This window comes from Trematomus bernacchii, unplaced genomic scaffold (assembly GCF_902827165.1).
Source record: "Trematomus bernacchii unplaced genomic scaffold, fTreBer1.1, whole genome shotgun sequence".
NCBI lineage: Eukaryota > Metazoa > Chordata > Actinopteri > Perciformes > Nototheniidae > Trematomus > Trematomus bernacchii.
In genome coordinates this window covers 6,242,482-6,530,839 of record NW_022987313.1, presented here as the reverse complement: position 1 = coordinate 6,530,839, position 288,358 = coordinate 6,242,482, and the positions used below count along the sequence as shown (strand labels likewise).

The 288,358-nt window shown below is 40.8% G+C and overlaps 5 protein-coding genes across 9 annotated transcripts; 1 reads left to right on the top strand and 4 right to left on the bottom strand.

Moving 5' to 3' along the window:
* Positions 1-96,222: 96,222 nt before the first annotated feature.
* LOC117478177 (doublecortin domain-containing protein 2) lies at positions 96,223-183,745 on the bottom strand. The gene is given in 13 exon segments (XM_034125117.1): positions 96,223-96,259; positions 98,574-98,638; positions 98,640-98,708; positions 174,494-174,562; positions 174,789-174,902; positions 175,922-176,022; positions 177,721-177,850; positions 181,372-181,420; positions 181,560-181,715; positions 182,262-182,393; positions 182,544-182,620; positions 182,950-182,998; positions 183,465-183,745. Coding segments are annotated over 13 exon segments (1,329 nt in total).
* A 1,609-nt stretch (positions 183,746-185,354) lies between these two features.
* colec11 (collectin sub-family member 11) lies at positions 185,355-193,874 on the bottom strand. Of its 2 annotated transcripts, none has more exons than XM_034123645.1 (7): positions 193,815-193,874; positions 187,787-187,947; positions 187,619-187,690; positions 187,099-187,170; positions 186,956-187,009; positions 186,742-186,837; positions 185,355-186,600 (listed from the first exon to the last, which is right to left on the bottom strand). In XM_034123645.1, exons 2-7 carry the CDS (start codon positions 187,917-187,919, stop codon positions 186,191-186,193), a joined length of 837 nt encoding a protein of 278 aa, XP_033979536.1. In that variant the 5' UTR covers positions 187,920-187,947; positions 193,815-193,874; the 3' UTR covers positions 185,355-186,190. The 2 variants fall into 2 exon arrangements, with proteins under 2 accessions (XP_033979536.1, XP_033979527.1); XM_034123636.1 differs by lacking the exon at positions 193,815-193,874 and adding an exon at positions 188,496-188,573.
* Positions 190,247-230,216, top strand: myo6b (myosin VIb). Of its 4 annotated transcripts, none has more exons than XM_034123625.1 (33): positions 190,247-190,368; positions 194,830-194,983; positions 197,238-197,307; positions 197,397-197,470; positions 197,873-198,002; positions 198,085-198,190; positions 198,538-198,593; positions 198,693-198,790; positions 198,898-199,062; positions 199,665-199,745; positions 202,168-202,348; positions 203,163-203,307; positions 204,528-204,685; positions 205,021-205,112; positions 205,552-205,624; positions 206,934-207,061; positions 208,001-208,096; positions 208,494-208,664; positions 210,858-210,896; positions 211,000-211,093; positions 211,869-211,999; positions 212,225-212,302; positions 212,439-212,568; positions 214,125-214,215; positions 215,965-216,115; positions 217,408-217,616; positions 217,726-217,804; positions 222,503-222,663; positions 222,772-222,822; positions 225,639-225,742; positions 226,991-227,125; positions 228,094-228,312; positions 228,937-230,216. In XM_034123625.1, the coding sequence occupies exons 2-33, from the start codon at positions 194,864-194,866 to the stop codon at positions 229,134-229,136; spliced, it is 3,816 nt and encodes a 1,271-aa protein (XP_033979516.1). In that variant the 5' UTR covers positions 190,247-190,368; positions 194,830-194,863; the 3' UTR covers positions 229,137-230,216. The 4 variants fall into 4 exon arrangements, with proteins under 4 accessions (XP_033979516.1, XP_033979511.1, XP_033979512.1 ...); XM_034123620.1 differs by lacking the exon at positions 222,772-222,822 and adding an exon at positions 200,771-200,779; XM_034123621.1 differs by lacking the exon at positions 222,772-222,822.
* A 1,752-nt stretch (positions 230,217-231,968) lies between these two features.
* Positions 231,969-251,274, bottom strand: impg1b (interphotoreceptor matrix proteoglycan 1b). Its single transcript, XM_034124862.1, has 15 exons — positions 251,076-251,274; positions 245,927-246,142; positions 244,714-244,880; positions 244,549-244,577; positions 244,204-244,238; positions 244,039-244,086; positions 243,804-243,973; positions 242,636-242,694; positions 242,273-242,466; positions 241,830-242,177; positions 239,865-240,382; positions 234,703-234,922; positions 234,103-234,313; positions 232,749-232,934; positions 231,969-232,008 (listed from the first exon to the last, which is right to left on the bottom strand). Exons 1-15 carry the CDS (start codon positions 251,140-251,142, stop codon positions 231,969-231,971), a joined length of 2,508 nt encoding a protein of 835 aa, XP_033980753.1. The 5' UTR covers positions 251,143-251,274.
* Positions 251,275-275,495: 24,221 nt separating this feature from the next.
* htr1b (5-hydroxytryptamine (serotonin) receptor 1B) lies at positions 275,496-276,634 on the bottom strand. Its single transcript, XM_034124692.1, has one exon. The coding sequence runs from the start codon at positions 276,632-276,634 to the stop codon at positions 275,513-275,515; it is 1,122 nt and encodes a 373-aa protein (XP_033980583.1). The 3' UTR covers positions 275,496-275,512.
* Between the last annotated feature and the right edge of the window lie 11,724 nt (positions 276,635-288,358).

Genomic DNA, 288,358 nt, shown 5'->3' with positions numbered 1-288,358 from the left:
GCTCATAAAATAAAAAAGGGAAGAAATGATGGCAGTGAAAACTGTTAAATTGAAAATTATGACGTTGAGTTTGATTTGTGGGGAAAAGATGAAAAAATCCATTAAAGCAGGTTTTGCATGGAAAGAGCTCTCTCTGTTCTTTCATGTAACAATGATCTTTTATTCTTTTGATAAGAGACAGATCTGCTGAGAGATAGGTCAGAGGAAATGGAATTGAATGGAAATCTTTGCGCTACATTTACTGAATCATCAATGTGATTAATAGCAGTTAACACCTCGTAAAAATAGAGCCGCAATTACAGCGGAAAATTAGGGGCCAGCATTACCATCGTGCTAATAAGTACCGAATATAATTACATTTATCGCAGTGTTGTCACAGAGATTGATAAATTCACGCTCAATCTCGTTAATCTCTCAATAACATCCAGCACAGAATGTAACAATTATATTTTTCGTCATTCTAAATGAAAAAAAGGGGGCGAAACAGAAAGAGGTGAGGGATTGCGAGAGTCAACGTAGGTAGGAAAAGATGGATAGAGGCAGTGTGAGGGAAAGAGAGATATGCTCCTGTCCATCTCGAGTATTTTTCATCCTATTCCCAGCAGAGAGGATAAAACAGATAATTACCAACTCTAAAAAACTGTGTCTTTGTGTGCTGCTCTGAAAGGAGAAACTCTCCAGCACTGAAGAGATAAAGCTCAAAACAAAAGCAGCCTGAATTGGACCAGGATTAGCTTTAATGGTGGTAATTACCAGAGGGGATAACAGCCCCGTCCTCTCTGCCCATCACTGAGGCCCAGAGCAGAGGACAGCAGGAGGGGGAGAGAAAGACCTGAATCACGGCCCATTCTTGGCTGCTTGTGTGGCTGCATGGTGGCAGCGCTTTAGCACATTCAATTGTAAAACACTTGGACGACCCATCTATGTCTGGCCTCTCCTGTGCTAAAAGCCACTACTGTATCTCACCGCCCCCATAATGGTTGTGCATAAAAAAGGACGAGGCCCTCCACACTGTTGCTTCTTGAATTACAATCTGAGCTGATGGCATGGATAAGAGTGCCCTAAATTATAGCAGCAGGGGCACTGAGGCCTTTCTTTCTCCTGTTCTCTTTCTCTGTCTCTACTTCATCTTAATGGCTGAGTAGCATCAGCAAGCCGAGCCGTGTGCACCAATAAAACGTTATTATTTGGGCCATTGACAGTGATGGGGTCTGCTGCCTAAAAACAAGAGAAATTAAAATGCAACATGGTGCCACCTTACACCCACTGTGGAACATGGGCCCCCAGACATTAGTGGTAACAAAAGAGAGAGGCGAGAAGAGCCATGTGCGGGACATTCAGCTGCTCAGGGGGATATAATTTATCTAGTATTAAATCTCTTGCAATCCCTAATTTGAATGTCAGCCCTCTAGCCCCCGCAGCATTGAGAACTGATCCTAAATCAAATATAATGTAACTGTATTCTGCCACTCACCCTATACAATATTTCAACATTCCCAAGGTGTGCGTGGATGTATGACCTGTGGTGCATTTTTGTTCCTGAAAACCAGATCAATAAAGCACAACCCACCAGACAACACATCCACAGGGGATCTGGATCTATAAATATCTCATATGTCCAGCTGAGCCAGACTGTCCGGGCTGTGGACTGCATCAGCTGATCTCACAGATTCAGGATGCGCATAATAAAATGCTCTCCCCATGTTACTCATCTTCCAATTGATCATATAAATGTGTAAATTGCTTCTGTAACCGCAGCAAATTGATGTGTTTATTGTTTCTTTATCAGTGTCAAGCAGATGAAGAAGAAGAGCCATGAGCCTCAGAGGTTGTACTAGTGATTTGTTACCAGCATATGTTTAGCCTGTAGAAATTCAGGGCCTTTAAAGCCTTACATTGTAGTATGGGAAAGTAATGAGAAACACCCTGCTGCCTGGTACATAGTCTCTTTTAATTAGCTCTTTTGAGCTCTAACAGAAAAGCCTTCACAGGAGAGAATGGACCTGCCATTCAAAGCTCCACCTGTGACAACCAAGCTGCATCTGTCAGTTCTACAGCTCTTATCTAGGGGATGAATCAAGAGGCATCATCACATTTCGTGGCCTGTTAAAGCTGCTGGATGACCCCCTCCGTCTGCTCTCTGTAGAATTTATCTTTTGAATCTATCCACAATAAACCAAGAAGAATGTCTTCTTGTTCACTTCACATGTAACGTGGATTATTTGCAGCCACATGTCTGGATGGTAATGTAAAGGGATATTGGAGCCACAACCAGATTTAACCCCGACATTTGAATTCCTGAATTCCAACATTGTTGCCTATGACTAAAGGTGATACCAAGAAGGTGACGCAAGATAGCGCAGCAAAGCCAAGCAACATCTATACAGTCAACAAATGATCCAGTTGTGCAAACAAATTCCATGAGGCTGACATCAAACGTCCAACCACATGTCTGCCTGCCCCTGTGAGGAAGTGGAAACCCCCTTCCTTCCTCCCTCCCTCCCTACTAAATAAGTTTGTGGTTAGTATCTTTTTTTCTGCTTCATTTTAATCCACAAGAAACTCTGCAGATGAAAGCAGAGTAATGTTGCTAATGTGTGCGATAGTCACAGCCACATAAACCCACCACAATAAATGAAAGACCACAGGCGCTCATCTTGGCCTCATGTGACCAAACCCCCCAGATAGAAACAGACATACAGTCACACATTGTCCTCCAACGCCCTCCAAACCAGAAGCAGCGAGCAGGCAGGCGCCCACGTTCCCCACTCCAGACCTATCTGGCTGTGGAGATAAAACCTTACTGTAAACACAACATTTGACTCATCTCAGAGACATGACTGGGAAGCTAAATGACGAGGGGAACTAATAGCACTACTGCGCTGGAGGATATTCTCTGAGTGACATGTTGATTATGCAACAGGGTTCATTGCTTTGCAAGTTGAGTGAGGTATGGCTGGAACTCTCTTGAGCCATACTATGACTCTGCTCTTCATATGTGGTCTTCAAAGGTCTTTAATGTGAATCTGACATGTGTGACATAAAGACATTACTTTACATTACTTGCACCATGTATATGTTCATGTTCAGTTCAAACACATGCTTTTCCTGCACACACATACACTGACAGACAATTTATGTGTCCTCAGTCTCACACACACACGGTACCCATAAAATTCAGATGTCTCCACACTCCATCCTTTGTAAGACCTTATTGTCCTAGTTATTACCCTGGGTATTGTTACAGAGAATTTGTATGCTTATCAAGGCCTGTAGTCTAAAGTTGATACGACACTGGCCTGGCAGCTTCATTAAGATTGATATCCTGCCGCAGCACACCCAGATGAGCTGATCTAGGACATACTAGTGAGCAGTGGAGCAGAGTTAGAGAGAGTGTTAGAGAAAGACAGAAAGAATAAGAGACTCGGAAAGAGAAAGGGACCACAAAGTCCAACCTCCCAAGTAGCTCAATTGCCATCTATTGAGCCACTTGAGCTCAGGAGAGAGACCAGGCATGCATACCTCTCTTTTAAGGGGACGCTCCGCCTGTAACCTCACCCTGCCAGTCATAAATTACCTTCCCTGGCTCAGTCCTTTCACAGTGGATGCACAGAAGGCTCCTATAGCCTCTCTATGAGCAATTAAGGCCTCAATAGGATGGTATCAAACCAGCCTGACCTCATCCAACTTCTTCTGTTATTGTCACCTCCTAAAAGGTCCCCTCCACTTTGTCCCCAGAGTGCCACTGCTCTCAGTGTGCATGGTGCAGGCAGAGTGCATTTTACTGGCCATCCCTGTTTCAGAGTTTTATCCTAAGCAATATAAACAAGGTCAAAGGTCAACCGGACTCTTTTTTTTAATGTTTTGAGCAATGTTTACAGCTGGTTAAAACAGGCTAGTTCCCTCTAACTGTGCTGAACTCTGACTATGTTATTTCAGTAGTTGTATGACACTGCTGTCTCATTTAACAGATTATTTTCATTCCGGCTGATGGCCTCTCTTGCCGTCCTATCATCTGAGACCAAATTCACTCTGTGTAGCCAACTGGAATGAAACTTCTGCTTTATGAGAAATCCCAAGTGCTAAATCCAGCCTGTATAGGTCAGTGAAGATTGCACTGTGTACATTAACAGAGCAAACTGGCGTGTCTAATTTGCTGCAGTGGACAAAACAAAGGCTTTCATTGATATCTCCATATCGAGTCAACCCTAGATTCAGCCTTGGTTTCAACTGGCCAGACCTAATGATGTATTGCACCGCTGACTAGCTGCTGCACTATCTGATTGGCAAGGCTAAGGCCCATTAAAAGGCATATATTTGTAATCACCGTTTACCATGTCAAAAGCAATGCTAATCACTTCAAAAGTGTGTTAATATTCCAGCGTTGGGTTAGGAAACCTGAACGTGTCCATCTGGTGTTCTTTTTTTTCTCAATTTCAATAAAAAATGATGTTGAGTCAAGCATTACTTTAAAGCTTTCCTTTCACCTTTAAGGACCTTGATGAAAGAAAGGAGCCCCACATGTGAGCCACTGAGTAAACATCTGTTATTGAAAGACATAATGTCAAGCCAAATGTGCAGCATCCTCCTTGTGATGACTCTGTATGTCATGTTTAAATAGGTGTAGCGCCTTTCAGGGAATGATAAGACCAATAGAGTGGGTTGAAATGAAATTCTTTCTTTAAGATAATCGCTTGCGGACACTCGTTTAATGCCTGAAATGACATTGTAAGGGAGTGATCCTTTACTGTCAGTCTTATCAGTGCAACAGTATGATCAAAAACGCTAATTTTATGTTTTTGTCCCGATGCTTCCCTACCATTATGCACTTGCTTTGCCTTGCTATTTATGACATTATATTTAAGGGATAACGTGACAGAGAGTTTAATGTGTGTGTGGTGAAATGTCAAGCTCTATCAAGCCCACTGGCCAGCGTAGTGCACACAGAGTAGTATTATGGAAGTGGGGCAGTTGCAGCAGGCCCCTCTGATGGTCCATAGAGTGCTCCCTATATGCACAGAGAGTCATTGGGCAGATGTGACCTCGCCTGCACACAGAGGCTCTTTGTGTCCAAGGGATTGAGAGTCCCCTGGGCCTCCTGACTCTAAACATTAACAGACCTACTGCAGAAGGAGAGAGAGAGAGACCCTTACTCTGCTGACATGCAACATTAACCGGGGCCAACTCTCTCCATACTTACAATATCAGGAAGGGCCCTATATGTACGGATGCATGTAAAGACGCATGTGGTGGGCTGATGCACCGGCAAGGTCGCAGCTCAGACAAACACTAATGAGGTGGAGCAGCGTACTTAGTGAAAATATATCAGTTATTGTACTGACAACAAGTATTTATGTGGCCCTACACACTTGTTTACTTGCAATAAATGCAAGGTCTCAAAGCACTCCACTTAGAAGAGTCCAGTACAGGCTATATTCATTTTTATGCTTCAATTTGAGCAGAAGGTCAGCTCCCAGAACACAGTAGTTCAACTCATCTCCCATACTGCGATTATTGTCTTAACTGGAACGTTTGTGCATGACATGCCACCCTGTTTAAAAAGAAACATTTTAAAGAACGGATCTAATTATCTGTCAAGGTTTGATGTTATGAGCCCGACATACATGAACTTATCTGGATTCTTGGCGCTTTCTTTCCTCCCTGTAATAGTGTGATTATTCACCACCGTAGTTAAGGCTGCCTTGTGATTCACTGATATTCTCGTCAATTTAGCTAATAATAATGATACACCATTTGCATAAAGGAAATGAAACAGGTTACATTTGCATATATAAAACATTTATATGTATGCATATAATATGTTTGCTCATTTCAGGAAACTAGGCAAGATAATAGTAAGACTAAGACAGGAAATAGAAGGAGCACAAATCCACAGTAAATATTGGCCTTCGTTATCTGCCATCCCCTCAGACAGGAGGCTGTATCATTTTTCAGCAAAGAGTCCCCTGTTCTTGAGGACTAGGCCAGGCCTTGCTTTATTAAATTATCTCCCTTGCTTCGCAAATACAATTTCCTGCATAAATCACTCAAATGATCCTTCAGACTGTCAGGTCCAAGAGAGTGTTTTCTATCCTATCTGCCTCGGACCAGGTTATGCAAATCGCTGCCACAGTGTGTTCGATATCTATTGAGATGCTTCAATTGTCTGCATTTAGCCCTAAATCCTTAGCTTGTCCCCATATTATTCTCCTGCCCTTGATAAAAGTGACACTAAGCATCAAGCCATCACCAAGTCGGTAATCCATTTCCAAAAAAAAAAAAAAAAAGAGCATGCCAATTTAACTAAGCCAGAAACACTGACCCTGCAACCTTGACCTTGTAAACATTACAATGGAAAGGCCACAGTTTGTGCATTGGAGATCTGCTCGGTGGAGCATTGGGAAGGGCTTATTAAGGCCCCTAAGCTGGGGCTGAATTCAATCACATTGGAAAGGGGTTGAACAGAGAAATCTTTACTAGGGGTCAGCTTGGTTTAAGACCCCAATGTGGAAATACATAACTGGACCAAGTCATCCAAATAGAAGTCAGCATTATCACCTTCCCTACAGCTAGCTAGCCAGCAGTCTAATTCTGGAGGATAAACATCTGTAATGCATTGGCTAAAATGGAAGCCAGCTTAGAGTGACTTCAGCTTGATCCCAGACAGCTGTTTGGGGAGCAGCTATGGCCTGACTGCACAGGGGGTCTCGGTGGACGTCCTGAAAAGGGACCTCCAAAAATCTAAAGGGACAAAGGACTCTCCTGAACAATGTTCTTGCTGATACAATGGTGGAGCACAGGGAGGAAGGGGCAAAGGAGCACTGCCTATTCTGGGGTCCTGAATGACCAGCGCATTCCTCTCCAGTCGCCGAGCAGTGAGGGCAGTGACCAAGAGTGACAAGTCTTTACACCGCTTTGTTGACACTCTGTGTGCTTGACCAATACATTCCTTCTGTTCTTTCCCTCACCCTCCCCTATCTCACCCTTTTCCTCGTTCTGCTTCCTTCCTCCTATGCTTCCAATTTCGCAACCGCACTTCAATTGGTTTTATTTTGTTTCTGCGTGGGTAGCCTTGAGCCCACTAAGCGTTGTCAGTGTAGTTACATATAGCCTATATTGAGAATAAAGCACGGTACGGCACATGAACATAAATACTCGCCGGGGTCAGGTCACTTCGTCGCATCGCTGACACACATTTGGAACACATGTTTGTTCTCCATACAAGCCTCACATCAGCCCTTTGACAAGTGAAATGGGTGAATATAACATATGGGACAGTATCAAGGGTTCATGTGGAGGACAGGGAATTACAGGCTTCCTTCCTCTCTCATACACCCTCTCTCTCTCCGTCTTGCTCACACACACACACACACACACACACACACACACACACACACACACACACACACACACACACACACACACACACACACACACACACACACACACACACACACACACACACACACACACACACACACACACACACACACACACCACACACACACACACACACACACACACACACACAGATCACTGGACTGCTAAAAAAAAAATCCCCAAATCCAAAAGACTAACAATCTAATGCAAAAGGTCAATCCCTGATTAAATTCAAAGTTATGATAAAGTTGGACAGTTGTAATTGTTAGGAATTCATTTAGGAATCAACTGAGAGATGTGAAGCAAAGGCCATATAACAGCTGGATATCAGGTGAATGGTACCTCTAGGTTGATTGCACCGACTTTAAAGGAAATGAAAGTTATACCTGTCTGATTAAAACTTGAGTGATTTTCCTTGACTGAGAGGCCTTGGTGTTGCCACTGATTTGAAGAGAAAATAGAGCGACACGGGGAAAACAAATCTACAGAGTGCATAGATATGATGCTTGCTCTGTGTGAATGGCTTATACGCCTTAATTGACTGGGTTAGGGTTGTGTTAAGTCCCACATAGCTCCAGCATCAGCAGATCCACACCTGTGACAGCAGTGCAAGAATGATGGGGCTCATTAAAAACTTGATTCAGATCTTCGGCAGGAACCCTGTTGAGTCGCTTTAAAGCAACGCGCTCACCGGAATGATAGGTGGCAAATACAGTAGCGGGGGAAAATTGGACTTGAAAAGGAATGTCTGTCTTTCCACTTTTTAAAGCCTTCCTCTTAATAACCTGTTTTCCTTTGTACTCTCAAACAAAATGGCTTCTATAGTTGTACACAGGGCCTTTGAAGGTGAGCCATGACTGGCATACATGGATGTCTTCTTGTAGGGCCTTAATTTGATGCTTGAGCACTGCTGAAACTCCCTTATGCGTTTGTTGTCTCCTTTTGAAAATAGTAGACTTTCACTTGAGTTAAAGTAAACTGCATCAATTTTTCATGCACCTGTCCTTAAGATAGGCGGCAATGCGCTTTCCAACTCCAAAAGATCGAGTCGCGTCTTATCTTGTGAGCTGGATTCTGCAACTGATGTCTGACCTTGTAACTCTGCCTATCAATGAGGCAGGTGGCTCTGGAGAAGAGTTGAGGTAGTGTATGTGGTGTACATGTGGTGAAAATGAATTCAGTAGAGCTTATGACTCTTGTGATGAGAAATGTTCAGGTAAATTATGACACAAAGCATCATTCATGTGATAAAAAGAGCGAAATATTGCATAGATGGAGAAGATTATTGGTTTGAAGGCGCGTACCTCCAGGCTATGAATATCTGAACTACCTAGTGTAAGAGATAATAAGCACCATCTTAATGGTTTATGAATCTCATTTGATTTATGGATATTAACCATAGGAGAATTATAGTGGTGCTGTATTGATGGACAGGGGGTATTTCAGGATAGAGATGTGATTGAAATCGTATGACCTGCCATCTTGCAGACAGACATGTAAAGGCCCTGACACACAAACTGACACCAAAGAACACGTCCCGACGGACCCGATTGTTGTGTCGCCTCACGTCTCCTGCATCTTGGCCAAAAAGTCGCACTGGAACACACCGCAAAGACTTCAGCCGACGGCCAAGTAGCACGTACGCACTGTGCATGTGTGAGTGGCAATAACTCTCCTTACCAGCAAGCGGCAGTAGTGTGTATTCTTAATTCAAAAGAGGCAACCGGAAGACAGACTGCGTGATATATACAAACAACAAATAGCGTGCGTTCCATTTTCACTCTCGTCCATCACAGACTGTTTCACATAACGACTTATAATCAAAAACATGTTTAGTGCGGTACTGGAAAATGAAAAATAATAGCCGTCTGTGTGTGCCTTCTTCACTTCCGTTTCGCTTCTCATGCACTGATTCGCTAAACTGAACAGCCAATCAGAGTGATTTATTTTGCCGACAGCCTTTTGCCGACAGCCTCCCGATTCAACATGTTGAAGCAGAAGGTGTCGGCACGGCCGAAAAGACACAACAGTGCTGGACACACCAATCTGAGTAGGGCGACAGGACGCTCATCGACGGCCAGACATCTATCGACGGTCGAAATCGTCCCGGTGTGTCCGGGCCTTTAGGCAGCCTTGTTGAGTAAACGCTGAATTGTAAGACAACCTGACCCTACAAAACTTCAGGCTTTTACTTCTATTTCTGACAATCTTTTCCACTGGTTTAAACAAAGAAAATAAATAACTTTCTCAACTAACAAGTGTAGCTTCAAGCCAGTCATCAGTTGTTCTTGTTAGTGATGCCAGAAGTAAAACCAAAAGAGGAGGAGGGAGAGGAAAAAAGAAAAGGTTTTATCCAGGGGACTGACACCATTCCCGTCCCGCACACGCCTCCAAGCGAGCACATCCCCCTGTCGATCCCCTTACCCAAAAAAAAGAGCATCAATAAAAGAACTATGGCTCAGATTGGTGAAGGCATGAGCATATTTTCAATGGGATTTCAGGAGAAGGCACAAGGGGCAGAAATCTTTTGCTTTTGTCTGCCGTTCAAATGGGTCTGATGAGCCTCGAGCTGGAGGCTCTGCTTGTCATAGGGGTCCTGATCTCTTGTGAGAATTGATTTCCATCATTTGGGGGGAGCTGAACAGACTGAGGGTATATTCCTGCCTGGGAGAGCAAGATAAGGGCCAAATGAACTGAGACCAACTTACAGTACAGAAAAGCCTGAGAAAGAAGCTGTTAGGATTGCGAGAAAAAAACAAAATCAGAAATATGTTAAGTTGTCTCGCAGTCCATTCTCAAATGTTGGATTAGTTTTCAAAGAGCAGGAAGCCCTGTCCTGTTGTGACGTTTTCTCTCTGCCAAGCATTTCATCTGATTATGAGTACTTTGCAATCTGCGACAGCATGATTGATGCTCCACTTTCATGAGGGGAATTTTAACAGCACCTCTTCAGCGCTCAATGCGCACCCAATTATGCGTCTGAGCTGGTAACCTTGAATTTATGTCACCATGGCAACAAAACCCCCGGTCATGCATTATGGATTATCATTGAAATTCTACACCCCTACCTAACATAATGAGAGCCCAGGACTTAATCAAATCAGCCCATTCTGTGTGACACAAAGTGAAGAAGGAGCTCTCATTGTATTGGGGTTGAGGCTGGGAGAAGCCAGCCAAGCAAGCAGGCAGGCGAGCAGGCAAACAGGCAGGCGGGCGGGCGGATGGCAGACTGGGCTGTGACGGCCCCAGCAGCTGCAGGGCTAGCAGCCTGATAGATGGCTCCCATATACATCAGTGAACATATAGACAGATGGCCCTCAATGCCTGGAATTTCCAACCCAGGAAGCAGCTGTTCAGCCTAACCTCTGCTGTCCGTCTCACCTTGTTGTCATGGAACATTGAGCGGAGAAGGAGAATGTGGATGGTGACATGGTGCGTTGTGTGGTGGAGCACCACAGAGCTCCGGGGTCTGGACATGGGAAGGGGCTTCAGTAGAGGTTGAGGCAGGGCTAGCTGAATCTACATAAGGTGGCACTTTCTTACTCTGGCTCCTCTCTCTGGACCCCTCCTCCTAATGTTTTTTTTTTAGCATGAAGATGTAGAATCTGTTTGGTACTTGAGTCTTGCTCTTAACCACAAAAACAGAGGTGGAAGACCCAAATGATTTAATCCTCCTCTCTTTTTGTCTATCAAATGGATGACATAATTGTTTTAAATCACTGCACTGGATTAATTTAATCTATTTTTCATCTCCTCCCTGGCTTCTCCCCCTTCACTACTGCGGGCCCAGCCTGAGCTGTTACATCAAATATTGATTGCTTTTGTGTATTTCCCTCATTGTATGTAAGCATTTTTATTAGCTAACGGGCGAGCAGAGGAAACCAGTATTCCCCTCCTTCTCTCACTTCATATAAAAAACTTTTAATAGCTCAGCAGATTATTTTTGTTCCCCTCTCTTCTGTTTCACTACATCATCCCTGTACACTACTGGGAAGCTACAGTATGAGGATTTCAGCAGGGGAATACTCATGCTGAATTACAGGAAATACAAAAATAGGATCCTCTCAAGCAATGCCTAAGAAATTGTGGATGCAAAGGTCTACGGGATTGAAAAGAAATTCCTTATTTTGTGGGAATTTTTTTTTTTTTAATAATGCCATCTGCATAATAAACAACAACATTCTTGACATTCAGTTTGACAAATATGTTCAAATGTTGTTTCAGATGTAATTCAGTAGTATTATTTATTTGTAGTAACCAAGCACAATATGTCAAATAATTGGCACATTTTGTGTGTACCTAACCTAATGTTTTTTATTAAAACCTTCCCAGAAATGCTTAGAATATTTATTTTTCAAATTGTCTGTCTGCCAGGAATTACATTTATTTTTTTTCCTTTTTTTTTAAGTCCAACAAATGATTCACATTGGCTTTTCAGGGATTTCATGTTATGGCCACAACCTTATGTCACTGGGAGGCACATCCTACTAAACGGATCATTTGCATAACTTTTCATAGGCTCTCTTCCAAAGCAATTATGACAGTTTTTGGGATGTTCTCTCACTGGAAAAAAAGGGAAATGCGAGGCTTGGATGTTTATTGAGTCTATAACAAGCGCTTTTTGGAAGCAAAACAAAGTCTACTGCAGGCACTCAGGCATATCAAATTTATTCTGAGCACAGCAGTGAAAAGGGACAGTCTCTCAGCATCAGAATACTAATATCCAATATTCAGTTGAGAAAAAAGAGGGACAAAGAAAAAAGTATTTTTGAAGTAATAGAAAAAGTTTATGTAAAACAAATGGGAATTCAGTAATTCATGTACACCCCGGGTCCTCTGCAGCTGTCTTATATACATCTGCATATTTCCAATAAACATAACAGGATAATAAATGTTATTTTCTCTGAAGTAAGTGCATCACAAGTGGAGGTGTCATCTAAAATGTATTTGTGATGTGCTTGATGAAGCCTGCTCATCCCTCTGTAATGACACCCCAGCCTCTCTCATGTGTTATGCATCACATCTTGTTACCATCTTCCTCTGAGCATGGCTGTCATCGCGTGTCTTTTTTAGACCCCTCCGGAAGCAAAGCATCAGCTAAGGGATATATGGCAGAGGGAGAGGAGGGGGGGGATCAGCGTTATTAGATGCTTCTTCAACTTCTCAAACTCCAGAAGGTGTCATTCTATATTTGCTGAGGCCACCTTTTTCCTCCTGCCAGACTGATTCATTACAGAGCAGAAGAGGATATAGTAGAATAAGTATAGGTGTAGTAAGCAGTAGGTGTGAGAGCAGTTTGTGAGTCCCGATACATTATTGATGATGTGTTTTTATTATTAAAAACAACAACTCTTTTGCATTGTGCATATAAAGTTCATGGAGAGTATCACTGTTTTCCAACCTTAAGTAAGTATGAGTACATTTGGCCTCTTTATGAACTCATGTGGAACATATAGGAGATTGTTCAAGTTTCTTTCTTCCTTTAAAAGACAGATATTTTATTGAAAGCACTTTAATGTCTTAGTGGCATTTCAATCCGCTGAATGCTTCCAAAGCCTCTTTCATGATCATGACTAAAAAGTCATGAAACAGAATATGCAAGAAGCTGCGTCCATTATATGTGCATTTAAATCACAACCTGCAGCAAATCAGGGCATTCAAGATGTTCACTCTGGATCACGCAAGGAAACATAAATAATCGTTATAAGTGATGCTTCTTAAGTGGTGCATGCATAATTGAAATGAAAGAAACATTACTGCGGATTGAACTCAGGTCTTCCATAACAGAGGGATGCATTAATGGCACAAATGCTCAAAGACAGCCTTTGTCTTATTGTTAATTCTCGGGAGGCTCCTTGTTGTGTGTATCAATGTATGTGCACCATTGAGACGTATAAGCATACAAAAGAGCATGCATCAGTGAAAAGTTACTTCTGCTCATCTTCTTCATTAATCATCAAGAGGAAGGCTGAATCTTTATGGAAGGACTGCTACAAACTAATGACTTTGCCTCTCTTTGTAACCTTCCTCTGACAGCTATACTATTGGGTTACAAGGAGAGTCACACTAGTGCAGTCCCCACTGCCTCATTTGCATAGAATTAATGATGCATGCATATGCAAATGAGCATTTTAAACAATGTTGATTACTGCCTATGTATTCATAGGCCAACAGTCACACTTGTCTGACATGCCACTTCTGCATGTAATTTGCACCACAGTAAAGGGCAACTGGTACCGTCTCTCACGTAGGCTCATCATAGCTGCAGGCAGCGGTGATAACCACTTTATCTGTGTCTCGGCTGATTTTTATTTATTGGTCTGAATCTCTCTTCTGAGATGTGGCCATATCACTGATAATGTCAGCACAGCAGAAATAGCTATGCTTTGCAAGAACATACAATATTTGCTGAATTAGGATAGGCAACAAGTGTAAGGTTCTACATACGTGCTACATGTGCTCTCCTAGTATAACCTTAGGCTGCCTTTACACGGGAAAGTTTGCGTTTATGCACAGTATGCGTTTTCAAAAAAGTCTTCCGTTCACATGCATTCGTTTCATTTAACGTGTCTGTTCAAACGAGACCGCTGGACACGCTGTAGTACATATGCCGGGACTGTAAGTGGCGCTGTACTTCCACACGAGACCGCTCGAAAGCACTGGACACGCTGTAGTACATATGCCGGGACTGTAAGTGGCGCTGTAACTTCCGCCACAAAATACACCAAAAGCAGCGAAGAAGACCCCGGAGCATGGTTGCCATGGCTGCCCTTCTGTTTATGCCCCGCGGTGGATTTAGCAACATGTAGTAGTTCATGTAATTCTCCATGTCCACTTGTTGCTGATGGTTGTGGTAGAGGAGCTGTATATTTTGCACTAACATCTGTAGCATGGTCAGTAGCAGTAGCACTAGCAGTAGCTACTGACAGTAGCTACTGGCCATGCTACAGCAGTGAGCAGCAGAGGCGGGGAGAGGTGGGGCTATCGTTATTTTTTCAGGAAATATTCGTATAGAGGCGATTACACGGACTCGTTTGACCCCCCAGAGCGTTTCGTTTGCAAATCTATCCACCTTGGGACCCGTTATCGTTTGTGGGGTCCGTTTGTTACGGCCTCGTGTAAATAATAGGGCTATACGCAAGAGAAACTATGCAGATACAAGCCGTTTCGTTCTTGTGTAAAGGCAGCCTTAGTCTTCACCAGGGTCTGCTGTGAAAGGGCTACTGCAAAATAGGTCTGACACACAAGTCATTTTCTCAAATATCTGGAAAATCAGTTCCCTTCCAGTAACAGACAACAGGAGATGGTCTGTGTTTTCAGAATAACTATGTTAGGTAGATAGTGCAGGAGTCAGGACTGGAGGCGGGTTAATGCTTGCAGGCTAATATTCTACACAAAGGAGAAAAATGTACTTAATGTTCACATAAACGCAATCACAACACATTTTTTCTATTTAGAATTAACCCATTTAAAGCATACAACAAGTTGACGAGTGCCTTTGCATAGATGCAGCTCAGACATTACAGAAATGATGTAGCAGTATTGGTGTCCAGCTTGAATGAATCAGACATTTGAATCCATACATTCAACTCCTCTGGGTAATGTCTAGACAATTTTAGAGTTACACACACACACACTAAGAAATCTACAATGGTGTTTCTTCTTCTTTACGAGAAGATAAGTCATGATGGGATCTTGTTTTAGACCCCAGATGTGAGCCTGTGGATACATCCTAGCATGCTTTCATCCAGCTTCTGAGCTGCTGAGGCCCACAGAGGCCCACAGAGGCCCATGGAAGCCATTCAGACCAGCCCTCTCATTTGTTTAAGGGCTCTTCAGTTGTAGGCCAACAGCTCTGAGAACCTCTGCATGTCAATCCCTCCCCCTAGTCTTCCTCTCCTCTTCCCCCTCGGGTCAGCTCTGTTCTCAGACTGCTGCATTTATTATATCTGCATGTCGTGCTGTGTCTTACCACAGCCCTACAGCAGTCAAGAGAAGGGAGTCTCTTAAAAAAAAAAAAAAAAAGAACTAAGGAAACAACTATTTGAATACAAAATGTAATGTGTATAGTATAAGCAGTGTAAAATATACATTTACAATAAAAGTTGCTGCACAATTCTGCCTCTTTTATATAAATCTCCACTCCCCACCCTGTCCTAAACCTCTCGTGACAAGCAAAACAGAACAACAAATAGCAAATATTAAGGTAAAATAGAAACAAAGTTATTTAACTAACCTAAAATGTTTTTCTAATCTTATATCGTACAGAAATTCCTTGATCCACTGTGATTGGATGGGGGCATTAAAAAAAACCTGGCTTGCACACTGCTAAAAGCTACTATTTTTATATAGAAGCGAATGGTAAGAAAATTGAAAATTCCGATTGTGACAATAAGCCACAGTTATATCCATCTATTTGTTGATTTCTTTAAACTATGAACCATTGTAACCAAGTATCTTTCTACAAACATTAACATATTCTAAAATACAAAGCAGATCAGCTGCAATGTTTATTAGGGGACGGAATTTACACTTTTGTAGTTTTATTTTCCCTTTACAATCAGGGTCACAACCCCTGCTTTTACAAGGTTTCATTTCAACACGTATACACTTTACTGTGTCAATATTTACGATCTAGCTGTAACCTACATACACATTATATCTGCGCTTTGTCACAATTTGCATTTATGGACTTAGACTAAATGGCTTATTTCACTACTATATGTTCTTGTAAGGGTAACTCTAAAGTCATTGGTATTTTAATAATGAATGGGATCACAAGCTTTTGCGTACAACACATTTCTCGAATGGCCTGACAACTATAAAAAACAATATTAAAATCAATATACTAATGCATTTTTCTTTCTATTTTTTATCTTATTTCTGTTGCCTGACACAAAATGGTAATGAATGCTCAGGGGATGTTTACCCCATTTAGATTTCATAGAACTTGGTGTCTGCATTGATTAATGTGTGCCTAACCTATGTTTTCATTATAAGAGGAGGAGGTGGTGTGAGCCTGTGTGTGTGTGCGTGCGTGTGTGTGTGTCTGTTTTGGTGCAGGATGGGGGTTATATTTTGGGGTGGTATGATTGAAACCCCCCCCTGCCTCCATGGAGGTAATGAACCTGAAGACAAGCAGCGGCTAGCCTGAAATTTCATGCATTGAGAGAGTGTCAGGGCATACATAAGGCTGGCTTGGTCATTTGTTATCGTTAATCTTTACATTTATGGCTGCAAATATGTTATTAGGAGGCGTGTCCTGAGTATTTCACTTTGATTGGGCTGTGCTCTATGACATATTGATCAGTTGAGCTGGAGAAGGAACATGCAGAGGGCCAAAGTGACCGAGACCTTGACTTTGGACATCTCCAAAGGCATTACCATGAATGCCTGGCTCATATTCAGCATCCTTGGTTATTTCCCTTTGCAGTGGAATCAAGGGCACGTAAAGCCCATCACATTTAGACCCAACACTAGTTGGCTGGCTGAGTAAGTGACAGCATACACGGAAACCAAGATGGGGTCCGGCAATGACCAGTAGCCCCCTCTGGATTAAATTCCAGGAAATCCTATCCATCTTCATTCAAGCATCTCAGTGCTCAGTGAAATGGTATGGCGGGATGGACCAGATTCAGATTGGTTATATGTGTTTGTGTGTGTCTGTGTGTGTGTACGCATAAGTCATATCCAAGTCACTGTTGCCCCAGACTTCACCAGCCATTGCAGGCTTTTCCTATTTTGGATAGTTCTTAACATGCATGCTCACACCCCTCCACTGGCTGCTGAATTGAGTCCTAATCAGATGACATGATTCCGGTATTAATCATCCATGGAGATTTTTATAGGTTAGCTGCGACTTGCCAGGGGCACGGGTCAACGCCAGCAGCAATATCCTGCATACAGCTCATGACTGCTGCCATCCAGGAACGACAGGGCCTGGATCTCAATCAATTATATAGCACTCTCAAGCTATAACAGCACTTGCTATTTGCTAGTTCAAGCAGCAAATCCCCTGATAAAACTAACAGCAACCTATCACATGCTAAAAGGAAATGTGAGGGTTAGTTTATTAATGAACCACGTCCCGCTCACCTATTTATGCAGCGGCGTTTCTTGCACCATATCTGTCTCTGTAAGTCAGAAAACAATATGCCATTAGTCATATGAAAATTCAGGGATGGAAAATTTCCAATTCATGAAAAAGGTTGCATGTATACATGCAGAGATACATTTGGGGGCAATGTTGTGGAACTCACTGATCAGTGTCTGATGAAGGTAACATTTCTCTTTGTCTGCAGTTAGACTAATGTGAAGGAGAAAGTCATTTGGCACACTGCACTGGGTGACATTTGTGAAGATTTAGTGATTTGTAGAGCAGGACAATTGCAATATAATGTGTGTGAATCAGCATTATTCCGCAAGGTAATGTCATGCTTGCAGCCATTAACGGGGGCTCACAGGAAGAATGTGCTCGGTAATTGTTGAATGTGTTTAATCCGAGTCCTGGAATGCAATGCAATGCAGATACGTCACACAATTCCCTTTCTTGTTTGAGATTGCTTTCTCTGAATTTGGGATTTTCCCTGCAGTCATCTCAGTGATTCATGATTTGTCATACGTCCCCAAGCTATTCAGGCACACTTGCAAACATTAGGAAATATTTGAATAAGATGAGAGAAACTATGCACAAAAATAATATAATAATAAAACCATAGCCGGGGAGAAATAAGTTGGAAACAATTCAATTTCCGACCAGGGGAAAATACCGACAGTGTAGTGGTACATGTGATAAGCAGAGTGCTTCCTAGCCCCAGTGTTTGCAAAGTGACAGCGTACTTAGCCAATTTAAAATGAGGATTAAGCTAGGTGTTGACCCGGCTATCAAGGGACTGTAATCCCAATCACAACTACAAGCCATATTTTATGCTAATAACAGCTCATTTTATTAATTTGCTATTAAAATTGGTGATGTGTATACATATATATAAATAAATTATCATGCTAAAATGTCATCAAGATTAATGGAAAGTCCAACAGACATTGCATTTATGGAAATTGCAATATTACTCTTTGTAAACTGTGGTCCCTGCTAATGGATTTCCTGCACCTTTATGGCAGAAAGCCTTGGCACCTAGAGAATAAAGATCAGACGTAAATGTGAGGGTCATTATGCATCTGGACGCCCAACCTTCCTCTCTCCTTCGCCCACTGCCCAGCTCCAGGCAGTAAATTAAAAGGACAAGTTGTGAGCCACGATCACTGTTTATTGCTCTGTTTGAATTCACCTTCCATTCGGAACTACATATTACAGGGTGTAGCTTTAAAAAAAAAAAAAAAAGGCGGCATTTAATATAAATGATCTGGTGTTGATTGTGATGGATACACTATGCAGACACCTTGCCTTCAAGGGCATCGAGGGATAAGCTATCATTTTCTTCCTCATACGCATGAAGGGAAGAATGACGGAGGGTCCAATGTCATCCCAGTGTCTACAATAACACACCGCAACTCACAGAAACACACACAACCTGATATGTAACAACAAATTGTTTTTACAGGAATTGTTCTGGGTAGTGTGCATGGTTTTAAATGTATTATGAAATCACAGGCTATTAGCTTTTACCCATGTACTGAAATGAAATCCCTTCTTGGTTCTTCTCTGCAAAATGTTTTCCTATTTTTTTTTATGGATGCAACAGCAAACAACAGGCGCCGCACTGTTGGTGAGTGGGTGACCTTCTGTCACATATTTTGCTGAAGCTACAGTAAGTTTTAAGTCTCAGTGGTGTTTTACCTCCTCTCACCTTTGCTGATATTTCAATAAAGAGAGCCAAAGTGACCCAGCTTTATAAACCTGTGCTCAGCATAATAAGCCTATGTTACGATTAATGAGATACCCAGGGCATTATTTGTTATCTTATATATCTTATTGATTGCGTTGTCTTTCATCTTAGCAGGCGTGCACCCTCTCTCTGTTTCTCTGACTCCCTCCACCAACTCTTTCCACCCTCTGGCAGTCTGTTTTGCTCTCTCAGTCTTGCTCACTCGTTCTCTCCCCTGAGCCCACTGTTCTTGGTTATATAGGAGTTGTTGAAGGTTGAATAGTCATGGCATGCAAAGTGCAAGCTTGTATAACTACGCTCCCATTACCTGCAGCATGTGTGTGCTAATAAGTCATCTTAAGCCAATGACCCGTATATATCAAGCTTCTTAGAGTAGCGATCCGGGATCACTGCCCATGCAGGTCCCCCTAACCATCTTATTTATAACGGACTTCAAAGGCTCAACTGATTCTCCATCAAGCCTCCCACTTTTAGATGTTTGGTGAAAAACAACCGGCTGCAGGGGGATTGAGAGTCACTCACTCACACACACATGAATATAGATGCTCACACATGCACACACACGCACACCCGCCGTACAAATAGAGCCTAAAGTGTTGATTGACCTCTTCTCAGTTCCAAGGTATGAGAGTGATGCCTGCAGGAAGCTGGACAGACACATTTTGTCTGAACACATCCAGCAGTGGGGCTTCTGGCAAATTCCAAATACGGTTCATTTATTGAAGGAAAGCTCTGCCGTTTTAATGGAAACAGAGAGTATTGGAAGTGACACAGCATAAACAGGAACTGTCACACAATTAAACAGTGTAAACGGCACAGATGAGCCACTGATGAATCTGGCTGTCGGAAACCATTTATCCAGGCTAAGCCAAGTCGCCTGAAAGGTGGTTCTATCTGACCATCTCTCCATCTGTGGCAGTTGCTCCAACTGGCTTAGACAGACACTTTTAAGTAGTCAAATGAGTGCCATAGCTGGACATCTGTGTTTTAGCTTTGAAGTGGGTTTAGGATTTAGTAAACAATCTTTAAAAGTCAAGCTTAAATGTTTTTTTGTTTGCTGAGAAGATGCCTTTTTAAGAATAAGTGATCTTCTTGGCTGGTAGAGCCTGGGAATTTGGGAATGTGCAAGGTAAGTACTACTACCAAAGCTATTAACCTTGACACCAATATGCAAAGCAGAGAAGAATGACACTAAAGAGAAGAAAGACTTCTCATAATAGAATAATTGCAGGGAAAGCCAGGAGCAGGTGATACTTCTTAGTGTGGGACAGAGAAAAATGGGGAGAAAGGGAAAAGTATTGTTGGTACCAGAACAATTCCAATGAAGCAATGAATATTAATGCTGGGATGCAAGGTTTCTTTGTGAGTGCCTGCATCACCGGTGTATGTTTATGATAAACGAGCGCTCTTTCTCTCCGTGTCAGGGTCCCTTGACCGACAAATAGCAGGCTAATGACAATAGCCACAACATATGGTAATAGACCTTTACAATGCTCTGCTGTCAGTGACACCTACAACCTGCAGGGCGGCTATTCATGTGAACTATAGTCACCCTGATATTTGGTGTAACCCAGTATTGTTTAGAATGATTGAGTATCCGATTAGCATTATGTTTGCTGCTGGATTATTCACCCCAATTAATTGTGGCTCATTGAAAACGGAGGAAAATCTGTATTTAGGCTTCGGATTTAACATTATTTATTCAAATTCTTAGATAGCGTTGTGATCATTGAACATGATCTTATATCCGTGATGTCACCTTTAGGTTTCCGAAGAGCCATTGTGAGACCTAACAGCAGGTGAGTTACCTTTAGAGACAATACATTTTTTTAACAAGGCGGTCTGTTGGGAATTCACTTGCTTTTAGAGCCAGCCTAAAGTGGCAATTCAAGGACCTACAGTTTTTGGCACAGACCTGGCGTTGGCTTTATTTTGAGGTTTTTGCATGGTAGAGCTGACCGTTTACTTTTTATATTGACTTAAAAAAACAACGTATTCATGTTTTATGGAAAAAACGATGAAACTTTTTTTGTAACCACATGAAAAACCTAGTCTTTAATATTATGGTGTGCACATAGGTTTTATGTGATAGTACATCTCCCCTAGTGTATTAAGATCATGTTGCCCAAACAGTATATCTCTCAAACATTGGGATTAACTTTTTAATCTTTATTTTAATTCTACTTCAAACAGACCCACACACATACGCATGCATTCAGTACCTCCCAAAAGTCTCATCTACACCCCGTCTCCCAGCAGACAGTGACCAGAATCCTGAATCCCCTCTTAGCTGTCTGTGAAATGTAGAATAGCCGTCCTCTCCCCTGTGCTAATCCAGGCCCGTCCATCCCCACAGCACTGGCCTGTGACAGATACAAAGTTACAAAACTGCTAATCTCAGCGCCCCTGTAGCCCGGGGGTCAGTGGGGAGCTCCTCTGCCTAAGCAGGGCCATCCTGGGAGGCCAAGACAGCAGATAGCTGGGCCTCAGCCCTCAGCGCCAAGCCCTGTCTGTAGGATTAATGCACCTAGAGGGACATGGTGTTTCTGATGGGCCGCGGGCTCACAGGATCACAGGATCACAACACACAGGACTCGAGTAGTTGTTACAGGAGAGAGCTGGAGATGTGTGTTATCACACTGCTAACGTCCATTTCCATCGGCACATTTTGCAGAGAGATAAAGACAAATGTCGACAAAAGCAAACACAGCCAGACAGCTACTCTGACATAAAACATACAACGAGTATGATATGTTTACATGTCTAACATGTAAGTATGAATTCCGCTTGAAGGCAATATGTAGAACAGTAGAGGAGAGCTCAAAGTGTACATTAGCAGAGAGAAGCATGTTCCTGTCGCTTCCCTGAAGGATGCAGCAGTGCACTTATATGATAATGGAGAACTAATTCAATAATTAATGGTGATAACCATCATCAGCAGCCCAAATCGATTCTTATCTTTGCCTGTGTTGAGCAATGCTACATTTTTAATGTTCTTGTCATTTTGATTAAGATCATGTCATTGCCTTTGTCCTCACTTATAATGTGAGTCAGAGAGCTCTGAGTGCTAGTTTTTTGTATGTGTTTAATTTGGCTTACTCAACATAGACACAACATATATGCTTAATGACATTTAAAAAATGTATACAAATCCATTAAATATACATATAAATGTGTTTGTGAAACTGTGTCTATATGATCAGGCTGTCGGTGGTAAATTAAAGAGCGGGTAAACTCTACATTACCTCAGCTACTTTACTTAACCTCTGTTTTAAAAATCTGACAGTACATGAAGCTTTGATTTGCACAGTGCTTTTATAATAGTAGTGAATTAAATAATGAAATAATTGTTAGAGTAACTTTTAATGCAAAAAAAGTTAGGAAATGTTTTCAGCCTTTCCAATAGACTTCCTGCTTTTCCCTTTTTTATATAATAATAAACTGAATATATTTTTTATTTTTGACTAACAATCAAGACATTTAAGTACATTATCTTTACGTTTTCAATAAATGGGATACAGAGAATAAACTATTTCCTGACAATTTATAGACTAAACGAGAAGTCTGGAAAATAATAAAGCATATGAATCTATGGAAAAATATTGTTAGTTTTATTCCAAGGAATTATACAGTACAATGGGTCATGCAAACTTAAGATATAAAGCTAACAGAATCAGCAGCTAGATAAACTTGATGCCTACAAGGTTATATCTTAAGCCGGTAACACTTTATATTAAAGTGGACCTATCATGCTATATTTGAATAATATAGTGTAGGACCATACCTATATAAGGCATATTTATACTTTTTTTTTTTCAAAATACCAAACAGATCATGCATTTTAGCCATGCCTCATTTTGCTCAATTTGACATTTTTTAGCTCTGTTTTTGCAAGGGCAGATTATGTGAGAACAGCACCATCTACAGGCCTGGCATATGTACTACAGCGTCTCCAGCGCTTTCGAACGGCAATGGCCGTGGCTGTCTCCTCCTGATTGGTGGAGTTGGCCCAATAGCCGTAGCGCCACTGTCCTGACGTCAGCACAGTGTTCAAATCTGGATCAGTTTTTATCAGATCCGTTGCAGCCCCTTTTTTAGAGATTTGGGTATGGAGGAAAATAGAGAGGGTTGTGTTTTCTGACACTTGGTGAGTTCCCTGGAACACCGGGGACACATATTCATGTGTAAAAGACGTACACAAGTTCATTTTGCATGATAGGTCCCCTTTAAGGTACACAAATTAACCATCAACTAGTTGTTAATTAACATGCATATTAGCAGTATATTGGCTCTTTATTAGTCATTATAAAACACTTATTAATGCCTTATTCTACATGACCATATTCTACAAGTAATAAGCCATTAGTTGAGAGTTTTTCCTCAATAACCCTCTAATTAGTGCTTATTTATTGCAAGTAAGGAAGTTGTTGTACATGAGTTTTGGTCTTAATATGCTCTGCTCAATATGGGCCTAATAAGGCAGTAGTACCACAAGAATAGTAATTCTCCCATAATAACACTTAACAAATATGATCTATTCTTATGTAACAAGACATTAAACTATAAGTGTTAATTGTGTCTAAATAACTCAAAATTAGGTATTTATATCTAAGAATATGTTCCCTATTTTAAAGTGAAGTCTTGTTCATAACCAATAAGCTAGTTTGACTCTAATTAGGTATTTCTATCTAAGAACATGTTCCCTATTTTAAAGTGAAGTCTTGTTCATAACCAATAAGCTAGTAGTTTGACTCTAATTAGGTATTTCTATCTAAGAATATGTTCCCTATTTTAAAGTGAAGTCTTGTTCACAACCAATAAGCTAGTAGTTTGACTCTAATGGCGCATTTCCACTGCAGGGTCTCGCTCGGCATGGCTAGGCCTCGTTAGGCCTTGTTAGGCCAGGCTCACTGGAACTGGGGTAGTATCTATAGTAAGGCAGTGTAGGTGGAGCCGTGACGTCATCTTCAATGCGAAACACAAAACCAACATCAGCCGTTAGCTGTTAGCCCTCAGAGCTCACAGCTCCTCATATCTGTTAGACAAAAGTTAAACAAGTACAAACCACAGACTGTCTGTGTCATGGCGAATACAGTCGCTGGTTTATTTATGTCTGTATAGGCCGTTGTCGTGAGTGTGGACGGTCGGAGCATATACAACGTTAGCTTAGCCAATCTCCATTCAGAAAACATTTTAAAAGGTTTTTCACCTGCCGTCTTGTCTGCAGACTTGTCAAAGCATTAATTCATGGTTTTTACTAACCGGCATCAGTATGTTGTTACTTCGGCATCATTTTGAAACGTGTATTACAATTAAATCACTGTAAAATATGTTCATTTTGTTGTAGTTGCCAGCGATTCTCTCACTAGTTTAGCATACTCAGCCCGGTTGTTGGCCCGGAAAGAACCTCGATTTTGGAGAGCCAGAAAAACTGTGAAAAAGTACCCGCTAGTCGTAACTACGCCTAGTGGAAACGCAACCAAAAACGGGCCAGGCATGGCACGGCACGCTTAAACCGCGCTGTAGTGGAAATGCGCCATAATTGACCTCTATTCTAAAGTTGTTTCCTCTTCACACTTTGTAAATACATTATAGCACACAACTACTGAAATTAACCTCAACAGTACATGCACAAAGTAGGCACACGTTGAAATATCTGTTTTATTAATTAACCACTAAAGAGAGGTTCAGACACATACCAAAACATGTCAAGTTTCTCGAAGGCTGAGTACACATATGCAGCCTGTACTTTTTAATAAAAACGTATTTTTAACAGAGTTTATGTATTTGTGATCATACTGTGTGACCTGCTTGTATGTACTTACACAATAAGTGTACTGTTCTCTCTATGTGTTGTGCTGTCTGATTAAACAGCCAGCCAAACTCTTTTGAGAGCCAGGGTGAGCAGCCATGCTCCTTTATTGACTTATTTGCAGTCCACTGACATTAAAACGGAGTGAAACTATAACAAAATAAGTTACAAGGCACTTAATGATCTCATTCATGCAAGTGTAACATACACAGATTAACACATAGGACCGCTAAGTGTAAACAAGGCAAATATAGCTAATGCTAGCTGTGCAATAAGCATGTATACAGGCTAGTATGGCTAACATGCTAACGCTAGGGCGAATGCTAACGCATTTTCTCATTGTGTTTAAACATTTCCAAATGTCATCACATAAACACAATAGGCCTACATGTTACTAATCCTTACAGTGTACGTGTAAGGCTTACACTTACAGTCATTGCTTTCTGACGACTTGACCCTTTTACTCTTCAGGTTGCATAGCGGAAATTAGTAGCAGTCTACTGCTATGCTATTCAGTTCACTTTCTCTTACTTCCTGTAGCCGGTTTCCTGTCTAACCTTCAGTACAAATTTCACAAAAATATAAATGTGCAAATATGAAACATACAGGTCAATATCACCTTCCTATTGGTAGCTGAACTGTCAATACCCGAAAAACATATTCTTAGATATAAATACCTAATTTTGAGTTATTTAGCCACACAATTAACACTTATAGTTTCATGTCTTGTTACATAACAATAGATCATTAAGTGTTATTATGGGAGAATCACTATTCTTGTGGTACTACTGCCTTATTAGGCCCATATTGAGCAGAGCATATTAAGGCCAAAACTCATGTACATCAACTTTGCAATAAAATAAGCACTAATTAGAGGGTTATTGAGGAAAAACTCTCAACTAATGGCTTATTACTTGTAGAATATGGTCATGTAGAATAAGGCATTAATAAGTGTTTTATAATGACTAATAAAGAGCCAATATAATGCTAATATGCATGTTAATTAACAACTAGTTGATGGTTAATTGGTGTACCTTAATATAAAGTGTTACCCTTAAGCCTTATGTTCTATTAACTTGTTACTTCTTTGATGTCTTCTATACAACACATTGTTATTCAATGCAAGATGTTGAAAATATCATATAGCAGTCCTTTTGAACTCTAAATCTTCCAAGAAACTGGGAGATAGAGCACAGTTTGATCAGGTGTTTAGTATGCAAAAACAGCCAGGGGGTTCTGCATAAGAGCTATGTCATGCATCTACCCTCAATAACAGCCCTAGTGGTGTTAGCGAACCAATATTCATGAACCATTCAGTCGTTGATGATTCTAAAAATCCATCTGAGGCAGTAACTCCATTTTGAGGCAGTAACTCCATTTTGAGGCAGTAACTCCATTTTGTTGACCATCAGTATTGGGTGACAGGGGAGAACTCTGAAGGTTAGTTTGATATTTAGCCAGCTAAATACTGTTTCAAATCATGCAACTTCGTTCTAAACTGGTACACACACACACACATACACTAACGCACCTGCACATGAGCAGGCAACACAGCAGCATCAGTATCCTGTGGTAGATTTGCACCAAATGAGTGGAACCCTGGGGGCTCAGGCAGCCATGATGAACAGGGATTAGGAGTGGTGGGTTGTCAGCAGGATGCATTTGTGAGTGAGCGTGTGTCTGTGTGTGTATGTTTGTGAGTGTGTAAGAGAGAGAGGGATTCACGCTGTTTCGGTATCACATGCTGGCTAAATCAGAGGGAGGGGAGGCTTTTAAGGCCTAAAGATGTCCTTGCACTTGAAATCCTGAAATGATGAGGCATTAGAGAGGGATTCACAAGTACGGGGTCTCAAATAGTTTGGTTAATGTCAGGGAATGAAGCAATTTCATGTCACAATCTTGGCAAAAAGTGGGAGCCATTATTTCCACTTGCGTATGCAGCTCGAATACTCACTTTATTACTGCTTTTATACCACATCCATATTCAAATATCAATTTCTCCATAACCAATGAGTTAAATGATAGAATGTCAGCTACAGAGAATGCTTTTCTGTGACTCAATTGTAACCCTGTTTCATATTCATAAACTCTCCACATGACATTTCCCCCTCCACACGGCACTCCTGTTTAGAGTGCCATCTCATCCAAGCTCTAATTCAAAGCCTAAAATTATGGCTGAGTTAAATGTTCTGTTCCTAATGCACTGAAATAATGCTAAATTACAGATGGCTGGTTTTATTTGTGTGAATACATTTGTGAGCCTAATGGTTTGTAAAACATGTTTTCTATGCGTAGTTTACAAACAGAAAAGGGTGCTCAAATCTGTGTTATTCCATAATATACAATTACCGTTAATTTAAGCAACATACAGCAATTAAGTGAAGAATAAAAAAAAATGAGTTGGGAAAATTATTCCATAAAGAGTTATGACTTCATTTCTGTGCTGATCAGAATCCAGTGAAGCATTTTGTGTTATTTTGGCAACAGAACACACTGTGGCTCTAACCCAAATAAGCGGTCATACACATTGTGCCTAACTTATGAAAAAGGAGCTAGCTCTAAACCATAGCTATAAATAAATACATATTGTCCATTTATGAGGAGGATAATAAATATGTACCATATCTGATCACTCTGTTTGAAAATGATATCTACTCCTAACAGATGGGGAAACACGGCCCACAATTAGGCAGCACATGGCCAAGATCTGTCCATTTCTGGAAAGTAAAGCTGGCATATTTTCCGCTTATCTGCCAGTATCTGACATTAATTTGGCAACAGAAAAAAACATTTGGCACGGCCTCCAGTTGCTCGTAGTGGTGTGTGCTTTCTGCCTGAATCTTTGGACGATACGCTATCTGGGACCATATCTTTTTCTTTTATTGGATTCAGAAAGACAATCAGAACTGATTTTGTTTTGAAAATGAAGACAACCTGTTGTTATCACAATTTGCAAACCGACTGAAGAAAAGTAACAAACAGGCTTGGAAGTTGTGCGTTCTTTGTTTGCACTGAGCACATTCATAAACCCCCATATTGGAATTGTCAATTATTTACATAAAGAATGATTGGAGAATTATCTAACAATTTATCAGGATTACAATTTCTGACATGCTAAATGTGCAATGTTGTTGACAGTGACAGTTCAGAACACGGGGGACGGCTGGTAAGCAGACTTGATCAAGATTGAGCATAGCAATAATCAAACAGCTTTGGACACAACACCTGCTAACGCTGCAGAGATATCAATTGTTCCCCCACATGAGAAAGATGGGTAGTGTCTAATCAACAGAGCTGGGGTAGTGTGGTGCTGCAGGGGTGTGAGGTTATGCCCCCCCCCCCCCTCGCCTACGCCAGTTGTTCTTTACACACCACACACAACAATCCTCTCACGCCATAGAACAGAGGAAAAGGGGGAGTTTCAGGCAACCGCAAGGAGTCTTTTATTTTTAGTTAATGATTGAACAAACAATCCTCGCCTCGGAGGTGTGCCCTCTGGTGGGTGTGGCTACCCCTGAGGCCGGGGAGCTGCTCTCTAATAAGCATCCTTTCACACGAAAAAAAAAAAAAAAAGCCCAATATTTGCTCAGCAACTGGAGGAGGAGACGGAAGAGCCGTTAGGGAGCAGGATATTGGTTGGCTATGACAACGCACATGAAGAAAAAGCAGCACAGGGGGGGCCAATTGAGGGATGGATGGAGTGACAGAGGGGGAGAAAGGGGATGGTGCACTAAAGGAGGGGATGGAGTAGTGGTGAGTGCTGATGGTTGGGCAGGGGGCCTTTCTGCCACATATAGCACTACGAGGAACAGATGGGGCCTGATAAATCCTGAAAGGGAGGCATTACCTGCCCAAGTCACCAAGCAGCCACAATTATCACAGGGCTCTGGGTTCATTGTCAATTAGAGTGGCAGTTAAAGCCAGGCAGCAGCTGTGGCAGATGGCTTGGATCCAGAGAGGCTGGGGGAGCCGGGACAGAGGCCAGCCCCCAGGCTCTCTCCATCTCTCCTCCTACTTTTCTCTTTCTCCAATATAGCAAGGTCCGCTTTAGAGCAGGGGCTACTTTTGTATTTGCTGTGTGTGTGTGTGTGTGTGTGTGTGTGTGTGTGTGTGACAGAGAGAAAATGAGGCAGAGGGAGAAGGGAGTGTGTAGTAAGGACCAGAGACACAACTCATTAGAGAGATTGCAAAAAAACAGTGGTGTATGACATAGATTTTTTTGTATAGTACAGTGCTTGAGAATAAAAAAAACCCTCATCTACAGAACAGCATATTTTGTGATGTAGTCAGCAAATAGCAGCATTCATTATTTGAGTGAGCAATTAGTATTCCCTATTTTTGTGGTTATGGCAAATGTCTTGGCTGACATTCTGGACCACAACGAGTAATTCATGGAGGTGAGATCACGATCGATAGTGAGGAAGAGTTGTCCCCGCTAGAAACAACATTAAAAGAATATACAGGCTTTGTCAACTGGAGCTCTAATTCACTACACACAGTCATATGGTAACAGTTGCTATTTATTGCAAGCGTTTTGCTTTTTACACTGCCAGGTTTTCCTCACCCAAACAGTGTTGGAGAATGAACAAAACCAAAATGCGCCTTAGTGGATTTGATTATGATTATGAATCCCTTTATAACAGAAAGCTAGTCTCTATTTGGGCACGAGTTAAGGCTTTTATTTTATTTGTTCTGTTCCCCGTCCCTGTGGTTGTGTGCCAACAGCGGGCTTGCCATCTTTGTCGAGTATATGGGCGACTGAAGGGCAGCCTTTTGCTGAGTTTGTCCCGGTGATCTTCCAGGCAGTCTCCCACAGCCTCCCAGCCTGCGCCAAGGCTCACCAGCAGGCTTCACTTTCAGCAAGTACCACCATTCATCACCAGGCAGGGGTGCTGGAGGGGGGGTTAGGGGGGTACGGCAGGGGGCCAGTAACGGGGCAGTGTGTGCCCCTCACCCCTCCTCTTTTCTTCTCCACAGGCTGCCGAGAATATAGGCCTCTGCCACAGACAGCAGACACACTCCTCTCTTACACTGCTTACAATGGAGCTCCAAATGTATTCAGGGGAGGGGAGACCTGCTCCCTTCTATTGCTCCCTTGCTCTTTCACCCTTGTCCCCTCCCATTCTGCTTATTTTTTTTTTCTCTCTGTCGCCCTCTTCCCTTGACTCTCCTCCCTCAACCCTTTCCCCTCTCCCTCCCCTCTGCCTTTCTGGTCCCTCTCACCCTTTTCTCCCCACTGGGGCATCATTCCTCCTACTTTGTTCCGCCAGTCCCGGGCCTGGCGTCTGGGCTGCCCTGATAGCAGAGGAGAAGCAGCAGCCGATCCATCTGCGTGCCCGGGGCCTGCCAATGAAGAGAGAGGAGCAGAGGTCCTCATTCATAACAATAGCCATTAACAATGCTAACAGCACTGCTGTAGAGGCTGGGGAGCGAGAGGTGGCAGGGACTGGGACAGGGGGCTATAGGGCTGGGACTGCAGGGGCCAGACAGTGAAGTATGAGCGGGGGCCTGGGAGGGCCTGTCGCCGGGCAGAGTTGGAGATCGCAGAGATCCGATAGGTTTACGGGACAGACAGCGCTCTAAAGCATGTTGTTAGGGCGTTAAGCAAGCCCTCAGAGTCTCCCAGGCCTGTAAAGAAATATTGATTTGCCTGTGGTCAGACAGCATGTGAAGTCCTGTCCATGTGAAGCTAGCCACTCTCTCATATTGCCTCGTGGCTGCATGCAGTTATTTAGGAGCCTGCAGTGGTTGTTTACGATGTTTTGGTGTGTCTTGTTTTTTTAAGATTCCAAAAAATATATGAAATCCAAAACCTAAAACCTGAGAAAGTGAATTTCTAGTGGATTTAAGAACATATCACACAAGTGCAGACTGCATAGCAACACAGCAACACCGCAAAAAATGTAATTTACTGAGCAGGTACAGCATCAGCAGAAATACAGTACAATGAGGGTGAACTTACTGACAGTCGCACAATAGCTGTAATGATGCCCAAGTAGGCCAAATTTACCTCTGGTACTTTCCCCGGCTTCCCTCCTGAGTTTTGACACATTTTCCCATTTATCAGGAATGCCTATCTGTCTCCAATAACAACAAAAGGCACCCCCCCCAAAGAACAACACGGCATGGAGCCTCCTGTGAAATGGTTACAGTAGGCCCTCCCTCCCCATGCCTCTCATCCCTCCAATCAAACTGTCAAAAAAAGCACAGTCCTTTGTATTGAGTGTTTTAATTAGATTTGGATGGATTTCAAATCTGCTCTTGTTTCCTGGAATCATTCTGAGTGAAAGAAGAAACCCTACAACAAGATTAAGCACTAATCTATCCTTTAGTTACAGCTACTAAAACCTGTCCATCTGCCCATCCATTAAAACACACCGAGAAGCTTTTGTAGATATTCTTATTAAAATGTTCTTTTGCTGAAACAAAGTTACATTTTATCTTACAAAAACCTGCGTAAACCTTGGGGGATATTAGGAACATACAGTAGATTTACAGTATCAGATTTAAATGTCTTTCAATTAAATGCCCCCTGAGCCACCACTTGTGTGCAGGCAGTCTAGACTGGCGTGGGCGTAACTTCACGTGATTAATTGGACGTAAAGCATTCTTCTATCCCTCCTACATGCAGTATGGTATAGGTATACACTTGATCCCCTCAACTAGCTTCCATCAATATAATTGAATTTGTCCACCGGGCAGTGAAACATACTGTATGCCATCAATGAATCTGATCGATATGATCCGGTTATGGCAACTTATTCTAGGTGGCACAATCAATACCGCACATCGTCAACATTGCTGTCTCCCAGACTAATAGCCTTCAACATCCAATATGGACTTCAGCAATCTTTTCCCCAAGACCTTTCGCACACATACAATAGGAACTGAAAGTATGAGAGCATGTGAAAGTATGGACAGCAAAGCAATGCACCATCCAAAGCAAATATAATTGTTTTCAACCGTTTTTCTTTTAGCAGCAAACACGGTGGGTAAACAACTTGATGGCTCACGAGGAAATTGCCTGGAAACCTGACGCAGACTACGCATAATTTGCTGACAAAATTGTCAATGAGTTAATGATCATGGAGAATTGGCAGAGCGTTGCAGCTTTTCAATCCATCTCTAATGCTTTCATTTCTATTGGCAGGCGCTGATCTCTCTCCTCTCGATGACAACAAAGACCGACACAAAAAGTGTCTGCTGATCACAGAAAGCACCGAGACTGAAACGATATAATTTCCCTCGGCGTGAGGCACATGTTTGCATTTTTTGGTGGAAGTTTAAGGCTTTTTATTTGATTCCAGTATTTCACCATTAAGCATTGGTTCACTGTGACTTCATGGTTGTTGGTGAAACAAGTATTCAAATAAATATCTTTGTAAAGTATTGGTTAGTACGCTTTTGATTCAACTGCTTGATTATTAATAGTGAATTAATAATTGAATTACATTTAGAGTACTGAGAAAAACGTCAGGAAATACAATATTTGCAAAGAAAAAGCCATTTGACATTTGAGCATTTTCCTCTCATCAGCTCTAAAAGTAAAGCCATGGCTGCAGGTTGTTTGAAGTGCCTGTGAGACAATAAAATGTGATCCAGGAAAGTCTAGTTGGGCTGCCAGATTAATAAAAATAAAAGGCTTAAAGCAACACAACATTGTGCAATTATTCCAAGCATGATTTTACAACTACGTAAACTCATCAAAGCAGCAACCTTTTTATATTGTGTCACTGTTGGTTTGAATGCTGGCTTTTACATACATTATTGTGTCATTGTTTTGGCCAAGCAGATTTACTTGTCTATAACATGTTGTAATGATTACAATTGAGGACACAGAGGGAAGAATGTATCCAGTTAATGTCTGCTCTCTGACAGATGATGAGCCTTATGTAGGCTGGTCTGTTTGGGCTGGTTATCAGAACCGGTCCTGCAGGCTAAGTGAGAGAAAAATGTGCTTCTCTGAGAGGCCATCTGTGTTGTCTGATTGATTGGCGGATACCACGTGGCTAATGTCTGTTCTGCTAGCTGTCTCAGTTTAAAAAAAAGAAAGAACCACTGCCCCAGTATACTGGACTCTGTGCTGTTTACAATATGAATCTGAAACATGTGGTGTAACTGTGACGTCTGCAGTTCAATTCTGGCCTGGGACCTTCTCTGTTCTCTCTCAGCCCATAATGGTGGATGGCACATTTACTGGAAAACACTTAAAAACACTGTTTATTTACTCTCTTCCAAATAAATAAAAATGACCTCTCTTTTAAATGTATCTTTACCTCGTCTAATTAATTTAAATCATGATATAAATGTCTATCTTATAAATAGTTTTTTTTTAAACGTATATTCCTTCCTTTACTCACATAGCCACCAAAGGTATCCTAAAGTAAATGAACAGTTTCCATCTGTTCGATGCTAAGAGTCAATATGCGTTTGCTGTGTGTGGTGTGTAATACTCTGGTGGCTGGTTTGTACACGCAACTACTGCTTATTCAGAGCCCAAAATCCTCAAAGGAAACTTGTGAGAGTTATTATTCAAACGCTTAGAAGCAAATTATTTTCTTATTTGCAATAGCTAAATGGGGGTATTTTTCCTGGCTGGACTTGCCATTAGAATCCGATTCAGATCCCTAAAGGTTTACAAGAGGTTGGATTTTCTATAAAAAGTGGAACTACTGTATGTTTAAGGACAGGCTGCACCCTGTAACCCCAACCCTCTCCTATCAGTGCAGGTCGGGGATAATCTAGAAATTCTGGCTCCTTATAAAAAGGGAATGTTGACAGGAGAAATGCTATTGCTTTTAGATTATTACGGCAGCTGATATTTGTGGAACATCAGGGTCTGAAGAAAAGAAAATCAATATCTATAACACTCCTACGAGCCTGCATATAAACACCCCCCGACCATGACCCCTGACTCTTCCTTCTAACCCTTAACTCATGGAGAAACTTGCACATGCTAATGAAAGCCACCAACACAAAATGTATGGCTCCATAGATTTTGTAAATAAATTATATGTATAGAATAAATTATACAACACAACCAAAAAGAACAACCCCTCTAATTTGAATAAACAAGAACAACTAAATTGCATTAATACATCAAATGATATGGATATATTGACATATTCCAATTTATGGTAGCTCTTTCTGCAAGTCTCCATAAATTGGCTTTAAGCCAGTTTATTTAGGTCAGAGGGTGACTTATTGCTGGTATCAAAACACCAGGGCTGACCCTTTCAAAAGAACATGAATACAGAAGACATGTGCACATGGTCCAAATGGGTCTTAGATTCCTGCCTGTTTGTCCTTCTACTCTTTGCCCTCTGATAATGTGTTCATCTTCTCAGCATACATAATGTTATTCACTGTCACATTTAAATAGAGGCACACAACAACATAAAGTGACCCTGTTCATAAAAAGGTGCAACATTCCTCACTGTAACTACTTTAAAATGCAGTTCGTTTTTTCTTCACTTGGTGCCGAATGTCATTCTACACAACGAGAAATAAGAACAAAACCAGTTTGAAGTAAAACAGAAAAATGACATTATGCGAGAATTTAAAAACCTGTCATTTTTTTTCCGATTTAACCCCTGTATTGGATTTTGTTCACCGGTTGACACTACTCAATAACTCTAAGCTCTTGATACATGTCATAAAGCATGAACTCTGTCGGCTGATAATGAAGCAGGTGACTGCTGTATGGCTTCAGAATGGTCTCAAATGCACAGTTTAATGACTGCATGTGTGTGTGTGCGTATGTGTGTGTGTCATCCTTGTGTGGCTCTTTCACAAGGCTCCTGTCAGGTCCGTAATTGACAGTCTAAGTGGGGCAGCCGAGAGGCCAGGCCCTGTTAATTTATTTTCTCAGACTCTCCATCCATATTTATGAGCCCCTGCTGTTTTGTCTATCACCACCGATCAAACTTACTGTGTAATTGTGCTCGCTACAGCAAGAGAGCCACGTGTGAGTGGTCACTCGGCCTGCAACTCTCACATTAGTCTTTATTATTTTATTAATTCGCATACCCGGACCAGAAGGGAGAGGCAGAGAGGAACAGAAAGAGACATAGAAAAGATGCCATTGGCCACCATGATTAGAGATCAGGAATAGAATAATGTGCTAGAATAAGGTCATTACGCCAGCACCCTCTGATCTGGCTGAAACTAATTGCTGTGGCTCCTTGGGGTGTGGGTCCCATCTCCTTTCAGCCTTAATAGCCATGTCTATCATGGTGTGGCACAAACTAATTCATCACAAACCATCATTAACGCAATGATATTCTAAACACAATAAGCTTGGGGGGATTGCATCGTAATTTAATCCAATAATAATAAGTACAATGCATCGTTTAGTTTTAATGTAAGATCACCTGCCATGCCTTAAGTTCAATGATGTTGTGTTGAATTGCATTATATTTTCCTCAGCAGGAGAGATCCATTGCCTATGAGGACTACACGCTAGGCTTGTTGGTGTTTACCTCCAGTCATCCCCCTTTAATGAATTTAATTTGTTTACAAAGTAACCTCAAGGAAATATTTGCTGGAGAGACCTTGATGTGTGTGGTGTTAGATGGGGGCATACCTGTATCGTCAGGGGTAATAGTGTAATTATGTGCTATTTTGATCCCACAAACATACATTCATTTCCATTCATTATGACTTGTTATGTTTTTATCAAAACAACACTGCAGCCTGATGTAAGCATGCATAATGGGGATTACTATAAGTGGCCTGGTGTCGGCCAGCTCCAGTTTCTCTCTGAACCATCACTTAAAAAAAATCAGCTCAGCCTTGGTTATCATCAAGAAAAGTTTGTGGGATTAAGAAACATTTGGGACATTCTTCTTGTATGACTTATAGTAAGTATTATGAATTTGTTCTTTGTATGAGACTCTACAATGCATACTTAAAAAGCAGCACTTAATTTGCCCTGGATAAATCATTTAAGTCGCTCATTTACTTGAGCTCAAAAGCTTTAATTTGCATGTTGTTTTCACATTTTCATTCTCGCTTCTCTCCCTCTCTTCAAAATCTCTGATTGAGTGCGGTTGCTTAATGGCTGCATTGTGAGTTATAAACTACAAAACGAATTCTCTTCAGTTCAAATGAAACTTACTCTGATATGGGCTCCCAGCATGCATTGATGATTATAGAAACCCTCCCCGTGAAATTGTCTTTGTAATTGTCTCAGTGCTCATGGTAAGCTAGATACTTCCCTAATAAACCAAACTGAGGAGACATCGAAAGCATTAAGATAACCTTGCAGAGGAAAATTGCTCCCTGAAATGCTTTCACTTCTGAATTTCACGAACTATTCCCATTTCATTTGGTTGTTTTTACCAACGTTTTGAGCACATCAGCTTTTTACTTTATTATTATTTGATCATTAAGCACTCATATTCCACACAGAAAACACGTTATACATTGAAATGGCTGCTACCTGTTTCTTTTTGTTTTTTTCATAATAAAATGTGAGGATTCTTTGGGTTGTAAAGCAATATGGAAACTATTCTTGTAAGCAACAACATTGCAAAGCCTATAAGTGGTTAGTATCAGACAGTAAAAGTGAACCAGCCCTGTAATTTCCACATCTATGGCAAAACATAATGTGTTTACAGTCTGTATTCCCAATATAACACTGCTCTGTTGTCCTCTCAGGGCATCACTTCCAGACTCCATTGAAACGTTGTCTGTCTTACAATTCTGAGATCTTTTCTCTTTTCCTGCGTCCTCTCTTGCTCACATTGTGTGCACACACAGCCCCTCCCAGAACAAGCAAAACGTTCTGGATACACAAACTGTCTGCTTGCATAATTTCATTATTATATTTTTAAATAAAGATTTAACAATCAGTTACTTCAAGGAAGGAGAAGAAGAGAGATAGAGAGAGAGATGAAGGAAACATATACAGTAAGGAAATTAATTAAGGAGAGGAAGCAACTTCCGACTACAGGAATGTGCCCCAGGTGAAAACATGTCATTGAATTGACTTCTATGAGAACAGAGGTTGAACGTGCATGCCTTGATTAATCAATGCGTCGTGTTTTCTCCCCTACTTGAACCCAAGGCCAAGCCATATTTCACAGAAACAAATTGAGCGGGTGGCTGACACAAGTCTGACCATAAAACCAAAGGTAATTAGGAACCACTGGAAGATGTTCCATAAAAGACAGTGGGTCAGACAAACTCAATACACCCAATGCAGGCTGCACAGACACAACCAGAACCACTGGCTGTGTGCAGGAGACCACAGGAATACAGTGGTTGAAAGAAGAGATGAGCCCGTTTTCACAGGATCTATTAAGAATTCACTGTGTTGCAAATTTTGATAAATAATACCTTCACATCACGGCGGTAATTTGATTTCCTACGAGGTAATCTAAACTAATTGACACGAGAATTGAGTGAGCAACACCCTGACGTTAAAGCTTCCTGGCACACCATTCCCAGTAAGATGTATTCAGGATGGAGCGAATACATCACCACTTGTCCCGCGTGATGCCTGTCGGTTTAGTTAAGGCTGCCTCCCTTTCTCCTCCAATAATATGCTAAAATCTTTCTATGAAGATCTTTCCAGGTTCTTGAAATGTCTGTCCTTTTCCCCACCTATTTGAAAACACGAGAGCTCGTCATTATGGCGATACAGATGAGCAACAAAAGAACACCGTAGCATTGCCATAAAATGAAGCTTTAGTCGAGGTAGACTAGCAAAGAAGCCGAGAAAAAGAAGCCTATCAGTTTGTCATTTTGCCTAAATGCCTTCAGTGCAGTACACTACTGGTTAGAGGTCCCTTTTTTATTACACCACTGTTATGAAAACTGCCAAGGAGCATCTCTTCTTGGCTCTGTGGTTAATGTAGCTCGAAAAGCAAATGGTCAGACATTCACTCTTCAGCGCTTTCCTCATTACAGAGCGGAAGAGAGAGAGAGAGAGAGCTCCAGTACTTATTTTCCCTTTCAGACAAGTATTTTGATGTTTATATGCACAGCGAGAGAAGGCAGATTGCACTGTAAGCATTTCAGGCCAGTGATGAAAAAAAACAGCCTCTGTTATTAAATCTATATTTAGATGTATGGGCTATAGAGGCACAGACCCTGTTGCACGGGGCATCACTTGCCATATTAATGCCTGTAATTTAATCGTCTCCAGATTGTGGAAATTGGGAAGTGTCAACATGAAAGAATAAATACAAATTATAAAAAGAGGAATGAGGAAAAGGGGAGAGGCCGCAATTGACGTTTCCTTGAATAAAAACAAATTAGACAGGCTTTAATGGAAATCATATGTCTTCAACTTCTGTCACACATGTCACTGTACATGCTTATGTTAATTTCCACCTGAATTAAAATAAGTTCTGATTGGGTGAATGCTGACGTGTGTTGTAAAAGCGATTTGAGTGGTTGCTAAGAATGAAAAAGCAGTAAAAAAAACCCTGCAATATATGCAGTTCATTAATACCCATGCTTTCCACTGTCATGAAAATACAATGATTTAGTTCTCTTAGGGTGCACTGGCATCTACAGTATGTGATATCTTTCTGGCGTCAACAAAGACAGCATCTAAATAGCCACCAGGACCAAATCACACTGGATTTTATGTGGAGGTATGCATGTAAACAAAAAACCAAAAAGACTTGGCAGTTTAATTTACAAAAACTGTATTTGGTCAGCCTCTGAGTCGGTTATATCACCAGTCCATGGAAGCGTGAGAGGCTGCTGTGGCAGTCAGGCAGACCTTCCAGATGGCATCCACAGCATATGTGGCATGACCTTCTGCAGTATGGGTACACAGGGGCACCAAGTCACCGTGCAAACAGCAGGCTGGGTCCTCAGATGTGTGTGGCCCCCCCTGGGACACGGCGGCAGAATGAGATGCCCATCACTCTGTGGCTCTGCAGATGCTCCTCACAACTGCCAGGCTTTCAGCTTCATTAGGCCTGGATCAGATACATACAGAGGAGTGCTGCCTGAGGCTATCACTGCAGCCTCCCTGCGACGCAGCACGCACACACACACACACACACACACACACACACACACACACACACACACACACAGATACATTTGGATTCATTTAGAAAAGGAGCCAATTTCATCAGTGGAAGGATGTGATGGCGAGGGATTTCTCTTTTTTGTGTTTTGAATATGTGCAGGGGAGGGGAGATAAAACCCTTGTGACATGAAGGATTGAATGACTGCATGAATACAGAAATCTTTGAATGAGCACAGAGAGGAAAAGTGTTTCAAGTTTGACCATATTATGATCGAAACCAGTGATATGGGAATGTCAATCATGCTGGTATATCCAAACTACTAGCTATGATTTTTTATAAAATGACTAACAAGAAGCTTCTTGAGGTAATGACAAATAAACAGAAATGACTGATATCAATTCTGATTCTGTCTCAGAATGATTGTCCTCTGGCCAACTTGAGTGATAAAGAGCAGCATTTACCCTCGGTAAAAAAGGAACATTTCCTCGTTAGAAGTTCTACTTTTATTTATCACCAGCGGAGACATTCCCCACCATGCAATATGTAATTAGTGTGTAATCCCCTGCCTTTTTAAAATGAGACCAAAAAATGATGATGCGGAACCATAATGAGATATTAATTCAGAAACACTGCAGATAGGCATTTATTTCTTTTTTCCCTCCACACCTCAATATAGCAATGCTGTATAAGTTATTACAAAGCTTTAATGTAGATATGGTTATTACAGCAATTTGTATGGGCAACCAGTGTTTCATTTGCGCTTCTGTCTGTCTCTTTCTCATTAAAACCTCAATCCCTATCCCGTCAGTTGTCTGTTTGTTTGGAATAACTTATTGGTGTAGAAGCCATAAAAGAAGATACAAAGATACACATTTTGCACACATTTCTTGCCAAGAAAATGGCAGCCTAGCTCCCTGAATGTTTTCATGTGTGTCCAATCACAAGCATTTGGCTCAATCATGTAAAATATGTCCCAGGTGACAGAAGCAGGTGGTCCACAATTTAATTCTCCCCCCAGCTACCAATGCTGTTTCACCCCTCTGAGGTTGTGAATGTATTTATGTGTGTGTTCGCTTCAGTGTGCGCATCTATCCGCTGGTTTTCAGATTGAACATTTGAATCAGACAAAATGATTCTATTGAGGTCCTTTGGATTGAAGGGTTTGAGCGGTTACACATGAAAAATGAGTGGATAAAATAGAAGAGTGTTGTCCAAATGTGATTAATATGAAGAATTGTATTTGAATAATTGTATTTGAATATTCAGCCAATCTATCAAAAAGCCAGCGACAATTTATCTTAGCTGAAATTCTTGACAGAAATGTGGCTTGACAGTCATCGCTTTTAATGTGAAACACAATATTTAATTAAATGGCCTCCAGCATAGCATTTATGCTATTAAAGTATTACACACACTGCTTCTAACAGAAAGTCTCCTATTATTTTCGTCATTCATCAAAATGCCACAAAGTCGCTAAAACACGTTTTTAATCAAAATTAAGAGGATGTGCCTTTTCGGGTATTCTTATCCCGCTGCTTCAGGAGATGTTATGCTGGATATAAGACGAAAAAAATTCCTTTAACACATCTGAAGGAAAAGAAGATTTTTAGCAAGAAATTTCACTTTTAGTTATTTTCTACATTCAACAAAAACACCCCATTGGACATAAACAACACTGATTTGGTGTTTGAATGTGTTGAAACACATTTGTCACCGGCACCGTTTCATACCGTATCTCACTTTAGAAGAGGGACCTACTCTCCTATTGCATTTTTGGCTCTGTGTCAAGGGTGTAATTGAGCGTGTGTGTGCGTGTGTGCATGTTTGCCTGTGTGTGTGCGTGTGTGTCTGTTTTTTAGGGGTGTGAAGGGGGGTCATCCTGTTGCCTGGTAACAAGCCTCAGATTGACAAAGGAAGAGCAATTTAGGACTACTTTCCCCAGAAATCAATACAACAGTCCTGATGTGATGATGTGAGATTAGCCAAGGGAGAAAAGCCAATGTATTTGGCAGGGGTTACTTCATAACCAAGGGAAGAGGGTGTGGAGGAGATTGCATCTGAAACATTGAATATAAAGATATAAGGTCTGGGTAACTGGCTTCTGAAATCTCGCTAAAATGAGACTTTCTAGCCCTTGTCTCCCTCAGGTAATGAGAACTTTAGCAAAGTGAACACTCATGGGGAAGAATGAATCGGATTTCAGCTTTCTTCTTTAATACCGTCTGTCAGACTGTCGTTAATATTGCCCTGGGCGAGGAGATACAGTGCAAGGCTGTAATATTGGAGAAGATTGGAGCAGGAAAGAAATGGAAGTTGAATAAAACTTTAGGACAGCTGTAGACGTGTAGACTCTATGCATAAAACATGTTCATAGCCTCTTGCTAAAACTAAGAGGTGCAAAATCACTGAATTGGAAATATGTTGTTGCATTGCAAAAAATACAACACTGTCCTATTAGATATATGTACACTGTCAGTGTGCAATAATGCAGAATACACTGTTTTCCTATCAACAACTTCTTAAAGAATTCAAAGATATCGCTGCAGGATATTAATGATATTGCATCAGAATACATTTGACTAACTTACTTATGACAAGCTGTAACCACATGTTGACATATCAGTTTATAAGGCTGTAGTGGCAAACCTGTGAGTAGCTAATTAGCAAACATGGAGCATATGGAGTTACTTCCACTTACGGTGAGACCAGAGGTCGCGTTAACCGAATATTTTCCGTCGGGTAATAATGGATTTTGACGGACATTTTACGATCCTGTCCGTCAAAATGACGGGCAGCGAAAAAGTCTAGCGCAACCTCTGGGTGAGACATATGCTTAGTGTCAAAAGTTGAGTAATAATTCTGTGGGTTGTCAACACATTCAAACATACACCTAGCCCTTTGTCCCGTTGTTAATGTAAAAACATTAATAAGTGCATATTTATTAAAGAATAAGCAGTTTGCCTTTGACTTACATTCATTATTTTTCTAGCAACCGTTTGTAGATTAGAAATATTAAACTAACATTCAACAAATCCACATTCAGGCAAGAAACAAGAGGAATTACTTCAAGGGGTTTAGGGACTTTGTCGATATCTACAGCCAGCAAAGTGGGGAAGTCAATTCACAGCCCAAAGTAACACGGAGATATCGTCTGTTTGTTGACCACCTCAGAAATGTCACAGTGGAAGCTGTGCAAACGGCTTGTCCAAAGACATCCCGGTTAGGTGAAGTGGAAACTCTAAATTGCTCGTACAGTAGGTGTGAATAAAGGTGTGAATTTGTGTTCCCATATACAAGTGTGAAACCTGAGAAGACTAGCAACTACTACATCTCCTGCAATGCATGCTGGGATCTGCACAATGAAGCATTCACGACCCTGAAATGAATATGCAGTCATTAATGGATGGCTGGCTTATGCACATTTTTTGTTCAATGTTATACAGCTTTCAGATATCAATGCATATTTCAGATGCTAAAATAATGCTGTATTTAGCTATTTCCCTGCATTCCTTTATTTATGTGTGCAAAAAAAGTATTAAAATACTTGCTATGAAATGACGTTAGAACTACAAGCTGTAATGCTGTATTACACTCAGGAGATCAGGGGAGCGTGTTAAGTGACCCTTATTGATTTATCCTCAGAAGACACATAATACAGCTATTTGGCCCCTGGTAGGTGATAATTGTGAACCCTCACACTACACCTACACAGTACATATGTGAAGGATTAAGCCCGGTCTGGAAGGCAAAGAGACTGAGAAGAAGAGCATTAAATGGAGACAGCGAGACACAAAAACTGCCAAGAAAGGGAGAACAGATAAGTAGGTAGAGGGAAAGAAAAGAGAGACAGTTACACACACAATGACTAATCTGGATGACTGGAAGAATAGATGGAGGATTAGAGGGAGAAACATTCACACAGGCTTCTCTCTGACTATAGTCCGGTGTAACCAGACTCCTGTAAGGCTGGACAGTGGAAGCTCTTGATGGGCAGGAATGTGGATCCTGGGAACATAGAGAGCAGATTGATGGGGACCGAGAACGGGGAGGAATGTATCGACTCCCGGGGCCAGTGGGAACAGAACGGCAGGAGAGGATCACCGTGACCAGTGCTGAAACCTCTGTCATCGCACGTCCTCTGTCTAAGGCCAGGGGAAATAGGGGGGTTTAAGGGGGGAGGGGGAACTGGAGGAGGTGTAGGAAAGAGGAGATGGATGAGGAGGAGAGGTAAAGGGGGGTGAAGGTGAAAGGAGGCGGGTCTCCTTCGCCTGACAGCAGGAGGCAGAATGTGTCCAGACTCCAGAGGAAAAACATGAAGTCTACACTGTGGGACATCTACACCAGCCTCTAATTGAGAAAAAGGGATAGTGGTCAGTGCAGCCAATTAACACACAGACATTATTTCAAATATCAAATTACAAACATGACCAGACGCGTTAAAACAAAAACCTTTTCTATCAACATTTTATCCGCATATTGCAAACAACATGAGAAAGAATGGAGAAGGTGGGACATTACCTCAAAAGACTGTCACATCAGCTAGTCAGCGCGGTATTCGCAATCAGCTCTCATATCAAGTTCACAATCAATACATTGATCAGTGCCTGGGATGATGTTGGGCAGGAACAGAGTAACCCTGGAGAAATGCACTCCATAGTCCCTCTGCTTGTTTTCCATACACAGTGATGAGGCAATCTGCCCTAATAAGCTCTCTCTCCCTCTCCCTGTCTGTCTCTCCAACATTGTCCGTCATTTACCAATGTCTGGATCATTAGTCTGCCTGGGCCGCCCCTTCTGGACTGATGTCTCCGTGTCAGGACCTGCCGCATTAGACCGCTGCTCAGGTGCCATAATTCACCTCAGTATGGGCAGGGGGTCAATAGAGAGATGAGGCCTGCTGGCCATTAGCTACTCAGAGAAAGACAGTGAGGTTGTGTCAGGGTCAGCGAGGGTCATCGTTGTTAAGCAGAGTACTGCAGCAGGGAAGGAAGCTGGAAAGTGGTGTTGGTATTACAATAAAAAGGGATGGAATAAAGGAGTAAAAGTGTGAATTGGTTTATTATAAAGCTTGAACTGGTTGTTTAGAAGGATGAGAGGGGGTTGAGCTCAGTTGAGCTTGGTGCTACTGTGGATATAGTGAAGTATTTTAACTCCTGAGCTATATGGCATGGTTTGGTTTAGACTTGCTAATAGGGTGCACTTCCTGTAATTTCAATTTACTTTAATTCATCAGGATAATCTTCTTATTACCAATATTGCTTTCAGGGAGTCCTGGGTGGACACATTAATCAGACTAAGAGTTTACAGCCATGCTATTGACTCTGTGAGGCTGCACTTAAACTGAAACCTGCATGAACATGCTTAGAGTGCTAATGCTAACATGTTGATTTTAGCAGGTATATATGGCAAGCCATTTGAGTATTTATTCACACTTTTCTACCCAAAGACTCTACGAAACAAACTATCTAAAGATATATTAACTATGGATGGCATTAATTTGGCCTCCAGTGAGACTGTAAGGAATCTTGGTGTTATATTTGATCAGGATTTATCTTTTAACGCCCACATAAAATCAATCTCAAGGACCGCCTTCTTTCTAAAATGCTTCTTCTCGCCTACAAAGCCCTTAATGGGCAGGCACCATCTTACCTTAAATAACTCATTATACCCTACTGTCCTACTAGGGCATTGCGTTCCAAGAATGCAGGGTTGTTGGTTGTTCCTAGAGTCTCTAAAAGTACAATGGGAGCCAGAGCCTTTTCTTATCAAGCTCCACTTTTGTGGAATCAGCTTCCAGTTTGTGTTCGGGCGGCAGACACCCTATCCGTTTTTAAGAGTGTGCTTAAGACCTTCCTTTTTGATAAAGCTTATAGAGGCTAGGGGCTGATTAGATTCAGCCCCTAGTTTTGCTGCTATAGGTTTAGACTGTCAGGGGACACCTTACTTCTTCCTTCTCTCTGTCTGTACCTGTGTACTCTCATGTTCCGAATAACCCAGCTTCCCCCAAATTTCTTTTTGGTGTCTATCTACGCCGGGATCCTGAGTCGTGGCTGATCCTGTTGCTGCGGTCCTGTGTCCTGGATCCTCTATCCTGAGTTCTGGATCTGAGTCCTGGACTTCGAGTAGTGGCTGAACCTGTCACTGCGGTCCTGCCTGACTCTCATCATACTACTTCCCTGATGGCTCCCACAGGATTGTTGACATCCTCGTGGATTCATCTTCTTATTATAGACACATGCATTTCCAAACATTTGGTCTACCTACTGCTTGTAAATGTATTATCTTTTCGATTTACACGCGGCATCTATTGCACGTCTGTCCGTCCTGGGAGAGGGATCCCTCCTCTGTTGCTTTCGCTGAGGTTTCTCCCATTTTCCCCTTTAAACTGTGGGGTTTTTCCTTCTTTGGAAGTCTTTCCTTGTACGATGTGAGGGTCTAAGGACAGAGGGTGTCGTATTGTCATACTGATATTTTGTACAAACTGTGACGTCCACTGAGACAAATATAACATTTGTGATATTGGGCTATATAAATAAACATTGATTGATTGATTGATTGATTGATTCCATATCCTTGATATCAGACGGCAGCTGCCTGCACTACAGTAGTTGGCTCTTTGATTTAACTTATCAAGGATATGGAATAAATACTCAAATGGCTTGCCATAGGTATACAACTACATGTGTTTAAAATTGAGCTGCATATAAAACTGATCCTACAATAACGTGTAGGGCAGCCTAAAGTGCCATGTATAAATAAAACCCTACAATCTACAACCATACCAGCAATTAAAATAATGATATGAGGCCGTAACTAACTGGTGGTCCGTTATAAAGAGATGTTGTTTCAGTAATTTAGCGCACATTAGCTCACATGATTGAGAAGGATTCACGGGTAATAGCTAGACTGCCATCAATGTTGTGTAAAATAAATGGGTATTTTTTATTTCGTTTTTACAAATAGTATCTTTGATTTACACTTTGCATGTAAACTATGAATTAAAAACGATAGGGTTTTTAAGAATTGAAACAGTATCATTACACATAAAATATCAATACTCAAGCATATTGATATTGTGTTGCAACCCTACTCCTTTCCTGATCCAGACACCGCCTTAGTTCTGAAAGCTGCTCTCGAACGATCCATTTTTTGCATTTCATTTATTTTATTGGACAGTCACTTTTTACAAGACACAGCTGCTCTGTTGATCAATTATTGAATCATGACTCATGCTACACATATGCCACTTTTATTATCTTATATAACATACCACATGCAATTTACTGTTCTCCTTACTGTCAGTTCTTAAAAACAAATGACATCATTTATTAGTTGCTGACTGGAAATGTTCATCCATCTAAATACAGTAGTTATTGCATGTATAAAAAAAAGCCCATTGAAGAATCAAGTGACTCAGTCTTGGCTGGCAATTGCTGCGACTCCAATATCTGTTAACAGACTGCTTCCTGGCAGAGTTACATCAGCTCTGGCACCAGCCAGGCACACAGAGAGAGACATTAGTCAGCACTATTCTCTCTCTGGCTACAGCGACTGCGGTGCATCCGGCGGCGGGTTCACAGATCAGCTGATAACTCATAGTTAGTGTCATTTATTGTAATCTGGGTCACTTATAGAATCATATTCGAGGCAAAGGCAGCCATGTTGTCTATCGCCAATTTTGGATATAGAGTCCATACTAATCTGTTTCCAACTCTATAAAGTGTTTATAATGGCAGGGCTGTGTGTGGATGGTTGCTCACTGTGACACACTTTGTTTTATCAGCCACAGTACGTGCATGGATGAATTTGCTTGTGTTGATTTGTGTTTACATGCAAATGGCTGAATGTCATCCCTGTAACATGACGTCCGCACAAACACACAGTCTTTTACAGGCAGGGCCCCTCTCTTGATAGAGCCCATTATACTACGGGAAATTGGTTAATGCCAGCATTGAAGGCGAGGTGACAAGGAGAATGCAAGGAATGAATCCTCTACTTGTAATCTGAGTCGGGATGTGTCACGCTTGGGAGTGTTATCACCGAAACAGCATGGGATGAATTCCGCCATTTTCTCTACACAGGGCCATGACAGAGCTCTCCTTTCTAGCAGGGCCCGAGGGGGGAGGAAGAAGGAAAGGGACCCCGGAGAAGAGAGCACAAAGAAGGAGGAACGGCTTGACTATAGCTGTTGATAAACTTTCATAATAGTTCTCTGTTGGAAATGGCTCAGCGGCCCCATCGTGAAAGAAAGAAGAAGAAAAAGAAGGAAGAAGAAAGAGCGGACTGAGGGAGAGGGATTGAAGGGTTTACTTTGCAAGCAGCTGAGTGGAGGGGCGACAGTTTGGGAACAAGTGCTGTTTCACTCTTATGGCTGTGTTTCAAATTACTTCCAAGATCTACACAAGCAAAGCAATTGCCTGTACAGAACGACAGGGCTCAATGCTGTTTGCCAACATCAAAATAATGTTTGTGCATTCTTGCCTGCAACAGCTCTATGGATTTTCACCGCAATAACACAGAAAATAATTTTTACAAGGTTCAATCAAACATTCGGAAACCTGTCAGGACTGTACTTCCTTTAAATGAGTCATCAAAAATGCTGCCTTCAGTCAAACACTATTTGGTGTTCTGATCCTTCAAAAAACCTGACAGGTCTTCATAATTCAACTTCACAAAGTAATGCTTAAATAATTACTCATCCTAATTATGATGGCTCAGGAGTGTTATGCATTCTTTTTTGATAGCAATTCTCTGATTAGCATATTTTCATTATCTTGGCCAATTAATAATTTAGAGGGTCTGTAATAGACATGAATTATTAGTCTATGATACAGTGATGGATTTAAAGGGGCACTACACTCAATTTGTGTCCCAATCCCTCACAGGGTGATTTGAATAATTAGTGGCCCTCCCGTGAGTCTTTTTGAGTGTACAGAAGTGAATATGCTGTACTAAATGACCAACATTTTCGATTAATACTCGCCTTTTCAAATTATATGGTAATTAAATGTTTCTTAAATTATGTAATCATACCTTTATAAGTGGTGCAGAATCTGTATAAATGAAAACATGTAATGTCTCTCTCTGTTGCTCCAGGTGTCACTTAAGATCTCTCTTTTTCTGATTGTGACTTTCACTCTCAAACTCACTTTCTCAGCCATTTCTGGCTGGGTCCAGTTCTAAACAGACTCTGTCAGGGTTAGATGAAAATAAAATGATTTATGTTGTCCCCCTCCCCACTTGTTCAAAGTAATGAGATTCCATATTTCAACTGGCTTGACAGATGGATTGGAAATTAAAAGCCTTAGATAAGTAATGCCTTTTTGATGTTGGACTGTGAATAACTCACACAGGCTGATTGATTTCAAAACTCTTGTGACAAAGTGCACATGCTGTACAGGGGACAACATGCCCATACCACTAGAAGTCACACATTAGTTAATGTGGTGGGTCCGTTTCAGAGAAAGCACTTTCAAGAAAGCCTTATTCTCATTCATTGCAGTACATTAGAAAAGTATGGGGGGATATTTACAGGAGCAATTGTTGCCAAACCAAGACGAAAGACGAGAGACAATGCATTATGTAGGAGGCGGTGTTTCACCTTGAATATAAGACTTTTGCAGCATTAGTTTGAATTCCATTTTAGGTCCTGTATTACCCATCTTTGAAATGTATACAGTTGGATTTCAGAGCTTGTGCTGCATAGTGACTGCGTTTTTATCGTGCGAATGAATTACACAATATCAGCAACATCTGCCTGTCAATATTAGGCAGATGTTGCTGATATCAACCACTTGATTTTCCCAAAACTTGAACATATCTGTGCCTCTTTTTACATCTCCTTTACTGGGTGCGGATTCAATAAAGGAAATCAATAAGGGATAATGGCTTTAACTCGTTTACTTTAAATGTACTCAACAGCATTCAACATGAAAGGAATAAAAGCCCCGATACTTTTTTGCATTATGTGCAGTATTCATCTGAGCTATGCACATTATATCATTTCTGCATATGACCTTTGCTTCGGCGTAATTCTGCTCCTGTTCTCCAGAGCTACGGCTCTTTCATTACATCAGCACCTGCAGTCAATTTGTGAGAACAGACAGCTGTCTAATGCCTTGGAGGAGACAGAGTGAGAATATCGAACCGGCTCGTTCCACAAAGAGACAACACCACCAACATAACAGTGATTCATCAAAAAAAGTGCTTGACGAGCAGAGTCTTCACTGTGCTCTCTATTTTTCCATCAAACATTTCAAAAAATAATGTCCAACTTGAAGCAGAGGAGCGCAGGTATCTGAATGAATGGTATTAATGGTAATCCATGCTGTCACCTACTGCTGAAAGACAGAATTTTAAAACATGTGACTGAGTGATTGATTATGCCAATGTGTTTTCTAGAGGTCGTATTGATTGGGGTTGTGAGAGGTAAACTCCTATTTTTACAATCTGACAAATCTGACACTTTACTGACATGTTGCCACACATACTGTATGTCATATAAAAACAGACAGAGAAAGTTTATGATTTAAGTGATATTTGAACATTGGTATACAAAGAGTATTTATACACAAGTTAGATTACAGGTTGCGGGGTGACATTCAGCCACTTTATATTCCTTTTTTCCTATTCTAAAGAAATGAGAAGCTGAAAACACAGTTAGTGGATATGACTGATGCTAAAGCAGCCATCCTCATTAGGACCACAGGTGTGCGATGCCATCACCCTCCCTTGTTGTTTCCCCCCTGATGCTTCCTGGCTTATTTTCTGTTGTGAGAAAAAAGCATTATGGCTCTTACAGGGAGCTACAAATATTCTGCATGCATCCGAGTAAATTGCAAAACAATATACAGTGTCAATCTCCCAAAAAAAGCACACAAAAAAGAATTTTCCAAGTCAATAGGACTATAAGTTCTTGTGCATGTTTCCCCCAAAAGAAGACAGTTGCACAAATAATCCATCACTCAAACAAATACGTACAAATGAATAAATAAAGACCGATTCCAGGAGCTGCCTGCCACACTAAACTCTTCCTTGTGTCTCTGCGAAACAGTGGGCACTCTCATTAGGCACAGGGACGACATCTAGTTATTCATTACCCGCTCCATGCAAAACCCTGCTATTAAAACTCTAAAAGCCATTAGAGAAACCCATAATGAACCCCACCAGCAGCAGGTGCACATGGGGGGCTGGCTCTCGGATATGACACAAACAACGCTGCAACATGACAGTTTGGGACTCTGTTGCCCATTAGCACCGCCACTGCAGCAGCCACTACCATCCGGTATAGTTTAATGCCGGCTGGTTTTAAGTAGCTGTTGGCTGGCTTTTGATGCAAGTCTAACTTCAACTCGCTTCATTTGACATGCAGTTCAAGTCAGTGAGGCGCTGGTGCGGAGGTGTTAGTCAAACGTGGTGTGACTGTATTGACTGTGGCCTGTTTACTGAAAGGAGTTCAGAACAAGATCAGCTAAACATACATTATGGTGGATCGATTCTAGCTGAAGAAGTGAGCAATGAGCTTGATATTAGTCTGGTTTCAGGACCAGCAAGCACTTGACCACTTAAGATTTCCCCTTGCTTTTTCCCCATCTCAGCCACACGGACCAATAACTGCTAGAGGAGAGTTATTCTTCTGCGGTACAACCAATGGATCCGGTGTGAATCTGGTCTCGGGCTAAATAAGCCAGCATCTAGAGAACAGCCTGTAAAAAAAAAAGGAGGGAAAAAAACCAGCAAATGCAAAACAGAGAGCAAGAGGGAAAGAGAGAGGTAGAGAGAAATGTGTATTTACTCTTGGGTCTTGGCTCCCCTTCATTATAACCTTAGTCATACTTCATACTTCCTTCCCTTTTATCTTTGACACACTCCATCTGTTTCTCATCACGTGAAACCCCAATATAAATACAGTACCAGGCCTGTGTAGTGCATATAGGGCACTTTAAGATACAACCCTAATGCATGTTATTTCTAAAGTTTACACATAATAACAATATATTCTTCTGGAAGATTTCAAGCATTAAATGCATTTTAACCCTTAGATGCACGAGTGACTGGACCCTACACTCTTCCATAAGTGGGTCTAAAAGGACCTAGATAAAGTATTAGAATAATATGTGTTTTTATGCCATTTTTGTCATTTTGATTAAGAAAAATCTCTTGTATAATATTTAGTATTATATTTTGGTTCACACTAGAAATATTTTATATTTAATTTTTCACTATTTATAATTTTAGAAATGTCTTTTACATTTTGAAAAAAAACGTTTTCTCATAGGATTCCATAGAAAATGCATGCGGGTCAGTTTTGACCCACTTATGGAAGCTTGGGGTACTAATACAAAAACTACAATTTCTTAAAATGTAAATTAAAAATGTGAATGGCATGATATCCAAAACATGTTTTTTGAGGAATAGCTGGAATATGAAATGATAAGAAAATGTAATTACAAAGATACTTCAAGAAAACCACCTCACCGGGTCCAAAAAGACCCACTTATGCATCTAACGGTTAAAGCAAGTAATCCCCAAAGATTACGGTGCAAATCAAGAAAAATGAGAAAGCCATTGGTGTTACGGAATCACAGCAGAGGCGCATTAGGTTTATACAATACCTGCTACCCTTAAACCCACATACAAAGTGAAAGACAGGCAGACACCACAGGTAACTCCCCAGTCTGCAACACTTCCATGTCAGAACACAATGGTTGTATTGACCTCCAGGGAGCGCATGGATCAAGATCAACTGACCCCTAAATACCCCATCAAACACAAAGGTATCACAAGTGTGTTCATGAAGGGGTCACAGTTTACGCTGAGAACCGCCCTGCCTTTAGCCTGCACGACCTGCAAGGTGTGTGGGTGGATGGAGGACTGATCCGTGGGGAGAGGGCCTTAGAGAAATGAAGTATGTCCTGGGTGGCTGTGATTGCCCTACCACAGTGTACCTCATCTGTACCTCATCCCTTCTTCCAGGGTATGCAACCATGAAGTCAATCAGCATGACACCAGGGCATCAATCACTCAAGCTCCCTTTGGGGTGACCTGCTCGCTCCTGGAAGGCATACAGAGTTAAAAAAGAAAAACAGCATATATCTGAGAAAAGGGCAGGAGGTTTGTTCCAGCCCAAGTTATCATGGGTTATTGCACTTTAAAAAATAAAAAAACCTCATGAGTCCTGATATTGTATTCTTTGATTAAAATGTTTTTTAGGTCCAGATCCTTGTATCTTCCTATATCACATTGTGCTAAAGGAGAGAAAATCAGTTTTCCCCCCGTCCCGATTATCTCGCATGCAGTTTTGCATCCTCCACCAAACAAATCTCCTGCTCCAAAGGACCCTGGCCCCATTAATAATTCCCTCTCTAATCTCCCCCTTCCATCTGATCAGGTCTTTTCTTCACAGCCCCTCTCCATTTCTCACCTGCCCAGAAACTCCATCAACACCTCCTCCTCTCCCTCTGTGCAGGGTTCACCGCTTTTGATGTCCCGTTGTTAGCTTAAAATGAGCTTTAACAACTGTATAATCTGAAATAACATTGCCTTTGCCCATTCCTGGAAGAGGAGGAAGAGAAGACGAAGGAGAAGAAAGAACATGTTCCGAGCTAATGGATGTTCGCTGGATGTGTAATGTAATAATTTTGGTCAAAAGGAGAAGGAGAGTATAGGAGGAGGGAAAAAAGATGAAATGGATGGATGAGTAGTGGAATAGATGAATAGAGGTTAGGGTCAGAGGCAGCATGTGAAAAAGTGAGAAAAGAAAAGGGGGAAGCAGATGGAGCCAGAAAGAGGCTGGGCTGATTTAATCTTTTCGCAGGGCCTGTGGTTGCTCCTCTCAGACCACTCTGACAGCAGAAAGGATTTGGCAGACTGATCAAAATTGTAATCTCTTACCCCTCTCACATCACATTGGCAGATGGCATGCATGCGGTCACTCTCCTGAGTTCTTCCTGCCAATGTTGATATAGAATATGTGATAATAGCTAATGATCTGCTATAAAAGAGCTCAACTTGGCCTTGGTGCAACTTCATTCCCTTTCCCTTTGCCCTGAATGCATTACTCGCATCTTATGAAAGAGCCGACTTTAAAATATTCTTTATCGGAATTGTTGATGTAGCCCGCGTTTAAATGTATCTCTGTGAGCTCGCATGCTTGGTTGGAACTTCCTGTGATGTTTAATTCATAATCATTATGCAACTCAGCACTGGGCTAGCCTTTGCTCGACCTCAGTAATCTTTGAGGATTTCATTATTAGAGATAGCAATCTCCGATGCTGCAGAGGGAAAAAAGGACCACACTCTAATTCACTCTACCATGACTCATCATTACACTCTAGACGCCTCATCAAGTAGCTGCACCACCTCCTTGCTGTCCTCGGAAGGACTAATTCCCATTTCCTTCTTCCCTTTACCTTGCATTAAGTAGCCGGCCCTCCTCCCTCTCCCTGTGCAAACTCTTGGTGTTGGATGTCACTAACAGCACTTACTGGTCCTGCAATACAGCAAAGAAGCCTGCAGCAGCCTGGCCGCCAGTCCCTGGTGTGGTCAGAGTAGGAGGCCTATTGTGGCCAAGCCATTGATCGAGAGGAGTAATGGATCTGGCTTAGGCTGATAATGCATGATGTAATTGTCAGAGGAGTTTAATTATATGCTTATTACATGAGGCACTGAGCATTCACGCTCCCACCCCATTTACTGCACACTCTCCGTGAAGGCCATACGGGGGGAAAAAAGGGGAGAAAGAAAATCACGTGTTTCATTTAAGAGGAAGTGGTGCACCCACCTACTGACAGGTCCAATTGAGCCAGGGAACTTATTAACAACAACAACAATACAGGTGATAATATTAACAACAATAACAACAAATGAAGACAGAATGTTGCCGTTAAAAACCTGCAGTAGCCTATGTTTGTGTTTCCGATTCCAGTTGCCAGGTGTCTCCAGTTCACCCATTGACATTGAAGGGAGTGTGAGGGTCCCAGTTAATCTAAAATTTCTATCATGGCACGCAGCCCTTGCATCCCTCCATCCCCTCATCCCTCCAGGCCATGCTGAACCGTAATGGTGGCCTCATCGCATGTCTGAGTGCATACGCTACACTGAGCAATGCTTTTCAATTACCTGCGCTGGAGCCCCAGATGAAAATACATAGCACATATTTCTGAGGCAAAATGCTTAGGTCAGACGCACTGAGAAATAAAATATACCTTATGTCATTTCATTTGACAGTTGTCCTTTCCCAGCTTTTGAATAGAGGTCGTCACATGTGGTGGTGTGGCTGTGTACAATGTGTGTGTAGCCGATGCAGATGTGTTTACGAATCAAGTCAGTCATACTGTGATTTAGCTTTGAAAAAAAGACTGTGAAGTGAAAAAACAGTATGAATCCATACACAACATCCCAGCTACATTATTCAACTCAGCATGGAAAACAACAACAACCTGGCCGTTATCACCTCATCATCACCTGTGTGAGGACACCACAGGGTTTAGGTTTCTCTATTCTCTACAAGTAACACAAGGAGATTGCAGCCTAATCATTAACAGCAAAGACCTGAATGTTTACAACTTCCTACATGACTTTTGTGAGTCACACAAGAGGCAATAACTAGCATGCCAGGCAGAAATAAATTCAAAACTGTAAACATTAGCGACAGTTTCATTGTGGGGAGGAGGAAGAGAGCAATTAACACGCAGAGACAAACAAAAATAAATCAAATATAAAATAAAACCAGCTCTTTTCCACACATCACAGTCTCGGAGCCATTGTGCAACATACTGGATCAAACAGGCCACATTTGGAAAAAGCCCTCATTGGACAAGAGCTTACTTCACTGTTTATGGTCTCATCCCAAATTACCCCCCCCCCACACACTGATTCATAATGTGTGAGATAGAAATGTGTCAGCGCTGCACTAAGTCGTGCCCGGCAACACTCAGGCCAATATTACGTGGGGTTCCTACCGCAAAATAAATCCCATTAATCATGTTTTTTTTGGGGGAAAGGAAGAAAGGGAGGGGCGGGAGGGAGGAGGAGGAGGGAAGGGGTTGGAAATCTCCTGGTGTCCGCCCATGTCGGAGACTGCATTAATGAGCTTCAAGTAGGGAACAGAGGCTGAGGCCGGGTCTGTAATGGTGTCCGCCTGGAATAGACAGGGGTGTGTGTGTGTGTGTGTGTGTGTGTGTGTGTGTGTGTGTGTGTGTGTGTGTGTGTGTGTGTGTGTGTGTGTGTGTGTGTGTGTGTGTGTGTGTGTGTGTGTGTGTGAGAGAGATAGAGAGATAGAGTTAGAATACATGGGGTTGTCTGTAAGGGGTGAAACAGGACACCTCTGATCTCTCACACACAAATCATAGAAGATCACTGCTCTGACTGCTACAGGCCGCTCTATGGATGTGCCTCCCTGCACAACATCCAGCTGGGCAGGCATTGCTGTTTATGAAGTTGGCAGATACCCAGCTATGCAGCTATGCATTTTCGTTTTTTCTGATACGGAATCACAGGGGCTCTGACAAAAACACACATTCGCCTGATTGCACATGCAAACTTTGGAAAACACAGATAGAAAACACAGTGTGGCATTTGAACTGGAACATAACATCCAGTTGCCTTGTGAACATTAGTTTGGAGGTTACACTCAAGCACTATTTGCAGCATTTAGCAATTAGGTGGAAATGCTCAGATCAAATATGGAACAACAAACACTAGCAGTTATCTTTTTATAATCTCATGTATGGAAATGAGTGTTTGATTTTCCCCTCATGCAAATGAGATTTTCAATTAACAAAAAAAATCTGGGGCTTGGCAGAGCGTTGCGCGCTTGTCTATTGTGTCCTCCCCACACAGAAATAAATTATGAATACCTAAATAGCATTTCACATTTGAGATAATGATGGTGCTGTGAGAGAGAGAAGTGGGAGAGAAAGAGAGCATCTTTTAACATGCAAATAAAATACACCACTTTGTTTTCTCTAGCAAAGATCAATCATAATTGGGCAGGTACACACAATCACAGGGGTAATTTGATGACCCATTTCATTTTTGGATCACGCAGCCCAAATCTCTCGGCTCCTCTCCCATGTGTGCTGCTCTGTGTGTACTCTGTGTTCACCGACTTCTGTAAAAGAATAAGAAGTCTGATTATCAAAGGCTCTCTATATACTGACGGCATAGAACACAGTCGCATTTTATTTTATTTTTCAGTTCTCTACTTCAATAAAAATATGCCAAACTTTCATTTTTTTCTCCTCTTGTAAAAAGATATGCATGCCAATTCACATTTCAGGCTCTCTGGCTCCACTTGGAAGTCTGTCTGCTTTTCAGATGGCAGAGAAGTAATTGAATGGAGTTGCACTCTGATCTCTAGTCATTCTGAAAACCTTATCGCAGTGTCTGAGTTCAAAAGATAAGGGGTTACGCTGCAGAGCAGCTCCTTATGCACCGCTAATGAATGTTCCCACAGCGAAATGGTGAATGAGGAACCAGACAAGTCATTAACAATGAATAGTGTACACATTCAGAGAACAAATCTACAGTGCATTATATAAATACTCAGAGAATACACTACGTAAACATGAAGACCCACCCACCGACCCACTGACACAAACAGTTCATATTCGATGATTGCCAAGCCAATTAGGCTGTACACGGGTTGACATAAACATTAAAGAGCCTTGGCTTCGTCCTCCCTCAGGGCGGCTGGGTTAGGAGTTTGGCCTAGTCTTATGTAAGTTCCCTCCCTTGCCTTCTTCACACTCCCTGTGGGCTTAGTGAACAGCACAGGCTCGCTGTCTCTAATGTAATCTTATAGACTCAGGGGGAAAAAAGGCCAAAGCTCTCAAAAAGAAAAGAGATGGGAGGAGGTCATTCAAAGTCATGTTTGAAAAACCACTACGACTAAAGGATCACAAAGAGATGAATAGTGGAAGCACACTGTATGTCACCTTCAAGTACAGTGGTATGTCTGTCGACACATTTGCACATATCTTGTACATGTCAGAACTTAGGGTGGTGTCTCTGTGGTTTTAAAAGCGCTAAAAGCCATATCAGCAGGTGTAAAAGATGATGGAACAAGTGCTGAAGTCAGTGATGTTTGTTTTGACTGTATGGCCGTCCAATGACCACTGAAGTATGAGTTTATGTGTGTATACACTGCACTGAGAACAAGAGTGTGGAGATTGATGGGGACACCTTTGAGAGCTGCTGGGTGTGTTTACCAGCGGATTTCCAGTGTACCAGGGGCTAACTCTACAGGCCTCTACACACTCACAAGTATCAATCTTCTCTGACCTGGTCTAGAGCCACATCCTCCCAGAGGAAGTAACTCTCTCCTTCTTCCTTCCTTGCTTGCTTTCCATCTCAGTCTCTCTCCTTTCCTCATCCCTTTCTCTCATAGCCTCTCTTTATTTCCCTCCTTCTCTGTTCTCCCATTTCCATCGACTCTCCTTCACTTCGCCCTCCCTCTTCCTCTCCGTCCATCTCTCTTCCTCTATCTGACCTCATCCCTCCACTAAATCTCTCTGCTGTCAAGTGATGCACCAGGAACGCGGAAGTTGTGAACTTGTGAGTAGTGAGATCAATAAAGCAAGGACAGGCTGAACGATCTACCCAGAGACAATGCATTTTGTGCCGAGGATGGGCACCGCGGGCCATAAATCCTGCCATCCGGGCCGTCTTCTGGGCAGAGAGCGTCGCTCGTCATCATCATCGCCGTCCTCATCGAAGGGGAGGGGGCAATGGAGTCACTGTAAACAGTTACGTCAGCCGTCCCATCACTGCCAGCGGAACAGATAAATCCATATTAGCAGGAGTGATGAAAGGGACTTTGATGCATGTTCATAACTGAGTCGCACCAATGAAATATGAGTGGGCTGTGTCATATACGTCATGACAACATACTGTAGATGGGTTTTCATATGAAGGAGGCACATACACTGGTTGGGATGAGCTTACCGTACGACGTTGATGATAAGTGTGATTGGTGACAGAGCAGGAGCGTAATCCGCAACCTCTGAGAACTTGAATGCATCTTTGACCTTTTATATGACTCTCCGTAATGATCCATGTTATTGTAGATGCATGCTGATCTCCTGACAGATGAGTGATAAGTAAATCTAAATCACGATATACTGAAATACACGCACACACACACACACACAGGTTAGAATTGGTACAAATCCAAATGAATCACTAACTGGAGCAACTTTTTTTTTTTGGGGTGGGGGGGGGGTGTGTGTATTTGGGTGTATGTGCGGCTTAAGAAAACCCACACAAAATATTTTATTTATATTCCATACATAAATAGTAGGCTGTTTGGTCCCGTCCCAGCAGTCTTCATATTTCCTGGTGACATTATCAGCTGTCTCCATCGTGTGCAGAGCGGGAAATAAATTGCATTTTTCCCGTTGGTTCTGTGGCTGCAGACGGCAGGAGGAGCATTATAATATAAAACATGAATAAACAAAATCACTCATGAGCAAATGTGCAGGAGCATGGGGAGGTAATCTCCTTTAGGCATGGTCCTTGAAATTAACTCAAAGAATCTGCACATGAAACGTGTTAAGAAGATTAATCAAATATTTCTCCTACACCCCCCGCCCCCCCACTTCCACCAACTCCAGCCTCTATTCAAAGTTTTTTTTTTTCTGCGCTTTTTTTGTATTCAAACATTATGGTAATTACTTATTATTGTGCTTACTTGACGAAGATTGCCTGGCCACAGATGAATTGGAGTGAGGCAAAGGATAACACTATATGTGTGAAATTGTCATATCTGTTTTCTAATGTGGCTCCGGGTAGGTATGAGTGCACCAAATGTGGGAGAAGTGCATGGCAGTGAAGGTGTTGCATAGTGTGCACAGGGGCAGTGGGCTTGAATAAGTCAGAGAGCAAGTGAACTAGATAATAATTTTAAGAGTGTTTTCAATCACAGAGTTTCAGACTCAGGAGCTGGATCAGCCTCATCGAACATCTTATCACGCATCTGTGTACCAGAGGTAACATTTGCTAGATAAACATAACCCCTTAAATCTTGCACTTCCATATGGTCATATATTAAATTCAGCTATATAACGCAAGCAGCGATCAGGAGCTACAGTTAAAGAATGCAGGATCAGATGCCACTCATATGTCCTTCATCTCGAAATGCTGTCAGACGTAAGCGCGGGTAAATCACTCATCTGTCCATGTAATCATGCAAATGTGTATTATCCCTCATGTCCCAAACAGCTCTTGTCACTCATTTATGCATGTTTTCTTCGTACCTCATCGCCCACATCATGTCGGACAAACTCTGTTCAAAGTATACACTGTGTTTTTTGCTACAGTATCTAGGGAATATCAGTCTGCTGGTCTAAGAGCTTGACAAGTGGATGGATTGCCCTGAAAGTTGGCGCAGACATTCAGGATCCCCTGAGGATGAATCTTAATGACTTTGGTGATCTTGTGACTTTTTATCTGGCGACACCCACAGGTCAAAATGTTGATGTCTAATACTGCAGTTTATGACATACCGCTTTAAATACAGACAGAATTTCAATCACCCTTTGCAGTATTTTGAGATTAATGCGGTCATAACATGTTGAATGTTAGCACGATAAAAGATTTGGTCCATCTGGTGGGTAACAAGTATTAAAAACGTATGGTATGGTGGCCCTCACAGGTCAATGCACTTAAAATAAAGAGAAATAATGTGAATAAAAAAACAACGCTGCAAGAAGCTAAAAATACAACAAAAGCTATTTCCACGGGACAATTAAAAAGTGATGCATATGGCTGGGACATGACTTTTTGAGATACTGCACCTACCATATTGTAGTGCCAGTCAACCCCTATTTATGATTGTATTACTATTACAGTTGTTGTTTATTCAAATCACTTTTAAGCATCCCTAGAAACTTTTGATTTGTGTTGTTAGCTTCTTTTTGGACTATTTATGGTCACATGTGTCGTCAAGTTGGTAAAGATGTTTCTTAAAGGTAGGGTAGGTAAGTTTGAGAAACCGGCTCGAGATACACTTTTTGTTGTATTCCATGGAATGCTCTTAACATGAATATCTTAAGTGCTTTCACAAAAAATCCATACAAAAATGTCATCTGTGGAAGCCGTAGTACTGTAAAAAGTACGACCAATCATTTTAGCCGGCCCGGCTAAAATAACTGGATGGCCTACCTGCCTGTCAGCCTTCCATCTGTGCACAAACTTATCTCGTGCCCTCATTGGTCATGTGCGCGTTTGTGTGTGTTGGAGGAGGGGCTCTGTAAGGAAGTGGCAGATTTTCTCCGGTTGTGTATTTTCAAATTCTAGCGATCTCGAGCCGGTTTCTCAAACTTACCTATCCTACCTTTAATTTGCTCGTGTGTCTGATGAAGTTTTATCTTAATTTGCAAAGCCTTGAACTCTCATGGCCACTATATCAGAGAGTAGTTAGCATGACACATCTTGTACTTAACCAACAGTTTTATTGGAACTTTAATTATACATTAATTTGATATTGGTTAGTATGTATGCTTACTTAAATGTTTAAATCAAAAGTTCATAAAACTATGTAAAAAATGAATATAAACCACACCAGGATAAAAGCTCTACAACAGTGTAATGTTGTATATATTTCCATGAAATTCATATCCGACTGTATGGCCGAAGGCTTACCTAAATGACCACCAGAGAAGTACTTTATAACTGCTACCTAAAAACATTATAGCTATAAATAAAAGTATGAAATTCCATCTAGAAAGGGCAGCCAGTGTGACAAAACAAGCGTTTGCGGCCTTCAGTTCCATACACAATCTGGGCAGAGTGACAGAATTTTGAGAGGCAAAGTCACATTCAGACCTTGGAATATGTTATGGTATGGTTCCAGTAGCGAGTACGGATATTGGTATGGATATAGGGGAGATGGAAAGAGGGGCTGAGTTTGTGAGTGTCCCCAGTGACCAGAGTGTGTGCATGGCTGATCAGTCTGTGGCCTGGTCTGGTCCGCGATGACTGATGAGTTGGCAGTGGACCTTGGAGGTTTGGGTGATAGCCTTTCAGTGTGTGATTCACGGGGAGCGCCCTGTGCACTGACATCCCCTCGCGCTGTGATTGAGTTCACAATCCTGTGCCATTCCTCCCAAGTATATATGGCTCCCAAATAAATAAATGGCAGAATCATGAGATCCCAGCTGCAATACAGTCGCAGTAACAGTCCAGGATACATCCACTACGGTGCAGATAAGATTATCTGTAATAGTATTTCGTTATCTATTTTGTTTTACTTTGTCAGCTCATACTTCTGCATACATATAAATGCAGCTGGGTTAGTTCGATGTTATCAGCAGTGAGCTAGATGAGCTGTAGATCCAGCAGTGGGTTAGCTTAGCTAAGCAAATAGAATAGAAACCATGATGCCGCTGGCCTGGATCTGCTTAAAGGAAAAAATATCTGCCGACCACCAAAAGTCACGTATAACATGACCTCGCATTTATTAAATCTTTAGCAAGTTTCCAAAAAAACCTAAAAGTAAATAAGGGACACGTTGTGGTTTTAGGAAGTTATGTGGCAAGAAATTGTCTAGTTAAAAGTTAAAACTCCTGATCATCAATAGACCACCTGTAATTCTAAAGAAGGACATTTTTTCTTACAAATAAAAACAGATACAATATGATAATTAGCAAAGTGTACAAATAACTTTAACTCAAGTAAATCAAACAAAACCATGGTGTTGAAATGCTCTCAATCAAAATGTTGCAATATGTATACGTTTTGGGACTAAACTACAAACGAAGAACAACAATTAAAAGTACTATGCAGAATAATATATCAGTGAAATTACAGGATCGTAGCTAAAGCTATAATGTTATATATATTCATCTATAAGTAGGTTCATATTTTGTAATAATAATCTGAATTTACAAAGTAAGTCGAAAATAATGTTGTCAATACATTTATTTAAAGAAAGTGCATTTTTACTTTCGAAATGTTGTAGAGTAGAAATCTAATGTAGCATAAAAGGTAATTACTTAAGTAAAGATATGAGAAACAAATTCTCAATTACTCTCACCAAGAAAATAAATCATTTCTAAAATGTGGGGAACTATTATTTTCCTTAACAATCTTGTTGCACTGAATGTAAAAACGTAGAAAGGCCCTTGCTAATCAAAGATGTCTTATTTCTTCCTTGTTGTCCTCTGACTCCTTCACTGTCGATCTTAGCATAGCCAATGTCATCATTGCTTATCAGTCTTATTGCTATCAATCTCATCATCATCATCTTTGCCTTCTTCTCCCCCCTCTGCCATTTTAATAAAAGGTGAACTCCATGCACTCAGGTTTAGACTGGATGTCTCCGTCCTCTGGCAAAGCATTTGATATCAAGTAAAGAGAGGATTTGCACAAATAACTCCATAATCTCCGACAGCCAGTAAACGGGTGACGTAATTGTTGCTGTTAGTAGGGCAATATGGAGGTGAGTCATTCCTCAGTGAGAATGGGGTCTTAGCCAAAGTCTTTAAGCAGATAAGCCTGTTTGGGCTAATGAATGGGCAGATTTGAAGATGTCATCTGAGATTTCTCTTCCTCATGTAAATGGCAACAGGACAAACTGAGGAAGGGCACCTGCATAAAACCAATAAAAGAGTCAATAAAGGAATTATAGAATATGCAGTTTTAGAATTCATATTATCTTAAATCTTGTTAAGATCCACTAGCGACCTTATTATAAACTTATGAGGCACATAAAAAAGACAACTGACTTTGATGTAGACAATAAAGACTTCCGGCCTGCATGACTACCGAGTCGCTGTTGTACAAAATCAAAGCCTCACTATCAACACAGCAACATTTGTTTTTCACAGTCGCACCGTATTAAGGGTGAAATCAGCTGTTCTGGAAATGAGTGAGAGCTACTGAACTCCTCATGATGCCGGAGCTGCGGATAGTGATAGTGATCAGGGGGAAAGCAGGACGCAACGTCTGTCCAGACCTCAGATGTTCAATGTGAGCGCTGCTCGTCTTATCAGTCCCCTGAAATGGCCCTCTAATTGGGGACATGTTTCTATGAAATGTGTATAAATTGACGGTAATTGCTTTTGTATGCATGGAAATGCTAATTTTCCTCTATAATGGCTATCAAGAGAAACATACAAACTAGTTCAGTGGGTTCCTGTATCATGGACGGGAGAACAATAAATAAACGCGGGCCATGTGCACAGTCCTAATGTAAAGCAAATGCAAATTTGAAATGGAACAGTATATCTCAGCCTTTGGAGTGCTCCTATGGTAATTACAGACTCAAACATACACGACTGCGGCCTCCACATCTTGTGTTTTCTCTCCAGAGAATAGCACGTGGACATGAAATGTGGCATCAGAACACTTTTCTGAGGCAATGCACCCACTTGAGATGCTGACTGCTTGTGATAACTCCTGGGTTCAACGTCCCATAGGCAGAGCTTTGGAATAATCCATTCTCCATACAGATTTCTCCCACGGAAGCTGCTTTATCCCATTATCACAGGCATTATACAAATGTATACGGCTGTAATCCACACACTTAGAGCCTGACGCTTTTGGAAACAGCCATGTTGACGATGACAAACAGCTTCTATATTGTATAGCACAAATACAGTCACTCTGGTACATGGCAGTACAGGCACTGGAGGTGTAACAACAAGGTTTAAATTAAAGTTTGTTTGTGTGTGTGTGTGTGTGTGTACGCGTGTAGGTGCAAACGAGGATCTGAGCAAACTATTTTCTGAGGCCGATGTTGTAGGAAACTTGGTCTCAGCCGTATGGGGATGTTTAACATATCCAAGGTCTCCAGCAGAGACACACAGAGACACAAGCGGGTCACGGGGGAGGCTGATAGCTCTGTGAACTCAGCAGGTGGTTGAGCGCAAGATGTGATAACTAGATGTTCTCGATGACAACAGTGGTGGAGCTAGCCTGTCCCTAATGTACTGTATTTGCCTAATAACACAGCAGGCAGCAGAGGTCTGGGTGTGATGAGGACGAACCCCCCATCAAAAACACACAAGACATACAGACATGCTCCATATACCCTCCAGGCCATGTGACCCATGAAGGACAAATTCAAGAAAGAAATACAAGATTGCCTTTACATCAAAGAAAGAAACAAAGAAACAGAAATAAAGCAGCTAATTATATTTTTCTCCGCTGCTCTTAATTGTGAACATTGGTGCATACAAGACAGGCTTTTAGGTCTGGCAGACATTATTGTAAAGGTGAAGCTTGCCAACGGATGGTTGAGATTTATGCTCCATTGGCTTGCGCAGTGCTGGGGGAGACATCATCCACCAGCAGATGTGCACAGCTCACCATTGTCTGCCACCTCTATAATTGACATCTGCATGTAAGAGAATGGCAGCAGCACCAGTCTGTGCCATGTTTCGCGGAAATAAGGCAGAGAATAAGCAGAGCACATCCTGAGAGGTTTGCAGCAACCGTCTCTCTAATGCCTGTGAGTGCTCCGGCATTAATGGAACATATTATCCCTCAAATGATGGAATCATATATAGCAGCTGTTGGTCCAATTTGGATGTGGCGCTACAGCTAAAACAAGTCCTTCCAGGGAAGAATGTCTAGTTTTGGTTTTTATGGCAAGATGCTGATCTCTTCAGCTGGCATCCGTGGTGCATTTCATGACTTGATGCAACAATCCTCCATTATATGATAAAGACATGCCTCTGAGGATGGGAAAGCAGAACTAACTACAATGGGGTGATCAATAGAACAATGCAATCTGCAGCGGCCCTGTGAACAAGCCACTACATTCCAGTGATTAAATCCATACAAGCGCATCCTGTTATTGGTTCAAATCTTGGGCTATTGGATTCGTTCATTTGTAACAAACTGTCACAGAGTTGGCTGATGACTTCATATTTCTTTCCCTCTTTGCAATTAATTGTATTTTTCAAGGCTTTTAAGTCATCTGTTCTCATAAAATGTCCATACCAAAGTCACAGAACCACATTATTACAAAACTCAGAGTGATACGTTCTTCAAAAACAGTGGTCGAAAACATAACACTTTTTTTCATATCTTGAATGACTGCATATACACTGGACAAAATTAACTTGTACCTTCAACTGGGATTAAGCACAGCCAGCGTAACTAATCAGATTTCTATAACGGAGAGAATTCATCGAGATTTACTGTGGGCTCCCCTCCATTTGGGGTTAATGAGTGTCTTCCACAGCCTCCTCATAGCTATTTCATACCTCGGGGATTTGAATAATTCCCATTGATAGTTTCAAAATCTCAAATGAGACAGGATTAATCAAAAGCAGAGAAAGTAAAGCTGATGAGGGTGAAGCGGCGCATGAGGACGGGGAAGTCCAAATCAGGAGGAAGGTGACTACACACAGTGGGCAACATATTCACATTATTTTAATGGCTGGTGGGGGTCTGTGACTAAAACAGTGTAAGTAGCTTCACCCGAGAGCATAATGATATTTAGAGCTCAGAGCGTGCTTCCCCACTTTAATCAAAGGACATCTCTACTGTAGCTGTCATTTTTTATAAAAAGTGAATATAGCCCATAGTATCACACCTTTTTCTCTCTCTTATAGTACTAAGGTTTAAATATGGGCTATTCATTATAGTGGTAGTTAATAGGCTTTTCTGTTACTTCCTTTTTGAACTTTGTCCGACTAGTAATAATCAGTATTCTGAAGAGCTTCCATTCTTGAGCAGCCACTTGTAAGAAAGTTACATTTTCTTTTCAAATATGAAGACAATATAATATGTTAGTCAACTTATCATGATAAAATGGACCTATTAAACATAAAGGAGAAGTAACAAAAGGTTTTATCTAAGACCATTTTGCTTACAATTGATTCTACACTAAGGTCCAGTGTTTCAGACCACCATTGTCTATCTTTCCACATCCATTCATTCATCTTAGACAAGTCAATTTCATTATTCACAGCAGGGCCCGCTGACAAGCGTGTAGAACTTGACCGCATGCAGGGTGGGAGCCCTATGTGGTTTGGGCATTGGTATTTAAGTTCTCTGGGATAAATCATTTACGTCAATTCAGTTACTGATGAGGCATGAATACATATGGCGAATTCTGTTCAGACGTGATTTATTTTAATTGTCACACTGGGACCTGCTATTACACTGCCGCAGAATGGGTCACTGCATTAGAAAATTAAAGCAGAGGCTCTAATTTGAAATCTATTTGTAAATTCTGGCCTGTGGGATAAAGATGTGCTGAGCGCATATAAATGCCCTCCCAGAGTGGCTTGAACTTCTTCTAAACTGGCGAACAGTCACCTGGGTGCGTCGCTCTCTGTCGGTCTGCCGCTGTGCGCAGTCGGAGGAAACTCAAATCAAGCTGCAGCAAAGGCACACGTCTTACATGAATGAGCATACGTGTGTGTGGTGTCTGGGGCTGCGGCGGGGGTGTGAGGTCAGCAAGTGTGCGGCATGCCGGCGGGTACTTATGTTCTGAAATTCATGGGCTCCATTTCCATGGATCATTTAATACTTTCCCTGAGCCACTTTTTGGGATATCTCAGTGGAGGCAGTGGCAGTTGGCAGTTGGCAGTGATCCTTATACAACATGGGATTTATGCAATTAAAGTTGCCAAACTACTGTGCAATCAGATTATTATCCAAACAGCTCAGTGTGTGTCAGTGTCTACTGTTGGAAAGAGTTTGTTTTAACCTTCTGACTGTGTAGTTTGAGACCGTTCCCATAAGGCATGCTCCCTAGTTACATGTCATATCTACTGGCAGACAGGCCAGGACCCCAAACCCCTGCCTGACAGGTTCGAGAGTGCAGAGTAGCTTGAGAAATGCTTTTTAACATGGCCTTTTGTCTTTTGTTGTCATCAGTGTCTCTTCTGCTTTGATGTTTTATACAGTTTTGGAACACATTGTTCTAGACTCACTGTGCTTGCTTTAAGGGAGAAACAGAGGTCATGGTTCTGTTGGCAATGTGTTGAAAATATGTCAATTATTCTTTACCTTAACTTTTCCCTGCCTTGTGTCACATCTTTTGGCAGTTTTCACATCTGAATGTTACCCAGATTGGCAATAATATACTGAAAACCAAGACAGTTCCTTGCGGCTGAGATGTGTATGAGTAACATCCAATTATTATTGCCGAACAGATCACAACACTGTTCAAGATCCTGTTACGAACACAGTTAAAAAGCATGATTTAATATTTACGGAAATTGAAAACAAGAGAAAAGTTGAAATTGGATGAACCTGAAAAATTACTGATTACATTGAAGTAGGACATAAACAATGTATTGGTTAAAAATAACTCTACTTTCTATAATATGAAAAGAATAAAAAATAATACTCTAGAATTATTTGTATGTACTTAAAGCAATGTACTGTATTCTTTAGCTTAGATGCAGTACTGTTACTTTAAATTGAGTTTCGTTTCACCAAGCATATGTTCTCATTATCATGTGCACCTCATGTTTATTTATTATATTTCAATATGTATATTGTTTTATATCAGTAGCTAATTGACAGACTATATCCACACTTTTTTAACATTCATACTAAACCACCCTTATTCATAAGCATGTTTATGTGTATAGTGAAGGATTGATCATTCACAGCACCTGCACAGAGAAAAAGTACAGTTCCCTTTTATTCTGTGAGGACTTTCAATATGATTTTTTTAAATAGACCTATCTTTTCTTTCTCTACTATAGCAGAAATGACTTGCTTCCAAATGGGCTCTTTTTTTGATAATGATCAATCATGAGCAGAGTGAGCGGTGGGTCTGAAATAATGAGATCCTATTTCCCTTTCATTCTACCTTTGCCTTCCAATAGTAAAGTCAAGTTTAAGTAGCGAGAGAGAATGATAGATTAGTTGAGAGGGTTTCTGACAAGAGAGGGGGGGGAAGAAGGAGATAAAGAGAAAAAAGAAACCAAGGAACAGCAGCTGTTCCGTCAAGCTCGGATAAAAGTGCTGCGTAATGTGCCTCCCTTTTGAAATGCCATGGTACCTCTAGATCCCCCATCAACATCTCAGCGAGCATCCGAGGAAGCACAAATGAGATCATGACAATTGGAAAAATTCCCTGGAATGTCATTCAAATCTATAAATAAAAAGCGAGGCAGATCAATTATCCAGTGTGGCCTACAAAACAGACTGTATAAAAGCGCGTGGAGCTCAAGAAACACAGCGCTGAAGTAAGCATGTCAGGGCTTCTGAGGAATCGTAGGAATGATGGGCATGTGAATGTGTGTAAATCTTCCTACTGACATTTCATCATGTGTGCTCTGTACCCTCATAAACTCATAAATCAGCTAACATAATGTCACATTTACATAAACAAACATGTCTGCTGCTGATGCTTGTTTGCTTGATGTCAAACATTGTATCTTCCAATCAAAACTCTCAATGTCCGTTTACATTATTGGAGAAAGACTCTGTCCAGAGGAAATAAGTCTTATTTTCTGTCAGCTGCAGCTGAGCTGAAAAATGCCAAAGCTTTCCTGAACAATTACCACATTTACACAAGATAAAGGAATGGTGTTGTGCTTATAGGCTTTCTGGTGGAGATTCGTTTGAGAATATTAAGCCTACTCTCATATATGTTCTATAAATATAATACTACACACTGCTGCCGGTTAGCTTAGCTTAGCACATTGAACTCTTTCCCAGTGAATAAGTGTGATTCCCAAAACAGTCAAGAGAAATAGCTTTGTTGTTTGGGGAATACTATGTATTAGATGTAGTAGTACTACTGTATACATTCTTAATCAAAGTATATTTTATTCCATTGACAGGTCTGAGCATTGTTCTCAAAACATCTTTATCAACGTTTTTTTTTGTATTCAAAATGGCAACAGTACTTCAAAACTGCTGTACTGATTTGCATTGCTAAAAAATGACATCTGCTTTTACGCAGCCCTTTATTACTGTCAAACAGCTTTGCACATATGCAATACTCAAGTTCATGGCATTAAATATGTTCCAAAAAGCACAGTATTAGTATTATATATGAGCTGGTTGTGTGATAACCTTTGTCCCTAGTGTCACATTAATGGCAGGGTGGGTGGATATGTGGTGACAATTTACTCTGAGAGTTACGATCATGGTCCTAGAACCTCTTATTCCATAATATTTGATTACATGGGGAATTGATAGACTCACATTTTGTTTGAGAATTGCTCATCGTTCCTATGAAGCAAGCCTACAGAATTCATACCACTGTCTCTTGCTGCTTATGAATGAAAAACTTTACTCCAACACATTTCTTGGGCTGAAAAAGCGGTTTGAATCATGTGAGAGAATGTGTTTTGGTTTTCTTTGCTACAGCTCGCACTCATACCCATATTTCAAATCTTGTGATTGGTTTTCAGACATAATACAGATCTAGGTTGCGGATGTCCCAATATGGAAGCCATGTTGCCTGCATGATAATCAGTAATCCACTTTGCTCTGGCTCTGGCCTGGCCACTAACCCCAGCTGACCTCCTTGGAATTGATTTTGCGCTTGAATCCAAAGCAGGCACAAATGAAGCCAAGATATCAGCTGAAAGCGAGAGACAGGGAGAAAGACAGTGACAGAGAGTGGGAGAGGAGCAGAAGGGGGAAAATGAAATGGACTAGTGAGAACAGAACAGCATGAGTCTCCTGAAAGAAGGTTTTGAGCCATGGGAAAAATAGATGGCTACAATGAGTTACTTTGATAGAACATCTGTAGAAAAGCAGACAAAATGAGAAGGGCCTTGTAAAAAGCTTAATAGCCTAATTTCCTGCCCAGCCCTGCAGAAATATCTGTCTGACACTGACAGCTGATGACAATACACCACAATTTGATTTTCTCCCAAATGGAGAACAAGTTAAGACCTATCTCTCGCTCTGTAAAGTCCTGCAGGCAATACTCTGTGTGTGTCTGTAAGAGAAAAGAAAATCCTGGCCGAGGCTGCTTTTCTCCTCAGGGCTAATGACAAATTTAGCGATAATCGTCATGTTTTAATTGATGTTTCCGCACCACTGACTCAAACCACCGGTGGATTGCATCAGGGGGATGAGAGATATGAGGAGTTTGGTATCTGCACGGCCCACAGTTCCCTTTATTGCACCGACTCGTTTCCGATCTATCCAACGCTCAAGGCTTTAATGCACAGCGCAGGCAGCCTCTGGGACAACGCAACCTGCTCACAGTCACTGCATGAGGTAGATGGTACATGCTGTCCCATCTCCACGATGCCTCTGTTGGACTGGGTAAAAAGCAGCACTATACGTACAGCAAGCTGCTTGATTGCCCGGCGGCCCCCCAGTGCGCCGCGCTATGGAGAGGACTAATGTATTTATAACCCCTCTCGTATGTGCACTGGGAACAAATTAGAGACAAATGAGGCAGGATTCCTCCACTCGCCTCGGAAAGCTATGAAATTAGGGCAGCATCGTTTACAACTAGCACCAGATCACAGCAGCAAACTAACGCAAAGTTAAACAAGCTTCTAAAAGTGTCTATACAGTATTTTGTGTAGTGTTTTAGTGTCTTAAGTGTTGCACCATCCCAAGCGTTGTACATGCTTTAAACTCAAGTGGTTAATGAGAACTAAGCATGCGACACACTCTTTGTTTCCCCATCTCTCTATTTTCTGTTATGAAGGCACTCCTTTGATGATCAAGTCATTGACTACACACGAATATTCACAGCAGGATTTATTTTAATCCAACCATTTCACTGGCTTTATCTACACATTTGGGATGCAGTTCAGAAGATTTTGCTTTGGTGTCTTTGGACAAAAAAAGAAGAGGCAGCGCAATTAGAAAGATTAAAAGACGAGAAAATGCACTAGTTCTCAACGCAAGTGTCAGACATGTCCCCCTATCAGTCTGAGCGCATGTTAAGGTTTGTGTGAAGTGTGTCCATTAGCTTGAATCATTATTACTGGTTTTGCTTGTAATCAATATTCATGTCTCTATTGGCTTGATCATAACCCTTGGTTTTTCCTTTCTCAAAAGGTTATTATTGGTCTTTTAAATATAAGATAATAACATGTTCAATATTTGTTTGTACCATTCAATGACAACAAAACATGTTTCCATTGCCACTGGTGCTATATCAAGTTAGCTGTAGCTGTTAAAAATAATATGCCATGTTTATTATATTCTCCATTGAAATTGATATCCCTACTTTTGGACAACATGTTTAACAAAAGATAGGTGCATCCATGTACATTTATTATTTTAAAGTTTTTTATAATACTTATTTGACCGTCTATGTTTCTTGTAGTTATTTCATTAGCTCTTTTTAATGCACTGTTAGTTTACAGTTTTATTATTATGTTGCTGTGTTTATTGAAAAGTAACTCTGGCACAACAATTTCCTTCAGGATAAATGAAGTCCTATCTTATCTTATGTTATCTTTGATTCTAACTCACATAGACAAAGGTACACACTTGATAGATACCTAAGCTACTCAGCAGATACATTTTTCTACAATAAAGTCGTTTTTGTGATACATCTTTTGTCACTGGTTGTATTAAAAAGAAGCCTCTTCAAAGTGACAAGGAATGTCACATTTTCAATAGTTCACTTCTAGACACACAGTGTCTGCTCAGCAACAAACAACAAACTCTCTATATATGTAAATCAGATCAATAGGATATCCATACAAACGGCCTGCAGCTGTGTGTTGCCATCAAGCAGCTCACCTAATGTAATAAGGAACATCAATAGTTGATTTTCAAACCTAGTGGTGCAGAGAAAGAAAACGAGGATGATGAGATTAGCACAGCTTGGCTCCAACTTCAAGCTCCATTTTATAAACAGTCACAATTAACGCAGACTGTCATTATGCAGGGGACAATGAGATGAGTTTGGGAGAACAGATTAATAACTTCACTGCGTGAGTCAAACTCTGCTGCACTACCAAGACATATTTATATTTGTTTCTCAGAGTCAACACTGACATTTGGACGCATGGATGTGATAATTAATCATGATAAGCTGAAACCCTCACGTGCTCAGACAGAAGCGATGTGCAGCAGCCGACACATCTACTGTGTGTTGCTCTGCAGACAGGTGTAATAATACAGTTTGACAATCGCCCGCACTAACATAAAAATAGCAGGTGTGCTCTGCAGCAAAAATGCCTCCATTAATAGTACATCCTGGGCTATGTTCCCTGAGGTGGATTAAGCCCAGCCTTAACTAATTGTGTTTTTACTGAGAACAGACGGGATTTTCAATAAGAAGCTTGAATTACATTCCCATTCAGACATTCTGCATTTGATTTGTAATGCCTTTTAGTACTCATTAAAGTGTTTGTGGTAGCAAGACCATGCTATTTGTTCCAATTAATGTAATTAATTGTTGAATACTTTCTTAAACCGTTGTTATGTTTGTCACCTGGTTTTAATTTAGTCCTGGCCTTTTGCCATATGCTTAGTGTTAGTCATATCATTTGTCATTTTAAAAGTTTCCGTAGTCAAAACCGAAATACATTTTAGTTTGGAAACAAATGTTGTGGCATTGTTCATTTGTATTTCTTCCGAAAGGCTACAGCTGTTGCTTATCTTATCGTTGCATATACTGCTACCATAAATACAGGTGTTGTTCTGTTTAATTGAACAAATAGAGTAATAGGCACTTGTTTGTATACAGACCTGTAATGGTGGGACATTTTGTTCTCTGTAATCAACAAAGTGACATTTCTTATACAGTTAAGTTTCTGTTTAAAGACTTAAAAGTGAATAAGTTACATAGACCTAAGGCTGTAAGAAAGTTATTATTCTTATTTTCAAGACTAACACAGTAAAGCCACTACTCAGTAAAATAAGTCGTTTGTGTGGAAAGTCTATTTTTCTAAAAGCTCTGACGCTGTCCATGAGAAATACCTTTAGTATTTAGTACCTTTATCTACACACTGTACTCTCCCTGTTCAGCATATCGTGGTGTTGTTTTAGTCATAATGTGTGAACACGCCATTTCTGTGTCAAAAAGAACAAAGGATTTACACATTAAACGTGTGTAATTAGTATACCACTCTTTTCATAATTATGTCCCACTTACACTCATAGCTTCAGTTATCCAACACTTCCAGACAAAGCGAGAAGAGTATCAGAGTGTATACTTATAATCTCCGCTTCCTGCGCAGCCCGGGGCTGTGTTTGGAGTGTTTTACTAGAGAAGGGTGTGTGAAGGAGATGAAGCTCTCAGGCCTTCTCGCTCTCTCTCTTGGTGCATTGGATTAGTCAGTAGATGGTGAATCAGCCGTTTGTCACTGACACAGTAACAGCCTACCAGTGACTTTTATAGGCGCCAGGTGAACCAATAAAAAACTCAGCTTTGGTATCCTCAGGCCAACCGAAAGGCAATTCATCTACAAACAGCAAGTGCATGAAAAAGCTGTTAAACATCCGACCAGAGGGCTGTTACTGTGTTTTTGTACCATATTTCATAAAGCCTTCATTCCCTCACATTTCAGCCAATAACATACATTAAATATTACTCTTAGGAGAAAAACACATGCATTATATGATAAAGGAAAAAAGAACCATGTCAGCGAAGACAGAAAATAAACTTCATTTACCAGTGTTTACAAGGCTGTGAGTTAGTGGCCTTGCAGGTTATAGAAGCATTGTCTGCTCTAATTGTGTTTGGTAATGTGTTTTTGAAGCAACGTTATTGCTATTCAGGGTATTCAAGCAGGAGCAAATGCTTCTTCCTGCCCATGGACACATAATTGAGGAGCCTGAGGAAGATTACCGCGGCGGAGAAATAGAACAGGGCTGGAAGAAAAAGACAGTACTGGTAAGAGGATGAAGCAAAGAGAGAGAATGGCAGCGAGAGGCAAAATATGTTTGGAAAGTGTTCAACCACATGTCTCCAATACATAATTAACTTTTTAAAACCTTCACAAAGCTACAGGAGTGGGGCCGGTGCCAGCGGAGCTATTCCTTTTCACTGGCAGATGTGACTGTGCTGTGTTTTATTATGTTTATTTACATGTTTTCTCAGTGCCAACCGTACATGAGGTAGTTTGAAGAAACACATGTTGCCAGAGGGCCGACAAGCTCACACTTTGTCTTTTAGGAGAAAGGCAGCCGTCCTTACACGTGAGCCATTACGATGTCTGAATGGATGGCACAGTAGATGACTTGCCACTTTCTTGGAACAGGAAAAACTATTTCTGAAACAATGCCTTGATTATTCCATTTTTGTCTCTGAATGCAGCATTAAAAAAACACAATGTTTTGAAGCAATCTATTTCCATATTAATTGCTACACCTTAGGCGGCCATCAGGTAAGTTAGGTATGTGACTAATAAAACTAATTGTGCAAATTAGATGTTGCGGATCTCTCACTGAGTCAGGCAATCATCACCCACCACTGTATCTGGTTGGTAAATCATTGTTTGGGGATGCTGGTTAATGATGTTGACTCATAAGGGTTTGAACACACCCCTCGCTGCTTTGTGAAGAGGAAGTTGTGAGTCATTAACCAAGAGTGGATAACAGTAGCTCCAAAACACTTTAAGCACAAATATGAATGGTGTTTCTTATTTTTTGACTATACGGAAGGGAAGAAAATAAGATATTAATCATTTTTTCAAGGCCAGTGATGTCACCCCTGTCCCGAGGCATCTGTTCTAATCACTGACCGGTGGATGTTGAGTGGCGGGCACATGGCCCTCGTTAATCCTTTTCCTTTCTTTGCAATAAATTATGCATCAGAAAAAGCTTTTTCCACCTCAATGGATGTGTCCCTTAATCCCTAGCTCCTAAAACCTGTTTAATCTGAACTAAGTCATTAAAACAGTAAAGGGATATCACAAAGGACTTTCAAGCCAATTGGCTTAACGGTAACGTGATTAGATCATTGATCTCTCGGCAAAGCCTTGGGCTTCCAGGTGCGAAATGACTATTTAATGAAATCAGAGAAATCTCGTTACTCGAAAATTACTGATCAAAGTTAAGACCAGGTGACTCGGGTGGCATTGGTATCCATGTATCTGGGCAAAGGTATTTATTCTCCATATCCCCTCTTGACATTACCAAGAATGTATTGGGCCAGAATGAGAGATTGTGTTCTTAATCCCTTACCAGCACTATCCATACCTCTATGCATCTTAGGTTTAAGCTTAGATAGTGATTGCCATTGAGCAACACGTGTTCCCCCCAGATGCACAAAAAGGAAGTAGTGTAATATCATTATAGCCTGATTAATGCGAGTGCCATCTTACAGATCCCCTTCAATTGTGTTTTTGTCCTATACGCTACTGAATCACAGGATCACAGCGTTGACATTATCAGCCTGACGTTTGGTAATACCCACAATACACCTAGCTGGCCTTGAGGTCTGAAAAGAAGACAAGGAACTAACAATCCGCAACAAATATATCTCAAATGTATTCATACCATCACCTCACCTAATGTGTAATAACACCTGCCATGAGAGGATTACGATTGTCCTCTCCTATTTCTAGAAATAAATAATTATATCACAGAAGACCTCTTTTCTAATTAATGAGAAGAGATGAAATATCACTTAATTTCAAATTTAATTAGGAGCCATAATATTTCCTTCATTGGACCGCCTGCTAATGCGGTGCAGTTTCCTGCCGCTGATGAATGCTCTGTGTATTAAAAACACGAACATTTATAGTTCCCTGGACCGCACATGAAATTTCCCATGATCGAAATATTCTGTAGGCGGTGTGAAAAATACCAGGAGACACACAAACACACACACACACAACCATGGAATACACAAAGCGGACTACCATCAGGACCACATGAGATAAAAAGGTTAATAAACACTCGTAATGAAAATTAATGACACAAATCATACACAGACCCTGACACACTTTTCCCTGTTTAATTGCAATGGCCGAGATGCACTCATTTTAATTACCTATATTGCAGCATTGATGTCCTTCAGTGTCAAGCAGCAAAGTTCTCCCTGTGCATATCACTACAGATGAGCATTTAAGCCATTATCATAACCATGACAAAGGTATTGACTCCTACCCTCAGATGAGTTTTGCTTATGCAATAAGAATTGCCATTAATTGGGGTAATGAGGCTTGCACACTGACTTTCACCACCACTTTTGGTCTCAATCATAGAGTGATGATTTTGCATAACTGGGATTGGCTGAGGTTGTAAGTAGTGTTTAGTTGTTATTCCACTTCAAACAAAGACTACTTAAATAAGACTACATGGTAATGTATACGCTTATACAATGCTTTAACAAATACTTAATAGTAGTTGCTCACCTTTTCATAGTTAAAACAGTCTTCAAAATACTATTTGAGGCATGCAAATGCTTTACATTATTAAACTGCACAAATTGACATGTGCACCTTACTCGGCAAGGTTACAAGATGTCAATCAGTGATCAATATAAGTGACTAATGTGCTTTAAAATGAATTAGCAGCCACATACACACACTAACACACACACACAAACATTAAAAACAGATTAATTCAGTCCGAGTTAGAATTCCACAAAGACCGAAACTAAATTGTTTACGAACGACTGTCTGGAATCATCTCGAGGGAGTGAGTGAAAATGCAGAAATTGCAACTTGCTGATTTAGCACTATGCTGCTAAATTATTATAATAAATAAAATAAAAACAGGAAGCCTGCTGCTGGCTACATTTTGATGATGGATCGTGAATAATGCAAATATGATGGATTAGCCAACACATAGCATTTTACTAATTAATTATAATTAATCATGTTGACGTTTTCAGAGGTGTAGTCAGTGATAATGTTGTCTGTTTGATGTATTGCCCATATGAAGCCCAGCGTGTGGATCAACCCCTGTCTCTGGGCAGGAGCTTAGACTGGTCTCCACTACTGTAGTGTGTATGTTTCATTGAATGTGCCCTCATTCTACTCCACAGATGGGGATTTCATTTTTAATTGACAGTTACCCAGATCCATTCGTCAAGACGACAAGCTTCGGGGGGGGACTGTTGAGGAATACCCAGCGAGGTATGGAGGTGGTAGTGTTTCATTTGAGTGTGTTTCCGTCTGCCTTTCCATGTGTTTATCTGTACGTCTCTCTCAAGGTTTCTGACGGGATCCAGATAGGTCAATTTTAGCATCAAACTGCAGCATTGTGTGTTTGTTAGAGTGTGTAAGTGTGTTTGTGAGCACGGGGTGCACAGCCTGCCGATCCATTGATCTCAAGCTTCCTCTGTGAAGTATGGCCTTTGTCTGCCAGATCTACCTCTCCTGCCGTCTTTCTTTTCGCTGTCATTCCCTGACACATGGCTCTGACACATCCCGAGAGTTGCACCGGTGGGAAAATAACACATATCTCTGACCTCTTGAACTCTTTCTTCTCCGAAAGCCCTGGAGAAAGAATCCTTTAGCTGCCCACGCCTTAAATGTCTACCAAGGGACATGGCTATTGAGACAAGGGGGGGTAGAAAGACATTTCTAGACAGGTATAGATCTTCAGGTATATGGGTATTGAGCAAAACAGCCAGAGATTTATCGCATGCACATTTCATGGACAGCAGAGGCTAGAGTAAGAGACAGTGTTGTCAGCAGTTCTCGGCCTGGATTTTCCTATGAACTCTGTTCAGTGTTAAATCACAGACTGTATACAAAGGTCGTCAATTCCTTTCCGGGCCGCTGCATTCAATGTTTACTGTATCATGCTTTAGATCCCAAAACAAATCGACATGCGGAATACCTTTATTATATGTACAAGCCAGGACCGAGAAATCGAGTTAAATGGAAATGCTTATTTAACATACACACCCTCAGATGATGGGGGCTGTCACATGTCATATCAGACCCTCATGGGGCCCGCTCAGTATTCTGCTCACACAGCACGCGACAAATAGCCCTAAACACCTCGCATCAGGTGATCCCAAAGCTGAAAGAGGGGTTTGTGAGGTGGGCGGGTTCTGAACGCTCGCATAATGTTGTCTTTGGATCAGCCCAAGGAAGCACTGTCACAGATCATTCATGGAGCCGGAATTGTATACATTAAGGAGGAAGGGGAGGGGATTGGTGCAGGTCTCTCCACAGCAACAGAGGACAGCCTATGGAAAATGCCCCAGCTGCCTAACCAAGACGGTGATGTCATCAGAGAGGAACATGCATTTCCACACTCTGTCTCCTGTGCTGCATGTGTGTGTGCGTGTGACTCCTCCAGTGCATGTGGTGGGAGGTAAAATGAACACACTGCCTACATGCTGCATCACCTTCAGGCCGTCCTCAGCTGTACCACGGGGATGTTACCTCCTGAATGATTCTCTCATGTATATTGAATGAACTGCACAACAAGCTCATGTTCACGGGTGATTTATCTTGCGCAGGTGTGATCATGTCAATATATTGATTAATCAAGCCGTGATTGAGGACCATATGCTCTACTGATGATTAATATTGATAACTATGTGCCACCCTGCACTTGACAATACAGATTTAATCACACACATCCGAACTACAAAACGCAAGGTTGAGTATGTGTGTGTTTAAGAATGTCTTACCATGTGTAACTGGTGACCTGAGGGATTACATCTACCCCCCCAAAGCTCCCACTCTCATTGTGTACTGGCAATAGCGTATTGTATCACTGTGGGCAGCTTCTTAAAAAGGAGTTTGAAAATGTCTGCAGCTTGCTCTTTATTCCCCGCTTTCTAATCCTTTTTGGGCTCACAATGGCGCTTTACTCGACAATAGTTAAAGCAGTGAAAAGGGACAACTGCAAGCGTGGCCACAGTGTCTGAGCGCTGATTTCATGCGCACGTAGAAATAACAAGAGTGTGTGTGTTTCTGTGTGTCTATCTTGTGTGCATACATGCAGAGTATTAAGCACAGTGTTGACATGCCGGTTTGTATGAGGTCATTATAGTGTCGCCTGCTCTCTTTGCCCACAGAAGAAAAGTATGCAAGTAGTCTTCAGAGTGCTGGCAACATGTTCATCTAGTTAAAAGGAGTCTTTGAAAGGCAGCATGCGTGACGGGTTTGTGTTTAACAATATAGTCTCTGATCCCTATGTTGTCACAGCTGCTGAAACTTGGCATGGGACGGGCAACAAAGAGGAGAAGAAGGCATGGGCACATGGGCGACTGGGGCATGAGAGAGACAAATAAATGGTTATCTGCAAGCTGTCAAGACTACATTGAAATCTATCCTCGCTGTGGAGTGTGAAAAAAGATCAACAGGTATGAAGAACCAGCTTATCAGGACATAAAGGTCAAATGATGAATGAAATAAATGTATTCTTATTATTTATTAAGGTATTAAAGTTGCACTAAGGGTGTGAGGATGCTCTTAGCTCACATGAGCCGTGACACAGTTATTTCTTTGAAGCACTAGGCCTCAGACAGAAATTGGTGGCAGAGCTAATTTGTTGCACTGCATTACACTGACAGATAGACTGAATGTTGACAAACAACTCAAGTCAATGCCAGCGCCACCACGGTCATCTCCACTCCACCGCCTGACTATTGTGTGGTGATTTGCTGGCGCTCCCCTGGATGACAACCATGCTTCATCCCTCACTTTCATTGCGCCATAAAGGGGGTTCTCTATGGTGCTGGGTGCTGCTGTTTACTGGTTAGTCTTTGTCATCATTACGGTGTCACAGACAGGATAACCAGAATGGGAGAAGGGGGGTGTGGGGAGGACAGCCAGAGGGCGGAGATGGTGTAACTGAAGCCGGGGCAAGAGTCACCTAGGTCCGCAAAAATCAGATCATCTATCCATTCATCTTCATATGCCGGAATCCCAAATGGCAGCAGAGCACTTGGTGACCCAGAGGGGAAGGACACAGACCAGTGCTCAGACTAACATACATCTGATATAGCTAAATCTTCATTAGGAACCAGCTAGGAGGCTGTTTTTATTTCACAACAAAGTGAATCCAAGCAATAAATTAAACTCTTCTGTCTGCATTTGTGTTTGCAGTAAAACTGGGAGTAATTCAGAAAGATATAAAAAGATTTAAAGTGAATAAGCTCTCTTTGTTACAAAAGAGTCTTTGATGTAGCAAGTGATTTGTATGCTCGATGATCACACAGCAAACACCATGGGGTGTTTTGGGGGATTTGTGAGTTTCCAAACGTCTGTTTATACTTGTTGTGACTATCTTTGAATGTGCGTGTAGTTAAAGCCTTCTACAGATTTTCTCTGCTCTGCACCTGAAATAGAGGCTCACCTGTGGATGAACCTGAGCTGAGGTGTTTTTTGGAGTTGTGTGGGCTGCAGACACACAGCGTCTCATATGTTTTCCTGACTGTAGGGAGAGGATCCTTTAAAGGTCCTGCAGCAGTCTGCTCTGCTACTGGGATAACAAGGGGGCTCTGATCTCATCGCGCTACGGCTCACTTTGCCGGGAAGGAGCAGGATGATGTAATGCTTTTCGCGCAGCACCAGCATGCACTTATCAGAGGCTGAGGAACCAATGCAATAACAACACCTCCACTATGATTCTATAAGGCATTACCATCTTTATCGTAAGCATGATTACCGTAACATTCATCTTCAGACTCCTGAGCTTACCACTCACACATGTTTATAATACACTGTTCTGTATATGATACATTATTTATTCTACGGTATCATTTTTAATTGCACATTCTGTTTTATCTTATTCCATCTTACATAGATAATGTTCTTATTCCTGTATTTTAACTGCACTATTTTTATTTATTTTGATGTCCCAACTATATTGTATGTTGCACTGTTGGTACGGTCTGGGACTTAAAATGTTCACTTCCATCAACTACGCTGTGGCAATTGTGCACATGACGATACCCCTTTTGTGTCTCTGAACATGCATAAAGCACAACTCGCTATACTTATATCTACCTAAGTGAAAAAAAAATGTTTTCAAATACGCAGGATCCTATCATTTCTCTTTGAAAGCCTTTATTATTTATCACAAAGAGGTACTGTAGGGATTCGGTACGGCTGCAAATGTGTTGTGAAAATGCAGAGCACATTCACCAGAGATTCAGTGCATGCAAAGCCATCTAAAGTTAAGAATGATGAGTCGGACAGTTTAACGGCGAATCACATATTCCATCCAGTTCACCTTCCACTGAAATGTATAAATTACCAAATTAATTGATTGCTTTTTACAGCAACCTACAAAAGAGCCCATCCATTTACATTACCCTCATCTTTCCCCTTGCCACGCTAAGAGACAGTCACCTCCAGAGAATCATACGACTCCAGTCCTGTATAATACTGGGGTGAGAATATTATACTGTGGATTTTATGCTAGGTAATTAAAGAGATCACCGTTTTATGTCCTAGGCAGGGATGGATCTTCCCTGATTCACAACCCGCCACACTAAAGTGGAATAGCCTAGTTCCTACTCTTGACTCCTCTAGTTTAATTGCCCTTTGTGTCCAGCTTATTTCTTTCCTAACCGCCCTAATACGAAACATTGAGTGAAGCATTCTTTTTAAGAAATGAAAGGTCTCCTATCATGCAAAATGCACTTTCTTATGTCTTTCATACATAAATATGTGTCCCCGGTGTCTCAGGGAACTCACTAAGTGTCAGAAGACAAAACCCTCTCTCTTTTCCTCCGTACCCAAATCTCTAAAAACGGGGCTACAACGGAGCTGATCCAGATTTGCTGCCGATATGACGTAATATCGGAAATGCTGGCTGGCTTTACACCCACGGCCCTATCAGAAACGTCGCTATCAGAAACAATGCGCGACTGTTTTGAAAGTAATATGGTCTTTGTTTACATTAGCAAGCATCGCTAACACTCCGAGCTAACCTGTACTGGAGAGAGCATGTGTAAAAAATAAGGAAATGAAAAAAGGAACTCACCTTGGGGTAAACACGCAAGAGAAAAAGCATTTGAGCTCTATACTGTTTCAGAAATAATCCTTGATGTGGTTTGGAACATGATATGGCATTTAATCACGGCAGCATTTACTGTAGCTGCCTCCTGGCTTTTTTTTTTTTTTTTTAAAGCTACGGACCCAGAATTAGCCCTTCTCTAACAGGGCTGAAATAGAGGGGTATGAGGCATGGCTAAAATGAGTGATCTGTTTGGTATTTTTAGCAAAACACTTCATAAACATTTTTTTATACATTTTTATATATATGAGACCTATAATATATGCCTAAAAATAGTATAATAGGAGACCATTAAAGGGCTATTGGTGCACTGAAGCAAAGTATCGCACCTTTAAAAAATGTGATGATGAGTGAGACTCCATCACCAGCCTCTGCCCTCTTACCTCACCTCCTTTTCACATGGGTTTGGCAAAGTATAGCAGCATGACTGAACTTAGCGCCTGCAGCCAAGGCCCGGCCCCTTGTCCTGTCCAGCCCCCCCCTCTTCCTGCAGTGCCTCTAAAGTGAAGCATGTGTCAGGGGCCTGAGATGAAGCCAGAGAGCGGGAGATGAGTCAGATGAACACTTGTCAGGTGATGTCATCTCCAGTGAGCGCTGATCACCGGCCCCAGCTGTTTGGGTGCACTGAGGCACACACTGCAGCACCTGTCTGGAGCTCACACAACCGCAGTGGAGAACAGGCCTGCTACTCACAGGGCTTTCATAAGTCCCTGGTGATGAAGCACACAGAGGTCAAACGGGGGAGACAGTACATCTCCAACAGAGCGTGGTGGTTCCATACTGCCAGTGTGGCAGAGAACAGAATGTAGTAGATGGACGATATCATTGTTTCTCAGCACCAAGTGTATTTTGTATGTGTGTGATACAGATAATACCAACGTATCGCAGCATTTCTGATGACATCATCTCTGACACACACTCATGGGTCATCCTCATTATGCAAACATGTAGTCGCTCAGCGCAACTTCCACCTCATGTGGTCTCTCAAAAACACAAGTACTAAAGTTGATTCTTATGCATAGTTACTTTGTAATAAAGCTCCAGGTGGCAAATGGAAATGCAGATACACACTGGGGTGAAAGAAAATGCATTTCCAAACACTGCATAAAGATGGTATCAGTTGGATTGAAATTCACACACACACACACACACACACACACACACACACACACACACACACACACACACACACACACACACACACACACACACACACACACACACACACACACACACACACACACACACACACACACACACACACACACACACACACACACTTGCATAGCAAACTCTCGGCTCAGTACTATACATTACAACAAGGAAGCCGATCCTCCCTTACAGTAAATAAAGAACCATTTCTCTGTAATAGCTGTACTTTGTAATAGCCATCACAGTGGAATAACTCTGATTTAATCTAGCCAGCAATCAATATTTTTTGACTGCTATGATTGATGAGTATTAAGTAGGACTATTAACCAAGTGAAGAAAAAAGTGTCCAAGTCTGAATTCCACTGCCTGCCGCTCAGTCAAAGCACTAATGTGAAAGGGAATCATTTGTCAGCTAATTCACAAATAGGTTTAGAACTGTGGACATATTTTCTTAATGAATATGTGAATTACTTGTGCATTGATTTCTATTGTGTGGGAAAATGGGAAATGTATAAAGAACTGTCTGCACAGGCGCCTGCAGACACACATTGACGTGTCACTGAGACTACCAGAAATATTGCATATGCTGAAACCAGCAGATTTTGTATTTAAAGTCTCTGGTGAATCAAGGTCACGGATGTGACCCTTTTAGTAGTAGCCTGTCATACATTTAGCAGAGCAGGGGATCATTTCAAACTGTCCTCCATCACATTATGACAGATCTTAATTGACTACCGATACAGCTTTGCTGAGTTGACGGAAAAATCGGATTTTAATCTAATCACTGCAATATACCTGATTGGCTCCTAGCAACACTCTGGCATATTAAAACATTTGCATTGCAGAAATGGGTCAGAGATCTTGTGAACAACTAAATCCTACACATCAGGTTTCCAAAGGAATTCATTATGGCCTTTATATAACATTATAGACACTCCCAGAGTAAAATTTGCACTGTGCTGATCGATAGGGTTTACATCATTTACAATGTTCTCGAAATTAGCCTACACCACTTTAAGGTTTGTTAAAATGATGCCCCTCTTGCTGGAAAGCCAATTCTCATTCACTTATAATGCAAATATTTGGAGAATGAGACAAGTTTGAAAGTGTAAAGCACTGAACTTCAGGTCCCCTCTCAATGTGCTTTCCTTCAGCAGTCTCTACAATGTGCCTTTTTTTATTTTTCGCTTTTCTTACCACATGGAGACAATTTCCAGTCAGTCAGTCAGTCTTCCCAGGTTTATCACTGAACCACATCATTAAGAAGTGCCCCATGGATCCCTGTCTAAACTGCACGTCCACTAGCTTTCTCCAGCTCTCTGGATAAAAGCCCAAGGCTGAGCAGGCTGACATTCCCCTGCTCAAAGGTAAATGATGGCACACAGGATGGTGGTCCAGAGTCCCCTCAGTGGTCTTGGGGGAGAAGACAGAGAAGGAGAATGATGATAGATTGCATAGAGAGTGGGCTGAGCGGATGGATCAGGCCTCTCGTACCCAAAGAGCACCATCTGCTGTCAGTTCGGGTGACTCATTCAACTGCGCTGACATGAGCATGTAAAGGAGCACGCTGAGAACACATCAGACTGCCGTCAGGCGCACCGGTGACGGCCTGAATATGAAAGAGAGAAACAGAGAGAGGGGGTGGGGGGCCGCACTGTGGAAAGAGACAGGTGGGTACTGAAAGCACCATCTCTTTTATCTTCACAGAAGAAAAAAAAATGCATTAATCCAAACAAACAACTCTTTTATTTATTTTATTTAATTTTTTAATAGTCGTGTTTTTTTGCTCCATGCTGCTTTAAGTTCATTTGTTTTACCAGAACACTTTCATAGACATATGCAAATAGTGAAGAAGGCAATGTAGAAAAAATATCTTTGACACAACTGACATTAATGTGCATGAAAGCAAAAGGAAGTTGTTATAATGCACTGTAACAATAACATCCACCATGAGTTTTGAGCTCTTAACATTTCCCAGAGTGTAAAAGAACACCATATACACATCCTTCCCATGCAGTGTGAGCTAGCCGTATACTGCCAATAACCCCATGTGTACTACTAAAGTGAAATAACAGGATAGCTAAGGGCGAGAAGCCAGTCTAGTGCCGGTATCAAATGACCGTGTCTGGCCCTCTTAAAACAATGAGCTGTTTATGGTCAATTTTAACAAGCTAAAGCACTTCTGACTGCTGCCTTCTCCTGAAAACCCATTCTGCTTGGAGCATCTGAGAGGATAGAATAGCACGAGATGGCCTAATGTCATTGGAAAGGCCCACAAGAATATAAAACACTTAATACTGCCTGTTGGATGTCTCTTTTTAAATATATGGGAAAGGCTATTGAGTGACACTACAGTACAAGTCTTCGTATTTTTCATAACCCTCTCTTAAAAACATCCACCCAAGCATTGCCTTTTTTTATTTTTTAATAAAAAAACTGAATTCCCCTTGAGGGGCCACAATTACATATTTCCGGAATGAGGTGTAGGATCAGGATCAAAGACAGGGTCTTGTCATCTCCCATTTCATTTCAGGGGTCCAGAGGAGCCTAATTGTCAATAAGGAGCAGCTGCATTGACACCTGTGACGCTGCTTGGCCTCGCGCTCACACTCTCTCACTCTCTCACTCTGCCCACTGGAGAGACTCTCGAGCACGACTGTCTCCAAGTGACGGGGCTTGCCAATACTAAAAAGGTCGCAATTTATGAAAGGCCGTGACATCAAAGCGCTGATCAATGGCTTTCATAGGCCTCAAATACAATGCAGAGATTGATTCTATAGGTGATATTGTTACTGGAGATCTGCAGACGAGCTGGAAGTGTCAAGAGGGGACGCATGCTCAAGTTCATACCAGGCGATTCTAAAGGATTTGCGTCAGTCAGACTAGGTGGTTGGACAGTGATGGGAGACCCCGCTGACCCCACAGGGTGACGCGCGCTTGTCAGTGTGAGACAGGTTTAAAGTGCAGCCTACAAGGGGAATAATATATTAAGGTGAATAGCCGCCTTGCTGGGGAGCAATCAAACAGCCTCTCTGCTATAAGACCATTTTATTACGCCCACGCAGCCATACACTGTAGTAACGCTGCGATGGATGGATGTATGGGATTCTGATGAGATGATGCAGACAGGTCTACCCAAGGGGAGGTGGAGTACATTAGTGTTCATCAACGCCGGAGGAAGAGAGCTTACTGTGTGGACCTTGACGCTCTGTGTTAAGCTCAGCAGAGTGTTCTGGTGTCCATGAGAGTGACTTAAGAAGATTCAAGCATAATATATTGAGAATTTTATTTATATAAAAAAATAAGTAGCTGTTTGTCTTATATTATATATATATATTATATATTATATTATGGGAAAAAAAGGCAGTTTTTTCGTCTTTTTGTTTTCCTTGAATATTAATCATATGGACTTCTTTTGGAGGAATGTAATGCCAAAACAAAAGACCACACACTAATGCAGGCAGACATTACTATAAAGGATAGTATGTCAGTAATGTATGCACACACACACACACGTAAAAATGCCACACACATCCACCACTACCTCCCTTTTGTGATCTGGAGATGTAGTTCGACCAGTGACACCGTCTGTAGAGAAACAGTGACAGGAACACTAAAACAATGTCTCGGATGGACAGGAAGACTCCAGGGCATCATGAATAAATAATAAAGCTCCAAAAGCAAGCATTCCTTTGTATTGTGTAGTATTTGTGGATGCTGGCAGGAGCACAAGAAAGTGGGTGAAGGGCCGGCTAGCAAGCAAATAAATAAATAAGTAACATGTTCAAAAAGTGCAAGCTGTTGTTAAGTTGGTATGACATACAAGCCAGGTCCAGTGTTGCATTCCCACGGCGCTGCACATTTAGGTTATTCTTTCTTCTAGGACTCGTTTTCTCCAGCGCTTTCTCAGATTTACTTTATTGTTTAACAGGATTTGCTGCATAAATCAAAAGAGTGGTTCTATACTTCAAAATGAAACAATACGTTTGAGTACTTTGACAGCTAACGCTCTCACCCATCAGCCAGATAGGAAATCTTTCATTTTTGATAGATTACAGTGTGATTATAAATAAATAAACAAGACTGATGATGTGGAATAAATCCAATTTACCATGCAGAAGATAATCAATACATTAACCTGGAATCCCCATGCTAAAGCACCTTCAGTCGACAGTACAGTATGTGCTTGTTGACTTTAATTGCAACAGTGTTGGATGCAGGAGCCGTGGGCAGACAATTGATAGTAGCTATTAGCAAATGATTAGGTGGACAGAGATGAACTCTCCGGCATTGATTTGGCCGGCTTACATTTCCGACTTTTGCAGGAGAATAAATAAATTCACCTGGAAATCTATAATGCATGACTTTATATTCATAATTTCCACCGGAGAGCCTCCAAGGCTCGCTGCTTTCCATCGTGTACACAGAGAGGCTGGCAGCTCGCTGAAGTCAGGCGTCCACAGCGTCTGTTTTGGGCCAAATCATAACTGTTTATTCAGCCAAACACAGCATTATAAAGTGTATTGCTGTGAAGCTTTATAATGAGACTGAGATTATGAAGCAAAACCGCAGGCTTCCCTCCGTACTGCTTTCTAGACATGCTAAAGCCTCGAACATATCAAAGACGTTCTTTATCATCTCCAATTATTGAGAACAATTGTCAATTGAGCCATCTGAACCACCAAGTCTAATTTGTTTACTTCAAGTACCTTGGAAGCTTTAATGTTTGAAATGAGATCCATTCCCTGTGGGTAGTCTACTGCCATGAAAACAAATGACAGATTGCAAAAGGAGAAGTCCTTACTTTTGAACAATAACAGACAAATGGAACTATTTCCTTCCCAGTGAGCTGCTGCCCATTGCAGAGTCCCTCACCAGCTAAACATGGCTGCTTCTTCTTTAAACCCAGCATTTGGTTTAACCACATACAGTCTCAATCAAAATAAGACTGTTGAGAAGTTCAGTGAATGATGTTGAAGGTGACAGAATAACTACACTTGTATGTTCACCTTCACATTTCCAACATTAAACTCACCAGTGAACTGCGCTTGGTGTGTTTTGCCAGGTTCTAGGGAACATGGGTAGGCAGTAATCAAATAGAGGGGAACTGAGCGTATGGTGTCCTCAAACCTAATTTGTCTGCTCGCAGCTCTGACCCCTTGACCTTTGACATTCCAACCCGACCGTCAAGGGGACCGAATCATTTATTTACTTTGTCAAGACATAAGCCAGGCGAGGGGATTTCAGCCTTATGGAAAGAATCTCAGGAACTCAAAACACAAATAAAAGCTAGATTAAAATGTAAACAGCTAAGGCTATCCAAAAGATGACCTCGCAATAACAGCCTGGGCCCTTTTCAGTAATAATCAGTATTGATTGAAGAAACATCTTCACCTATTAAACCAGTCATTGTGTTGATTTCCATTGAGCCTGATCAACCAGATCAATTATCAAGACTATAACTTATGGTGGCAGAGAATACTCGTCAATAAGAATCGTTCAAATGCAGAGACGACAGAGCCCACGGGGGCTAATATACATATCAATACCTCAAACATTTCTTTTGCCTGTTCACAAAGAGTCCGTTGTGCTGCAACAAACAGCTTTAATCACGGATCATTCTAGGGTCAAAGGTGAAAAGGAGGGGACAGAACCTGAGAGAGCACTCATGACAGACCTTAATGACAAAAAAGCAGCAGGCTACTCCCTCTCTTTCTCTTTATAGCTTCCTTGCTTTTGCTAGTTTCTAACCAGGTCTCTAGAGGATCATGCAACAGTGGCTTGCCACAAATCTGTCTTTCCAGGGCTGTACTTGTGCAGCTCCACTTATCCTTTTTACACAAACTCTCAAGGCACACCCAACATTAAAAACTAGTTTTGGAATTAACACTGCTTCAGTTCAAGCAATTCATCTCCAGCCCTCTTGTTCTCCTGCTGTGCTTTGACTGTTTCTTCAACAGTCAGGCCTGTAGCATACCCACATGTGCTGCTGCTCAATTGCTGCTCTGATGGATCCCCCCTCCTCCACCCTCCTTCCAGCCCTCTCCAAAAATAGACCCATCGCTGGGCCTCTGAACGTTTGGCTGTTTCCTTCCTCCCATCTTGTCCACGCCTGTTAGAGGGTTACAGCTGCTCTCTTGCTGACCACAGTTTCCATTGCTCATCACTGTTTAACTCCCAAACCCCTTCTGGAGTCCATTACCAGGGCTAACTTCCCCAGATGTAACACAGCTATGACCTGCAGCAGCCAAAACAACAGCAGCATGATCGCAATGAATGCTGCATTTGCTGTTCTAGGCTCAATGAACGTCCAGAGATGCAAAGGAATGAGGCCTTTTTGTTTGTTAAACATGCATTTCAAGGATAGCTTCAATGCAAACTGTCTAGACAGTCTTGTCTGATGTTTTTGAGAAAGAATGACGGTGTAACATGAAGAGCCACAAAGGCCTTTTACTGAGACAGTGCTTTGTGTGAATGCATGATGGGATCTATGCCATATATTTCTTTCAACTTAATCCAAGGTTATTCCAAGTTGTTGATGGTTCATCCAAGTTATTCCCATCTACATTTAGGAGCCACACTCATTTAAATTCACATAAATCACAGATGGAAAGAAAATATGTTCTAAACATAACCCCAAACACACCCCATTCCAGTTTGAGGTTCCCAGATAGCTCTGTGTGTGTGTCAGTTACATCTGTAGCGTTATTAAAATGAAAAGAATTCAAACCCTCTCCAAATTGCAAAGCGCTCATCAACACTTTCAGTATCAAATGTTGGCTGGAGTTTTAGTATTCACAGCACAAAAACAAATCTATCCTCTATAAGTAATGCATACTGGATGAGGTGCTGTTGGTGGTCAATAGATTTGCCACCACGGCCTACACCACTGTCTCTGTTTGTTTCCATTACAAAGTCATTCTAGTCCTGCATAATGCATTTTGAAAATCACCCTCACTGTCATTAATTCATCAAAAAGTGAAAGAGAGGGGGACGGTAAGAGGAGCAAGAGAGAGAGAGAGAGAAACGCAGGAACAGATTCATGCTGCGAGATTATGCATCCCTGAAAAAGCTTATGGGAGAGACAATGAGTCTTGAGATGCAACGCCACACTATTTTTGTTTCACATGATAGGCTTATTAATCACAGTAATGAATCATGAGACGGTGTGCAGAACAGTGGAATCAGGGGTAAACAAATGCAGATGATAAGCCGAGGATAAGGCCCTCTCAGACTAAAAGGGGAGACGGAGAGAAACAATGCTGGAGGAACTGTAGTGACTTCTTGTCGCAGACTCAAAATGCAGCCTTTCAATTTACATCTCTTTGTTTGCTGCATCTTTATCGCCTTGTTTGTTTGTTTGTTTGTTCACTTATTCATTTGATGACTTGCTTTATAATATGGTAAAAAGCTAGTTGTGCATCTCAGTAATTACACTGTAATTGATGAGCTAATAGACATGTAAATTATGCAGGAGTGTGTCGGCAGCAGAGTAGAAAAAGTGGAGTGTGTTGTATAATTACAAACTCCAGCTGCCACGCTCCTGTACAGGAGTCATAAATTAGGCACACAAAATTTGAATAACTAAGATCGGAGTAATTTTGTACTGCACCTTATGGCAATGATCTGCCTCCTATATGCTGGGTCTTTAGCAAACAAAATGCCCACTTTTGCAAGGTGCAGAACTATGAGGTCCTGTGTAAGGAAGTTGATACAGCATGTGGTTTACATGTACATGGGTTAGGAGTTCAACTCCCAGTGGGGTTACAAAAATGCACTCGCATTACTGTAAGATCCTTTGGGTAAAGCCATCTGCAAACAGCATGTCGGTCCATTTTACTGCCTAACCTACTGTTTGAGCATCATCTTTAAATCTCCTATGTATTCTAACTATTTGAGAATAAATGATGCCTGCCATGTAAAATATCTCTGTGGTGATGGTGATTTGAACAGTTTAAATCAGGGGTCTCCAACCTTTCTTCATCTGAGAGCTACTTTCAAAAAATGAAAGTGGCCAAGAGCTACTTGCATCACATCGCTTACATTTATTCACATAGCCCTCATCAGTTGAATTAAGCTATACTTTTGTACACGTGTGAAATTGCAATAACTAAAGCTTATCACAAATCTTAACTTCACATCAAGGTCCAAGAAAACGAAGATTTCTCACATATTATTATGGCCCACATAATAAGTACATCACTGAACATTCACATAAATGTCCTTAATCACCACCTTACAAGCATGTCACTCTTTTGTTAGTGAGATGAATGGCACTGCATGGAGTCCACCATACAGGTGTATGCTGGACCCACTTAGGTTCACTCTAATAGAGTCATTTAAATGTTCATCAGTCAGTATTGTTCTGTATTTAGATTTCATGACATTCATGTCAGAAAAAGCTGCTTCACAAAGGTATGTAGAACAGAACCAAATAAAGCAGACATTTTCAGTGCTGCTTGGTGAATGTTCTATAGTTTTCTGGGTCTACAAGGCTCCAGAAATGTTGTGAGTTTTGCTGAGACTTAAGCTGAACATTATTTTGGAGATCTCCACAGGATTGACACTGAACAGTTGTTCAGCCATCTTTTTCTTCTTCTTCTTCGTCTTGACATTAAATTATAAACCATAATAAATCAATTGTATAGGTCTAGCCTCCCTATATCTGTGTGTGAAAATGGTTCCATCCTCAAAAACAAAAAACGAATACTTCTGCAGTCTAGCTGCAGCTTCTAGCAACGGTCTTCTGTCAAAAAACACTTACATTCTCTGTCTTACTGTTACATAAATCCCATGAATGTATGAGATTAAGTTAGCTTCATCATATCTCAATCAGTGATTAAGTGAATAATAAAGTTTCTATCGGGTCACTATCAGCCTGTCACTCATTATTTTCAGAGAGGGGGCGGGGTTTGGAGGAACAGAGGAGACGGTGATCGCGGAAGCTTTCCTCCTGCCTTCACAAACTTTACACAAGTATTTATCAACTGAAAATAGCAAGAGGACATTCATACTCTGCAATCCAAGACTTGATTACATCCACCAAAAACTTGACATGACGATAACGAGTGTTTTTCAAAAAACACAAATCCCTCCCTGTGTGTCTCTGAGCCGCAGCGACAGGGCCTGATTCAGAGCGGGTCATTCTGCTGTTGGTTCTGGACTGGTGCTGGTGGAGAAAGCAGACTGCTCCGTGTGTGTTGTCGCTGTGGTGCTGTCACGTCTGTTCCTTGATCTCTGCGTCACCGACCATTTGATATTCGTGTGACAGAAAAAATTCTAAAATAAAAAAACTTTATTGTCCACCCGCGGCCGAAAAATTAATAAGCAACCATACGCTATCATCGATAATCGAGCGGCGAGCTACTGAAAAGCTGCCCGCGAGCTACCGGTAGCTCGCGATCGACGTGTTGGAGAGCCCTGGTTTAAATCAACAGCTTGTTACCATTTGCAAAATAATTCAGGTCCAGCTTAAAGGTCACCTATTATGCAAAATCCACTTTTTCCTGTCTTTTATACATAAACATGTGTTGATCAGATTTTGGCCACTTTATGATGTCATAACGATTTTTTGGCTTGTGTAACCATTAGCCAATAACCAACCAAGGTAACCCCCCCACCACCTTATCACCTGAATCTCCTCCTAGAGCACCATTGTCTTCTTTTTAACCAAATATCTTGCAGAGGGGCGTGGGGAGTTGCACCTTATTTTCATAGAGTAACAGACAGAGAATCAGCACTTTTGAAACAGGGCTGAAACAGAGGGGATTATGGGATGCTACAATGCATGATCTGTTTGGTATTTCGACCCAAACCCTTGAGAAACATGTTCTGTATATATCTGAGACCTATAATATATTGATGAAAAGGAGTACAATAGGGGACCTTTAAGACACTTTTAAAGAGGCCACACAAGCATTTCTTTGCACAACACATTGCCATTTCTTATTTTTTAGAGTGACCTTCATTGTCAACATCCTCTCAGACCTGTTGGTGGCAGCGAGAGGAGATGCACGATTATTAGCCTGGCATCAGAGGAGTCATCGGTACGGGCTGACAGCTTGTAGAGCTCTCACGCTATCTGATACCTGCACCGTCCCAGCCCTCCTTTGTGCTCCTGTTCGTAATTACAGTGGTTAATCTTCTGGTTCCCCCCTGTCTCCTGCCCACTCCCTGCCTTCCTTATTAGTCCTCCCTTGCCCACCTGAGATTTTTGTCTTCTTCCTCTCCAATTTTTTTCTCTCGTGGTAGCAGAGGAGTCCAATCAGACTTGCCATTGTTTATTGTGATAAGTTGGGATAATGAACAAATGACCTGCCACCTGGAGCACTTAGAGCCTGGTGTTAAACTCGGGTTATAAAAACCTCTTCCAGCTCTATTGATTTACTGGCAACATTTGATTGTACCCACGGGGCAGGGGGCCTGCAAGACTGCACAGAGCTCTTACTGTTTTACAGTCCTTATTACACCAAACAAATAAATCTCCTGACCATTAATTCACTGCCTGTGCCCTCACTCCCCAGACTGATAGGCCAAAAATCACAACAGATTCAGGCAGCGCGGCAGACTCAGCCAGATAACTAGGTAGTTAGGGGCAATGCATCTTTTCTATATGCCTCATTCCATATTGGATTAGCAGACCGCAGACAACTTTAACTGTTCTTGGAAGATTTTATGATCTCCCAGGACAAATACATGAGGAAATGATTTGAGTTGGGCTATCCTGTTCTTGCAAACAACGGTCATTATTTCAATATCCTCTGGGACTCTTTTACGATTCCCCCGGCCGTGCTTTTTGGCTGCATTTCCCTTATGTGCAGAACAGGGACATGGTACCTCATGGTTAACAAAAGTCAACCGCAGGGAGAGTCAGAACATTTTAACAACGGAAGGCAATTGTAAACACTCAGGGGGCCTGACAAATGGTACTGGGAAGAGCGTTGCACTGGTCCCAGACCAGAGGCCATGTCAGCATTACATTCAGACCGGATGGTAAATTGTTAAACATTAATAAAGGCCTGTCCAATGAAGTCTGCTCAACAAATTAATGATGCTAACCTTAGTGTTATTGGAATAAGCGGGTTGATGAGGATCTTGCTTCCTCTGATCTGAAAAAAAGCTGTAGACTGTAATGCTGCTGTGAAATGGGTGTTGTTAATTATTTATGTGAATAGACACGTTTGTGCACCTTCAAACTCTTTAACCCTCCTCCCCTTTTCACACACACACACACACACACACACACACACACACACACACACACACACACACACACACACACACACACACACACACACACACACACACACACACCACACACACACACACACACACACACACACCACACACACACACACACACACACCACACACACACACACACACACACACACACACACACACACACCACACACACACACCACACACCCCATCAGAGCCCCTCTAGATCTCAACATACATACTGTGCCAGAATGATGAATACACTGCAACATTAGAAGATGAAAGATCCCCTGATTGCTTCTTGCCAACATGTTTACCATAGTTTGAATCACTACCATACCCACTGATTGTAGACTTATGTAATGTAGGTTAAAATACACTTTCCATCCTGCCCACTAGTTTCCCTGTGGAAACTGACGCATAATTGTCTGCATATGTGAACATTCTGTAGCTTCACTCACATAAAGTACACACAAACACACACAAGCATACACTCAAGCTGAGAATCCTCAGAGTGATGTCACCTTCAAACGACAGAAGAAAAAGCAGGCAAAACCATGCTAACCTCAATGACTGGCTTAGATTAAACAGCTTGGTTAGGACACACAAACACACTTGAATAAACATATTCACAAATACACATGCATGCATTTACCCCGACGCATACGCACCGAGCATTTCTCGGAAACAGCCCCATTCGTTTCTGATGTCTTCATCATCCATCTGCTTATCATGCAGGACCCACCGGTCACCGCATGTTGGTGGCTTTGAACACTTAAGCTCTGTCAGTTATACATAGGCTTCGGTACCTGGAAGGTATACGAGATGTTGGATTACAGATGCCTCTGACTTCCACTGAAGGATAAATCCTTTTTCCCTTGTGGCCAAACATGACATGTAAATATTCATATGTGAATGGGGTTATGATCAGTCAGCCTTCAATGCAAACATTTAAAAACAGCATAATCCATCACAACCTTTCAGGAACTCAAAACCAGATCAAAAGTAGGTCTCCTCCTACACTACACACCACCTGGGATTGCTGCCATTATGATGTGCTTAGCCAGGGCACTCTAGTCGCTGGATAAAAGACAAGACCACCAGACAGCTAACCAGCTAATCTGCCGAATATTCTGTTAATCTGACAGGTCGTGTTGAATAATGAATATGTACATTATCACAGAGGGAGGAATCACAGGGGACACAGGGGATCACTTTCCATGTGCTAGGTGGACATGGCAGGTCTGTTATCAGCGTGATTTCTAATGAGTTAATTCACAGGTGAGTGTTCAGCTAGCTGGCCATCAAGCCTATCTTGATTAAGAGCATACAGTGATTTGGTATTAACATTTGATAATAATTAAAAAAAACAGTAATATGGCAAGTACAAGGCGGGTATATTCAAATTTCAAAAAAGAGTCACCTCTAATCGATGGCGTACGTGCATATGTTGGAGACATTATTATATCTCGGAATCTGCCAACAGTCTAATCACCAATCTAGAACAATATGACCCATGAATGATAAATGAAAGCATGCATGCTGCCATGACAAAAGACCTCGTCTTGTCAGCTGTAACAGCAGCAAATTACTTTCCACTCTGAGGTGGTTGTCTCAGTGATTTACTCCAGCTCTTTCTAGGGCAGTGATTTACATTTACAACAGATTGTATTGTTTATTTATTTATTATTGGGGATCTTGTTGCCAGTTTGAAAACATCCCGACATATGAGGTGTCCTCTTAACGTGCCAGTCTCTACTGACAGCCTTTTGGAAAGTTAACGCCCATCAACACCAGACAACGAGGTGTTGACATTCGGGAACTACTTTCATACATTTATTTTTTTCCTGGTGGCCCTTCCCCCCTTATTGGCCCCCATTTTCTTCTGGGATTGGGGCACGGCTTTACCTTTCAACCACAACACGCTACCTGTCACAGAGCACACACGCACACACACCCACCCCTGAGCGCGGTGCGAGAGGCATGTGACATCTGTTCTCTCTCCGGTGGGCTTCTCATGTCCTCGACCTCATCCACATCGTTTCTGAGCACCTGGAAGGGAGGAGGGGAGGCTGTATGACAGGGGACATACTAAAGAAAAAGGGGATGAAAGGGCCTTGTGTGTGTGTGTGTGTGTGTGTGTGTGTGTGTGTGTGTGTGTGTGTGTGTATGTATGTGTGTGTGTGTGTGTGTGTGTGTGTGTGTGTGTGTGTGTGTGTGTGTGTGTGTGTGTGTGTGTGTGTGTGTGTGTGTGTGTGTGTGTGTGTGTGTGTGGTGTGTGTGTGTGTTTGTTTGTGAGGGGGAGGTTGGTGGTGTTTTAGAGAGAATGCAGTCAACCACAACATCAGTCAGGACTGCCACCTCTCTTCCTCCATCACTAACTTTTCCCTCATGACCTTGACCCGAGTTCGGTGCTTTTTGACAGCATAGGTCCTTGTTGACACCAGCTATGCCGCCACACTGTGCCAGATGCACAAATGTATGCTACAGTGAGGTTGAAAAAGCAAAGGGTGGAGTGACATCATGTTTTTTACCTAACACGTACATTGAACGAAAGTGGTGCAGCTCAGTGACCTCAGTGCTTCAGATGGACTAATACGCAGTAAAACGGATATCTTTGCAGACTTTTAGTCGTTGTGGTTTGAGAAGGTAGGGCATTAAAATCTAGAAACATCAGAGCAGAGAAAGTAAATGCACACTCCCAAATAGCTACTATGACAGTGCCCTTGAGCAACAGCAGTGCTTGAGTCATACTGCAAAGCAGCAAGCAGTAACTATTACGGTTCACCGCTGAAGCCAATGTAGAATTGCCTTAAGCTGTAGTTGCAGTAATGGCTGGTAGGTTCTGGCTCCACGAAGACTTTGCTATTTAGTCTACCCTGAAGATCACAAGCAAACACCCTGCAAAAAGAAAGTCTCAAAGTTCAATCCTCCCTTACATAAAATAGCTTTCCCGTACAAATAAGCTGTATTCTCAATAACTGAGGGAATCTTGTCTCTGAAAATGGTTTAGGTTTTAAATAAAAACAGAAATGCAAAAAGCTAATTGGTTAGGTATATGGCTTTTATAAGTGTATTGTCTTGCTATTGAAGTTACAAAACATTTATGAAGTGACCATTGACTTTTGGTTTCAAATAGGAAACAAACTCGCTCCCCTGGGTCAAAGTCCAATGCTAAACACTTCCCTCCACCCCTCAACATCTTCCATAGGGGGATTTCAGCAAACTTTGAGTGAAAAAAAAAAATTCATCATATGGAAAAAAATATGGAATACAGGAGGTAACAAGTTCCTATTGAAACATAATTGTTTTGGTGTATGGGAACGTTTAGGAAAACAGGCTTCAAAGTTTGGTTCTCAAAGACCATTTTCCCCTCTTCAAATGTTTGTTTGGGGCAGATATTAAAGTATTATTTAACCTAGATGAGAACTAAGATATGATTGTTGCCGTTTTTCTCTCACACTTAACACTTTTATGGCCACCTTATGCATGCAAGACCTATATTTAGTCTCCTTTAAGCTCAGTTTTTTGTTTCCACCCTTCCGAAAGAAAAGTCCCTGATTATTTTGCTTCTTAATGTTCATGAGCTATTTACTGATTGTGTCCTGTTGTGTGCTGGGCAGGAAGGGCACCAAAACAAAGAACTGTAAATCTCTGTAAAGCTGAGGGGAACTGCAGAGTTTGTCACAAACTCAGAGAGAATAAACACTGTCAGCAATCCTTTTACATCAAACATCATAATTTGATCCATTGCTATAATAAACCAACGTAGGTTATGTTTTATTCTTGCATAAACGTGTATGCTCCTGTTTTCCATACCCATGTGTCATATGTCCACGGTGTGAGTGTAGTTGCCTGAAGCAGAGCCTGGGTCTGTTTAACACATTGACTCACCAGGGTCATGGGTTCGTTGGCTCAGGCTCAGCTCCCTAACAGCCTTTTCAAATCATTATGTAATGAAGTGGGTGCCATTCAAATATAAATGCATCCACTAGCCAGAACCCTTTCATGTTTCAAACTATAAATACTGTTGGATTTTCCTCAGAGCCAATATACCTATCAAAGCCATTTCCAACATCTGTTATCCCCCCCTACAAAAAGTGCAGGACACCGGGCCAATTGCTGTAACCATAAACCAAAGTGTTTTATAATGCATGGGATACAAGCCTGTAATGCGTACTTTTTCTTAATTTGTTAATTGATTATTGGCTAATCTGTCAAAAAATCCTGGCTCTGAGCCCTTGTGAGTGGGCACAAAAAACACACAACGTGCACTCAGAGACACACAACAACTGTGAGATAAGCAAACCCACAAATGCAAGTCTCTTGATAGTTGCTGATTGTTGTGAGTGCAGCCACCACTGACCTTGGCACACATATCCATAACAAGCCCCTTCCCTCTCCATCCATCCCTCTCTCTCTCTCTCTCTGTGGAGTGGCCCCTGGCCTGCAGCTTATTGGGGGGCCTGGAGCCAGCTACCCATCTCAGACAGGCCCTAATCTGGGAGGCAAATGATAAGGCTGAGGTTTACAGGAGGGGCTTTGCACACTCACCACAATTTGCATTTAAAGGCCCTCAAGTAATCTTTGGGCTTATTTAAATCTCAGCAAGACACTAGCAGAGAGATGGAGCAGGGAATTCTGCCGATCCACCTCCAGTGCTTCTTTCCCATGGTAGACCAAATCCCCGCTATAAATGAGCGAGGATGTGGATTGCTTTGCCGATTCTCACAGCTCTGTATTATCAATGGCATTTAATTGACGGAGTATTATTTTTCTTCTCTCCGCATCTAAATAAAACCGCCACACAAAAGCTTCAACATTCATTGTAAAGCTGTGCGTGGAAAAGGGCCATTTTTGCCAGTAAAAAAACTGAGCTATTGACATACATTGCTCTGTGGAAGAATAGAGTTTATAGTTTATGTTATAATGTTTTCTAACATGAGTAGGTTTGTCTATGTGTTGTATATGCACTCTTTGTTCATAAAGTGAAAAGAGTGAAACAAATGTGCATGGGTTTTAAGCTCCATTGGATTGCTGCTGTATGACCACCTAAGCAAGACATTATCTTCAAGCAGTTTCATTGTTTTTATGTATTACTTTAAAGCCTCCCTCAGACTTAGCATTGCTCATATGTGTGTCGCTCTTTATCTTCTAACGTCAGTCAGAATGAGTCATTTGATAAAAAAAACTTTACACCGCTAGATAATATTCTGTCCCAGTTTTTTCTTAAGGTTGTGCATATTTACCAGCTGCTGCAGCTATAGGAGTAACTGTATTGCTGTCAGCATATTCACTAGTTTACTGGCATCAAGCCCTGCAGTATGTATACTATAACAGCACAATGCTTCTGCTCAGCCAATTCGCGTCAGCGTCAGGGGGGTTATTTTCAGTGTGCATCCTACACATCCAGAAGGGATTTGAAAGATTAATCCTCACCTTTCCAACTGAATGTATGTAATTTGGTTTGACAAACACCAGCCCTACAGGGACGTTTTCTTCATTAATACTTGACAATGTGCCTTGCGTCTCAGGCCTGAGGAAATGTAGTGGTGTGACGGACGAGAGCATTAAAGTGACCCAGATTCAATCTTTCTTTCTTTACTTTGCAAGCTTTTAACTCTGAGTATGGCACCTGTGATACAAAATTCAGCTGGGAAAGCAACAAAGGCGGGGTGTTAACAGCCATTACAACAGGCCGCACAGACAAGACACGATCTGATGATCCTTTCAGACTGTAATAGGCACTGAAATATTCAACAGGGCTGAGAGGTGTCCAAATGTAGTTTCTCAAGTCCTTAGAAAAATCTGTGCGAGAACCTTATGCACAATATTAGATAACAGCCTGAAAGGGTTTTCTCGTTTAAGTTTATTCAACACTGTTTTAGGGTTTTGATCTACAATCAGTGATGTTATTTCTTCATTGAAGACCATTTTGAAAAGATTCTACTCTCGAAGAAATAGTAATTGTATGCCTATTTATTTTCTTGCTAGGAGTTAATGAACCCAGCCCTGAAACATACTGTATGGGGATGTTACTACATGTAAAGTGCATCTGGACAACTTTCCAACATACATTTTGGAAACTGAATAAGAGACATATGTGGTAATAAGTGAGCCTTTGTGATACTGGTAGGTAGATTTGTTTGTAGATCTGCTAACCTTAGCTAACTGGCTGCTAGCTTTACCTGAAACAGTGAGAGTGCCATCAATCTTCTTATCTAACTCTCATCAAAAGAGAATATATCAAAACATGTAAAATATTGTATTAACTATTGCTTTATCAGGACAGCTCACCTAAACATAAAATAAAATAAATGTTAGTCCCATTTATCAATGCAGATAGTTTGGCTTGTACTATGTTCTCCCTATCAAAGTACACCATCCAACAGTATCACCATGCAGAAGGAAGCCTTCATCTAGTCATGAATGGGAAGCTTGTGCTAACTCGTGGGCGGGGGTAGTTTGTTGAAGATAGAGTTTCTTTGTAAAACTGTTCACAAAAAATCTGTCATGATTTCTGGAAAGAGATATTACTGTTAAGTTTTTTTTGGCGCTTTGAGCACCCAAGCCACCATGTAATTCCATTAAACTAGAGAAAAGGCAGACATCTTTATGGCAGATATCTCCAACACTCTCTAACTCACACCAATTCAATCTAGACTGATAAATACAGTTTGCCATTTCCAGCTAATGAAACCTAATTATGTGAAGCAACTTCTTGTAACTTTAAGGTATAGTTCCTCTGCCACAGGACAAAATAAACTTGACAAAATGGAAATCAAAGCTGTTATAACACACACAGGAAACATTTCCCACCAACTACAAGACAGTTAGACAATATTAAATCACGAGGTAAGGCTTAACCTGATATCATATTTAATATTCTGACTGATTTTCTCTTTTGTGTAACCCTTTTCAAAGCCTGAAGACAGGTCAAATCAAGCTCATGCATATAAAAGCCATTGCCCTGGGCAAAGATTTAACCAGCACGGATGAGTCTCAAGGCTCAGTGTAGCGAACGAAAAACGCCCTTACTGCCATTCCAGCTCTGAGAAATATGAGGAGACGCCAGAGAAGAGATCTGGACAGAAGCTCCCCCCCCCCCCCCCCCCCCCCCCCCCCCCCCCCCCTCACTTCTATCTGCGAAACTAGCCGTTAGCCTGGCTTCCCAGTCACACTATGGAGACCCTGCTCACTCTTCCATACCACAGCTACTTCCTGCTGGCTCTAAACAATGCAGACTCCATTTGGGCCGCCGTAATGGCTGACTGCTTGACATAACCCTTGTCAGTGAGAGCTGAGATAGGTGACACTTGACAGATGTGTAATTGCTGGAAGAGCTCCCTGACAGGTGGATGAGCTTAAAGACACCTGATATGCTTCTGAGGCTGTTGACGCATGGGGATTACACCTTTAAGCAGCACCGGCTTCCATGGGTGTTGTTGCTTTTTTTCTGTGTACTTCAAGCAGGGGTGGGGGGGAAACGGTTTGGGTAATCTATTCAAAGTGAAATTGGTTTGATTTGTTTGAGCGAAGATATGAGCCAAGCCTGACAGCGAGAAAGGTTAAGTCTCCTGCAATAACCCTCATTTATTACATCCAGATGCATATACTCTGCGAGGTAATGTATGGTTTTGAAATCATCCGAGAGGCCTTGTAAATTCTGCGTTGAGTTGAGATAGCTTTCCCTTTAAGGTCAGTCCAGGTGAGGTGGTACCAGAAGCCTGAGATAACACTCCACCCTTATAAAAGACAGGAAGTGAGATTAACATTCGCTCCTTGATTAGCAGTGAGGGTGTGGGCTGCCATGTGGGAGGTGGTGCAGCCATAGGGGTGGAACAGTAGGATGTGGATGGGGGCGTGCATGTGCGTTTGGAGGGTTGTGTTTTATGTGTGGGACTGTAATGCAAATCAATGATCTCCTTCAGTGCAGAGCAGAACAGCACAATGCCAGCACACCTGTCCATCACTCAACATCTCCTGTTCCACCTCTTGAAGCTGGGTGAAAAAAAAAATCGTTTTAGCTCACAGTCAAAGGGTTGAAAGCAGGGGAGGGGAGCGACGGAGGTGCGTTTAGAGGCCCAGACATTCACTTTTCTTTTTCCTTCGCCGACAAGACCATGTTATTAGAACTGCAGTTACTAAATTGGGAGGAGGGAGACCGATGCTTTTGGACGTGACCTCAATTGCACTGGCACACTATCTCAACCAAAGTCTCATTTCACAGAAAAAGACACGGGAAGAGAAAAGAGAAATTGACAATATCTTTTGTAGTATCATGCATAGACAGCGTATCGAGATTTAGTGATGATATGGGGGGGGGGGCGGTGGCTCTAGCAGCACCCCAGAAGCTCTGCTCAGTTCATTGGGGGTATTTTCACTTATAATTGGGGTAGCTTTCATCTTGCCTGCCAAAAGGCGCAGCAGTGAAGAAGAGCACCAAGAGGGAGCTATCGCTTCCCCTATTTCCTGGCCCCAGACAAAGGCATCCAGGCAGGCAGCCTGCTGAAGATGATGTATTTCTGATCAAAGAGCCTGGAGTTGTCAGCAGCTCGGGCTAGCACAGCAACCTGATTGCTCCTGGATAGATTTGTCCCTTTGATCAGAGCAGACTCTGACTGCAGGCACTGTTTATGCAAAGAAAAGATGGCAGAGCGAAAACCTATCCAGTGTTATGTGGAAACAGGCGTTGGGCTGGGGGAAGGACTTTAGCTTTGGGGTGTTTTGGTTCACACAATAATACAGGATGATATCTGTTGTAATTACCGCTAATGAGATAACATTGCAAGAAGCCTTTTCTGCAACTTGTTGCTGTGTTGCTTTAGCGCTGACAGCTAAAATTATTACTGGTATATTAATCTTGATTAGCTGATAAAATACTGTGTCTAATTACAACCACATCAGATAGATGGAGTTAGATAATGTAATGTGCCTGAACAAGTGATATTTTTACAAAATGATCAGTTAGTTACACTATGCAAACATCTTACACATAATGCAAATAACCGCCGGCTATGAATTCATGTGGACTCGAGAAGGAACATCATTTTGTCATGATATATTGATGTAGATTTTCATTGGGAGAGTTAAGATTAGTTCAGTAAATGGGCTACAAAGGAATATTAATGTCACCAGTCAGTGGGATTGTACCTACAAATCCCACAGTGACCTCGGCCATGTTTCGTCTGAAGAGAGCAGTCTTCTCGTACCCGGTTACATGAATTCAAACACCAAAATGTCAAACACACTTGACTCTGAAACACACGGGTAGGGGTTTTGGTGGGGTGTGAGACGCAACATGAAACATCCGGAGACTAGAGGAAGCACTGGAAGCAAAAAAAAAAATCCTGAAGGCTGCAAGACTTAATATGTCCAAAGGGGTCTTCCAAGCACACTGCATACTGGAAGAATAGTTCATGCTGAAAACAAGCATTGTCTCCATGTCAAAGAAGCTCCAATAGAATTATCTTAATAGCTGAATTCATTGACAGCAGAATTGTTTACATTCTTTTAATGCCATCTCGGCAACATCTACATAAATACATATTTAATTACGACTGTCAAAATATTTCTCGAAAAGGCAAGAAAGTAAGAGAGGGAGTAGTCAACATAACATTTATCTTGTTTTCCTCCTCACTCTGCATATTGGATGAGTTCAGGTCGTATCTTCCAGGGACATCAGCCTTTACTGTTTTCCTGTCTTCTCTGTCATGTTAAACATTAAAAAGCTACAGCTCAGCACGCCTCCCACCGAGACACGTCAAACTCAAGGTTAATTTATGGATGCAAAACACCTCATCTCAAATTTAAAATCTCTTTTATTCATTTTCTTCTGTTGGTGACAGGTGCTATTTAGAGGGGTTTCAGGCACACGCGTACACAGAGTTTAAGTCGGTGGAAAGAGGGCTGAGTGGTTATGTAAGCTGTGATTAACATATCTGACGGCTGCATTTGGGTCAAACAGTGATGGGTAATTCAGGTCATTTCTGACAGCTGATGAAAACAGAAATCATCATGGCGGGCGGTGGGCGTAATTATGTATTTATGAGTGGAAGAGGACCTTGGGGGGGGGGGGGGGGGGGAGCAAGCAGAAGAGATGAACACATGCAGAGAAGTGCCTGTGTGCTGCCTTGCTGCTGCAATGACAGCTCATTTCCCTGTGTGGATGTTTTTCTCAGCTCGCCGCCAAGCTTTTGTTAGTCCCCCCAGCTTACTGTACCTGCCTGCCCAGCTTTTTATGGACAATACAGGAGGGTTAAGTATTGTGTTATTAAGGGATGAATGCTCTGCCTAAACCCCAGCCAAGGAAAAGGAAAGCGCGTAGGTCTTACCCAAAGGGCCCTCCATAGCTTGTTTATGTTTTCATAAACACTGCTGGGGTTTAAACAATTCAAAGATGCATTTGATGTGTCTCCATATAGTCTTTCTGCATACATATATACATACTCCAATAACCTGCTGTACATGGATCTGCTCTTTTTGCACTGTTCTCCTCCAGCATCCCGATACTTATTGTGTCATGTTTGGTCAAACATATACCAACAACATTTAGATTTGTATCTAATAATCTTAAGTAGATGTTGTGTTTCCGTACATTACATTTGTTTTTCCCTTGTATCTTTAACATCTTTGTAGTGCTCAAATACAACAGAGTGAGCTGAAAAGGGATGCTGGAAAAAGCCAGATGCAAATAACCTTGGAGTTGAATCAAAGCCATCTTCAAATCAAACCACCAGCAAGGCTATCTCCCCTTTCTCTGTCAATCCACTGTGACATTTGTGATATGGGCAACACTTTCAATCTATGGCTGCCTCCTCCATTGGCCATGTAAAGTTTAATGAGCACCTTTTGTGGAGTGATATGAATAATGTATACATTACAGAGCTTTAAAGTGCCTGTGGTGCATCTGTCTCCGGGATGGACGGAGGGACCAGTGAAAATTAAAAAGCCTCAGGGTAAAGAACAGAGAGAGATAGAAAAAGCGAAAAAGTTGAAGGCAGTCACATTCATTTCAATGTGCCAATGTGCCACTTCCAATGCAAAGTAGAAGTCATCAGCACAAGCAGAGAGCCCCCCCCCCCACCCCCCACCCCACACACTCCTCCTCTCAACACAATATATCTCTCGTCTGTTGCTCATCTGTGTCAACCTGCACTTCACATGGGGAAGTGAATACGCAGTGACATGGAGGGGAGGGAGAACGTCTTCTAGGAAATTCTGGAGAGCACAGCAGGTGATGGGAGGGAAACACGAGTCAGTATAAAGCAGACAATCCTGTTCCGGCACTCCTGCAGATAGCATTGATCTGTGATGTAAAGGGGTAATGCAGATCTACTGTACTCTGAATGACAGGCTCGCCGTTGGAAAAGACACAAACGGTGCACTTTGAACACAAAAGCTCAGAAGAGCAGAGCAAAGAGTTCTTGAAAGTTAACTTAAAAATAAATGATTTGAACTAAATTCAATAATAGTTTTGGATTTGCCTCTCTAATAAAATATACTCATTGGCAAGGATAAAGCAGGTTTATCGCTATATGCTATACGCTGCGAATATTCCCCTCAGAACCTACTCTTATTGAAAGAGAAGTACCCAATCCTTTAACGTAAGAGAGCATTACAGCAATAGCTCGTCCTCTTCACCTCGCTCCATCCTCTGCTCATTTGGACCGCTCTGTCACAAACCCTTCAGCCGAGAGCTCGCTGACGAAATTAGAAATCTCCTGTGCGTTCGGCTGCTGCTCCACGAACCCCCCCCCCCCCCCCCCCATTGAAAAGATTGGTGGGCCTCTATCTTCTTAGAGATCTGCTCCCTCCCTGTTGAATAAGCAATGGAGCGTTCCCACTTCACTTGTCCACGCCAGGCTGGCCTGAGCGACCCCTTCTCTCCCTTTCTCCCCCCCCCGCCACCATCATCCCCTCCCCTAACCCCTGTTTCCATCTCCACAGATTGACCCCCCTCCCACTCCCCATCCCATCCTCCCCCCCCCCCCCAGCCCCTCGCTCTCAGCCGACATGGACACACAAAAGAAGGCTCCGGCTTAGTGGCCTTGTGATGGATGCATTTTCATAGGCCAATCTCTGTTATCTTGGAGAAACAGGTCTCAGCCTCCATTCTCTCAGGGCTTTACAGTTTTCTCTCTGCCACTCACCCCGCCCACCCCTTCCTTCAATGTTTTCACCTCCTCCCTCCATCCCTCTGTCCTCCTCCACCATTTTCCGAAGGTCACTCATTAATACTCCTGAGCATTGATGCTGACCCCGTGACCCTGAGCTTGAAAGCCCTGCTCTCCCATATTGAGCATCCGAGCTCTTGTCCCACCGTTCTCACCCAGGCCTGAGTGCAGGAGGCCTGGACCCCCCCCCCCCCCCCCCCCAAGGTCAAGGACTGGCTGACATCGGGGCCCAAAACAATAGGGGGCCCTTCCTCTCCGCATCCCCATGGACGCCCCCTGTGTTGTCCCCCTTCGGATTGATTGGCTATGCAGCAACATCTCCAAGTCAATCAATTTCATTCATTTAATGCAGATGCGTCAAACTTGAGAATTCATCCATGGATTTCAATTTCTCATAGACAATAGGAAACCCTACATTTAATGGTTTTGTCAATCTCAATTAACGTGCAAACATATTCTCTTTTTTAGGAGCTCTTATTAGATGTTGCATTTCATTATATTTAAAAGTATATTTAAATAAAAATTGGACGCTCAGTTTTCCTGTGTGCTTAATGAATTTACCTCATTTCTGTTATCTATTTATTTATCTGTAAATGATTGAAAGTCAGAAAGGTGCAAATGATATGCAGAGCTTGTGACAGATCTCACTTTCCTATCAGGTTTTTAAGAGAGTATATTTACTGGTACAACACATAGCACAGTGCAGCACTAAAATAACTATCAAAAGGAACAACTTCTGGGTTTCAATCTCACAATTTATCAACCTTGATTCACCCCCCACCCCCCCCCTAGTAGGAATGGTGTTGTTAAAATCCCCCTACAATAAGCTCCTTCATTTTCTGCACACTCTGCAGTTTGCAGCTTCCTCATTTCCCAGCCGTGGCGTTCACTAGGCCTTGATGTATCATATATCTCTCTGTTTTTCCTGCGTGGCTCCTTTTAGGCCTAGGGTCAGAGGGTGAAATAAAGCAGACCCCATTTTCAAACTGACAGGGTCTGCAAAGCCTGAACCCGAGGGCAGTCCCCCCCAGCCCCGGCCTGACAGAGGCCGCGTCCGACAAAGGTGCAGTTTGTTACGAGCTTCTGAGGGGGGGAAAAAGAAACACAACAGGGAGGGTTATTTGGTGTTCCTTTGACCCCTTAAGCCCTCTGAGATGAAAAGGCTTTCAATTTTTACCAGACGAGGAAGACCACTTCAGCACAGAACACCAGTATGGGCTTCAAAGCTCAGCAGAAATTTTAATCAGAGACAAATTACTGTATATTGTGTGGTGTACTGCGCTCCGTCGCACAGTCTCAAGGGGCAAAGGTGCAACAATAGTGCAGCCTTTCACAGAAGAGAAATGGCATAGTATCCTCGCAGGCAGTGAGTGAAGATCCTATGGTCATGGTCTTTTTAAATCATGAAAATTCACTGTGAGATTATGTCAGAGTAGTGAGTTGTGAAAGGTAGAGGGGGTAAAAGCCTGATGGGCTTGCATGTATCTACCATCTTAAATCATGCAAGCTGAAGGCAAATATCAATACCACAATGCTGCTTAAAACAGCATTCTGTCCAATAAAAACACATCTATCATTTACAACTCAAGGGTAAATGAAAAAAGCCCATGAGTGCACTATGCCTTATGCCATTTACTAAACATTTTATCAAATTTTACAAAGCCTGCTTAATATTTAAAGCCTCGGTCATGCAGCCTAATGGTCCAGGGCAGGAATAAGCTATTCAGGGGTCAATTGTTTTATTAAGATTAATGAGGGGGAGCAAGAGGGTACGTCATATCTGTACTGCTTTCCCTCTTTCTCTGAGCACCAGTGAGGCATATTAAAAGGAGTGAGTACGGTTTGCCACTTAGCTTATCTACGTAAGTGGCTTATGGATGTATTTGTCCAGGACACTCAAGGTACATTTTTTTCATCAATTCATTTTTCATCGAGTGATGAACTTACCTACAGAATATATCAAGGAACGTTGAAGTATGTTAGATTAGCATATAAAGAAAAAAAACGCCATTTCTGATTGTGGATCCATGTAAGGGTGTGCGTGTTTTTCAATGTCTGATAAACCCCACATGTTTTCGTTTTTCATTGGTGTTTTACAAATCTTTAAAAAGATGAAGGCTATTTTTTTTATATTACTTCCTGATCATTTGATTACCTTAAAAAACATTAATACAAAAGTTGAATTGCATCAGACATCATTTGTTTATTAAAAGTGTCAACGAAATACATTTGCAATGCTGGAAATAAAGCACTGAATAGGGATTGCTCATGACTAACGGCCATCTTTAAATCAACCCAAAAGTCCAAATCCTATGACTCTAATGGACCGGTGCATCTTTTGAAAAAAACCAGTTCAATCTGAGGCATCAGGAGCAGATGGAAGTGGAGAGTGGGCGGCGACAACTGAGAGCTGGTAGGCGTTCATCCTGGCAGACATTTACACTCTATCAGCCATAACCCCCAAACCGCGCTGATGTCATTGTTGTAATTGCTTTGACACTTGGAAGCTGGCACTAATCCTGTTTGGACAGTGACCTAAACTGTATGGAAATAGGGGACACATTGGTTACGTCCACTGGTGCATCTGTCCCTACTGGCCAGGAAAACATCTGTTAGTGTTACGTGTGACTGTGGTGCAAATGAGCGACTTTTTATAGCACACGTTTAAAACAGACCTGTTCAGAAAGATTGATTTGTTTCTCTGTGGTGAGAATCCTCTTTAAATGCTACACGAGTCAAATCCCTGCTGCAACCCACAGGGAGAGAAGTGTTCAAAAAGGAATGTTTTTACTGTGTGGTGTCTCTTTGTAGCGATGATGTAATGTGATGTGACGCAGAAATGTTTTCGACTGAAGCAGAATGACAGGACTTGTTGTGAGAACAGTTTTAATGTGTCTGCTGAGACATATATATTATATGGCTGAGAATATTATAACAGGGTTGCAGTAAAAGACAGGGTTCCCATAGCTGCCGTGGGAGCATTTAGATGATGATCCACAGCTGTCAACTGTGTACAGTACACTGTAATCAATTAATTTTCAAGCCAAAGCTATAAACAAAAATACATTGAGAAGAAATGTGATATACGTGTTAAAAGGTTTGAACTACTGGCTCACAGGCTTGGAAAACAAAGATGTCACATGACAGCAGGTCCAGAGGGGTCATTTCATTTCCACTGGACTGCCTTTTTTTCTTTTAGGCAGAGCATAATGTGAACAATGTTTTAGACGGCCATCTTCAACCACCATCTTCACAACATGCAAGGCTTTCATGCGTTTGTCTCTTTCCCCCTCTCAGCCCTTCGTGCAAGCCTGCATGCACCCTGACACGTTGACAAGCTGGGAGCGAGTCAATGTTGTGGTTGACCTGGGAGGCCGGGCCAGAGAGGTTTGGTTCGCAAAGTGAGAGGTAGACAACAAAGTGCAGTGAACTAAAATGCCCTGAGCCAACCTTTAGCTTTGGTCAACAGCTGCAAGCCATTGGGGTTGGATGTATATGCATCACAATGTGCTGAACAGGACAGTTCACCTTACATTTACTGTGTTGTAGATAAAAAACGCTATTACTCACTTCACTAGCAGGATTGCACATGGATCTGGATTCTTTTCATTTATTTTCTTATTATTTATGAATGAATGATTTCTGAGAAGCACATTTATATTTGATGAGGAATACCTAAAACAATATGAAAGGTGTTCACAAGACATTTTGTTGAATGTGTTGTCAGTATCTGAAGAGATTTCACCATTACAGTGAATGTCAATATTTAAGTATCTATTGACCTTATGTTTCCAACTTTTTTCGCATTTGGTCTATCTCTGCTTTTTTCACTCAACTTTAGGAAAATAAAGTAAATCAAATAGGTTGTGTAATAAGAGATCACACATAATAAAGTTGTACAGTTATTAAGATAATTGGCATTTGTGAAGAAAATTACAAATACGCTGGTTTTTCATTGATAGACTGAGCTAGAAATATTAAGCCTTTTTACTAAGCTATATATTTATCTAGATATAATACATTAAATTATTTTATATTATTTGGGAGAGAAAAAAACAGAATATTAAATCCATATTAAGAAAAAACTTAAATGACTTATAAAACCTTATACAGATATTAAATTGGTTAAAAAAAAAAGTATTTATATGATATATTATAATATATGATATCAAAACACACAGAGGAGACTTATTCTGGATGCAGTGTGCCAGACCAAAAATAATCAGCGTCACTAAAAACCACTTATAGCTGTCTATTGGTTGTAAGATTGCTTTAGAAAGTCTGTAATTGTCTTCCAGCCTCGGCATCCTTAAATAAAATATTCTGTAAACTAGTCACATATTTGTTGAATGCAAGGTGTTCACTTACATGATGCTACACAGTACTATCTCTAATGCAGAATGTAACTAAAAGGCAACAAAATTGTCTTTACCTCCTTGTTGCTAAGAAAGATAACATGTGTACCATTTTCGAATCAGGATTTAGAGACCATTAATAACTGTCAAGGATGGTGTAATTAAAGTTTTACCATATACAGTATATCTGTGTCATATATGATATGGTATGTTGCCAGACAGATTTGGTTTTAAGTAAGATATTCTCCCCTAACTCCCGAATACAAACCATTGAAAAACATCACATAAAAGCTTTAGCTGCTATGTCTCTATCCATGTGAACAGTTTTCATTTGGACTATTTATTGGGGAGAAAACTTGTATTGTAAATGTATTTTCAGAGACAATACAAATAAGTTCAGCACAATGTGATTCCTTTTTTATGTTCAAATATTCAATCTTAGACCAAGTCGACAGCACACGTCCTGACTGCTGTGCATTACAGAAGTTGAGTGAGTAGAACAACAAACCCTGGCAGGGGTTTGGATAATATGTAAATGATCAATATTTCTAATTGCAGAGAGGAATGATTGCCATGATTATGTTGACTCTCTAATGAGTCCACCTGTTGGCATCATGCAGAAAACAATTTTCCACTTGAAGAAACATAGCGTATGTAAACTCTCATAAAATGTCAAACCAATGGAAGGTCTGCTGTGCTCTGGCAGCTGCAGCCTACAATTATGCAGCATCCGGCGATAACTTGAATACCAATCTGACAAAACAGTGCCTTCCCTCCAAAGAAACAGCACACTCTTTTATTCACAAAAGTAAAACCTACACTGTGCATTTCTTTGACTATGAATTTATTGAAATGTTATATTCAAGCTGGAGCTGAGACATCTGCACTGAAGTAACTGATGTTGCATTTATGAGATGTGTTTTGAGGACTGCTAGGAATATAAAAACCTGTAGATATTTGGTTTACAAAGTCTGTAGGAGCCTACTGTAACCCCAGTGCCAACTTCAAAGGCTTGTCCTGAAATTCAGGAGGACAGTTATTGATCCAATCCCTCAATGAATCGGGAATTGATAAGTGGACACTTCAGAATGCACTTTTATGTCTTTTCACTTTGAAGCTCTCCACCCCCAATCTTTCTCGGGGAAGTTATCCTATGCGGGCGCCTCTTTAATGTTGAAACCTACACTCCTCGGTGGTTTCACAAGCATTTGTGGCTCTTCATTCTCACAATTGGTATTGGGAAGCATTGCTGCGAATGTAAATGTAATTTCGTTGACAAAGGGCACCTTTCTTTTACTGCAGATGAACAGGTCCCAGGGCAGGATTAGGTCAGGTGTAGTGAAAGGAGAACCCTGGTCTCCTCCCTTTATTGTCTCATTCTCCCTGCCAAACCATCATTCTCAATATCCCACTGGGGCCTCTCCAACCCCCAACATCTGTCCTACTTTACCACTCTGATGGTGAAGAGACGGCTAGTATGATGGGCACAGTGCAGCAGTGTGGAGGGTTCAGAAACTGCTTCCAGACATCTCAGAGCGCTGTCATCTTGTGCATTTACTCGTTCCATTTATTTGTCCACACTTTACTTCAACTAATAACAGGTGTGTTTGCACTATCGCTGTGAGCATATTCAGATTGATAAAACACACATTGTTTAATAGTGATTTCTTTTTTTCAATCCTTTTTTTTTTATTGTGAAGCCCTGCTTTTTGTTTAACACTTTCCCCAGCTGGTGGAAGAAAAAAAACAAAAAACCTGGAGGTCAATTTAAATAGCCTTAGTGCTTTGCCCGGGCAGGTTCAGTAAATCACCCCGAAGAAGACATAAAGGAAAACACCCACTGTAGACGTGCAACACTGTGGTGCCATGTAAGAGATCATAAACTCATGTAAGTCAAAAACAGGATGCTATATATTTTCCGAAGGATGTTTTGGGGCAGCTAGAACATTATAATTGCATGCCAGTTTTCCCTTTGGGAGAAAATACCTTTCCCCATATGTGGCAGTGATAAAGTATAGGTTTCTCCTGTCTGGCAAGAAAGGTATATCTGCCCTCTAACTAGACAAGGGGGAGCAGAGTAGAGAGAGAGAGATATACGTATATAAAGACGGCTAGAGACAGACAGACAGGAAGGAAGGAGAAAGTCAGGGAGAAGGAGAGGGGATCCAAATCACTGTCTGTACAGTTAGTGGGTCTGGGGGTGATCGCATGAGGGACGGGACTGAGCTCCATTTACATTGTAGCTGCAGAATAAAAAGCAGCTTTGGTTTGTCAGTTTTCTGACTAGCGTCATGAACCGGGAGATGCCCATGGCTGCTCGTTCTCCTTCAACGCAGTTCAATACCTGCCATCCTCACCCGTCTCCTCGACAAAGGGAGGAATACGCACACATGCAGACACACACACACATAGGAAGTCCCTCTGGCGTGTTTGTGTTTCTGTTTGTGAGCATTTGTTCCGAATCAGGCACCTGGCATCTTTTGGGAGAGCAGGCTTCACCGACGAGGCCCCCTGGACTGTCACATGTCTGGATGCAGACCAATACCCATCACGGCAAACTGATCAAAAGCAAAGGAAAGTACAAACCCTGAACTTCACAGTTCAATATGCATCCCTGTTGCTTATTATATTTACACACAAACACACACACACACACACACTGAATCACAGCATGTAACTATATGAATGTCTCTCCGCTGATCAGATATTCCAGAAAGAAATTTTTTCTCTTGTTTTCAGTTACAATTGAAATTCACTGCAGGTTAAATTGGACCCACTCTCCCGACTGCTGTAATACCCCATAGTAGGTATAATCAAAGTAATTACAACAACACACAGGTGTTTCACGCCGCACGCCGCTGAACACAACATGCCAGTGACAGTGGATGGAGTAAACATCTCTGGTTAAAAAAAAAACTAATTCAAATCAAGTGTCATTACGGCTACTTTATCGACAGACAGTAAGTGCACAAAACAAATGGCATTTTTTGTCATCTGGTGCTTAACATGGACATTTTATGCTCCGTCTGTTCACGTTGCTTTGCTTCCACTTTTCAATTATGATAATCTGAATCTGGTCGAGTGAATTATAGAGGAAAGACATGATTTTTTTAAGCTCGACGGCTGGGAAAAAAAGAGTGGGGGATTAAATACAGTATGTGAACAGTATAAGAAATGCCGATAAGCTCTCTCACATCCAAATCCCCTGCGATTGCATTTATGACTAAGATGTTTTCCCCACTAAAACTGTGAAAAACACCTCTGAGCATTAAATGTGTTTTACTCTGTGCTATTTTATTGGGTACAGATCAGAGCGGAGACGTGAAGAGGCATACAATCACATTAAAAGCTCCCCATCTGCATCCTCCAAATCTCATCTCAGGGAGAAAGGAAAATGGGAGGAAAAAAAGGAACGAGAGAAGCTAAGGGGGGGGTCAAAGAAAAGAGTGAGAGAGGTGCAATTACCAAGAGCGTAGTCTGAGGGATCAACTTCACTTCAAAGGGGCCGGGCCCGCGTCCCATGCTCCACACAGCCCCGAGTACCAGTGTTGTGAGAGTAGGTAAACATGAGCAGATCACAAGACTGTTAATAGCAGCCAGATCTGAAGAGGTCTCCACCTTGTGCCTTCCTGCCTGCCTTTAAGATTCTCAGACAAGCCCTTGCCTTGAAGGAACAGACTCATACGCACACTCAGCTAGTGTGTAAAATGTGTGTGTGTGTGTGTGTGTGTGTGTGTGTGTGTGTGTGTGTGTGTGTGTGTGTGTGTGTGTGTGTGTGCGTGTGCACGCGTGTGTGTGCGTGTGCGTGTGTGTGTGTGTGCGAGCTCATGAGCATTATCCCAACAGCCTTTTTTCATATAATTGAATAGCATAAGTACACAGCACTATACTGGAACCTTTTAAACCTTCACAGCATGCAAAACCAACAGCTGCCATGCAAACCCCCTGAAATATGTGCCTTATAAATGTGCCGTAGGATAATTTTTTCCATTCCAAAAAGGGGGGAATTCTGCAAACTGTACGAGTTTCAGATGCAGCAGTCACTGAGTATATTACATCTCTCAGTGGGTGCTTTGCTGGTAAATAATTACAGTGTTCACTTTGAGACTTATTGCCAAAAATGATCTTGTTCCAGTATGCAGCGGACCCAGTGAGTGGATTATTCATTCATCTTTATGACACCAAAAAAATATACTCTGTCTGAGGCCCTCCCTCTCTGAAAGTCGCTGTACCAATCCGGGGCGGTGTCTACTGTATGTGAAGTGCATTTAACGCCCACTAATCTGTCATCACTGGATAAATACGATAAGGATTGCAGCGATTCCCCAGAAGTCATCACAGGCCTGACGGCTGAACAGGATTAAACGGTTGTCTTTTAGCTATGCAGAGAGTGAATAGCAATATTTTTTAGGAGGATAGGACAGTGTGGACCCGCCTTTTTAATTCCCCCATATCAGTGATGGCAAGGTGGCTTAATCCATAGGCTATTTTCAGTCACATGACTAGGGTTAAAACCCCCATGTCAGGACGCATTCACCCTGATGAAGTGTCATTGAACAAGACACTGGGTCCCTACCAGCTCCGGGTGAGGTGGGGGGTGGTGGGGGGGGGGGGGGGTTATGCTAAGACCCCGCACTCTGACCTCCCCAGAGGGGGGACGCAAAAAAGAGACTTTCCCTTGAGGGGATCAATAAAGAATTACATTAACATACATGATGTATATCAAAGTAAATCTTGGACCAGCATGTCTTCTGCAATGCTAATTCTTAGTCTCAGTGCTGTGTTTGAGGCTGTGGATTTGAATGCTTTTTTCCCAAACCAAAATGTAAAAAAGGAAATCAGCTGGAAAGGCTGACATCTGTTGGCTCGGATTTGTAACTGCAGTTGAGAGGCTCTTGTTGGACCATCAGGGTGAATGACGTATGTTATTGCACTGAGGTATGAAACAGTTCAGAAATGGTGCCATAGAAGAACAGGGCAGAAAACACTTAAAGACACACAAGGAGCAAAACTCCCCGAGTCATGAACCGAGATGAAAAGATGCCTAGGCTAACCTCACAGCTGAAGCGGAATCACCCTGAGTGCTTTTAGTGTGTCTTTCTCCCCGGATGTCATTTGTTAAGAGAGTAAACCCCCTCATGCTTGTGTGAAAATTAATTCCCTGGTCTGTCCTTGAGCAGTAAACTCTCTCCCTCAACCTGGCGGCTGAGAGTGACCCCCTGGCAAAAGAAAAAAACAAGAAAGTCACACACAGCCCTCCTCTCCTGTTCGACTCCTACCACGCCAGATGTTACATTTCATCTGTGATTTATCAGACAGTTTAGATAAGGGTAAACAAATAGTCATCACAGTCATAACTGCAAACACCGCTTTTCCGTCTGGCTTATCGCAGGTCACGGCATACAAAGTTAACGGGTGTAGAGACGGGAGGGGGGAGTGGAGAAGAGAGGAGGGGGGAAAAAATGGACAACCTTTTTCTCTGAGTCGCCAAATCCTGCTGAGCATAAACATACCAAAAGACCTTCTGCACACGTATACACACAAACACACACACATGCAACCCTGAGCCCTGACCTGTAGGAATGTGTGCTCTCTGTGGAGGACGATTAGCTGGCCAGCCTCTTGGCTCCTCCAACACAGAAACCTCATTGTGATAAAGCCCAGTCAATGTTTGCTGACACACGTTATCTCCAGTTCCCTCTCTCCCTGGGCCTCCGGTCGGATCGAGCTGCCACAGCTCTTTACAACAATTTAGGGAGCCATTTGTTTCTCAAGGAGCTGTTTACACAATGGCCACCTACCACACAGGGGACAGATGCATAGGGACAGGAGAGGGAGTCGTTTGAAATATAAATCACAACCGCTGCCAGCTTTTATCGTCTTTTTTTGTTTCTGACTTTCCGATCTCTTAGCATTCTTTATCTCAGGATGGGGTGATAAGAGAACGACAAAATGAGGTTTTGTCAGTGGCTGCCAATGTGTGCAACTACGTGAAAAGAAACACTTATCGTGTGTGTGTGTGTGTGTGTGTGTGTGTGTGTGTGTGTGTGTGTGTGTGTGTGTGTGTGTGTGTGTGTGTGTGTGTGTGTGTGTGTGTGTGTGTGTGTGTGTGTGTGTGTGTGTGTGTGTGTGTGTGTGTGTGCGTGCGTGCGTGTGTGTGTGTGTGTGTGCATGTAGAGGAGGAGAGGTGATAAAAGAGAATATTCCTCAAGGAGGATCAATAGTTGTTATTCAGACCTGCATGGGTCCCTCCATAGGAAGCACTGACACTGTGATAGGAGTCTGCCGGCTGTATTGATTTTAATTTATTTTTAACTTAGTGATGGATATGGGACATGTCATGAGAGAGAGGCATTGGTCAAATAATTACCAACATCTATTCATTAATTGGAAGGCAAAAGAGATAGAACACTCAATATTCATTACGGCCTGCAAAGACTTTGCAAATGTGCTGTCTGACACAAGGATGTCAGAGAAATATGTCGATCATCTAATCACCCAATGCAAATTAGTCCCTGTGAAGCATAGTGAACAAAACACACAGTTTTCCCTTCATTTCAGAGAACAGATAAACGTATAATTCACTATAGAACATCCCTAGTTTATTATATCCCTAATAAACAGTATTGTTGAAGAAGAAGGATTTTTCTTCTCTTCTGGAGGAACAAATATTGACACATCTTAGAAGCTGTTTGGTCAAAGTAGATACAGACAGAGAGGATGCTCAGATGCACACAAGAGTCACGTTTTCTCAGAAGCTTACAAATTGCATCAACAATCAAGTTTATGAAATTCCATTCCAAATAATGAGCTGCAATTAAACTCAAACACTGTGTGGGAAATCGAATTAACTGAAAAGTGATCAGATGACAACGCTTTGTATTACAACCTCAGAAGTTTCAGGCCTCTGCAGAATATGAATCAGACTATTCAGCAGATGGAAGGTGCGGCTGTTGTTGCTGTAACAGAATCAGCAGTCTTGTCATACATATGCTGCATAAATATATCATCAAAACCCTTGTTACCTGCAATAATTCGCTTGATTGGCTCAGTGAGTGGAAGTTCCTTTGGTGTGCATCAAGTCAAACTGACCAAAGTGGCCTATGGGTTCTTGCAGACAGGCACCCGTGGTTATTGAGCACAATCACAACACTAATTATCCTGCATGCAAGCTACTGCAGGGCTTTGCCCTTTGAGAGAGGCAATCAAACAGCTGACGAAAGGCTGAATAATCACACTGCACTGAAGTGCTGGGCATAGTACGTGTGTGTGTGTGTGTGTGTGTGTGTGTGTGTGTGTGTGTGTGTGTGTGTGTGTGTGTGTGTGTGTGTGTGTGTGTGTGTGTGTGTGTGTGTGTGTGTGTGTGTGTGTGTGTGTGTGTGTGTGTGTGTGTGTGCGTGTGTGCGTGTGCGTGCGTGCGTGCGTGCGTGCATGCGTGTGTGCTGTTTGTGTGTGGCGGAGCTACTGCATACAGTAAGTGCAGCGACTTCAGTAAAGCTCACATTATTTTTTGGATACATTTGAGATGGGATTGCAATAATGTTGGGTTAAACAGGGCAACATGGTTAAAATGCATTTGATGATAAACAGAGCTCAGATGAAATTGAACAAGTCAAAAGTCTTCACTTCATGTTTGTGGGGGGGATTAAGCTGAGAGAAAAGCTAAGAGGCTGTGACTCAGTGTGAGAAATCTAAACGACCTCCATGAGCTATTTTCTCGTCTTGTGTTGCATCATAAGCAATGTTGCGGCATGCTTTTCCCACCCAAGCTAGGGCAAGGTCGTGGTTAAGTTATGATTACTGTATGATGCACTCAGCGTAGACGCGCAATAAAGAGGTCTCTGCTGAACCATAAAACTGTCAAGATACATCACAAAAGTGTCAGATGCACTGCGCACAACATCACAACAACAAAAATAAGACTCTCACTCTCCTCTCTAAGCAATCATCACTTCCTCAACTTGACACAGGCTGAATATTGCATTAAATGAATATGTGTTGAAGGACAGAAACTACATTGATTTTAAAATCTCTTGCTACCGCTATAGTGCCATGCACAGTAATGATCAATTATTTGGCCTCCGACTGACGTTTCTTAGAAGTGTCTTTCCCCTAACAGCAATACAGTACGAAGCCACTACTCACCATGCTAAGCCACCAAAGAGAATCCATTGATTTAAGCCTCAGCTGCTCGACTGCAGCTCTTCTTTATCTTTGCATTAATAGTCCAATCATCTTCCAAACTGGGCAAAGTCAGTTTTGTTCTAGAAACTGAGGATGACAACTGTATTTTAATGCAGCACACATACTGCAATATAAAAGGCAGTGATACTCAGCTGTGAAAATAGGCCCACAATTTTGAAAAGTGAAACCTTAATGTTTGTGAGGCCTTTATGGTTGTCACAATAGTAAGAATGTGAATGGTGGAAAGTGAAGGGAACATGTTAAAAAGGTTATGTTATATGATCTTCTGAAGTTTTATTAAACGTTACCACAAAAGATGTCTACTTTCAATTCTAACAAAACCCATAGCAATTGGGCCAAAACTCCTCACTTGCACCTGCCACGGTCGCATTTCAGAGAGATTAAGATACTTATCAAATGCATTTTGCCAGAAAAACATCAGTTAGAGGAATATTACTTTTTTCTAGGTCCCTACAGAGACCACATTTTGACACATTTCCACACTCTGTTTGAAAGCAGGAGGGTAAATCACACTACACCACAGGGGCCATGAAGCAAACTGCACTTCGGTCCAATTTTAAGCCTGGCTACGCCCCCCCCCAAACCCCCCCTTTCCACCTCAATCCACTAGCCCAATAGAGGGAGGCAGCCTAAATGCACCATCAGCATTGAGGTTTGGCTGAGCTGCTACAAGGGTATTATGTTCCAAATTCTCTCCAGCTGGAGTGTAGGGAGACTTGCCCATCTCCTATTTTAACCCATTCCCGAAGCACAAAAAACTATTTTTTGTACACCCTCCATCCATGCCTACTCTTGCCTTCCTTTCCTCCATCTTCACAATTCAATGTTTTAACAATCAGGCCCCCGAGGAGTGGCGTCTGAAATGTGCGGGGCATCGGGAAAGTCCTTCTTACAGTGGTCTGGGAAGTGAGGAAAAGAAAAAAAAATAGAAACAGGGTGAGAAAAAAGGGTGGGTTTGTAGGGAGAGAAAGGGAGAGAGCTGCTGGGGCAGGTGAAAGCCGTCCGCATACAAGGTGGCGATTAGGGGAAAGTGGCCCTGTGTGAGGCAAGACGAACATCTGTGCCTATTACCGCAGCACACAAAAGACCAAAAGGGGGGGGGGGGGGGGTGGGGAGCAGGGGAAAAAGACCACAGTCTCCAACATGAGCAGGGTCTCACCAAACACCACAGGCTGAATTGCATGGCCCAATTTGGGGCTTTCAGCACTGCTCGTCATTAGCATTTGAAAAAGCAAGGCAGGAGCTAGCGCAGTGAGTAGCTCATGGGTCGAAGCAGGAGTGTGACTTAAGAGCTTGGAGGAGGAGGTGGGACCCCCCCCCCCCCAACCAGCCCCATGCCTTAAGCACTTTTCAGGCGAAGGTCTGTTGAAGGGAACATGTTGCGGAGTCATATCTTTAGTATCTGCTTAAGATTACGGATGATTATGCAAAAGTCAGTGAAAAAAAAGAATGTACAGTATAGGATTGAACACAAAGAAATGGCTGCGACTTCTGTTGATATAACTGGTTCAGAAATGGCATTCTGAGAGACTCTTGCTGTATTCAGTGAGGCTTTTCAGACTTGCAAGATGCCATCATATGCTTTTCCAAGTAGTTGTCACAACTGCATACTTCCAGCCTCTTACCGTGAACCCACTTGCTCTGGAGAGAAACGCAAAGGCAATGATGCGCTGTATCCATATGCTTCATTGCATACCGTATCTCAGCATGGCAAATGAATGTTCAATTTGACTCCAACATTTTTGAATAACTGTATCTCAAAGTGTGTCAACCTGGTTCAAAAACATAGCTAATGGATGGCAAAAGCATGAAAAATAAAACACTCATTCTGGTGAGCGGTGCATCAAACTTGTATACTGGATTGCACTCTTTTTTTCGGAATTGAGAACACTTGGGAGGGAGATGTATTACTTATTTAAATGCCACAAGGCATATATCTGTTTGCTTAAATATTCCAATTTATTCCAAGACAGTAAGTGCCTCGCTGGAGTGAATTATGGATGATAAATCAAGATGCTGAGTTATTAGTTATGACACCATAAGGTTCTGTGTTAGTCAATATGTCTCTCTTTGAAATTGTTTTTTATTAAAAACGGGTAATGTTGAACTGGCAAGCTAATGAGCAATCTTGATTTGAGGAGCACGAACTACCACTAAAATCTACAGGCAACAAAAATCCTAAATGCAATGTTATTGAACAGGAATCACTAACTTTAGATATTTAAAACAGAGAAACAGACTTATATTGTCAAGTTTATTTGATATAACAGACTAGCACAGCGAAACAAGAGACAGTTTATTAAGTCAAGTTTACTAACTCAATGTATTTTGTCATTCCTCTCCTTAGAGATTATGCAAAAAGCAGAAACAAAATGCCCCTGGGGCCTCAGTGCAATTCATAAAAACAGGGAATTAAAGCAAGGCCATGAAAACAAGCGTAGAACTCGCTGTGTGTATAACATGTAGGGAGGCTGAATGCGGGGACATTGTTGCTACGCTACTTAGCCGGCAGCGATGTAGTCACACAGCCAACGTGCTACATGTCCCGCCTCTTTTGCCCCCGTAACACCAGCATGCTATCTGAAAATCTCACACTAGGGCAGCTCTGTTGGCGTTGGTTAGTTTAGTGTAAAAAAAAACAATATCTGCATAACTGTGGATCTTCTTTTAGGCAGTATTACGGAATCTGTGTAAATTGGGCTTTAGAAACTACAGCTAAGAATAAAGTGTGGAAACATCAAAGTGCTATAGTGTCCTCAGGTGCATTATTCAGGCCTGTGCCCTCCTCCACCCGTACCCCCAAATTCATCACGATAGGATTTACAGTTAACTAGGACCACTGTGATTCCATTTGCCATGAGCAAGGTCATATTTGAAGTAGTTTGAAACATACAGGTGGACTTTTGACTTCCTCACACCTGCTTCCATTTCTAAACAATTGCTTTTTTTTGTTGCTGAAAGGCAGTTGCCGAATAAGTCGGTGACTCATCTGTCAGAGAACAAACATGGTACCTCTTACAGCCCAGAGCTATAGCAGTCTCTGTGTATTAAGGGAGACAAAATATTCAATATTTTTGAATTATGAAAAATAGTGGGTAAAATTAATTTAGCCTTAGGTTTTAATTTAAGCACCTTCACATTAATTTGTGTTCTAGGTCATTGTGCACAAACTATATGATTTAATTGACTATTTATAACACCATTTGTTTAATTTTAAAACCTCTGATCGTTTGCTCGAAGGCCAACAGTATTACCTGATTAAATCAAATATAGAATGCCTTGAACCACATCTATAATATTTTAGTTTTCTGGATGACAACACAAGCCTTGAAGTCTCTTCCCTTATAGTTGCAGTGCTGCAGTACAGTATTTATGTAAGTAATTCAAATAATAGTACAAGTACACAATAGCTGGAATAAATAACTGTAAATGTAAAAATACTGCATGATTGCCTCTAATTTGAAGTCCGTAAATTGCTTCACTATCACACATATCCCTGCCTTACGGATGAAACACAGTTGGTGGGAAATCAGCAGGAAGGCTGACCCTGTTTCTTTTATACATTTGTCTTGATCTTGAGCTAGATGTGTAAAGACATAACAATACATTATACATGTTAGAGAAGTCATTTGGTCCTATCTGATGAAATTCTGCATTAGCGAACATTAAAGCAGGTAGGTTCAAAGGCAGGTCTTCACGCAACTATGACCACGCATGCTGAAACAGAAAAGATCAACAAGAAAGCATCCCTCTTACTTCAAATGGCAATACAGCATCTGGTACATCATTAGACTGTGTGTGTTATCAGGCCACCAGGTGACAAAGGTGAAACATTAAAGAAGGTTTTGAACTGAATATTAAAACTCCTCCCTTCGTCATTTGAGTAACCGCTTTCAAAGTGGTTTCAGAATTTCAGGGCACATAAATGTTTGATATGCTGCTGGAGTGATGCATGTGGGCTGCATTGTGCTTGAGAAGCACGCAGGCTGAAGGTCATCAGATCTAATTGTCGGATGGACCGAGTCCTGATTGCTGCAACAATCCCCACAAGGTCCATAGGAAGCCCAATATAAGGAAATTGCAGTGTATTGTCAGCACATTTTCATGTTTACTGAAAATAAAGCAGAAAGAAGGGCATTTAGGTCAAGTACTCTAAAGGAAAGCCAATGGAATACAAACAAGGCAACATGTATATCGACCAAACAGTCACTTTGTCTCTTAAAAAACACTGAAGATATGCTTTGATACACCATGCATCTACTGTACAGAATGTGTGCGCTTGTATATCCACACAGGCATAATAGTCATTTGCAGCCTTGCAAATAGTGATCAATGCATACCTGCAGTCCTGTAACCTCTCCATCAGTGCAGCAAAGCCGGCGCCAGCTCAATTCTTCCCACCATATGATGTAAATGCTCTGTGGTGCACATTTAATGTGATGTCATTGTACTATTGACATCCAGGGATGGACCGGCGGCAGTGGCTGATTTGTTTAATATCTAGTTGAGAGAATTCTATTGACTTTCCTTTTTTCCTCATCTACTTGCAAGATGAAAACATATCTTCCTACCCAGAAGCTCTGACCCAATATGCCTTTCTAATGTTTTTCAGAAGGACATGCTTTATTGCATATATGTTTGTGCGTGTTTGTGAGCAATGTATGTGTATGTGTGCGTATTTAGCTCCATTCAGGACTTATATCGATATAAGCCAGGCTTAATCCTTTCACTCTGATGGCTTCAATGACAGCGGCACACCATCAGATAAGAGGTCATTGAACTGCAGCAGCCACCTCTTCATTCAGAATAAATGGGGTGCACCAAGAGTGCACCTTACTATGTGCTGCATTGCTCTGGTCATAATGAAAATGTAATGCATTTTGTGTTCCAGCTGCCATTACAGCCACACTACACAGAGCTGATAGTGTTGATATTACTCATGTAACTTGCCCAATTTGTCCCTAGAAATGATGCACATACAAAAAGAGAATTTTCAACATTTTATATGTATGAACTTACTCTCCAGGTGTCTTAAGAAAACATTTCAATTCAACCTATTTGAGAGCTTTTTGACCCAATCTTAGCTGCCATGGTTGTTCAGATTTGCAGGCTGAAATTGAAAAACTAGATTCTAAATTCCAAATTTTCCCCAACCTTGAAGCCAATATGCATCGACCAAAGTCCATGTCAGACTAATGCTCTTTCCTGTATCTTGGCACAGCATGAACATATGGAAGTGTAGACATTTCCTTTTGCTTGGCTAACCAGTCGGGTTGAAAGGAGTGCATAGCACGGGGAGAGAGAATTCTAAAAAAGCATTTTAATATCCACGCGGGTGTTACTTTTTGTGCTCTGCCTGTCTCCAATCCCACTGAGGGACATGAAAACCAGAGACCACAGACAACCTTGATTGAGGCACAGCTGAAACATGCTAATGCCCTGATTTTGTTTTCATTGGGAGGGCTCCCTGGCTGTGGCATATCATTTGATTTTTGCATGCATGGAATCGCTCCGTGTGAGCTGTCACAACATGTGTTTCCGTCTGCTGACGCCTCAACGAGCACCTCTCTTTGAGCAATCATCTGGGGGACAACACTGGATGTTTATTTTGGCAGAAATCCCATCACGCATTCATACCCATTTCCTTTGGTCCGAGTAGTGGCCCTGCATGTCATCGTCAACTAGACTGAGAAGAGAAAATGCTCAAATGGAGGCCTAAGCCCTGCACAAACAGGAAGATTTAAAGATCCCCACCAGCTATTAAGTGCTACCAAACCTGAGCAATTTGCAGTAAACTAATTATAATGCAATGCTCTAATTTCTCTCTCATTGCCGTTGCTATTTTCCACCTCTCTCCTCGGTTCTCCGCAGTCTTTATAGTCTGAGACCTGGCCCATTAAAACAACCAGCACTTTTAATGACAGCATGTTAATGTAGCACAAAAAGAACATTCTCCTTTGCCTTTTCTTCATTCAAATTCAATTACCAACGAGAACAGTAAGACAGCAAGGGAAAAATAATAATGAGGGTTACACATAGGATGAAGGTGTGCAATGGCCGCGCTGTGACATCTTTTGTTCATTTTTTTCGGATTGGCAAGATAATGGTGAGGGCTACTGCGAGGGGGGCCGGGAAAAGTGGAGCTCACCGCGCAGGTTATCTTTCACGGTGTACAGGATAATCACGGAGTGGTGAAAGCTGGGGAGCAGCATAGACATATCTTCTTGGAGATCAAGGTCAAAACAACTCAAAGGAAGGTGGAAATTCAGTTTCAAAAACACTCACAGCTGCCTGAAACATATTGATCTCGCTCCTCTTCCCTCTACCTCCAAAGTCATTTCTCTGATAGACTCTGGTAGAAATACATTATTTTCTTGTCATAGGCACCACAATGGATCACTGTTAAGAATATACTGCACTTATAGAGAGGGGAGAGGGGGGAACGTTAAGAGCATGGCGTGCCATATTGTGAAATAACAATTCACAGAGTGACCTCTGCTTCCCATCAGTCGTGTAACACTTTCTCATCGCACAAGCTGAAATTTCCGTCAATCACAAACACATGACTACAAATTAAGAGCGTCAAGAAGTGGACATCTGAGAACACCACTAAGCTATAGGTGATCTCAGAGAACCACAATTTGTCAAGTGTGGAATTGCTATAATTAGGGTTCAGGGTATAGATAAATGTTACGTGTCCAGTCTGGACTCCAGCATGCCTTTAAAAATGCATAGCTGCTTTCTACACAGAATCACTCTGCAGAAACTTTACACAGACAGATCAATAACAACGCCGAGCACTGGGTCCTCCAAGGCATTGCAGTAAGCTCAGCCACTGATGTATCTGAGCCAAGTGGCCTTTGCAACAAAGGAATAGTATTCCCTCTTATTCCTTTGATTTATGCCCTTGGAAGTTGGCGCATATTCCCACCAAAGAGTGTCTAACTGTCTGATTGAAGTGCTTGATGTTAAGCAAAATTGTTATCCTTAATTCACAAAGAGATACAGATCAAAGTATATGAGACAGGCTTTACTGAATAGATCATTTTGCATTTGAGTCTTATTCCTTCAAAACTGATAGAAATTATTTCCAATGCTTAGCAGGCGGCGTAAGATAGTGACCATGTTTATAAGGCCTCAAATTGAGCTGCCAGATGTAGTATCAAAAGGAAGAGTTTTCAACAGCATTGTTTATTTAAAATCATTTTTTGTCACCCAGACTCTCATCCGGAGTCAGACTTACTAGCCACTTTGGTTGGAATATGTGTGCGTTGTTATATTTATTACTGAAGTCTTCTGAAAATGCCACTTTTATCTCATTGCAATAAAGACCCTACAACTCTTATAAGCACTCCTGCACACACTGTTTTGACGTTCATTTTATTGGTCAATTTATTTTTATTGCAAGTGACCAATAACCTAAACAAGAGGCACCTGTGGAGAAGCACAGGCTACAAAGTGGCGGCGCATAACAGGTGCAACAAATTCCACAGAGCAGAAAACACACAAGAGAAAACTTGATATTGAAAATGAAAATGTAAGAGGCAAAGAAAAAGAAACGTCTGTAAAAACAACAAGTGGTGGTCAGGTTGAGAATGGCTAGTGTACTTTATAATCCAGCAAAGAAAACCCATGTACTGCATAGTGGCTAACAAATGTGTAAAACCAATAGCCATAGCAGCTGGTGAACAAAAAAGTTAATGTCAAGCCCTGATTGTCACGTATTGTATTTCAGTTATCTCAGGCTGACTGACTGCTGGACGATGTTCAGACTTTGTTACTTCCAAGTCCTCCACCTCTCCTCCTTTGTTCTGAGCACAAATCCTTCTTTTATTATCCAGGCAGCAGCGCAGGGTCCTGACCCTACTTCCCTGTTGCAGTTTCCTCCATGTTTGATGCCCGCCTCCCCGTCTCTTGGATTATTGTAATACTCTATGCACTTGCTTTGATGTAATAGCTGTGTGCAACTTGTAGCCGGTGTGGAATTTGATGGAGCAATGACCGGACAGATGAGAAAGCGCAACAGACGGCTTGTGTCAAATGTATCTCTGTTTTGGATTTGGATTACAAGCGTCTATTCTTAAAAGGGTTTTGGAAGTAAACATATTTTATTGTATTTTTGGACAAAGTATTTTCTACTTGCAGCATGTCGAGTAACTATACTTCAACAGTAATTACATTTAGTTATGTGTCGTGAATACCACAAATGATCCATTGCTTCAATTAATAACCTTGAAATTATTGAGTGTTGAGCAACTTCAAAATAAACAATAACAATAAACTCTACAGCCGTGTATACTGTCATCTGTTTAAAAGCTATGGATTTAATCATTCCATCAATTTGTCAAAGTCAAATTCAAGACTATGTGGTGTGACTACAGTATATACAGTCCCTCTTATTATCTTCTGCCAGTTTAATTTATCGACTGAGGACTTAATTGATTTACTGACACTATCCTCAAAGTCACCTCATCTGAAATGTTCCAGAAGAAAAACACCGGCGCCGCTTATCCAGCTAATTAACTGTTGTTAATCAGATGAAGATGAATCTAATCATCTATTTATGAGATAATCCTGAGAAGAAAAAAAAAATGTAATGGCTGATATCAAGCGAAGCCCCCATAAAACATGAATTCTGATGACTTGTATGGAGTGATACAGACATTTTACATCATGCTGTAACCATTCCCATCCTACTAAATCTGAGCATCGACGTGGATGCAGTGAAACTACCTATCACTCTCTTCAAGGCTGGGGCTTTTTTCAATATTGTGGACAGAAAAAAAAGTAAATTGCTTATGGCCAAAACCATGACTTCAAACAGAACAGCTGACAACCGAGTCAATAAATGGGTCACATCGGGCGATTCCTGGGAGCACAAAAGGCCAGGCTATTCTGAGATCAGAACTCCTGCCTGGACGCAAGGCATTCTAGGTGACTGAGTTCATGTTGATGAAACTCACCTTTCTTGGGATCTGACAGGGCAGTTCTACTGAGATTCAGACACATCAATCATTAATAAGGACAACGCAGCTACGTGGGCTACACAGCGACCCGCAGTAGATGGTGACACAAGTGTGCACTCTTTGAGTCTTTCTCCCTGGCTTCACAAACACACTCACATACGCCAACAAGCTGTTTTCTTCGGTAGAATAATTGCGTGCCACCACTGGCTGTCAAGCTATGTCACCGCCTCGTTAGCGCAGGTATTGGCACCGCCGTTCCTGGGAGCATCAGGTAAGGTCAGAGTGACGCTGTCTGCACTGTCACACCGAGCGAGGGCTGGACGCAGCAGGCCTGATCCAGAGACGTTTTCACACAAACACCTCCAAGAGAAGGGTTCGGTTACAACTTGTCAGCTGTAAAAAATAATGTCATGTAAAAAAAAAATAATGTGTTTCATGGTAAAGGGCCCAAACAAGTGTCAGTCAGATTTTGACCTCATAAATAATTTTGCATACATTTTCTAATATTTTCAACATTCTGAATTGAATTGCCCATCTTGAATTTTTTCACATGGGCTATTTATGTTGTAAACATTTATTTTAAATCATTTTAGGATCTTGGCTCGCGATTGTTCTTCTGTAAAATATGACATGCATGTGGGTTTAGTTTGAAGAATGTCCCACACATGCGTTGCATACAATTTAGTGTTGCAATATTGTCAACAGCAGCTCATACTGCATGTGTGACACTGCTGTGTTCCCACTGTCTTGTTTCTGTCCTTCACAGATCTGAGCTTGACTCGCATAAGCAGCCCCGGATGTGTTTGAGTTTTTGAAACAGCAATGATAACAGTATTCAGATTGGGGAGTGGATGAAGGCTGACAGGTGGAGAGACACAAACAGGAAACCTTGCTGATGCCCTGTCTGCCAAAGCCCACTGATTCAAGTCCAAACTCTGAAGGGAGTGAGACAAAAGCTAGACCCAATTTATTTCACTCCGTTGCAAGCCTTTCATTTTTGTGACTGGCGCCAGTGTGCTTATCAACTGCAGAACTATTAGCCGCATCAAATCAATGTGTTCATTGCTCTCTCCAGCCTCCATTGCTTTCTTCCATTTCTCTCCTCCGGTCCCTCCCTCTCTTTCCCCCTTCCTCTCATTCTCTCTCTTTCTGCCAGACAGGTCAGATATTAGAAACCTGTATTATCAGGTCTGCCCAGGATGCTGGTGGAAAAGTTGATTTGCAACGCCCGATTGAATCTACTTATCCTTCATCCTTTTCCAACCCCCAGCCAGCTGCCCCAGCAGACAGGAGCCCAATGGCCTATCTACACTGAGGTGCCAAGGAATACAAATATATATCTACAGAGGGGGGGAGAAAGGAGACGGAGGGAGGGAAAGGAAGAGAGGGACAGTCTCGGCCCACATGTCACAGCTTTGGACAGCTTGTGAGATGCAGGGTTGGGGTAGGGGGGGGGGGCAATGTACTCCTTGTCTCTTCCCATCCCAACCCCATCCCCTTTGCAAACCTTTATCTACTTGAATTATACACCCATTTATCAGTCAGCAAACAAAACATGTCACGCCCCCTATCCTGAATCCCAGCGGCTCACACCACACAAACACACACAGGCAGTGCAGAGCTAACCTTCCAGACAAAGTTAAATCCCTAAAAGGAGGCAAGCAGAGCAAAGGTCACAGAGGACATTCATTAAATGCCTGTAACGTGTGCTAATTGAAGCTAGCGCATGATAAAAGAAAATGGAGAAAATAAATATTTATCTGTTGACTGGGGCTGCCACGGCTGAGTGGCCGTCAGTAGCACAAAGAGAGCCATTATGGCTTTATCTTTGTAAATGGGGGGAAAGTGAGTCTTGGCTGCAGACGGAAGGATGAAGGGATGACTGAGGAGTGGGAGAGAAGGGGAGGAAGTGGGTGAGGTGACTGATGAAGAGTCTGTGGAACTGTGGCTGTTGGGGAAAAAGGAGAAGGATACACAGAGTGGCAGCAGAGGGGGAATAGCTCCAGAAACGCAGCCTTCATCATGAGGCGATTGTAGGGTGTGAAGGAGGGATGGGGGTGTGGGGGGGGGGCGCACAATTTGTGAATGCAATTACTGAAGACCTCCCAAGTCTGACTACTGAATCGAATCAACACTGTGGTGGCAACTTGAGTGCCTGATTTCATTCTGTATGCCCTTCATTTACGAGACAAAACGGACAATTAGAGTAATGACTCTGGCAGGTGTCCTCACATAAAAGAGGTGCCACTAAAGAAAACTTCTCTGTAAGTGCGACGGCGATGACAAGTAAAACACTGGAGTTGCAGAGAGTTGACTGGCTGGGAGCTCTGCTGCAGAGACACTTCCACAGATCTGAGAGGACAGCTGTCGATGGTGACGCAGATGTCACAGGGCCAGACATCGGTGGTTTGGACAGGGCTCAGTGAAGTTGAGTCCTTTGACTTTAATACCCGACACAGTTGCTCCATTTAACGAATTATCCCTGTGCAGAGCTCCGTTGAGTTATTGGCATGCGGGTACACCTGCAATTAAAGCCCCCAAAACAAACTCAATTACCACCAGCGTGTTTTTGCGGACGTTTTCTGACGTCTGAGCCAAATGATGTTTGACTTTCGGCCGTTGGAAACTTTTAATGGAGTTCATTCTGCAATCAACCTGGCGGGGGAGCCGAGTGAACTCTGACTTTGTCGTATTGATCACGTCCAATGTGTTTACTGGCTGAGGTCACCAGAATCCCTTCTCCCGCCTGTAAAGGGGTCAATAATGTCAATACAGTAAATTAGGTAATTCTGCTGTAAAACATCCCTGGATGGTCAATTTCCATTTTAGTCAACTTTATATGCGTGAAACCAATCACATCCAAGCGTCAACATGTCAAGTTGTCACATAAGAGAGATTGAATCTGGACCAGGCGGCAGGATGTATATCTAAAGGGGCGGATCTGAGTAAACAAATGACCTTTTGTCAAGTCCAATGATAAATCACTCCTCTATAAAAGATAGAGGATTAGTGGCGTTTAACCCTTTACTGCATTGTCTTAAAAAAGATCTGGTCAATGAGACAATATATTGGGGGTTCTTGGACCAGAACAGTACATTGTTGCTCTTTCATAAAGTCTAAGCACACTGGCATTATATAATTATGATTCATTGTATAATAGATGTATTTTGTTATGTAATTTCTTCAAAACCATTGATATAATCCAAAAATAATTGGCTTTTCGTCATCATTGTCCGTGGTTGCATGGATACAGACATTTTATTTGTTTAAAACCCATGTTAAATAAACAGTGGAAAATAAATGACCAGTATGTGTTAACCTTCATATTTATGTTACTTTCAGGTCCATTAGAACCAGCAACCAGATAAAGATCAAATCAAATTAGGGGATATTTAACCATGTTTTACAGCTGTGGACACTTATGAATTTCAATTAGAATGAATGTGTGCTCACTGACTTCTCAAACAGGGCAATAGTTCAAATGCATGTTTATAAGCAATTGTCATAAATTAGGAAAAGTCAGCAAACTGATTAAACTATGAGGTTAATTATGTTTTTGGAGCTATTATAGGAGGGCATTGGGTTCTCAGGGCCCCAAAGATAACATTAGAATTTCTGTGGGTTATTTCTGTGGGTTTTTTTGCATTTCTTTTTTTAAAACAGGAAAAATAATAGAAAGAGAGAAGGGTTTCAAATACGATCTGTGTCCATCAGGAACATTTCTAAATTGTATTTCTTTTAAAGTGGTAATCTAGAAATGTAGTAGACGGGTGAAAGAGTGGTCAGAATTGCAGAGGCCTATATATCCTGACTCTATTGGTCAAACTACTAGAAAAACACTGGATCTTTCAGTTTCCGTGATGCAACTCAATAGTGTTATTATCCTTATAAGTGATAAGTATAATGTTTATTGAAAACTCCAGACCTCAACTTTCTGATCCATTCTTTTTGTTCAATATTTTAGGTCTCCAGCCCAAGCCAAGCTGATGACATGGGATATGTTTTAATAGGAAAGAAAGCTCCCTGCAGAGCCAGAGCATTTTCCATAGTAGTACTCTCTTTGAAAGCATGCCTGATACTGCGTTAGTGCTGAGAAGTTAACAGTATGAGAATACTGTATATTGCATGCTGTACTTTAACTACCATATACCTTCAGTCAACAATCAGCACTTTATGTCACTTCAATCAGCTATCAGTTATTTCTTCACACACACTCCAAAACTCTCCCTTTGTACTTTTAGAGAAAGAAGGTTAATTGTACCATCAATCCTGGACTCTGGGGTCATTTTAAAACACATCATTTGTGCTCAACAGCAATGTATAGAGTCGGTAATATAGACAAGCATCAGTGGTGAATACACACTCCAGGGAACACATGATGTAGGCACCAGAGGAATAACAAAGAGGTAAGTGCATGGAAGTGCACAAAAAGAGAAATATTACTTGAAGTGCGACAGTTGGATTTACATAATAATTGCAGCATGTAATCATGGTAATACAAGTCCATACATAACTTCTGTTGCTTTTTATAAAATACAAGGCTACCTATCAGGAGACATTTTGTAGGTGCAGAATCATGGCACCATTCCTGTGATAGTGAGAGTAGAAAGATAGCTGTGCCATTTCTCTCTGCAAGATAGCTACAATTCAGGATTGCAAGATAAAAGAAGGGGTAAAAAAAAAAAAAAGTGCACAACAATTTTCTAAAAGCACTTCCCATTTAGTTCTGCCCAGGGTGGACACAAAAGGTTGAGCCAGCGGTGAATATTGGAAAAGCTAACGGTAGGCCTGTATAATCATTGGAAATGGTCGGGGGGCGGACAGAAGCATCAAGCTCCTGTAAAGCACTCCAGACAGACATGCTTCACACCAGGCCTTCTGAGATGGGAGTCCTGTGCAGGGCCTATTGCTTGATACCACAGGGGAAATAAACTGCCTAAAATAGGCACGAGGGCAGGAAATGGATTTTTATTGGAGAACTAATCAAGGGGGCCGTTTTAGTGGGGCACAATTTAGATTTTGATTGGATTCCTACTGACATCGGGGTTATCAATGTGTCTCATACTGGGAGGTGTAATTTGATCTTTGATGTCCACACGGTGGTCTTGATGTATGTCCTGCTGCATGGGCAATGACTGCTGTGCATGTGTTTGTTACTGCGGCGTGTGTGTGAGGGTGGATGCCAGTGTGTATGGGGTTTGTGTTTGGGTCGATGTCAGGAAGGGAGTTGCAGATAAAAGCTACTTTTGTAACTCAAGCTGCCCTCTATGACTGAAGTGCCCCTCAAGTCCAGAATATGAGAATAGTAATAACATTTCTAATTATCATTAACAGTAATAAAGGAGAGCTCAGGAAGCAAATAAAAAAGTTACAGCACGCTAAAGATAAGATGATGATGTCCTCTTAGTGGATTTCTTTATGTAACAAAAAAGTTAACTGAGCAGAGGAATAACTGCAATTATTTTCTCTGTAGGCTTATTGCACTATATACTGTACATTTAAAAAGTACATCAGAGAGTTAACCATGTTGTAAAGTTGCTGTTACTATTCTTCCTATAATAAGAGTCTAACCTGGAGCTGGTGTCATGATCTTAGAATATTGCTTTCACAAAGCTGGCTGACTTCTTCACAGAGGATATAAATAGTTTGTTATTCTCAAGAAAAAAAATCTAAGTATGGTTACATTGAAGCAATTTCACGAGTGTGCCTTGATACTGCAACAAAAATCAATGATGATTAGGTAATATGATGGAAGTACTGATAAATAAAGAACACATTGAGGCTACACAATGAAATGCATTAGCATGTCAACATACTGTAGGCCCACCACAGAGGCCTCATGTCCAAACCAACACCCATTTATATAAACAACCATTTGCAGTGTGTACATACAACTCAAATCACAACTGTTTTCCTCAGTACAGTATAGCCAACAAACAAGAAAACAGCTCAGGAAAACTAATCAAACATGATCCACAATAAATAAAAACATCCTACACCTCGGCGGGTGTAGAGCATTAGCCTATTAGGCTACAGCAATAAAACATCTCTACACAGCAGAATAAAACAACACCAAAGCAGACAACAACATTCATAGAAAACTGCACAGCGGCAGAAAACACCAACACATGAAAGCAAAAAAAGAGCAACAGGTTTTGCATAACCTGTGGTGCACACATTCACACAGAACACTTGCTTAACTGTGTTCTCTAAAGAGTTACAACCATCTGTGTGTTGTTTCACTTACCTGTGTGAAGGTGTGTGAAGTCCTGGGCACAGCAACGCCTCTTCATGCTCAAGTTATCAGTCCATCTTCTTCCATGTGAAATGTTTATAACAAGTCCACTCATCCTCTCTGTGTTCACTGTGCCCCTCGGAGTTTACAAACATTCTGAAGCTGAAGACGTTTTGGGGTTAATACTGTATCTCTAACAGCGATGTCATAAACAGAAAAGGGTAACATTTCACAAGTGAATGAGAAGTCACCTGCAGCATCCGCCTGTTTTTAGCATCGGACGTAGCATGCTAACCGGCCCAGCTGCACCTGTTGATCCCGCACCATCCTGAGGTCGTTTGATTTGAGTCACTTTGCGTGCAGGCCGGGTGGTGAATAGTAATTAAAGGTTGATGAAACCTTTTTTTTTCAACATACAATAATGCTTACCTTAACCTACTGTATGCATTAGGTTCATGGTGACCTTTTGACAGAAGTGGGAGAAGTACTCAGATCTTGTACTTAAGACAAAGTAGAAGTACCAGAGTGTAGGAATACTCTGTTACAAGTAAAAGTCAAAACATTCAAAATGTTACTCAAGTAAAAGTGTTAAAGTATCAGCATCAAAATATACTTAAACTACCAAAAGTAAAAGTACTCATTATGCAGATTGGTCCATTTCAGAATAATATATATTATCTATTTTGATTATAATTATTGATGCAGTATGAATTTACTCCAGGTGTAACTAAAGTCTTATTTAAGTTTTGATTATATTTCACATCATTAATCCAAATGTGTAAAGTAATTAAAGGTATTTAATAAATGTAGTGAAGTAGAAGTACAAAGTAGCAACACATTTAAATACTAAAGTAAAGTATCTCAAAATTATGAAAATAAAGTCTATAAAAGTAATTTTCCAAGATGTTTACATCAATTGAGAATACATTATAAATCAAATGAAGAAAATATTAAATGAACATCATTACATAAGTGTAGCTTTTACTCCTGTCCTTTGAAGAGAGTATTCATGCGCTCAGAATGACATGTTTACAGATCAGTGTACACTTTGCTTTCCATGATAATTGTATCTTGTATAAAGATCAGAAATGTTAGTTGCATAACCATTTCTCCACTCCAGTTGAAAACGGATGCTCTCAAACACAGCAGGAAGCAAGTTATTCTTAGTTATTAATAATGAAGCTCATTGATTGTGCCATACATAAACTATGGGTTGCATATTAACTGCGATGGAATCATTTGTACCACTGATTGGCCTATTTCTTAATCTATGAATGCAGCTCAGTGAAATACTCAATGATGTGTGCAAAAGTGGAAAAAGCAAGAAGAAGTCTCTTAAAAACCAAACAAATGCACCCTGAAAATGTTTTCCCAATAAATAATACAACAGGCAAGTTGTTTTATTGTGCTGTTACAATATTTGTCATTTTCATCTTTAGCTCTGACAGCAGTAGCATCATTACTGTTTTGTATTATAACAATCATGTTCTCAAGACACACACATCAGCCATAAGAAAAGCAATACAATTTAGAATTGCGTCTCAAATAAGATGCTCATGTGGCTCTCTGTGTCCTGGGTGTGTGCTTATGTTGCATCAGAAGGGCTGTTCTAGCCGTAATTCCAGAGGATCAATATGTAGACATAACATGTTGATGAGCAAATATTACATCGAGCTGTGTGTAAAAGTTTGTATTTCCAGGGTTTTGCTTCCTAGTAATCTAGTGTTCAGAGATGACTAAATGCAGCTTCAAAAAAATCTTTTTTCGTCATTAGGGAGCCAGAGTTGTTCATGCAGCCTCTTTTCCAGTCGAATCATGATCAATGAAACAATATAACAGTCTAAAAGTACCTTAGCTTGACAGTTACACAGAATGATGAAGAACAGAATAAGCCATGAATTGGCAGATAGCAAATACAAATGAACATCTGTAAACAATACTGAATTCACTTTCTTAAGAATACTTGCTTATACCCTTCTCTTTTCTGCCATATCATTCATATCGTCAGTCCATGAAGTGTTTTTAAAAAAAAATGTATTATTGAATTCAACATCTGGTGCCGATATCTGAACCAAATGTAGCTTGTGATAATGTTGTCATGTTTCTGTTAAGTTTCTGTCCATAGAGCGCACAAGACCAGCCACTAGTCTAGTCCATTAGTGTGCGAAATCTTGTCTGGTACATATGTCCATAATATTGACTCAGTAGAATAGCATGGGATGAAGAAAACGATGATAACACACTGTATATGAGGCTCTGTGGACCTTTTCTGGTTTGCAGTTTCCTTTAATATTTAAGAATGTTTCCTATAAAATCTGACATTGAAAAGTTCATATAATATCCTGTTCTGCTGAGATGAAGAGCTGCGGCCCTTTTTTTTTTTAAACATGCAACACTCAAAGCCCATTTAAGTTCCAGCCAACACTGAGCAGCGCCAAAATATCATCAAAACCAGGCGGCTTTGATGCCCGGGCCAAGACTTTAAAGAAAGAGGAATGTGGTAGTGAGGACCAGTGCCAGGTGTATACCTCAATGCAATTAGGCCTGAATAGAATTATAAAGCAGCATATAAAATATAATGTCACTTATTAGCAACACATTTCAAGCGTGTTACTGTTAGGATTGCAGATACTCGAGGAGTGATACAGAGAGAAGTCAGTTAACAATAAAGACTTTCAAACAACTCCTTAGCACATTAAAGCATGGCACTTTAACAATCCATATGAGCGAGTGTTGCAATGAAGGCGTCAACAATTCAGATCCAACTCCAAGTGAGACTCGCGGATAATGCATGAAGTCTTCCAAAGCACAGATTGACCCAAACTGCTTTTCATGGCTTGACAGCTCATCCAACGTCCACACATTTCTACGGAACTGTTTTCATGCGTGGGGTGTTTGTGAGATTAAAAGCACTTCAACGCAACATGCGATGTTTGCATGTGAATGGAAGCCATACAGGGAATGTCACATCACTTATCTTTTGTATAAAACTGTGGTGCTCTTCTTGTCAGCCGCAAATAAGCCCATTGTATCCTGCTGATAAAAGGCAATCAAACAAAGTATATAATTGTGAAGTCAAGCATTAATTGCCTGTATAACTACCGCCTAATGCTGAAATAATTAAGAATGTCTCTTACTGGGGACTGGCAATGCAATTATCACCTTGATGATTGTGCTATACAAAGACATTCAGAGGAGGGAGACAGCAAACGAGAGAGAAGCAAATAACTAAAATGACGGGATAATACAATTAGAACATGGCTGAGAGGGGAAGGAAACAAAGGGGGGACAGCCTCAAGGCTCTTTCCAACAGGGTTGCCATGTCTACACACTTCATTTGCATCCCTATAATGTCACACAATTATACTCGATAAGCATCCAAAGCTGTGCATGGAGCCAGAGCAGCCCTTACATAATTATTTTAGTATTTTCATGTCTTACAGATTCAGTATGTGCTTTATGCCTTGTTACTTTCTCTTCCAGTTTTTCCAGCCACTCTGCTCATTCAAAGTTCATTCACAGTGAGCAGGTGTAAAGTAATGTTTCACATAACACATTTATTTTAAACTTCATCATTCTGATTCACTATATTTCAGTGACAGCCAAAATGCCCCTAAGCTGTGGCGTAATATCCGTTGTAGAAGGTTCCATTTTTAACTACCCCTATATTAAAGATACCACCGCTGCTGGTAATGTAATGTGTGATATATACAATAGTGGACAAAGTCATCGTCGATAGGAAAAAGGGGTGAATGTTCTATTCCCTATTTTGCATTATTTAAGGTAGAGATCAAATGAAATATTCAACAGATGATATGCTGCTTTAATATTCATAGAAATGAACTTTATATTAGAGAACACATTTTTATGGGAAGTAGACTGGAGGCCACTGATTACATTTCATTGTTTGATCACTACGCAGGGACATTATGGGGTATTACGAGGGGCAGTCGGTGCCCCCCTTCAGCAAACATTTAGGGGCAGTTTCCGAGGCCACGCCAATTTGGCAGGGCACATTAAAAGTTTACAATACCTAGGTATGTTCCAGAAATGGAAAACAACAGCTTTTAAATGCAGCGCCTCAAACGTTTGTGCGCTAATAAAAGAAGGGAGGTGTGTGGGAAATGTATAAATCATAGCATGTCTCAAAAAGCACTGATACATATTCATGTATTTACAGGCAAAGATATCACCTAAGGCAATCGTGATTCTGTAAATATGAATAAATCAGACGGGTCCCTGTAGTGCACTTTCTGTGCTTTTATATGCTTGAGTGTTGTTCTGTTTTATTTTGTTTTGTTTGTGTTTACATAAGAGTATTAAAGAGTTAATTAAGTTTAAACGCAAAAACAAACAGAAGCGCCGCTAAACAACTATCAGGAGAGCTCCTTCTGAACACTGATTTATTTAAGACTTGGATGAGATCTAGACTTGCTCTTCACACAAACACACACACACACACACACTGAAACCCACAGCCCCTGGTCAAAGAGATCAAGAGAGGGGGATAGGGGTCCCTGCTGCGACTCTTAACAAGATGGCATTCTCCGGGGTCGCAGAGGTTGCCAGAGTTCGTGTCTACTTTTAAGGGACGTGAAACTCCACTCAGGGTTTTCCAACAGTTATCTAATTGGATTAGGTGTCCAAGAGAGGCCCCTTTTTCATCCCTGGCTTTTGTCCATTCGCCTCAGTGCCGTATGGAGCTTAGAGGGCTCCAGACACCGAGGAAGACAGGCGATGGATTAGGTGAGGTATCCTGACCAATTAAGATGAGGCCAGGTGTCGTGCTGATTGCGGGAAAATTGAGACCTCGTGCCGACATGTGTCTAATTCCCCACTCACTGCCCCGCTACCACTCATTTGCCTGTCCGCCACACATTGCTTTTCCTCTCTTACCTCCCCTTTCTCTCTTCCTTTTCCACCTCTGCGAAGGTAACCCGAGCTGCCTTCCCTTGACCCTTCTCTTCCGTGGAGAGCTAATCAGACCCACCTGGAGCTCCCCAGGGCTCTGTTAGCCGCTGGCTCAGCTAGCAACAGCTGATCCAAAGAGGAATCCCTGGGGCAAACGCTGCAGGCCTGGCACCCAACACACACTGATCTGCCGGGGAGATTATCCAAGTGATGGTTCATTGAACCTGGAGCACAATCACTGATAAGGAAGTGTGTGTGTGTGTGTGTGTGTGTGTGTGTGTGTGTGTGTGTGTGTGTGTGTGTGTGTGTGTGTGTGTGTGTGTGTGTGTGTGTGTACCTGGAAATACTAGTTAGTTACCAATCAAACTTCAAAAATATACAGTAGCATCTAGACCCTTTTGGTAACGCTGTAGTTGTCCTTAGCTTTAGTGATTTTCAGCTCTTTTTCTGTCAGCTATTTCCCTGTTTTGGACGTTTCTGACCCCACTTAGCAAATTGTTTATGGGATCAGGTATTTTTTAAGCAACATTTCTAGCTGGTAAACATAGCGGAGCATTAAGAAGCCAAGGTGATTGCAGTTTTGAATTGTTCTAACTGCATGTGTGCAAATGTTTCCAGGAAAGATGATGGAATTGGGTGCTGAAAGCCCAACCCTACGGTTTCCATAGGAAACAGTAAACCTTTTACACCTTATTATTTCATTTTAAATATGCAGCACTGTTCACAGGCACATATAAATCAAAGAGAAAGATTCATTTATAGTATATATATATATGTGATTTTTGTTACTCTGCTATTTGTACAAACACACAGGCTCACTAACATCACAGTCTGTCACATGCAAACAACCTCATATTCTATAATACATGTAACATGGATTCTTTTAACTATTTATCAAGAAAAGCAATAATACCAACACAGCCTTTTTTTCATATTATTTGGAGCATTAAATTATTCTAATATAGCCGAAGGCCAACTGAAATGGAAACGGAAACATGCAGATTCAGTCCATTATCCATTGTTAAACGTTGATCTATGGTTTAATATTTGCTTCCCAACAGCAATGACAATGTGTTATTACCTTGACGGAGGGCCATAATGTGCGCTGACATGCGGGTGATTATTTAAATAAGCTGCAACAATAAATAGGGCTCCACATGATTTGGAATATGAGCCTCGCGGAGAAAACGTGCAGACAGGGGAGTAAATCCTAAATTTGATGCTGAGGTAAGAATGTTGAGAGTGAAAAATATCAATGAGGTGCATCAGAAAACCAGCTCATTGTTAATGTTGAGATTAGCCTCCTAGAAAAAAAGGATAAGTATCAGGAAATAATGTGAATGATTTAAGACTAGCATCCTAACATTGTAAACCTGCATGACTTACATGTAACAGCAAGCCAAAATGTAATTATTGTAGTCAACATGAAAATATCCAGCCCTATATGCTTATGGCCTAAGGAGCTCAAACATGGTTGAATCCCCACAGCTGTGCTGCAGCGCCTCCGTCTCTCTCTCTATGTGCAGAAGTGTTCTTGTAAATAGTTACAGAAAGATACTAAATCAACATCAGATTGTTGCTAGAAGTTTCAAAAGTGTCTGTTTTTACGATAATGTGTCTTGGAGCAGTTGGCATCCATGTTCACGAGGGACGAACACGTTTCAATTCAACTAAGGATGCAAAAATATTCCTTCGACAGAGACAGTAAGTAGCAAAGCATCAGCTAAAACAAACAAAAAAGCCTCTTGCCAAACACCAACTGTTATGAAAGGCAGCAGAGAGCGAGAGCATACTGGCATCCACAGCAATTAGAGGAGAAGGGTTAGCGAGGACCCCGCCTGTCCCAGCCTCGCACGCCCGCTCCCACACCTGTTTCTGCTCCGGGGCCGAAGAGAGAGAGAGAGAGAGAGAGAGAGAGAGAGAGAGAGAGAGAGAGAGAGAGAGAGAGAGAGAGAGAGAGAGAGAGAGAGAGAGAGAGAGAGAGGCTGGTTGCTTTGTCGCGGTGCCACCACAGCCTAGCATTGTCTAATGAGATTAGATGGTTCACTAATGAGCTCTACAGTGAGGAGAGTCAACTGTGAAGTGAAGGTCAGAAATGTCCTCATCCAAATGCGCTGTTGGACTTCAGGAGTCATTACCTAATAACCAACAAATGATTTAAAGGAACCAGCGATGGTATTTTTGTTGGCCCCTTGATACTTTCTCTCTCCTCTTTCCGTTTTAATGAGCGTCTCAAGTATGAAAGTAAAAGCAAAACACTGAGTTGCTCCACTTCATGGATGGAATTGATTTAGTCTCTTCCAAGTTTACAAATGATTTGCCTAGGAAAGCCACAAATGTACTAAAGAAGATCATTAGATAATAGGACTGCAGTGGTGTTAAATAATACCCGATAGTTAAGAATGCACTAGTAATTTATATGTTTTCTGCAGATTCAAACACGACTGTAAGCACGTTGTTTTCACCCTTCGAGAGGGTACACAATCTGCTGAGAAAGACTGCTTTCCAATAACTTTTTCTTTTTTTTCTCACTGTGATCTTTCCTGGATGGCCAAGTGGTGAGGTAAGCATCAGGGCAGCAATAGAGCCTTTTTCGCTGGCACCTTTAATAATGTGCTGACATAAAGTCATACATGTTTAACCAGGTAATAGAAGGCTGTAAAATAATGATCCATATTGGCTTCCAAGACAAGGTATTAATCTCCGACATCCTTTTGCCCCCTTTTCTCTGCCACTTCATTCAGCGGGGGTTAAAACAGATTGACCTCCTTTCAAATGAAATTAATTGTTTTTTTGTATTCATTTTATTTGCCACTGAGAAAAGCTGCAATGCTGGTGAAATGTTTGCTCATACAGTATGTCAGCATTTCCTGTTATTGGCACACAACTAAATGTTTTTTTTTAATCCCGAAAGGTTTCTTATAACGTGTAATACCCTGTTAACCGATGATAACATACATTTCATTTTGGCAATATCAGGAAGATGTAATCGACATGCAATTTGCTTAAGTGCACAAAACTATCATTTTTGTTAGCACTGCATATTTGCTGAAGAAATATTGCATGTCAGAGTGTATTAACACAAGAGGCTGCCATGCATCTTCGCATCAGACCTGAGAGATCTTGTCACCACTATCTCCTGTAATCTGTTTAATACTGTGTGTGTCCGTCCAAATTGAACATGTGGTATGGAATGACTAATGTCAGTCTCATAATTTAGTCATAATACTCTGTACCCTATAGGGGCCATCTATGGATGATCAGTCCATGAGTGCAGTGCATGAATAGTAGTCCATTCACCCCTCACCTTTAAAAGCCCTGATGGCAAGCCCCATTCAGCTTCAACCGTTCTGTCAAGCCCAAAGCATCCTTCAGCAAAAACAATAAATATCCAATATGGACACGTGTGTTGTGTGTGCGTGTTTAGAGCTAGTTCCTGTGTGAGGATGATCTCACTGACCCACGTGCTGAAGGAGAAAGAAAAAGAGAGCGCTCGAGGTGATGACTTCTCCACTCACTTAGAGAACTTTGACTTATGAGGTGCACTGCATTTAGCCAAGCTAATGCAAGTGAGGGCTGTGCCATTAACCTCGAGGAGAGAGGCAGGCCCAGGCACTATGATGCATTCAGATTGGCAGAGGACAATATTTCACCATGACAGGCATTACCAATGAATAATTAAGTGTTTAATATAATGATCTCAAGAGAGTGAGAGAGATAGAGAAAGGAAGGAAAGAGAGAGACAGAGACAGAGAGAGGAGAAAATGGTAATTCCACAATTCATTGCCCTTAAAACCTATCTGGCATTATTACCCGGCAGCATTGCATGGGGGAGAGGGCTTTTGTTGAAACAAATAGGTTTTTGATGGCTCCGCCAGAGTAGTAACGGTTATTAGGTTTGAGAACTCTTTCATGATGGAAGTGGTATCCTGCCGAGCGGAGATCATGAAATTTTAAGTGGGGAATTTACAGCAGAAAGACTGCGGGACAGTGAGGCCGTCTGGGCCATGCCTGGGGACACATGTGTGTTGGTGAAGCATAATGCTGTTCTAATGTCACTTCAAATAAATAGTTAACAAGCTGGAGATAGTTTTGCTTGTTGGAAAAGCAGCCTCACAAAAAATATGTATTTGATTTATTTATTTTACTAGAAGAATTTGAGTTTTGAAATGCAGTGACAAGTCAGTTGGGTGAAAATCTTACTTGAACAAAACTAAATTGACGTCAAGTACAAGAGCCTGCGAGGTCGATACAGTGCAGATATTGTAACCAGTGCATATTAACTTAAAGGAAGGAAAGCTGTAAAAAAAAATACTGCACATTTAAATTGATCAACTATCTACTACTACTAATAACTGACCATGCACCTTTAATCACTGTTTTCATATAGCATCAAATAAAGTCACAGTGGCAGCCTGCTCTCCTGAAGATTACGTTCTAATGCAACAACACTTTCCTGAATCCCAGATTACATATGTGTTTTTGACAACTTCAATAAACAGAATTACTCTTTTGAAGACAGTTTTCTTTTTTAATTTACAAAGCCAACATGGTGTTTGAAACTGCGACCGTAAAGAAATATGTTACCTTTAAACCCTTATTGAAAATACAGTATAGTTGATGTAGTTTTTTAAAATATTAACAAATAAGTAACATAAATACTGTATCTGACTATCATCCTTCACATTTTAAATCTTGGCAGGCTACTGCATGCTGTATTAGGATGACCATCATGTTATATTCAAACATGCAGTTGCTAATACAAATCCTTCTGGGAACTTGGTAATTGTGGTGCTTTTTACCCTAAGAATATAGAAATGCAATTGTGTGTGCATTCAATACTGGATACTTTTTCTGTTAAGCTCCTGATTAAATTCAACATAAATATTCTACATACAGCATCACCTTGTCTTTTAAAAATGCAATGGCTGCTCCAATGATTATGCCGGGAAGATAAAATGTGAACCACCATCTTTAGCGCCACTTTGGTGTATTTGCAACATGCACCAAATTGACTTCAACATTTTTCTTCTACCTCTAATAAAGCATATAATACTAAGTGGCTAAACTTCTCAATCAATGATGTCCTCTAAATGAGAGCCAAGGACTAAATTCACACATTAGCATGATTCACAGTCCGCCCACGGCTTCCAAACACAGTCTTACATGTCTCCAAATGCCCAACTGAGAGCTAATTTCACTCCTCGCACCGGCGACCTTTGGCATCATATATATGTAGTGCTTGTTGCCTGTATGACAGATTCCCATGCATATTCATACCTACATATGGCCCGCCAGAATGAAGCCTGTCTACTTCCTGCAGACTGTAGATGAGGCAGTTCAAGTGTTCTCTATCGGCTCCGGTCAAACCCTGAGGATGTGATTATTTGTGTCTGTGAGGCGCGGGTGGTGAAGAGTCAATTTTGGTTGTATTTGCGTGTCTGTGTGTGTGTGGGAGAGGGACTTATCCATGTGTCTTTTGTTGTGGGTTACAGTGTAGAGTGGGATTGTGTTGAAAAAGGGGCCATAAGTGTGTGTGTGTGTGTGTGTGTGTGTGTGTGTGTGTGTGTGTGTGTGTGTGTGTGTGTGTGTGTGTGTGTGTGTGTGTGTGTGGGGCGGTTGTGATGGAAGCTGGTGGGAAGTGTGCATGTAAATGGTGGGGGTGGTACATGTCTGCGATTGTGCATGTGCTCGTGTCTGTGAGCAGTGTGTGGGAGTGTGTTTGTGTGTGTTGTGGCACACGCTCACAGGCTTCTCTTGTTTGTGAGGTGAGAAGAGAGAAAAAGTGGAGTCCCTCAGCATGCCTCCACCTCCTCTTGCTCCATCTGCCCATTTCGCTCAGTTCTCCATAAATTAAAAACGCTCTACATCTGCTTTGGGGTACATTGTTAGTTGTGTGCATTTGGTGGTTCCTCTGTTTATGAAAAATTAAACAGTTTTCTGCATTCGATTATTCCCCCAGTCCCAAAAGCCCCTCTGCAGCAAACATGGCAGAGGCCCATGCTTCACCCCACCATGCTGAGAAGAAGACCAGCGCCTCCACCTTAGGGAGTGAGGAACATCTCAAGTAAAGTGAATGGGGGGAAAAAATAATTAACATCTGTTCATGGTAATAATAAGCACATGTGTGAAGCCTGAAAATGCCATTCGGCATCGGCATGATGATCTGCTTTCACAGCAGTAATCTACAGCAAAAAACTGTTTGATAAACACTGACAACAAAATCAAGTCTGCTACACATGTTGGTATATTTCTCTGAACTGTGGTTGCACATGCATGTTTTAAGGCAAGATGGCAAAAGAGCAAACAAATATTTATATTGACTTAATATATAATGGGGGGGAGGGGGGTAATGTGCCACAGCCACAACTGTTAAAATAAAATAACTGCCCTTAAACTGTGAATGATAAACCCTGCACAAGCTGCCAAATTCCCAAATGTGCACTTGTTACCTTTCCTAAATGGATTCACTGACCAAAGGATTGACCTGATAAAATATGCTTTGATAAGTAAGTCAGCACATCTGTATGCAAGGAGACGTAGCTGCAGTTGAATAGACATTTTAAGGGACAATGTAGATAATTGGGACAAAAGGGACTGCATGATGGCCCCTTAGAGCAGTGGAATAATGAGTGCAATCAGAGGTTGTGGTCACAATGTTGCCCTATACAGAACACCCAGGCCACTGGGGAGGACCTGTGTTTGTCTTTCAGCACACGTGGCTCCAGGGCAGTCATATTTGGCCATGGTTTGGTTACTGGGAGCCTTGTGGCGGAACAGGTGTAGCGGGCCGACGAGGCCATCAATCTCTCGCTGGCCCGTCTCTGTAGGATTCAGGGTTAATTATCGTCAGATAAGCCATTAAGGAGAAGGATGGAAGCACAGAGGAAGAGGGGAGGCTAACCTTGGCAAGAGGGGGACAGCTGGGGGCTGAGTTAGGTTGGGTTGGATTCCATTTTGTTGCTGAATTACTTATTTCAACTTTGTCATGTTTAAAAATAAAATGTCTGGACAGACTACCCATTGTGAAAGAAAAAATAATTGGCAATAAATATTGTACCATCTTAACGAGACAGAACAATAACATTTATAATTCACATGTTTACATTATGTTTAATTATTAACTCATTCATGAGGTAGTTAGTTAAGTTAGATACATAATGGTTACAACTGGCAGCTGCTGGATAAATATTAAGTAGGAACAGATTACTGTGTAAGCCTAAGTGATAAAGCTAACTGAGCTAATTTAAAACTTACAAAGAGCTGGAGTCCAGATGCTTTGATCCCTTTTGTCCAAGAGTAAGATGATAAACTGTGAAATAATTTGACCACTGTGCTGGGGTTATCAAGAGGGACACATGCTCAGGTAAAAAGTAATGACTGAAAGAATCAAAGGTTTGAGTCTATGTTAGAATTATATAGATTCATACCTATTTAAAACAACCTCATAAAGCACTCCTTTTTATTGCGCTGCACCTTTAGTCTGGACGGTATCCATCTCATTGTGGGTTACTTCATAATGCATAAATGGAAAATGCCATTAGGGTTTCTTTTCATGCTCTTAACATATTAATTGGCATTGCAGCGAATATCGGATCATACAGTAAATTGTATCCGGTGAAGTCAGTGACACCTGACCTATTGAAAATGTTACAGTGTGCTTATACCTTCATTTATCTACTCAATGTGCCCATGAATATTTAAGGTTGACAATTAAACCCCAGCTGACCTGCAGCATGGAGCCGGACCAGCGCTGTCAAAGTGAGGCAGCATAAACGCGCCTACGCAATCACACTCATCAAAAACCCGAAAATGCAACCCCCCGCCCCCCCCCCATGATCCCACCACACACATGAACAGAAAAGAAGCTCATAGGCATACGAGCTCTGTCACAATGTCACACGGTCACAGTGACATGGCCTGTGTGTGACAGGCACATCACATATGTGTCATGTTTATGGGGGCATCAACAGACGTGGTTTGTGTTTTGTGTATGTAAATGTTTGGGCAGGGTCAAAGTTAATGCATGTCAGTATCCCGCTTCACCTTGGTTTGGTGATGCAGTGCAGAATGTGTATGGGGGAGGCAACACTAAACTGAATAGTGAACACTCCAATAGCCCTTTGAATAAAAACAGCACCAGACTGTGTGTTACAGCTACATTGGTTTGCAGTTACAACCTACACATTCTGCAAAACAAATACATGTATATAATTAAGCTAAGGTGTAAAAATAGGAACTCAAGATAATTAAGTGTTCAGTTTTTTCTGATCTGTGATCCGTTTTAGCCTCTTTAGCTCATTGTTTTCCAATTCACAACTTTACTCTTTGTATCACTGTCACGGCTGTCATCAGCGGCAATTTTAGCCACAGCAGTTTTTTCGTTGTTTTTTTCTTTACAAAACATTTTTAAAACCGCAAAATGCCCTTCATTACTCGGCAACAAATGAGAGAGACAAAACTAGTGACTACTTGGTAAACTTAGTGGAGCATTAGCGACAAAAGTGCAACATATTTCCCTCGTGTGGCGGTAAGGGCCAGAAACTGTGAGGAAAAATATGATATTCCTTCAGTTAGTGTTTACCGCCTCAAGGTGCAGCACGAGATCAGTTAATGAAGGGTTAAAACAGAAAAATGATACCGTGGAATCTTTTATGAGATGAGAGTTGTTGAGCGAATCCTCTGACTCTCTCATAATTGATTGAAAGAAAAAGTGTTTCCAAAACATCTAATTATTAACCGCAAGGGCAATGTAGTGAAAATTGAAACTGACACATCTCAACACTAATAATGTATGGAGATCAACCAGTGTCTCTCTAATGTCAGACTCTCGAACTATATGTGATGTGATCGCACATTAACTGCATGCTATATTCCCTGACAGATTCCATATACAGTCTGAATGCTGTACTCGATCACATTATGCTTCACTGATCAGGCTTATTTAAGATAGCTCTTTGCAAAGTGCCCTCACGCTGTCATATTATTTTCATCTCCAACCTTGTATTAGGGCATTTATTCCCTGAATAAAGGCTATACTTGATTTTTAATGATGTAAATAATGCAGTAATACCATTGAAATTAAGCAGTCTTATTCAGATGTCGGCTTACTTCCATATCCAGTATATGCCGCAGCGTCTATAGGTCAGATTACTTTTTCAAATGGTATGAAATATAAATGAACTAAAGCTTTTTCTACCTCCCTAATCAGTTTCTTATATTTTTTATCACAGTGGCCGTGAGGATGGAGGGGGAATGACTTCCCATTCTAATCATATTGTCATACCCTCAGGTTAGAACCTTCCATTTTGCATAGCAGAAGAAAATGGCATTGAAAGAGAGCCTTGATATACCCTCAGTGTTAAATATATGTTGAAAGGCTTCCATTTATTCATGCCTCAGTGGTACATTATGTCAAATATAATCATCAAAGAATAATAATAATAATAATAATGTAAGAAAAGCCAGATGAAAAACTTCCTCAAACTTGATCTAGTCTGTAAACAACCGTGAAATCAAACTTTTATAAATTGTCTGATTCTACCTAGACGTGAACTCTATTACCTAAAGCATCCAGGATGCAGCAATTTAGCACAAAGACATCTCTCTAAATCGTCTCAACCTTTGACAAACCCATTCTTGATTCTTTTCAGACCCAAACCCAAGTTTCCATTTATGAAAAATGTCTGGTTACGGATCTATCATTACGACAATCACTCCTTCACTGTTGAATCATTTATTCTCACACAGACATTTCATCTAAAGGCTTGAAGACAGTCTGGGCCAGTTTTTCCAGATACACTATTATTTTTGCACAAAATAAGGCAATCTGCATCTAGCTGTGGTGTGCGATTGCCGTGGGAATAGAAATCAGACACCTGTCGGCGCGGTGGGAGTTCTTTTTCTAACAACAGTTTCTCAGCAGCCGGGCATCTGAAATCAGCATAGTGAAAATGTCTCCTTAAGACAAGAGGAAGTTAGGTTGTAAAATTGAAAACTTATTATAGTTGTCAGACATTGGGGACTGATATAACACTCCATTTGATGCCTCCATCATCACTGACATCTGGGTAAGTAATCATAAACTAAATGGAATCACTGCGATGATGACTGCTTTTTAGGATTCATAATCTTCTCTTAATACCTCTATATTACTCTGTTTTCTTTCAGGTACAGAGGATCTGTTGAATAGTGAAACACTAAATGAATCTCTCAAATACACAACAAAAGGCTTCTGACTTATAATGACCGAAAGGCCTTGGGGTAGACACACATCATTGTATTGTGCCTACATTTTTTATTATGCGAGCAAACATCCAAATAAAATGACAAACTGTGGCAGCTGATAGGTTCAATACATCTATTGACCTATTTCTCTCTTCTCCCCTTTTTAAAGTCTGTTAACGGCAGCGGTGTGACAGCGAGGTTTGAAACCAGCAGTTGGGATGCGTATGCTGTCTGAATATCTCCCCGGAGGATTGTTTCAAATGTGTGATTCCATGTCCATGGGGAAATAACAGCAGTTGCGAATGCCATATTGACGATGTTCTCTGCCCTGCAGTTTTCACTGTGAGATCTGAATGCACTGTAAAGCAGAAGGAAAAGATGATTTCGAAGGGTCATAGAATTGAACCATGGGAACTGAACACATGGATCACATGAAGAAAAACAGCTTGGTGGCTTAAACAGCATGAATGCTCCGGATACAGTGAACTGAAAAATACATTGTACAAGTCCTAATTCTGTGTCCCTGTGTTCTATTATTAATTCATTTCTTTCACAAGATTCATCTTTTTTTATATCTTCTTCCTGTAAATGTATACATATTTTTGATGACTCATCTTGAACAGCACTCGGCCGCTTGTTTAGTTGTCACACCGATATTATTAAGCTGTTTACATCACCAGAGAATGTGGTTGAGGTCTAATTTATTCTCTTAACCCTCATCCTCCTCCCTCTGATCTAACAACACAAGTGATGGAGGTGTGGGAGGAGGTGAACAGTCAATATCTCAATTTCTCTCTTGCCTTTTCTTCCACAATCCAATCAAATTTCAAGGAATTCATTTAACTCCCTCTGGAAACTAAACCCCACAGGGTGCACACCACAATTTAATTTGACACTGTTTCACTGGGACTTTAATTTGACTACTTTAAACTAAGTAAAAAGAAGTGTTCAATGTATTTTCTGCTCATTTAGATCGTACTGTGACAATTCAGGCATGCAATCAGGGATGCAGTTAAGGGCAATATGCAGTACATTTACTCCGGTACTGCATACTACACTTACCTTGAGTATTTCAATGTAATGCTGAACCAGGGGTGTAGTTCAGGAGCCACAGTCAAATTGAATTATTTAACATTCATTTCCACATCTGTGTAATCCTGACCACCTGAACTGACACACAACACCATACAAATTAAAGTGGGAGCTATTAAGGAAGAAGGTTAAGTTAACCCGCTGCCTCTTTAATGTACAACATGTATACATACTAAATACATAAAAGTTGTGAAAACTACAGTTAAGGTCTTCTCAATAATTATTTTCCTTAAAGTTTCCGCGGGCCGAATTGGACCCTCTGGCGGGCCGGTTTTTGCCCACAAGCCGTATGTTTGACACCCCTGTGCTCCACCATAAAATCTAATTCACTAGATTTCAGATGGCAATATTCTACTTTTATTAAACTAATGTTTACTAGTTTACATGAAACATATGATATCATGCAGTATAATACCAGTATTATACAAAATATGTAATATTGGCTCCACTTTGACGTACCTTTTCTTGGGTAACATTTGGAAGATAGGATTTTTAACTTGCTATGTAGAATGTATACACTAAGGTATTTTTAAGTTTACATAACTTCTTCCATTAGTGGTTGTAGTAGTGCATCTCAGTGTGTACTGTACAGACTATAGGTTAGACCTCCATTTACTCTGCAGCATGTACATTTCCTATATTACATACATAATGCTATTAATTATTATAGAGTGTCTTATGCAAATTCAATCCGCTCTTATCTCCGAGACTTCATTAATCTGCGGTTGCATCCATTCTGGCCTACTTCTTGATCAGGCTGCGGCTCAATACTCTTCATTAACTCAACCTTTTTCCAGGAAATATTCAATCTTCACGTGAGTCAGGTCAAGAAGGGCCACACAGCCGGAGATCCAGATTCTAATCAGGTAGGGGAGGACAACATACATCCATACTTCTTTAATTGGCTCATATACCCATGTTGAGCAGGTGCTTATAACATCCCACATGTGCTGTTTTTCATAAGTGCGTGGCTCCTCCAACATCGCCCTCCCCGCGCCCAAGAGGGGCGAAGAGGGCAAGTAAATGGATGGTCCGCTTCAGATCCCCTCTGAGTAATTTCACCATGTACGTTTCAGGCTTTTAAGTTGCTTCATTTGGAGGAACACACCCCACCTCGCCACTCGCATACACTATTATATGAAAAACATTATTAATATTCACTAGAAATTACTAAGAGAGCAGGAGAGGTTTGCCATATCCAGATGGATGCCCCTTAAATCTGTCTTCAATTAGCCTCCACTAACTTACATCTTCCAGTTGAATTCTGATTAGCTGATCTGGCAATTTACTCAGCCTGGCTGGAGAGCACTTGGTCCTTCTCCTGAGTGCAACCTAGCTGCTTTTGAGTATTGTGAACCTTTGATCAGTGCCCCCTTATTACATATAAAAGCCAATACCATTAAATTCTGCATTGCCTCATCTCCTTGTCCATAATACTTTCCCCTCTTTTGTAGCAAAGATCATAGACTCATGTAATGAAAAAAAAAGCTGTAAAAGTAAAGCAGATGATAATACCTTTTAGTTAATACATCTCACATCTCTCCAGTGTGAATATGAACCTGTGGCCTGTGTTCTGTCTCTGTAGCTAGCTACTTCCCTCTTGTGGCCAACCGGGACACGGAGACGCCTGAGACACTTACTGAGGTCAACATGTTCACTTTCCTTCATCTTGCATTTTTAAAAAGCAAGAAAAAGAAGATTAGAAATGTGTATAACACAACAACTACTGACATTCATCTTCAGTGCCTTCTACAAGTCGCCCCCCCCCCCCCATCCCCCTAACCACCACTTCTCCCCCTGTCTTCGTAGAAAGTGGATCACCATGGGAGCTAAACCCTGGCCATTAACATATAGAGTCTTTATTTAAATCCCATTCACTTTTCCATCCATTTAGAAGAGTAATGCTAGCAGGTTACAGCGATGGCATTGCGTGAGTGCCTGATTGGGCTTCAATTTGATCATTTGATCTGATTGTGAGGTAAACAGTATCATGATGGATAAGATCTCATTACAATAGGAAAGTGAGGGTTTAATTTCCTGTACATGTTCCATCTTTATTAATGTCAGAGGCAGCGGGTCGTCAATTGCATTAAGGGCCTTGATACCCTGGCTAGGCATCCTGCTTGACATAAACGAGGCCAGCGAGCCAGTTTAGAGGGATTACACTTGGCACAATCCTACAGCCAATTTCGATTTGCTTTTGGCATCAATACTGCATCTCAGGGTGTAAAAATGTTTACAACTTTGAGTATAAAAACGACAGCGAAGAATTACGTGTGATGCCGTTTAATTAATCTACGCTACCGTTGTCTCCTCTTGAGATGGCTGCCACAGTGGCAACAGCCCAGCTGGTGAGGAAACAGTACATTTGTTGTCTGTCAAGAAGGAAACTACGGAAGAAGACAGTGACGATCACACCCTGACACCACCCATCCAGTGATAGAAAGAATGGAGGAAAGAAACAAACTTCAATAATAAACCTGTCAACACTCCAATCTGAATACCCAGGAGCAACAACTGTCTCAACTCTCCTCCCCTGGCGATAGTCATCATAGCGGACACTCTCCTGAGAGACAGCATCTCATCTATCAGTCACACACACACATATATACACAACCCCCTCATCATCTCTATTTGTCCCATTATATCCTTAACACAGTCTAAAATACCTCTGCTGCTCCAGGAAGGGAACTGCGGAGTGTTGAGGGCTGTTGAGGTGTGTGTGAGCATAAGTGTGTGCCATCAGTGGCTTCATTACTAGCGCCGACTATTGCCTGTGCCTGTCGCTAAGACTCTGAGACAGCCTTGTTTGTTTGTTTCCCCGCTGTAATCCTCAACCGAGGCTTGACGTGTAGTGCGAAGCCTTAGCTCCGTTACCCACAGGCCTCTGGGAGCAGCAGCGCCGTGGCATACCGGGAAAAGAGAGAGAGACACACACACACAGGAGACTTACACCCCGTGCACCTGATCATTACCATGCTAAATTTATATTGATTGCTGTAGCTTAAGAGCTAAATGTGAGTTATTCCCCCGACGCGGCCCCTGTGTAGAATCTGTGGTGGTGGGCTGCCGGTAATCCATAGAAACCACAACATGTGCACTGTGTTTGGCCATAGATATGGTAGCAAACAGTATACAGTGCCAGGGAGCATTTATGTAAAGCTGACCACCCCTTCCAGCAGTCATTTTTAAGTGATGGGTTACTCTTGGATTTCATATTACATGCGTGCAGAGACTTAAAGGGGTGTCCTGGAGGAGGTAGGGGGGGGGGGCAGCGTGTGGAGAGTAGGGTCTTCAACATGTTCCCAGCCTTTCCTGCCCTTGCTCTTGCAGATAAAGTTGTGTATTTGCGGTGTCTCTCCTCCTGCAGGCAGTCATCACACATATGCATATGTGCTTGCCCTTGACATTATCATCAGCAGATTTGTGCTAGAGGCCCCGAGGTAAGGTTGAAATACTGCTGAGGCTTCTGAGAGAGTGGCCTGCCTTAGAAAGAGTGTCCAAGGGCTATATACGCACCCAGAGACGCAGGCAGAGGAAGGGGAAAAGGCTCTGTAACTGAACCTAACAGAGCGCCCCTCAGGGGACAGCAGTAATTAAACAGTGATTAAATTAAGGGGCAATGCGGGCAAAACGCAGACTGATTGACACTCTGCTGGCTCCTCTCTCTCTCTCTCTCTCTCTCTCTCTGTCTCCCTACCTCGCTCGCTCTCCCTCTGCGGGTTCAGCTCTGTCGTGGAGCATTGCTTTCTATTGACCTCCAATTACTCACCCACTCTGAATTCTTCAAGGTCCAATTTCGAAACTATTTTCTTAACTGTGTTAAGAGCATGGATCACTGCACATTTGTTTCTGAAAGGGCTGAGCTGCAGGACTGGAACATAGAAGTAGACTAAAAGAGAAAAGAAAACACTTAAATGCAGAGTGTCTTCCAATACTATCAATGTTTACTTTGGATAAAGTCACAAACTACAATCGCTCTAGCGTTGCGCCCAGAGTACTATCAGTCCTCACTACAGATAGACTCACAAAAGTACAATCACAAGTAGCTTGTGATTTAGAAACCCTGCTCATGCGGAATCTAAAGTGTTTCTCTCCTGTTTCCGAGCCAGTAGCCGGGCAGCTTTAGAAGTGCCTTATCAAATACTCTCCTTGGGGGGGAAATACTATAAATTACCTTTGGCGACTCCTTAAACCCAAAGCAAATAGACAGACAGAAGAGCTGAGCAACAGCAATAAAACCAGCTTTAACAAAACAATCAGAAAAACCAAGACACTGAAATTGCCTTCCTCCAAATCTGGAATTCTCCACACGTTTCTGGCTTACCCTGCCTGCCACAGTGCCCCGGGTCCTCAGGCCTCTGTATAGATTTTTATAAACCAGGTCTTGTGCTTATGAAAATACCTACTGAGGACCCTTAAACAATCTGTTAAGTCTTTTGATAGTGAAGAAGGTCCTCTTAGTGTGTAATACAAATTCAAATAGCTGTATGGAGATGGATTACGGGGCATACAAAGAACAGCGGCCTACTTTAGAGGATGAGTTCAAGATGACAGGTATTGATTATGTGCTCAATGAGAGCACGCCTATGAAAGGCCAGCCACCACACAGCTCATGAAAGAATCATATAGTTCATACACAAGGCGTTCTGCAAACATACAGGCGTGCAGTGGAGGCGGGAGCACATGCGAGGCTTGTCATATCCCGCGCCAAATAGTTGACAACCTGCTCGGTTTTTCTGCGGTCAAAAGCCATAAAGAAATGATATGAAACTTTTCTTATGTTTTTTAAAATGCCTATAAGTACCTATATATCTGGTTAACTATTGAAGGAGGCAGACATAGACAGCAAGCAGACGTATGTGCTTTCGTGGATGTGGCTTTTGCCCAGTAAGACAGAAATGATTCCTTATGCCAGAATCCATTATTCTTTGGTTTGAGCAGCACAGTTTGACACCGCACATTCCTTTACTCCTGACACTGTTATTGGAGGGAAAAGAGAAAGGATGTTCTCAAAGATAACATGTGAATTTAATTTCTTGGTGAAACTGCGGAACTGGAAGACTTAGACCTCCCGAGCATAAATTGTGCAGTCGATGCGCGCTTGTCAGGGTTTGTGATGATGCCGTGCGAAGACAGCTGTAATCGCAACAGCACTGCAAGCCTGACCCACCTCATCATCCCTGACATTTAGCACAGCGCTGTTTCTCTCTCTCTCCCTGCCTCGCAGTAAACAAATGTTTTAACCCTGATTTGTATCAGGGTTACCAGAGGACATGTAGTGACACAAAGTGTGGAAAACCTCTAAGAGATGGGTGCAAGGAAGAGGCAAAGAAAGGGAGGAGAAATACATAGAAAGAGGAAGGAATTAGAGGAATAGGGGGAATGGAGTGAGAAGAAAAAACTGATCAAAACTGAGGAAGCAGGGAGAGATCTGGCCAGACTGCCACCTAACAGGGGGTTTCTGAGACTAATCTCCAAGGAAAGCTGTCAGATCTCTGCAGACTATGTTCTGATGGAAACTAGGCAATAAATGCTTCTCAAAGCCATCATAAATATGCAGCTTCCTGCCTTACAGTCACTGCTCAGACCCGAGTCCAAGCTCATTATCCCTCTTCTGTACTGGCAGGTGTGCATGCCAAGTCACAGGAAGGATCACTAAAAGCCCCTTAGCCTCAGTGGGATATGTGGCTCGCTCCTGGGACCAAAGGGCAGGCTCATCAAATCAAGACTTTCTTTTTTACTTTTTCAAAAACATAAGCAGCGATGAAAAAAAGCTTGACTTGAGGGAGGTTTGGTTAAATTTCCAAAGCACTTAAACAAACCATAATTGTTCAATGAGCAGTAAGACTTTCAGAGTGAAAACCCAAACATTAAGTATGTATAGCTTCTATTTTTTCCATTACTGTATATGTGGCTTAAAGGTGGATCATATGAATAATCAAACAGTATGGAAACATCTCCATTTAAATCAAATATGTCAGAACGGAGCATTTTTCAAACCCATCACCCAAATATTTTCAATATACAATTTGAGACCCATGAATAGCGTTGACAAAAGGCATTTGACTTGATTACCTCTTGACATTTTCCCCAATGAATGAAGGCAGTAGTAGATAAGGCAATCACTGCGCTGACATAGTGTAAATAAATAAATATGCCCATTTATCCTGGTCTTCAGATAAAGACATAAGGACACAAAGGCAGGAATGGATAACGCCTCTCAGCAGCCGGCAGGTCCCTATACCTGCCTGTCTGTCTGTAGAGGCTGACAGTACAGCGGCGTGCCCTTCATTATCACCGGGTAATGCTCATCACAACGGCCGTGGCTTTTCTCCATAAAAACCCCAAGTCTCACTCACAATGAGAAATAGGGGAAGATAAGGTGCAGGAGACCATTTCTCTTGACATTCACAGCGGCAAACTCATCAGTCATGCTGTCAAAGGCACTGGTCTTGGCTAGTTTGGGATTTATGAGAAATAATGATGGGTCGAGAATAGCGGGTAAGGGCTTTGCTTTTACCTTTGGTTTGGGAGAGTTGTGTATTGAGGCCCGCTCTGCATAAAACCCAATTTCATTTGTCAGTGACCCTTGCACTGATATCACATCCAATCTCACCATGTTGGGAGGGTTTAGCTGGGCCTGTTTGAGTTGGCGCTGACATTTCCGTCTCACATGATAAAAGAGTATGGTGGCAATACGTTTATTCAAAAGCTAGTGAATTACCAATACCATTAAGAATGTGTACTGCTCTCTTTGATTCACAGAATTGAGGGTCAGGCCCTGCTGTTAATCGCTCTTTAATTCATTAAAAGAAAACCAGACATCTTTGACTAAAGAACTCTAACACCGACCTGTCCTCTTCTGGACCGTATCTGAAAATGGGACGACAAAAATAATAGCATGTGTCAAACACTCACATTTTCTCTTCAAACTAGTGACAGGCAGTGACAGATGCTCCCGGTACAATTGTCATCCTGGACATACTACCATTCACATCGTAGCAGTTATTGTGATGTACAAGGTCTATATGACTTTAATATACATTATTAATTCCAAAGTCATTTGAAAGTGGATTTCAATATTGTTGCAAGGTCAACGTGGCTGAATCATATAGCACATCTGCACAACTATAGATTATAGTCAGGAGGACTTTTAATGGGTTCCCTATGGGACCATACTGCAGGGATGTCCTCAAGCACCAAATTATTAGTCAATTTCAGATTATGAAGTTTATTAATTACTATTCTTAATATATCTTATTAGAGTGCCAGGAGATATAGCCTAACTACCTAAAAGCTGCAATTGATATGTTCGACATACATTTAAATTACATATATTAATGAAATACGAGATTAGCCTCGTGTGAAGCTCGCCTTTTTACTTCAAAGTTCATGAACCAAACTGAAGGCGCACCTGCTAAAACTCAAAGTGCAACATTGGTTATACCGAAGTGTTGTGAAATGACTGGACAAGAGAGTTTGGGGGCAATTTTGATTCAAGTATGTGAATAAGACCTCTCCAAGCTCAAGGGTACTCGGATCTGTGAGGGAATTAAGCCATGAGATTGTAGCTGAGGGGACGGTGCGTTGACAGCGACATTAGCCCCTCAGCACCTCTGCTGTATCACACTATGGCTCGGTAAAAAAGATGGACAGGAATAGCAAATTAAATCTTCTTAATAGTAGCAAGGGATGTACAGTCAGGTCGGTTTGAACCTGCAGGATTGTACAAGTGCAGAACATGAAGGGTGGTGTTTTTAGTGGAATAAATTCAAGTGGCTCTGAAGTGTTGTGGTTAATGGGTATACTCCAAGCAACTTCATACAGAAAGCACGGCCATATTTATATCAATCTGAAACAAGCTCCTTCACAATGCCTTCTGGCCTAATCTTCAAACAAGATCATGGGTCAGATTTTATTCTTTGCTGTTAATTGGGATAGATGTATTAAATCGATTAAATTACAAACTTACCCAGTGTAAACAGAGTGACAAAAACACTCTTTTGCTCTGAGCAGCTGGCTTTTGTTGTGGCTTTGTTGTTGGTTTTCTCACTGGCTTGTTTCCCCCTATTCAGGTTCAGTGACACCACATTGCTTTGCCACAAAGACTAACCTTAATGTAGACAAAGCCAAGTCGGCAAATCTTTGCACAAGCAACATGCATGCACGCACACAGTTTTAAAGGAAGGAGGTACAGAGAGGGAGAAAGGCGTTTTTCAATGCATTTAGATGAGACCTTTAACAAAAGGTCCCTAATGCAGATATCAATGAACCAGGGGACTGGGCTATCGGAGCGAAATTGGCTGACGGAGGGATGTCACCCCTGTGCATGAAAAATGATGGATCCCATTTGTAAACTTCTCCTATACCCTGCTGCCCCCTCCCCCCACACACACACTGACACAAGCACCCCCCCCCCCCCCTTCATCACCTTCTCCTCCACTGGTTATTAAACAAGGAAGAGAACCTATGACTTTGCTGACAAATAACAAGTGGGGTGGTAAAATTGGCACTTTACTGGCCATTTGGTCCGACTGTCAGAGAGCCACAGAGGACCTGTGAGATTTCAGTGATGACAGAATAGATTAACATCATGGACTTTGTTTTCCTTCCTTTCATTTTCCATACTACTCTCCAAGGACATCAACAAAATGAAACCAATATCTATAAACCCACAAACAAACAACTGAAGCTTTCAAAACATTAGATTGTGTGTGTTGGATTGGACAATCTACTGTTTGCTTCCACTCGTTTCCATGGTGGTGCTTGATTTGAGAGGCAAAGGCAACACCTACATCCATCTAATTCACATGAACAGACTGCTGCATTACAACATGCGCTCTTTATACCCTGAAATAAAATAGATTTATGTTTCATATATAAAACCTCTCACTTTTTGAAAGCATGGGGCTAAGGTCTGAATGCAGACATCAACACAGGCCATGCATAATACAACAATTTACAGAGCTTGCAGGAATCATGCTAAGCATATAAAGTGTAATAAGCAACATAATATGCATACGGAGCATTTCTAAGGAAACAATGATGTATTGCTAATCATCCTAGAATGAATTACTGCCTTTTTAAAAGCGGTGTGTTGAGTCAAAGGTGCTGAGGTTAATATAGGCAAACAGTCTGCAGGAAAATGAAGACTTCCCGGTGGAATGCGATGGGCAGCCAAAACGCTGACATTGTGGTTTCAGTGATGGAGTGACTTTAGGAGGGCTTGTGGTCCGCCAGCGTTCAAAGCTGTGCCTTGAGGGTAAGGGGTAAATTTGCTAAGTTAATCACATAATGAGGCCAATTTAACACGGGAGATCTCAGGTGAAATAGGATCTGCCACAGAGCCTCAGACAAACGAGGCCCTGCTGGTTTCCTCTCTGGACAGACACTGGACAACCCTACGCTAATCCTTTAATAAGTATTCACTCCAGCACTTAGTATCTTATTAATGTATGTACAGTATACTGGCTCAGTGTCTGTATCGGGTGGTTTCATTTAGAAGGAATTTGCTAAACATCCAGGGTAGCCAGGATTAGGGCAGATTTTCATTATGCATTAATGTGTTGAATATTTGTGCGAGTAATTGACCATAACATAACTCTATAAAGAAATGTCAGGAAATTGTGAAAAAATACCCACTGCATTTTCCCATGGTTTTGTCCTGAAATAAATAAAAGCTATTCAGTTTTTGATTATGTAAAAAATGTGAGGGATGAAGTTATTCATTACTAGTAATTAGTATTGATCAATTTCGATGTTGTATTTATAGAAGTACTATTGATTTATATTAAAACTACTATTATTTCTGTTTTCATGCTTACGCAACTGTGTTTTGGGCTATAATGCCCAAAAACTGGAATTGAATTGAGGAAATGCAGACTTGGTAAATTAATATCATACAATAGTTCTGAACACTAAGTATATTTGGCAACTTTGACAGATAAAATGCTGTTTAAGCTACGACAAATGCAAAATGAACACTTCCTCCTGCAGCTTCAAATCAGCAAACTGGCGAGATGACTTTTATTATTAATTAGTCACAGGAAATGCAGTGTGTTTGTCAGTGAGCTTGATAAAGAATGCCATTGTTCATGAAAAAGGTGTCAACAAGACAAGTAAACCATTGTGCATTTATTTACTGTGTCCCAGTATAATATAGCATAAAATCTGTTCACGGTTCCTCACAAAATCACAGAAAAAAGGCCAATTATTGCCAGACTTTTTTAGTGAAAAGACAATAGTTTGTGTCGCTGCCCTTTGTATTCTGGGACATGTAGTATACTATTAAAACAGCATTTCCTGTTACCACCAGTAATAATTGTAGGTTGTTTTCTTAATCAACCAGGACTGAAATCTCAAGGATTGGCACTTTAAACAACACGCGATCCATTTAACCAGAACTTCTGATGAAGCTTATCAAATATTTCATGACATTGCACCTCTTCATCACAAACAAGCATTTGGGTGACTGGCCTGCAGTCGCTTCTCTTGATTTGAACTGCTGTGAAGTGTTGTTGACGAGAGTATCTGAGCGCTCAAGTGCTCTTGGAGAGTCTACGGGAGAATAAATCACTCCAGGCGCAATTAGACATCCCGAGTGCTTCCTACATACCTGTAACTTCACAAGCACAGCAGGCCTGAGGTGAAAGATCGGGAGGTTATGCATTGAACAAGATGAATGGTAGTGAAACAGTGTATTTATGTGACATCCTCTTACACATAAGAGTGCTTAGAGCTCTATAATCTTTGAGAGTCCCTTCCTTTTTAAACCATTTCTACTTCACGTACGGTTCGCAAGGTTGGAGCATTGTGACTCTTTGCTTTATGATACAGAAGTTTTACCTGTTCATCGACTGAGAGCCTGTGGGTGTGGAGGTTAATTTTAAATGCAGAACAGAACTAGTCAAGGACAGAATATCTTGCTTGCAAGCTGTAGGGCTACCATAAGTGAAAAGCTGTATCACTGTCACCGACGCAACACAAAGCAATAAGGAACTGCGGAGAGGGCAGTGCATTAAAACATGAATACATGGGGAGAAATATGGACACTAATGAAAGAATATTTCATTGCCATCAAGGGTTTATAAAAAGGCCCACCACTCTGCCCACCACGATCCACTAATCTGGACGTAGAGGATTTGCCCAGAGTAAGACGGACAAGGGAAATTAACGGCGGCACATTTTTACCAGATCATATTGCGATGATTTGTTAATAAAATGCAAAGCGACAGGCTAGATGTGAAACAGCGTCTAAAGCGCTGCCATGATTTAGACTTAATCCGTCATTATCCCGCCTTTGAAGTGACCTAGCTGTGCATGTTCCCACTGTGACCCAGAAGCACACTCACAGCGTCTTCATTAGCCACGATGAAACAGACACACACGACTTTGATGTCCCGTCCTGTCCACACACACATACAGATGCACACACAAACACACACGCAGGACGCTACACTCAAACATCACAGATATCCTTATCACTGACTACACCGAGGCATGGAAAAACCTTATGGTTTTTAATCAATTATGGCTCTCACCTTTGGGGCAGCACATTCATTACATATGATAGGAGCAGCTAAGGGACAATATTCCAATTGCGTGCTGAGATTGAAATGAAAGAAATTGTATGGTTAGAGGGTAGACAAAGACTGCAATTTCGCACAGCCGAACATCCCTTGGCTGGATTTACATATGTCCACACAAAAGGCCCGTACCACATGTGATTTCACTGATATAATGTATGTGTCCCAGTGATTTATCATCCTTATATCACTGCGTAGAAATCAAGCACAGATCTCCTAAAGAGGTCTGTGCATGCTGCCAGTAAATGATAGCTGTTATAAAAGTTTATCATGGCAATGAAATGGAACAAATCCATCAAAAAGGCACAGGTTGCTGTCATGCAAAACGGTGCCCAATCAAAGGTAGTGATTTGTTAGGGAATAAAGCGTGAACACATGCATGCAACAAAACAAGTCTTTGGTAAAAACAATAACGACATTACATAGTGTTATTGAAAAAGGCAAGAATGAGGGAATCATTATTAAACAGAAGGTTTTGTTCACTTAATCTGGCTGGTCAAATAAGCCAGGGGGGAGGGGCTTACTTTGAATGTTGTTTATAATGTTGAATGTTTTATCTTCCCCACGGGGATTAATAAAGGTCCATCTTATCTTATCTTATAAACCACAAAGGTCAAATGCTACTCATTTTGCCCTTAAGGTTTCAGAGTAAACACAAAAAGTCAGTTAGAACTGGGAGTTGAGAATATTAGCTATTTTATCATATGATATATAAAGAAAGTTTTACAAAAGAAAAACAAACATTTAGAAGCTTCAGTAGGTACAATTATAAAACTGATATCTTAGGAACTGATTGAAGATAATAGGAAAGTGAAAACCGGAGTAAAACCTTCACATTATGTGTTTACTTAAAGGTAAGTTTGAGAAACCGGCTCGAGATACACTTTTTGTTATATTCCATGGAATGCTCTTAACATCCCGATAGCAATGAATATCTTAAGCCGTAATACTGTAAAAAGCACGACCAATCATTTTAGCCGGCCCGGCTAAAATAACTGGATGGCCTACCTGCCTGTCAGCCTTCCATCTGTGCACAAACTTATCTCGTGCCCTCATTGGTCATGTGCGCGTTCGTGTGTGTTGGAGGAGGGGCTCTGTAAGGAAGTGGCAGATTTTCTCCGGTTGTGTATTTTCAAATTCTACGCACTCGAGCTGGTTTCTCCGAAATTACCTACCCTACCTTTAAGTAGCTTTTGAGGATGGCCCTGAATGATAACATTAAACAGTTGCCAGAAACTCTTGAGTCCTCAGAGTTTCATTTCTTGCCCATTTTGGGACAAATCTCAAAAACTGTCCAAAACTGGTTATTTGGTCTAAAACAATCTGACGATCAAGACCCTGAACTTGATATTCACATTAAGAAACGATTGCATTGGCTGAAGTTCATCTTTCCTTGTAGGAATATTTAAAAATCTGCTCCTTACAACAAAATAAATTACTCACTATGTAAATCAATGTACGAATATTGAAGTGTTCCTACAACAAAAAGTGTGATCCTCAAAGAAAGAACCCATCTGTGTACTTGGCACACAGTCTGCTGGAGTTTACTCCCTTACAAAAAGGTGTGAGCACCCATGCGGTTAGCCGCGCAACACACATGTTTGCTGCACAGTGAAGAAGTAGATTCCTTTCCCCAGGCAATGGCCCGTCAGGCCAGACAAGCAGGCCGGGTGTTAAAGTGTGAGCCGGGTACACAGAGTAACAACAGGGCCATCTGCCCTGGGAATGCACACATCCATCTTACTGAGGACAAGCCCGTCTGGGAGCAGATAAAGGAAAACAGAGGGGTGGAGAGAGAAGGAGAGGAAGTTAGAGGGGGACAGGAAAGGAAGCAGCGGGGAAGAAACAGAAAAATAAATAAATGTATACACATATGTGCGTGCACAATAATGTTGGTGGACAGGAGCCGCAGAGAGGCAAATGAGTAAAGACAAGGTGAGAGCGACAGAAGGGAGCGGGTGGTGTAACAGTAATGTCGACTGGTGGCACCATCTGCAGACAGTGAAGGCTGAACAAATTACATAAGCTCAATATAAACGTTTATTTTGTGGATGCTGTAATCATAATACAAAAGTGAATATAATATCTTACACCAATAGCTAGTAAAAAAGGTAAGAAATTACTGAATATATGAGCAAACTACGAACCTAAGAAGAATCATTTTTCCTATTTAATGTTCACAAATGTTCATACTTGATTATGCATTTTCAAAAACAGCTTGCTACTCTCTTTTGTGTTATCATGCGTGACATCGGGAAGGTCAGTCGAGAGGACAGCAGTAAGTCTCGGCTCCCACCGTTCATCCCTGTTCACAACCATCTGGATATGACTGCAAATACTGCCGTCAGCAATCTGGGTGCAGTGATATCATGTAGCATTCTCCATTTGTTTTTATTTTTAGACAATTTCCTCATCACTGTATAATCAGTATGTATGGTCTCACTGATATATCACTCTCTCCCCTCTCACTATCTCTCCCTCTCTACTCCTGACTCTACATTACCTTATCATACTGAGAGCTTTTAGCCGTTCGTCCAGCCATTAGCTTCAGTCAGTGGGCAGCTACCAGGCTGAAACAGAGTGAGAGAGGGAGGGAGAGAGAGAGATAGAGAGACAGAGAGAAAAGTGGCCTCCTGGTGGCTCTGGATGATGTCAGTGGCGAAAAGGTCTTTTTATAACACCACCTGTCCATCTTGCCTGCGAGGAGGCTCGATACAGGTCTCAGAGCATGTGGAGACGGCTATATAAAATGACCTTCAACAATTTTCATTTCACTCACACAACATACAAAAGTTCATAGGCACTTTTGTCCTATTCAGGCTGTGACTGTGAGTGCCCTATAAAAGTTCCATAACAAGCACCTAACCTGAAATTGCTCTACTGCACAAAAGCTGTCCAATAGCCCTACAGAGGAAAAATACCGTAACTTCAGTGGGGTCAAAATTACTTTTTGGAACAATAAAGACCTGCTTTATCGTGTGAATAAATATCCAGTGTCTCTTGTGTGGCTTTTTTGGTTAAAATAGCGGGAGCGGTTTGCCTTTACTACAAAAGGTTATAGAGAAACCAAGGAAAAATCCCTTAACTTGCCTTAAGGTTATCTGGCTTTCTTTTGTTATGCGTTGTTATTAAAATGCTTTGGTTGCATTTTTCTCACCATAAACTAACATTATGCCTTTCAGTTTAACCTAATTATCACACAGTATACTGCTTACTGTACTCATTAATGAAGAGACCAAATGGAAGTTAGCTGTCCTGGTTTTGTTTTGCTTTTTTTAACACTAGAACCGCCAGAGATTTTTTATACCTAAAACCGCCACCTGGGTCAAATTGACCCGCTATTAGAATGCATTGATTTTCAAGGTAAAATGTTCTTTTATTGAACAGAGAGTTTTGATCGCACAGGGATGAAACGTATACCAATATAATCTGTGGACTCTCAGGGCTCGACATTATAAATGGCCCGCTGGGCCGGAAGCATTATTTAGACACCGCGGCCAGCATAACGTACTTTCAACTCGTCCCACAGCTGTTTGCTGCGGAGCGCAGCGCGAGCAGTCTCCCGTGAGCGGGAGCACACTCCTTCACTACAGACTGTCTCTATCTCTCTCTCTCTCTCTCTCTCTATCTATAACTATCTATCAATATATCTATCCATCTATCTTTCTCTCTCTCAATCTATCTCTCAATCTATAAGGAGGAACCGCAGTAGACAAAAGGCGTTGCTATAGCAACACGTCATGTTTATATGAAAAGGGGTGGGGTCAATATGACCCGCTTGGCGGAAATAGGTATAAATGGCAATTTTTTGGGTGATTTCTTCAATCTGACTTCATATTGACAATTTTTAACAACAGAGGGTGGTACATAACACACTTTCAGGAAAAGTCACGGACTGGGAGACTTTAATATTTTATTGAAAAAAAGTTACATCAAATATAAAACAGCTCGGGGTCAAATTGACCCCGTTGGCGGTTCTAGTGTTAAGGCCAAATACCTTAACTTCTGAATAAAGGATCAAAGGTCAAGTTAAAGCTCAACATATTTATGTACAGTATATGAATAACTTTATTTAAAAAAATAAGAATAATAATTACCTAACTTCCAATTTTATGCAAAAAATGCATTTAGCTGGAAAGTAAAACCACTATAAAGTCATTTTCTTCTGCCTTGGTAGAGCAGAGATGGTTTGGACATTAGCTGTAAAGAAGTATTTGTGGTTGATTTACCTGAATAAAGGTAACAGAGAAAGAGTGTTCTGTATATAGCATACGTACACTTTTATTTGGAGCTATATAGAGAGTAACACTACAATCCATCATTTATAATTACTGCAATCATATCACAGCAAGAAAACAGAATTATTACTGTGAGCCCATCGATTCCCCTGCCTGAAACAGAGCTGAAACACTTTAGCTTCAAGCCTCCTCTCAGAGCAGAATGGCTGATTTGACATCACGTTGAGAACAATTGTGGGGCTGCTTACTGAAGCGTTTGAGCTGGTCAGAGTGCCTGCCACGTGAGACGCCTGACGTGTTGTTGACAGATGGCTAGGCTCCTGCCCTCCACAGGAGAATTCAAAACCAAACAATTACTGGATACACCAAGGTGATCCTCGCATCAATATCAATCAATTATTCACATATTTGTGCTGGTCTTGCAAAAAGCAGCTCCACTGCATTTCATAAGTGCTAGACCAACATGCATTTTGTAGGAGGGAGCCCAGCTTTTACCCTGCGTTTGATCCTATAGTTGTGGTAAACTAACTTTCGCACTGTCACAGCGTGACACAGAACTGCCATTAAGTGGGTCAACGATTCTTATTGTGTGCAATACAGCCATTAGCTTTTTATGGAGGAATACATCATGTTCTATAGTTGAAGTAACATGCAGAGAGGCCTGTTTTATTCATTTTCAAATGTCTTTTGACACAATACTGGGGTCAAGCCTTAAACTTTTTTCTGCATGCTAAGTGCACTTGAACTGAATACATATCTACTAGGGAGGAATATGTTTTGTGTGGGCGCCTCAGTTACTGTATGGTACGCGATAGAGAAGAAGAAGCGGCAGTAGCAATAGAAATGTAGCCATACAAGCAACTGTGTCGAGTGGCTTTGGCAGTACTTGAGGGAGATGTAGTTTATTATTCCTTGTTTAGTCAGCCTCTCTGGACTTTTTCCTTGAAGCTCTTCACATGAAGTATAAAAAAAAGCACCGCCGCATTGTGTTTAATAGGAGGTGCTTTGGTTTGCTTTAGTACATACCATCGCACACTCTCTCTCTGCCTCATGTTACATAGAAATATGAAATCTGTGCCCTGAGGTCAATGGCAACAGCCCTCATTTCTCCCTTCACTGTGCCCTTGTGTTTTTCATAGCCACCACTTTGAGAGGCGATGATTCATTCTTTTGATCCACTCCAATATCATTAAGTTATTAGTTGATTTCAGTGGATTTAATCAGCATAGTAATTCCTCTCCATGGGAAGATAAGTCTCTCTCAAGAGCAGTTACGCCGTTCACTATGCCTGCTGATTAGACACAAGCCCCCAAAATAATTCATCAGAAAACTGCGAAAAATAATTTATCAAAAGTGCTTCTCACAAAACCCGCTCAGGACCTTTGCTTCTTAATAATTAAACTCTGCAATTAGGCATCTTACCATGCACTCAGTGTGAGCCTCCATGTAATATTCATAACCATACATAATTATGCAATATATTCACTGAAATAAGAGGCCATATATTCACGGTGGGGCTGTCAAGAGGCAAGACATTTTTATTTGGTTTATAACACTGTTTCATCTTATACATGAGCAGCTGGCTTCTGGAGACAGAAGAGAACGAGGACGTCTGGTCCTTAGCAGTCTGACACTGTATTCTGTGGCTCGTAGAGGAAACAGAAAGAGAGAGAGGGATAAGCACTGAAGAGAGATGTACTCACCATGGGAACCACTAATATCAAAGTCTATCAGCTGGACGCAACAAAGATATACCTCAGTGGTGTCATACATTGACCACAGTCCACATAACATGCAGGAAGAAAGAAGAGGCATTACATTCAAATGGAGTCGAGACGGGGTGCTGTCTCGCCTTGTATTGTATGATAAATTATACATAATGCTCATCCCAGCGTGGTGGATAGCTATAGAAAAAAATAGTCCCGAAGCCCTTGATGGTGCCTGAAGCAAATAAGCAACAGCAGCGGTCTACGGTGGACACAGTGTGGACAAGGTTGGCTTTCATCTCGAGACGCAGTTCAAAGCTACGGGCTACGCACAGAACAAACTGGCAATCAAAGCTAATGTGTAACTGGGCAGTGGTGCACTTCACAGAGCCTGTCGTGTCGAGTGCAGCGGAGATCACACGCAGACGCCTCTCTCACATCACAATGGCTGATTTTCAACACGCGGCCTTTGGAACTTATTATTTTCCCCCATGTAAATGTCTTTTTTCTGAAGAAACGTATTGCTTTTGGGAGCTGCCATCATTTGAAGGCCTTTCATGACATGTATACTGTAGGATGAATGAGAATAAAAGCATACATTTTCCCTCAACTTTAGTGTAGTTAACAAAGGCTCTCATTCTCCCCGAGCGGAGCCATCCCCAAGGATACCATTCGCTCGACAAGGATGAGTGACTAAAGCAGAGGATAAATATGTATTCTGTATCATAAGATGTATTGTAGTGGACTAACAACCGTACAACATGTGATTGCTTTAGTGTCGTACATATCATGAAGCTCTTTGTGGAGGGATTTCATAAGCACTTAATATCCACAGCGAGCATCTGTAATGCTCACAAGTTGTTGTAATATTAATATGGGACATGCTGTATCCCCACATGGTTAATGAACCCTGCTGTGCTTAATCTAAACGAAGCTCTACTACACTCTACATTGTGTTTTAAATATTAAGTTAACTCAATGAGATATCAAAGCATATTATTTAGTACATACCTTTTGAATGAATGTCATGCAGATCAAAGCAATGAATGTTAACTTGTCATTTTTCCTGCAAAACACAAAATGGAAAAAAGATTGAAAACACTCAATAGTCAAACCTTCCTCTTAAAAACTTCTTACACTTAGTGCCAAACAAAACCGGTGTGTTTTTCTGTCCCTGTCATAAGCTGCACTGCAAAACAATGACCTTTTCGATATGACACAATTTTACTGTCGGTATAATACAGATGTGATTAACATAAATAAGACTTAAAGTCAAATAGGCGTAAAGGTCGTCACTCAGGACTAGTCTCCGGTCCGCGAGGTGATTTACAACAACTTAATTTGACTGTGTGGTGTAATTTATCTGTGACAGAGCAAGCCATGCAACTCCCTGCATGTCTTGCGCACGTATAGGCGACAATATGCCATGACTGCACACATCTCATATCTACCCAATCAGTCAAGATGCTTTACAACTTCTGTCAGAAGCCCTAACAGTTCTCGTAAATTACAAAGCCGTTGTACGTGGTGCCAGTAACTTTTGAAGGAGAATCTCCAGCCAAACTGAACCCCGTCGTATCTCTCACTTTTACATGTGGAAGTTAAGACAGAACATCCCTGCTAAAGTATATGAAGGAGAAAGTACTTTGATGGTAGATTTGTTTTTAGAATAGTCTTCCTATTTTCACTGCGCCGATATATTCCTTTAAAAAGGAGTCCTATTATGCTTTTGGGGTTTCCCCTTTCCTGTAGTGTGTTATATAAGTTTTGATGTGTGTGAATGGTCTGCAAAGGTTAAAAGTTCCCTCCAGAGGGAGTTTCTCTTCCACACACTGCCTGACACGCCTCCTTTGGACTCCTTTGATTACTTCTCTAACAAAGTGACATCACCATGTAACACTCGCATCTCTATTGGCTAGCGCTCCAACACACGTGATAGACTAAGGGGCGGGACAGCTCTAAGCGGTTGACCAATCACAACAGAGCTAGCCAGCTAAACAATCAGAGCAGACTGGGCTCTGGTTTCAGACAGAGGGTGAAAAGAGGTGCTGCAGCACATGAGAAAAATAAAGCACTTTTTGAACATTAAAGCATGTAAACATGTCACAGTAGAGTTTAAATACAGATATGAACCTGAAAATAACACAATATATCCGCCTTTAAGGATAAAAACTGTCCCAGATATTGAAATGTTGATGCAAAGCAGGTGGCAGATTTTGTTACAGATCACTTGCATTTCCTTTCACATCCCACTTCCCTCCTCTCCAGCTCTTAGTCTGCTGTTAAGCTTTGCATCTGTGTCATCTGCAGATCCACGGTGACGGCTAGGGAGTGTGAGGCATGAATGATGCAGAACCGTTCATAAACAGCAACAATATAAGGCGATGGGGACAGAAAACGAGTATGTGAGGCTGGAGTGTGCAAGCAATAATGTGCAATGATTTATCTCAAATGCCCCCTGCAGTGTCCATTGATATTCAGCTGGGAAATCACAGCCAGTATAAGAGTGTACAAGGATAGATCTCAACCTGTAGTGCTATCAGTAGGAGGATAATTGAAAGAGGACATGTGTACATACGGACAAATCTTGCACGGATGAGGCAAAACCCTTGCCGTGAAGTGCTGTCTGTTAGGTAACTCGGCCCATGTGTCTGTACATGTATTTGTGTACTCTTATGATAGAATGGATGACACGTGAGCAAAGCAGGGAGCCTGCTGTTAGCACAGGATGCAGTGATCCTCCCGGTGTCACACTGACAGGGCGAAGCTCCGATTGAAGGGCAGACAGTGATAACCACGTGCAGGGACTCACATCCAGTTCCATTTAGCCACCTTTGGAATTCTCACAAGGAACAATTGAAGATGCTCCACCACCAAAGCCTATGTTTTGCCGGCAATTACAATGAAATTGCCTGAACCAGCTGAAAGGCATATTCTCCCAACAAAGGAGAATGTCAAGTTCACATCATTGCCTTGGTTTGTGTTTTAAAACTATGTTATCTTTTTTTTCCCACATAATCAAATGTGTATAGCACTTATTTTGTGTTTTTGTCAGATGTGTTCTTCTCTAGATCAATCAAATAAAAGTCAAACCATGCAATTCAAAATAAAATGGATTTTCATAGTAACAAGGTACATATACCTCTCATTCTGTCTGAGTGGTTCCAAATTACAAACGACATGGGAAATATAAAGAGTAGTGAATATCCCCGGCTCTCAGCGTGGCACACCTTGATGTGCAGGTGCCTTTAATACTAGAATAAGTCATCTGAGATTGGGGAGGCAAGAAACCCACTCAACCAGATGGTCTCCATAAAGCATGGCGCAAAGCTGTCCCAGATGTTGAGAGGTGGTTGTGGATCCGGTGACATGCAATGTGAGGGAGGAACTGGTAATGCAGAGTGTATTAGTGGTCTCTTTATGGGTGTATTAGGTGCTGCGGAGGGGAACGCGGGGGCCGCCGCTGCTTCTGCCAGTGAGCTACTACCGGGCTTTATGCTTTGATGAACCTACCCTTGAAAAACCGGGACACCCGTGACCGTATTCTGCGCAGCCTGGAACACACCTCCCACTCTCTAGCCTCCTGGAAAACATAAATCAGTTTCTCATATCATCATCTAGTCATATTCAATGCATATGCAGCTCTAATCGGTAAATCTGTCAGCTTTCTCACCTTTTAGTGATATATCAGATTCGTAATACTCTCCCACATATGCAGTAAATCTCTGACAAAGCCTATGTTTCTTAAAATTCAGCAGAGAGCAGAGAACTTCACTAAAAAACAGACCCAGAAAGTGGAGTAGAGGCTCAGTTTAGGATGTGCGCTGTGCTTAAAGCTTCAATGCATTCCAACGTGTCATCTCTCTCCTTACCACTAAACAGTGGTCCAGACAGGAAACCAGAATGCATTTCCCCTAGTTCATTGTCCCCGCTGAGGACTAGCAGAACATCTCAGTCTGATTAATGGCTGTACACTGTCTAATGAACAGTAATTGAATGGTATAATGCAGTAGGTCCTAAAAGCCCAGAGGAGTCGTCTTCCTCGGCCTGGCTCTGGAAATGCAAGGCGGTGACATTGTCTAGAGTTGATTATAGTTGACCTTGCATGGAGAGAAAGAGGCCTTTGAAACGGCTAACCTAAGCTTCAGGGAATAGGAGCACGTAAAAACAGCTGAAAGACAAATGAAATGGACTTGCGTTGGAAAAGGAAAGGAATGGATCAATGGCGGGCTCAATAATGATTCGATTCTTTATCACAAAATTCTTAAGAAGAGGAAGACAATTGATCAAACATCCCTAGTCATATTGGCATTTCTAACAATATTAATTAAGAAAAAATGCTTAGCTCACTGGTTGATAAATCAGCCAATATGGTTAAATCAAAACAAATGATAGTTGTAAACACAATACCCGCACCAGTGAGTACAAATCTACCCTTGTCCACATTTCCTCAAAGTGTATGACATCTACAACATAGACAGAGTCCCCCCTTATGAAATCAATCACCTCCTTAACAGAGTGCACTCTAAAGGAAAACCCAACCTTCAGACAGCCCAACAAAAGTCAGTCAAGTGATTATAAGAAAAGCTTTGATAAATGTGCACCAGGCTCCATCCCGCCATCCTTCGCTCCCCTTCCACTGAGATAGCCTGCCTTCACTCCCAGCGGACGTCTCCACTTGGCAGAGATGCTGAATCTCGTTATTCTTTATTTGGCCCGGACCACACAGGTCAATATCCCACGCACACAACTGCCTCACCGGTGTACTGTCTGCAAATGTATTCACTATTTAAATTCAATGCTATAAATCATTTAAAGCTTGGGCTGAAAATGTAATCATGTAATTGAATTTGGTCATCAATATCTACTATATACATGCACATATATACGGAGTGCATGGGGCATTTCGCGAGGACATATGAGCGCTGGAGTGGGAGGAAATGTGTCCAAACTCAGCTCAAAGTATGAGTCATAGCAGTGCAGTTATTCCTCATTATTATTCACAACCCTCTAAACGATGATGTTGCCGACAACGAGACAGAGAGAGTCTGTTAGGACTCACAGAGAAAAACAGGAGAGTGAGCATCAATGAGGGTTAGAGTGGTAAGTCCCACCTGCGGCACCGTTATTTCTGGTCTGAGGACAACTTTTATGATATACTGGAAAAATAAATGAGCATAGAACAGAATTGCTACAAATGCTAAGTTGAGGTTGGTAAAAAAAAAAGGTGTTTTTAATTTTTAGCACAACTTTTCATATCTTTCAGGTTAAATTACATCCTTAAAGGTCACCTATAATGCAAAATCCACTTTCTCATGTCTTTTATACATCAACATGTGTCCCCTCTGTGTAAAGAGATTCTGAAAGTTTCAGGAAAAAATATTCGCTCACTTTTTGTCCTGATCCATTTACATAAAAACCTGTCTGAAAATGAGCTGATCAGATTTTGGCCACTTTATGATGTCATTACGATTTTTTTGGCTTGTGTAACAATTAGCCAATCACCAACCAAGGTAACCCCGCCCACCTTATCATCTGAATCTCCTCCGAGAGCACCATTGTGCATGATCTGTTTGGTATTTCGAGCCAAACACTTCAGAGACATGTTTTGTATATATCTGAGACCTATAATATGTTGATGAAAAACAGTACAATAGGGGACCTTTAAATACAGTACAGCACTGATAGAACATGGACAATTCTAGTGTTGAAATACAAGAAATATGTTGCTTAAGATGTGTTCCTGCAGGAGGTTTTCCACTTCAGAGCTAGTATCAAAAATCCTACGTTCTCCTTCTGCCAGTCTTCATTAGCTGACAAATCAAAAAAAGTGCATGGTGAGATAGTTATTGCAAAAAATAAGTCCATACCAATAACAATTATTATTATTTTCCATTATCTAATAGTCTTCCCTTGCAATCCATAGCCAATCTGAATCAGCAACATTCCTGTATGGGTATAAGTGATAAGTAATGAATTAAGATATTGATGAGGTCTTTAGCCAGGGTCATAACTGGCTCCCAGAAGTCAATAATTATCCAGATACGAATATCTTTATTGCAAAAGTGCATACAGCAGCAAAAAACCATCACCACACCAAAACATTCCCCTATGGTGTAATTGCCACTGCTTGGAATTATAGTTTTCATTAAAACAAAATGTTCAAGGTTATTGATTGCTTAAATAAGACTCAATATCTTCTCATTTCAAAGCCAAATGAAATTGCTTGGAATAGTAATATCACCAAACTATTGTGGGCATTCATCACAGTTACACTGCCTCATATCGCTGTCCCTGGAGGATTATTAGAGCAAAATAAGTGTATTTAAATGAGTGTAATCTCTAGGAACCACAGATCCATGCAAAAACATCTGTATACACGACGCAGCCCTACTTCATCACGGTGCACACACACAATCACCAGAGTGGAGGGCAGATATCAAATACAACCACATACTGTTATGGGGCTCTACTCTAATCACAAATGCACACATGAATGCATTTTATAAGCTCGAAGCTGTGATACATTGAGTGTTTGTGGCTACAGCTAAGCCTTATGAACTCTATAATGATACATCAAGTTGTACCTCAGGTGTCTTTAATCCTGTGTCTTCAGTACTGCGCCCTGTGCCTCCTCGCCTCGAAGAAACTCTGCTCTGATAAAACACACAACACACGATTCACAGAGGGAACCATGGAGACAGAAAAACAGTATAGCTACTGGAAACAGGTCTTTTGCTCTTGTAATTATAGAAATGGTATTCACTATAATTGCTGGTTAGACCATTTTATGTGACCTGAAAAAACTGGACATAATAATAAAGTAAAAGTTAACTATATGTGAAATAGTAACTACGTGAAACTCATAAATAGGGTGCTTACATCCTTACTGGAAGCTGCAAACAAAGAACTCTGCAGACAGAAGCTGTCTGAATCATGGAGGGAGACAGAAAAACGTCCATCTTCGTACTCCTCGTCAACTATCTTGGCCTCAACCTGCGGGGCGGGAGAAAACAAGATCCCCCTTGGCTTACACTGTACTCTACTGCTGTATTGATTCTGCTAAATATTTATATATTTGTTCTACTGAGCATTTGTGTCTGGGTCTTATTCTGAGCAGAGAATTATGTTATGCTGCCCTAGAACTGTTTTCTCAGCACACAGAAAGGTTTATTGGAGGAAAATGGGGAGAGATGCTATAGCAGCAAACACTGGTCCATCAAACCCAACTAAGCTTGCTGGGAGGATCAACTTTTATTTGTCTTCAATTACAACAATCTCTAGATGTATGACCGATATAAGCTATAATATATATTTACAGTGGTGTAAAGTAACTAAGTACATTTACTCAAGTACAATGTTGAGATACTTGTACTTTATTTGAGTATTTCCATTTTATGCTACTTCAAATCCATTACATTTATTTAATACTTTTAGTAACTTTGCAGGTTTGGATTAATGATGTGAAATATAATCAATATCAAATAAGACTTCAGTTAGACCTGGAGTAAATTCTCAAGCTACCCTGCGGTATACAAAGTAATTCAAACTAGCTGCACCTTTACCAGATGTAAAAACACTTTAATGCATCAATAATTATAATCAAAACATATAATATATATTATTCTGAAATGGGCCAATCTGCATAATTAGTACTTTTACTTTTGGTACTTTAAGTATATTTTGAGGCTGTTACTTCTGTCCTTTTCAACCTATTGAATACAGGACTTTTACTTGTAACAGAGTATTCCTTCACTCTGCTACTTCTACTTTTACACAAGTACAAGATCTAGTACTTCTTCTACCTCTGTATATTTATAATAATATAATTAGTTGGATATATTTTGCATTCAGCAGATGACCAGGTGGCTCATGGTGATGTTGATTATGGTGTTTTTAGACTGGAATCAATTATTTTCCTGTCATTTCCTGTCAGATAAATAGGACCAAGCTGTGGAAAGAGTGTATGCTAAAGACCTCACGAGGTGGCAGTTCAGTATGGGGTTGTGCTTTACCTGATCAATAGGCAGGTGCACCTTTAACTGGTCGTCTTCCTGCACCTCGGCTGCTCCTGCCATCTCCCTTCTTTTGTTTTGTGCATTGAACACACTGCCCTCTGAGAAAAAGGGATTAATCACAATTACCTCATCCGCTGGCCGTCACCGGCTCATTCTTCTGCACACTCATTCTCTCCCTCTCTATACCCCTCCATCCTTCACTGCCCTCTCCCTTTGCCTCTCCTGCTCAACTTCACCAGAGATCAATGCTGCTGTCAAGCCATTTATTTATTTAGAGTGGTCCCACAGACCAAAGGGCCACAGCTGCCCTGCCACAAATATGGCCAGCCAGCGTGAACTCTCAGACCAGGGTTAGTTCCTGACAGTGACAGGTCGCTCAGGTTGATGCATGTGGAGAATAGCTCATACGGCAATGTCACATAGTTTTTTCCCTTGTAAACAAACTCCTTTTTTGTCTGCGGCTGCTGGACGGGGCGGAATGTGAATAATTAAAACACGCTATTGAGCTAGAATCTACTTCATTAGTCTTAAGTAATTTCATTTAAATAATAAATAACAAAGCACGGTAGATTAGGAACAATGTATAGAAAAATGTGTGTGGTTAATAGCTCAAAGAAGCAATTATACAAACACAAAATATGCAGGCTTCATTAGGTTTTTCAGTCAGGTGGAAGTAGGAGAGGAAACTTTTTGATCTCTTTTTGAAGTCACTCAAAGAAAATGTTTTAAAAGAATGGAAGAAATCTGGTGCCAAAAGCTCAGAGACTGTACCAGATGCTGATTTCAAACTCTGCGCTATTTACTGTTTTAGGGTCATAAGAGATTATTTAAAGATGACTTGTGGATTCTATCTTATAACTCTTTCAATTGTGTGTTTTGTGGGAAAAAAACTGTTCCTATAGGCATGAAAAAAGGGCCTGAATGTTGTCAGAGAACTGCAATCCAATAGTGACTTCTATTTAATAATGGGAAATTGTGAGCACTAGCCCACCTATGCTACTATATACTGTATTAGATGTGGTACAGTACAGATGAGTCTCTTGAAGTTGAGTCATTGTATTATTGTGCACAGATGGAGACAAAACACCCATGAAAACAACAACTGAATAATGTGGATCACAAGCACACAATATAACTGTGTATAAATAATAAACACAATATCCATTTTAAACAGCGCCAATGCTTAAAAGTTCAAACCATTAATATAAAGCAGTGTTTTGTCACTTTAACAGTCTTTCATCAGCGTTCTTTGTGATTAATAACTTATTAGCATTTTAATCTCGAGAAAATTAGAGCATTTTGTTTTCGCCCACATAGTTAACAAGGCTTTCTGGATGCATATTCAACAAAATGGCCTGATTGAATTCATCTATGATTTAAGCCTTTTAGATGAGGTTTGAAGTCTTGTTCTGTTTAATATTCACAGAAAGGACTTGTGTTTCCTTCAAAGAGCGGGGAGCTGGGTTCTGTTGGACTTAAAAGAACAGGCAGAGAATCTAAAATAATCTGTTTCACCTGCCAAATATATATATTTGATATGTTTCCAAAAAACCTTAAACTCACAACTTGCACACATGTATAACGAAGCAAATGCCTACAGTACATGTGTGCCTTTAGACATGAACACATACAGTACTGTACCCAAACACATGCATATACATTTCTCTTCAAAATACCAACAGTATTCTTCATATGCCCTTAGCTGTAAAGTAGCTACTGTATTGGAGGGGAAAAACCATTGGAAGGACCCGGGGCTGGAGAGAGACATTTTTTTTCTATAGAATTGCTCTGCTTACCCCCTGTGGAGGAGAGAACTGGGTTTCTGGACACCTGCCTCTGTTGTTTGGTTCTCTCCGGTTTGGCTTGTTTCTTCATCTGGCCCCTGGCTGTGTGCTCAAGGTCCTCTCTAAAGCCTGTGTGAGCAAACTACATGAAGAGACAAAAGAGAGAAGAGAACAGGGGCACAGATTAAGGCGTATTTCCTCAGATTTCTCTGTGATTCATCATCGACTTTTGCTGTTGTTTTGTAAAGAGGAAGAAGAAAAAAAGACAAAACACATCGGGGCAAAACTTGTTTTATCCTTTCTTCTCAACGCTTTTTTACATTTTCCATTGACCTCAATTTTTCATGAGCTGATATGCTTTGTAGGTCCCCCGTGACTCCTACTGTATTGAATTCATCTGGTTCCAATACATCCCGTGCACAACCTATCAATCACTGGGGAGCGTGGCAAACTAATCATTTATTGATGAAATGGGGCAGCCATGAATTTCTAACTGCATTTGTCTTATTTATCAAGCCAGATCAAACAATGAAAATCCAAACAAGCTTAAAGGGAAAGGGAGGGAGTCGTAGGGAATAACTTATTCTTCAACAGCAGACAGCAGAAGGTTATTGATGGAGAGGCGAGGGGAAAAAAACAAGCCTGGGACTTAGTTGCACGGTGGTAGAGAGTGAAAAGGAGAGAGAGCAGTGGGGAGAGTTCAGAGTGATGTTCAGACAGCAGGGTACACATCTGAATTAATGCTTCCACAAAAGGCAATTTTCTCCTCACAGGCTCCTCATCCCCTCTGTAGGTAGCAAGGTGAGGTATGTCTCCCTTACAGAGACACAGACACAGAGCGCAGGATGGAGCAGACTTAATGTTTCTTTTTCAGCTACAGTGCTCTTTACTGCAGCTACCTGGCTGGATCCCTGGGCTGGCTCCGGGGATAGTGTAGTGATCTCAGGCTTCCACCAGACTACACTTCTGGCAATGGTGTTTGTAAGCTCACTAACATGGCCCTGGGGGAATAGCAGCATTGTTTCTTCACTTGTTTGCTTTCTTTAATGCACAGGCAAAGTCTGTTGGTATTCTTTTGAATCTCTACAGCCGTTGGTGGGCCGAGGGAGGAAAATAAAACAACAAAAGCAGAGTGAAGTTTGTATATTCAGCGGAGGAGAGTTGAAACAGAGTTCACACTGCAGCGCCGCGGTGTCCACAGAACCACACGAGATCAAAGACAACAGAGCAGTAGGCACTGTCGCATGTGTGAGCTGTTAATTCAGTTTTTCGTCCAACCTCGATTCGACTACGAGTGATGCGGAGCGACTTCAGCGCAAAGTTCAAAATCAAAATACATCTGGGCAATCAAAAATTGAACAGCTTGTTTTCCATGTTTACAGCCTGGTGGTGGGATGTAAATAGATCTTATTTAAATCAACAAAGTTAAATCAAGACTGTCTCACTCGGGGAGGGGAAAGCAGAGGACGAGGGCCGCCGCAGAGCCGGGAGAGTACAGCACGAGTAGCAGCGAGACTGGAAACGCAGCAGTGGAAAAGCTGAGGTCATCCCGCCTCTCGTTCTGCATTACATATCTACAGTATGTGTCCTGGGGGAGCACACAACTCTGTGTATCAGGAGGCCCCGGAGAGAGAGGCCAAGAGAGAGGAAGAGAGTGCTAAAGTTAGTGTGAAGGGGACTCAGGGGGACCGAGCAGCAAATAATCTGTGGCCCTCTCAAGTGGCAGAGAACAGGAGTCAACAAGAGGACGCCGTGATATGATAGCTAGGGGAAAACGGGGGTCCCAACCAATTTGACCGAGCAGCCTCCATCCATACTGGCTGTGGTATCAGGAGGAGCCACTCCCAGCGAGCAGACATGCTGGCAGCAGTGGGGGGGGTATACTTTTTCCATGGGGCATTGCTACTTCCCCTCACCAATGACATCATCCAGAAACAGCAGAGAAATGGAGAGCAGCAGCAGCAGCAAGTCATCGCTGATGTCAGGCAGTGCAGCTATTAAAAGGTTTAGTCAGCCTTTCTGGGCTGTTTTCACAGGAAGTGTGAAGTACATGTGAAGCGCAACCGCACTGCTCATTATTATCACTTTTATGTGAAAAGTACTTTGCTTTGATTCACATCATTATTCTCTTTGCTATTCCCTGCTATTAATCATGTCTTTATGCGACGTCTACCTCAAAAGTTTCTACCTCATCATGTCTGTGAACACCAAACTCAGCATATATGCTCGATCCCAAAGGGAACATGGTGTGCTAGAGAGTTTCAATATTACACTCTGCAGAGCCGTCACTTCAGACTTCAGTGGTTGCTTCAGACCAGATGTCCCATTCAGCGGTGCAGAAACGCTCTGCAGACAGGACAGACACCGTTCCCGTAGTGCGAGGTGGCAAAAGCAAGGTTATATTTTACACAGCTTCAGTGGGCATGTTTAAAGGATCTTTTTACTGGCATTCGAAACCAGACTGCTGTTGTTTTGTGAGGTCAAACTGAAATTAATGGCGCACATGACCCTATAAATGGATGTGTAATCAGTAGGCTAAAGCAGCCGACAGATCAAGACGGAGGGCAGCTTTCCTCACATGTGTCGTTCCCCTCTGAAAAGTCCTTATTAACTGGTCAAATCATGTTTACAAATTCATGAGGGTTCAGACGTGGAGGCAAAGGGAGTGTAATGGGGCAGCTTCATGTTCATTGAATGAATAATACTACAATGAGCTGGTGGATGAAAACATAGCCATGTCTCTGTCTCTGTCTCCACCTCATGGCGTTGTGTGAAATGGCAGAGGGTGTTGAATCAGATTTTAAAGTCAATGAACCTCAGTGAAGCAAAGATTCATAACAGTATGGTTTCCATATACTGTTTTATGATTGACTAGATTTTAATAAGATGAAGAAATCTTCCAATTTCCCTAACATATTCTAATATATTGCTGATAAATATGCATCAGATTTCTGAATATAAAAAGGTAGACGACTACAGATACAGCAAGAGATAAGGCATGGGACATTTTTCTCCATCCGAAGAAAAATGTGGCATCTGCCACAGCGTTGTCATCTTTCATGGTTAGAAGAATCAGGTGTCAGACACATCTCTCACAGCCCCCCCCCACCCATCTCCACCTCAACTTGCTGAGTGGGCATGTTCTCATGTTCACCGTGTGATTTGGTGTACATCTCGGGCCCACAGCATCGCAATCCTCATATGGAGTCAAAGCACTTCACTGTCTACTTAATCACAATACAGATTGTCCCGGTTCTGGTTTGAATAAGAGATTTCTTATTTATTTTATTTTTTTCAGTCAGTAGAGTCCCCCCTGGTGCATATGATCTGTCTATGAGGCTCACTGCGCTTGATCAAGTGGGCCAGCCTTTCTCTGTGGGGATTACCCATCAAAGTGAAAAGCAAAGGTAACGCAATGCCTCCTGCAGACAGTGATTGATGATAGCGCTGTTTCATAACGAATTGCACCCCCACCAACAAGTCTCACATGTGGGAGATGTTAATTGAAATGCTGTGTGTGCAAAGACACGCTTTTCAACTGTGATGCTACCAAGGTGTTACAGCAATAAACTAGAGGGAATTTAGGGAGAAAACTGAGCATGGCGGGAGAAAGTGAACAACCAGATGTCAAATTGCAAACAACTCTGGAGCAAAAGTACTCACCGCAACCTTTGGAGGTCTTGTCTTTCCAACTGCAGGCAGGGTGACTTGGCTGCAGGTGGAAAAGGGGAAACCCAAAATGAATAAACATATGTTCTCTTTTCTTTTCAAATCAGAATATGGATTAAGTGTTTATTTTAAATATTTAGATATAAACTTATTTAATGGACAAAAGATCCTCAGTGTTATACCCTTCAATTCTGTTGTTTTCCCTCATTACATCCCTGCAGGGGTTGCAGTGATCATATTGGAGAGCTTTGAATTTTTCTGCACCAACTGCGACATAGTACTGGTTGTTCTCCAGTTCAGTGGGACCGCGGACAGGACGCCCATCTAATGTGCAAAGCCTGAGAACTCGAATACACAAAGACAACAAATTAGAACAATGTTTTGTAATATTTTGATATATTTAGATAAATGTCAAGTGTTTAGATATTAAAGAAACGTTGTTATCTCAAATAGTGTTTAAGTAGTTCAACTTAATGTTTCCATTAATCAAACCAGGTTTAGCCTAAAAGCAGATTTTAGAGTAACTACTGTGAGCACATGACAAGCAGATATGGTCCAAATCACAATTGATTTCCCAAATCTATATTACAGCAGCTGATATTCAACAGAGTTTTAACTGTTAACAACTTTAAATTGAAGTGCACCATTTCTGATAAGAAATGTTAGTTGATTCCAGTGCAAAACATGACAAAGGACATCATTTGTGTGGATAAGAATGGATGTGTTGTGATTCATGTATTTGAAAGAAACAATACAAAAACATCAAAATATGTTTTATAGTTGGGTGCTATTATTTAATATAGAAACAACTGGAAGATGTATCTCTGCTTTCCCTCACTGGCACATACAACTATAAAGATTAATGTAATGATTTCAGACATCACCTTTGAACAGCACCAGTGCGAAGTCCCACTTTCTCTGTCACCATGGCTAAAACATGTTCCCAGCTTCTAAGAGTAAACTTTGGGATCCGTATTCGAACTGAAGCAACCAAGACCTCTCCGTTGGTGAAGACACTACGAAACACAACGAAGATGACACAAATAAAATATTTGCTTGCTCAAAATGAAAATACATGATTTATTTGCATAACTACATACACAGCAACAAACATTCTGCTTCCTAGGTTAACTTCATATGCATCAAGCTTAAAAATCAATACTCACTTTATGGTGCAAGACTCATCAGTAGCTTTCTTACAGCGAGCAGAAACTACCAATCTGCTGTGAACAACAGGTCGGATCTGAAAATGTCAAAACTAGGGGTCAGAATATGCCCCAATGGTCAGTAAGGAATGAGGCTCTTTTTTTGCATTTAACTCAAACTCTGATATTACGTGTGGTTACAGGAATTTTTATTTTGTTATCAGTGCTTGGTGACAATTTTCATCCAGACCACTGCAATGGGTCTTGGTTTAGGCTTCAGACACCTTCAACCCTTCCACTAAAGAAAGCTCCATATCATACTATTGTCACACATAATATAGAACATGAAAATAATGGGTAGGCCTAGTGTAGTTTAATGATCTATGCAGTTTAAGTACAAATGACCAAACATTCTAAGTAGTCTTACCTGTTCTTCTTTCTTATTCTGTGGCTTCTTGGTTGTAATTGCAGAATAGCTGAAAGGCAGTCAAAAAAAGGGTTAATTACTCAGACCCAGGCTTCAGGTGCTACATGTAAAACATACACAGATGGTGTTCAAAGATAGCCTGGAAGACATCAAAAGTCAAGTATTACTAGTTATAAAGCTTAAGGTGGAATACTGCCAACAAAACACATGCTAACAAGCACATCAAACCACAACAGTATACTGCAAATCCACACTTTATTTTAGATGCATATCGGTAAATGTAAGCTATGAAAATGATTATTGAAATACAGACATGGTTTGAACTGTTAACAGACAAACGCTCCCCTAATAAAAAAACAAACACCCACTCAGAACACTACTTTAGCTAGTTTATAGGCCGAAAATAACGCTCCATTTTGGGGCCGAGAATGGAGCTCGCCCTCGGTCACAGTGACCTGACATCCCCGCTGAACCCCACACACACCCTGACACACACTTTACAGCACGGTACCTACTCCAGCTTTTTGAAATGCTCTTGCCCGGCTGCAACATACACACTGCCATGCATCAAGTTGTCCAAATGCTGAACCTTGTGGCCCTCTCTGGGAGTGTAAAGATTTCTGACGGCGAAAGAAGCCTCAAGCCCTCTGGTCAAAAATGTCAGAAAACTGTCAAAAGTTGACAACTGCCGCGGATTTACTACTAATTTTCTTCCGGGAAAGAAAGCGTCTCCGTTTTTGTAGACAATTATTGTTTTGGTCGGTAGCAAATCACTTCTAACTGCTGTATCCGGCATAGTTGAAGTTGTTTAAACAAACAATAACGACGCTGGGTGTCAGAAGTAAATGTGTCACTGGCAGGCGTGTTGAGGCTCCTGAGCAACTGGAGATAGCATCTGAAACCAATTCTTCTACATGAGAGGTGTAGCATCAAGAAACCAATCCACCGCCTGGGTTGCTAGTTTCATCCTTTAGCATGTAACGTTAATTTACTGTTTGATTCTAAAACTGTTTCTAAGGCAACCAGCAGGGCTAAAGGCATTCTTTTTTCAGATGCTCATCAATTTCAGTTCTGTTTTGTAATTGTACTAAATAATAAATAGCACTACAGCCTATTTAAGATACTTATATAATTTGGCACAGTCCATCATTCTGCAAACTTTGGATTACATGAAATTGATTTACATCAAATAAACCACATTCAGTATCAGTCCTCTTTGATGATATGCATATTACAGTCTAGCTTTTGCATTATGTGCTTTATTATGGAGTGAATATTGCATTGCAACATAACACTATAACTCTTAAAGTTATATTAAATAATGTTCACTTCATCTGGCATAGTTCAGGGACATTGTGTTGAAGTCCAATATTGTTGGGTTTAGTCGAACAAGTCTTTACAATTCTTTTATCAGAATTTAAACTTCATTATTTATTTATTTTTTATCAAATTTGTGCTGTAGCCTATATGTTCAGGACGACGTCCACTGTGTGGATAGGGATGTTAACAAGACCAATAATGCACAGGCATATTGAGCAACAATATATTAATTTGGTATACCTTTCACCCCTTTATCACTCCTTGTGTTTGCCTTACCAAATTGTACAGTTTTACTATTTACTCAAATACATGTTTAAAGGTAATTCATGTGTTATGAGGCCAAAAGTAATGATCAACATTATAGTTTGCAAATATATTTCGATTGGTGGCTTTAGAGCTGGATATAACTTCAGATACAGGGTGTGTTTTTCTCTTGTTTTCATTCACTGTAGCCATACAGTATCTGCCATTTGCAGGCATTTTTTTTACAACAGATTATCTGCCTGTCCACTGTTAGACAGAGCTGTCCAAATTGTTTACCACAATGGTAACTAGAGATTGCACCAACAATGGCACCTAATTGGTTTAAGCCAGACAACTCCTGGTCAATTAAATGCATAATTCATCCAAGCATTAATTATGCATTTCTTAAGGGACTTGGTGCTGTGCTTTATTAGGAGAACTACATTATGCATATTTAAATTCTTCTTCTTAGAGGGACTCAATAGGATATCATCTCAGCTGGGATGCCCATCCTTAAAAACAATAGCAGCCGGGGCTATAAGACAACTTCTATTAATCACACACTGTTTTCTTTATGCACCAAACACTGTGCTGTCACAATGTTACCAAGTGTAATTAATTTACCATTATTTTAAACTCTCTTGTGTTTATAGAATACATTATTCTTAAATAATATACATGCCAAACTGACAGTATTAATTTAAGTCAGTATCATCTGTTTAGTCGAGATCATCAGATATAATTAATCACTTAAGATGGAGTCCAACATTTTTCCAAAATAAATAATAATCTAGAGGAATCTCCCAAAAATAAATAACCCATAACAAATAACAGACAGTTAGTAAAAGTATTTTACAAAATGTATTCTACAGTAGTAAAAGCACATGTTATTAATACAATTACAAATGGTTGTATTGTATTCTACTTCAGTTCCAAGATCCTACTCCTGCATACTGGCACACTGTTATGGATTACTGGGACAGTTGAATAAAACTGAGCTATCATATATGATAATTTTACCAATTTGACAGTTCATCCTAGTTTTAGAAATGGTTACAATGCAGTACAATCTTCATCCACTGGGTGGAGACTGTCTCACACTGCTGGATTTAGCTCAGCTCACTGGATTAATGTTGTCAACTCAATAATGCGCACACTCTTTCATCTTAAATTATCAGTGAATCTTTATTGTATAGCAACAGCCACATCAATTATGATATGAATAAAGAACGCATATTGTATTCAATTTTTATGATTAAAAGCATGCAACTGGAAACAAAATCTTTAATTTGAATTTTTAATGCACACTACGGCCTTCTGTATTTGCTTATTCGTCTTGTTTGTTGATGGCCCTGTTGCGAATATTGCTGGGTGGATAGTTTGCATTAGATAAAAACTCAATACATTGCCTGGCTTGCTGTTTGAAACACTGATAATTCACAGAGTATGAGATTAAGGGTGTATTAAGAATAAGAACAAATCTCACAGAAGAACAATAACTCTTGATGTTTTGTGGGTTTAGAAAATAAATAGCTTATTGGCGTATAAGGAAAAGTGGAAAATATACTAGATTGCACAACTTGCATGTAATTTTGCCGTCCTATTTACACTTATCTTCCTAACTTCTGTTCCATTATATGCTTCCATTCTTTCAGCATTCTCTTTACATAGACTGAACTCAGACACTGTCCTTGTCAAATTCACAAACAAAATACATGGTAGGGTTGCAGGCCACATCCGTCCACTCCCCAGAGGCTACCATCTCAACACAGTCTTCATCATCATACGCGTTGTTGGGCTCTCCCTTCCTCCATTTGCTGAAAGTGGTCATGGCAGAGAGATCCACGTAGGTGAAGACACCCTCCTGGTGCGTGTCATGAATGCCAATGTAGACTCGGTTGAGGCCGGCATCCGTTATGTACCCTGCGATGGCCGCGTTGGCTCCCTCGTCTTTGGGCATGGCCAGGTGCCCTCCCCTCCCCTGGCAGTAGACCTCAGCGTCGGAGTAGCGTTTCTCCTCCTTCACCAACAGATAGACCTTACTGTCCGTCTCTTTTATGCCAGCAACAGCTGCAGGGGAGGGCAGTGCTGAAAAATGAGCACTTGTATTTCTATACACTTCACATTGACATGCCCAGCATTTGAGTTTTATTATGACTAAGTAATGCAAACGCATGGTTACAAGAACTGTGTATTTAAACAAAAAAAGAATGCTTAAAAGAATCCTACCATTTTTTATGAATTTCAGTTCAGAGGAAAGCTGTGCCACAAGAATGTCCATTTCTCCAATCGTCTTTCTCATTGGTGTGCACTCACATGGAACACCTGATAAGGCAAAAATGTGGGGGGTTGTCTTAATTAGTTCTCAGATTTCACCAAATGTGTGTGTCTAATCCAGCAATAATCTGCTTCACAAACTGAATAACACAGTATTAAATCTCACCTGGATCTCCATTAGGGCCTTGTGGACCTGCATCCCCCATGTCACCCTTTACCCCTGAGATATATAATGGAATTGTCCATTACAACTTAATTAAATCCGTAAAATAATTTGTTGAAAAGGATATTTCTACATTTTCTGATTACCTTTCCAACCACTTGGGCCCACTTTTCCATAACGTCCCATTATGCCTTTCTGACCTTTAATCCCATTATGACCTGAAAGAGTAAATGAGACAGGAATATGTAGTTACTATACAATCTATTTAAAAAGCATTATGACTTTCTTTGAATGCATCTTAAAAAATACCAACAATATGAAAGAATAATAAAACTTGAATCCCTCTACTTCTGCTAAAAATTAAAATGCTGAGTCTGTGTAGTCTCTTTAAAAAGTATGTGAGCACCCTCTAATCCTCATTAAGGTCTTCAGTAAACACTCGTCCACAGCAGTGGATCATTTCTCGAACCTCTCAACCAAATGTAAACACTCGGCCATCTCTGGATGTCCTGGTAGTGATGTAACAGCACATTATCAGCCCAAGCAATGTGATCTTTACCCTAGCCCTTTTTTTGTTTTAAATAGCAGAAGTGATGAAAAAAAAAGAACTGTGTTAGTTTGTATGTATAGTTTAGGTTTCCCCTGTATTCAGAAGCAACAATATACCAATCTCTCCAGCTGGACCGAGTCTTCCTGGTCTCCCTGGTGCTCCTTTTAGTCCTTTCTCGCCTGGTTCTCCTATTGCCGAACAAATAATATTAAGCCAAGTATGAACATATTGTGATTTCAGATTTTCAATATTTGGCGTGTGTGAGAGTGTGTAAAAAGGAATGCCTTTGAGTCCAGGGACAAGGATTTGAACAGTGCAGGACTCCTCTGCAAACTGCTGTCCATACGATGTCTGTAGTGTCAGTAACCTCAGCACAGACATTAGTAATATGGGCAATAACAACTTCTCTCCTATCATCCTTACATGGGCTGGTTGGTGAGTTATGCTGTAGAAACAAAAGAGATAAAGAAAAAAATGTATTTTTAAAAATTAGCTTTAAATTGACTTTAGATATTTTCAAACCAATTCCGTAATTAGGACGAAAACTAAAACAGGGGAATCGGAAGAAATAGTTTGAGCAGTTAAACAGTAATGATATAAGTTAATTCCATAAATCCATGAAGTCATTATTCATAGCATCCAGTTTGCAGGCTTCCTGAGAGAACATGCACACATTTGAATAATGTTAATATATGACAAAAATAAACAAAAAAGAGCACTAAAAAAAGCATGCTTCTTTCATCCTGAAAAAATGAAATAATCGTAAAAAAGAAACATAAAAACACCACACAGGCCTAAGATACTAAAATAAGTGTTTTAAACGAATCCATACACAACTTATAAACGAATTAATGATTGATAGAAATGGCTATAGAAAGAAACAGCATCTAAAATCACAGTTGCTTAAACCAAATATATATTCAGCTTTCATAAACTTGGCAACCCCTGAGGAGAAAAACAATTATCATGCGTTTTACAATCTGGCTGGCCTACCTGCAGAGGTGTTTCCAGACGTTAGGAGTGGAGAAGCTGTACAGCCAGCTAGCAAAGGCTTGAAGGAGCTTTGAACACTGGTGGTCCTACAGAAACATTTCATGTTCCTCTACAGACAGCACAGAATGTGTGTGATAGGACATTCGTAAACAGTTCACAGATAAAGTCCAAAGCAGCTGGGGCCTCACAGATAATTGGCTGGGAAAGCAGCCCAGTGATTGACGGTGGAGGGGCCCGATAAGTGCACTCACTCAACTTCCAACTCTATCAGATATCTGCGCCTGCGATGTCTGACATGCCGGGGAATTTATTTTAAATTCCAAATCAACAAGTTTCTTTAATATCCCACAGGAGTTGAATCCATTATGTACATTATTTTGAAGGATGGACTGCACGTTCTGTGTAATTCTGTATCTAAGAGTCAACACAAATTAAGCATTTGGGATTTCATATTAATAAGATACTTGGATTGTATCATTTCCCCAGAGAGGCTGGGTGACAACAACTCTCTAGTGCATCCTCTCTCTTCTCTTTACTCTCTGCTGCAAGCAAGTTAATTGGTTTGGGATTTGGCTTCAGATACAGATCTGCCTGTCCCCTTAGCTGCCACCTGAGGGAGCCATTGTCCATGCATGCACTGTAGTGGAATTCAACTGGCATAGATCTTAAATGTACAATGATTCACCTTTTTTTGCAGCAAATCAAAATTACAGTGAATAAAATAACAAAAATATTTATTCGACTTTAACTCCTTGTGTTTGCATGCTTTCAGTTGTTTTGACCATAGTGAAATGTTTGTCATAATTGTACATTAGTTGCTGTTTGGAGGAGTGCCCCCCCCCCCCCAAATGAATTGTCACAGCATGATATGGTTAAGAGGACATAGTCTTTCTCGTGCATTATTTAGGATGTCATGCAAATACTAACTTGAACTTTTAACTTGCGAACAAAAAAAAGTCATGTTAATGTTTACATGCTGTCATCTAATGTCAGTAATAAGATATGGTCTAAAGCAAGAGTATCAGGTATCCTAATTAGATTTACAAACCCAGTGGTGGCTTTCAAAGGGGGATTGGATGTCTCCTTAAAAAATCCCCCCAAAAGTTTTGGATTACCTGCCCCTCAAATATTCATGACTCTCAAGGCAACACTTGCTGTCTTTTCATCGCAGCCAGTGAAATGGTTGTGTGGTCAAATCCTCCTCTAACTGCAGTTGTATGCACAATCCTGGGATTATCCAATTAAATAGTATAATCATTTTTTTCCCTCAAAAAGTCCTCACATTGACATACTGTTAAGAAAACCTATATTATGCATGTGGCCACAAATTGCCTACACAGTTCCCAGAGACTTTGTTTATATGTTATTATATATTTAATTTTGAGTTCATTTCATTTGATTTTGAAAATTGAATGTAACAACTGATTCACATGCTTATTTGTAAAGTAGTTTACCATGTTACAATACTTTATGTTTCTTTAATGTGCGTGGTAGTAATGATATTGGTGATATCAAATTATAATTTGCCCAAGTACACTTTCCAATAATTATCGTTATCTTTTCCTCTGTTGCACGACGGGGTTCATTTAGTCTGACTTTAAACATTTATATATACAGTCTATGCTTTAAACACAAGCAGTAAAATGAACACCCGACACTGAATCTTCCGAGCAGCACATAAACGCACCTTCAGCGGTGTACAGACTGAGTGACGTCACAAGAGCACCGAGCTCAGCCCGTCATCCCGACAGCCCGCAGCTCCTGTCTGCCCCGGGGAGAGAGACGGACGAAACTGGGATACTGCTACAACTACACACCCGTATGAGGGACTTTAAACCCCTGTCGCCCTTATCGTACATTTGAACCCCTGAACGTAAGTGTTCTTCTAACTTTTACACTTTTTTCGGCGAGTGTCAGTGTCAAATACAGCCTGAGGTAGCCTACGTTGTATTATATTGACAGGTACGTTGATGGAGTGGTTGGTACACTATTATTTCGCGTATGCTAACTAACTTTAAGTTAATTTAATTATGAACACGCCTGGCCTACATAGTGTTAGTGCCACAAACTCCTACAGTAGGAGTCACAATGGTTAATTAATAAGGGACTCAATAACGTTAGTCTTTTGAAGGCCTACATAAGATGGTTAACTTAATTAAATGATGTCCTGAAGTTATCTCTTCTGTGTGCTTTATTCTACAATTTCAGCCATTTTGACACCCCTCAGCTAATTCAAACCAACATTCTATTTTGTCAATGTTTTCTAAATATGCACCTTTGAAAGTGTGAGCTGTCTTTTTTAACAGTTGACCTGGTGTCTATATGAAAAGCATTTTCCATGTCCTTTTTTCCTGGAAGAGAACAGGAAACAAGAGGCAGGAAACAAGAGGCGTGTTTGTGTGCTGCTTTTGCTCTGAACCAGTGTTCATTCATTTGTGTATACACATATATTTCCTTCTCCCTGTACTCCTATGGTCTCATGCCATAACCTTCTGATTTGCATTGTCTCTCAGCTGATTACAGTTTTGTTTGTTAGGGTTGGATCTCACCTCGCTGTCTGGATTAGGGTCAGATACTAAGAGGATTTAGCCCTGCAGAGTCAAAGTTACTCATGAGTACTCTGTTTTGTTGGAGCGACTCAACAAAGTAGACATTAGGCTGTCTATCTCCCTAAGTGATATAACAGATTGTTTGAAGGTTTGCTTTGAAAGTAGCACGATAATCCCAAAGCTCTTGGTACATTGAGCAGTGCTGTGAATTACAAAGACAGATGTGTGGTTTATGTGACTGAGTTTGCAGCAGACCAACGTCGACTGCTGTTGGTTTATCACAAATATTGTAAGCATGAATGTTGTCTTTATTGTACAGTATCTGGTATACTTTTAATACCAAGATTGGGAAGTCATTTAGGCTTTTAGTGGTCAGGTTATTTTGAAATAAGAACATTTCCTGGATGGACATACTAACTTCCACTGATGTAGGGAACTGTGGGAAAGCTTTGTGGTTATCAGTAATCTAACAAACAAGGTCTTGGAGATTCCCCGTAGCCTTGTTCTCACACTTGGAAGGTTGAAGATAACAGACATAGAAAGTTATACCCTCCCCACTTTTGGTGCATTTTTTATACTCTCACGTATGTTTGAATCTGGTTTTTAAAACCAAATGATCAACACTGCAAATGTGTATACGGCATCCATATACTGTATACGAAGTCTAAGTTTGTGAGAGTTGGAGACGGGGCCTTTTCACTTTATGCAGCCATCTCTAGTCAATGTGTAGAATCTGATCTGTGTATTAAGTGACCAAAACTAACATTGGCTCTGCTTTCTACAACCACAGTTCGAAAAAGCTTCTAGCATCAATACGTTTAACAGTGGGTCAGTCCTTTCGATTTGTTAAAGTGGACCTATCATGCTATATTTGAATAATATAGTGTAGGACCATACCTATATAAGGCATATTTATACTTTTTTTTTTTCAAAATACCAAACAGATCATGCATTTTAGCCATGCCTCATTTTGCTCAATTTGAATTTTTTTAGATCTGTTTTAGCAAGGGTTGATTCTGTGAGCAACAGCACCATCTAGATGCCTGGCATATGTACTACAACGTCTCCAGCGCTTTCGAACGGCAATGCCGTGGTTGTCTCTTCCTGATTGGTGGAGTTGGCCCAATAGCCGTAGCGCCACTGTCCTGACGTCAGGAAAGTGTTCAAATCTGGATCAGTTTTTATCAGATCCGTTGCAGCCCCTTTTTTAGAGATTTGGGTATGGAGGAAAATAGAGAGGGTTGTGTTTTCTGACACTTGGTGAGTTCCCTGGAACACCGGGGACACATATTCATGTATAAAAGACGTACAAAAGTGCATTTTGCATGATAGGTCCCCTTTAAATAATCTTCTTACACAACTGTTGTCCCACCCTTGGCAAAGACATATTATAAACAAAGATTGTTGCTATAATTAAACATGGCCCATGAAACATTGCATTTAGATAACAGCGTGTGTCTTACATTCACTTTCAGTGGAATCAGTATTAGCTTTCAGCCCTGCTTTAGATACGTAGTAAAATAAGAGGTTAAATATTATATATATTCTTATATTATGTTTTTTGGTAGAGGCATCACCAAGTTTTTGTTAAACATTTGTAGCATACCTTTATTCTTCTCTCCTGACATATCAAATGAAATGAAATGTTATTGAACGTGGTGTCTCTGAGACAACATCTTTCCAACAACTGTATTTTATAACATCATCTTTATTGGAGCATTGTGTTACAAAGTCGTTAAAGGGATTGAGTGACTGGAAGTTGCTGTAGCATATTGAAAAAACAAACAGATGTACTGTAGGTGTATAGACCTGACATGACGTGTGCTTGATAATAAAACAGTAAAAGTCTGAGTGCTATGACCCTATTACAGTAATCACTAAATGCAATGAACTCTCTTTTGTTCAGCAAGAAATCAATGGTTAACTAATCTTGAAAAGACGTTATGAAGCAAAGTAAACTAATCAGATAGTCAAAAAGTTGCCCCGAGGTAATATCACAAACATTCCCACAAATAATCTCTTACGGAATAATGTTGAATAATGCGAGATGTTTGAGGTCCAGCCTCGTCTAGCTCCTAAAGAAAGACATACAAGCGATTGAGAGGTCACTACAGGTTAACATCTCCAGTTTCCTCCTAAATTGGATTGACAAGTATGAGTTGATACCTGTTGAATATTGAGTCTTGTTAAAGGTTGCATCGGCACCTGCCAGCACCAATCCTCACTGACATTTGAGCACAATCTCAAAAACTAATGGAGGACTCTGTGGTTGTGGAATTCACTTTTCTTCAAGTTTGTATCTTGTTGGTCGAATGCACTTATTGTAAGTCGCTTTGGATAAAAGCGTCAGCTAAATGCAATGTAATGTAATGTAACTGTACATAACTGGTAACGACAAGTAGCTACAGCTATCACATTAATGACGCTCTGATATAGTCAGAACAAGGTTTGGATAGAAATGATCAACTTGGTAGCAGCCTGCATCTGCCAGACTCCTGCTACATAACAGAATAAAGTTGTACCATTTTAATATATGGCTGAGTGTAAAGAGCTGTGTGTTTGGCTATGGTAACATGGCTTAAAAGAGTCAGCTTGTTCTTGTCATAATTTGACTTCCAAATTACTGCCACACTACTTATTCAAAATACCTACACAACTTTCGGCCTTAAAACTGGCAAATTAGCATATGCTGCTTTACTCTCACTATGAAAAAAGTACTATAAAAAAATATAGTAAATGTCATAGTTTGGTACCACTGCCTGGGGATTACCTTTATCTTAGACACCGCACAGTGCAAACAGCGACAGACGTGAGATGCTCCTAACAGAATTGTTTGGCTGCGCCCTCGATGTCAGGTCACCTGGGGTAGTGTTGTTCTCAGTCCTCCCTTCAGAAGAGTGCCAGTGGAAAATCCTCTCTTACAAGATCCCTTCTGTCGGAGGAATAACAGGTCAATGGAAAGTGAAGTAGACAGGGTCAGGTCCCAATCATATCAATTCATTCCAATCCATGTTTTTTTGGATATTTCACTTAAGGTTATTTCTTTCATACTGTACCTGACTACTGTGTTATTCATCTCCATGTTAAGTTAATGTATACAGACACACATATTATTGGGCAAAAATAATTTACTTACCTTTGCTGTACTAAAAGGACTGTGGGGTATGTACGGTTATGAAGAGATGTAGGAAAACATTGCCATGCTTATCAGGATCAGGTGGGAGGGGGGGGGGGGGGGGGGGGGGGAATCACCAGAGGCCCCATGGTATGATATTCTTAACACCCAACAATGTTGTTGCCATTTTAAACATTTTTGCAATATGCGGAGTACTGCATTACATTGCAATTTTCTGTTTAATACAATCTTTGTTTTGAACTTCCAACGTCCTGCCAATCCTGCTGACTTTACCCATGAAAAACGCACAATTTATCAGACTGAAAAAGGCGACTGTTGGCAAAAAAACATATTTGCAATATCAATAGTTTTTAAATAACATATTACAAGAAAAAAAACAGTGACACAAAGAAATGACCCCCACAGGGTAATGATGTTTTCTTATTCGATAAATGACTGCAGCACTGCTGACATCAACTTTTGTTTGTCAGCTGTAAAGAAAAGCTGATATCCATATTGTGCTCTACAAGCCTCGGGTAGCATGCTAATGGACCACCTTGGAATAATGCAAAACTGTGAACTGTACTTTGCATTTCTATTTTTGAGACACATTTGCTTTCTTTTACTCATATGGTTTCTCTTCCACCCTCCATCTCTCGCCCTCTCCCAGTTGCTGTCAGGTTGTGCTGGACTGGAGGTAAGCCATGGAGGACGAGGGGAAGCCAGTGTGGGCCCCCCACCCCGCCGACGGGTTCCAGCTGGGGATGATCGTCGACATAGGAGCCGACACGCTCAGCATAGAACCGGTGAACCAGAGGGGCAAGGTGGGTCCTCACACACAAACACACAGGCACATCCTGGGCTTTGCATCTACAGGCAAAGCAAGGCCAACTGGGAAAATGGGTGAGGGGCCGATTCTTGTTCTCCTTTCACGCGTGTCCATTGGTAAGAGAGTTGCTTATTCATTGAGTGTTTCACATACATTAGAGGTAGTTGCCTTACTTCCAGGAGAGTGAACCAATCATACATGCATCTTAATACAAAATGAAGCCGAGGTTGTTTCTTTAATATCATCGCAGTATGTCTGAAGTGCGATCTCAGGTAGAGAGGCGTTAGCAAAACAATGTGTAATATGTGAGAAACACGAGAGACCGCATGTACAGAGGCATGAATAATTGAAGAGAGCAGCAGCAGGTGTGCTGATAGTGTTGCCTAGAGGGAGAGCTGCTCATTAGGAGGTAGAGGCCACCTGTTGCACCTGAGCCGTCACGTGTCCCCAGCAGGCAGGCCGGCCATGTTTACAACAGACCTGAGCTCCAGCAGTCGCCTCTGCATTTGTTCCCTTAGAAGTGTACTCACCAGAGCAAATGTAAAGAGCTTTCTCACATCGGACATTTTAGCTTGTTGGAGTATGCCAGAGAGCCAGCATGCACACTGCCACAGCACTACCTGGGACTGGAAAAGCTTCATATACAGCAGCATTAACATTAAGAGTCACAATGTCCACTAGAAAAGCAGTTTATTACTTACTTTTATACATCTCTCTTGATGTGTTCTTCAGAGGAGCTGTATGCTTCTCTGGTAAAAAGTCATATTCATAAGTATGAATTCCCTGCACTACAGAAATGTCTAACTTCGATAAAAGTAACTAAAAATGTAGACAGAAAAGACGTGTTTGCACTGCATTACAGCCTTACAGTACATTTGGGAGTTATGTCAAGCTTTTAAAAATTGATGGCGTACTTCATTTGAATATAAAGATGTCACTCGTTACAAGAGACCCCCTGAATCAAGAAGTGAGCAAGTCTCTTTCTCAACTGACATATAACTGCATAACGTTAAGATCAAATGCATACATATATAAAGTTGTACTACACTGAGCTGGAGAGAATGTGAGTGAGTTTGAATGCCATATGAAATTCATGTGAGCTTTGAATCATCATGAGTTTATTACTAGGCATAAACTCTGTCCCGTTCAGTGAGGGAATGAAAGGCCCATTGAATTTCTTCTTTTTTTTTTACTGCATGTGGAGCTCATTAGTGCCTCTTCTTCTTTGTCAATTGTATTGGTTAGTCATTTATCACATGGTTATTGTTTTGGATGGGTATGTCAAGATTGAGCCAAACTACTGAAGCACACACACAGAGCAGATTCTGTTCATGCCTACAGCCTGTTTGCGGTAGTAAACAATGCATCACTGCACAAACTGGAGCGCAAACAAGCTGTAGTATTGATATAGAGAGTGTAATACACATGTAAAGGGAGCAAAAGAGTGTGTTTTAGTGATATATATATATACTGTCTGGAAAATCCACTTTGTCCAATTAGCTTGTGGTATGCTCACTATGAGGCCTGCTCTAATGTTGAGGGTGGTTGCTAGTCAATTGGTTCCTACTAGATCAACACAGAGCAGCACCATCATCTAGTCTGTCACACACACACACACACACACACACACACACACACACACACACACACACACACACACACACACACACACACACACACACACACACACACACACACACACACACACACACACACACACACACACACACACACACACACACACACACACACACACACACACACACACACACACACACACACACACACACACACACACACACACACACAGGTGTTCAGATCCGGTTGCTCTCCCACCAAATTATTCATCGTGCTGCCATGTCTCCCCCTTGTTTCTCTCACAGCCGGCTTGTTCCATTGAGTTTATTTCCATTAACTCAGACTCTTAAACAATAGAGTGAGAATATCAGTAACTAATTTTGCCTGGGAACATGTCGCACCAAACATCATTAGTGTGATCTTTAACTGTGATGAATGATTCATGATTATGCAGTCTTGCTTAGCTTTTTTTTTTAATATTCAGCCCGAACATGTCCCCCCCCCCTTTTTCGGTGCTAATAAACATTTGCTTTGTGTCACAAGCTTGTCTGAGGATAATGAATAATCTTGTACGTAAAGTTGGCAGGGATAAAGAGAGACAGTGCCACATGTAGCATGTCTATCTATCCTGAAAGTGACAACATGTCAAATGAAAACTGTTTGTGTTGCAGACATTTCTTGCTCCGATGAGCCAAGTCTTCCCAGCAGAGGAGGATGTCAACAAACATGTAGAGGACAACTGTAAGTCAACACACAGTTCCCTTTTTATTGTTAAATATCTATTTTCACAGAAGACATTTTCATTATCTTTGTGTATTCCTTGTGTTTAGGTACCCTTATGTACTTGAATGAAGCAACCCTTCTCAACAACGTCAGAGTGCGGTACAATAAAGACCACATCTATGTACGTATTCCTCTTTTTCTATGCTAGTCTGCATTAGCACACGTTTAAATACTTTATTCATGTGCTCCTGCAATGGCCTCAGTGCTATCCAGTTGCATCATAAGGAGATACAGTAACAGGCAGGAGCTCAGCAGGAGAGAGGATCCCTGTCCCTTGTGTCCCTGGGGGGAAAGTACCAGGTGGTAAAGAGGCAAGGGAAGCTAGAGAAGGGTCACAAAGTCAGACTGGCAAACAATCCTGATCACTCACTTAGGAAATGAGGGACAGCTGGTGGATGGGGAAAAGCGAGAAACAAGTAAAGGTGTGTCTCCAGTGCCTCTGCTGTCTGTTATTATTGAATCATTTATATTCTGTTGGCTGTTCATTAACTTTCTCCTTATCATACCTGCATATCTCTCACAGACGTATGTGGCTAATATCTTGATAGCTGTGAATCCCTACTACGACATCCCCAAACTTTATGGCCCTGACGCCATTAAGTCCTACAAGGGGAAGTCACTGGGAACTATGCCACCTCACGTCTTCGCTATAGGTGAGAGCCCACACCTTCTAATCACTGTTAGGTAACATATTCAACAACAAGCCGAAGTGATGCAAGTTGTTTCTTCTTTTAGCCGACAAAACCTACAGGGATATGAAGGTTCTCAAGATGAGTCAGTCCATCATAGTGTCCGGGGAATCTGGTGCGGGAAAGACTGAAAACACCAAGTTTGTTCTCAGGTACATCATAATATCCTCATCCTCTTCTCACATTCACTCAGCTTTACCTCCATCTTATGCTTGTGTGTTTAGGAGATTCTGTATGAAGTTACAAATCAAAATGTCCCCTCTCTTTCCAAACAAAGATATTTTCCCCACTCTAACTTGATTGTAAACTTAAATTAGGCTGAAAGCAGATGGAAAACCATCAAAGAGGTTGTCACATGTAGCTACTGTGTAAGAGAAAGCTATTATAATTATTTTTAAACGGTGTAAACTGTGGATGGATTTCAGAGCGTCTTACCATGTTTATCTACTGGTAACTGTATAGACATCTACATTGTTCTAATTTCATCCCCACCCTGTAGATATCTCACTACAACATATGGAACTGGCCAAGATATTGACGAGAGAATTGTTGAAGGTAATACAATAACAATCTATCAACTATTATTAAGTATCAATACTGTATTGTATGTACTGCATGGGGGCAGTGTGATACTGAGTTTGTTTCAAATTTCAGCAAATCCCCTTCTCGAGGCCTTTGGAAATGCAAAGACAGTCCGAAATAATAACAGCAGTCGCTTTGGGAAGTTTGTGGAAATCCACTTCAATGAGAAGGTACTACATGACGACTGATTGGTCCTAGCTTTCTCTAAGACTTACTGCGTCTAGTTTCTGAATTAGAATTCTGATTTAAAGCTTTAATCCTTCCCTTGTGTTTCAAGAATGCGGTCGTGGGTGGATTTGTCTCCCATTACTTGCTGGAGAAGTCCAGGATTTGCATGCAGAATAACGACGAGAGGAACTACCACATCTTCTACAGGCTGTGTGCCGGAGCGTCGGAGGACATAAAGAAGAAACTGCACCTGGACTCTCCAGACAGCTTCAGGGTCAGTAGGCTCAGACATGTCAATGTTTCACAGAAACAAAGCTGCTTACATGTAATTCAATTAACTTTTTAAGGAGTAGACATGGCAGTTCTGAGGACGACCACTAGATGTCACAGTAGCTCATTTTCAAGTCAAGAGGTCCTCCCAAGTGAAATGAAACTTGCCTCAGTGACTAAATAATTCTCAATTGAATTGTTCTCCGTGTGAATGCAATCATCAACTCATCAGGTGTGAAGTCAGAGAGCATAAAAGGTGTTCACCCCAGCATTTATTTCCTTCCACATGCCCGACAAAACAACGTTTAACGGAACAACAAGCAGCACAAGCTGTTCCTTTAGATGTTTATCAAAGTGTCATTTCATCAGGTCCCTGAGGTGACACCCACATCAACAGAGGCAATTACTTCATGTGATTCACTATTAGTCAGCTGTGGAGCGATATTAGAAGGAGACAACCAAGTGTTTTTAGACGATGAAAATCAATACAAAAATCCCCACTAGGTTTGCGACACCGAGTGAAATGCATTTATACGGTGTCAGAATTTAATTGATCAAAGCTTGATTATGTTTGAATGTTTTTAAGCTGATTTGTTTCCGTTGCAGTACCTGAACCGGGGATGCACCAGATACTTTGCCAGTAAGGACTCTGATAAACAAATCATGCAGAACCGCAAGAGTCCTGAGGTAATGTCACTTCTTGTTCTGGTTTAATCACATAACCAAATACATGATTATTTTGGACACTTGTGTTGAATTACCCGACTGTATGTCCAGAAGCAAAAGGCGAGGGATGATTTGTAATGCTTCGCTTTTTTGTTCTTTGCTCTTCAATCAATCTTTTAGAGCAATGTACATTATTATTTTCCCAATAGTGATGAGTAAGCACAGACTGAAAGCAAATCCCAGACACATACTCAAGGAAATCAGCTGCAAATGTGAAATGATATGCAGGAACTGGTCAATAAGAATATTTCATGCCAAGGAATTAGTTCAGGTCTGCGTGTTTGATAAATTATGTATGACATGAAGAAGAACCAGGGCCCGCAAAGCCTGCAGGAGATGTGTCATTAATATCATGAAACAATTAGAAGAAGAAGTGTGACATGTTGCTCTCTCAGGGACTAATTATACAGGTTCATTTCACTCTTGTTTTCCAAGATAATATCTTATTTTATGCCAATCAAAGTTTCGGGATAATCAGGTGGTAAACGAAAGGAAGTGCTTTCCCTTCTCTATTGATGGGTATAGTCATGGGAGAACCTAGCCTAGTAATACACTTTCTGTGTACCTCAGCGGTTAATCATAACCTCTATTCCTTGAATTCTTTTCCAGAGGCCGCTGGTGTTACATTAGCTTTGCTTTGGTTCCATTATAACCTTAACATTTTTAGAGCTCTATTTTTTTAAACATGTTATTTTTGTTTTATTTTTTTTAAATATGTGCCATAAACATTTTACATTTGTTTGATACATTATTTTGGACTGCAATTACAATAAATTAAAGTGCTTTTATTAGATATTTCAATTCTGTATAAGATGGGAAAGGGTCTTTTTTAACATGTTTACTATGTGTTTACAATTGATAACAATCACAGTGATTAACAACTGAGTGACTTAAGCACTGTAGGCTGTGTCGTTGTCAGTGTTATTAATATGTTGCTAATCAAGTCATTGTCCATCTGTGTGTCCTCCCTCGTGTCTGTTATAAAGGACAATAAGGTGATGTTTCCTTCCTCATCAGGCCTTTGTGCTCTCTGCTCTCTATCCTCTGTTTTTCCTAAAGTAAACACTGAGACTCTCAGGCTTTACAAGCTGCTGTTGAGGGTGCATGCTTCCTCATTGCCTGCATGTGTCTGCCACGTTGGAGTAGAGTTGGGGCTTGGATACAATACAATAGATGCTTACTCAGCTTATTTTCAGTCATACAATATAGGGCTGCACAATTATTGTATATTTCCAAACTGTTAAAGGTCCCATGTCATGGCCATTTCGACTGATCATAATTCCATTGTTGAGGTCTACTAAAATAGATTTATATTGTGCAATTTTCCAAAATCGCATTGGTTTCTCATACAGCATCTCTGTATAGTATGTGTATTCACTCTCTGTCCTAAACGGCTTGTTGGAGCTCCTGCCCCCCACCTCCCTATGAGCCCAGTGGCCGTCTGCGAGACAGCGAGACAGCGAGACAGCGAAACCCAGCCCGAACACACACACACACACACCCGCAGCCTGGCTTGGAGTTTGTGTGTTTGCTCACACACCGCCTCACAGCCTCGCCGCGTCCCGCCGTCTCAGGGAGGAGAAATCGGCGGAGCTGCAGCTGAGAAAAGATTGAGTGTGTGTGTGTGTGTGTGTGTGTGTGTATGTGTGTGTGTGAGGAAGTCCGCGGATTGGCCCATTTGGACCAATCCACGGACTTAGCGTAACGGCTCCGCGGACGTAACGTAACGGCTCCACGGATTGGTCCATTTGGGTATGGGCACGTCACTGTACCCAGGAAGAAAAGGAGAAATCTCCAACGAGGCGTTATGGGACAGGTATTTTCTGTGTTAGAGTTTTACTCGCTACAGGGTGTACTTTGAGGGTTTGTGACTTTGCAGACCGTTTACATGCATAAAAACCTTCATAACACACAAGGGGACGGGTAATAACCGGAAAAGCACGACATGGGACCTTTACAAATTGATGTTTTGTGTTTAAGAATAGCCAACACACAAATGAAACATGACAAATGAACAATAAAACAACTGTAATGTCTCTTATCTTACAGTATAACCAGTAATATTTGTGCAGCTCTTGTCAGTTGTTATTCTATAATTATTCTACGTTTTCAATCTTGAAGCCTTCTGTTCGAGTTACATTTCACTCTGCATGCCTGTGTTTTGTGCCTGTTTTTTTAATATTGCTGAGATATTGCTAGTTGTTACATAGGCTCTATTCTATACTTTATACATGTAGTACTTCAAGTCAAGACATGTGGATACAAAGCTACTGTAGCAAAGCAGCCTTAGTTCGTAGTGTTTGCTGTGTGCTGCTGGTGGAGGCTCTTTCAACACATTCATGTAAAATATTTACTTTGACTGACTCACTGGTGTGTTTTGTAGCATCTGAAGGTGGGTGCTCTGAAGGACCCTCTTCTGGACGACCAGGGGGACTTCAACAGGATGTGTGGGGCCATGAAGAAGATCGGGCTGGACGACACGGAGAAGCTGGACCTGTTCAGGGTGGTGGCTGGCGTCCTGCATCTGGGCAACATCGACTTTGAAGAAACAGGGAGCTCCTCAGGTCAGACACATGCTGGAATTACAAATGGTTACAACATATTTAGAATCATCGGTGGGATTGTCAATATTTTAGTTAGATCCTTCTTGAACATTTGTGTGTGTCAATGTGCATAGTGTTCATATGTCTGTACTTAAAAAAACAGCAATTTTTTCAGTTTTTCTGCTGCCAGAGGTAAGACAAACACACTTCCTTTATGCCAGAGGGTTTTTAGCTAAGAGGCCTCTAGGCAGCGAAAGCATTTATTGAAAATGTTTTATGAACTAAATATTCCGCCCTTCGAATCTCTCCTTTTGAAAAGTTTGTTTCAATAGATGTGAGCACATTGAATTCCACATGGTAGAATCAATAACAAAATTTGAAGAATCGATGTCCTTGGATGTTATCACAGACATATTAATGTATTATGTTCATTAATGTTCATTTCAAAAGGGACAGATAGGCAACTATTAATCAATGACACCCGCCGCAGTGTTTAAACAAAGTGGAATGGTGATAAAGAGAGCCTCTGTTACCCAGGTAACCGGGTTCTCTTTCTCATTCTCTCCCTGTTTCTCTACAATCAAAGTCTCTATGGATTAAAGAAAAGCACTCTTTGAAACCTTTCATGAGTTTTCAGAAGTTTCTCCTGACTTCTTATTCTCATTTTCTTCTTGTGCCTTGAACCCAGCTCTTTATCAGGCTGTTGATATTCACAGCTTAAGACTTCACTCTTCATTCTCCCATCTGTGACTACACAATATAATTCTGCTTATTTTAGTTTTTTAACAATACCATATATTGTACTATAGGCTTGTTTGTATTATGTGTGTTTCAGGTGGTTGCGTACTGAAGAATCAGTCGGGCCAGACTCTGGAGTACTGTGCCGATCTGCTGGGTCTGGACCAGGATGATCTGCGCGTCAGCCTCACAACCCGAGTCATGCTCACTACAGCAGGGGGCGCCAAAGGAACAGTTATCAAGTAAGAGAGGACAGCTCTCTTCGGTGACTCCTCACAACTTCTTTTGTTGTTGAGAAAACTATCTTCTTGATACTATCCTCTAAAGAATTAAGGTAATCTGTAAGATGATGACATTAAATCCTGACACTTAATTAAGCTTTTTCAAAAAAAAATTGTATAATTCTAAAGACTTTTTTGATAGGCTTTATTATTCCTTGCAGGCAAGTGCCCTGTGTCTCTGTCTAAACCCCTCACAGCAAACATTAACCCACATGTTGAGGGTTCTGGATATTGTGCTTATATGAAAGAAGATAATAATAAGATAGTGTGTTGCAGTATTATTGGCACTGCTCATGTGCACTTTGGTGATGATGTGGTGTTTGAGTGATAGGGCCAGGTTTGACAGATGAATATTTCAGCAGGGCCAGATGCTGGCCTGGCCTGGAAGTGTTTTCTCCACATAAATAATGCAGGCTGTATCTGAGGAGGCAGGCGAGCATGGCTTCAGTACTGTAAAGGCCTGCTGTCTGGGGAGCAGGTGGAGCGAAGGGGGCATGGCTTTGTCATTAAGCCCCAGACAGATCCCCTCCCACCCACCCCCGGGAGGCTGAGGGTTACAGAGGGGGTGGTGGGTGTGATGGGATGATAAGTCTCTAACTAGTGTGCAAAGGAAACATTGCAATGGATACAAAAGATGTTTACAAAAGGATCTTAGTATGTTTAACTCATGGCAAGGTGAAATGGAGAAATGCTGGTCTATTCTCTGGCTGGAAATGGTACCCGAGTGTGTGGAATATGAAGTGTTTAACATCCTATCATAGCAGAAGTGAGAACTATCCATTTGAAATTCAGTTTCCTCCCACCTGGGACAAGTGAGTTGAACTCTGGGTCGCTGTGGATCTGCACTTTGCTCACACGGTCACCCCTTTAAATAATTTAAAAATAAATGGTGTTAAAGCGCCATTAGAGAGCCTAGTAGAGTTCAGGGTTCATATTTTAGTTTTAATACCACATCTTTGGCTCGGAAACCCTCACTTTAAAAATGAATGCCTAGCTTAACTATAGAGATCAAACGGGAACAATGCGGCAGAAAAGTGTCACATCAACACTGCTCAACTTTCGCTGCCCCATGAACATTGGGTTTATTAAGGAGAAAAAATAAAAAGGGAGGTTTATTAAAAGGACCAAAATGTCCCAGTTTCGGACTGTGTCTCAATGTCCCACTTTGTGTGTCCCTCCAGAGTGCCTCTAAAGGTGGAACAAGCAAATAATGCCCGCGATGCCCTTGCAAAGGCCGTGTACAGCCGCCTCTTTGATCATGTGGTGAAACGAGTGAACGAGTGTTTCCCCTTCAAGACTTCCTCCAACTTCATCGGGGTGTTGGACATCGCTGGGTTTGGTAATAGAATGCAGTTACTGTTAGATAACATGTGGAAATTAAATTTAACTACAATTTGCCCACAATAACTGATAACATAGTAAAGAAACTGGGAACATATGTTTCAGATTGACTGCATTATCTCATTGGTTCGTTTAAAATGCACTCCATTAAAGAAAGCCATGTCTGTGCTTCTTAATATAAGCACCCTAATGCAAACACACACACTTCATTACCAGGGCTTTGCTTGAGAATGAATTTCCCCCGACTGCATAATAAACACATGCTTTGCAAAAATTGGAAAATTAATTGAGATGTATGATTTTTCAGCTTCTTTTTTTTCTCCCTTCTTTCAGAGTATTTTGAACACAACAGCTTTGAGCAGTTCTGTATCAATTACTGCAATGAGAAACTGCAGCAGTTCTTCAACGAGCGTATTCTCAAAGAGGTGAGTGAGCAGCGAGTGGATTTAGGTGATTTGGTGTGCTTTACTTCTTCATCCTGGGAAACCTGCCATGTCGTGTCACTCACAATCCAAACTCCCCGAGCCAGGACGGAGTGGTTGGCATTCTAAGCTTCTGGATTCTCGTCTCTATTTTCTCACTTTTTTCACCCCCTCCGTATCTCCTGCACTCTCTCATTAGAATGCTAATTTCTCAAGGGACATGATGGGGAGTGTTTCTCTCCTGTGATCTCTTAACGCTGTTCTCTTCCAAGGTCTCCAATTAATCTCTTTCTCTGTCTCATTATCTCAATTGTGTATTGTCAGTTCAATGTTTGCTTCTTTGAGGTTTCAGATGTTCTGAAGCCACTCAAAAAAGTCATTTATTATCAGGACATTTTCATTATCTGTTTTTAGTTCTTGACAATTGGCCTTGTGTGTGCAGGAGCAAGAGCTGTATCAAAGGGAAGGCCTGGGAGTGAACGAGGTGCATTATGTTGACAACCAGGACTGCATAGGTACGTTTTATGAGGTTTTCCTCTGAGCACACTGTTGATCCTCAAAGACTGCAGCTAGAACATTTCAAAGCTTCCTACTGTGCACAGTCACTTCTCAAACTTTACCATCTACCTGTCTCACTGTTGAAGGTAAAAAAAAAGATCTCTGCATTGCTTGGTACATAAAAAAAAAAAGGAACGATAAGCTGAGGGTTGAGTTGAGCCAGTTTCAAATAACCACAATCAAAAATACCTGTGTAGGAGTATGTGTTTTGATATCCACATGTGTCTGCACCCTGGGTGAAGTGATAAAAGGACCGTAGAGTGTCTCTCGGGACATCATTAAGATGAAGTGTCGTCTTTGAGGGCTTGTGCTGCAAAACATAAAAAGTGGCTGTCTGTTGAGCCCACACACCACAAGTGTACCGAGGTTGCTTCAAGTGCAGCTCCCCCACACGGCGTTCATTTGGGCCGTTTCTTGTGCTCTTAGCTACACGTCAGAGCAGGGAGAAATACACCTGTCAGGGGGACGAAAATACCGACTTCTCATTATAAAGGAGAAGGCAAATCCATATGTCTGAAAGGAGTAATGAGTATTTGCGGGTTTCATGGACTCTTTTGTGCAACTCCCCCCCCCCCCCAATACCCCCCCCCGGACTCAGTTTTGTTGTGTCTATCCTCATGTGTATCCTGAAATGAATGGGACGAAGTAGTGAGTGTATCAAGGTGAAGCCGTTTCATTTGTATTTCAAAGGCTGTGATTATTCAGGTGCGAGGTTAACTGACAGCCGTGAATGACATTCATGACTTGCAAATGACCGTTTGGGCTGGCCATTAATTCACTCATCAATCTTCAGGATTTATGCACAGGTGCTTGTTCATGTAAATTTCTATCGGAGGTCCTTCGCTATCAGATTGTATTCCAAACGGCATGGAGCATGAATAATTCAAATATAAGGCTAAATGAGCGTCCTGATAAACATGTTTTTGTACTTTGAATATTCATGTCCAGAAACAGTAAACAGTAGAGATTTCAGATAAATGTCATTCATAAACTAAAGGTTGAGTGCTTTTATATCATGTGACCACTGTGTTTTCTACCGTAACCTCTTCTTATATAATAGAATAGAAAGGATTTATTTGTTTTATTGTTGTCCCTAAAAAGCTCAGAAAATATTAGATTGTTGAAAAATATTGCTCGGTTTGGTCAGCTGGCATTTTAGGCATCAAGGTTTAACTTTTTGCATTTGTGTTTTTCCATTTATCGTGAGGATATATTCAATATTAATCATTAAAATGTTACTGATACACATATAATTGTTTGTTTCAGACCTAGTGGAGGCAAAGCTGGTGGGGATCCTGGACATTTTGGATGAAGAGAACCGCCTCCCCCAGGCCAGCGACCAACACTTTGCTCTGGCTGTCCACAGCAAGCACAAAGAGCACTTCAGACTGACGGTGAGATGTCGTAGATGCTCTCTTCCCCTCTCCCATTCCCCCCTCCCTCTTTCCTTTTCCATTATGTTTTCTTATTCTCCCTCTCCTTCTGTTCTTCCTTTTTTCTCCATTATGGTGCTATTATTCTTTTCCTTTGTGCACCCAGATCTTTTGTGAGACGTGGCAGCGATGTAACAGCACATTGGTTTTGTCATTGTGATCACTTATACTCTGGCTGTTTGAAACCGCAGTTCTGTATATGACGCACAGTCCCAGTCCCTCCCTCCGTCTCTGTCATTGTCGCTATTGTTCGCCACCGCCTCTATCTCTGCGAGCATGAAATCCTTTTTAGAAATGTAGCCTTGACACCAATTCAAGCTTAAGATTAGAGTTTGTTGGCTGCAGCCACAGTCTGCTGCAGGGAGAGTTATAACTCAAGACAGGCGATACATTTAATAGGGTGAAAGACATTAATCTTAATCTATAGCGCTCAAATATGCTGTGAGCTAACATTTTTGTTATGCGGTCTTCACAATTTATAATATTTCATTATGGCTCCCCTCACTGATGAAGCTAATGGACCTTAAAAAGGCTTAGTGCTACATTTCTTTTATCCTGAAGTGTTTTTATTAATGGACTTTTGGGGTACTTTATAATACTTCAAAAATGTGACATAAAACATTTAAATCTAGACTGTGTGCGGTTATTACTGTATTTTGTTGAAACTAAACATGTTAAATAACTACAAATAACCCTGGAAAAGTTTGTAAGAATCTATATTATACAAGTTATGGCTGGATTGCACTGCCCTTTATGGATACAAATGTTTTGTTCTCCTCATTCAATATTTAACATGATTCTGTTGTTGAGATGGGGATGGATAGGATCAGATTAAAATCAATGTATATATACGATAGCTCTGTCATTAAACATGATTTACTTTCTTCCATTTCCATTTAGGTTCCCAGAAAGTCAAAGTTGACCATTCACAGGAATCTTCGGGATGACGAAGGCTTTATTATCAGGCACTTTGCTGGAGCGGTGTGCTATGAGACGGTATTCAGATCTTAGTATGTTGGGGTTCGATGGTATTAACAAAACCAAGTGATAGAATATTTTTCAATAAACACCTCTGTTTATAAAGTGGCATAAAGTAGGTTGAATGAAAATGTTCTTGTCATTGCTATGCTGGGCTAAATAATGGCAATTGAGGATATATGCCAATAATAATACAACTATGCTTACTGAATCACTTACCGGTACAATTCTTTAAGAAACACATTTGTATTTTAGCACATTTGATGACCTGGTACAAATGTCACAACATATCACTTTCAGAAAAGTGAGTTTTGTATGATGCAGGGATTGATTTATTCCTCATTTGATTTTCCATGATTTGAATTTGTATTAAAGTCTGCCAATACCTAAAGGTATGCATTGTGTTTGTCCACAGATTCGGTTTGTGGAGAAGAATAATGACGCCCTCCACATGTCCCTGGAAAGCTTAGTGTCTGAATCGAAAGATAAATTTGTTAGAGAACTGTTTGAGAACTCAATCACCAACAGGGATACCAAACAGAAGGCGGGCAAACTTGGCTTCATCAGCGTCGGAAACAAATTCAAGGTCAGTGTTGTTGTCAAAGTTTGTCCTTTTTGATTGATAGATAAAGTCCCTGAACATGAATACTAGTGAATAAAACATGCTCATTTTTAGTTGTTGACAATACTTGATTTTTATTTCACAAATTATAAGCAAATGCAATGTTAATTCTAATGATTAATTCACTTTGGTAAATCATGTAAGCATTATTGGGTATAGTATAATAAGAAGACCTCATGTGATTTAGAAATTACCGCTCCACGTCTCTGTTTCGTGCGAAAAATGTCACGGGGAACCAAAGTCTGTATTTTACTAAGTTTATCCGCGGGTAAAATGTCAAAGCTCTGGGTATTAATAACTTATATAATAAATATTATAGGTAACTATATGACAATTATACACAATTTTACTGATACAGTATATAAGTATATTTATCTGGGTTGAATACTCACAAAGACTTTCAGGGCCTGTGTGTATGGGTCTCTATGGAAAAATAGTGCTTTGGAAGAAAGAATTTTGCACATGGACTTTTTCAAATATGTTCTGCTTATCGGACTTTCTTTGCCAATTGAAATGTAACATTTTAGTAAGATAGTTCTCCTCTTTGTCCCTTTTTTCAGACTTTTCTAACTCTTATCTCTAGCCCTGTTCTGTTACTTCTCACCGTTCTACTCTTCTTCCTATCCCTCTGCTCCCTCCCTACTTAAGGTTCCCTTCTTTTAATTCCCCTACCTCTTTCCTTTGAGAAAACCTTCCTTGGTGGATAACGCTGGGTAAAGTCAGCTCGAGGTATAATAGAGAGGAGTAAGGAAACAGTGGGTGTGAAAAAATAAGAGAAAATATAATGACACACATAGGCTCTCACAAAAGTGTGTTGAGCAAGCAGCCCAAAAAATACACAACTTATAGCTGCACGTCTTTTTGTTCAGCAGAAACCAAAAATCTATCTCCAGCTTCAGACTTGAGCTTTCTTTATCACTAATGTAGCATATTTGCCACCATCACTAATGCACCAGAAGATGTGTGAGTTTCAAACAGGATCGCGTTGACATAGAAATAGTCTGTCAAAATGAGAAGTCTGTAAGATGATGTTTTAGAAGTGGTGAGAAAATGGCGATAAACGTAAAAGTAAACTATTTACCTCTGATTTGTTTAAATAATCAAATGAAGTTCAAGTCCCTCCTAAGTACAGTACTTGAGTAAATATACTTTACAGTTTACACCATTGTTAACTGGTTCGAAACCTTTTTTAAAGGAAAGGGGCCATTTTGTGCCGATCTGTGACACGTGGAGTCCCTCAAGGCTCTGTTCTCAAGCCTCTTCTGTTCATTATCAACATGCTCCCACTAATAAGCGCAGGTCATGGAGAACAACAACATATTTCCAGAATGATGCAGAAGACTATGGGCCCAAACAAGCAGAGTAACTATCAAATAGAAAAATAGTTAAGTGTGCTGAAGAAATGTTTTTGGAGCCAAAGATGAATGATTAAAAGTTTCATTTGCCAACATTCAACACCGCAAACCAGGGCAGAAATCTTGTTGCGGTCTGGACCCAAGTTGTATCATCCAAAGTAAAACAATTACACAATCCGTCTACTATTGCCTCAACAGTATATCAAGAAATGAAGGAATTATCAATGTGCATGTCTGAAAAAGTCAATGAGAAGCTGCAGTTGATTCAGTAAAATGCTGTTAGTCTTATTATATATATTAACTAATATAGAAGAATGGCTCACATCACTCCACTTTTCAGATCTTTACAGTTGTGTCCTGTTTGTCAAAGAATTGACTTAAATTCTGCTTTTGGTTTCTATATTAAAGCACTAAGTAGTTTAGGGCACAGAATAAGTTTCTTCTAATGTATATTTTGCACTGCGCTATAGCACCACTGTATTTTACTGCTTAGTCTACATTTTATTCTATCTGATATATATCTTCAGTTTTACTTTGCTTCAATCCGCCTGGAATGCTTTGCATTTGTCTTTTTGTATTATCTTTTAAAATGGCCTGTGGTTCTTTTATATCTTGTCTTAATGACGTTATGTCTTATGGAAAGCACTTTGAATGTCCTTGATGTTGAAATGTGCTGTACAAATAAATCTGCCTCGCCTTTGTCCTTGCATGACTGTTAACTTTTGGTAATGTGCGTCTGGCCTACCTTCGTCTCAAACAATACAAATCAAATCACTATCTTTTTTTCTGCACACACCCACAGACCCAGCTAAACACGCTGTTAGAAAAGCTTCGCAGCACTGTGAGTATAATGTCATGTCATTTTAATTGAACTTTCTCTAGAAAATGTTATTTTGCTTTCCTGCTTAGAATCAATAAGTACTTATTCATCTTTGTGTGCTTAGGGCTCAAGTTTCATCCGCTGCGTCAAACCCAACCTGAAGATGGTCAGCCACAAGTTTGAAGGAGCTCTGATTCTCTCACAGCTGCAGTGCTCAGGTAGGACCAAGAATGTATACAATTTACCATAGAGATTTATTTAGTTATTTTCACTTTGACTTAATAATCCAAAGATATCGTCACCCAATGTACGTCTTATTCATTGAAAACAAGGGATGGACAACTATAGTGAAGCATCTCATGACATATTTAAAAAAAATATGGATAAGCCATATCTAAGAACTTGAAGAATTTGAACTAAATATTGGAGATTTCCTCAAAAAGAGAAGCCGCAGGTTTTTTAGTAATGTTACTAGGTTTTCACTAACACTATTACAGTGTCAATCGTTTTTAGTTAAATGTTCACATAAGAAAATGTAGATATGTTCGTAAATGTTACATCTTCACTTGAGGCCTGGGCCATGATGGAAGTGAAAGTATTTTTATTTGCTTCCTGTTGCTCTAAAGAAAAAAAACTGTGCTAAATGATGTATGTTGAAGCCAATGCATACTGCTACTGTAACTGATGCAGAAGTGAATCCTGCAACAGCCTTTGTGATTACATTAAAGTAAGATTCTTTCTTGTAGTGCCTCCTCTTGTAGATACTGTATGAAAATAATCTCACTTACATGCACACACAAATGAAACATTCATGAAAGACTTGTAAGAGATGAAACAGAATAGTCGGTGCTGTATGTTAACAAACACACTTCAGCTTTCTTTCATTAAAGCCAATAATGTTCCTTTGATATTGTTAGAAGTGCACATTGTGATTCCAGAGGCGATACTCTTTCTCTTCATTAGCCCTTTATACATTACGTTTTTCTTGATTAGGAATGGTGTCGGTGTTGGACCTGATGCAGGGGGGTTTCCCCTCCAGAGCCCCCTTTCATGAGCTCTACAACATGTATAAACAATATATGCCAGCCAAGCTCGTACGCCTGAATCCACGACTCTTCTGCAAGGTGGGGTTGCATCAAATTGAATATTTGTTCTCAATCACTGGAGAAACAAAATGAGCTGTTGGTTTAAGATAATATCTGTTTGAAATAAAGTCTAATTAGTTGTGCAACAAAAAAGCCTTTAGCCAAACTGACATCTGGGAAATGATTAACAAACATAAACACTTTAGCAGCCTACAGTCTTCTAAATATTGCTTTGTCACTGAATGTGTTTCTGTACCTCTGCAGGCTTTGTTCAAAGCTCTGGGACTAAATGACAATGACTTCAAGTTTGGATTGACCAGAGTGTTCTTCCGCCCTGGAAAGGTACAGAGAAGTCAACAGTATTGGTTATCCATTGATGTTTAAGATCATTATGCAGAAACACTACAAATACACAGTTAACTACAAGGGTTCTAATTTAGTTTTTGTTTCTGTGTTTTCGTCTGTGTGCGTGCATCAGTTTGCTGAGTTTGACCAGATCATGAAGTCGGATCCAGACCACCTCGCAGAGCTGCTGAAGAAAGTCAACCAGTGGTTGCTGTGCAGCCTCTGGAAGAAGGTCCAGTGGTGCAGCCTGTCTGTCATCAAACGTGGGTGAAATCTATTGAGTAACAGCAGTGAAGCTTAGAGAACATTTAGATTGTCTTTCTGTTCTATTATTTCTATTATAAATGTAATTTATAGGGATTTATGTTTTATTTTTGTTTTAGGACTTGATAATTTACCTTGTCTACACATAAGATAAAATATGTGATGATAATTTACATAGCCTTCGTCTGTGTCTATTTCTCTACTACCTATTAGTCATGACTTAACTTACATTTTTCAGAATATATAATATATATTTTAATTATATTAAATATATTTTATATATATGTAATATATAGCCTGGTGCACTTTTTGTTTGTCTGCCATCACAAAAGACTTCTACACAAAAACAGCAATTTAAACAAATGAATAATAGAATAAGGGCCAGAAGTACAAAGTTTCCAGTGAATTATGTATAAGATGCTTTGTCATTTCCTTTTTCGTTTTACTGTATAGCTCTGATAGCTATATTGAACCATATTTCATGCTCTTCCATTCATTCTGAATATTGAAAGCAGCTGCCTATAGCAATATAGAGGTATGGGACTCCAAAAGCATTTACTTGAACCATTACACTTTGCTAAGTTATTGATTTCCACCATTTAACAAAGTGCAGACTGGCTCCTTTGTATTTTTGAAGCAGCATCCGATGAAATTGCATTAAAGTTATAACAGAACGCTGCCTCTGCTTGACCACACACTGCTTGCATAAATGGCCTGAGGAAATTAATGTCCCTGGTCATTTAACACCTCACCTCATTATTGTGTGTGTGTGTGTGTGTGTGTGTGTGTGTGTGTGTGTGTGTGTGTGTGTGTGTGTGTGTGTGTGTGTGTGTGTGTGTGTGTGTGTGTGTGTGTGTGTGTGTGTGTGTGTGTGTGTGTGTGTGTGTGTGTGTGTGTGTGTGTGTGTGTGTGTGTGTGTGTGTGTGTGTGTGTGTGTGTGTGTGTGTGTGTGTGTGTGTGTGTGTGTGTGTGTGTGTGTGTGTGTGTGTGTGTGTGTGTGTGTGTGTGTGTGTGTGGTGTGTGTGTGTGTGTGGGTGTGTGTGTGTGTGTGTGTGTGTGTGTGTGTGTGTGTGTGTGTGTGTGTGTGGTGTGTGTGTGTGTGTGTGTGTGTGTGTGTGTGTGTGTGTGTGTGTGTGTGTGTGTGTGTGTGTGTGTGTGTGTGTGTGTGTGTGTGTGTGTGTGTGTGTGTGTGTGTGTGTGTGTGTGTGTGTGTGTGATATACATACATAGTTATACATGCGATATTCAGTCCTGCTTTATGTTGCTCAATGTTACCCATTATAGCAGTAAATGCACATATCTGTAACATTAGCTACACCATAATTTGAACTTTTTGGGTACTTATTATTACTTGTGCTTTTATGAATATTTAGTTCTTAATATAATGTTTTATATTATATTTGAGTATAAGGAGGGCATTGCAGAACTATTTCCATGGAATAGCATTTGACCAAGTATGTATGTATCTTTTTGCGTTTATTGGACAAGCCGACACTTTAAGTATTTGTATGATCTTTGTTTAAATCCTCTTCCTTTTTCTCCCAATGCTCAACAGTTCGGAACAAGATGAGGTACAGAGCTCTGGCCTGCATTAAGATTCAAAAGACTGTCCGCATGTGGCTGTGTAAGAAAAAGCATAAGCCACGGTGAGTTTCCTCGTTGTTCTTTGCAAACACACACACACAATGCTTTTACTGTTTGTGGGTGCGCTTTTCTCTCTTTTTTTCCCTCCGTCACCCTGTACTCTTTTGTGCTTTTTATTTAAACTGATTCACGCTTGGTGGGTTTTGATGGCTTTCCCATATTGTGCATCTAGGAGTTCAAATCAATCTAGAAAGTCATCTGTGAAGAAATTATGTCTCACTGCCCTGCTTTGGGATACATTGTATGTCTTGCTGTATTGGGATGCATTTGGAAAAAGGTGCTCTTGTTCAAGCACCCATGCAGGTGATAGCTTTTCAAGAATCTGATTTTCCCTGTGATTGGCGGTATGTGTACGAGTGCCAAAGAAAATGTTTTGTATAGGAAAGTCCAGATCAAGTTTTTGGCTCCTGAGTCATTTAATATCAAACCTCTGCCATACCAAGTACAGATACGTCCATTTTCCTAAATAATAGAGTTGCACAATGCACACTAAAAATTCCAAATGCAGCACAAAAGCTTTGCAGGTAAAGAAACTGGGTGTTAAAGGCCAATAGTACAATGTATTTCAGAGTGATACTGAATATGTGGTCACTCAGGATGCAATAACAGGGGGATTTGAAACGCTTGGAAGTGGACATGGCTCGGCGAATACACAGTAGTGTAAAGAACTGTTGGCAACCAACCACACCTCCCTCATACACAATATATTCAGGAAGTGGACGAAGGGTGCAAAATGTCTAAATTAGAATACGTTTTTGCCAATGTAATCCAAAACACACTCCTATGACTTTTAATAATTGCTCCACAAGCTAACAGTCAAGTGGGATTTATACTAGGGCTGCTCGATTATGGCAAAAATCATAATCTCGATTATTTGGGTCAATAATTGATATCACGATTATTAAAAACGATTATCCATTTACTTTGAAAACATCAATTTATTGAAAAAAAAATGTGAACAGTGTATTTTTAACAGTTGATTACCCTGAACTTTAAGTATAATTCAACGGAAAAAACAATAATTTATATTAATAAAATAAAAATAAAATAATTGTTTTATTTCGATTATGTTGTTTTCATAATCGTTGCAAGCCAAAATCGTAATTGCGATTTGAAATACGATTAATTGAGCAGCCCTAATTTATACTGGAAATTAATTTGATAGGAATATCCTGATTATATAATCCTTATCTATAGGAATATATATGGAATATAAGAACTGAAGTCTCACAATCTTACAGTATCTCCTGTAAGTCTGTAGATGATGATAAGTCATACTACACCGGCTCAAAGGGCACGTACCAAAACTTTTGTCTGCGGTCACCAACAAAGTATTCTAGTGCAAGACTGCAAGCAAGTCAGACCCACAAACACACCATCATTTCTGCTCAAACACACACATTAAATACACCATCAATATGTCAAAAGGGTGCGACATGTGAGCCAATGTCAATGCAATGATGATGAGTCAGGCAAGCAAACGTTCAAATAACATTAAAGTTAGGAGATGGTCCGCTATAGAGATGTCTGAAATCATCATCTAAATCAAGACTCTTCCAGGCATAAGTATAAGAAACATTTGTTGCAATATTTAATTTGGATTACAGGTAAATAAATGTTTCATCCCCCCTACCGTAATTTGATTCCTGGCTTCACCTATTCAAAATTGTAGTCATTTGTATAGAATATTATACTTACATTAATTCATGACATATTCATGTGTAAGTTTGTATTTTTCTCTTCTCTCATAGCATCGACGGCATGGTGAAGGTTCGAAACCTGAAGAAACACATGGAGCGCTTCAACGAGGTGGTGAGCGGGCTGAAGGAGGCCAAGCCGGAGATGGCCAAACAGGCTCAGGATCTGGCTGCCTCCATCGACGCTCTGTTAGCAAAGATAAAGGTGAGTCACTGTTCACCTCTTTCATACAACTCAAGGATTAATGCTCTGGTGATTTTAAAGCTGAAAGTGTCAACTGCTTTCCCAGGTGCCTTGAGCATGATACAGTGTGAGCAATAAAACATGTTGCTGTTCTTCTTTCTGCGTTTATCTGGGGAACACTCCTCAAACATGGCTTCGAGCATGACTGGCTCGCATTCATATGGTTCTCTACATTCACACCTGTAGTTCCCTGGCACAAGAAGTCCTCCACTGTTCTACATTATGCCCTTTCCTAAGTGTGCCGTGCCCTTTTCTCATTCTTCCTCCAAGAATCAATATTTTCCATCACCTCAGGATAAAAAGAAGCGTTTGGTGAAGAAGAAATCCAATCCTCTCCTCTCCACTTATATAATTGTATAACTGTTTTGCTAAATGATCAAACTTAGTTAGTGGAATCCCAGCTCTCCCTGCGCAATAAGCACTAGTCTTATTAGACCCTCTAGGTATGGCAAATCATCGCATTCGCACGTCATGCCATCAGGGCACCAACTTCCCAATAATCATTATTCTTTCTTAAATATTGTACTCTGTTATCTGTAAGCAATCTACAGATATGATTGGAGTGATAATAGGTTCCTCAGGGTCAATCACCCTCTCTCACTCACCCTATCTTCGTCTGTTTGCGTATTAAAAGCCCCACAGTAGGCACTCATGGAGTTCAGATTGCTTAGAAATTGCTCCTGGCACAGCGTCTCTGAATGAATAATGCATGAGAGGCCAATGGCTGTCATTCAGAACTCTATACGTAGGGGACAAGACCTTGTCATCTCCCCTCCCTGTGTCACCGTTAAAGACTGACTCTAATGAATCTTCACAATGCGGTGACCTCTTCTGTCGCCGCTGATTGTCTGACAAGTATAGTGGGGAATTGAGCATTGTGGCTGCAGCACGCAAGTGACAGTCTCAGTGTCAGTCAGTGTCTTCCCTTCCTGCCACATGGGAAGCTTGTGCCATGGTAACTGTGGAGTGCGTGCAGAGTCAGGCTACAAGTGCACTAAGTGTCACTCCTCTTTAAAGATGTTACCTCACCTGATTGACAGTAAATAACATTTTTGTCGAATTCAGAGCAGCATAATAGCTTTCCTAAGGGAATCTCGTCGCCACTAGTTATTAAAGTAATCAAGGCAAACCATGGATTTGAACCACCTGATGCCAATGGTTGAGAATTGATTGGATACTTGGATGAATAAATAAAGTATGTTGTTCATTTTGTGACCATGACCTGACATTCTGATCTTCCTCTTGACCCCTAGGCCACACTGATGACCCGGAAAGAGATCGACACAGAATACCAGGGTCTGGTGAAGCGCTCAGAGCAGCTGCTGTCTTCAATGCAAAAGAAGAAGCAGGAAGAGGAAGAGAGCGAGAGGCTGAAACACATCGAGGACGAGATGGAAAAAGAAAGGAAGAGAAGGGAGAAGGACGAGCAACGACGCAAACAGGAGGAAGACGACAGAAGACTGTAAGTGATGGTGGAGGATTATCAGGTTCTTTTAAATGCCATGGTTAAGGTTTGAACTATAAGTTGTATGTCTGTTTTAGTAAAGTTTTCTTTTCCCCAAACATTTTAGAAAATCAGAGATGGAGCTGAAGAGAAAGCAGGAGGAGGAGGATAGAAAAAAGAGAGAGGCGGAAGAGAGAGCAATACAGGTTTGGACCACCTTAAAATGCTATATATTTATAATATGGTCTAATGTTGTACTCATCAGCACAACATGTTTGAAGCCCGGGATCGAAATTTAGGAGAACTACGTGGAAAATGAGAACAACATTAGATTTGATTCAATATCAAGTGTGTACAAGTTATACTGTATGTCTTTTAACGTTTCTGCTGTGGGTATATTTGTTTTCCTGTGCATACATGAATGAACTCTTAGTTCCCTGCAGACTCTTCTAAGCTCAATGTTTACTTAAAATGAGGTAACTGACCCTTACACCCCTGCAGCGACTGAATGCTCACACCCTGCTATTATAATCACATTTAAGATGTTTTCCTAGACATAATCCTAATCTGTGATTGAGCTGGTCTATCATTGGCTTAGTCTCTGCAGTATATTGTGCAGTATTGTTTGAGTTAGAATAAATCCTGTCACGAAAGTATTACAAAAACGAACAAAACAAGCTATTTTTGAAGATGTCACTTTGCACTCTTCAAACAATTGACAATAATAGAAAACAACGATGGTAATGGATATGTTTATGGTGCTAAAAGAAGCTCAAACAGCTTGAAATGGCATTTAGGAGCTTCAATATGAAACCAACTCCTGGGTACAGGACTACACCTCTCTTTAGAGTCAAGCAATAAACACTGCATGAAAAGTGAATTCAGATAAATGCAACTTTAGTTTGCCTACAAATGAACAGCAACACAAATGCAACATTCACACTGACATAAAAAACGGCTGTTACAGTGTCAATGATCCAGGTTGGACTGCTACTGGAATCGTTGGATCTCCTTCACTGGATCTTCTCACTCAATAATACAACTGACCTGCATTCACAAACAGGCTTATATACATTGACACAAAACAACTATCAGACATTAAAACAGTAATAGGTTAAACGGTTTCAGCTAAGCAGTAAAACACATAGTATACACATTCACATTAAACATATACACCTTTACTCTCTCAGTAAAAGAAAGATGGTATTTTCCTATAGAAACAAAGTATTTCACCAGTAAACACAATCTTTTTTTAGTAGAAAAACTACATTTCCAGGCGCACTATTTGTTATGAAAAATATTGCTTGAAAAAATGTGCTATGCTACACTGTATTAATCATCTATGTCAACATCATGAAACGTGTTTTAGAACTCGACATTATTAGAGGTTTTCTCATCCTTTTTTATGAGAAACTAAAACGTAGATGCACCATGACATTTCCATTTAGACACTTGATAACCACTTGATTGGGTTTACATGGAAATAAATGCGTTGCTAACACAACAAAACAAGCTAGCTTACCGAGCATGAGAAGCGCTACACATTCACCGGCACTTCCGGATGTCCCGTGGGTTGTTCAGGTAAAACGTTTCACAATTATCCTATCACTGCTAAACTTTCATAACTCTTTCTAATAAGTTAATTCTATAAATGAAATACTAACAAGCCGGAACAACGTCATACTTCATACTCGCAAAAATACAGGGCAAAACCTCCTGTCAATTTCAGGGTAGACCTACTACACTGTATGTTAATTTTTTTTAACCACACTGCAAGACCTCATGTTAACCTAGTAACTGCACTGCAAAACATTATGTCAATTTAAGGAGGGAATGAGTGAAACCAAATGTTGAATATTGTATTCAATTAATTTCTACCAATGTTGTTCGGCTGTGTTACAAACAGGACTGGAATATAGGCAGACAGTGGTGCACTGTAGGCCTCTAATAACAATTATAGGGTTAGGTACTTTAACCCTTTGTGTTTTCTTTACATTTTGATGCTATTACTTTGTAATTAAGTGTACTATAATGTTGAATATATGACTACTACTACTTGAACGTGTAACACACCGGTCATTCTAAACAATCTTTTCTTGTCACAGCACACAGTACCACTAATTTAAGATTTAAAAAAATGTCATACCTCTTGAAGTTCATTTTCAAATACTTTACGAAGCTCAAATATAAATCCATTGGCGGCTAAGAATGGAGTATAAAGTATCTGTGTCAAGTAGTTAAAAGGCAAGCGAAAAATAAATCACACAGCATGACCATTACTGTTTTTGTTTCCTCGGCCCTTTCTCATTTCTCTAATTCCCCTCCTCGACTCCTATCCTCGTGTCTTAGTCCCACAGGAGATGCGAGCGGAGGAATCGAGGAGGGGAACCGAGGAGAGAGGAGGGGAAGCAGCAGGCGGTTAGAGAAATTAGAAATCCTCTCCTCTGAGCGGTCATTTTAAAGAGACGTCCGTTAATGATGACAGGAGGCACAGCACTCTGTCTGATGGACAGAACTGTGTTCATGATGACTTATATATTTACTTTTAATTCATTCACAGTGCGGTATAATGAGACAATAACAGGCTACAGATGCAGACATACACACACACATATATATTTATATATATATTTATATAAATATATACAATTTCCGATTCAAACGCTCAAAAAGTACGAGAGCACTCGCATAATAACGTAACACTATCAGAGATTGGATATAGTCTCTGATATGATAATATATATCAGGATACAGCCGTTGTGTATTTTATTATGTGAAGCGCTATATGGTTTTAGAAAAATATCGACTCTTTGTTTGTAGATATCTACTAAACTAAAGCATACCAATAAAGAGAGTAATGGAGGCCTGTTATACTGAGTGATATTATACACACTGCTCTGCTTTCTGCACGGACCTCACAGCTGTTCTCACTGGAAACATCGCGCAGCGATGAAAGCAGTTAATAAAATAATATCCAGGGGATGCATGCAGAGCTGCCATTGGCTGAGATAAGTCCGGCCGTGCGTCACGACTCTTTTAAACATCACTGTTGCCGGAAATACATCCGCGGAGGACCTATCAGTGTATCCTCGATTATAGCTCCTCCAGAGAGCCTCCTCGATGCTCGATCCTCGGTCCTCAAAGTGCATTTAGAGAAATGAGATGTCCTTCAACATGGCGCGCTGAAATCCATTTCCGGGTCACTACCGGAGGACCGAGGAGTCGAGGAGAAGAAATTAGGGAAATGAGAAAGGGCCCTAGTCTCCGGGCAGAATCTGCCTGCTCTCCCCACTGAGGGAAACACTCATTTGGTCACCCACGGCAACAGCTGGGTCCTGACATTGGTTTTCAGATTCCCAGTGGGTTGCCCTCAGGCTCTTGATTGATGATTTCACTTCCTGCAGATTTTCTCCTAACAAAGCATACGTTTTAGCTATCCTTTCTTTTATTATCTCATGCCTGTTTCACTCACTCACATTTTATTTGTCACTTTTTATGTGTAATTGCTTTTTTGCTCCTTGCCTTTGTTTCCACTCTGGTCTTATCACTACACACACACCTGTTTCTCTTCAATTTTGCCATCATGTCTCACCTTTACCATCCATTCATCCATCTGTTACAGAGTCACGCACACATCGCACCTTCTGTACATCTGAAGCCTTCTTTTTTCACCCAAGGCCAGTTGGACATTTGCATGCTGTAATGTTTCCCCCTTTTTCTAGTGGTGAGACAGTTGACACCAGGTTGTCATAAGCCATATGTCTCAGGGAGCTGTCTGTAAAGTTTGTTTATCCACTGCTCTAAGGCTCAAAGCTGCAGCAGTACACTTCCTAAGGTTCCTGCTGTGACTGTGATGGCTTTTTACTCTGTGTTCTTTGCTATTTTCTGCTGTGTCAAAGGTTAGTCTGGCACTGTCTTGCTCCCTCAAACTTTGTATCATGGTGTCTTTCAAGCTAACGCGATTTATCCACAGAGTCTTGAACTCTGCAGTTTTACTTTCTCTTAAAGGAGACCTCACTCAATTGAAGACTTCCAATGTCACTTTCATTTAACATAGTGAATTGAATATGTGTGAACATAAATAATTTCTACATCTGTCTATATGTATTCTTTTAGGACCCTCTTGTGAAATGGGAGGGAGTTAATGCACTTTAGTGGCTTCATCATGATAACATTTATTGTACTTGACCATAGCTTTTTTTTTAAAACATTGTCAAATTCACTGGGAGATAGCCAACGGTGACTTTGGGGTTTTGCATAAAATTTGAGTAGTAGTCAGAATTATTTTGAGCATAATGCAAGGGTTTATTTAAAATCTGCTTGCACAAGCTATAAAACAGCTCAACTTTCACACTAAGGCTATCACAATTTTAAGTGGCCATGCAGCTCAGCTGCTGATTGGACCATGTATGAATAATATATTTTAAACGGAAGAGGCATTCATATTTAAAGCTCCCCAGAGAAAAAGTATCCATTGTAGACTTCATTAGTGGCTTTTATATAAGGAGATAGGATATGTATATATTTTATATACACAAACCGATACACTGTACCTATTATTTTTTATATATTTGCCCTCTAGGTGCCTTTAGGGATACATTTGATGTAATTAAAAAAGGTATTTTTTGTCTCTAAAAGGGAAGAAAGACCTGGGTTTTGACTCTGTGTCAAAGTTATAAAAAATGTCCCTACTGATTGTTTGTCTGTTGTTTGCCCTGTCTAGACAAATACCCAGTAACGCTTTATTAGCAGCTCTACATCCCGGATAAATATGTCTAATCAGGCACGCAGCAGAGCTTTAGCTGTTATGAAGGGTCTTGCACACAGCACCTGTTTTGAGAAAGGAATAGGTTTATGTAGATTTCATAAGGCCCTAGCTATTGTGTGTTTGTGTGTGTTTACAGGCGGAGTTGGAGGTTCAGCTGGCTCAGGAGCGAGAGGAGCAGGTCCAGCGCAGCACCATAGTGGAGCAGGAGCGCAGAGACAGAGAGTTAGCCATGCGAATCGCCCAGAGCGAGGCCGAGCTCATCACTGAGGAGGCACAGTTGGATGCAAGTCTGCGCAGGTATTGATGTTGATATATGAACAAAAAGCCCCAGGTTAAACAAAATGTCATTTTCACCTCAGCATGCGTGTGTAACTGCAATTCTCCTGTTGCTTTGTTTTCTCCCAGTGACGGTTCTTTTTCAGATCTCCCTATCTCTTCATCCTCAGCCAGATCCATGTAAGATATCGGCACGGGTTCCTATAACTGTCCGTGTCCAAGTGAACCTAACACCAGCAATAATCCCTCCCTGCCTCCCTGTCCGTCCTATCCTCTGTGGTAGTCATACATGTCTTAAATGCTTATGTAGGATAATACCATCAATGCAAAGCCAATGAAAAATAACCTTTAATTCAAGAAATCACCAGTCGAGTTTGGATGCACGATATATTTTGACGAGGCATGAATCATGTGTGATAACTGCTTTCTCAAAAATGAAGATGGCGCTCCAAATCAAAATGAGAGGCGGATCAGAATGAGCCACATGTGATCTTTTTGTTTCTCTGATCTCAATTGGCTCTGCATGAGTCTGCAAGGGATAAAGCTTGTCTCTGTCCCTAGCAGTGCTTGCAGTCATGACCGTCTATGTGTTAAATGCTAGAAATGTTAGGTCTTCTGGATACATTCATAGTTTTAGAACTGTTTTATTACTGTTTGTAAATCACGTTAGAAGTTTTGTCTTTTAGTCTTAATTTGCTAACTCTTGTCTCTAATGATATTAGATTTTAATTACCAGGTGTTTATAGTCTTAGCTACTAATTAAGATAGCTGTTAGCAAATTTAAAATCCCGAACGTGATAAATGTACGCTAAAATAAATCAAGGTTGACTTTCGGTTTCACACGGGACACAGACAACGGTCTCCTGTGTGAAAGAGCTTTTGGACATGCTCTCTATACTACATTAACTCATTCCTTAGAGGAGACCCTGCACATCCCTGCTCACAACGACATGAGTTACAGTACCTAAAAATGTATTATTTATTATATAACTTTTAGTGTATTTTGTATACACAAGTATATGTACCAACAGTGAATAAGAACAGCCTGACTCAAATTCTATTACACATTCTTTGAACTATATATATTCGTCCAAATGGTTCTATATTTTCCACGATAGTGTTGACGTGCTCTACTGTTTGCAAGGTTACAATCGATAATAAGTCGTGCTGAGGAACATATTGCGAAGTACTGTTCCCATGGTAACCTTCAGTTTAATGTACCTTGCACGCTAGCTGTGTTTGAAATAACCCTGTGTTCATTCACTATCGCCTATACAAGAACACACATAGAAGGATACAAAGTGCAATATGGACTGAAAAAAGATGGTCGAACACAGCCATCGATCCAAATGCAACGTAGCCACCCGTTAGTGATTCTGACCGTTCATTATCATTTGAACTCCACAGTGTAAATGGGAGTGAATTCCCTTAACCAGAACACTCTGTGTTCAAAGCCAGGAGAAGTTCTCTTAAAGTCTGCATGGGGCTTATCTGCAGGCCCCTGTCGAGCACAAAATTACATCTGATCTAAAGCCTGTAATCTTGTCACTGTTGGCTATGGCATCAAGGGGTCATAGTGCACGTTTCCTAGCGTGAGTCAGCTGACCCCTGGAAACCAAAAGCAGATCTGTTGCAGGAAAGAAGATCCAAAGGTCACGTGAATCACATGTGCACACCTCCGAGCTTAACCACATTAAAGCTGTGTGCAGAGGAAGTATACGCACTGGCTGGTGTAGTTTGTAGTCTCTCCCTGTGCAACCATCCATGTTCCCGTACACCTTCTGCCAAAAACAAAGCCCTTTTTGTCTTTCCCTGGCTGCAGCAAAAGTAAACCCACACTAGTTTGGTCACAATCATACACTTGCACGTCTCAGGCAGGTCGACGATGATCCCGAATCATCTTCCCAGTCAGTATGAATTATACATGGTAATCTGGCTGATGATTCGTTGATCAGTAATCCTCTTCTCTGAGACATTAGCAGCTATGCCGACTGTAAATAGAGGAGGTAAATCCTCCTCATTATTGAATTAGCAGCCTCAACTCAGCAGGGAAGCTGGCACCTCGGCTAACATGAGCTCAGACGGCCGCAGCAGTCACTTCACTAGCTGACACACTACAACAACTCGAAATCTTGCCAAGTATATTTGTCTAATATCTAGTCAGAATATGTCTTTACACTTGCTATAAGACATAATAACTTCAGAAGTAACAATGCAGTGAGATATCGGGTCTTGTTTTTAGACAATGCATCATCTTGTTGAGTCAAAAAATCTTACTTTGAGTTGTATCTCGATGAAAATTATGAAATGTATCTAAATATCCCTTCTTATTTCAAGAAATCTTACCAAGCTAATTTTCACTTGTTCTATCGGCAGATGTGTGTACTCAAGTGAAAACACCTTTTTTTCAACTTGTTTTTGGAGCAGCATTTTTTCCAGTGCATTTCACATTTATTTTTCAGTCAATCTCATATTCTTGATAAAACAAACTTAAAGGAGAGGTAAAAACAAAGCCAGAGAATGTAGGTCTGAGCCTGGCGGGGGCTTGGCATCATTTTAAGTGGAGTTGAAACAGCAGGCTGCATGATATGGACAAACTGTGCTCTCAGCTCCCCTGCTGACCGGCCCCTAATGTGAATTTAATCGGCTGAGACAATGAAGGGGGGGCTTGAAAGAAGTGAGGCATCCGTTTTCATTTCTCACCAAGGGCGGTGAACTTAATCAATCCTGTTTCCCTTTTAATATTCATGTATTTTGTCCGCCATTGAAATTCAACATCACACTACCCTTGACAATGATTCCATCCAGTTTGATTACACATGAAATGTAGCTCACTGTGTTTCTGAGGAGCTGCTCTTCTCTCTCACTCCCCTGAAATATATTCAGCGTTGAAAATCAAACCCTTAATCTGTGTTACTCCCACCTTGTCACACTCTCACCTGTCCTCTCTCTCTCTTTCTCACACTCACCCACGTTCATCTGCTCCTCGCTCACAGGGGTCCTCAAGTGCAGGCAACTAAAGCTGCGGCAGGAGTGAAAAAGTATGACCTCTGCAAGTGGAAGTATGCTGAGCTGCGAGATGTCATCAACACTTCCTGTGGTGAGAAATCCCTTAACAAATTCAGCCTGATGCAACCTTTATAGAAGTGTGTGTGCTCTGAACCTGCCGTTACATCAAGACTGTAGAGCTCTTAGTGATAAGCATCTATTTTCCCTCCTTAATTCCTAATGCATTTATAGTTTTCATCCCCAACATGAAATCATTCAGCAGCCGCTTGTTGGCACTTTTGGTGGCACTCTGTGCTCTGTGTCATGTGTCTCTCCTCTCACGCCTGTAAAAAGCTGAGGCTGCAGCTGTACAGAGTGTGGACACGAGCCTGAGAAATCTAAAGAGCGATCTGAGGATGTTTCCCACAGCTGCCGGGACTTATCAGCATGTGTTTTATTGGAGAGAGGAAATTATCACCATTACTGCCCTTCTAGTCATTCCCAGCCAACCCCCTCCTCAGTCAGCATGAACAGCAGATGCCTCTCTGCTTCCACACTACTCACTGCCTTTATAAAAAGCCACTGTATACAGTACTGATCAGTGCGAGGGGTCTGACATCCCCCTGTGGGTTTCCAAGGACATCTGGCTCATTTGTGGAACCCATTTGCTTTGGTGGTGATACCAGAAACTGTGTTTGTAATCTAACTGATTATGGCCTTATGTTCACTGTGTTCTGTGAATGTTTTCTTTTATTACCGAAAAGAAAATACTGTGCGAGATCCTAAACTCCAAATTAACGATGTTGCACGACTCGTCTCAAATATGTGGAGCTTTATTTGTTTTCCTCTGTTTTGCTTTCATCAATGTGTTATTCAAGTCTGGTTCTTTAGAAATGATTGGAATGAAGAAATCACTATCACCACGATTATACTTATGCAATATTACAAGCATTCTTTCAAATTAGTGAGTACAATATTTTCTCCTTATGCATACAAATTGAATATTAGAAGTAGAAGTGGAAAATTCAAAATGTACAGCATTACAACCAACTTAAGACATTTTAAGAAATACATGTATTTGCTTTCTAAGCACACACTTGGGTTGAAAATAAAATGGCAGGAAACACAAGAGTTGAAAGGGCCACATTTAAGATACAAGCCAGCATTATGGGAAATATAGTATCTAGGATTTTTAAAGCTGGACCCCTACTAAAGACCATAATGAGAAGAGTCTTGAGAAGAGTCAACATAGCTGGAAGTGAATACTTGGGAAGTCAAATGTGTACGTTCCATGTCTTTCCTTAACTCTTTCCTTGTTGCATTTCTATGAGTACTCACAGTTGTGTTGTTGTGTGTTCAGACATCGACCTGCTGGCGGCCTGCAGAGAGGAGTTCCACCGCCGTCTGAAGGTCTACCACGCATGGAAGTCCAAGAACAAGAAACGCACCGATGACGGACCTGAGCAGAGGGCTCCTAAGTCTATCACTGACTACGGTTTGTGGAGTCATTAATATCTGCATCATCCAGTTGCTCAACTCCTTTAATCACCGCATCACCTGTGGATATGTGCTGAAATCTATATATACACACACACACACAGCACATACACACACAGTGCTTTTCCCACACGTCGCCCCAGGCACATGAAGTTACAGGTGACAAATGTTGATTTTCTCCACTTTCACCCCCCTCTGTCATTGGCAGGAAGTAATGCCCTGCACACAAATAACCCGCCCGTGTTTCCTAACGTTCAATTAGCCGACGAGACGCTAAGGCCTGGGAATGCAGCTGCCGTCTGTCTGGCTGTGTCAGAAATATTTGTTCTAATTAGCAAGTAACTGCCAGCCATGCCTCGTCAGGCTGCTCTGACAGCTCGCTCTGCTCCTTTCCTTCTCTACTCAGCCATGCATGGTCTGTGCCACAAACACACACAAATGTTATCGAGCAGCTTTAGAGCTTACTGGTCCTCTGCATTTCTTTCCTTTTCATCTTTAAAGCAAATATTACATTTGATGGGAACTTTCGATTCTCTGGTGCTTCTACTTTCACTATTTACCCTCCTTTCTCTTTGATATGCCAGCTCCTGAAAGCTGTGCGGTGGTTGTCTTATACTCGGATCCTGTTTTGGCATGCTGATGCAGCGGGGGTCTTATCAGGGGCATTTCATAAGAGGCTAAAAGCTGCTTTAGTGGGGCTTTTCCATGTGGTATTTACTTGGGCATTTCCTGGATCCTTTTTTGATCTTTGTTTTGAAAGCTTTTGTAGATTTTCTCCAGCCCCACTCACCTTGTTCTGTGCCGTTAGCAAAACATGAGTATTATCTGGTTATTTAAGTTCAAATCACAGATGCTTTATTGTGTATGCTTCTATGGAGATACACAACAATCTTCACATTACATAGAAGTCTTATCTTACCTTGGACCTTGAACCTTGGCCCTTATCTTTTAACGGTGTGTCTGCAGCTGAGCAGAACCCAGCTCCTCCGATGGCGGCCCAGCACCAGGAAGTGGCCATGAACCGCCAGCAGAGATATTTCCGCATTCCTTTCATCCGGCCCGCAGACCAGTACAAAGACCCGCAGAATAAAAAGAAGGGCTGGTGGTATGCCCACTTCGACGGGCCCTGGATCGCCAGGCAGATGGAGCTGCACCCTGATAAACAACCGATTGTGTTGGTCGCAGGTGAGTCGGCAGCTTTAACTTTTCCTAACACTATCACATATAGAGCCTCTCTAGAAAAGCATGTGTTGCTTTATATTTGGGGGGGCACAATTATTATCAGTCATTTATTTAGTCCAGTGTTGCTTGACCTGTTTGGCTTGAGACCCCTTCAAATAAAGCAACACCTACTCGTGACCTCATCTCAGCATATAGACTTCGTTTGGATAAGAGTTAGAAGCAATTTAATGAAAATACAGATCCAGACCTAAATCTTGAAATACTGTTTAACAATGCAAACTGTTTACATAGAGCAAGTAGAAGTATTTTACTTACATTTATTTTTTATATTTGAGCGGTCCCAAACGTCAAACACTTCTGGTTTGGACTTTAATAAGAAGAAATCGTGAAAATGATGTCATCCAATCACTTTTGTTCTCTTAGAAACTGTCCAATATATCTATGTTAATCAATCAAAGGAAGCATCAAAATGCTTAAAATCCCTGAAATAATTATGTAAATGAAGTCATTATTTTAGCATTACTTGACTTGATCCATACACAGGAGTTACAGTAGGTGAACAAATGGATGATGATACTTGTGCACCACACATCAGTACACCTATCCTTATTGGTCCCCCACCCACAGGGAAAGACGACATGGAGATGTGTGAGCTGAGTCTGGAGGAGACGGGTCTGACCAGGAAGAGGGGCGCGGAGATCCTGCCCCGGCAGTTTGAAGAAATCTGGGAGCGCTGCGATGGGATTCAGTACCTCAAGAAAGCCATCGAGAACAAGCAGGCCCGGCCCACGTACGCCACGGCCATGCTGCAGAGTCTCCTCAAGTGAGGCAGCGGCAGAGGAGAGCGTCCAGAAACCTGACACTGACACAGACTCACACACATGCACATTCAGGGGCAGAGTGCCTGTGGTTTGTGGGATAAATAGAAGTAACCACAGAGAAAGAGGTTCCTTATAGAATCTTACTGTATGTACTCATCTCAAAAGTCCTGCTTGTTCTTTATGTTCACTTTTGATATCTTCATTTGGCTGTGTGACACCCTATTTGTCTAGCATTGTAATTTCAGTCTTAGTACGATCACACTGTGAGGCCTTAAAATGAATTATCACTGCACTACAACCAGGAAGTCTTAACATGTGTGTAGCTTATCTAACTATTAACCCAAAAACCTTAATGGTCCGCAAAAGGGACAATAAATTAGACGCAAGAAGAAAGAAAATATTTAAAAGTGTGAACAAGTCTATCAAGTCATAATTCATAGTCTATATTTATATTATATACATACAACATATATATTTCTATAGTTATCTTATACTGTATTTCATATCAATAGGGATAATACATATTATATTTCAATCGTCCATCTACTTACATTTTGACAAAGAAACGGGACAATCATGTGATCAACTTTAATAACTGCCCACTAACTCCGTATAGTCAACAAATGCATTGTTAAAGATAGAATAATGCGTTTAAAGAACTGTGTGGTTAAATATCATTTTAGTCTTTATTTTCCTGCTGCGTCTACAATTCAGTTAAAATCCCTGAAAAAGGGAATCTCTTTTTTTTTGTATTGTTGTTCATTTGTTATGCAAGAGGGAAATGTAGAAGTTAGTTTTACGTTTGCAGTTTTGTGGGTTGTTTTGCAGACAATAATGTATTGTGTGTGTGTGTGTGTGGGTTATGTGTGTTCATGTCATATTTCTGCAAGCTGATTACTTGAGTCCTTTGTTAGTTAGACCAGGAACATCTCATTGGTTACACCATGCAGTACCTTGCTTTAAGCTTACACTTATTTACTGAAAGAGAGAGTAGCCGAATAAAACTGATTAACTCAAAACAAGAGCTGGTTACACGTTGGCCTTTGCACTGGAATACTGTAGAAAATAAATGTGTGCCCCCATGTTCCTGGTTCCTTTTTCTTACAGATACCTGACAAGTGAGAACGAGTTCATTCTGTGGTTAGTGAAATGGATCTGACATCTAGCAGCTAAAGAGATTAGCGTGTAGATTAATTAAACAACAAAGGCTAATGTGAGTCTGATGTCGTCACTGAGCTCAGGTCACTCACATTAAGTGATCAAGTGGATTAAAACAGATTTAAGGTTCTCTTTTGTCGACATTTACTTGATATGTTTCTCTTATAAACATATAAAAAAGAAATGTATGAACATTAAGTGGACCTTGATTTGACTGCCAACATGTTTTGTACTTAAGGGCCTCTTCAGTGCAGATTTCTTCATATTATTGGTATTGGAGCTACACCTTTGAATTTGAAGCAACAATTAGTAAGTAGACGTGTCCTTAACTTGCATTCAAACACTTTTTGTACTTTCCTCAAACAGAGATTGTTGACTTCATACTTTAACTCGTGAATAATAACTTTGAATTTGACACAATGAAGCTCAGACATCTTTAAGATGTCGAAAAACAGACAAAATGTATTTTTAATGCAAAAACATTTTTATTTGTTTGCTTTTAAATGCAAAATGTGTAAAAAATCCAGATCTCAAAACAGAGGTGATTAGTTGGAAGAGTTGTTTTGAGAAGGACAGACTGATAAATACAGGTTAGCAGCCAACAGTTCTATAAACAACAACATGTTATAACCCAAGTCAACAGCTTATACATTCATTCTCTTTTGGGGGAAACGTAAAGCATTAACAGTAAAATAAACAACATGTTACAGTCTAACCTTAAGATACCATCATGTGTATCAGTCTGTAAATAATAAATACCTCATTGTGAGGAAAGAACAGCCTCTGCAAAGGGTACACAGGAAATGCTCCTACCATTCAATATATAGAATAAATACGAGGTTCCACTTTAAGACAACCTAAGTCTTTCACCTTGACATCCATAGCTCTCTGTCTAACGAGACGTTTCGATCACTATGAACAATAGATTTCAATACTTATACAGAGTTACATCCCATAATACAGTTAAACAGCAGTTTCAGTCTTTGCTCACAGTGTCGGCCGCTCCTCAAACGAACAAGGTGCCGTCACACTGTTTCTTCAAAGCATTCGCTATCCGAGGACCTTAACATACAGCACGTCCTGTATTCATTTGGTGGTCGCCATGTCTAGAGGAGACAAGAAGGAGAATTAAATGATACAATAAATTACAGAACACTCTTATGAGTACATCTACAAAATATCTGCTTTTTATAAAATCAATCAAATATTTACTTAAACTCGAAAAAGGGGCTCTTTTCATTTGCAGGAGCACCAAGAGTTCAAACCATGGATATCATTTGAAGGTTAATATTTGATTATTTCCCATCATTTATGTTAAGGTAATGTTAAACGGTATTTAAATGATCAAAAAGTCAACATTGATTCGGTTTGTCGGTGAAGAATCAGCGATGGCTGCATGACGCACAGGAGTTTTACCTTTGTTCGAATCATAGAGCTGTAAAATATTTGATATAAAAAAGGTTATTGAATATACACTGTAAGAAACACTTACAATTCTCCTTGAATGTCTGTAGTAAAAGGTCTCTGAGATACTTTCTTCTTAGTGGGTTTCATTACAACACAATTTCTCCATTTAACTTTTCCAATAGGATGTTGTATCTTAAAATCAACAATCAGATGTCCCCCTTGTCCTCACCTCGTTGTGCGGTATACAGTGATGGAAGTCCACTATTTCTGAGACTAACTTTTCTGATCTTGTGGTGTAGAGTTGTCGGGGTATCTGTGGAAACAAGAGTAGACGGTATGCTTCATTCATATATTATAGAGCCAGAGGCAATGTGACCAAAGGCCTGCAAAATCACTGGTAGAGGGATCTGCAGGAGAGGAAGATCTACCACGGGAGATTAGACCTACAGCAACTACCCAGAGCTCACTGTTAAAACTATACACCACTGTTGGACTTGCATCAAAAGTCCTCAAAGTTTAGGATGGGATACCTAAAAGTTAGAGAATGTGATTGACTGTGGCAGTTCAGGGCAGTGAATAGAAAGCTCTAAATGCACAAAAATAAAACGTAAGGAGGATGAGAGGAAAGAAAACAAGCCAATTCGTTGCAGAGAGTTTGTTAGAGTGTATTAGTTTATAGTAGTGGAGTTGAGGTTAGTAGTTGAGTTATTTGTGCACAGGAAGCACAGTATACCTCAATACTCAGATGTATGTTTTCAATTGAGGGAAAACGTTCTTGTTCAGACTGTTGGGATTGGGAGGAGGTAGAGCTTGAAGGGTATGGCAATGTGGACACTTGAGTTAAGACACCATCATCATTCTCAAATACTGGGTTCACCCTCAAAGTATTCTCAAAGGCATAGGGAGCAAGGCTGTGCCTACAATGTAAAGGAGATGGGGGGGGGGGGGGGGGGGACACACACACCGATGAGAATACAACACAAAACATCACAAAATCACTGCAAAGGTAACAAGCTGAGCCTAAAGATGTTGAATGAAAAGACTCGTACTTACACCAAAGTGATAGCCTTTACGGGCCTTATACATTTCTTGTTAATGAATAGCAAAATGCCGATGATGGCGCAAACAAAGCAGAGGCTTCCCACGAGGCATGTTATAATTAGCGGGGGGTCGAGGGGCACCGACACCAGCTCGTCGCAGTGCTCTCCGTGGTAGTGCCAGTATTTACCTACAGGGCATCTGGAAGAGATGAGAAACGTACATAGATCAGAGAGAAGCGCCCTGTAAGCAACGCAACAGCATGCACATCATTATCACTCCTACCGTCTGGGAAGTAGTGCAACTTTAATAAATTCATTCAACCAATGAAAACATTACAGATGTTTTCGTGATAATTCTATATTTTTTAATTAAAATGAAACTGAATGAGCCTTGATTTGCCTCAACATCCTGTTTTCAACATGAATATATCAAATCTTTAGATCATCAGCTTTTACATCTAAAGCCAAGTTGTTCTTGATGTTCTTATTGGTGAATTAAGATATCCACTATTTATAAGCTGGCTGCTTGACAGAAATAATAATTGAGGAAAACTAATGGATACACATGACCCTCTTTACATCATTAACATTTACATGGTGAAAAGGCCATTTGTTAGAATGCAATGTTTCTCAGCAGTCAACTCTCAAATCTTGAACGTCTTTGAATGCAAAGGGTTTTTATAACACAGTCCCTGCTTGTACTCAAACGTTCTTACATAAAGAGTAATGCAATGAAATAGTTAAATGAATGCAAAGTAATAAAAAGGAATTTAAAGGTCCCCTATTATACTGTTTTTCATCAATATATTATAGGTCTCAGATATATACAAAACATGTCTCTGAAGTGTTTGGCTCGAAATACCAAACAGATCGTGCATTGTAGCATCCCATAATCCCCTCTGTTTCAGCCCTGTTTCAAAAGTGCTGATTCTCTGTCTGTTACTTTAGATGAAAATAAGGAGCCACTCTCCACGCCCCTCAGAGATATTTGGTTAAAAAGAACACAATGGTGCTCTAGGAGGAGATTCAGGTGATTCCGGGGGGGTTACCTTGGTTGGTGATTGGCTGATGGTTACACAAGCCAAAAAATCGTTATGACATCATAAAGTGGCCAAAATCTGATCAGCTCATTTTCAGACAGGTTTTTATATAAATGGATCAGGACAAAAAGTGAGCCAATCTTTTTTCCTGAAACGTTCAGAATCTCTTTACACAGAGGAGACACATGTTTATGTATAAAAGACATGAGAAAGTGGATTTTGCATAACGGGTGACCTTTAAAACATATGATATACTTTGGAAAATTCGACTTCAAAATGTAAAACTGAAGTCTTGCGATCTGTGTTTCCTTCCATTCGTCAGCGTACCTGCAGGTGGCTCCGTGCCCTGGGATTATTTCACACAGGCCGTCGTTCAGGCAGTAGTCGGGCTGCAGAGAACAGACGCTCTGACACGGCAGGCCGTCCACGATGGAGTATCCCGGGACGCACACACACTCTGCCTCTCCGGTCCAGCGGTTCACCGTGCAGTGGGAGAAATCGTTGCAGGCCAGGAATTTACAGGGCTCTGCTTGGTCGGCTGAAACCAGCAGAGAGGAGGGGGGGAAGGGGAGAGAGGAAGTTTAGAAGAAATAAAGAGCAGAGAGAGGGGGAGGCTCATTACAATTAACGCAGTTTGTAACTCAATGAATCCGAGAAATTAAAGAGCATTTTGATGGATGTGAATGATAGTGTCTGCAAACCCAATAATGCATTTAATAAGGTTACATAGAGTCATGAAATTGTCGATTTCTACTGAGCATCACCTACAGACTGCAGAGTGAGGAAGCGTGATGTGGACAGGAGCTCTGACCTTGTAGCATGAATAAACATGACGGACAGATCTTTTCTTTTCTCTGCCTGAGTTCTACATCCTGTAATCACAGAGGACACAACAGTGATTCTACTGAATAGGCGACGACGTTTCACCTGGTTCTATTTCCAAGGAGCGACTGTCAATCTTGATGTCGAGCCGTTTGGAAGCGGCGTTGCAGAAGTCTTCGAGCACGCAGTGAACAGCTTCTGTGACGTTGTAAGGTACCGGTTTGTCCAGCTTCATCTTGCTGTTCACCACAACGCTGCCGTTCCTGAAGTTCAGAACTTCCAGTTGCTTGAATCCAGTCAAATTGGATTGTAGATAAGGCAGAAGCTGCGGGTAAGAAAGAAGAAAGCAAATTATTATCTTATTTTATTTAATCTGTTTATTCAACTATTCCCTTTACTTTTTTCAGAGGATGTACTGTATTCCTCATTTGAAAAAAAGTATAGTCTTTGTGTAGTTAGTTATCAGTGTGAATATTCCTTGAAAGCAGCACTCAAGCAAGATTTCATGCTACAGGGTAAAAAGGGAATTATTCTCTTAAAATTAGGAGAACAAAGCGTCCCTCTTGGATATTTAGGTTATGAAATGATGTCAGATTCATATCAGTAAAGATCTGTTTCCCCCCCAGAGAAGTTATCAACCCGTTCAGCAGAGACCACATTTACCTGTGGTTTAACTCCTACATCGACAGGACCGAGGTTGTCGTAGCACTACTGATATTGAATTATTCAGGTCACATTTCTACAGTGTGAATGCTATGAATAGTTCATAATTAAATGTTGATGCAAGCATGAAATCCTGCCATTACTGCGCTGACTTTGTAATTAGATCTAGAACATAATTAGGGTTACGTTTAAAGGCATTAATATATGAACACAGAAGGTGCTATTTCTAGTAGAGGAAGAGCCCGAGAACACATGATGAAAAGATGAGACACTTAAAAAGACTTGTAAGACATCAAAGCTATCGCAATTTCCAGATAAATCTATAATACATGATGTTTAGTGAAGACTTTTATCTAAAGTGCCTTACAGTAACACATGCACAATACATTGTCAGGTTAAGTATCTCTGCATTATCCCACCTACACTGACTTACAAAGCTGAAGCAAAGACTTGATCTTATATCAACTAAAAATGCCAAAGAAATGTGGAAGGTTGTGGGCAAAACAGTAAAAACAAAACTGCAGTGACACAGGGTAGATGGTGCTCATTTAGAAACACTTTACTTTCTCTTGCCCGTTTCCAATAAATCAACAAACTTATCAGTATTTCAATATCCGTTATACCACGTTAGTCTAGCTTTGCAGAATAGCAATAACTTCCATTGATTTCAAATGAAATAATGACAGAGAAATACAACTTATAAAACTGTTCTGATTAAATCAAGTTTATGCATCCACATTCTCACTAATCATTTAAGTTTTCCACATAGACCAACAATATTCCAAGTCTCAAGACGTAGCTCAGATAACTGAGAAAACAAGCTCTAAAGACTATGGACTCTGAATGATGACTGTGTTGATATTTAGGAGGGGAAGGAAGTCAACCAGCTGAGGTAATGGACCCGCATCAATGTTCATCGATCTGAGCCGCTCTCCTTCCAGCCACTTCACGTTCACTACGGCCCAGGCCAACATCAAACAGCTGCAGTGTGAGAGCGGGAGATTACGCTGCTTTAGCTGGCCTGGCTGTGGAGCAGGAGATAAGAGGCCCTAAGGAGCTCTGCTCTGATCAGGTTACTTCACTTGTCACTGGCAGACAGTTTACTAGGGGGCTAGTTCCCTACAGCTAATAGTCTCAGAGAATGCACACGAAGGGCCAACAGCCCAGACAAATGGACAACAGCCTGCAGTGCAAACGGACACACAGCTTGCTGTTTGGCCATCCACTTGTCTCAATGCAAAATGTCAGCCACTTCACATCCAGTGTAAATTAGATACCAATCTGTAGCTCTGTGGCCTTCATCACAAGGTCAAAGCAAACACAACAAACCTCAGTCAGCGTGACACCAACACTTTCATCATTTCGGTCTCTGACACCATCACATGCTTCTCTGAGGTTACACCACTGTATCTACTGGTTCTTGTTTAAAAAAAAAAACTAATGATACATCCCTTCTCTCATGTTGAGAAAAAAAAAGAAAAGTCATACAAAATATTAAGCTGCCATGAAAATGATTTACTGTGGCAAATAAAGTTTTCCAATTCCAATCTCCATGTCCAATTGTATTGGTTGCTTCACAAACCAGTAGGTACAGGAGTAATGGAGGTCAAGGCAAACACTGGGAATTGCAAGCCACTGCAGGCTAATAGTCCATATATATGTATACATATGAGACAGTGGATGTACACTTTATGGCAGTGTCATAAATGGGGTGCAATATCCAGTGAAACATTCCATTATGTCCATTTAAATGGGCTGCAGAATATATTTATATATTATTTTACATTTCTAGTTTACAGCTTTTCAGTGATGTATAAACAATCTCAAACATGCTTCTTCTCTGCCTAAATAGCCCATTTAAAAGGAAGTAATATTTACTATTCCTAACGGGAAGTGAGAATAGACAGTATACGGCAAATACTTACCAGCTCAAACGTCTGACCACATTAGTTTTGCCGGGAAGCTTAACAAGTTGATTAATGAGGAAAGCTCAAGTAACCACGGTTTGGGCAACCATTAAGATTGGAGATGGAGTGATGTTTTCATTATTGATTCAGATGTTTGCCTCGCATGCATCTTTGTGTAATGTGCCTCTAAAAATATGTACTACCCATTGTATTCTCTAATCCAGTGCAGACATTATTTTTGTTCTTCCTATATACAAGACATGAAAACAAATAGGAAAATAGTGCTTTCTGTTCCAGGATACAAATACAAAACAAAAATGGTTCATAACATTAATCTATAAAACCATTCCGTCTTGTATAGAACTCTAACTATTTAGTGAAAATCCTTGAGATGTTCTAAAAAATAAAACCCATTATGAACCATTTTCCTTAACTAAAAAACTATCATACCACCCAGAATAAATCCGAAAACTAAGCCCACCTGTAGTAGCACACATCTCCTCAGCCCCATGGCATCGCAGCAAACACACAATCCAATTTGTATCGAGGCACTTCCTCAGTTTGAGGCCAAGGTCTTTATATAACAGATCGCCCTGCACAAGCCTAAAAATATGTCCCCTTATTTAACCTCGGGGTAAGCCTTGAAACTAAATAATGATGTCAAGTGATGCTTCATTCTTTGATGCATGCTAATAAGGTTCAGGATCCCCACCTACTTACCAGCTGCTAATGCAAATGTAAACTGTTATTCAGAGAAAAAAAGAGCAATGTGGCCTATTTGCCAAAACAAACGGGAAGATTACAGTATTGATTCGCAATATGTGCATTCACACAAAAGCTCCAAAACAAAATGACCTCGACCGTTCTATTTTATTGCATCGTCTTGTTGCCTATAGTATTACATACAAATACTATGTCAATAACACCAAATGACCAACATGCGTACAGATGTACCCTGACTGATGTCTCACTAAGCCGATTGGAACCAATAATAGCACAATGTGTGTGCTGCTGGAACCGACCAGAATTACTCAAAGCTTCTTACCACAAGTCACAAACCTCCTACAGTCCCACGTGACTAAGGCAGAAGTCTCATGATTCAGACTACTCCTGGCTAGCCCTCTACCATGTACAAAGCAACATTTTTGCATCATTAAATGCATCAAACTGCATGATTTTCCTTGTAGCTTAAGTAAACCTATGATCACATTGCTCAGCTCCACATTAATTAATTCACTTAACAAATGTATCTTTAAGGCTTCAAAACATGCACAAACACAGTGGTCCATGTGATAGACACACAAAAACAGCAATCAGATGTAAACTCTACACATGAACACAAACATAAAGCCCAACAGCTGATATATAATGACAAGTGTGTGCTTCACACAGCAGAGAGCTTGTCTGTACAAACAAATGACATCAGTGGTATTACTTACAACGTTGTATGAGGAAATAGTTAAACATTTGTGGAAACAAAGTTATTTGCTTTGTTGCCAAGAGTTAGACGAGAAGATTGATACCACTCTCACCATCACTCTGTGTCCACTAAATATGAACCTACAGACAGCAGACCGTTAGCTTAGCATAAAAACTTGAAACAGGGGAAACAGCTAGCCTGACTATGTGCAAATGTAACAAAATCCACCTTGTGTAAAATTTGAATTTGTGATTCAACAGGGGTGTCACTGTCAACAGTATCAGAGACCATTGTGTTACTTTTGTAAAGAGTCATGCTAGCTATTTGCTTTATTTCCAGTGTTAATGCTAAGCTAACTGGCTGATGGCTCCAGCTACATATTGAATCAACAGATATGAAATTGGTATCAATTGTCTAATCTGTTGTAGTATTCATTAAGACTGTTTTTTTGTATAGCCCAGAACCTTTTACACTTCCCTTGCAGACACAAATCGTACAAAAAGACAAGCTAAAATATATCAAACAGAATCAAAACATTCCCTGATAAAGACAAAACGTTAGCACAACAAAATTAAGGCAAACACACAAAAGCAAGCTTCGACAGAACCAGACTTCAGATAACAGACATGAGTAGCTGCAGCAGAAAGGTAAAACGTTTAATGTAAGGACAAAAGGAAAACTGAAAACTAAAGTTAACTGTTTTCAGAAAGGTGAGTTGCTCTCAGATTGTTAGATACTGCATTTTGAAAAGGTTAGATCAGAAATAGAAAAGTCATGCTCTCTCTGAGGCATTGGAAATGTAGTTCCAATATGGAAGAAATACCGGTATGGAGGCTAAAATCTTCTGTCTCCTAGGCCCAGATTTACTGTGAGCTCCAGGGTTTGGCGAGTTTCTGGACCCAGAGTGCTGTGTCTGAGTGAAACAGAATTATTTCTTTATAATGTTGCCACAATGGCTCCTCTGAAAAGAAATCCTCATAACAGTTTGATACAAAAAAATAATTTGTTGAAGAAAAAATATAAAACCATAAAATTACCTGTCCCTTTAATGATAAAAAAAGATTGCGCATAAGGCTCGCTGCAAAGTGCATCCTTACCTTTGCAGGACAACATGATTTAGAGTAAGCACCAATTTGGGGCTACGGTTAAATATGTATTTTTATCTCTTAAACATAAACAAATACTTTTGTCACACATTTCAGCTTGGGCTATGAAAGCAAATATGAAAACAAAGCATGCAAAATCATGATATCGAGCACAAAAGCATGTGTACCTACCAGCTCAAGAAAGGTATGCTCCAGTGATTTATACTCTGGGGAGCTCTTGTTGAACAGGTCATCAGAAAACATCATGTTAGTGACCCTCAAGCTAAAGAAAACCACTAACTCTTTGCCCGCGTCCACGGCGGCCATCAGAGGGGTGCTGCCTTGCCTCATGGCAGGTGATGCCGTGGACCTGTACGGGTGTTCGTCGGACTCTGAGGACAATCCACTGCCGCTCTCCTCTTCCAGAGAGTCGATCGTGTTCTCCTCCGTCCCGTTCTGACTCGACCCTACATCGTCTTGAATGTTGGAGTTCTCCGGAGGCAGGTCTCCACCAGACTCAGCCCGGTCCTCGGGGGCCTCGCCACTCTCTGCAGGGGAAGGCAAATATTCCTCTTCTGTTTCTGGTTCAATGCCTTGGACAACATCCTCCTGAGATGATGGTGTGGAGACTGGGACCGTAGACTCTTCTGGTTGGGTGTCTGGAGTTGCTAAGGGATGTTCTTCAGTAACTTCATTATCTGGTTCAGATTCTTGTAAAATAAAACATCAGAAAACAAGTTTTAATAGCTATTTTGTTTAAAAGGAACATAGAGGTACACCAGCATTTGTTGTAGTAGTTATACAAAGGTGTTAATGCAATTTAAGCTTGACACTCATCCATCATGTTAGTTGTTTTAGCAGATAGGTAACTAACTAGAACCATTACATCTCACTGCTTTGATGATTTGACTACAGGTTAAGGAGCTAGATTTGCTTCCAAAAGTAAGATAAAAAGATTGATACCACTCATGTTTCTGAACTAAATTTGATCAGGTTTTTCATGTGAGGCTTGTTCTTTTTTGTTTTTCTTTTTTTACAATATTTGAATGCAAAGCTTTTTTATGGCTGCACAAATCCATCAATTTGAAATGCAGTAGATGTCTAGTGCATCATTTCATACATTAAACTCAGCTTGACACGCCTGATACATATGGTTTCTTTAGATTTGCTACTAGAAAATGAAGTTCTGCAGGTTTGAACAAAGTGTGTCCGCACAGCATGAGTTTGTAATGACTCAAGCACAAGCAGGCGGCTGCTTGTTAATGGGCTTTAATATGATGTATTGCCTCAGCAGGGAGCATCTCCATGTGCAAAACTGAACCATCAAGTCTAATTGTGCTGCCGGTTCCATTTCCTTTGAGAGGCGAGTGTTCTGTGCAGATATGATGGGAAAGGAACAAAATGGCTCACTCTTTATTTGGACAGTGCTGTGCTGATATTCAGAATCAAGTGACTTTAATATGTCACTAGGAAGTAGAAAGTGTGGATTTCTTGTGACACTTGTAATAATTTAAAACTAAGTTGAACATTTAACACCCAGTTAAATTAACTGTTAGTGTTGGAGCTACATAAGAGCTTACATAATGTGTGAACTTGGATAAAAAAGGAAAAGATACTTCTCATCACCCAATAAGTGTGGATCAATACTAGAAAAATCGAATAAGGCGTTGTTAAATAATGATAAAATAACATTAAGGATAGTTTAAGTTCCCTTAGTTAGACCAGTTTAGTTATTCATAACTTTATTATCTCTTTAATTTCCCATCACCAGTCAATTACTTTCCAGATCCTTTCTATTTTCTTACTGTTATCCAATCACTTTTAGATCATTCTCACCACTAAAATAAGATTTACTTTTACTGGCATGGGGATTTGCTCGATCAGCTGTTTCAGCCTCTTGTGTCTCTAGATAATACTGCAACCTCCCTCCCCTTTCCCACCATCAGCAGAATCAGGACTAAGGAACCAGAGCATGACAGCAAAGTGTGGTTCGATCCTGAGGTACTTCCTGTTTTCTGTCAATAGATCTAATTGTAGTCTAAACCTCAATCTAAAGTTTGGCTACTCAATAAAGCTTTGAATTCTTAAATGTGTTGCTCCTGATTGAACTTAAACATCCTGCTTCAAAAGCAACACTTAGCGTAGAATAAGCCTTACCGTCTGTCACCTGCTCCTCAGGTTCAGCCTCACCGCTGTCAACGTGCTTGGTTGGAGGCTGCTCCTCCAGATCCTCCACCGCGGACTCTTCTGAGGATTCCTCCTCTACTGCGGACATTAGAGGAGTCTCATCAGTGATGGCAGGAATGCTTTCTGGGAGGATGTTTGGGATGAAAGGCACGAAGGTGTGTGTTTCTGGTTTGACTGTAAAAGCTTCCAAGGAGTTTTCTATCACTGCCACAGTGGGAAAGAAACTTCGGGTGGGAGAGTTGTCCTCCGTAGGTGGCTTAGGGGTGTCGTCCTCAACTGGGTTCATGCCAAGCTCCGCAACTGGATAGATTGTAGTTACTGAAAAGGATGAGTTAAAAGACTTACAGTTTTAAAATCCTGTTCTGAGCAAGATCATACATGATTTATTCAGTTAAATGTGATATCATGCTTACCACTCTCAAAGTTGAGTGTCTCTATGTCCACTGGTAGTGATGTCTCTTGCTTCAAGGCATTTACGATGATTTGCTTCAGTTTAGGAGCATTCGTATCCTCGTCCATGTCAAGCGCCTCGAGAACATCAGGTTCGTCGTTGAGCTCAGTTTCTCCATTGAAGACCACAGCGTAACGCACCGACACATCCTCTGAGCTGAGCAACACAACAATCATGTTAGAAACTCTCATAGCAGATATAGCTAACTGGAAATGGATGACTGGCAACCCAATAGTGGAGATTGTTGGTGATGTAATAGTTTCTCCTGATATTTTTAGTATTTTAATGCTTCAATAAAACAAATCATCACGAAAACTACACCCACCGATATCCCAGCACACGAATCTCTTTGAATCCTGGAACATCTGCAAACACACGACGCATCTAAAAGAAAAAAGAATAACATGAACATGATAATGAAAATAACTATTGTGTTGTGGCACACTTCTCAGTATTATTGAACCTAAAAGCATGGTAGAGAGGCAGAGGCGGTTATATTTAAAGATTTACTGTGCCTAAAATGCTTAAAAAAAGACTTGTCAATACATGTTTTATTTGACAGAAAATCCAAAGTGGACAGGTATGCAGACACACACTAAGGTCCTAACAAGCAGAAAGTGAAGTGACCTGTATAAGTGTAATGGAGCTGATTAGAGGGATTGGGAACGGGTGTGTATTTGGGTGTGGAGGTCAGGTGATGGATAAAGGTGGACACACTGAAGACACCGAGGAGGAAGGGGGGGAAAGGCTCGGAAACGACAGCATTAGCGGCTGGCTTGCGGCATGTCAAAAGGGAAAGTAATGTTGATGTTAGTAGACAGCCATGATATCTTGATTTATCTATCCAGCAACAACATTTCAAATAATAAAATAATACATTTCCACCATGTTTGCAGGTTTGACATTAAAGTTTTAAGAATGAACCTGCCTTTCTGCAGTGGTTGCACTGTGTAATTCCAACTTCCAGGTCATTTAACACCAGTAGAAGAGCTGCGTTTAGAGCCTCTTTCAATGCCTTCTTAGTGAGAGATAATCTATATGATTAGATCTTACTATTTCAGGCTTGTGGTCATTTAGAAGTCTTACCTAAAGTCCTCTGGTTTGCGACCTTAAAGCTGTTAAATCAATCACGGTGAGTTTGACATTTAACAATACAAGGCCAGAGAAGCTGGCAATCACATTGAGTCCATTGTGAGGAATGTTGCATAATGAACACTGCAGTGAAAGAAGGGAAGAATAGTCACGGAGTCAATCAGATGGATGTTTTGCTTTATTAAGAGGTTACAGGTGACCAAAAAGAAAGCTGTGTGTGAAAGTTTGTAATAGTTAAACCTCAGTATATCTCACTAGTCTTTCAGAGTTTCCTCACCCTCAGTAACATCTTAAAAAGCTTTTTAAACACAGCTTTGCTAGGATGTGGGTTCCTGTGTTTGTATAGAAGGCAAGGAAGAGACAGTTAATATTTACTTTGGGTCTGAACACTTGGCTCTTACCTTTTCTGTGAGCTCTTGTCTGATTTCACTGTACTCCACTGCCTGGGGGTCACTGAGCAGCTTGGTGAAGGCCGGATCTGAGATGGTGACACTGAAATGGATAACATACTCCTCAAAGTTCTCTTTGATCATGTTGGGGTCTTCCTCGTTCTGGCAAAAAAAGAAAATGACTGTAGTTAGACAGTGTCAACTGATTTGGATAATGTTCGGATTGTTTAAAGAGTTGTGGGTTCACTCACGTTAGCCTCAGTTGGTAGCACAATCATTGGGGGTGTCCAGGTGCCTGAGACCAAAAACAACTCATTATTTAATGGTGTTATGAAATTGTTGAGATAGCTTCTAAGATGATAAACATATTGAAATGCTTTCATTAAACATTGTGTGTTAGGGTTCAACTCACAATCAATTCCTGGCTCTCTGGTTCCAGCAAAAACTCTGAAAATAAAAATGTTTGTTACAAATGCAGTTAGACGACTTTGAAAACTTGCTGTATCAAATGTGAGAGTTATTCAAGAATCCTCAAGCTTAAAACCAATATTAATTTGTTGCCTATAGTATCCCAAATGTATTTTTTCTAGCTAGGATAGCAAAAAGGTTTAGTTGGTTTGACATTTTCATTGCCTCTCCTGAAATCACACTGGAAATAATGTACCACTTTGCAATGTTAAACACATCAACTGTGAACTTATTTTGATTTAAAACTGTATTGAGTTCAGTCACACTTGTACACAACAAATGTACATACCCTTCAACTTCAGCTTGCTCGGCTATCCTCTGGAAATAAGAAAGTTACCGGTTATTCACAATCACTCTGAATGCTGATTTAAAACTGCCTCACAGTTTGAACATATTTCCGTGAGAGGAGGCTGGTCAGTGAAGATATTTCGGCTGTGTTGGGTGCTGCACTCACACGGGCCACCAGGTCCAGATGCTCCTGAGAGCTGCTGAAGTTCTGGGCCAGGTCGTCCATGCAGAGGTTTTCATGCTGGCAGGTGTAGAGCCAGGCTCTGTACTCCTCTGAGCTTGGGGATCGGTCCAAGAAGATCCGAAACGCTTCCCAAATTGCTTCCTGGCAAACTGAAGAGATGTCATGTCATTTTGTGGATTATTCTTTTTGACTCCTCTCAGAATATATTGGAGCAAACAAAGGAATAAGTACAAATATGAGACACAATCTAATATCTTAGACACAAATATATTGTGATGACTTGAGATGGCATAACATTTATTTGCAACAAGGGCAGCAAAGATGGAAACTACAGCATGGTGAATCAAAGGATTAAGGATAAAGAGGGTTTTTGATTGATGATTGTTGGCATTCCTACATTTGGAGACTTTAATTTGATATAAATGATTGTTTATTAACATTTCACTGAGCTTCCCATTTGACACGATGTTTTGATAAATCACAAAATATATCTAACATGATATAAATGGGACGGAACAAAAAGGCAGGAATGCCTGTTTCAGTAAATGTCAAACTGTATATTTAACTCTTCGTCTGTCCATGACATTTTTACTAATATTACAATCATGAGCACAGAGACCCCCTGGAGCTAAACTGTGTTTTATCTTCCTCTGTGGGGGAAACAAGCTCCACATTGTCCAATATCGTGATGCCTGTGGGAAATGTATTCTCTGACAAACTAATTTCTGGAACGAAGCGATTACATCCAATACAGCAAATTAATCTGCCTCATTTTAAAATCCTACGCCATAGCAGCTGTTGTGGAACAGTTCGTATTACTTTTCCATTGTAACAAGAAATGTGGCAATCTCTGCCTCTTAAATCATCTACAATTCATCTCACTTGGACAAAGCATATTTGCATATACCGTCATGATATCATGTGCTACAGTGCATATCCATCCATTGATAAGATTTAGAGAATCATAAATATTTGAGGGGATTAGATTCCGTTTTTTTAACATCCTTTGCACCACCGATACATCAAAAGGGAACGCTATTTACCCAATTGTTTGATTAAGTGCTTTATTCTCATTTGACAGTCAATATTTTATGAAAGGCTTATTGAATTCATATTGGATGTCCAAATTATGCATCAAGTTACATTTACTTCATTAATAAACCCTAACTTAGTATAAGCTTACACAAGAGTTTACCTCTGAGTTTGTAATAGGCCCGATGGCTGCCGATGACTGCTTTCATCGTCTCCTGCGGACACACTTTGACCCCCGTGGTGAGGAGCGGCGACCTCTTATTCCGATGTCCATTCTGCTCCCCTCTGACATTTGTGGTGTGTCTGATCGGTCTGGAGGATTCTAGAAAGTGTCGGTACTTCACATCCCTGAGTCCCGAAAAACCGTGGTCATGTATTTCTACAAGAGAAAATGTAAGTTTAGAAAATAAATATAATCTTTACGGTATTCAGCTTGAGTTATCATACGACGTAAGTAATATAGGTAGCTGGAATTAAGTTGAGGTCAAAGAAAACAATTTCTGCTAAAAAGTTAGCAATGATTGAGATTCAGACGTAAACATTTCAGATATGTGTATCTCACACTGGACTGTAATTTTTATTCATGTACCTTTGTTATTCATGTTTTATTATCTTTGCTTTTAAATGAGTGTTTTTCAAATGCCATTTTATAATATGTTTCTTAATGCTCTCAATGTCTTTCATTTTTGTAAAGCACTTTGCTATATAATTAAACTTGCCTTGCCTTGCCTTGATCATGCTAGTGTGACATTTCTTGTTGGCTTTTGTGTTAATTATTATAATTAACAACTGACAGAGGGCAGCACCTAACCAAAGCACTTATTTGTTTCTTTTACAGTTGCAAATGTCAAAACATAACAATTCAATTACTTGTTATGTCAATAATGTAAATAAATAAATAAAAACATGGTGCTCATCTTATTCAGTAAGTTGTTATAGATTAACCATGACATGTGTTACTTGTTACGTTTGTCTGACAGTACAATGACAAACCTATAACACAGATAAGACAAACAATTGGAAGGAGGAGTGGGTAACAGTGTCATGCATGCGTGTCTATTTGACATGTAGTGTGACTATAGGAACACATGCATCCCCATGATCTTACATCAGCACATGCTTTGGTCCGACATATATATGTACAACTTCCTTCAACTTTAAGGGTATATTAGATTTTTTGTGAAGTAGCCATACACTTGACAAGTTGCCTTTTTCTCCCTATAGATAAAGGCAAACTCAATATTATTCACGGCAACACAACAGGTAATATCCCAAACAAAGGGTTGTTTTAAAAAAGAAGGGGAAAAAAGTATGATCAACCACACAGGGAGTAACACGCATCATGTAAAAACAGCAACAAACACGGTTATGTCACAGTGATGTCATCAAGGGTTATCTCATAATTGGCTTGGGACTTTGAATATTGACAGGAAGCTTATCCTGTGCACTTGGTTATGTAGACGTTGGTGTAAAACGAAACACATCATCAAGTATCATTTTTTTAAGATGCTGTGATTTTATACAGTGACCCATGGCTACACCGGTTCAGTTTAGAATTGATGGGGCCTCTTTTGCATACATTGTTATGGAAGTGTAAAGTTAAATCACTGAAGCTCCCTTTAAATATCTAGCTTTAAGTGTGTAACCAGGAACCAGGCATTGAACGCCAACCACCACAGAGTACAATTAAACTTGACAGACACCTAATCCAACAAGTTACTTAATAGCATCTGTCCAGCCCTCTTACTGTAAGTTAACTGCTGCTTGCTCTGCCTATAATTAGCATCTGGCTTTGCAGTGAAAGGTATATTATAGACAGAGGATCCTAGAGTTTATTTTGTATACAATGGAGTGAAGACAAATCCTCTGCATGTGGGATTTTGTAACAACTAAAAAAGGTGCAATGAGTTACTTGAAGTTTCAAATTCACTGTAGTGTAAAAATGTCTGGGGCCTTTGTGACTGGAAGGTTGTCATTTTGAATGCTTGCAAAGTGCAGAGATGTGTAGAGAAAGTGAATGAGTAACATTCTTCCCCCTCAGGATCAGTGGTTGAGATGCCCTTGAGCAACTTGACCCACGTTGCACTACTGAAGCTGCTCAGTGGCTCACAGTGTCAGTGTGAGGTTGTGCTGGGCAGCGTCCAGGTGTGAATTTGCAGAAACTCATGCATGAAGATTACAGTTGAAGCAGGATGTGCGTGCACAGTGAATCTCAAAGAGATTACAATTAGTTACAGGTGGATACCTCGCAGATTTTGGGAGTTAACAAAAACATCACATCTTACCAAAATATTCAAGCCATATGCATACAGGGACAATATTGGAGGGATGTAACCCTCTGTAATGGTCACACATGCAGCGCACACAGCTCACACAGTGAAATGTGTTCTCTGCTTTTAACCCATCCTAGTACCAGGAGTCTAGTACTAGGAGCAGTGGGCAGCTATTGTACAGCGCCCGGGGAGCAATGGGAGTGGGGGGGGTGGGGGGTTGTCCGGTGCCTTGCTCAAGGGCACCACGGCAAGGCAGGAGGTGAACTGGGACCTCTCCAAGTAGCAGTCCACAATCCATATTTAGGTCTGGTTGGGGACTTGAACCGGCGACCCTACGGCTCCCAGTCCAAGCCCCTACTGACTGAGCCACTGCCGGATTATATTACTAAAATGCTGCACACATGAGGAGGTGCCCTCATTTTCTGATCATCTTAGTAAAAAAGAAAACTAGCATGAGCGCCCTGACAGTAAGGTCATTCCACTCCATTACACAAGCCAGTGTGCCACTCAACCATCACTAACAGTCACCCCTTGGTCAAATCTATTTTAAAAGAAAGGTCCTCATTGGGATGCCAGGTGGCAGACCTTGAATGACTTTATAAGACAATAAGCCTACATTTATTCACCCCATCTCGCAGACTCGATGTCATTCGACCTAATTAATTGACTATTTCCTCTAAATAAGGGGACATAATAAAGGTAACTGAAAAAAGAGAGCTTTTAGCTGGAGATGGAACATTGTTGTGAAGATAAACAAGATAAGGGGTACATGCAGGCTCCAACGTTGTGTATATTTTAGACAAGTGAATAAGCTAGCTAATGCAAAGAAACACACGGGCCCTGCCACCCTTAATACAAAAATAAAAATGTATAGGTGTATCGTATTAGATAAGAAAATAATGGAGAACTTGGATTTGAAACAGAGTGAATGCAAAGAAAATATATATAATGAAATAAGAGTGGAATGGAGTTCTTATTGGATAACATGCATGTATAGTGATAATACAATTATAGTAATAATGAGCTTAGTTGATCAATGCTTGATTAGTTGATAGTCAGTGAACTGTAAAAGGATGACAAAGACGCTGGTTTAGAGAGGGGAGATTTTTTAGGTACATCTTTGTAAACTACTGTTTATACATTTGTTTGTTGAATCGCGATCCTATTTTGGCATAAATGCAAAATGCAGCATTCATATTCTTAGCTAAGTGCTATTGTTGTGGTTGTGGTTACATGTGGTAGGCGAGTTGTAAACAATCCCAGCATGCACTGAGGCAATACATACATTCTTGACCTTAAATGTTAGGTGTGTTCTTGCATGGTCACTGGTGTGATTTTGTTCTAAATTGTTTCCACACCTTCATTACTGTTGGTGGCTGATGTGTGAGGTTCCCCACATGGACCAATAAACACATTCATTCAAAGTGATAACCAGAAGCAAATTCAATGGCATATGATCTGGCTTAATTGGTCTTTTAAAGTTATAATCTTGGAGTAGGGTGTAGACCTTTTTCTCTCACATTTCTTAAGGTTAAATTAGTTTTGGTTATTTTTCTTTAAAAATAAATGTCTATTTTATTTGAACGTGTTAGGCAAGATTTCAATGGTGAATTTACAATAACCTGGACGTTATTATCTAAATAAAAACACCGTCATTATGAATCTAAGAATATGGGTCAATTGGGTATGAAAAATTGTAAAAATATGTAATTCAAAATAAACTATCTGGGTCATGTTAGAGCTATCTGTCAAAAGGTCTGCTCTTATACAGGTTTGCTCATAAGGACTTGTTGCTCCGGCAATGGTCTAAGACTCATGTCAAATTGTAGGCATTTAGGTCTGGATAATTTGCTGATCGAAGAGGAACAGTGTACTGCTGTGCTACTAGTCAATATTTGGTAATAAGCACTAAAATAAGAATTGTGAAAAATTGGTAGAGCAAGAAAGGAAAACAAATAAGCGGTGAGTCACTGTTTTGCACGAAAATAAATACCTCTACAATGAACAATATTGTTTTCCACAAATCTTAATTTGGCAGAACACCAAGAACATGCAAAGAATGTGTGGGCATTGACAGTTCAGCCTGCAGCTTTGTGGGCAAAATTATCCCCCAGTTCAGTGTCAGGCAGACCCATTCACCCGGTAAATCCTCCACTTCCAAACATTTCAGCAGGTGGTCTGACATTCGCCAAATCATGTGCGTTTCCTATAATAGTCACGGCAGTAAGACAACATTTTAATGGGTATTTTTGGAAAATTGGTCAACTTGAAACCTGACTTGCACATGCAGAGACACGATAGCCTGAGTGAGGGGAGGGAGTGTTGGAGCAGGCCTTAATGCTCGGTGCAGCCGCAAAAAGGCCTCAAAGCAGAATTACAAGCCAGAAAAGATTAGCGTCCTGCGACACTGGGAACAGAATGGCTTTTGTTTCCTTCGGGATAATGAGCTCACCCGGGCACATCACACTGAATGAGACAACCAGTGCAGAGGCAAATGTTATCACTGACGAAATGATGCTATCTTCCTCCGTTAACATCTATTATATGCCTCTGCTTGATAATTCATAGTGAATAGTCATGGCCATAAAAATGGCTCGCTGGCTGCTTGACATTTAAAAAAGATAAATCAAAGATCTGTTTGAGGATGAGCAAGCATTTTGAAGTTTACTGAGGGAGATTTTTAAATAGCAGAGTCATGCACAATTTTAACTGCAAAACCATGTTGCCCTTGAAGTGCATCTCAAACACTTTAACTAATTGAAAACAATAATTTGCATGGTGACTTTTCTCAATTTCACAAAGTTTGGTCCTTCATAAGAGCTGGTGTGTAAAAGGCCTTTAGACATGTATTATTGGCTAACTAGGTTGTTGAATGAATTAGCTCTGTACTGGCTAAAAGTGGAGCCTTAGAGAGTTAGATTGTTGAAACTTGCATCAACTGAAACCTGTGTGAAAATAAACAAAATGTCTTTCTCCAAACACAACAAAAAGGCAATAACTACGTTAACAGGAAAACAAACCTCCCTATAGGATTCTTACCTTTGATTCGACTTGCTTGGAGGGTAAACAGACACAGAGTGAGGAATATTCCTGACTTCAAAAGCATGATGCGCTTATTTATGTGGTTCTCAAGCCCGAAGTTTTCATTTGTAAAGAGACTTGTTGCAGACAACAATAAAATCCATGGTCTCTTTATCTTGAGTCCATTAGCAGAATGTCCATCAGTCTCTTCATCTGTGCTGACAAGTTCTTCAGCTCATTAGCCCGTAGCAAAAAGAGGTTGTCCAGTCCACTCCTATCTGTGCTCCAGTTCAGTTTTTCAGCGGCAGTGAGTTCCTAGAGAACCGAGGGGGCTGCATGGGTGGATGAGCAGAGTCTCCGGGGAGGGAGGAGAGGATGGAGACGGTGAACGGATAGAATTCTGGCTCGGGAGTTTCCCTGTCAGTGTCACAACAGTGACGAGGTTAAAAAAGCAGGCTGGGTTTTGCGTCTAATCCCTTTACCTTCTTCTTGCTGCTTGTAATCCCTGCTGGGCCACGTGGGCGCCTGGCCTCATCCTGTAAGCCACCTTCTGGACCCTCATCTGTCAGATCAACAAACTTGGGGATCTGCCAACCAGCCCAGAACAGATATCCACTCCCAACAGTAGATCCCTGACACCTAGATCATTTGTGTGCTTTTATCCACCTCTACATTTGATTCTCCGTCTGCTAACCCTTCCTATTATCTCTCTCAGTTCGCCAACAGCAAATCCCTGCCTCTTAGGCCAGCAATTTCAGGTGCCAAGTGAGGTCAGGATGGCAGCTTTTGTGTTGTTAACCCAGATACATGTCAAACAATGTGCCTCATTCCTATACTAGCAGCACTGCCAAGTGAAGGCCTGTTTTCGCATTGTTAAGAGCAGTGTCAAAATGCCCCCTTCCTTTCTCCTGTTGTTGGCTGTTAAAGACGAAAAGTGTAATCCTCCTCTTCTGCTATCTGCGCTGTTACCTCTGAAATAGAGTAACCATGTCGTTTTGATGCTCAATTATTCCATATTTGCCCATCCACGATAGGTTGATGTTTCTTCACAGAAGAAAAAAAAAAGAAGCAGCTTCTCAGCCAAGACTTCTGTTTCTTAGTTCTCTTTGCAGGTTGGGATGCTGAAGCTGATGGCTGTGTGATGGAGACGGGTAGAGACAGTGGTGGCATGTGTGGCCTCTCCTGTTACGATGTGTCGGGGGGGAAAGGCTCCATATTGTTAGTCTCCACCCTTGCCTCTTCCTGGGAGGAGGATTAGCTGCCCTTGTTGGTTGTTAACAATTTGCTGCAGTAAATAAGCCTCTTCGACAGCAAACTAATCCATCCAGGCTGTTTTCTGACACAGTAATCTTAGCTGATTGTTGTACTCCATTAGGAGTGACATATTTTCTAAGCAGTATTATTCAGTTGTTTGGCCACTAGAAGGCAGAAGTTGTCTCGACAAACATGTTATTAACATGTTGTGACCACAGAACAGCATGCAAAACCTGGTATTGTCGACTACAGCAAAAAGACTACAGCTGACCTGTTTAAATGTAGCTTTAAAATCCTAAAGCAGAGATCAGAGACCAACACTGAATTGAAGACTATCGTTATATTTCTCATATTCGATATCTTTATTTGTGATGCTCGAGTACTGAGGGATACGTGTTGCTTACCTTTCTCAGATGGTTGGTCAGAGGTCAGATAACTCTATTCTGAAGTTCGTAGAATATGACGTCCATGCTCGTCACAGCACCACTCGTTGTCAAAAACTCTAAAAGAAAAATGGCTGTCAGCTAAAGCAAATGAAACATTTCATTTGGACATTCATCTCAGTTAAAAGGATAAGGGTGATCACAATAATGTTGATATCTGTCTTTGCACGAAAGAACTTGACATTTCCAAAGTAGTCAGAAGAACTTCCTTTATCTCTGCTTGACTAGAAAGGCACACATACATAGGTGATATCAGGTAGGCTACTGATTGTCACAGTGTGGCTGAGAAGATTATAAAACTAAACTATATTCATATTCTGTGCATGTATATTCTGAAAGAAGCCCTGATACACCCACACCAACATTTGTGAGGAACGCTTTTTTACATGCCGACTTTTTTTCTTGTTTACGTAGCAGACTTCACTTTCATAGGTAGTTTAAACGGACAATTTAGAGTTAACTATATATATCTAGCAACAAGGTTGATTCTGCAGAGCCCTTTTTGTACACCTGAATGCTCAGGTTTGTATATTCAAACCTGAGCATTCAGGTATGTAACCCTGACCCAAATCCTTCAGGATTAGGGTCAGGGTTACAGATCCGGTCTCTGTCAAGCTTAAATCAAAGATGTTAGGTTCAGGGTGAGGACATTTGACATTCTATCCCAGGGGTCTCCAACCTTTCTTCATCTGAGAGCTACTTTCAAAAAATGAAGTTGCATCACATCGCTTACATTTATTCACATAGCCCTCATCAGTTGAATTAAGCTATACTTTTGTACACGTGTGAAATTGCAATAACTAAAGCTTATCACAAATCTTAACTTCACATCAAGGTCCAAGAAAACGAAGATTTCTCACATATTATTATGGCCCACATAATAAGTACATCACTGAACATTCACATAAATGTCCTTAATCACCACCTTACAAGCATGTCACTCTTTTGTTAGTGAGATGAATGGCACTGCATGGAGTCCACCATACAGGTGTATGCTGGACCCACTTAGGTTCACTCTAATAGAGTCATTTAAATGTTCATCAGTCAGTATTGTTCTGTATTTAGATTTCATGACATTCATGTCAGAAAAAGCTGCTTCACAAAGGTATGTAGAACAGAACCAAATAAAGCAGACATTTTCAGTGCTGCTTGGTGAATGTTCTATAGTTTTCTGGGTCTACAAGGCTCCAGAAATGTTGTGAGTTTTGCTGAGACTTAAGCTGAACATTATTTTGGAGATCTCCACAGGATTGACACTGAACAGTTGTTCAGCCATCTTTTTCTTCTTCTTCTTCGTCTTGACATTAAATTATAAACCATAATAAATCAATTGTATAGGTCTAGCCTCCCTATATCTGTGTGTGAAAATGGTTCCATCCTCAAAAACAAAAAACGAATACTTCTGCAGTCTAGCTGCAGCTTCTAGCAACGGTCTTCTGTCAAAAAACACTTACATTCTCTGTCTTACTGTTACATAAATCCCATGAATGTATGAGATTAAGTTAGCTTCATCATATCTCAATCAGTGATTAAGTGAATAATAAAGTTTCTATCGGGTCACTATCAGCCTGTCACTCATTATTTTCAGGGAGGGGGCGGGGTTTGGAGGAACAGAGGAGACGGTGATCGCGGAAGCTTTCCTCCTGCCTTCACAAACTTTACACAAGTATTTATCAACTGAAAATAGCAAGAGGACATTCATACTCTGCAATCCAAGACTTGATTACATCCACCAAAAACTTGACATGACGATAACGAGTGTTTTTCAAAAAACACAAATCCCTCCCTGTGTGTCTCTGAGCCGCAGCGACAGGGCCTGATTCAGAGCGGGTCATTCTGCTGTTGGTTCTGGACTGGTGCTGGTGGAGAAAGCAGACTGCTCTGTGTGTGTTGTCGCTGTGGTGCTGTCACGTCTGTTCCTTGATCTCTGCGTCACCGACCATTTGATATTCGTGTGACAGAAAAAATTCTAAAATAAAAAAACTTTATTGTCCACCCGCGGCCGAAAAATCAATAAGCAACCATACGCTATCATCGATAATCGAGCGGCGAGCTACTGAAAAGCTGCCCGCGAGCTACCGGTAGCTCGCGATCGACGTGTTGGAGAGCCCTGTTCTATCCTAATCTGTTATTATTCCGCCGGGTTATTTTGCGCCTCTTCTTCTCCCACATTGAACATCCCAGAAACTCCGTTCAAACATCAAAACGTTCAGCTCGGTCGGGAATCGATGGCTATTACTTTTATCATTCATAACTTTCATAAATCCAGAGATACATCCCATAATTCATCCCATTTTTAACATGGAAGTCAATGGAGAAACTCTTCAGACTTCAACAATCTTCATGCAACTTCAACTGCTAACTGCTCCTTCTTCAACTGCTAACTGCTCCTTCATATTTTCACTCAGAAACCTCATTCCAACTTTAAAATGTTACACATCTTTCTGACAATATTCGTGTAAGGCCCTGACACACCAGGCAGTCACCAGAGAACTCGCCGACACCCAACACCGACAGTTCCATCGACGAGTTCTCCTGCGTCTTGGCCGTGTGTCGCACTGGAAATCACCGCAAAGACTTCAGCCGAGCACGTACGAACTGCGCATGCGTGAGTGGCAATATAACTCTCCTTACCAGCAGGCGGCGGTAGTGTGTATTCGTCATTCAAAATAGGCAACAACCGGAAGACAGAGAAGAAGAACAGACTGATATAAACAAACAAATAGCTGTGCGTTCCATTTTCACTCTCGTCCATCGAAAACATGTTTTAGAATATAAAAATACATGAATGATGAAATGAGCACATAAAGTGCAGACATACTATAAAATCACAGTTAATAGACCTGCATCTGATGATCGCAGTGTTCTGGCGGGTGTGTAGTTTATTGAGTCAGCAATGTAATAATGGCCACTTCTTGCTAAATTTACGATGAGATGAAAAACCGGACTTGACCAAACAAATCACGGAGCTCTCAGCAGAGGACAGCCGGGGACGCTCCAGCCGATATCAGAGATGTCCCTGCTATGTGTGGGAGGTAAGAGAGGACATTTAAGGGCTATGTTTGATGTCTTTAAGTATCACCTGCTGGTGTTTAGCTGCTGTCCTGTGCCTTAAATCGTTTGTTTACGTCCCTCACTTCCGTTTCGCTTCTCATTTGCTAGCTGAACAGCTGATCAGAGTGGTTTCTTGGCCCGATAGCTTGTGTCCGACACCCGGCCGATTCAACATGTTGAATCGGACGGGTGTCGACCGTGAAAGGCCAAATAAGGCGTGTCACGGCCGAGGGTTCGGGACACACCAAATTGACTTTGGGCGACAAGGAACCCGTTGTCGCCAAACAACGCAAGACGGCCGATATCGGCCTGGTGTGTAGGGGCCCCTAACACAACTTTTAAATCTGATTCTTACTTTTAGAGATATTAAACATTGTTCAGACCTTGGTAAAGAGGCCTTCTTCAGATTTTAGAGTGTGTGATGTCACAGCTAGAGTGGAGGACAGATTTAATTTCGCCTTCATATTTTCTTTTAAACCTGCCATAATTCCCAAACCCTACATTCCTGAGACATAATTTTTCATGACAAACGTAGGAAAACATCTCGTAGCTTGAAAGATAAAAAGCATTAATTAAGCAAAATAATTAAACAAAATGCCTCTTGAGGGCATGAAGTGACAAAAACTTTCAACATGTCTCCATTAAACCCCATTGTAAATTCAGCCTCACCTTTCCCCACCACAGCAGCCGCACACCTTTAGTTAATCTGCCAAAAAGGCCACATTATTAACCCGAAAGTACACAAAAAGTACACGTCAGATGCTCAAGTTCCTTGACATGCTTCACGCTTTGAAATTTTACCGATATCTGTTACGGTTCTTCAACAAAACGTTCACATGTAAGAGGTTTATCTCTCATTCAGAACAATGAAAATGCTCTCCTCTCACTGATCACCATGGAAACCTTTGATCTCTGGACACGTCGTTAGCTCAAATATAAACACCTGTGTCATGGAACACGATGATGTCATAACTCCAATTGACATAATTAGAGCAGCAGACTAATGACGTGGTCACTGGAGTTTAACAGACTGTCTCAGCCTATTATTTTCCGTCTGATGGAGACTTCATACTGACTTCAACATGTTCCACATATTTTAGACATTATTGGTGACGTATGCTTTTAGTTCTAAAGTTTTCAGTTCAAATATTCTGCTGCTTTTTCATGCATTTAAACTTTTATTTTCTTGTTCTTATTTCACATTCAAGTCCCCTCTATTCATGAACCCTTTAAAGTACTCAGCCACACCACTTATGGCGCGTTTCCACTACAGCGCGGAGCACGGTTTAAGAGGGCTGTGATGTCAGCGGCCCGTCTTTGGTTGCGTTTCCACTTGGCCTAGTACCGGCCGGCGGGTCCTAATTCACAGCTTTTCTGGCCTCATAAAATCGCGGGTCTAGGGCCAGAGACAACGAGGCTGAGTCGGGCTGAGTATGCTAAACTAGAGAGAGCATCGCTGGCAAGGGGGCTACAACTACAACAAGATGGACATATTTGACCGTGATTTAATTGTAATACACGTTTCAAAATGATGCCGAAGTAACAACATACTGATACCGGTTAGTAAAAACCATGAATTAATGCTTTGTCAAGTCTGCAGACAGACGGCAGGCGAAAAACCTTTTAAAATGCGTGTTTTCTAAATGGAGATTGGCTAAGCTAACGCAGTATATGCTCCGACCGTCCACACTCACAACAACGGCCTATACAGACATAAATAAAGCAGCGACTGTATTCACCATGACACAGGCAGTCTGTGGTTTGTACTTGTTTAACTTTTGTCTAGTTTCTGAACATATATGAGGAGCTGTGAGCTCTGAGTGCTAACAGCTAACGGCTGTGTTGTTTTTCTGGGGTTCTCATTGAAGATCACGTCACGGCTCCGCCTACACTGCGTTACTATGAGCCAAAGTGAGCCAGTCCTAACGAGGCCCAGCCATACCGAGCGGGGCCGAGCGAGGCCGTGTAGTGGAAACGCGCCATTATATACCAGGTGCGACTGTTGCTATGTGAGTTAATCTTTCAAATACAAGGTTGCTTGGTTGATTCGAGCTCTTGTAGTCAATATGTCAAGGTATTTATCCCTAACATTTTATCAGCTAACTAATGACACACACTCAGAGGATCTTTATAAACGTTTTAAGTATTGCACATCTTTAAACATGAATCTTATAAATCACTTTTAAAACCAGCGATGCACTACAGTGTCAGCTTTTCTAAAATAGAAACTTCAATGTTCACATCTTTCTAAATGATTCTACTTTTCAATGACCTACAAATAATCCTAATAATAATCCCATTTTCAATCTTCCAACTGTTCATATTTTTTTGGTCAATTAACAAACCTGTTACAAATGTGTTGTTCAACAAATTTGAGCCTTTGCCACATTTATTTGATCACCATGGAAACCTTTGATCTCTGGACACGTCGTTAGCTCAAATATAAACACCTGTGTCATGGAACACAATGATGTCATAACTCCAACTGACATGCTCAGAGCAGCAGACTTCAGATAATGGTTAATGGTCCTGCCCTCAACAGCTCTACGTCAATTATGGGGTGTCATCATATGCCGTTTCCATGGAAACGCATCCCTCGCCATAAAACACGATGTCGCTGTAACTCCTAGGAAAATGTTCAAAAAGTGCTCAAACTTCACATGTGTGCTAACAGTCCAGCCGTGAAGACATCTACAGGACAGTTTTGAGATTTCTTCAAATGCCGTTGCCATGGCAACACAATGCTCGCCATGAAACACGGTTTTCTCATAACTTCAGTGAAAATGCTCCAAATGGCCCAAAACTTCACAGGTTTGGTAACTATGCAGCCATCAACGCATCTAAGCGTATTATGGGATGTCATCAAATGCCGTTGGCATGGCGACAGATCATTCACCATCAAGTTAGTTCAAAAGTTTGCAGTTCAAATATTCTGCTGCTTTTCCAAGCCTTTTTACTTTCTTTTCTTCTCTCATCACACATTCAAGCCCCCAGTGTTCATGTATCATTTCAATCTAAATTCTTCACTTTCTTCTTACACATTACATTTCAGCATAGCAGTTTAGCATCAGCTTTTCAGCATAAAGTATTCCCACTAGCAATTTCTTCAGGAATTGCATTCTCTAGTTGTTTTATTAGGTCAAAAATAAGCTGGCACTAATGCAACATCATTGCTCAATTTTAGCTTGATTTATGCACAAAAACAGCCAAATCTTGTAGCTTGGTCTTGTAGTTAAATAATGTATTCTTAAATTCACTGTATATTCATGAGAAACTTTGATATTGTTCCCAAGATAAACAAATCCTTGTCAGTTTTAAGCAGAATCCAGCTCAGACGAGCTTGACCTTCTCCCACTGGCTGATAACTTGAATCATTGTCCAATTAGAGAGGTCAGTTTAAATTATGCAACAGAGGGAAAGTGGTACTTGCCATCTGTCAGAAGGGGTTATTTCATTAGGGACAGAGCCTCGGAGTCTCTGGCTGGCAGAATCTGGCACAGCAAAACACACCTCTGCTTTGAGATCCATGCAGTGGTGTAATGTAACTGAGTACATTTATTCAAGTGCTGTACTTAAGTTAAAAAATGTAGGTACCTGTACTTTACATGAGTATGCTCACACTATTCTACTATATGCTTTCACTCCACTACATTTTGTAGGCAAATGTTGTACTTTTAACTCCACTAAATGTTACATTTGACATATTGAGTTTATCACTTTGCAGATTTAGGTTCTTAATTCCAAATTATAAATCAAGAAACATTATAATATATTATTATAAGTTTAACAACCCAGTATTGTATACAGTAATTATAATAAACTTCACATTTACCAAGTGCAACATTTTAATTATGAACACAAACATGCAACAATTATTTTTGTAAAATAATTTCAGTGTATGAATACCCTACACCCAGTGCTTAAAATTTAAAATGGCTATTTTTGCATAATGCGTTCTCTTACTTTTTACAATTAAAGTATGATATATATATTTTTTTACTTAAGTCCAGTTTTGATGCAGAACTTTTAAATGTAAATTCGTAGTTTCTGTTTTACCATGCAGTAGGCCTATTGCTACTTTTATTTGAGTAGAACACCTGAGTAGAGTCCAAACAACTCACAGACTGCACCGGGCGCTCACGTAGGAGCCCTGTGACCATCATATTTGACGACGCTGATTGGCTGAAATTATGTTTTCGCGGCATAGTTTACATGTTACAGATAGCAACAGTCAGCTGCTAGTGGCTGCTGCTGCACTGGTTGAGGGCTCCTCTCTTAGCGCCCAGACGAGAGAAGGTACACGGGCAAGGCCAGGCAGGAAACATGTGACTTATCAGTAACTTTAGACATCGTAACACAATTTTAAACGATATTTTATTGTAGATTATACATTTTACTGATACCAATTATATAATATTTACCTTGTTCATTAAAAATAAAAATAAAAATATATATGTTTTTTAAAATATATTTTTTATTTTTATTTTTATTTTTATTTTTTAATATGGGAAGAGGTGGGGCGGCGCCCCTAGCGCCCCTATGGACCGGCCGCCACTGCTGAGTACTTCTCTCTACTTCTTCCATCTCTGACAGAAAGACTAACTAAGCGTACCACTGCCGAAACAGAAAATCACATTATTTTTACATTTGAATAAAATACGCAATTTTACACGTTACATTTCCACTGGGCACATACCTCTTTTCCTCTACCTGCTGATTCCGTCAGAGCTTCTCAACTCCCTGTTAGCATAGTTAGCTCTGTTAGCTCTGCAGCACGCCCACCATCACCGCGTTGTACCGCTGATTGTTTATCCTCGTTTAAAGTTTTTCGAAACAGACTTTTAAAAGTGTGCTGTAGATAATAGTCCAGATCGTCCATGGTGCCCTCATTAACTAGCGTTTCAAAAGCAACACTTATTTATAATAACTCTTCTAGCAACTCAGAGCAAATTATGGCAAAACTTGGCAAAATAGCCAATCATTGCAGCTGGTCAGCAATAAGATGCGTGCGGCGTCACATTTTTAAAACTATAATATTCAAGCACTGACGGAATTGCAGGGTCAATAATTGTGTCATGGATTAATCCGAAATACTTATTTCTAAATTAAGCAAATCAATAGGCTAGCACTAAAAAATATCTTTTTTTTTCTTTTGTTAGCAGGTGGGGCTCTTTGTGATGCATGTGACAACACACACACATTGAAATGTAATCGATTAACCATGTATTCTGAATATGACAACCAAAATAAATGAATTGAATGGGGAAATTAAATTATATATTTCTTTTTTGTTTCTCCTGAAGAGCCTATTTTAGGAAAGAGGATATAGATTTTAATAGCCTAAAATTAAGGTATTATCCTTTCATCCAGCTGAAAACTGATCTGCAAACATTAAATGTTGTTTGTATTCCTTCTCTTACAACTGCTCAATATGGCAATTTAAAAATAATTTTTTTTTAAAGTGATTTCTCTTGAGGTCCCAAAGTACCTTCCATTGCAGATCTGAGAAAGATGAGTGCCCCAGGGTTACAGTCTAATATTAGAGGCGTGTTTGTCATGCACTATCTCTTGGAACTGGAAAATCCACTCTGGGCTGATTATCGGTGTGATCCACTCTTCTCCACCTGCAGCAGTGGAAGTGCCTTTGCCAGTGTGAAGTATTGGTGCCAACATCAACTCTGTGACCTGTTAGTGGAGTTCATACGTGAGGATGTTCTTAGTCGTAGATAATCTGTGATGTTTATCCGTTCATACGTGTAGTAGCCTAGTGATTAATGGCACTGAACGTGTGATTCCTTCGACCCAGTTAACACTCATGTAGACACATACTGACTGCTGTGACATGTGACAGTTCAGCTTAGTATGTGCAGGGGCAACATATCTGAAATGTGGAGGCTGACATGCTCTTTTTTGCTGCATTCAAACAAGTTGACATTAAAATAATGTGGTTTGGGACAGTAGAAAATGTCCATTATCTTGCCCTAATGCTTGGAGGGTCACAGTTGTGCAGAGCAATGGATTCCAACGTTTGAATGCCTTGCTCAAAGACCCTTCACAGGGGCAGCGTAGATGTTTGTTGACAGTCTAGTATCGATCCTTGCGTTGAGGGCTATAGGTACCATTAAGGTCATGTCCTCTCTATTTCGATAATTAAATACTGACACATGTGCAACAGCTTGATTCTATTTGGTCTATTTTCAGACTCAGTATGCAACAGTAAAACATTGAACAACTGTTGCACAAATTAAATAAATAAGGGACCATTAATCATGGTGACTGTATAATAGTTTTGGGACTGAACATGTTTTACACTTTGTTTTCAATTAAAACATGTCTCAGTGCATCAATGTTGAATAAAAAACTGCTTGAATGAAATAAAGATTAAAGTGATGTGTACGGGTTTAATCAGGAAACAAGAATCTCTTCTATACCACCATTTTATTTATGTTAGTGTTCAGAGATACGGTTAAAAACTGAAAATGTTCACTTTTACAAGGAATAAATGTATTTTGCAGATAAGAGAATCAATGTAATATGAAACATCAACATAGTTAAGGCTTTGGGGATGAATTGGGGTGACTAATACTGGATATTTGTGGAGCAGTAATCCTCAAGTGTTTCACAGGGGGTTTAAATGCTTCCCGTTCAAACCAACAGAGGGCAGCATGTTGAACTTGAGGCAAAACCATAGCTCAGTGTCAGTGAGGAGGGAAGGTTTGTTTGGGCTCTGCAGGTACACAAATAACTCATTCAGAAATAAACATCTTATTTTCCAAGCTTTACTTTTTTTTTTAAGTTTTAGTAAAACGTATGACTCTCAACACAGGAGATATGTTAGGAAAATGTGAAATTCATTCATATTTGTTTAATAAATGATGTTCAGTGGATGGATTAGGTGAAGTGAAACTCGATGAATTTGTCAAGAAACTAAGGCAATGCCTTTCAGTATTCCCTTTTCACTTTAGAAAGATTGCTTATGGAAATGTGGTGGTTAATGATGCAAATATGAGTGTGTGTGCAATATGAAATCCACCATTCCTTTCGTTATGTATTTTCTTTTGCCTTTCTTACACTATAAGAAGAGGAGGGTTGAAGAAAATGAGATTTTTAGGGAACTGCATTCCACCAAAAGGTATATTTCTTGGCATTATCTCTGGATGCTATACATTTAAAGCCCTTGGCCACACGGACCTCCCAAAATGTACCCATTTCAGATGGGATGATGATCACAGGTTTTGATAAAAACTAAATATTGCGCCAGTTCATGTTTTTTTATTCGAGCACAGAGACCACCATTGCAAAGCATGTTGTTGCATTGAAAATACAACAGTTTTCCCCAACCTTCATTTTTTACACTGAGGTGAAACCATTCAAAACGTGCTGTAAATAAAGATGTTGTGTTACATTATTATTGTGAGGCAATGCAATGCAGTGTGAACATGTCAACATCTGCCATAAAACACAACAAAGCACAACTATGAAAGGAAGCTGACATGATGGTGATGGTGAGGGGTTGCTGCATGAGCAACTCTGAAGTCTAATTTTAATTATGATAAATAAAGGCTTGGAAACCGAATGTTTTATAGAATATACAATGAACACCATACTTTGGAAAATGATCATCACTAACATAACAGGTTCGTAAACACTCTTAAACCGGCACTTCAAATGACTAATTGATTTAATAATCAATTCCCTCCTAAAGTGCACTCTTATGTGTTCTGACTTCAAATGGGTAATAGCTGAAAATGACTCTATATGTAGGCAGCTTCAGTGTAGATAATGAACGCAATATATTATTTCCTGTGCAGAGCTAACACACTAAGTTCCACACATACCTCAACAAATAATATAAGAGATGAGAGAAGGACTAATTGATCTAAGATGCATAATTGCAATGTCCTCATTATTCCAACTGGGGCCCTTTGTTACATTTGTAATTACTTTGTTTATGATTTCATAACCAATAGAACCAAAGCGTAAGCTATAAAAAAAAAGAAAAACCTAATGTGATTTTTATTAAAGCCCCTAAATTACAGCAGAAGACAAATCACAGTTAAGGCAGTTTCTAAGGCAGTTTCAAAGGCACATGCACTTAACATTTACAGTACAGAGTGGGGCTCAATAAATATCAATATCGGTTATTCAGATTTTGTAGTTGTCCACAGAGAGATCTGTAACAGAGAAAATCCAAACTAATCAGATGGAGTAAACAAAATCAGGAGAACAAAGATTGTCTTCATCTAGGGAGCCACACAATTACAGGGAGGTGGGGGGGGGAAATAGTAAACAGTTTACTTAATAATTAATCAGTTTGGCAAAATGCCAAGTCAGTTTGGATTTGTCTCACTAAACACACATTCTTATCCAGATGTATTCATGTAATTCTTACAAAACGGTTGAGCCTTAACTCACTTTAAGGCCTCAAAATCATCAATCCTTTATCAAGAGACAAACAGTATCAGCCTGCTCAAAACAACAGGGAAGACCAACCCTCCAAAGTGCTCATATGATAATATAGCACAAGGACAAATTAGATGGGGGGCATGTTGACCTTGAAGGTATAAAGAACATCAATCACTGATTAGAATAATAAAAGTAGCTCCTATTCTGAAAATACATTGATGACAACAACTCGTACATCAGGGAGCTCCCTCCTGCAGTGATATGCATACCGTACATGGTTATTAAATATCACTTTGAGGTACTTTTAAATTACCTATTAAAGATGTCACATGCAATCAGAGCAATAAAAAGGCCCACGGTCTTGTGAGGAATCCTATCCAAAGCTCTCAATGGTTGACAGGTCGATGTCTAAAGATGAATCGCTCATTTCTTTGTTCTGCGAAAGATGGAAACGTGCAGATGCCCAGGAGGGTTTCCTCCAGCTGTAACAGCCGAGGAGAATATAAAAGGCTGCGTTCCCATGCTGGCAGGAGGAAGATGGAACCGTGATTCCTGGTAGGCAGTGAAATGGAGCCTGTTTATCATGTTTCCCATGGGCAGGCATCATGTTATGTGGTAGGTATGGAGTAAAGCAGCCAGGGAGGGCTGGGAGGCTGAGGAGGAAAAGAGTATGGCATGATGGAGGGGAGGGAGAGTAAGAGACAGACATGTAGGGAGGAGAAGATGGGGAAATGGCGGGCTGTATCTGGAGAAGCAGCACGACATGGCAGCGGAACAAAGAGGGTGAGAAGCGGAGAAGGAGGTCAGGTCAACTGACAGCGCATCAGGGCTGCATTTGTGTTCTGGCATATTAATCCACACCTGTTTACAGCCCACGGCAGAAACCATGACTAAATCCACTGCAAAATGTAAACCTTCAAAACGACATCAACCTCAAGCCGACACATGTATTACCCCCATAGTGTTGCCCGGGGTTTGACTGATGTGATGCCCTCATATTTTTACATCCCTCAAAGCAGTCAATATAGAAGCATATACCAGGTCTTTGAATGCCATGAAGGTTATCTGCCCTCTTCTTCGTGTGTTTTTTGGAGATTAAGTGGATCTGACATTTTTAATCACATCAGCTTGGCTTTACTGAGAGTGGAGAGCTCTTTCTTTGTCTGAAGATGCTGGGCTTTCTCACTGCATTTAAATTCAGCACGGTGAAGCAATCAAAGTGGTACTTCTCATTTATGGTCATTTTCAGTTAAGTAAGAAACACACGTTCCTGTCAGAACACAAAAATAAGGGTGCCATGCGTCATACCTCTCACTGAGCATTTACACCACAATGGGTCAACTTATTATTCACAAAGAGCCTCGAGCTTTGTGACTAAAAGAGAACTTCTTTTATTTAGCTTTGGACCAAATTGAACTTTTAATCTCGGTCATTTGCTTTTTTGGGCTGCCTAGCTTTTGGTTTTACTGGATGATAAATGCAACACCAATTCTTCAACTTCTTATAGACTGAAGAGGTAGACATATGCTTGATAAAGTGATTAATACCATAAATGCAGGAGGAAAGGTTTTACTCAAATGTGAGAAATAGCTAATTTTCTCATAGACTTCTATACAATCCGACTTATTTTTGCAACCAGTGGACCATGTTGACCATTACAAATAATGCAAGGTAAGAATACTCAGCAGCATGGCTTTACTATTAAGGCTTGCTTTAGTTGATTTTAGGTCATTTCTCATCAGACAACATGTTCCCATCTTAAATAGTGACAAGTATATATCCATTAAATGTGTTCTGTAGCAGCACCAGGGTTGCCCAGTTATGATTGCAGTGCGGCCGGTAACACCTCTGACCCTCCAGGACACCACCCCTGCAGGTAAATTATGATGAAATTAGTTTTTCTCTGCAGGGTGAGCACACCTCAAATACAGGGTGACCTGCACCTCCACACTGAGACACACAATCAAATAAGTCGTGGAGTCAGGTAGGGATGAACTCATGGACCACGAGATGATTGACCTGGATAATGATGGTAAATAAACCAAACAGATTTTTTGCATGCACTCCAGCGACATTGAGATCATTATTCTTGTTTGATTATAATGTAGAAAACTCGCAGGCTAGGGTCATAGTGTGGTTCGGTGGTCTTTGGTCACAGTCACCACAGTGTGAACTCCGGATATAATGGGGCTGTGAGTCAATGCAGCTGTGTTTGCCTTAATGGTCGCACTATTTTCCATATGATCTCACATAAATATAATTCATGCTTCATTTAATGATTTCATAAGCTTGCAGGCGTATTTCATAGCTGCAGGAAAATAGTTCAAATCAATCAGATTCAGGCCTGACTACTCAAGTGTCAATATTACAGCTCCCTGTTACAGCTGCATCAAAAGCAGTGTTATTGTATTTTTGCTGCAGCGAAATGTGCATAGCCTACATACATTTTATTGTGTTAGATAACATTAAAGGTCAATATTTAATAGTGAATATCGAATAAAAAAACTAACATTGTTGACTTACAAAAGGGAATTAAATGCATAAACAACATCAGCTTCAACAAAATGTTATATTTGAATCACAATTATGTATAGTTTATTTTAATAGAAAACGTTGACATTGAGCCGATGGCAAAGCTATTGGTTAGTGGTAGAGTGTGTGGATTTAAAAATAATTACTTTTATTATTAACTTTATTGAGCTTTTCTTACATGTAAAAGCAGAGAGAAGTACCAGCAAAAATATGGTACTTCTACTAATTTACTTGAAAGCTAATTATATATTTTACCTTCATATATATCCAAATGTATTGCTTTTTATTTAAAGTAGCCAGACAGTCTAAGCTTTAAGCAGAACTTGGCTGTATTCTTCTTCTTTGGGTGTCAATTTTCTGCTGTCTTTCGTAATGTTAGACAGAAAATACAGTTTTCACGATGTTAGTGAACCAAAAAGGATCATTTCAATCGCAGGAAGCAGTTGTTGTGGCTGTCTTTGGTTTTACTTTTGCTGTGTTTCTTAAGATGTTATCATTTTGGGTTTTAACTGCTTGTTGCATCTGAATTCATATATTATATATAAATAAATATAAATAATAATGTCATATTCTGGACCTAACTTATTTCTTAACTAAATGTTGTGTCGCAATCGTTGCATCGTAGGGCAGTATAGTTGATTTCTGGCTGAGCTGGTAGAGAAAAATGTTCTTATAGAGGAAGATATACCAGGTAAAGATCACTCTAAAGCAGTGGTTCTCAAACTTTTTTCAATAATGTACCCCCTTTGAAAAAAAGATTCAGCCAAGTACCCATCAGCGCAAAAACTATTTGTTAGGGAAAAAATGCCTATATAAAGAGGTACAGTACAGCCTGAGCCTTGCCCCATCAGTGTCTGATTTATTAAAACAACATTGTAACTGAGAAACACTTAAATGTTTACAATCCATCACTAAATTCATGGCAAACCAATTTTAACATCATGCAATAACGCTAAGACGACATTAGTTGCATTGAACTGATCTTTTTAATAAGTTGTACTTACAATCAGTGGCGGCGCCAGGGTATGGCTGGGGTAGGCTACAGCCATACCAAGAAATGGCTTAGCCCCACCTTAGCCCCACCATGAAAAATGACGTTAAAGTAAGCTAAATAAAGTCCGCCAGAACTCGCGCGGAGTAAATTGCACAGACAGCAGTTAGTAAGATTGATTTCAGCAGCCACTTGTCTGGAAATACCGAAGACTAGAAACGGTTTTGAAAACTTTTGTCAGGTAGTGATCGTCTTCTCAATAGAACATCTTTGATCATGTCTTCTGGACAATCAGAATCACGATAACGTCGTGGTGTTGTTGCAGGAAGTCACGACTTTTGCTGTAGTACATCTCTCTATACATCGATACAACATTACTTGTTGATAGAAATCAACACGTAATGAAATAAGACCCCACGGTTTGATGATTGATAGGTGTGTGGGCTGTCTTTCATTTTGACACACAGAACAATGGGGGCTATCCACCCTTATCCACAATGTAAAGTAATTCACACAGCCTCTTCCCTCTTCTCTCTGTGAGGAGCAGCAGGTTCAGCTTTCAGAACAAAGTAACAAAAAACAAAAATGGCATTCATTTTTTTAAATGTGTAGTAATAGATTTATTTATTTTTCTTCTCAAGAGAGTACCAGAATGTGTATTTTATGTTAGTATTTCAAAAAATCTCCTGGGGGAGAATCCCCCCAGACCCCCCTGCAGGAGTTGGGTTTTCAGCATGTCAACTCTTTCACCTGTGGGGAAATTGCAGGATTGGCTCCAGGTCGCCCTTTTTATTTACTACAAGACAAATGTGCCTTTTTATTTCATACAGTTCAATTTGGATTGAGACAGGGAAATCATCTAAACCTCACGCGTGGCGTTTCACTGTCAAGGGGGGCGATATCGTGTATGTAATTACATTGCAAATACTGACTTGAGCCCCACCACTGTATGGGTTAGCCCTACCATAGATTACCCAACAAAAATACTCTGGAGCCGCCACTGCTTACAATGTAGTGAGAAACATGGGCTTGTGCTTCACTGTGGATCTTTGTCATTCTGACAGGGAGGCAAACTGCAGTTATTATACTTCGCGTTTTGAAATATGTGTAACTCTGTTAATATAAAACCCACACTGCTCAAACTTCGTAACTTTTCCTAAAATTGGTATATTTATTCATTTATTTATTTATTTTGGGGCGTGGGGAATGAAGAGAAAAAAAAATATGAGCATTTTATGAGCATGGGATTTTTACCCCTCATATAAACAAATGCATAATGCTGCACTATACTTTGCAGCCACAAGCCGTTGCCAAGCAACGCTTATTGTTTAGGTCCTTTGACACGCAGGCAGTCATATAATTAACTAGAACTAGCTAGATCTGATAGATTTGGACATAAACGCGAGTGAAGTATAACCGGACGCGAGAGAGAGATCAGAGATCAGATCAGCTGCTGCTGACAGAGAACACGCAGCTCTTCCGGATCACAGCTCCACCCGCTGTGATGGACCGTTTAGCGGAGCAAAATACACTAAGAGTTAGACCTAACACACTTAGCTAGTTTATCTACTCTGGAACTAGCTAAACTAGTTATAAATATGTGTATTCTTTACTGTTGGGCCACTTATTACAGGTTCAGCGAGCTGCACGAGACTGACCGGCTGTCCGGAGACGAGAGAGAGGAAAAGAGAGCACCCCGTTTATTTTTCCCATTTTATTATCCAGAATTACTGTAAACTTTTGAATAAAGTAGTTAATCTACTATTAGTAGTTTGTTTAAATGCATTAATTATGTTTGTTTTTTTCATTAACATAAAATAAATCTCACGTACCCCCTGCAGTACTCCAACGTACCCCTAGGGGTCCGCGTACCCCCATTTGAGAACCACTGCTCTAAAGTATCGTTTTGAAAAGTATTAGCACATTTTTCAACTTCTTCTCGTACTTAGGAGAAACATAAACGTTGCTTTTCCCAAAGGAATTGTGAGGACATCTCTGTCCCACCCTGTCCTGTTAGGAAAGCTGATAAAGTTAGTTAGTGATTATTTAAGGTTAACATTAGCATATTCAAGGTAAATGGCTCTTGGCCCTGAACTAAAACAGCTCACCTGTGTTAGCTGTGTGAGCAGGAAGCTCCTGTTAAAGCAATGTCAAGAGGGAGGGGGGGGCATGCGAGGAGAAAGTTGTTTATTAGAGTGACAGGAGGCTTGGGGGTTTGTTGACGAGGAAAAAAGGGCTGAATTAGGTTGTGTCAGGCAAATTTCATGCTAATAGCTTCAGTGACATTTTATGTTGTTATTGCTTGTGAAAATAGGAAATTACAAACATGCTTGTAGTGTTTCCATTTCAATGCACCCTCTCATCCTTAATATCAAAAGGTTAATAGACAATATGTAAATTATCCCCGGGTTGAGGGAAATCCTTCATTTATATTCTTCAAGGCTCTTGATGAAAAAGAAATCCATCTATGTGTGATGTTCCTATTTATTAATATTTTTGCTTTATTATTAGAGGAATTGTGCCTCTGAAAATTGCCCTTTTGATGCAGCCACATAGTAATGACACACAAAATTACTTGTGTGTGAATGTAGTCTTTTCATACCAAACAAATGTATCAAGATATGCAAATATATTTGAGACACAGTGCTGGGGAAGGAGAAGGTGAAATAAACAGAAATAAAACGACCTCTTGAGTTAAAATGCTTTCTTCTCTGTTGTTGTGGTCTCTGCATCATGACTTTTAACGAGGACTGAATAAAGTTTAGTGTGCTTGACCTCGGAGCAGGGGCATCTTAAGTTCAGCACAAAAACAAAACAACCAGCACTAGCTCAACAGATAGTTTGTGTCCCTTAGTTGTGCCTTGCAAGTCTGAGAAATATAAATCATAAGTAGTAGCAGCATTTTTGTTTAATGATGTAAAGATGTGCAGAACCACTTCACACATCAGGTCAGATTTCTGGATGCTTGGCCATTCGTTGTTTTTCCCCATTTCCATTATTTACGCTAAGCTAGGCTAATCAATGTTCAACTCTGGCTCCATGCACAGACACAAGAGTGTTATCGACTTTCTCATCTAACCCTGCATATTTCCCAAAATGTCAAATATGTCCAGTGAAAAGCCATCAATAATGCAAACATTTAGATTTGTATACATTTACATTTCGTTTGAGAGGAACAAAGAAACGGTAAATGGGTTTATATTTTGGAAGTTATACAGTATATTTGGTTATAAATATCTCAGCACCTCCACTCACAAAATAATTACCATTTCCTGCAAATGACTAAGAATTTAAGGTTTTTTTATTTGTGAAAAAGTATATACCGGTAGCTAAAATAAACCACCCTTCCTTTCTGCCAGGTGAGAACATTGTATATCGAAAATGTCCGAAATTATTCAACTCAAAACAGACACCTAATCAAAGTTATGATGTTTTTGTATGACCAATATTCAGGATGACACCCTTCTTTCTCTCTATAGTAATTCATTGAGGGTCCTACTGATGCGCCTGCAGTATGGATGGGCGCATCATGCGGCAACTGAAACCTGGTGCACACCTCCTCAACCTCCACGACATATAACTGCCTAATTTGTCTGTCAGGCCAGATTGGATGGTAAGTGTGATAGATTCACCGACCTCCACCAGTGACAGTCCCATAGGTGTAAACAGAGCCAGCCAATCGTATCACCAGTATGGAGAGATTATTTTACTCAATTATCAGGATTGTCCATCCAGAGGCAGACCAATGCAGCGTTTCTTCTATTATGGTCTGCAGGGGAATCCCATTGGATGATTCAGAGTTGATTCATAGTATTAGACATAAAGGTGAGCTGGAGGAGAAGCTAATGCAAAGTGCTCTGAGCCTTGAAAACTGAACCGCTTTGTTGAAATTGCTTGTGGCAATGGATCTGCTCTGAAGCACGGAAAAAAATCACGTATCCCTAAAGGCTCTGATGCATACACATTCACAATTACATATGGTGTACACATCTCTGCAAAAAAACCATACACACAAGGTGTTGAGTGTTTGTGGGCATACATAGATGCTCCATCTGTAACTCCGCTGTCCAATATTTTCTCCATATCATCTTGTTATCCTAAGGTATTGATGAAATTAAACATAGATTTATGGTCCTGCCAAAATGTCTTGATTACTATTGTTTTTATGTGATTTATTTCCATACTGCTGCAATTAACATGCATGTGGCCAACAGGGCTATTTCTTAAGAAGAGCAGCCCTTATTTCAATATGTGTCAAACTAATTGTCGTTTCACGTCAATTATACTGACTTGTTCTTTGTACCGTACACCTTTAGGGGTAGGTGTAAGAGCTGCATCTTATTGCATCAGTACTCATACACAATGTTTGAAGACGCTTGGAAATGTATTATCTTATTGGTATTCGCCCTCCATCTTGTCCCATGTTGCCTAACAGGCTGACTCGTTTTTCTTCTTTTCAAAAAGGTCAATTATTAGCACCTTGGTTAGGTAATTTATCACTAGCAGGGCACTTGAACCTCCATTTTTCAAGTGATGGATGCTGCACACATTCTTGCAGCAGAAGGGGAACCAATAAACTTGAACCAATATTTTATAGGTTATGAGTGTGTTCTGCCTCACTAGCCATCAGCAGTGTCCTTCACTCCATGGCAGACCTATCGCAAATCAGCAATGCAGCACGTTCAGCAGTTGTATAATTAATGTATTTGCTTGCACAATGCAATCATCCTGTGTCAACAAAAGGGTCATGTGTATTTTTCTGCAGCTGGAGGTGAAGCAGTGTTACGTACATGAGGCATGCAACACTGGATACATAAAATCATAAACCTTGTTTGTTAAACATCAACAATCCCTCAGCAAGAAAGATGTATCTGTTCCATTATGAATCAACGCTACATGAATCTCTGCATGCATTGAGAAGGACTGAGTTGCATCTACAGTTTGATCACCTGTGTTTGAATTATTCAAGCACTTTATTTTAAAAAAGGTCTCCACCAGGGAGTGTTTACACTGAGGAAGTTATTTGGTATATGTTACAAAGGGTATTCTGAGTAAAGTATTTTTGGCTACAAAGGAAGTGGCATGAAATCTGTTGAAAAGCTTATAGTGATGTCACTTGAGCAAGCATGGGTTGTGTTTCTTGTGTGAAAATTGAACAAATCTGGTATCGGAATTTAGAAACAAGTTGGCTTAACCATCCAATTCTCTGAATAAACTGGATGTTGTTGAGTTGCATTGCAGGTAACGTAGGCAGAAGGTTTTGACAACGACGAAGAATGCAAAGTGGGTATCACAGTTTGTAACTCTCCATTGTGAATCTGACAATGTTATAGGAGGGTAATCTGTGAAACACTCGAGCTACAAGGTTAGACAAACAACGTGTGAAAAAAAGTGTAGACAGCTTCCTATTAAGACTTCTCATGAGACAGGACAACGCATTAGTCCACACTAGTAAATTAACGTGTTGACATATTGTTTAAGAAAACTAAAAACTCTACATTGTCCCCATTTTTCATCGTAATATCATCTCGCAAAATAATAATGTCCTTTATGGGCTTCAGTTTGTAATCATGCTATCATTCTTGTCAGTTTTCAATAGTTTTATTTTTCCAAAATACTGTTTTCTTGCTCAAACGGATGTTTACAAAGACCTTGTATGTGTAAACATTCCATCAAAACGTTGGGAGCTTGAAAATCTCAGTGTGCAGACAACCTCTCTTTTTCCTTTGTTGGTTGTTGTTCTTTTAAAATCCTGAACCTGGAGGCGTTCACTGGCTATATATCACAACGGCTATAATTCATGTGCCAGTTTTGTTCCGAGACTTTGTTGATTCACTTATGTCCTTTGAACCATAGGTGACTGTAAGTGTTTTTTATTTAGTATATGTATCTTTTCAAAAATTGGGCAAAATTGGGGAATTAATTTGTTTGTAATGAATCTTTACAAATACGTTTTCTATGACAAACAGAAGTTTAAGATGATAATTAAAGATAAACCTTATAATTATGTTGTAGGAGCTCTTGTTTATAAATTTGTATATGTGGATTATCTGCAATAAATTTGGACCTTTAACTCAAAATCTAACTAAAAAGGGATTGCTGACTTTGTTTATGAATATTAGATGCACTTTTATACATTTCTTTCATTGCTAAATTCCGTTATACTGATAAAAGTCCTTTGAATGTCTCCCTGCCCAGGTGCACTCATCTGTCATGCATGACAAGCCATATCAAAATTCATACATGGAAAGCGTGAGTGTGTTAGCATGTGCGTTAACAATACGAGTGGCCCCTTCTGTGAGTGTGAAGCACAAAGCCCAGAGCATGGCCCAGTGTCACTCATGACTTATTGAACTGTGTCAGCCCCTCTCCACGCAGACCGTGCCCTCCTCCGCCTGCAGGAAGGCGGCGAAGAGACAGAAAGGGCAGGAAGACGGTGGCGAGTTCAGACCTTGGTGAGAATCTCCACCACAACAGACTCTCGAGATAAACGTCAAGAGGAACTGATGTGAAATGACGCACATTCATCCAATTTAATCTGTGTTACTTTATGCTCCGCCACGAGCACCTCAAGAGGTTGTTGGATTTCATTTTGACATCATCGTGATACACAGGGGCCATTGTCTCTTAAAACTCATGTCATGTCAAGGTAACATTTGACAACAAAACAAAATCTGTCAGAATATCTGAGCTGCTTTCAACATGCCAATAATGATAAAATAAATGTTTTTACTTCTGATTTTTGATTCATAAAACTCCCACTCAACAACTGTGCCAAACAAATAGCTTAAAGTCTTTATTGGACAGCATCTCGAACAGATACAATCCTAGAACAACATCATTTCACATAATGCTGACAAATACTCAGTATTATCTTTATAGCTCTGCAGGCCAGGCTCTAAAATGTAAATCATTCTCAATAGCCATGAGATGGCAGATAATTTCACACATGAAAATAACATTGTAGATACAGATTAAATGTAGCAGAAATTAGACCCACACAGTAAAATAAGGTGGTATTTGTTCAGCAACATTGAACTCATGGTCAGCTTTCAGCTCCGTTGGGTAAATATCAGCTACAGTTTCTTTGTTTGACACCGATATTAATCTTTTCTCTTTTTTCCAACTGCATGAGTGTGATTTATAAATAACAAAAAACAGCCATACAGAGTAGCAGCAAGCAGTCCATGACCACAAGGAAAATATATACCACTGGTATAATTTATCAGAATACATAGACATGATGTACACATGATGCAAAAAGGATCTTGGGTACACATTTCATTTTTTCACTTATCATGTCAGATGTTCATGATCTCTGCTGCTACCTTGCATTAATGTGTCAGTCTTCACATGGGAGTAGCTCACTGTGCATTGGTTCACTGCAATACTCCAAACAGGAACACAGAATACTAAAAAACCCATTACTGAATGTATCCTACAACACTGCACATTTGCTCATACAGAGAAGCATGTATGACAAGTGAGGTGTGAAGCTGGATTTCTCCTACTTCTTAAAGTCAAATCATTTTCTTCTTTTTTTAAATCAAAACAAGCTTTTTAAAGTAGCCCTGTTTTGGTTTTAGCATCACATCCATGGGATTTACTTTACTACTTTAATAAAAACTAGAATGATATATCTCATGTCTGCACATCCTCTTATCAGTCCCAGAAATGATATTTGTTATGGCATTCTTATTATATTATCTCATACATTTATATAACGTTATAATAAAACATAAATACATCTTATTGGAGACTAAAATAACATTCCTTTACGACCTGCAGCATCTGAAGCGCAAAAGTTTATGGAAAGCCTTCTTGAAGTCCTCATTGGACATTGTGTATATGATCGGGTTGACGAGGGAGTTCAGATAGCCCAACCAGGTGAAAAAGTCAAATAGCTCGGGGTTAAAACATGTTTCACACGTGGCCACCACCAATGTGTAAATGAAAAACGGAAGCCAACAAACAATATAAGCGCCGAGGATTATCCCTAAAGTCTTTGTCGCCTTTCTCTCTCTGGCTGCAGAAATACGCTTTTTCTCCAAAAACGCGTCTGACACGGTCACTTTCACCTGGTTCTCGCTTGTTGAAGACCCGGTGTCGCTGGACGGGGTGTCGTGTTTCCCACACTGCAGAGACGCCACGGATCCCGGAGAGTTGGTGACCAGGTGCGCAGAGGTGAGTCTCTTCCCCGCCTTCTTGGGGGACTGCTTCAGGATCCGTTTCCGTGCCTCCACGTATATCCGCCCGTAGAGGACAATCAGCAGCAATGTGGGGATGTAGAAAGCCCCAAAGGTGGAGTAGATGGTGTAGAAAATATGATCCGTGTTGACGCTGCAGCTGGTCAGCTCCTCCGCCTTCACCTGCCTCCAGAAGAGAGGCGGCAGGGAGATGGAGATAGCGATGACCCAGGCTGTGGCCACCATGCCTGCTGCGCGCCCCGGCGTGCGCTTTTTGGTGTACTCCACTGCGTCCGTGATGGCCCAGAATCTATCCAAAGCGATTACGCACAGGTGGAGGATGGACGCCGTGCAACACGTAATGTCCGAGGAGAGCCAGATGTCGCACACGATTTGCCCCAGCGTCCAGGTGTGGATGACCGTGTACAGGACGCAGATGGGCATCACCAGGATGGACACCAGCAGGTCGGTGATAGCCAGAGAGGCGATCAGAAAGTTTGCAGGAGTTTGCAGTTTCTTAGACTGGGAGATGGTTGCGATTACGAAGGCGTTAGATAAAGTGGTGGCGAGCGTGATAACGGAGAGGATAACTGCCAGGCTGATCTGAAAGGCGAGACTCTCTGCCACATCCACAGTGGATGGATCTGTAATAAAACTGTCGTTTGTGCTGTTCACCGGCTGAGTTGGCTCGACTTGACCGAAACTCTCCATAACTTTTAATCACTTTTTCGCATATTTTATGTTGCCCTATGAGATGTTAAGATGCCCTTTCTCTTGATGGACGTCGCCTTTTCCGTGCCATCCGGACAGATAAATGGCATAGTCAGTCAGAAAAATAAAAACGGATTCCTTTCTTCCTCATTTTCTTCTTTCACATCAGGTTTTAATGTGCAGATGCCACATTCTGGAAACAAATAAAGTATCCATTCTACGCAATTCAAACTTTTCCGTTTTGTAGCCATAAAAACAGTTCCTCAATTAAACACAACATTAAAGAAAAAATAATATGTGTGTTAAAATTCAAATGAGGAGTGGTTTGTCCTGATGTCCCAACATCTGGGACGATTTCAGGGATAATCCTCCTGTAGGGCAGAGGTTCTCCAGAGCGGTGTCTCCTCAGGCCCCCTGTGGATGAGTGGTGAGCAAACCCAAAGTCTCAGTTTTATGGAGACTCTGACATAAAACAAGCACCACTGATCAGCCTTGTTTCTCTCTCTCTATCTATCTCTCTCTCTGTGAAGAGTATCTGCTGGGTCATAGTGCCCAGTGTGTCTCATATGGTGCCCACTAAAGATTGTAATTTAACCCATAAGGACCCACCGTGACACAGGTGTCACATGAACTTTAAATGTTCTGGAAAGTTCCTTATACAGCTTTAACCTTTATTTTATCTCATGAAGTCCCTAAGTGACACACACTGAACAGTCTGGTGGGTCATGGTCCAGGACATTTGATTTTGTGTTCCCATAACAACATGTCCAAGATGTCCATGTGCCAGGCTAACACATGTGACAGAACTAGCTACATTTCAAACGCTTTTTTTGTTGCTAAAGTTAAAATTCAAGCCATTTAAGAATTAAAATGCTTACAGTACATAACATGTCCTTTATTACATTTAACCTGTTGTGGAAACATTTATTGATCAAATTGATATGAAACAAATGAGATAAATATCGCTGTGACACTGGTGTCACATCGGGACTTTAACCCTAAACTTTCACAGTAAACCCAAAGTGACATAATGCACAATAAGAAATATTATTATGATCTGCTCAGTTAATTTAGCTGATTCAATTATATTGAGTTATGTTCTTATTCTTCAATTCAAAGAATGTTCAAACTAATTTAAACCAAAAAATCATCCTCATTAATTAAGTTAAAAATAAGAGTTATTTTACCATTAAAGCCCAATGTGACGTCAGATATTTGACACTAGGGGGGGTTTCTTGTCAGAAATGTGCTCTAGGTGGTCTATTTAGTCTAAATTATGTTCCCCTTAATTTTCCCAAAAGTAGAAATGGGTCCGGGTTCTAATTGGATCAAAATACCTTTTTTTTTTCTCACATAATTGAAAATGCTTTCAATGTATTTTCTGCCAATGACCCCTTACACCAGTGGTTCTCAAATGGGGGTACGCGGACCCCTAGGGGTACGTTGGAGTACTGCAGGGGGTACGTGAGATTTATTTTATGTTAATGAAAAAAAAAAACATAATTAATGCATTTAAACAAACTACTAATAGTAGATTAACTACTTTATTCAAAAGTTTACAGTAATTCTGGATAATAAAATGGGAAAAATAAACGGGGTGCTCTCTTTTCCTCTCTCTCGTCTCCGGACAGCCGGTCAGTCTCGTGCAGCTCGCTGAACCTGTAATAAGTGGCCCAACAGTAAAGAATACACATATTTATAACTAGTTTAGCTAGTTCCAGAGTAGATAAACTAGCTAAGTGTGTTAGGTCTAACTCTTAGTGTATTTTTGCTCCGCTAAACGGTCCATCACAGCGGGTGGAGCTGTGGTCCGGAAGAGCTGCGTGTTCTCCGTCAGCAGCAGCTGATCTGATCTCTGATCTCTCTCTCGCGTCCGGTTATACTTCAATCGCGTTTATGTCCAAATCTATCAGATCTAGCTAGTTCTAGTTAATTATATGACTGCCTGCGTGTCAAAGGACCTAAACAATAAGCGTTGCTTGGCAACGGCTTGTGGCTGCAAAGTATAGTGCAGCATTATGCATTTGTTTATATGAGGGGTGAAAATCCCATGCTCATAAAATGCTCATATTTTGTTTTCTCTTCATTCCCCACGCCCCAAAATAAATAAATAAATAAATAAATATACCAATTTTAGGAAAAGTTACGAAGTTTGAGCAGTGTGGGTTTTATATTAACAGAGTTACACATATTTCAAAACGCGAAGTGTAATAACTGCAGTTTGCCTCCCTGTCAGAATGACAAAGATCCACAGTGAAGCACAAGCCCATGTTTCTCACTACATTGTAAGTACAACTTATTAAAAAGATCAGTTCAATGCCACTAATGTCGTCTTAGCGTTATTGCATGATGTTAAAATTGGTTTGCCATGAATTTAGTGATGGATTGTAAACATTTAAGTGTTTCTCAGTTACAATGTTGTTTTAATAAATCAGACACTGATGGGGCAAGGCTCAGGCTGTACTGTACCTCTTTATATAGGCATTTTTTCCCTAACAAATAGTTTTTGCGCTGATCAGGGGGTACTTGGCTGCATTTTTTTTTCAAAGGGGGTACATTATTGAAAAAAGTTTGAGAACCACTGCCTTACACAATAGAGAACATACCAGGGACGCATTCATGTACCTTGTAATTATTCCACATAGCCCATTTCTCACTCAAAATGTCAATGTTACACTTAAAACACTACAAGATAAATGTTTAACAAATATATGAGACCTTTATTAAAAATAGTTGGACCATCTTGGGAGTATTACTTTACATTATGTCAAGGTCAAATCAAGAAAAAAAGAGAAAAGTCAAAATTGGTGCAGCGACATGAAAAAGCGAAAGTAAAAAACGGAAATGTGATGTGTGCACATACTGGATTCACCAACATCTGCTATGAAGTCCCTAAATTAGATATAGTGCTTCCAATAATCTTCGTATGCTTCATAAAGCTAAAGAGCTAAAAGATTTAACTTAAAAGAAAAAATGCATGTAATAGAAGTTCCAGTAAAAGGATTGCACATTAAATCCTGCCATTTTCTGCACCTCTGAAGTGTGAATATCATGGCTGTCATTGATATTGACATTGGGTCCCTGCCAGTAACACATGAAACTGTGAACCTCTCACTCTCAGTCAGTGTTTGATGCCAGTTCTCAAGTTCACTCGCTGCCTTCACTGAGGCTGCAATCGGACAATATTCAAGAGCCGGATCATGCTTGTGAAATTAGTCTTTAGTCTTGTCAGGAAACACACACACACACGGAGAATGTCCATTTTCCAAAGGGAGGAACTGAAACCAGTAATGAATATGCTGTGATATACTATCTTCTTAAGAGGAAGCAGGCATATCCCCCCTTCTACTTCTATACATTTTTTCGCTTGAAAACCCCATCGTTTTTTCATAAAGTTTCAGTACAATGTCTCACAAAGTGTTCTCACAGTTGGTTCAAAAAGGTCTCTGAAATTGCTCTAGAAAGAAGTTTTATATAAGGATCTACCAAAAACCAAACCATATATGGTTCTAGTAAGCTTATTTATGTGTAGTCATGGTGTTTTCAACAAATCTTCAAGTCAGTTGACTATCCTCAGGTCATCAGGTCATGCTCTTTAGACCACATATCCTGACCATATGTGTAGCATTATCTTACAATTTGCCAGGGGCACTTTCTCTGTCTCTCAAAAACGTCAGCGAGTCTACTCTTACATTTTCATCTGTGAGTGTCACAATGTCAATATTATGGATTTTTTTCAATAATGACAGATTAAGAAGATATTGTATGATAATAGATAAGCGGGAGGTGACGTCTGTTGTTTTCTATCAAGTGATGAGTCAGTGCAGATGCATCGGTCTGTTTTAATCCCATTTCCACTTAAAAGTTGGGATCTCTGGTGCAACAACTAAACAGTAAACACAAATGCTAATACTGTCTCCTGCAAAAGACCTCAGTTAGACCTGAGTAGCAACCTCAACAGTGTCTCCTATGAGAGCCATAATTATGATTGACTTGATTTCAAGGCCATTGCCAAGTCCTGCGGTCATGAGTTGAAGGTCAACACCAAAACCAGCTAAACCTTTGTCTAAACACCAACAATTAATTATCTATAGCAAATCAATTGTTTAGTTTTTGCTATGTCATTGATTTGCATCACAACTAGGATGATGTAAATCCTTCTACACAATGAAAAATACAAAATGCTGATTGGAGAAATAGTGTAACGTTATCTAATCTAGCCTCCAAACCATCTTGGCCATGGCTCTGCTTTCTGGTGTCCTCATCAGTTACTCTAACCTTTGTTGTAAACTTCATACAAGCCCATTAAAAGAATAATAGATAACAACTGACAAGATCATTTGTGTCAAACATCTGAGATTCATTGAGCATGAAGGTATCTTATCAAGGTGCCCAGGAGGGTCTGTTCACTGAGGTTATCGAGAGCATCAAATCAGTTATTGCCGTTAGTTATTGTCTATAATCACATAGGTGTTTAGATTTATTACAGATGGGTGTATGTGCCATGTATGTACCACATGATATTTTTAATGTTGCTTAGTGGAGCGGATTGCTGTAGATCAACTCATTTTGTTTTAACTTGGTTGTGTAACCAGTCCAATAACCATCTCATCTTATGTATCTGATTATCTGTAGTATTTTGATTTAATTTTCCTGCATGTTATCGTCACTTTATACTTGCTCTGACACACAGGGAAAGACATTGCAAAGCGTTAAAAAGCCTTTCAGATCTTAATGAGCAAGATGCATCTGGATGGTGACACTTATCTATGGAAAGTGAACATTACAGAGTGTGGTGATGTATCTCCAATTGACTTAAACGCTGGAAAAACTCACAAAGCATACATAAATAGCTTTGAAAATCACATAGGCAATGTGCTTTAGCTCCGAAACCAGTAAATTGCTTTTGGTGTTAATGAATTCTCTCCTGGTGCGGAAAGCTGTCATTAACATTCTTGCGAAACTTAATTATACTTTCTATTTTGTTCGCCTTTGTGAATCCCAAATTGGTGAGTGACTTTAACATATTTGTTGGTAAAGTAATTCTGTGTGATTTCTGCGACTGTTGTTTTCCACTTGAATTGTCCTCCAGGCAGCCACAGTTATTCCTCTGTATCTGAGCGCAGCAGAGATGATCGTGAAGCAGCGCTCGGTGAAACAGACCCTCCTGTGAGCTCATGATTGTACCCCTTGACTGACCATGACCGCCCAGCACTGCTAATGCACCAAAACTGGGCTCAACACAGACACCATTACCACCGTTTACACATATACACATGCCCTTTTCAGTCATCCTAATCCGATACCTCGTTTTGTTTTCTGGTTGTAGTGTTGTGTGTGAAAAGGCTGCCGGAGTGACCCAGTTCAGGGGCAGCAGCAGCAGTATGGGGCAATTTCAGTGACTCTGTTTCCCTTATCTCCCCTGATCTCTAAACACATTGCAGCACAGCACAGTAGATGCCTAAATCAAATCTCACACTGGCCCTAAAAGTCCTATTTTTAGCAGGTATTAAGGTATCCAGCAGCCCTTAAAGTTGATACGTTATACAAGCAAAGAACTGTTTCTATAACGCCTTTACCTTAAAATGTAATGAATGTTAAGTTAAGTTACCCAAAGTATTACACATAGTTTAATAAACAAATCATAATAATATCTTGAAGTGATAATTAGAGCTTTTCTCATCTTACTTGTATTTGAATTAATCAGATTGTGCTGAACTATAACTTTCCTGTACTGTTTTTATCAGTGTTTGGCAGGGAAAAGGCTTTGTTGATGTTGGCATGAATTCATTATTGTTCAAATGAAATCTGTGCTGTGATTAAACCTGACTGTTTCTCGCCAAGAAGTTTCCACAGGAGAATAGTTGAATATCAGCTGTAGGTCTGCGGTACAAGATGTCTGATATTGTGTTCTAGGTTAAAATCAAAGTCAAAAATAGAAATTTGTCACACAGGAAATTTGCATTGCTGCCCCTTACACGCAGTCCAACAAACTATAAACATAATATTATCCACTTGGTGTCATTAACCTGTTAAGCCCCGAGCCTGTTTTTCAGGTTTCAGGCTCGAAAAGGACATGCCCAAAACAAATGACTACAACTTAACTTCTAAAAGGGTTATATGAATAATTTATTTTATCAAAGCAAGGTTACATCTGTGAGTTGGATGTAGAAGTGTCAGAATCAATATAGATTTTTCTCAGTCAGAGTAAATTCAGATGGAACATAGTAAAAAAAGGTAAATTCTTACCTCCGCCTAAAGAAAAAACATTACTTATAGTGAAAACCACCCTTGTATGATGGGATGGTAGACTAAAAGCTTTAGGAATCCAAACTATAACATATAATAAGTACCCTGTATCAAGATTGAGGCAAAACAAGTTAAATTTGACCTTTTTAGAGAGGTTTAGCAAAAAAGAGTTCCAGGCGGAATAAGCTTTCGGCACATTTGGGTACATCTGGTTCCATCAGTGCCATTTGACCTTTTTCAGGTACCAGACTATAAAAATGATGTATTACATTGAATTATCACCATAGGTATTCATTCCATCCAAATAAAAAAAAAATAATAAAAAAATAAATAAATAAAAAAGACCCGCCGACGGGGGCTTTGGGTCTTAACAGGTTAAAGGGAACTAGAAAACAATTGCTCTAGCAGACAGGGGGACAATAGCATCATTTTGACCATTTTGTCCATAAAGAGATTCAATATTTACAGCGGTTTTAGTCTCTCCAACTCCTGAGTGAAATATCTGAATTGTACAAAAAAGGGTTCTCTTGTTACTTACACAAACTTACACAAGGTGTTTTCCACAAATTGTCAGCGCAGGTCTTCAGGTCATGCTCTCTAGACCTCATATCCTGACCACATTGACAATTGACAAGTGTGGCGAATTTTCTTTTGTGTTTTACCAAGGTCAGCATTGTACAATAACTGTAAGTCTTTTCTAAAATGTATTTGGTAACTGTCAAAAGGTCATAATAATGCATTTTGCATGACATATCTTTTATTTTCTAAATAGCGATGAGTAGTCAGTGTAGATGTCTGCATGAGTCTTAATGAGATTTAATCCAATTTCCCTTTCACAGATGTGATCTCTAAACAGATAGCACAGTAGGTTATATTAAAAGAGCTTTTGTTGCTCATTAAACTAAAACTAATTAGCAGAAAATGGCTAAGAAAAACTGCTTCCAGGTGATGATTCTCTGCGAGTTGGTAACTCTAAGAGAACTATTTCACGTTTTATATAAAAAAAAATTATATATATATATTTGTGCAGCTTTGTGACAGAAATATAAAAACTACTGTGTCTCAACAAACACTTCAGAGTCAGTTTACACTGTTACAGTTTATTCGATAAATCATGTGCTCTTTTCACATATTTTGGGGGCGATCTTTTAGTTATGACTAATCTATTTCTATCCTTAATCGACAGCTGTAGAGAAAGATACCAAATGGGGCAAAGCGTAATCAGGGCAGATCCCTTGTTGTTATGAGAGCCAACCCTCCCTCTCCACCTATCCAAACCATCGCTGTAGGGATGGCTGCTTCTAACCACAGCTTCCATATGTTTAAGGGATGAGACACGGGAAAAATGACCGAGCTGAGCAGCTAGATCAGCCATGTTTGTAACCTGGATCTCATGTTGTGTGTACTTCTGTGTCCCAGAAGGAAGTCTGCATATAAAAAGCAGCAAAAAACATTAAATCTGTTTACAGAGACCATTTGATGTTTGTTATAATAGCAAGAGCTGACAACCAACTGAAGGCTGTGCATTGAAATGCTTCACCAAAACAAGAGCAGATTGTTTTTCTCAAATTTCAGAGATAGTAATCTAGTGAATTTAGAACAGGCTAAAACTTTGTTTTCTCAAGTGACTTACACTTCCCTATATTGAGTATATCATTCTTCTACAATATTTGCTCATTGTAGGAGAACATGAATACATAGTACAGTTATAGGGAACCTACGATTTAACCAAGAATTTGACAAATATATTAAAGTGGACCTATCATGCTATATTTGAATAATATATTGTAGGGCCATACCTATATAAAACATGTCTGTGCAGTTTTTTTTTTCAAAATACCAAACAGATCATGCATTTTAGCCATGCCTCATTTCGCTCTATTTGCTCTTTTCCAGCCCTGTTTTTGCAAGGGCTGATTCTGTGAGAAGTCTTCTTCGCTGCTTTTGTGGCAGACTACAGCGCCACTTTCAGGCCTGGCATATGTACTACAGCGTCTCCAGCGCTTTCGAGCGGCAATGGCCGTGGCCGTGGCCCAACCCCCCATTCCCCTGATAGGTGGAGAGTTGCCCATATAGGCGGAGCTCCCCGTTTCTGACGTCAGAACAATTTCAAATCTGTATCAGCTCCGTTTTTAGAGATTTGGGTATGGAGGAAAAGAGAGAGGGTTGTGTTTTCTGACACTTGGTGAGTTCCCTGACACACCGGGGACACATATTCATGTATAAAAGACGTACAAAAGTGCATTTTGCATGATAGGTCCCCTTTAAGTTTAACTGACACACTGCAAAAATATATACAGTGTTAAAAGGTTACCTCTAAAACATAGATTAACAATGGTATTCTATATATTTTTGGATACAACTACTGCCGTGATGCCACACTATGTAAAGGGCAGATGACGTGGTTTGGAACCGAAAAAAAATAAAACTTTGAAAAAGGACGTCGAAGAACCACGGGGAGAAAAAAAGTAGGGGAACATTTTTATTTACTGACAAAGTTTGAAACAAAATACGAAACTTAAACATTGGAATACCAGTAAAACTATAATAAACCCTAACCCTAACCCTAACCCTAACCCGAAGAAAAATAACCCAAAGCTAATCAAATCTGCTTCCTCACATAAAGTTATTTATTTTCTGTACTCTGAATGGCATTTTACCTTCTCAGCCTCACCTACCTGGAACATACCATCTGTCAGTACGGGGTGAGTTCAACCGAGCAAATTTCCAAATCACACACAACAATGACCATACAATCAACAGAAGATCTTCATGTTACTGCTGACACTTCAGTTTTACTGTGTGCACCCATCCCTAACAAGGAGCACACTGAAGCACAATATAATGTCACTTACTGCAGATTATCTTACCTATCTTCTTACATCTTGTGCCCAGCTGCTAAGAGAACATAATCAGGCGCACCTGTAAGCACTTTCCTTGATTAGGCAGCTGATCTACCTCATCCAAAAAAACAAAACAAAAAAAATACCATGAAACCATAAAACAAACACACTAAATAAGATTGTGTCATTTACACACCTAATTGATAATGCTGTATTAACTCAACTGAAACATTGGACTGTAATTAACAACTAGAAAATGCATTTCCTGCAGAAAATGCGTGTGAATGCTGTAAACTGTGAACATTTGTGGCTGAATTTAGCTGAAAATGCAGAAAAAGCTGAATATTTTATTAGCTGAATGGTTGCTGCTTTTAGCTACAAAAACCAAGTAAGTGTTGCTGAACTTAGCGGAGAAATGCAGAAAAGTGAAATGATTTGAATCAAATTGTTACAGCTCAAATGCATTGCAATGACTTTGTTGAAAACTTGAAAGTGAAACGTTAAACTGGAAGAGTAGGACAAATAGTGAAGAAGCTTAATATTTAAAAGAAAAGGTTTAAAAAAGGTATAAACAACAACATGTATAGCCTCAATGTCCTGAAATAGCTGAATAAGTTAATAGTTGAATAGTTTCTGCAGCTGAAAGTAGGCTGAAGGAGTTACATATCAGATGTAAGTAGTAGTGCTTGAATCTCAAACAAAATCTCAGCAGTCAAGTTGCATTATGGGTAATGTAGGCATCAGGTGCTGACTAGGAAGACAAATGCATAGAATAGAAAAAGATGAAATCTATGTTTTTGCTGCATCCATTTGTATTCTCTTTTTAGATTGTCAATGCAGAGTACAAATCATAGGAGTGCAATATATAAATCAGTTAGGTATTTCTTTAAATGCTTCTACAAATACATTCTTTAAAAGACAATACAATATCATAATTATTTTCTAATCTCAAATATATTTTACTGTTGTTGTACTACTTACATTTAAATGTAATGGAGTGAGCCTATCTTTGACTTCAGTATAGGATCTGCGTACTTCCTCCACCACTGTGTATAGTAGGATTACAATGAGAGGCTCAGAAATAGGACACATGTTGAGGAGCAGCACCCGTCCCACTGCAGTGTGTCCCAGCCTGGTCTGATGGCATATGGTGCCTTCTGCTCCGCCAATCAGCCCTCAAAGGCCCCCTGCTAAAAAATGCATCTGGAGAGATATGGGCTACTATTTACAACTAGAGGCTCTGTGGGCTTTTAACTTTCGAGATCCAGTGATCATCTAAAGGAGCTGGAGGCACCATGTAGGGAACTGTGTCACATTTTGGAGAATGTGTGCCCCATTTTTGGGAGATGCTCTCTGCAAATATTGTGTGGGTCTCTCAAGTAAAAGGTTGCTTGCTTTTAGAGCATTTCAGCACACAGCTTCCAGGAAGGAGTGGGAGGAGCGTATACCTAAATGCACTATATAGAGCAGAATTATATTCCCTGGAGGAATACATGTAAGAGGAAATAAGCTAAGTGGTGAAGATGACTGATTAGTAACGGGCTCTTTTTACTGCGGTCAGTCCATTTTGGCTTTAGAGGAAGAGGATAAGTCCATTTGGAGACTGCATGGTCAGATGGGAGACTGACTGCAGGCAGGCAAGAGTTTATTGCACTTATAAGAACTGGAACTGGTCCACATGTTGAGGAGGGGGAAAAATGAAGCGTAGCATTGATTTATTAAGCCCTGACAATGATGCTGCAGTGATACCATTGTGTCAGTCACTGGTGTTTGGTTGCATAATGCATAATTCTCTCTAAGCATTCACCGCATGCAGCTGCAGTATCACAGATGGCCTCATTTTAACATTTAAAGGATGATTACCCAGAGGTATACCGTAAATGGCAAACATTGTAATTGACCTGCTCCTCTGTGATATGAGAAGAATAGGACTTGATTATGTGAGCTTCAGATTGATTTGCTGCTTCCTGAAGGTAAAAGGTGTGTGTGTGTGTGTGTGTGTGTGTGTGTGTGTGTGTGTGTGTGTGTGTGTGTGTGTGTGTGTGTGTGTGTGTGTGTGTGTGTGTGTGTGTGTGTGTGTGTGTGTGTGTGTGTGTGTGTGTGTGTGTGTGTGTGTGTGTGTGTGTGTGTGTGTGTGTGTGTGTGTGTGTGTGTGTGTGTGTGTGTGTGTGTGTGTGTGTGTGTGTGTGTGTGTGTGTGTGTGTTACATATACACTGTACGTGTTATGTTTGTGTGCAGAAAGACACGGAGGGCGATAGCGAGAGGAGACCCACACGCTCGGTGAGTGTGAAAAGGAGAGGTTATAGAACAGGGCAGGCACGAGGTGGAAGTTAGACACAATCATCAATGACATTCCTCACCCTGTCAGCAATATGTAAAAAAAAAGTCTGGTGATAATGTTAGAGAAACATAAATTATCAGTATAAACATATACATCTTTGAAATGCAGGGTTGACTTCACAGCTTGTGTTTCATTTAAAGAACAGTGTGAATGAGAATACAAGAAAAATAGATGATTTATTGGAGAAACACTTCTCACCTTACTTCACAAAAATACTTAGAAGTAACCCATCTGGCAAAGCTGCTTGCCAGATGAGATTGTTTTGTACAGTAACCTTTTTAAGAGCCCCA

Coding starts and splice junctions, on each gene's coding strand:
- colec11 (XM_034123645.1), bottom strand. CDS start 187,919: ATGATAGGAGAGAAGTTGTTATTGCCCATATTACTAATGTCTGTGCTG. Junction 187,171..187,618: donor CGGTCCAGCTGGAGAGATTG/GTATATTGTTGC, acceptor TTACTCTTTCAG/GTCATAATGGGATTAAAGGT. Junction 187,010..187,098: donor GGGCCCAAGTGGTTGGAAAG/GTAATCAGAAAA, acceptor TATATATCTCAG/GGGTAAAGGGTGACATGGGG.
- myo6b (XM_034123625.1), top strand. CDS start 194,864: ATGGAGGACGAGGGGAAGCCAGTGTGGGCCCCCCACCCCGCCGACGGG. Junction 210,897..210,999: donor TAGAAAAGCTTCGCAGCACT/GTGAGTATAATG, acceptor TTGTGTGCTTAG/GGCTCAAGTTTCATCCGCTG. Junction 217,617..217,725: donor GAGGAAGACGACAGAAGACT/GTAAGTGATGGT, acceptor CAAACATTTTAG/AAAATCAGAGATGGAGCTGA.
- impg1b (XM_034124862.1), bottom strand. CDS start 251,142: ATGCTTTTGAAGTCAGGAATATTCCTCACTCTGTGTCTGTTTACCCTC. Junction 240,383..241,829: donor TGAGGAGCAGGTGACAGACG/GTAAGGCTTATT, acceptor TTATTTTACAAG/AATCTGAACCAGATAATGAA. Junction 234,923..239,864: donor AGCATACCTTTCTTGAGCTG/GTAGGTACACAT, acceptor TCTTACCCGCAG/CTTCTGCCTTATCTACAATC.
- htr1b (XM_034124692.1), bottom strand. CDS start 276,634: ATGGAGAGTTTCGGTCAAGTCGAGCCAACTCAGCCGGTGAACAGCACA.